This window comes from Phaenicophaeus curvirostris, chromosome 20, assembly GCF_032191515.1.
Source record: "Phaenicophaeus curvirostris isolate KB17595 chromosome 20, BPBGC_Pcur_1.0, whole genome shotgun sequence".
Classification (NCBI taxonomy): domain Eukaryota; kingdom Metazoa; phylum Chordata; class Aves; order Cuculiformes; family Cuculidae; genus Phaenicophaeus; species Phaenicophaeus curvirostris.
Genome location: NC_091411.1, coordinates 7,868,560 through 8,152,274, shown reverse-complemented (window position 1 = coordinate 8,152,274; position 283,715 = coordinate 7,868,560). Strand labels below are relative to the sequence as shown.

Sequence of the window (283,715 nt, the reverse complement as noted above, 5' to 3'; positions counted from 1 at the left end):
GAGGAGCCACATCACGCTTGGGGCTTTCCTGGCTGGACCCTAACCCTAACCTGTTCCTAACTGCAACAGGCTGCCCAGGGAGGGGGTTGAGTCACCTTCCCTGGAGGGGTTTAAAGGATGGGTGGATGAGGTGCTGAGGGACATGGTTTAGTGATTGATGGGAATGGTTGGACTCGATGATCCGGTGGTCTTTTCCAACCTGGTGATTCTATGAGTCTAAGAGATGTCTCCTCCTTCCCTACATCTCCCCAGGTCCTGCCTGGAGTGAACAAGAGCCTGTTTTGACCCTTAAAGGTTGCAAGCAACCTTTGCAGCCCAAGAGACCTGGTACCACCACCCTCCAACAGCCACACAGGCTGTTTGGGAAGCACCAACAGCACGTAGCCGTGACACAAACCCAAATGCTGCAGGGGATGGGGAGGAACGAAAAGTACAGGAGGTCACAGCTTGAGGAAAGGAATATGCACGGATGGAGCCCCAAAGGAGAAGAGGACAGGTTCTGAGCGGGATTCCTTTCCACATTGGAAACTCTCCAGCCTCATCTGTTGCTAGCAGGTTAAATTTAGATGTCCCAGTTTTGGAGGGAGGGGTGGAGAGGGGACACTCACCAGCCAACTCACAGCTGTTTTGGGTGACACCCTGAAAAAGCTCAAGGCCTCCGGTCACTTATTGTCTGCACAGAGACATTCGAGAGCCTCCTGAGGAGCAGGAGGTTGGTGGGAAGGACATTGGCTTGTGAACCCAGCAGAGTCCAGGTGAGGGTGGAGCCCAGTCCTGGTGCTTCAGGTGACACAGACTCCACTCTTCGTTGCGGTGCATTTGTGAACGCTGAGGCCAGAAATCAATTTTCACCTTTCTAGATGTTTTGTCACTCGGCTTCATGGTTTTCTAACCTCTGTTTTAAGCAGACTGAGGAAACAGTCCCTGCGTTTGAAGAAATCGCCCCTGGCCTCCACAGTTCCTGCTCGAAACTTTTTGCAGGAACTTCTCTCTGCTGATGCAAATCAGGTTTTGTTTCCTACTTCTTCTCTCTCCCATCTTGTTAAGCTGTTCACATGCAGCAGCTGCAAACACTCCTTTTGTTCCGTCATGTTTTCAAGTTTCAAAGTAAAATATTTTTAGCAATGATGCGCTGAAGAGCCTTGAAGCATCTATATAAAAAAAAATAAGCTACTGTGTCATGTGTTGCATGCCCATAGTTACAGCTGAGCTCCTCAGACAATCCACATCGAGAGCTCCAAGGGTGCCCTTAGGAACCTTCATACAATTGTTGAGGCCCCTGATCCAGCGGGAGGTGCCCCTGCCCAGGGCAGGGGGTGGAACTGGATGGGCTTTAAGGTTCCTCCCAACCCAAACTGTTCCATCATTCTATCAGGTACAAGCTCCGGGCAACACAGGAGAGCAGCACTGGAGGGTCAGGTCTGACCCTACCACAATTCATGGTTTGAGAGTTGTCCCCCATTTCCCCCTCAAAGCAGAGTAGCAGCTGATTTCACCTTTGATGCAGAAGCCTTTCTGACATCATTGCAACCCAGCACATTGCACAGAATCATAGAATCACCAGGTTGGGAAAGACCCACTGGATCATCGAGTCCAACCTTTCCTATCAAACACTAAACCATATTCCTTAGCACCTCGTCCACCCGTCCCTTAAACCCCTCCAGGGAAGGTGACTCAACCCCCTCCCTGCGCAGCCTCTGCCAGTGCCCAATCACCCTTTCTGTGAAAATTTTTCCCCCAGCTCTCTCAGCCGCTCCTCATAAGGCCTGTTCTCCAGCCCCCTCACCAGCTTCGTTGCTCTTCTCTGGACTCGCTCCAGAGCCTCAACATCCTTCTTGTGGTGAGGGGCCCAGAACTGAACACAGGATTCAAGGAGCGGTCTCACCAGTGCCGAGTCCAGAGGGAGAAGAACCTCCCTGGACCTGCTGGCCACACCGTTTCTGATCCAAGCCAAGATGCCATTGGCCTTCTTGGCCACCTGGGCCACTGCTGGCTCACGCACCGAAGCTCCTGGCACTTGCAAGGAGACCCTGCTCCGAGAGCGGGTGGTGTGAGAGGGTTCCCGGTCCCTTCCAGCACTGCAATAGGATGGGGGGACAAGGCAGGACTCTGAGCAACATGCTTGCTGGCGACAAGCGGCTGCGCTTGTATCTTATGTTCAAGGAAAGGCACGAGTTCAGATAGAGGCGCTGGCAGCACAGAGCGTGCCTGTGTACGATAAAGGCACGTACAGAGAAGTCCCAGCTCTGCAGCGGCAGCCACAGACACATCTGCAAGAAGGAGACAGCTGAAAGTCGCAGGATAACAAAGTGGGGTTGGTGCGAGACAGGAAAGGTGCCGAGTGCAACCACGGGGCCCTCGGGAGCCGAGGCAGAAAGGCACGGACACACATGGCTGTGCAGAGCCAAAACCCACACCAACGCATCCAAGCTCAGCCCTCAGCAAGGAAGAGTTGGGCTTTCCGCAAGACCCCGGAGCTCGCTGCTGCTGCAAGAGGGAGGAAGGACAGGGCTGCTCATCCCCACCGAGCTGCAGCCTGAGGGATTCGACGTGACATTTATCTAGGAACAAAAACACCCTTGGCACTACTGCACACACGCACACACACACTCCTGCCAAAGCTTCATGCAGGATTATTTTTCCTTGCAAGCAATGCTGAAAGCAACGCACAAGGGCAGGACACATGAAAACTAAGAAGGGATAAATGTCACGTCAGCCTCTGGGGCTGCCAAGACAGGGACATGGACATGGGCTGGCAGGGCCAAGGGAGGCAGCTCCACGCTTCCACCATCCCTCACAAGTGTCTCAAGACTTGCCACATGCACGAGCTCGTGGGTGAGGCTGATCAGCCCATCCCGAGCAGGACAGTCACGTCAAACACATTTGGTTTCTCCCAGAGCATCACCAAGGTTTCGGTCAGCACGTCAGCTCTGCCCTTGCACTGCTCAGGCCACGAGGGACAGGGCAAACCAACGCATAGAACAGGATAATTTCAGTTGCGATCCCTCCCCAGCTCAACAGCGAGGTGACACCACCAGCATTTGCCCTCTGGTTACCTCTCTGCACCACAGAAAAGCCAAAGAATTGGTGTCCTCCCCTCCCAGAGAACAGATCCAGGTGGATGGGTACAGCCGGTAGCATCTGTACTCCAAGACACATCTGTATTCTGGAAAACCAAGCTTTATACAGTAAAAACTTCTAAACCAGGAAATTATTCAATTTCTGTGCCTCTCTGTGATGAAACAAGATTCTACCCCTTTCCAGGACGCAGAAATCCCCTCCCTGGGTCTGGGGAGACCCTCGCTATGCCTCAGGCTCCCCTCTGCCCACCCTCATTAGTGCTCTGCCACAAGTGAGCATCACCAGCACACAGCTTTCCACTGCCTCAAGGCCACAGCGTAGTCTCCAGGGAGGGGAAAAAAAGGATGTTCTTTCATTACTGATAATTAAGGATCCACTTTTGATAAAAAGCCCTGGAAGATTTCTTCTCATACTGAAACGGCAGGGATAAAAACAAGGCACAACCACGTTAGCACAGACAAAACAATAAGCTCCTTCGGAGTAGGGGAAAGGTTGCTATTAGTTATTTGTGGATTAACCAGCACAGACAACACAATTAATGAAACGAGGGTCCCAAACCCCGTAGTCCTTGGCTTCTTTACCTGGTCTGCCAAGGTGGCTTTATTCCTTGGTGGACATCTGTCCGTTAAACACTGGGCAGAGGCCACGAGATCACAGGCCACCCAACAGAGATTACAGACTAGAACAGTGCCACATGCACTTGCCAAGCCCTTGAGTCATCTAATAAAAATGCTGCTTTTTCCAAGTTGACTTTGCTACGTTCTGTGCATGTTCCTGTAGGCTTGTGGTCACGATCAGCCTCTTTACGCTCCTCAGCTCCTCCAGCAGCTACTATGGAAACCAGGAGCAGCACCTGTTTCTCAAGGGCAGATAGTTCAGGGGCTTGGGTTTTCAGCCCCAATTTTGGAAGCGTTGCAAGAAAATGCGTGTTCAGTCAGAATCTGGAAGAATCTGTACAGCCCTTCACTTGCCGAGGGTAAAGGAGTTAAACAGGTACCAAGCAGCACAGCAGGGACAACACCCAACTGCTCCCATCATTCCAAAAAAGAAACTTTAAATGGCTCAGCATGCCAACATCGCATTCTTACCAAGCCAATCTTCTCCATAGCAAGAAGTTTATTAGCTATCTGGGGGAGCACAGCTGATAGGGCCTTGCTAGGAGGTGTCGCATGCCACAGCGAGGGGAGATTAACGCAAAGAATTTAAGGTCAATGGTTTGGGCCAGCTGCTATTTATAAAGAGGAAGGAAAGCAGAACAGCAGTATCACCTCTAGACTTTAAGAGATGTTGGATAGTCAAGGAGAACACACTGGGAGGGGACACTTCAACCTATCTCCAAACCAGCAAATTTCAGGAAACCTTCTCTGCTATGGTCCCAGGATCACTAGCACTCCCTCTCTCTTCTGCTAGGGGAAAGGGAGGTTTTGAGCAAACCCCTGTCACTAACATGACATGTGGAGTTCAGAAATGCAGGGCATCTGTAAAAGTCTTACAGCCTGTAGCCTTGCAAAACCTCTCGACATTTAAAAATACACCCTCCTCTACACTATATTCCCCATTCCTCAGTCATCTTTCTTTGTAAAAGGAACCTACCTCACATCGTTCCCAGGTGCTGAAAGGAAGGATGCTTTCCGCAACTAGGACAGGAGTTAGGTTGAATGCTAACTTTTTAGGTTGACTTAAAAAAAAAAAAAGGCAATTTCTTCAGGAACTCTTGATAGATACAAGTCTTTAGTTTATAACATTGCATTTGAAACAAGCAGTCATCAACTATTTACAATTCCAAAAAGAGACCACATGCCTCTTCACCAACCAAAACAGAAAATGACACTTGTCATGGTAAAAAAAAAAAAGAAACAAAAGAAAAACACATCAGAATGCTTCTGCTGAAAATAGGAAAAGCAGAAGTACCCCAGAATGTCCTAATAGGACCAACAAAATAAAACTATCCAGTCTGCATGTGTTCAACTAATACAGCAGCTGTTATTTCAAATGCACTTTTTCACAGAGCAACAAAACCCCATTACATCATTTAGAGGTTTCATGGAGGTCAGACGCATCAGATAGAAAAAAGTGTTTGCCCAGAATGCCTCAGGGCACTCTTTAAAACATTCACTCAGTATGTTCAAGTAGAAACATAGGAGAATTTCACAAATGTTATTGACTAAAGCTCAGAGCTACAGGGAGAAAGTACAATTTCATAGATGTTAGGAAAAATGTAGTTGACAGTAGAATCCAACGGCCAAAGCCATATAAGCTGCAAAATCACTAATGCCTCTGGATGGAGGTCACACTTCCTCAGTCAAGGGCCAAAAGTTTTCCCTATAACCTGAGTTCCATTCTTTTCCATTCTTGGAGTTCTGTAAAATATACAGAAAGGTAAAAATAGGAAAGCTTTTACTTCCCACCTCTTTGCTGAATGCCACTGCCATGGGAACGTGCTCTGCACGCTGCCAGCTGCTTCTCAGATAATTTCCTATTTCTCCTCTAAGCCTCTTGTTCACACATGACTCAGTTTTAGCACTTCACTGAGATAAGCATGTGCCCCATCCTATACTTAAAATTAGCAGGGCAAACTTCAGCCCCCTTCTTCAGGGCCCAGGATAATCAGTCATTCTCCTCAATGAAAAACATGCTGGGTTATATCAGCAGCCAACCTGAGCTACTCCCTTGTCCAGGCAAGGGATGATCTGGTACGGTGTTGGTAACCACAGCATACATCCATTTCTTCTACATCCAGGGAGATAAACCCTTCCAACACAAAAAACCAAACACAGATAAAATAGTTTAATATGGGGCGAAAACAAGTGTTGCATAAAAATAAGCAAAATCTTTTTCTTAAAAAAAAAAGTCTGAGAACTGTATTTGAAAGAAAAGCTGTTTGGATATTGATTGTGTAGGTGACTCCTGAACACAGCAGCTACAGCACAGTTCTACAAGAGCACTCCGGATGTTCTTAGCTTCTCCATCCACTAAATCCAGAGGAAGACCTGTGGAGCAAGAATGAAAACAAAAACACAGCAATGATGACTAGAGTTTCCCTCAGCTAGTATTAATTCAGCAGATCTCTCAAACAAACTTCCCACCTCCATAGTGTGAGAAGCTTATTATGGGAACGCATTGGCATTTCCAGCATCTTTTACCTGAAGCTGCATCAACACATAGTAACCAGATAGAATTATGCTTATTCTAGAGCTTATCTGGAGAGACACATGCTTACTCTACTTGACTAAGTTCAAGGAACTTGCTGAAAGTAATCCAGCAAGCCAGAAGCAGGGTGGATGACAGTTGACCTCAGCTCTTCGCCCCACCTTTAAGTCATCATCTCAGTTCGGCCAGAAAAGTACACATTTATTTCATTCCTTGTTTCAAGCTGATAAATGGAGTGGATACTTGATTCACACACACAGCTTGAGCACACGCATCATGTGCCCGAGAGGTGGAGAAAGAGCATGATCTGACTGAAAATCCTCTTATATCAAAGATCAACATCACTGGAAAGCACATATTCAGAGCCTGGACTGGGAGCTCTATGCAGTGCCACTAAAAACAAAATCAGAACTAGTATGTTACTGCTACTTTCAAAGCTCGCTCTTGTAAACCATTCAACTCTTCTATTCTGGTTCTATTTGTATTTTTAACAAAGAGTTAGTCATAAAATGGTACTTACGTGTTAGATGATCCAAAACCAAACCCTGAAACAAATGCAAGATAAGAGAATTAATTGTTAAAAGGTAACAGAAATGCATAAGATTTGTAGTAAATGTCCCCTCCCACACACAGCCTGAAAAACATTTCTTTCCTGCCTTAGGCTAGGGAGAGAGAGCTGGGCAAACAATGAAAGTCAAATCTCCATCTAGAAGAAAAGCGACTTGCCTTGGTTCCTAAGAGGGTTTTGCTTTCACTGCTAATCAGCTAGGTCTGTTCGTTAGCAGTAATAGCACACATTATGCCTGGTTTATTCACTTCTCTGTAAAAGAGAGGGCTGCTTTCTGAAGATGGAGTTCATGCCTAATGTGAGGCAGTGGTGACGAACAGGCCACCAGTGAACGTACCCTCTCTCAAGGCTCTGTTCTCAGCCCTGTGTAAATCACAGCAGCTTCACTGAATTAGATCAGTGGCTACATGTTATTTCTCAATATTTTCCTTTAAGAAGGAACAACTCCACAAAAAGGAGTGAAAAGCAGTAATCTGAGGAGGTGTGCAGAAGATGACTGATTCATTGCCATGTCACACAGCAAATCAGTGATGGAATTATGAGCTGAAGTCTGAGAAGATGCTACACCTCACCCTGCAGCTCGATTCTCCAGGCCACGGTGCCTTCCCTATAGCAGTTTCTGACAGGGAATTGGAGTCACACCTGAGTTCCAGTGAAAACTGGAGACATGAGGCCCATTAGGGTCATTATATTTTAGCTTCTCCTACCTCCTCCAGTTGTCCCGAAAGCCGAGAATCCACTGTTTTGTGTGCCGAAACTGGTACCCTGTTGTGACAGTGATCCAAATGTTGGGGTATTTTGATTTGCTAGTGTGCCAAATGACGCTGTATTGTTACTGGTACCACCGAACCTGCAGTAAAAAGAGAAAATTTGTGTTTGCAAGCATGTTCTCACTTACACTGGAAGTTTGAGCACAAAACGGAGCCCAGACACAGAACCCAGACTCCCAGCTTTCAGACAGTAACTTACCCACTGCCCATATAAACCTTTGAGTTCTCAATTCCTTTATCTCCCCAGCCCATTTTTAACCACACACAGTTCCAGGACTTTCCTAAAGATCTGCACCTACCTGGCACTTCTCGTGGCCACTTTTGGATTACTTCCCTAATTGCTTTTGGGGACTGAAATAAGAAATACATTTATATATATGGAAATAGGTCTCCTGCTCCATCCAACCAGGCACCGTAGAGCTATCAGCACAAAACACTAAAGAGACCATGGAACACATCACAGTCCTCTGCTCCCCCCATACACTTCTGCCAATTCTGAATGTAAGGGGTGTACTTCAAAAAGGAGCTTCAAGTGTTTCTCCAACTTAAACTGGGCAAAATGCAGGCACAATATTTTAAAATTACAAGCTCTGCTAAAGCTCTGCAAGTGCACAATGTTATTGGTATTAGCCCAGCACCAGCCCTGAGCAGACATTGGCCAAGTCAAATTGTGTGCCAGCCTTTCAAGGCTGTGCCTCGCACTCGCTCCTGTCATTTCTGACTTAAAATATGAACTGACAGCACGTTAACCCACCTCTCCATCCACCCAGATCTAGTAGACTTAAAAAATAAAAAAACCAAACCCCACATCAAAACGTATCTCTCCAGATAAAAGATAACCCTTGTAGCAGTGTGACAAGCAATTCATCTGGTAAAGGACAACATCACCTCTCCTACCCCAGACGCTGCCAACTGTACCCATGACTTCGATATGCAGTATTAGATATAACAGATAGTTCAGTGACTTCGTGTCTTTGGCCCTGCAAACCACCCCTTGTGCCTCTGGTTCGCCTCCTGACCTATGTACCTTGCAGACAACTTCAGCTCAGAACCACAAATATGGTTTTCTCAGCAAGGGCAGAACAGGTTTTGTAGTTCTCTTTTAAAAAAAGAGGCCAGATGAAGTGACGTGTTTGGGAACAAGGGGTTTGTACAGTGCTCCATCTCCTCAGGATTATGCCAGCAAACACAATTCGTGTCTACCCAGTGAGATGAAGCGGTGGCAAAAATAGCAACAAGGAAATCTGTGGTTCAAACTGCTTCTTTCAGTTGCAACTACAAGAACACACCTGCTGAAAAATGCTAAGCAGTGTGAGCAGAGAAACAGCTTAAACTGCAGAGAAACAGCTTAAACTACAGAGAGGGTTTTTTTAAATGAGTAAAAGCCATGAGATACAGTCATTGCCTGGTAACAATTTAATCAAACGTATCTTGCCCAGATTTTCAGGTCTTTTGTAAAGCTCCTATACAAAACAGAATTGAGGGCACTTGAGGTTAGTTTATGAAAGCAAAACAATATTTGCTCACAAGCAGTCTGAAGTGCAGACTTTCAAGAAGTACAGTGATACCCACGTTATTTATCAAGTGATGCAGATTTTTCAGAACTGATGCGGCAATGAACCACTCACATTTAGGTTAGCAGGGTGTTCTCAGGAACCTGGAGCTAATACCACACAACAGACTGGCGAGTAACTTCTCTGGAACTGGGATTTTCAAAGTTTCACTTTTCACCGAAAGGCAGAAAGGAAGTCTTGCAAAGATGCTACATTATGGTGCAGAATTAAACTATCGCTCAAAATGTTGCGGTGCGATTTGGAGTTTCAAAGCTGCCTGGGAATTCTGCACAGTTTTAAAGGTTTTAAAAGCAAGCCCAAATTTCTCAGGCAGCTAGGACACTATTAGACTGAGCCTGCACCTTTCTAAGAGAAGAAACTCTCAGAACTTCCTACTGAATTATCCTTCCTAAGTCTGCAGACTCCATCTTATCTTTAAGCTTCCAACATTATCACTGAGTGCATCCAGCTTCAGGACAAAATCCTGCAGTACAAGTGCAAACTGAATGCTCATTAGCATTTCTAGCCCAAATCCAACAAGCAGGTAAGGTGGCTAGACAGAGTCACAGATAATGATATTTACTGTTTTCTTTGCTAGGCCTGGTTTGTAGGTCCAGATTTGAACTTATTAAGTGTGCACACAGAACATTCTCCTGCATTCCCTTAGACTCCTGCAAGATGACTCACACTTCCCCCCCACCGCAATCTCTAAAGCTAAATACTTAACATGGCAATTTCAGCATTAAAATTGGATCACACATACTCTTTCCCTCTGGGGTTAAAAAGTTTGGTTTATGCATATTTTTCTTATTTTTGAAAAACAACCAAACAGCCACACAACCAACCAAGGACACTCAGCACTTACAAACAATCACAGAGCACATTCTTTACATTTATGCTCAGTTATATCTGCGTTACAGTTTGTGTCATGCAAGAATCTTGCTTTCCCAAACCCTGGCCCCTAGTTGTCTTACCCAAATCCTCCAGCGCTGGCTGCTGCTGTACCCTCGCCGAACACTTTGCCTCCCGTTGAGCCCAGAGGGCTTGAAAAGGTTGGGGCTGAACCGAATGCTGGCACCCCTCCGAACCCAGGGGATCCCCCGAAAGTGGGAGGGCTGCCAAACACTGGAGCAGCACCGAAGCCACCTGAGCAAAACAGAGGCAAAAAAAGGGGACAAGAACATCACATAAACGATAATGCAGAAAGAGAAACGAAAAACTAAATTTCCAAGTAGACAATCTCCATAATGGGACTGTTCAGCTTATACGGACACAACATTATTTATAAAACTAACTGCCACAAAGCTTCCAAACTGACAGGAATGTCGTTACAAAAGACATGGATGAAAAACTACAACTGAATTAAGAGACTAATCAGAAGAAAATCACATTCTGGGTGATTCGAGTGCAAGATCAGCTCAATCCCCAGAGCTGTACTAAAGGGTGATAATATATCATTTATGCTTGCACGCAGTGAAGGAATCTCTACTTGCTTTATACAAAAAAAGACCAGTATTTAAGTTATGATATAGGAAGCATGCACAATAATAAAATTACAGTAAAAATACCTACAGCAGGGGATAGACTGATGCTTTTGTTATCAGAAAAAAAGCTTAACATACGCAATCAGCTCTAAACCAAAGCTCTGCTCATCACCATTTAAACAAGGTCCTATCCAAAGGAAGTGCACGTAACACTGCAGAATGAAGTCACCTGCACAGGTCAGCTTTGTGAACATTCAACTGCTGTGTTTTGCTCACAGTGTTTTATCCTGGCTCCTAATCTACATATACAAGTGTCCTGAGGACAGAACTTGATGCACCTAAGTTCTTAAACTAGAACTCCTCCACAATGCAATGGGCAAGTCTCCCTCAGCTCTTAAAATTGGAGAATCAAGCTTGGTTTTGAGGTGCTCCAGAAAAGCAAAAAGATTCAGGAGGCAGCGTATTACCTAATCCTGGTTTAAGTGGTGGAAACCAAGACGCAATGATTAAATGCCAGGACAGTGGAACTGCACAACTCCTGCAGGCAATCAAGAACTGAGCTCTGCTCTTGGCAATTTCTGTTCAGGCCTCAGCTGCCTTCTGCAGCTCTGAATGGACTTCTACCCAGATTATTTTATTCAATCTTCATCTGCAGATATTATTGGCCTGTCTCTAATTGACACTGTGGAACGTGAAAGACACCTACTCTTTTGTTTGACTAGGGATGAACACTGGGATATCGCCACACATTTTAATACCCTGGGTCCTGGGTGAAATTCCAGTCCCTGTCAAGCTAATGGGATACTGTTTGGCTGTAAACACAAAAGGTCTGGAAAAAATAAATGCTAGGTCTGAATTATTTAAACACAGATCAGCTATCTTGTTACCTCTGTGTCTAGGAAGTTACAGCATTTATCACAGGGGCTGAAGCTTTGCTCAGCATACTCTCTCTTTTGCAATACATATTAACAAATAGTGGAGAAAGCAAAGTGAAACCAGGGCAAATGGGATTCAAATCAAGTAAACCCCAGCACTGCAGCTGGGAGAAGAAGATGCATCATTCATTTCAGTATAACCACAGGAGGGATGGATCTGAGGGACTCTGTAAGTGGATGCGCCTTCTACAGAAATATCTCGAAAAATCTATCTCAAGAAGAATTTTGAAACCAATCAAAAGCAAGGAAAGAGTCATCGAGTGAATAAAAGAAGAACTTCATTCTGCAATGTCCCTCTCCTCCTCTAGCAAAAATAACAGATGGGAAGCATGCCTGAGTTAAACTCGGTCCACCCTCAAGCAGTATGAAATACTCAAGAGACACCTTACAAATGGCTGCTGGATTCAACAGCAGCATCATTATGCTCTCAGCCACTTCACAAACATAAAAGCACAGCTCCTGTCAAAGCCAAGTACTTCCTCTCAAGTACTGCTTCTCCAGTGGTGGCTCTTGAGCATCATTATCTCAAGACAACTTCAAGAATGACCAAGCCTCCCCAATTTCCCTGAGTGATGAAGCTTCAGTAGACACACTTGGAGCAGAACACCAATTCTCATCAGCGTTCTCTGCAAGAATGGTCTATGGATAAAGGAGAAAAGCTTTGCTCTGCTTGAATGGTCTCCATTTTTGCCTGGTAATTAATAAAATGAACGTTTTGCCATTCAGTTCCAACGAACATATGGCAGTCACCTCTACTTTTGTAGCTGGCTCTTTGGGCAGATGACAGTAAATAATAAAAAAGGGATTTTGTGAAATTTCCAATACTTGATTTAATTAACTCAATCAACAGAGAACAACTCAACTACAGAATAAAGGGATGACGACAGGTCAGACTGATTCCAAGAGAGAAGAGCCCGAGGCATGTCTGATATGAATTTTACGAGGCAGCTTTCCCACTGTAGACACCTGTGCATTCATTCACATGAAGAAATGGGGACAAAAAGGGTTACAGAACCCAGAGTGAAGTTTGTTAGACAATATTCCAAGGAAACATCTAAAATAGGAAAAATTTATTCCTTTCCATGTTCTGTACTCTTCATTGTATGGTACATAAGGCCAGAACTAATTCACATAGTTCTCTGCTCTTTAAGTGCAATGGGAATTTCTGGAATGAACACCTGAAAATGTAGTTTACCAGATGCTTTTTTGCACAAGGGAATGTACATCTCTGCCTTGAATTCACCAGCTGAAGTCCCATTCGCTAAGCCATTAGTTATTTATTTATTGTTCAGAGACGATTCCTATACATGCACTGAATCCAGGCTGTAGACAATTAAATGGTAGAAGAATCCTACTAAATATCTCACAGATAAACGTAGGCGTTCGTAGTGGGTGGGTTAAAGTACCTGCTTTGTTTGGACTGGAGAACCCAAAGCCTTGTGATGCCACGCTTCCACCGCCAGAGCTGAAAGTACCTGTAGGCTTCTGCTCTCCAAAAGTTGAGCTGCCAAATCCAAAGGTCTTTGCTCCGCTGTTTCCAAATAAGCTAGAAGAATCTGGGGAGATAAAGAATACTCATGAAGCTCAGACAGCATTCTATGCTACCCTTCATTAACTGGATAACAAGAAAGGGAAACCTCTTTTACTTCCCCAGCCCTAAAGCACAACATGAACACCACACCGAAAACAGCACTCTGCAGAGAGAAGCCAATTTTGCCCTGTTCTCCAGGGCTCTGTAGTTTCCACCAAGATCCATTCTGGATCTGATGGACCATCAAAAACCCTTTATTGCTGCAATCTACTAAATCACCGGGATGGATGATTTGCTTATTTGCATCCTACACCACAGTCTCTAATGGACAATCTCTCAAGTGAGAAATAACAGCAGCTATAATCATATCTCTTGACAACACAAATGACAATCCATCACAACTCAAAGATTCTCAGCTATTCTGGCGATGGCCAGTATTTCTTAACATGACTATCTGGCAGGACCTTAAAGTAGAAGACAAACTTTTCCAGCCTTACTGAGATATGACTCAAGTTTTTGTCTTTCACATGGCTACACAGATTCTTAGTGTCTGATGGCAGGACAGAGAATAACCAAAACTTCTCTCTGCTGAACCATCTGTTTTATTTCATCACAAAACCCAGTGCTGCATTAAAGGAAGACTAAATTAGCAAGGTTAGAGAACTGACCTGAACCATTAATCCAAATAGAGCATTAAAGATGTAATAAAAGAAAGAGATTTGCTCTCCCAAGACTTGAACTGCTACTTCTAGCCACTTGTAGCTCATTCTGCAGTTTTCCTTTGTTCCCTTACTTTTATTACTTAGCCAATGCTTCCCTTTCTTTAAGCTTTCTACCTGATTCACTCCACACCTTCTGCTTTCCCTCTCTGCCAAATCCACGTGACCAAATAATGAAGCAGAGCAGTAATTAAATAAAAGCCACAGTTAAGAAATCATTATGAGTTACTTGTGTGACATACACATGTATGTAACAAGTGTGGCTCTGCAACAGCTGCACACAAAAGGCATGAGAGAGCCTGCTAGTATTTCAAACTAACTGCAACAGCAGACAGTAGCGTATAGGTATCTCTGCTCAAATTTTAGAATATTACTAAGACCCGTTAGGCCAGAAAATTCAGGACTTAAGTGTTTTTAACTTGACCCTGGCAATAAAAAAAAAATCCAACTGTACACTAATAGACAGTGACTGATTCTTGCATTAACAGTTAAATCCTTTATAGACCCTGGCACAAATGAACCTGGGAGCAGCTTTAATATATTCTTAACTACTTTTCATGCTTCCTTTTGTTAGGTTGGTTGTTTGGGCAAGAAGCAACATGTGGGAGGGCTGGTTTAGCATCTATCATGTGGGCTGATTTGTTCACTTACTCTGGGAAGCTGCAGATCCAAATCCTCCACTGGAGGAACTGAAAGGGTTCTTACTGGCTGCATCCTGACTTGGCTTTCCTCCCAGACCACTGAAGAAACCTCTCCCGCCACTGCCAGATCCAAACAAGCCTCCACTGGAAGAAGATGGCTGCTAGAACACAAAATGGACAAAAGAAGGGTTTAGAAGAAGTCAAAGTAGCACATTTCCCCAAGGCCGATTTTTCTGTCTGGTCTATTCCTTCCTTGACTGTACAAGGGGGCTGAGGAACCATCAAGCAATTACCTTCCAACACATAATGCAATCAAAGTCTTTACTCTGTACCGCAGGTGAGGTTTAAGACACTTGTCCTACACCATCCACTTCCCACTTAGCATGGAAGAGAGGCAGATGGCTCTGCCTTATCTTGCATGCGATAAAATGTCTGTCTCCCCATTCCCCTTAGAAAACATGCATGCAGATGATGCTTAGGTGCCCACTACAACAGCAAATATCTTGGGTACAAACTGAGATACTTCTTACTGAGCATGTCAAATTGTATCTGATTCTTGCAATAGGTAGGGAACCCTGGACAATTCCACTGTACCTAACAGCCCATGGTTTCTACAAAAGCAATAAATACTTGCCTGGCCAAAGACAGTGCCTCCAGTATTAGCTGCTTGCCCAAACACAGAACCCGTGTTACTAGAACCAAAACCTGCCAAGAAAAGAAAGGTAAATAAACCACCAGGACCATTACTAGGGTAGAAGACAATTCAAGGAGGTGACGTTAGTCCGAAACAGGGAAAGGACAGCTCTCCCGTGCCAAAACACAGGATACAAATGTTGTTACCGAATGTATCTTGGTTGGACAAATGTAAAGCATGTGCCAACACACAAATAATAAATTCCATTGAATGTTTATCTGAAAGACATTCTCCTTTTCTCTTCAGCTAACTTAAAAACAAGCAGAAAATAAAAGTTTTTTTCACTTGCGAGACTGTTGCTAATAATATAAGAAAATTGCATTTCTGTTACCATTGCTCTAAGAATGCTGCAAATCATGAACAAGCGCTATACCATTCCAATTTCCCCTGAGTAAGGATGATCTGAGCTTTGTTACCTAAAGATTCCCACTATAGATAATGAAATGTTTTGATTAAAAAAAAGAACTCCCCATTCCATTTCCCAGTTCACTTACATGTGCATTTTGTAATAAAACTTGCATTTCTATAATCAGGAACACCTTTCTCAAGCACAGTTCACTTCCCTCAATTTAACTGATCGCTTTTACTGTAGTTAAAAATGAGCAAGCAGTTTGCCTACAGTGCCATCATTTTTAATTAAATCAGCCTAATTAGTTTTTCTTCCTTGGAAATACATGTTCGCTATTATTACTATGTATTTTTCACTTTTCCCTGGGAGATTCTGAAGATTGCACAGATAAAGCTTTGGAAAAAACCAACAATATATTGCAGCAATATGGAGAACAAAAGAAGGCTGACAGAGAAGGTTTGATCTGTGAAGTATTCAATTTAGCTGTTTAGACTGGCAGCTGATGGCCATGTTACCGCTCTATTTAATTTTCAGACGTTTCCAAATGCAAAATCAGATTTAACAGATTAATTCATTGCTAACCTACCACTTTGAGGGCTTAAAGGATTTTTTTTTTGCCATCTCAGATCACGACAGAATATTATACCTGGCTAAAAATCCTGTTGCACGTACTCAAATCAGTCCGCTGAAGGAAATGCTGCACCTGTACTCATTACCTTGATTACAGTCTCAGAGCTGCCCCAAGACCTCAGTGTAATGATTTACAACAACATCCTAGTTTGAGATCTTTTATACTATGCTGAATCCAACCTACCTATTGGGCAACACGCAGGACAATATGTAATTAAAAATTAAGTCAAGGTAGACTTGGAAGCATAAAATGAACGCAAGATTGGATTGAAAAGGCTACACTGAAGTCTATGGATGCAGAGCAAACCTTCTTTGGTCTCCAACATTAGACTCCCCCTCGCACACATGGCAGCTCCTATTCTTAAGTAAAATAAAATAAAAAAAAACCCAAAAACCATCAAAGGTCATATGGAAAAGAAAAAAAAGGCATTAAAACCCATCCTGCTTTCCCCAGGGACAGCCTGCTCTCTGTATTTCAGCCAGACAGCACCGCTGGGATATCGCATCTCCCTGAAGCTTCTTCTTACCTGAAGCTTGGCAGAAGCTGAAGCCAGCAGATGATGTTGTAGTAGTGACAGTGGCAGCACTACCAAAAACGGATCCCCCTTGGCCAAAGCCAGTGCTCTGCCCAAACACAGGAGGGCTGCTCTGTCCAAACAAGCCACCTGCCGTGCTGGCGGACGGCTGTCCAAAGGAAAAGGAGCTGGTGCTATTGGTGCTAGCTGCTGCTCCAAAAACGTTGCCGCTGCTCGAGGCTGCCGTGGAAGCTGCTGGCTGGCCAAAAGCTGGCATTGTCCCAAATCCAGACTGGCTAAAAGTAAAACCACTTGAAGCACTGCTTGCTGGTTGCCCAAAGGTGGGTGCTTGTCCAAAGGCTGGCTGACCAAAGCCCCCGGTAGTGGCGGTGCCAAAAACAGGAGCACCGAAACCTGAGGTGGCAGCCTGCGTGGTGGTGGTGGCAGTGGACAAGGTACTGGTGGTGAGCTGCCCGAATGGAGAGGATGCAGCGGTACCTGCCAGTGGTTGTCCAAAAATGGGTTGGGTGGATGGAGCGGCAGCTGTATCACCCGTAGGCTGGCTAAAGGCTGAGCCAGAAGAGCTGGAGCTTGGAGGCTGAGAGAACACCGAGGAGCCCGCAGAAGTGGGGGCAAATACAGAGGCACCGACAGCTGGGCTCGGAACACACGTAGTAATATCAGAGGTAGCAGCCAACGCACTTGTTGCTTCTGCTGGAGAGGCAATGTTTGTTGTAGAGGTGGTCACCGAGATGTTCTGATCTGGTGGGGCAGATGCAGAGACAGCAGGAGGCACTAGCGCCTTCAAATCAGTTGTGGAGGCAGGAGTAGCAATGGTATCAGCAGGAGACGCTGCCAATGTGGTGCCAGAGGCTGCAGGGACAGTGTTTCCAGCTGTGGCCTGGGGCAAAGTGGGCTCTTTAACCGAGTCCAAAAGCTGTATCTGCGGCTGTGGTGACTGTGCCACAGGAGGTGAAGACCCTGCTGTTGCAGCTTCATTTTCCGATGGCTTTTCCGACACGGACGGTAGTTTCGCATCCCCTACACTCTTACTAGAAGTTGCAGCAGGGACAGCAGTTTGTGATGAACTCAAGAAACTTCCAAATGAGAGAGATGAGGAAGCAGAAACAGTAGAAGGGGTAGAGGCGGATGTGCTTGTACCGTTTGCTTGCTGAATACCAAATGAAAAGGTGGGTTTGCTGCCACTAGAGCCTCCAAGATTAAATACCCCTGAAGACCCTGGGCTGGTTATCTGGACATTGCCAAAGAGGTTCCCTGTGGCACTGGTGCTGACAGACAGAGACGCCGTGCCAGCTGACGTGGCTGACGTTGAAGCAGTTTCTCCAGCTTTTCCTAATGACAGGGGAGCACCAAAAGTAAACCCAGAAGGTATTGTAGATGTTTTAGTTGACTGTGCTCCTGCAACACTGGTAGATGGTACTTTAGGTGTGGCCTTAGCATTATCCTCCACTTGACCAACTCGTAGTCCTGAGAAGCTCCCAAGAGTTTCCCCAGCTAGGTTGCTCTGAAACAAGTGATCTCCTGGTTTAGACGGAGGGATATCCAACTTGCCAGAGGCTGTGGTGGGAGCAGATGATGTTGTTGCTGCAGGTTTGCTTGACTGGGTGCCATCTGCTGATGAGCTACTTGCTACTAAGGTTCCTGGAGCACTTGCTGGCTTGAGGGACCCAAAAGCAAAAGTGCTTTCAGGGACTACTCCAAATTTGGAACCCCCAGGAAGCGAAAATGAATCAGGCTGAGTGGACTCTTTAGCAGGGGCTGTCAGTAAGAGAGACAGAAGTTACAAATCTATTTAGAGTATGCAAAGCTCATTTTTCATTCTTAACAACAATAGCATGCTTTGGCGCTTCACAGATTGTTAGAGAGACAGTGCTCTTGCCTCAAAACCATAAAGCCTCTAACCATCAATAACTGCCACTTTCATGTGCATTCAGGAGACAACAGTGACATTCGAAGCCTTTATGGACAGGCTTCCTGTGACAAACACTGTTGCTTTCATGCCACAGCCTCCACTTAACCATCTTTCTCGAGTACAGTTTCAGCCTTTGGCTCCTATCTCTTATTGAACAGATAAAAACATAAAAGACCATTTTCTGTTAACACCATTTTCACTCCTCCTTACCTGGTTCAGCTAAACAATTCCTGACATTCACCAGAGAACTCTGTTTAAACCAATGGCTCAGAACAGAGTTTGGGTCATAAAAATACTTTGTGGCAGGTGGAAAGTCTCCTCCAGAATCAACTCTTTCTTTACAAATTCAAATACAGACTACTGACCACTTTCTATGTGGCATGGTTTCAGCTTTGAAAGACAGGGGAAAAGCTCTCAAATGTAACTGCCAAAGCAACTCCATTTATATGATACACTACTGAAAGGTTGAGGGAGACTGGACCAGTTCTATTTGATTATCCATTTTTGAGCACTAAAGAACACAAATTCTGACTTGAAGACATTCCACTGGTGTTTGAATTATGGGTTGATATGGGCAAGGTACAGGAACTCTGCATGGAGATCAAATAATAAAGAGCAAAAGCTTCTTAGTACAGCTAGTATTATCCTTGTTTTTTCACCCTGTAAGCATATTAAGTGTATTTAAGTATATTAGTAACTGACGCTGAATAATGTAGCATTTGTTTCCTCCTGGCGCAGTGAAATTCCTTCTGTTGTTCCTCATCACCAGCTGACAGAGGCAAAGATGCTCCTGCGATTCCACAGAGCAGCATGAAGTTAACTGCCCTCACACGACTCCGTGGTTTACAAGTCTGCCTCCTGCACCTCCCACTCCTCCTTTAATCAGTGTTATTTACCTAAGCTTTTACGTTAACTGAATTTTCAAGTTGTAAGCCAAGTTCTCTCTGCTTAACATCAACAGAACAGCATTAACATCACTGCTGTGGCTGTGATGGTCTAAGGATTTAAGCAAGCCAAGATTTGTAAGAAGAGGGGATATCTCTTATTAGAGAAATCAATAATGCTGCAGGCGAGGTTTTGACCATATGATCTCCTTTGCAAGACTGAATTCAGGGGCAGAAAACTTCAAGACTATTATCAAGCAGATGTATAATTCCCCTTTTTCCAGGCTGGTTAAATATGATCTATGAAATGGAAAGGCAGCCTATATAGTCAACTCTATTTTAGAAGCAACACAAAGCCATCACAAGCGTTCTCCTCTCATTACTAAATGCTCACTCCACTTAATGACAGCTTTCTGGGTCAGACCACCTCAACAACTTAAAAATCTACAGATTAAAGACAGCAGAGGAAATGACTACAGATATTACCCTTTACATAAACCAGTGCCTTCTAGATGTTCTTGGCAGCAAATATTTCACTTACTTTAAATTGAAAGGCAGGTGGCCTAGATTTCTGTGCATTACAGGGATTAATCCAGCATACATATATAATGGTATTGCAGCTACCACAATTTTAATAATAGAACTGCAACATAAAACAAGAACCACATGAATTAGGAAGAGTAAGCGTTCTCTTAGCAGGGAAGACATGTTTGCACATTTTTCCAAACTAACCTTGCGAAGAAGGCAGGCTGGGCAGCGCTGGTGATGAAGCAGATGATGTGACAACACCAAAATTAAATCCAGACCTAAAAAGAGAAAAAGGAAATAACACTTTTGCTCAAAGTGTGGAACCATCCAACCCCCTGATTAACACAATTTGGAGATTCAGATGTCCCGTACAGTTTTACACAAAGTCAAGTACATACACAGAAGAACAGTTTCTCCAACAACTAGTCAGTGAGACGCAAGCATGTAAACTAGGTTCCTTTTGCTTCCCCTCTGACAAGGCTTCTAGATGGTTAAAGAGAAGCAGAGTTCGAAGTTCTTTTGACCACCCCTCATCCTCCCATATTCTTTCTTTTCTCCTATATATTTCTTCCCCATTCACATATCAAATCCTGATAGCTCCTGGGAGACTAGGAAGAGCCACAATGGTGATGAGAATTTATTTAAGAGAGCTAGAAGGTAAAAGATACTGCACATACAAAAGGGAATAACTAGATACTACCACCCATCGAAAAGGAGATCCCCGACAGCAAGACAGAAATTAAAACTTTCCATGACACTATCACAAAAAAATACTCCACCTTGCAAAAATCTTGTGATCTTTCATAACGAGCACTGAGCTCCTCCAGAGACCTCATTCCCTGAGGCTTTTTAAGCTTTCTCTGATTCTCAAAGACCAGCTGTTTATACAGAAGTCAGGCCGTGTAACTAAGACATCACTGACAACAGCACTGTGTTTAGCATATGGTTTTCAGACTGAGGCACTGCACCCTGGGACAAAGGCAGGGTTCGTTTGCTTTTTGAATCTGAATTTCCATTTCTCAAAAGGACTATTTTAGCCCTTTGAAGAGCACTGCAAACGGTTTGGGTAACATCCACTTGCAGAGAAATGGTTAAGAAAGAAAAACTAGGCATTTGAAAGCATGTGTGTTCTGAAATACTTAATGTTACCCACTTCGTAAAGAGAAATTAATTTGAGTATTAGATAGGTAAACATGCAGAATTAATCAAAGAATCATTTTAAGGAGTTCTCTTCTCCCCAAACATAAGATATGATCAGAGAAATATTTTTGCCATCTATGAAAAAAATCCCCGTAAGAGATATTTCAGAATAACAACATGTTCACAGCATGCACCTTGCTTTGCATTATTGTTACGTGACAGAAGTCACCAAGGTGGCAGAGGGACCTTCCGGTCACCCTTGTGAACATACTACTTCTCGATCCAAACCACGGAATTTGTTTGATTGTACTAAAATAAGTAATTCGGGAAGTTTGACGATCAGCACAGATTTCAAGTCCTAATTGGGAATTCCAGCACTTCTGTCTTTCAAACCTCTGCCAGCATTTGTAAGCCCTGTATGTACGATCAGGTTAGAAACCCCAACATCATTCTGCTTAGAATTCACCTTCAGAGGTGACAAGTGTTAATAGGACCATGTTAAGGTCCATTGTTCTCCTCTGGGAGCAGAAGCTCCCAGCATTCAACCTCTTCTCCAGCTACTGTAAGGCTGGAGTTCATTCTTCACATACATCTGCAAAACTTGCCAGGGATGATTTTCCTGTTACTGATCACTAAATAAAGAACAAGGTCTAAAACTAGCTATTGTCTGCCTCTTTTTCCTCTTCCTTAACTGCAACATACAAGATAAAAGCTCCCTGACTCTATGGGAATTGTGATGGGCACCCAGAGCCAGTCAGAGCCAGTGCATCAGACCACGAGCGAGTGCTTTAACCACAGTCACACTGCTCTGATCTCCAATCACCTGACAATGAGAAATACCAGTGTACACAGTGTATGATTTGTTCAATAGCCCACTACAGATAAACCCGAAAAGAAAGCCCGTCATTATTTCCCCTTGATTAGTCATAGTATGAAAAATCGCAAAGCCACACAATATTGTGTCAGAATCTCACAGAGCTTCATCCGACCTCCCTCAAGTCAGCTTCCACAAACAGGAAGGTCTTCCAAGAACTCTGGCACAACCCCTGCCCCACAAGCTACCACGTGCAGGTGCCGTTTTACAGTATAATGCAGCTTGTAGGTAACGCTTGCTTTAACAGCTGATACACTCATATTTAACATCAACTACAAAGAAACGTTAACATTCATACAGACCCCACAGAAGAAAATGAGAACGCTTTGTTAAGCTGTGCAGTTGTAGCTGGTGTTGATGTCACTGCAGAAGAGGTCACAGCTGTAACTGTTTTTACTGTCCCTTGTCCTGTAAGTTACAAGAACAAGCATTACGAATAAGAAAAAGACCCCTTGTCGTCCAGCTATCAAAAAAGAAAGGAATAGCTCACATGCAGAGTATGCACTTTTATCAGTTGGAAATAAAGCTTTCTTGCCACTTACATCAAATCTGATATTTGTGCAGAGGAACATTCCTGCTACTGTTACAGCATTAGAGAACACGCAAATTATTTTGGAGATTTAAGGCAGCAACATAGACCTGACTAGAGCAAAGATGTGCCACCATCTTGATAATAAAAGTTAAACAATAAAAAAATAATCAGTTAAGAAATCCTCCATAAAACCTCTCATCGTCATATCAAAAGGCATTTGAAATTAAAAGGAAGTGCCATCAAATTCAGGAGCTGACATTTTCAATAAACCAAAATTTAAGAAGCATTTGCCAAGTCAAATATGATTCCTAGCTATTTTTGCTGCTTCTTACCCCTGGCTAAGAGGCAACCTACATCCATGGATTAAAGGCAGAAGAGCAACAGAGATAGATTTCAGGCATTTATACAAGAGGTTTATAAAACCGTGTCCAATGCAAACATTATTATCCAATGCACATTAAAAATCAATTCCTTCCCTAAGAGTTTCCTCTTCCCCCATTTGCACTGCATGATGTGAACTGAGCATTACTTTCCTTAGAAGCTCATAAGCTGTACACAACAGCCCAGAGTATCTGAACCGGCTTTGAGGTTGGTCATACACCCCAGCGCTCAACAGACACAGCACCTGAATTAGCTCATTTCAAGGCAGTTAAGGTACTCCTGCTGGGCTGCACAGAAACACTCAGGTCAGGTATCAATATATGGAAAAGCTATTCCTGCTATTTCAGGATGTAATCACTTCCCTGCACAAATGCAACATATTTTCATGTTTAAAAGACAAACAGCAAAGATGCCTGCTCTCGATTTGCTGTCAGACCACAACAGCCTTCCATAGAACTGCTTTTGATGTTTCTTGGCAAGGGTTCTTTCTGAATTGAATCCACTTTGAATGAGGAATTGCATCATTGAGTTCTAGATGCAGACGCAGACACAAAACATAGGGTTGTACACAAAGTCACTTTCCTGCTCTTCTGTGCTTTGGTTTTCCAAATTCTCTCCCTAAAGACTGGCACAGCAGCCTCTGCATGGAGGCATTTCTGTTTTCTCTGCACCTTTGTTTTCTGGATCATGCACTCTGACAAGTGGCAAGAGACACCCAGGCCTTATTCCCACCTCCACCAAAGACAACTCACCTGAGATCTTGTTGCCAGATGACGTTGGACTAGATGTAGATGCCACAGGACAGGGTGCACACACAGAGGAAGAAGGTGGAGTCTGTCCCTTAAGCGAGTTCGTTACAGGTGTCTAAAAACACAAACCCACCTCAGGTCAGTGCAGTCTGTTCATTAACAACGATCCTTCTGATCCTAGTTTGGTATCACAAGAGCCATGCAATGACTTAAGAACAAACCAGAGGAAGGCAGCTGAAGCACTTAGAAGCGCCTTTCAATCTTGGGCCCATTATGTCTTGACACTTAAACACAGGGTCACTACTCTTTCAACAAGCCTCTTGCAAAGGCCACTGGGCCTCCACAGGCAACAGCTCAATGACTCCAGGGGACAAAGACCACTGTGTGTTTTTTTGACGCATAAAACCTAGCACAGCTTGTGGCCCAATAAGAAATGTTTAAGTAAAGTAACAGGATGTGTAAACTGCTCTCTCTCTTAATAGCCTACCAATTTTTCTCTTCTCCTTGTGAAATTTAGGTGTATCTACCTAACACAGTTTCCTTTGTTGTTAGCTGCCACCCTTACTGCTGCAAGGCTGTGGCCATTAGAAAACTGCAAGCCTTCAAAAGACAGAAAAGTCAAGACATAACAAAGATACGCCTGGCATCACACAGTCGAGGTCACAGACAAATAAGTGGTTTGCTAAGAACGTAGGACAAGTTGTGAAAAGAGATTTTTTTTTTTTTTAGATGTTCACCAACAATTAACCCCCCAAAATGTGCAACATGCCCTGATACCATATTCCATAGGGAAAGGATTCTATAACAAGATACCTGTTTAGCTTGATTTGTAGCAACAGTTGCCAAAACCTGGTGGACTGCCTGGGCTGCAGAGTGAGGTACAGATGATCTTAAAAAGAAAAATCAAAATGTTAAATGAATGACTAGTCTGAAAGAAGACTTCCTTGCCTCTCAAGCACAGCTTCCAGAAGTCTTGAAAAAACCACCGTTATTAAGGATTCCACACACAGCTCCAAACGAACAAATCTGATTAGGGAATAAACCTCTTAAATGAATCAGCCACATTTAACAAAGGACATCTGCAAATGTGTTTAAAGTCCTAGACTTAAACGATCAAGTCTTCTTTACACACTCTTGTCTCTGAAGAGTCAAGCCTTTCTATTTTACAGGGCGTTGACAAAAAATCAGCAAGTAAGGAGATTATAATTTTATGCCTAGTGGATAACAAACTTAAGAAGCTTGCTCTATAGCGTGGAGGCCAGACAAGTACATGCAACTCTCAGAAATGCTGAGCAAGAAGACAAAGCTGGGGAGGAAGCACTTCATGATTTTGAAGTGTAGTGTAAAAGCATTGATGAAATCATAGGAAGAACTGTGATAAAATTAACCTATATTCTACATTATACGTTTAGGAATTTTGACTGTGAAACAAATTGCACCTCAGAGCCCACATTACCTACTTGTGGGGTGAAGCATCCTACATGGTGCAGTCCATTAACACATGAAATCACCATAAGCTGGGAACAGCCATTCAATTTTAGCCTCTCTGTGGCTCACCAGGTTCAGCAGCTTAAATGGCCAGTAACGGAAGCCTTCAGAAGCATAACAAATTCAACTCTGCCTGCATTCTCTTGCTGGCAAAGGCCACCTTTCTCTTCCCTGAGCCAGCTCTTTCCATCTTTACTCAGGCCAGGTGTTACCTAAGGCAATAAGCAACCTCTGTACTACAGAAAGGGCTGAGGCTGCAAATCCCAGACAGTAAGTGAATCTAGGCATCAAAAGCTGCCTGTCTCCTAACCATGAGAACTCCCAAACTGCATTTACTCTTTAGTCACCCTAAGGCCAGCTCACAGAAATTTCCTACCATATTCCAAAGGAAGGGGGGACACAAGAAACTCTAATTTTGCATAGCCATCTGGTCTTAGACAGGGTTTTGTGCCTTAGACAGCTTTGTATTACTAGTAAGTCCTCCTCTAGAGAGAGCAAGTTCTCTCTCTCTACAGTGCATTGCTTGAATATACCTTCTGCCCAGAGAAAAAGTAAAGCAAACATGGAAAACTTCACATTAACATTGGAAAGAGTTCTGTTGTAAAGGTGCAGCTGTAAATTTCAAGTTCATGTGAACTCCAAACAAAGAAGAAAACAGCAGAAGGTCTATGAAATTCATGATGAGGTGGGACCTTTTCCCCAGAAAAGTCTCAAGATCCCTTGTCCCACTGCTCCTCTGACAAGACTATGAAGAGGCTGGATTTGATTTTAGTTGTGGAAAGGAGGAGGGAGGTTTTGCACTGAAAACTATATCTGAAAAACTGGACTGAGACCACCAACACACCCAGCCACAGCCCACTGAACAACTGCTAACAACTGAAAAATCATTTCTGCTTAACAATCCGCAGAGTGTGCTGGGGCGGCAAAAGACAGCCAGGATGTCTGAAGTAGCAAAAAGTGATGAATTAACTTTGCTGGGTGAATGCTCTTTATTTTAGTGCTGAACCTGACTGGCAGGCACAGGATCATTTGGGTAGAAATTTTAGAGAGTACATTTTTATGAGGTCAGCTATAAAATAAGACTGTAAAAAGTCTTCAAGATATCAAGCTAGCTGGTGCTCTATAAATTAGAAAGCTCAATCAATACTGCCACCCTAAAACTACTTGAAAGAAAGATAGATCTTTAAGTACAGTTCAAACCAATCTCAGATAGGTACCGCAGGCTCATGTCCTTGTCTATGTACAGCCAGTACCCTCTTTTTTCATCACAGCTTTGATGAAACAAAGGGTGGAGAACTCTTCCCAGTCATAACACTGCTTTTACCAAAATATCCTAAACAAAGCTGTTTGCAAATTTTATTTTCAAAAGATGCAGCATTGCCCTTCTACCCCTTCAGTTTATCACCTTTAGGACAAAATAAAGCAGTAAAAAACTCCTAAACTGTTTCCCAATTAAAATGCAGAAGAAACCATGAAGTAAGTGCCGGGTCAGCAGCAAAGCAGCACTGCTGTGAGACTCTGTTCCCTTTTTGAAAAGCTGCATCAAAGGAATTTCACTTTTTTTGTTTGACAGTGAAGAGTATACACACCTACGACACCCAGAAATTATGGAACAACAGAAATTGCTCCAGGAGCTGCACATAAAGCCCATAGTTAATGGATAAAGCATTTGCAGCTCCATGTGGACTTCTAATCAGCTGTGTGTGGTGAGTTTATTCTGCTTTACACAGTAACCACGACTTTGCTCAGAGTTTTCAGTAGTGACCTTGCCTCCCTTGCCCAGAAACGGCCACGCATTATCTTGGTCATAAGCAACGGTAGGAACTCCAAGCAAAGACAGTTTCAAGGTCGTTATGACGACAGGGAAAAAGACTTAGTTCTGCAGCTGATGACAGAGCCTGGTGATAAAACAGAAATCTCTGGAATGAGCCGAGCTGGCTGTTGTCTGTAGGAGGCAGAGAAGTAGGAAAGCCAAGTGTTACGGGTAACTCAGGACAAATCTTTGCAAATTCAAGGTTAAATACCAGAAGACAACATTCACAATTTACTCATGAGAAAGATAGCCTTGCAGCTCTATATTTTTCCAAAGTGATCAGCCCCTATTTACACCCAAATCCTTCAGTCAAATTTCTGATGCCAAAAATATTAAGATAAGTTTCCAGAAAAGCTTGGGCATGGTTTCCCCTCCCTTAGGGAGTGAATCTGGGAATAGACGGAAGAGGCACAACTCGAGATTTTCTCTGTAAGAGATGACAAAGTCAGAGGAACAACATCTGGACAGGCCACAGACCACAATAGGTGACAGAGGTGTGCACTTCCCTCACAGAGAGGCAGAGAAGAGGTAGCGACTGGAGCTACCCGATCCAAAGTACATATTAACAGTAAAACCACTGGATCCCAAAAGGAAGGGATGTACTAAAATGCATTTCACAGAGTAATGGAGAAGGAGGTTAATTCTGGTCTTATCGTTTGTTCAGGACAAGCCATTAGCAAACCCCTGAGTGACCTAGAAAGAAAATATTTCTTCTTTTCACTCCACAAACCTAGTACTCTTCTCTAAATGCATCCACATTAGGTCCTGCATGGTCAGACTATGTAAAATACTACTGCTGCACCCCACTGGCAGACGTGCTCTATTGCAAGTGGTACAGAAGGCTGCCAGAAAGAGGCTAACCACTCACCCTATTACTGCAGAGACAGCTGGCGTCAATGCACCAGTCTTGAGTTCTCGCACATTCACCACCTGAGGAACGTTCTTCAGAGTCGATTCAGTTAAGGAGGTGCTTACAGCTTTAAAGAAAAAGAAAAAAAAAGACAAAAAGAAGTAAAGATGATGTCTATATCAAGCCTTTCTTTCAACTTAGTGCCTATGAGTAACTCCATTCAAGATTCTAGAAGGCACGTGGTGTATTTCACCCAAAATGTTTTGTTTCTCAGCCTTCAACAAGGACATCAAAGAAATGGGCAGCTTTCTATATAGTTACTGTGTTTTTCCTTGTTAGCTGATCAAATCTAAATATTCTTACAAACTTTTCCTTACCTACATTGTAACTTCTTAGGTTACACAGAAATGACCTGAGTAGTTACAGCCCCAGGCTCTGCCAGAATTCATGTCACTAGTCCACTTGCTGCACTTCAGCTCCTGGGCAAGGAAAAGAAACCAATCCAATTCCTCTACCAGTAACTGAATTTTGTGTGTTTTCTGCACAGATGCTGCAGTACTGGGAAAGCACCAAAAACGTCTAACACCAAACAAGAAAAGTTTATATTGATCCCCAATTCAACTCAGAACCTTGCAAGCAGACCACAGGCTTAACTGAACAGTTCACCTTCTCAATGTCAGAACTGTTCTCCAATTCAGTTCTTTAATTGCTCAGCTAATAATGAAGAGCTGTTAATATAGGCCTTTCTCTGCTCTCCAACAGTGTTTCTTGCACACAGATCAAGTGCCAGGATCTCCGAGGAATCATCAACATTTCTGCCACTGCACAGATGAGAAGGGGTACAAAGAAACATGAAGGAGCTTCTCAGGCATTTTATACCGCTAGCTTATAAGGAGAAGGAAGACAAAGAAATCCTGGATAGCTCAGAGATGCAGCAAATACATATGTGTGTCACGTTTTGTTTGATGATCATCTTTTTTCCTGCAAAAGCCACGTTCCACGGAGATCACTCGGGCAAATAGCCATCCTTTTACCTGGGGACTGGTTAGCCATCTGCCTCCGCAGAGCTGCAGCAGCAGCTGCTTGTGGTGCTGGAACAGTGACAGTGGGAGCAGGGGCCCCATGCTTCACAGTCTTTGTTGCAAGCATTGTACTGTCTGCCCCTTGCGGTATGATTCTGTTTGAAGACGTAGGCACTAAAAAACAAATGAACAAAAAATTTATAGTTCACTACATCTCTACAAATCAGGGCAACTTGAAAGCCTTTGCTGAACTACAGTTCCTCTAAGTACACAGCTTTGTTCTGACACGACTGGCACACAGGCCTTTTAAACAATCAACACAATCTGTCCCTGGCAGTTTCTGTACATCCCAGAAAACTTTGCAAGCAAGTCTCAATAGCTGTCATTTCAACATGGAGCATGACTTTCAGTTTGCTGTTACAGACATTTCTGCTGACACCTTATTTTTCCCTCTGGCTACAGAGATTAAAAAAAAAAAAAAAACAACTTCTTTTGCACAAGGAAAACTAAGTGTATGCAAATATAGCTCTTGCTGTGATTCACTGGGCTCAGAACTCCTAACCTTGGCCACACCAATCAAATGCAGTAATACTTCAGTGCCCTGGTCTCTGGGCTCTATTTTAAGAAATCACAGCATATTCTTAAGGCAAATTACTAACAGAAGGCAATGCTACCTACAGTCAGTGCTAGTGCTAACTGCTTCTGGAAACCTGGCAATGCCAATCTGCAAGCTGCAATCTCCTTTCTCCGGCACCTGAAGCACTGGCAATGGATACAGTGGCTAAAGATATTGACAAGAACGCATGCAAAATAGAAGAAACATTACAAAAACAACTTACACAAAGTACCCAGGGAGACGTGCTGCTTCCCAAAGGATGGAGACTGAGCCACCAAACCAGGCTGGATGGAAGGAGTACGGACCACAGGAGCATGACGAGGAACTTGGGCTGGAGCAGTCTCTTCTTCCTGGTCCACTGCCTGTGTATCGTCATTCTCCAGCGACTGGGAAACTGAGGATGTTGAGCTGACTTCATCCAAATCTTCATAGTATCTTGTGGACAAGAAGGCAGACCGGGACAAACTTGCTGCAACATCAGAAACAAAATCACATCTGTATATTGAGGGAACCATCCAGCCTAACAGTCAAGACAAGACACCTTATCTTAAGATTCTCTTCTACTGGCTTGTTTCAATCCTGCATTGATAGCATATGACTTCTTAACTGCCAGGAAAGGTAGCCCTCAACAAGACAGCAACTGAAGGAAATTCCCTAATGGATAGGGGAACAGGAAATGAGAAATAGGGGTTGAAGAGCGAGAAGCCAAAAGCTAACTTCAGGATCAATTCCCTCAGCTGATAAGTCACCCACCCGGAAAGCATTTCAGACTTCTATGGTAAATAATGGTTTACCTGGAGCTGTAGACCTAATTGGTGGAGTCTTCCTCTTTGCTAGAAAATTCCTCAACTGTGCCTGTTTCACAGGAGATAATTTAGCTGGAAAAATCAAAGACAGTTATTAGTCTATAATCAAACTCCAAGTCAAGACAAAGTAATTCACATTTAGGGTGTGAAAAGAATTAATTACCAGGTACTTTAGGCAGAGGTTTGACGTGTGATTCCAAGGTAGTTTTCATCAAGGCATTGCGCAGGCTTTCAAGGTCACTGTCAAAACTGGGACAAGGCAAAACAGTGAAAAAAAATGATCAGCAGAAAGAAACCAACCAAATCAGGAACGAAAGGGGCCAAAAGACCCACTAGAGTCATTGGCTTATCTGGAAGAACAATTGGCTCCTCTAGATACTATACTATTTAAACACAGGCATCTTTAATTATTTTGGAAATACCAAGAGCCATTCAGCTCTTCCCCTGAATTCAGACAGAAAACCAGCAGTACCTCAGCCTGGAGACTCTACTATCTGGTTTACAATAAAAAACATGTCTTTTAGTGGAAATTTCTGATATGCATCTAGTAGTGTCTGTGAACAACGAGCTTCAACAATACCAGGGCATAGTTTAGTATCATCTTTAGGACATACTGTCCTCATTATGTCCACAAAACATCATTCTTTGGAGGATGTGCCCTTGCATGTTGTTGGGGGCAAGAGAGGAGCGTGAACCCCACTCAGGAACTTGTTTCACATACCTTTCAGCATTGTTAAGAGAAGATGTATCACTAGGAACGCTCCACTGAGATGTCTGATTATACAATCGGAGCTGCTGCAGGCTGTTTACAAGATGGTTTAGTCTCTTCCTCTGCTGATTGATTATTTCCCGGTTGTTAGCCAGGGTGTTAAACAAAGTCTCTCGCTCAGGAACTATCAAACGCCTTAAGACAAGAGATGAAGAGACAGGGGTAAGGACCATTCTATACATCTGACCACAAGAAGGCATGCATACACAAAGCAGTTTAATGGCTCTAGCTGCTTAAACTCCATGAGGTCAAAGATGGTTTTGTTCTAAGATCCAAGCTGTTCAGTTTATCTCAAATGTAAATTTTTCCTTTGGATATGCTGCAAGTTTATTCATTTAGCTTGTTTACTTCAAGATGATTTATTTATTAGAAAGGTTTCATTAGCTACCACTGATGGATGCACCTGTTTTCTACAAAGCTTATTTTACAGATTTTTCTGTAAGCACTATTTACACTGTACAGAGAGACGCAGCAAGCTTGTAATACACATGAAGCCAAGCAGTCTGAACCTACAGCTCCCATTAGGTGGCTGAGTCAAGTTTTATTCTTAGATGTCCTTGTAAAAGATTATACTGTTAAATGGGAAAAGGCTTTTGTCTGTTCACTAGAAACTAATGCCCAATTCACTGACATGTTCCTTGTAGTTGTTCTGCATTCCAATTTCAGTTACTTACTTCTGCTTTCTCTTCTGTTCCAGATGCCGATCCCACTCCAAATCCAGAACGTCATTCACATCCTGAACAGCAAACTTCACATACTGGTGCAAGCGTCGAATTTCCTACCATGCAAAATAAAGCCAGCTATTAATTCACTTCAGAAATCTCAGTTTCGGTTGAAGAAGCTCAAGATCCTTTGGGATCATTCAGTCCAAGCCACACAACACTTTCCCACACTTCTGCCTGGAAAGTTTTATCAGCACTACAGAACCCAACATACTGAAAAATCTGTTTACTGATCAATGGGGTACCCACAGGCCTTGGCTTGGACATTTTATCCGAGCTCTCAACCAGAAATAACATCTTCCATAACATTTGTAGAACACTGCCATGTCTTTATAGAAAGGGTTTTAACAAACATCAGACATTATATAAAATAAACCTTATTTTAAAGCTCATTTCCAAAAGATGAGTCATTTGCTCCCATTTTACAGTGTTGAAACTTCTAACAATTATAGGTGATCAAAGCTTTGCAGGCCATCCACATGGCTCTAGGATACCAGCATTCACAGACTATGATTCATGAAAGCATTCACAAATGCTCACAACTCCCACATTAAGGCAAGGAATTAACTTGGTTTTTATAGGTTGGAAAGGAAAAGAAAAAGAAGTGATTTATCCATGACCACATAGTTGCACAACTGGCACAACTAAGCCAGAGACGAGGCTACAAGCCTTGCTCCCTAAATGAAAACAGCATTCACTCTCATGAATAATACATCCAGCATGCCATGGCATAAACATGTCTTGAACTTCAAATCTCAAAAAATGGAAATGGAAACTGCAGTTGGTTTCAGCTCATCTCAACAGAATGCTCACTTAAACACAACGACAAAGCAGCCAAGTAACACAGCTTGGGAAAAATTCCACTGCAACTCTTTTCAAGATGCAGCACAGAATTCTGATGTGACACATCCAACGTGAAACCAAATCCTGTCCTACCGTGGGCTTAGTGTTACAGTCTACTAAGCAAAAGTACAGGTTTCCTTCTCTCTAACACCTATAAGCTTTATATAGCTTCAACTCTCTGGACCGCAAATCGATACGGCTGGACAACAGAAAAGCCTCAGGATCTTTAGAACTTTAGGAAGACCAATATAAGAAGTTGACTAAGTGAGATTTTTCATTAACTTAACAGGCAGACTAGAGCTCTCTTTCTTGTAACCTTTCAGGAAGTTGACCTGAAAGCTCTCTCCTTACATTCCAACCCACTTCCGCTTCTCTCCCACGCTGTTATTCTTTCCTCACAAAACTCTCTTTAGACCAGGGAAATAAGATTTCCAAGATTATCACTGCTCTGAAGTCACAAGCATAAGTTTGAAATGCCACAGAGACATCCTGGACATCAAAGCAGGTATACAACTAAGACTGTGAATCAATCAACAGAATCCAGGTGAAGATTAGAGATCAGACCTAAAAGAAATGACTTCACACCAGCCAATTTCTAGTAACTGACTGTGTGCATGCCCTCGATACCTACTGTAACAAAGATGACATTCAATTATGTCTTCAGCCTGCTCGCTAAACTTCTTGGGAAACTTATCAGTGCATAAAAGACAACGTATCATTTGTAGGGCACATCCACTCTATTTTGCTTAGGGTTAAATAGCCCTCTCATCATCAGAGCTATAACAAAAAGAGTCCTTCACCCCTAGATTCTTTCATATCTTTGAAAGCCTTTTTGTGTACTGCTGGTTATTTTCCTTTGTGCTCCAGCTTTTAGAATATCATTTAGCTTTATGCTCCACCATCCATGAAATTAACACACAATTGTGTAAGTCATAATAAATCATCAAATTGTTCCATAAGTCACTTGCTGAAGATAAAAATAATTCCAAGAACTCTTTGTCAAAGTGTTGGAAAAAAACATTCCTTTAACTGAAATCCCTGAGCAAACATTACACGCTGAGAAGGAACAGGATGTCAGGAGTCACATTCTAAATTTAGAACAGACTTGGATCTCAGGTGAACTACTTCCCTCCAGGAGTCATTTTGAATCATCACTGCAAATGGTGACAACAGAGTTTTAGGAGAGGATTTTCAGCCTGGCTTGCAAACCCAAGGAAAATGGGACTCATCACACTTTTCCTAGACTAAGTTGAAACAGCAAATACCTAGGGCTGAACAAAACTCCTGGGTACTTGCACATGCAGGACTGTTTTATTTAAAACTCTAGATAAGAAGCAGGCAGACATGTTTCATACCTGAAGCTGTGCTTCGCTCTTGGGATCCAGAGGTTTCTTATAGAGCAAGTGTAAATACCTCGAGCCACGATTCTGTTCATTCTGTTCTCTAGCATCATCTACCCCTGCAAATCCCTCCAGCAAGGTTGTCTTCAGAATACTAATATCTCCATGAAGTGACTGCAAATAGAAATAGAACAGATGGAACAAGGTTCCAAGTAACATGTTTTCATTGTGAACTCTAGCACAGGAGCTTCTGCAAGCACCTGTCTGAAAGCACAAATGCCAATTCCATCCCCACATTAAAGCAATTCCATCTACATAAGCACTACAGGTTAAGTATGAACATCTGGTGAGGAACAGTCATTGCTGAGAAGCTAAACACTTTGAAGATACTCCACTCACCTCGGTTGTTTCTTTAATCTCCAAGAGGAAGGTGTGAAGATCATCTGACTCAGTCCGCAACATCTTCATTTCCTCTGGAGTACCAACTTGGAAACAGGCTTTGGAAGTGCGGGCCTTCAGTTCCTCCATCTCCTTTTGAAAATGCGCAATCTACAAAGTCAAATGGAAGAAAGTGCAGTCACTGTAACATGGCAGAGTCTGGAACAAATGTCAGCTCTTGGATAATGTTTCTACTACACCATAAACACCTGTCACTTTGCAGCCAAAGCAAGAAACTGAACATTACCAGGAAAGAATACGCCATTGTTTCAGCACAGTGACTGAAATTAAAGACGACAGAACACGAGACACAAACAGCAATTACAAACCAGCCTGATTATCTTGAGGAAAATATCATAAACAGATACCATCAAAACATAGCTGAACTGAAAATAAGTGTCTGGGTACCCACACAGTCATCTTGCAGACTCTAAAATGAAGAAAGGTGCTTGAAAAATCTCACCTCCTCTCTGATTCCTGCTATGACAGGGTCTGAATCCTTCCACTGGTGGGCCTGTTTCTCTGCAGCTGTACTGGGGATTGCTGTTTTGCCCTGGGAAAAAAACCCAAAACAATATTAGGGATATACCCTCAGCAACAGGAAGCTTAGAGTATCAAAAAACGCCCACTATTAGAAACCCCATTCAGACACTAGTCACCAGGAAAACAAGTGTCATGAGTATAAATACTAGTTCCACAATAATCTAAGTCTGGTATGTGCAAAAGTAGGACTGTAGACTACCTGGAGATAGATTTATGAAAGTAAAGGAAATTTTTGTGTGCTGGAATCCTTTGATTTTGATATCCACCAAACTCTGTGTCTCCCTTAATACACAGTTAGGGCATCTCTCAAGTGCTTATTAGCTAGGAAAACACTGAATACTTAGTTCTATAAGAACAAGAATTGGTTTCTACAACTTTGATTATGACAATATACATCAAAATACAGTTCTCTAAAGACATGCATCGACCATACTTTTAGTCTCAGATTTGCTGCTGTTACAAGGTCAAAAGCTAGCTAATTCTTTGACCTATGAACAGTCATGCAGTCCAGTGAATTCCAAGCAATTCATAGGCCATGTAAAACATTCATCCTCTAAAAAAATCCACTCAAGTTCCCATTACCTGAGTAGAGCTTGGCTTTGCTGCAGATGGGGTGATTTTGGCTGCCTTCTGTACTGAAGAAGCTGAAGGCATATTTTGAGCAGGACGTGCCACTGGAATTTAAGAAAAGGAACAGTAATTTCTGAACTTATAGAAAGCTTGAGAAAACAGGTTGTGATCAGACACAACCATATTTACCCCTGCCAAATCAAAAAGCAATAGCAGCACAGGCCCCACCCAGTGCAAGAACACAACCTCCTTAGGTGCTGTTTTTACTCCTATCCAACTTCTCAGCTAACAATAACAGCTGTCACTTCAATATCTGATAGTACCACTCCTCAAAACCTCCAGTCACACGATCATTTGAGAGACCAAGTATTATTCTGCTAACAAATGATTGCCATCTAATTTAAACTCATTTGTGACCATTTTAAACTCTAATCACTCCGGATTCAAGATAAGACACTGATTTGGGTGACTGACCAGAATGTTCATAACCAAAGTTGTATTTCAGATCACTGAAATGCCAGGAACTTCTGGATGAACTTTAGAAGTTGAATATATTCATTTCTTGTATGGCTCTTGGGAAACAAACTATGCAAATGGAAGAATTTCTCAGTTTTGGTACTAAGTCCATCACGTCATTAGAGCGTACAAATCTGGAGGTCTGCTGCACTAGTAAAAGCAGCAGGAAAAACAAGAAGGAAGCCAAATGAAGCTCAGTATGTCTCAAAACTTTCAGAACACTGTTTATAACGCATTATTCCCAACAATATGCACTGAACTCCTACCTGCGGCAGGCAGAGGGGTCGAAGCCTTCAGTGGTGGGGCAGGAGAGGCTATTGGGGGTGTGGACTGGCTCAGAGGACCTCCAGAAGTAGTTTTTGAAGTGGTTGAGAATGAAAACATTGTGGAAGTGCACTGACCACTGCTGCTAGTGGGAGAAGAGGTGTCTACAGCACTGAACCTGCAAGAGAACACAGAACGTCTTTCAACTCTGAACTTGTCCTGACTGTTTCCTTCCATCCAAAAAGTAGCACTAAGTTCTAACGAATTAGCATTCTCTGGGATCAGGAACAACTCAAGCTCCAAATACAAAATTACTAGCGCAGCTTCTGGAGGTAGTGGGAATCCATTCAGGATCATTTCCAAACATGTGGAACCACAAACACTATTATCATAGTGAGCAAAAGCCAAACATCAGCCAGAAGTACTACTCTGCTTCAAAATGGACCTCATGGCTTTGCACCAAAGCACCAAAAATAGCAAATCTGAGCTGCCGTTCAGTGTCACCCTTGCAACAAGGCTCAAATAGTTGTTCTGCAAGAGAATATGAACTTCCATTCATCTGCAATCTTGGCTCCTCAAGGAAGCCAATCTAGAGAGCCAAATCACAAGTGTATCATTTGCTTTATACACAAAATATAAAAGTTTAAAAGCCCTAAGAGCTACCATTGGATCCTGGTGCAGTTGAGATTTTTCCAATTAAAAATAATCATCTAAACCATCAGAAATTTCTTATGATGCATTTAGATAAAAACTGCTCTCCACAGAAAGAAGCTCCAATTAACATAACTCTGTGGTTTAAACCTTTCTAAGAAAAGAGAGCAAGTCTCAGGAGCTGGAGAGAACAGTGGGTACATGAAACCTGAAAGCATTCATCACTCAAATAATTTTGCATAGTTTCTAATCAATATCAGTTTTCCTTCTGTTGGAATTATCAATTTAATTTTTGGCAGCTTCCCTCAACTAATAGTTTGCTTATGAACATAACTTCTAGCATGGAAAACAATGAGGGTTTTCACAGCCAAGACAGCTATGTCTTAGATAAACACAGACTTCCTCAACCCTTTCTTGGGAGCATGAGGAACAGCTGTCAGGGCAAAAAGCCAAAAATCATCTTCAGAACTACCACACATCGTCCACACCCGGAGCAATTTAACAAGTCTACCGCCACTCCATTAACTACTGTAATTACTTCTCATTGAGGTTCACTTTGACTGAAGAAGCTGAAGCAGCCAAAGATGGCTTCTGTAAAACAGGTGTTGTGGAGAGTGGTGTCCCAGGTGTGCTGTCCACAGCTGGTTTAAAGTTCATGGATCCAAACGAAAAGGAGGTGGTGGTAGCTGTAGTGGTGCCTGCAGAAGGAGCAGGAGTCGTGGATGCCTTCAGAGAAGCAGATGAGAAAGAGAACGTTGCTGCTCCAGTCAGACTGGGAGCCAGGGCTGGCTTGGAGGTGTCAGTGGCAAAGGGGTAAGGTGGAGGATCACTGCCTGTAGCGCCAGGCATCTTCGCAGCTGAAGGTGTAAAGGAAAAAGCAGCTGCTCCACTCGCTGCAGGAGGCTGACTTGAGGCAGGCACAGCAGGAGCAACACCTGGTGGTGTGTCAGGCTTCAGAGAAGTTGGAGTGGTTGGAGTTGTAGCAGTACCTCCTGCAGAGACACAAATGGAGAAAGAGGAGCCTCATTTGTCTGCATTGATTAATGGCAGAAGGTATTGCAAGGCAAATTCTATTTGATGAGGACAGTTCAGCACTACCTTGCTCACTGGACAGATAGTACGGTGAAGAAAACAGATGACAGAGCCAGCCTTCCAGTCCCCAACCCCAGTGGTGATACAGAAACTGCACAAAGTCCAAGCCACAATCAATACTAGTCTGTCTAGATTAATGTTGTCTCGAATTTCCTGTGAAAAGGTTTCACCTTTCTCCATTGGTTTTGATGAGGTTCCTGCCATCTCAAATAAAAAAGGCTGTCAGCACGTAAGTCAGCCAGTGCTGCAGAGGGGCAGGCTGCCAAATAAAGGCACTCTGTTTGGGGAAGGAGAAGCAAATTTGGATTTAGGGATGAAAAAGTTTGGTTTCCAATTATTACTGCATGCATGCAGACAAGCAAGACAATCAGCTTACCTGCCTACACCAGCACAGGAAACTGCCCACTTCCCACTGAACTTAGAAATACATATATAACTCGGATAAAACAACTGCTCTTCACCTGCTAACATAATTCCCATATCACTGCCTCCTGCAGCAAAACATGAGGGAAATCATCACGTCTCTGAAGGATACAGACCATGTTCTGGCTCTGCCTGATCGTTGTCCCCAAGCAGAGCCTGCAGTCACTGCTGCAGTTAAAGTCACACACCTCAAACCTGGGCAGAGGGCTTCCTACTACTACTGCTTTGACACTGTTCCTCAAAGGCTGATTGCACAGCAGAGTCTAAGCGCACAGTCTGCAAGGTGCCTCAGATCCTACATAATGAACAAGACTAGATAACTTCACACTGCTGTGCAAAAGACATAACAGCCCTGGGAGCACAGAACACTCAAGTACTGCTCCCCATTATCATTATAAAAAAGAAAAAATATTTTCTGTGACCACATGTATGTCTGAATACCAAACTGACAGAAGAAAACGACAAAGACCACTAGTTCAGATGTTTCCCTAACCCACTGGAGCACTTACCTGCTGATTTTGTGACTCTCTCCCCTACTAATGGCAATGGCTCTGGGGTCACAATGAGCGATCTGACCCCTGGATTTTGATTGATCATGTAAAAGGGGCAGAGCACGCCATCCGTAGAGAGCAAGATCAGAACTGGAGCTGGACCAAGGGTCTTCCCATCACCTGCCAGAGACGACACATGTAAGCCCTGCAGCCAAAATTTCCTGTTCTGTTCTACTGCATCAGCACCTTCCTATGACATCCCTAGAATAATTTCTTACGTTTCTCCTTTCTGGCTTTCATTTGCATCTTTGTTTTCTTGCCTCTATGTGATGCCCAATTCTCTTTTTTCCCCCCCCTTTACTTCTTCCTATTCCTGACTGTGTTTCATAAATTCACTGATGGGTTATTTTGACAATCAAATGACATCTCCTGAATGATGAAGCCCAACTTTCACTCAAGAACTCATGTGCCAAGCTTTTTCATATTTCGAAGTAGTCCTTTTCCTTCACGTATGTGCCAATTCCTCCTTCAGTTCTCTATGACTTCCAGTGATCATTATATTCCAGTGGGTCCTGTTGCGTCATTAACATTTATAATACATAAAGTACAAAAGAGAATCACTAGACAGGAAGCTTTTAAGCTCTAAAGAAAACCAACATTAAATAAACACCTGATGATCTGAACTTCTGATATAAAATCCTTGCATTCTGAACAGCTGCAGCTTTGAGGCTGGAGTTTGCTCCAGTTCAAATATTTTGAACAGAGACAAAGACGCCAATATTTCCAAAAAAATTTCTAGAATGGTTTAACTGTGCTTAATTAAACAAACAAACAGAAAATCCTAACAAATCTAGGGTGCAGGAACAATCTACTATAATCAAGGTGCTTTGTTTGTTGGTCAGTGCACTGGATGGCCATGTGCCTCTGCCTATTGGTTCTCCAGCAAAAGCATGCTGGGGAAGGGCAGTTTCTGCATGGGAACAAGCTCCAGGACAAATGAGGCTTCTTTGCAATCCAAAATTGCCTTGAACTGCAAAGCAGAATAATGTACAGCCAAAACTGAGCTGACTGCACTCTGTGAGAACGCAAAGAATTTGTTAGCAAAAGGCTTCTCCAAAACCTTTCTAAAACCTCTAAGGCAGCACAACATGGGCTTAAAAAACTGTCTTGACAGATTCTTTAATCCAATAACCATACAGATTAGCAGAGAAAATGCTTCTAATTCAATTTTGCATTAAAGCACAAAGTTTGACCTCAATTCTGTACTGTAAATTTTCATTTGGGTAAAGTTCTCAGTTAATCGGCACCCTCCTGTGCTCTTCAGGAACTCTTGACTTCCACTCTGCCTGAAGGCATCTCTGTTTCAATCTGTCTCTGGGTTTCAAGCGAGAGTTTTCAGAATTCACTAAGGTACAACACAATAGTTCAGAGCTATCTTCAGCTGCAGCCTCTGACAAGGTGCTTTGAAGCGCCTTTAGGCAGCACAGAAGGTACAGCAATAATGCAGCTGGTGAGTTGTAGAGCACAGCAGGGTTCAGCCAATACAGGCTCTGTGCTTTAAAGCAGAATTGAAAACTATGCGTTCACCTCAATGATCTTTGCTTTTTCTGGCTTTGAAACTAACCCACTTCTCCTTTAGATCAGTGCAAATGCACTTCATACAAAGCAGTTCTGCAAAACGACATAAGCTACAAGAATAAAGAAAAGCTCACAGCAACCCCAAATCCCTGGTGTTAGAATACGACTCCTTTACACTCACTATTATCCTGGCTCTGTAAAAGACAGACATAACTCAGGTGCTTTGTTTGCCGTGTCTGCTAGTGTAGTATCCCAGGCTGCTGAAAGCTTTGAGGAAGAACTGTATTTAACGCTTTGCCATTTGAATCCTTACACAGAAATAAGCCCAGATATGCTGTGGGCTTGGTATAAAAAGGCAGGATGTGTATTGATGTCCCTTTCAGCTTTCAGAATGGTCTCCCAGAACCCCCAGTACCAGGCTACCCCTCAGAAATATCCCATATATTGCTATTATTGGATGATTCCACAAGAATAAGACTTACTGATTGGGATAGGCATGTTACTGGTGTAGTCTACAGCAACACCAACAGGCAGAGTGTCATCGCTCTTATCCGACACGGGAAGTTCTGCTCTGCTGGAATCCTCCAAAAGCCACGATTCCCAGTTCTGCAAAGAGGTTATTATTTTGATCACTGCTATCCTGTGATCAGCTTTCTTCAGAATTCCAGCCTGCTACAGTTGAAAGATAAGACTGCAAAAAAGCTAGAAGGCATCTACTTAAGTTTCAGATCAGCAACTGCTAGAAATATCGGGGCACTTCACAGATTTGCGCGTGACTTCTCACACATCATTGCACACCAGAGTTGAGGTCGGACAGTTTTAATGTTTAACTGCAACTGATGACCTCACATAGAATCATTTCATTATAGCGAGCTTGACCAAATTTTGAGACTGCCAAGCGAATCATTAAAAACTGACTTCTGATACTCTGTTCGCAACTCAGATGTAAAAAGAAAGGGTTTTGTTAGGTTTTGGGGTGTTTTTTAAAAATATACCATCTCACTGTATTCCAGGTCTTGCATAGAGAGGAGGAACAAATGCACAAATGTAAAAAGGAACAAAAATATTACCTGATCCCCTTGCCTAGCAAGAATGCTGACTTCTGTGGAAGCTGCTGAAGCTGCCAGAACAAGGTCCCTGTAAGTACGGACATAAATGGGTTAAAACCAACATGATAATTCATGGCAAGGTCCCCAGCTCCATGATTTATTACCACCTATGCAAATTCCTAAATGCGAATACAATTATAACAATATGAAACTGACTTGTCCTCCCAAGATGACAGAAACATGATCTGCTACATCACTGTACATTCTTTTTTTTTTTTTCTTTAAAACCATTCACCAAGGGCTGAAACCCTTTGGCAACCAACCATCTGACAGTCACTCTATTGTCATAAATAATGATGGTCCATGTCAGGTACTTCACAAAGACTTTACAAAATAGGTCTTTCTTTTGTCTCATATTCAGGTACTAAATAGTTTACAAAAGGAAAGAACACAACATACTGAGAAGCATCAACCAGTCAGACATGCATAAGAAGGAAAAAAGACTGCTGTGATTCCTGCCACTCACCATTCCTCAACATAGTTGAGGAAGTAATGATGCTGTCTCTCCGTGCAGCTCCCATAGCAAGGCTCCATGAAATTCACAAACTTCTCTGGTCGCTTCTCTTCCTTTTTCTGCAAGACCAACATCGATAATTTACCTTCCAGAAATCAAGTAATCCCCCATAAACATGACTGCATCAGGGTACACCAATAAATGCCACATTCTTTAAAGAAGAAAAGGCATTGTGAGACAACTTGAAAAGCAAAGAACAAAGCAAACAAATCAAACCCCTCCTCCAACTGGCAATAAAGAGGTTACCAGAGAGTTTACACCTCAACATCAACAAATAATGTGATACTACATAAGCGCATATCAGGCAGCCTGAAACTCTCCCTAACCTAACAAACAGAAGACCATCAGGACTCTACATCAGATGAGGTATTCTTCCCAAGTGTTTATTTCAGAGGCTAAATTGTCTTCATGTCATAGGTTACTGATAGGCTTTCAAGTGGATACTGCTCCATCCACTCAATCCTCCCAACTCCAAAACCATGATTTACAGTAGCACCATACTCTAATCCTACATTATGTCAACGTGAATAATAAAAGCAACTTGCCATCGTAATACACGAGCCAAGAACAAGCAATAAACATTTCTATTGTTCTGACTTGCAGGCACTTACAGGCAATATGGCTACAACCACTTCTGGAGGCGTTTCCAGTGTCCCATCAGCCGCTGCATATACAATAGTAAAGACGTACGTGCCAATCCAAAGGACATCCAAAACTGAAAGAGAACAAATACCTTAGCCAGAAACACTTCAGAATGAGACTTCCTTCTATATTGATTTTAACTGTGCATGGCAAACAAAAGTAAAACAACACACAAACAAGGACTCACTATCTTCTAAACTACCGAGATAAAACATTTCAATGATTTGTCTGCAGAACATTAACCTTATTAAGAGGAATAATTATTTGACCCCAAAAATTTCATACGCAAACCAAAAGAATGTGCATTAGCAGCTCGAGACTTGCTTGATATCACAGGCAAGACAAGGCCAGGGTTGTCAAACACGGGCGATGTTTTGCATAACCAAATAAAGTGTTTCTGCTTTTCTAAACTTACTGCTTTGACATTTTATTGAAGAGGCAAAATGATGAGCTGGAACTCACACAGAATACGAGAATGGGATTTATATCCAGAAATCCTCATGCTAAAGGAAGATTACTTGTGACAGTACTGTCTATCATATTCGTGAGCAAAAAATAGCTTGCAAAGTGTATACTTAAAACCTTCTAGAAATAGAAAAGAACCCTGTCTGACTGGTAATTTTTCTACACAACCCAGAGATAAAGTATATAATTATCTTTTTACCCAAATATTTAAAAATCACACTGCAATTACCTAACCAGTGCAGTACACAGCTGCTGTAACTAAAAATAAAATTATGAGGAATGAGTAAAAATATTTTAAAAGAGAAAACAAGTTGAAAAGAAATAAAGAGATGTACCTTTAACAGGATTGTCCGAATCATAAAAGGGAGGACAAGGGATTACTTTCTTCTCCTGTAGATTCTGCAAACAAAATTCCTCTTAAATACACAGAAAAAGACACCAAGCAAAGCCAAGATTTGCAGAGAGCCCACAGAACTGGTTTAGAGTGACTAACTATACAACCCCCACCACATGCCACTCTGAAATCATGATTTCTAAGTGGCAAATGAGAATCTTAAACTAAACCCAGCATTAGTCTAAGACACTTTAATATAACCTAAGTGGCTGGGCAGCTTCCCATGGCTCACACCACATGCCACCTGACCTAATTCTATAGTTTGCGATGCAAAGAAAATAAAGCACATTGCAAACTAGTGAACACACATAAGGCCTTCCTAACAACAATACTTACAGGCAGATACTGCACCACAGTGCCATTTTGCCTCCCGACAGCCAGTTGTTTTCCCTTTGGGCTCCAACACACTAAGTAAAAAAGAGAATTTCATTAGCACTAAGGAAGCGGAGGTCTCACAAAAGCAGGGCCAATAAATTAAAACTGCATTTCCCACTCCCCCGTCCCCCAATGCAAAAAAAACCCATGAATCTAAATTAAACAATCAGGAAGTAATCCTGTCATGGAGAAATCAAGGCTGCACAGATTAAAAACCAACAGACGACAACTCCTATTTGTCATTTCCAAGGAAGCCTGAGACAGCACAAACCAGAGGTGGGCACATGTGACTAATTCACAAGATGCAGCTCCTCCAAACAACTGAGAAAGAGCAGTTATATTAAAACACATTTTCTCAGGGAGCTTAAATCCTTCCTCTTCATGAAGGATTTTTTTTTTTTTCAAGCCTCCTTCCAAGACAAACAGCCTGTCTTTTTACACCTATCAGTTTGCTTCTGCTCTTCAGAATTCAACATCCCGTGTGCTGTCCAAGGCTGCCACTCACCAGATGTAACGGCTACAGAGGAAGGCAGCGTGGCGTACACCTTCACAGAGTCTGTGACCTGCAGGACAGAGATGCTGCCATCCGACAGGCAGATGGCCACCATAGCAGGACTAGTGGGGTTCCACTTCAGGTCGTTGACCGTTGCTGTGCTTCCCGAGTCCTTGGCCAGTTTGTGATAAGCAAACGCACGTTTCTGCTGCTTTGCCTTTTAGTAAAGAAATACTTGAGACAGTCAAAGGTGGCGTCAAAACCAAGATCTCTCAAAGTCATAATTCAAAGCAGTTTTCACCTTTCTATAACTTAATGACCGACAGAAATAAGATGCAGATTTTGAGTTTACTGAACAATTTGTTCACAAGACACATCCTTCAAACAGACAAAATCCCACCCAAGTTCTGCTTCTCCTGCTGTATTCCAAAAAAGAGCCCAGAAAACCAAATCCACTTTGCATTTGCTTTACCTGGTTTAAGAACGTGCGGACATCATAAAAGCCAATGAAGGAACCGATCTCACTGGACATCATGCAGACGGACAGCGTGAGATTATCGCAGCTTAGAGCCAGGTGCTGCATAGGAAACTTCATGGGAACTAAGGTACTCTGAACATTCTCCACTTGAAACACAAAAAGCAATGAAGACAGAATGAAGGGGACAAGTTTAAACAGCAAGAATTGTTCTTGTAAAACAATACCATTCAAGCGAGTTTATGCAAAAATCACTGGTCCTATTAACAGCAGCTGTCAAAGCTAACACGTGGAAAACTGAGGGAAAGGAAAGCTCTTCATCTCTATCAATATAATCTCAAGGGATGTCAAGTTCCTAAGAAAAGAAAATTCCACTTTCCTTCCTCAGTAACCTGTTGGGAAAATACGTGGACAGATTTTTGGTTGTACACTTACAGTGGACAAAAGAACAAACACCATTTTGCACTTAGGTGGTGGAACAGTGATTGCTATTTCTCCTGCAGATCAGACATTTAGTCAGAGTGGATAACTCAGTGTGAGAACTCTGTCCCTCTGTTCACACACATGCCTGATGAATACAGAGGGTGAAGCTCAAACAGCAGCTACCAGGACAGCGTACGGCTGCAAGGAAAGGGGCACGTTCTCAGGTAGGAAAAAACAACCTCATTGCACGGCACTGAACATGGATGGCCAAACACAAATGACACAAATGACTTAAACAGGAGCCAGCACAGAGCATCCTGGTGACAACAACATCCTGCTCCAAACAACAGTACTTCATTTTAGCTAGAGGAACAACAAATATTGTTCCTGCTCTCTTACACAAAACATGGCAATGTGAAACACATGGAAGAGCACGACCAGGACTGTGTCAGAAGCCAGGAGCTACCTATCATGGAAATCCACGTCAAGCTGTCTCTGCAAAGACCATGAAGCTTGAGTATGTCTTACCAATTTTATTGGGATCCTCTCCCTGATGGTTTTGCATGAGAAGATTTCTAGTGTGAAAGATCTGCAGGCTGGTCCCTCCACCCGCAAAGACGAGCCCATATTTGTTAGACACTGCCAGGAGACTGGAGCGTTCTTTGGGGAGATCATCTGGAGCATCAAAGATGCGAACCTTCTTCAGTGCTCTGAACTGAAAATCCTGTTGTGAAAGAGTTAGGAAGTAGTTGTACATATGCTGGCAAAGAGGAATAGAGCACTTCAGTTCTTCTAAGACAGTAAGTTGAAAAGCCTCTCCACAAAAGCTGCAAAACACCTGTCAAGGCAGAATCTCCACTCACGCTGTCACTGTCCATCACATTTTCCATTTCATCTAAGACAGACTGAGATCACACTACATTTTTTCCATTGGCAGAATCTCTTTTCTATCCAGCCCCATGTTCATAAAACCCACAGAGGGTGACTCTGTCCTGGACATCTAATCTCCTCAGAAACACACCAAAACTAGCCAACAGATACAGAAGAAAGAAGAGAAGTGAACAAAGCAGAAATGGAGCACTTGATCTAATGCCAGTAACTCAAATCAAGCATCTAAGTTTTATTTCCAAGTTACTGTCCGCAAGTATAACATCTACTCCTCTTTTAAACCCTCTAGGAATGGCGACACAATCACCTCCCTGGGCAGCCTATTCCAATGCTTTCAGTAAAGGCCTCCTAATACCCAACTTAAATCTCCCCTAGCACATCTCAAGGCCTTTGGAAAGTGCCTGAGCAGAAAGTAGCTGCACAGAGATCCTCATGGGCTTCAGGAATCCATCCCCTCATGTCCCCGCTTCCACAGCCTCACAGTAACACCCCAGGAGACGCCGCAACAGGCTAGGCTGGCACGCACTGCAAGACGCCAGTTTACAGTGTCCCACAGCATATATCCTCACATACTGTTCCCAAAACCAGAATTCCAGCAGAAGGCATGCTAACAGGAGCACTAAAACACATCGCTCCTTTCCCAAAATTAGGTTCCTCCAATCCTCCCACTGTTTCTTCTCCCCCGGACTTTACCAAGACCCACTCCACCACAGTCCAAGCCAGCCCCTCCCTCTTGCACCCCACAGGCTGCACCAAACCCTTGCTGAAAAGGCCTCAAGAGCTCCACAGTCTCTCCAAAAATGCCTTGAAAGGCCGAGCCAACATTGCCCTCGCCACTGGCCTGCCAGCCCCACAGCAAGTCTTTCCCCTAGCCTGTCACCCCCCCAGAACCCAGATGAAGCCCTCCAGAAGCCTGAAGCCCCATTCCCCTCATGGCCTAAGCCAACACAGACACACACACCCCACAGACACCAACCCCAACGTACACACCGACACACACGCTAAATCCCCCACGCTCCTCCCCACCACACACCCCCAAAAGCAGACTCAGACACCCCCCTAGACCCACATACCCCACGCACAGCCCCAGACCCTCCCCAGACCCACACACGCCACACGCAGACCCAGACTCCCCTCCGAGCACCCCCCTGAACACCCCTAGGCCCCTCCCCACTCCAGACCTCCAGCCCCCACACACCCAGACACAAACTCTCCCCGTGGACACCCCCCCACCGCACACATTCATACTCACCCCCCCGCACCCCGGGCCGCCAGCCCCTCAGCGCCCCCACCAACCCCCCTGCCGCCCGAGTCCCACCCCGCGGGCTGTCCCCTCGCAGCTCGCCCCTCACCTTCATCTCCCGCTCCGGAATCACGTCCATGTCGTCCCCCATGGCAGCGACGCCGCCAGCCCCGCAGCCCCCGGGAAAGCTCCGCGCGCTCGCCGCCGCGCTCACTTCCGCTTCCGGCGGAGCCGTTCTAAGCCGCACCTCTCAGTGGTCCGCGGCGGCCTAAGTCCTCCGGCGGGACCGCTCTAGGCTGCACGTCTCGATGGTCAGCGGCGGCGTAAGTCGTCCGGCGGGACCGCTCTGGCCGCGCATCTCGATGGTGCGCGGGGAGCCGAGTCCTCCAGCTGCGGCTTCATGGCGAGGTGTTTAATAAACGTGTCCCTCTCTGTGGAACTGAGAGGATGACCAGGGGGCTGGAGCCCCTCTGCTATGAGAAGGGGCTGAGAGAGTTGGGGTTGTTCAGCCTGGAGAAGAGAGGCTGCAGGGAGACCTTAGAGCAGCTTCCAGCGCTGAAAGGAGCTGCAGGAAGGCTGGGAAGGGGCTTTCTGCAAGGACATGGAGTGATGGGACAAGGGGGAATGGCTTTAGATTGGAACGGGGAAGACTTAGACGTTAGGAAGAAACTCTTTATGATGAGGGTGGGGAGGCAGTGGCAGAGGTTGCCCAGAGAAGCCATGGCTGCCCCGTCCTTGGAAATACAGTCATAGAAATGGGTGGAAGTGTTGATCTGCTGGAGGGTCGGGAGGCTCCAAAGGGACCTGAACAGGCTGGACCGCTGGGCAGAGTCAAATGGCATGAGGTTTAACAAGGCCAAGTGCCGGGTCCTGCACTTGGGGCACAACAACCCTCTGCAGTGCTACAGACTAGGAGAAGTCTGGCTGGAAAGCTGCCTGGAGGAGAGGGACCTGGGGGTGTTGGTTGACAGCGACTGAACAGGAGCCAGCAGTGGCCCAGGTGGCCAAGAAGGCCAATGGCATCTTGGCTTAGATCAGAAACGGCGTGACCAGCAGGTCCAGGGAGGTTCTTCTCCCTCTGGACAAGGCACTGGCGAGACCGCTCCTCGAATCCTGTGTTCAGTTCTGGGCCCCTCACCACAAGAAGGATGTTGAGGCTCTGGAGCGAGTCCAGAGAAGAGCAACAAAGCTGGTGAAGGGGCTGGAGAACAGGCCTTATGAGGAACGGCTGAGAGAGCTGGGGGTGTTTAGCCTGGAGAAGAGGGGAGGCTGAGGGGAGACCTCATTGCTCTCTACAACTCCCTGAAAGGAGGTTGTGGAGAGGAGGGAGCTGGGCTCTTCTCCCAAGGGACAGGGGACAGGACGAGAGGGAATGGCCTCAAGCTCCACCAGGGGAGGTTCAGGCTGGACATTAGGAAAAAACTTTTCACAGAAATGGTCATTGGGCACTGGCAGAGGCTGCCCAGGGAGGGGGTTGAGTCACCTTCCCTGGAGGGGCTTAAGGGACGGGTGGACAAGGTGCTGAGGGACATGGTTTAGTGATTGATAGGAATGGTTGGACTTGATGATCCAATGGGTCTCTTCCAACCTGGTTATTCTATGATTCTAAGGCTGCAGGGCTATGTGAGGGCCTGGAGGGGGGCAATGGGGCTATTTTGGGGGGCATCTCTGGGGCAGGTGGAGGTGTCTATTGGGCAGGGAGGCAATCATAGAATCACCAAGTTGGAAAAGACCTACAGGATCATTGAGTCCAACCATTCCTTCAGGGCCTCATCCACCCGTCCCTTAAACCCCTCCAGGGAAGGTGTTCAACCCCCTCCCTGGGCAGCCTCTGCCAGTGCCCAATTACCCTTTCCGTGAAAAATTTTTTTCCTAATGTCCAGCCTAAACCTCCCCTGGCAGAGCTTGAGGCCATTCCCTCTCGTCCTGTCCCCTGTCACTTGGGAAATCTCCTCTGGCTGGGCTGCCCCCGAGGCAGACACAGGACAGTGATCTAAGGGCAACTTTGTCCTTTTGAGGAACACATGGAAAAAGTATACCCAGTTGTTCCCAGAGGAAGCCTGCACTCTGTTTTCATAACTCACATCAGACAAGAACCTCAGGCAACTGCTTCAAGAGCAGAGAGGATGAAAAAAAAGAATACTCCTTCAGGAGAAGCATTACAAGTGTCTGCTCTTGATAAACAAGTTATTCTTTAAAACAAACACTGCCACCTGCTTGAATTCAGCAAGTCGAAAAAAAAAATAAGAGACAGCTTTCAGAAGGTGGCCTCTGCATTTTGTAACAAACTCCATGGCATTTGGTCAGTTATTAAAGATAAAGATCAGATCAAGACAGTCCAAACCTATCGCTAGGATCTGTTTAGGGTTTTATATTAACAGACTTCAAAACCAGTTTGCTTAATCTGCAACCAATCACATGGACCAGGCTTCAGAGGAGCTAAACTAAATACACTGGCACAGAGCGTAGCTTCAGAAGATTTATTTTCAGTCCTTAAAGTAGACTGGTGCTGCTTCTACTCATATTTTTTTTTTCTCTCCAGTACAGTTTTGGTTTTCATGCAAACAGTAGTAAGAATGTTTGGTTTTGGGTTTTGGTTTTTTTTCTTTATTTATTTAAAAGTGCAGCCTTTGGCAGGAACAATCAGCCTAGTAAAGTTAATCATCTGTATTTCCTTTAAAAAATTAGTTATTAAACCATGATTTTAAAAAGTTAAAAGCTGCCAAGAATATTTAAGAAAAGAGTAGGAAAAGGGCAAAGAGCAAACATCTGGATTCCAGAAATTTCGTATAGAGCAAGAATCACCACAATAACCAGAGTGTGGATAGCACAGTCCCAGCTACATCTGGATCCCAGCTCATACTCCACACTTACAGCCATTCCTATTTTGCAGATTTGAGAGCTCATCCATCAGGGAAACGTACCCAATAGTCCCAGGGGACGAAGCTGAAACACATACAGGGATGTCTGCAAAATCTGAGGGGCAGAGCAGTTGCATGAGGACAGATCCTCATCTGCCCTGGTCTGACAGGGCTCACAGTTCAGTCACCCAGCTTCCCCTTTCACCTGAGGGTTTAATCTCCCAGGGGCCCTCCTGAGGGGCTGCAAATGTGCACCAGTAGGCTTGTTTCTTCACCCGACAGACAGAACAGCCAACCACCCCTTCAGAAGTTGCACTCCTGATCGGATCCAAGTAGAGATTTACCAGGAAGGGGGTCCCTAAGATAAGTTAAGTCATCCTCTCTTGTGGTGTTGGACCTGCTGAGATCCGAATGCAGGAGGAACCCATGGAGCAGCTGGAAGCTGTCCCTGCAGTCAGCCGTGCCCACCTCCAAGCTTAAGGAGCCTGCAGGCAGACCTCTGGCATCCATGCACCTTCCCACATTCACCTAGCGTGCAGTGAACCTGACTGGTGTTTCGGTGAGGTCAGGAGGGGAAGAACTAGTTCAAAGTCAGGAAGCACAGGACAGAGCAGAGAAGGCACTTATTTCTTTTCACCCATGAAGCTGCTGCCAAGGGCTTTGCCAGAGAAGCGCTCGATGTCTGGCAGCAAGGCCCTTTAGGAACCCATCAGGACAAGCACAGCTCTGAATTGAAACACTGGGAGGAGAGTAGCTCTTCATCTGAGAAATGCGGGAAGGGCAGAGGAAAGAGTAAGATCACAAGACTGGGTTTTTTGGTCTCACATTACACTTGGTGCTACAGCTTCTCTCTAACAAATCAAGTTGGCTAAGGGACGCAGCAGAAAGACGTGAGCTGGGGTTCTCCAGCTTCCCTTGCTGTTCCTCTAAGGCAGGTTAGTCAAAAACTAGGACTGTCCACAGTAAAGAGTGACAAAGCATGGGTAACCTCTGTTACAGGCCAGCAAAGCAAACAGTGCCAATCCTCCAGCCTGTCCTCTTCAAGGGAGGCTGGCTATGTCTCTCTCTGGAGGTGGACCAGAAGGTTTTGGGTTGCTTCCGTTGGCTTTTCCTTCGAACATCATGACCCTGCAAAACACAACAGATAATACCAATGAAAACAGCAGGTGGATCTCTACCCGCCATTGGGGAATGGGATTATCTTACTTGCTGGAAAATAGTTTCTGCCTTCTACACAAAGGGCATCCGATAATTACCAGAGAGGAGAAAGCCCACAGAGGGCAATGCTGCCAGCCTGGCAGGCAGCTCTGCTTTTCCAGCAGCTTCCAGGAGTGGGTTCCCAAACCTCTGCTGGTTTCCCTCTCAGAGCTCAGTGGATTACCACAGTTTTATTTAGACAGCCACTTCTGAAATACCCTGAGCACATGCTGCACGCCAAGTTCTCCTGATGCATGAAAGCAGATACGGTCCCTGGCCCACCCTGCACATAACCACACAGCAGAACACTCAAAAGCCAACAGAGAGCATGCAACAGCAATCACAGCCAGGAAAGAGGGCAGTCACCAGGAGCAAGACACTAGCTAGAGGAATCCTAAGCATTTTGCAGTCACCAGCACTGTCTTCCTCCCTGAGGACTGCAGCTACGCTGGGAATGCCAGCTGCCACGCCGGATCAAAGGACTGCACTGCTCTTGGGACAAGTTTTACATTTCTGCTTCTGCTCTAAAGAGCCCAACAGACAATGGGGTGTCTGTTAGCAAGAGAAGGGACCCGTCTGTGAAAGCTGCTGTAGCTGGGAGGAAGGATGGAAGACATGGGACAGGCTGCAGGTCGTTGAGAAGAAAGGTTGAACAGGGGTATCAGAAGTCTGTGCATGCTTGGAAGAGAAGCATTCCAACATGCAGACACAGGGCACTCAGTGGGGAGAGGAAAGACTCATTGCCAGCAAGCATTTACTGGCTTAGAGGGAACACGTGAGAGGCTGGAGCAAGAGCCTTCCTCCCATCCTGCACTGAGCTGGCTGCATTTTTAAAGCTGCCTTCAAAAAGGGGTAAGGGGGATGGAGAGGAGCAGCTCTATTCAGGGTGGTTAGAGACAAAAGTAGGGCCAGCCTCTGTGGCTGTGAAAGGAAAAGCCAGGCTTCAATGGGGTCGAGATGGAGCCAAGCAAGTGCTCAGAAGCCATTTGTTACAGCAGGACTTTCAGAGCCCTGCTGAGAGGGTAGAGGGGGCCGTGGGAGGCTGGTGCTGGCAGCCTGTACCGCAGAAAACCTCTCCCAGCACAAGCCAGCTGTTTCAGGCATGTGTCCTCTCTCCAAAATCAGGCAGGGAGGGAGCATCCTGGGGGGAAACAGGAGCCAGAACTACTGGTGTTGGCAGGACTGTCATTCACTGCTCAAGTCCTGCCACCATTCACAGGAAAAGCCTGTGTTCCCACAACCAGCAAGAGCCATAGGGAAGAGAAGGAAAGAAGTCACACAGTGCTGAGTGCATGCCCACCCTTGGTAAAGGGGGAAAATTGCTCTGTACGGAGCACGTGGGAGGAATTTTGTGCTAACACAGCAGGCAGCTCCACTGGGAGTGCTCAGCCCTGGCATGGGCACCCTCTCCTGTCTCATCGCAAACTCCCCCTTCACAAGAGTCCTTGTCTCCCCTCTTTGAGCACCAAACATGCACAGCTCCACCTGCACCAGGCAGAACAACTTCTGCGTCCCGTCTCTCGGTCTCACCAGCTCAAGTGCTGCATCTCTTCCACTCCCTCCCAGGGACACTCACAGTTTAAGCACAGCAGAGCGTTTCCCAAGCATCACGTTGACAAAGTCCTGGTATGAGATGGTCTCGCTAACCCCTCCAGTCACCTCCGAGATCATCTTCTTCAGTTCTAGGTGGGTCTTCGGAGCCCCCAACTTCTCCATCATCCTTTTGACAGACATCAAATCTGCAAGAGCAAGGTAACCGGCGCTGTCAGGAGGTGACCACATTGAACACAGACGAACCCTAGGGATACAGGTGCAAGTTCCCACCTCAGACCTCACCTGCAGGCTCCAGGGTTTGCAGCATTAAGCTGTCGCTGAAAGCCAAGAGAAGCCTTCCAGTATAGCTCACTGCTGTGCTGCCCAGTAAAGAACATCACTGCCCACTTGTGCAGTTCAAGACAAAAGCACCACACTCGCTGAACAGGGACAACTCCCCAAGTGCTCCAGAAACGCCTGGGGACACTGCTCTTTAGCTTAGAGCATGGCGCCAAGAATCACAAGGAAGGGGAGGGGGGAAGCAACACTAAGCTTAAAGCTGGAGACAAACAGGCTGTGGGGAGCGGATGCCCCTGCCCATCGCCACAGGCCATTTCCTTCCATTGCTCTGCTGCCTGCTGCGACCTGTGGCCCCTTCCCTCCTGGAAACAGCAGCGCAGCCCTGAGTCAGGCTCCTCCAGCTCTCCACAAGCTTTATTTCAGCTCAGGGGCTGAAGGAGGAGGGGAGCAAGGCAGCAGCCTCCTGGAAGGGCGCAGCATAGTGATCACACTTCGGTGTCAGCTCCAGGCCTGCAGAAGGCTCAGTCTTGATGTAACTGGTGCTTTGTGAGCCCAAACCAGGGCCACCCAGCTGAGCCAGACTCACATCCAAGTCCCCTACTTCCCTCCACTCCCCTCCCAGCAAAGCAAAGAGCTTCTCTGTGTATGGTTTTACAGAGCTTCTGCCTCAAGCCAAGCAAAACCCAGGATTGTGCAAGCCCTATAGCTTCCCAGCTCTGGAAATACCAAGGATTGAGAAGGCAGCCTTCAGTGGAGAAAAGGGGAGAAGAAAAGCATTTAGAGCAGAAAGAAGTGGAAGAGCTAAGCAGAGACTCAGGAGGAGAGCAGGACTGGGAAGAACTTAGATCTTGAAGCAGGTGAGGAGAGACTGAGGAAGCTGAGAGGCAGGGCTGGAGAGCCAAGGAAGCGCCTGGCTGGCAATCAAGAGCCAAGCAAGGCTGGACACAGGAAAAGCCCACAGGTTTTCCTCCTCAGCAACACGAGTGCAGAGGGAAGCAGCACGTATAGCAGCAGACACCACATCAGCGTGCTGTTGCTCTTCGAGCCCAGCAGCAGCATCCCTGCATCACTCACCAATCTCGCCTTGGTTGTTCAGGTCAAACTCCATGTATTTCTCTGGAAGAGACACAGAAGTAAGTTAGCAGGATGCTAGAGTAGTGGGTATGCAGGGCTACCTGCTTAGAGCACAAAAATAAAGGATTCGGGGATAAGATTGATATGCTGCCAAATGCAGAATTCAGAGAGAGAGACCATCTCAAGACCTGGTCTTAGCTCCCTTATCTCAATTCCAAGGCTCTAGAGTTAAGTGCTCTTTAATTGTGGCTACTTTTCATTTAAGCTGAAGGAAAACACTGGCAGGAGAACAAGATATCAGCTAGCTATGAATAGCTTTAAAAGGTTTCCAGCCAGAAAAACAAAGCTCTGGAACAGCCTCCCAGAAGGAGCAGCAAGGAAAACAAAACCCTGGGCACTCCCAAGATGAAGCTTGATCGGATTAGGAGGGGGATTAAATGATGTAGTTGCCTGCAATAGCAAGGGACACTCTACAGTCCTCCCATTCCCAGAGCAGCACCTGCCAGAAGAGATGCTCAAGCACCACAGCAAGAGGGTGAAGCCAAGAACACGCTTAGAAGCAAGTTATGCCAGAGGAGGCTGTTTGCCCTTCCAGCTCACTATCAAACAGTGCTCAGTCAGACGATTCCAGCATCCTCAGAGAAAGGCAGGCCCTGCTCAAGAAGGTCTGGTTAGCTTTGCAGGACAAAAGCTGCCACGCCATAACAAACAGAGCACTAATTTGAGTCAGAAAATCAGGATTTCAGTCCTGTGCTGCTTCTGACCCTTGGAATGGCACACCTGTGTGCTTCACACCCCCCAGCCTCCCTTGCTAGATGCTTACCATTCAGACTTTAAGCTCTTCAGGCAAGGATTTGTCTTACAGACCTACAGCTCCTAGCGCTGCAGGGGGCCCCCCATCATCTTAGTTCTGCTAAATGAGAAGAGCAAGATGCCTGCTGCCACCATCCATCCATGCTGAGCTGGAGAAATCTCCACTTGCCCTGCAGTCAGCACTCACTCCCCAGAACAGGCTCAGAGGATCCAAATTAAGTGAGACCTCCCAGGCTGTTCCTTTCCCCGTAGGGAAAAGACTTTTTGCCTCTGCTCCAGGGACACCAGCGAGCAGATAAGCATGAACAGAGAAGTGGCAGGCTAACTTAAGAACCCAAAGGGAAGAGATATTTCACACACTGAAGCCTTCCCAGGACCTGTGCTTCTGCAGGAAAGTGCTGGATTAACTGGACTGAAGGGCAGCTCCAGGCAGAGGAATGGCTTGACAAGTCTTCACCTGGGTCTCAGCATCCAAACCAAAGCTGTTTGTGCTTCAGGCAGGAATAAACGTCTCCCTGCAAGCATTAAGCAACTGATCCTAGATGAAATTAGGGCTGTCACACATGTGCTTCGGGGCAGAAAAAGAGAGGTTTGATGTGGAACTGGCTCTCCCACACTCTGCCACGCTGTAGTGACCCTGTGCCAATGAACGGCTGCCTCCTTGGGCACGGGTCAGACACCCCAGCATGTGCTCTGGGACACAAACCTTGCTTTGCTGTGTCTGTGCCCAGTACATGTTTTCTTTTCTTCTCAGCTGACACCTAGCCAGAAGCACTGAGAACAGAGGCAGCTTTCCATCATCGTGCTCTGAGTCTCAGCTCACACATTCATCTCTCCCCCCCATCCCAGCTGCAGGGATTTGGTGGAGCAAAACCACACATGGTCCCTCCTCTCACAAATGCATTTACACAAACACTGCACGGGAGCTCTCCAGGCTCGACTGGGGAAGGCAGCACGAAGGACGGCAGAGAAGAAACACTCCAGCCATCGTGACACAATAAAGTGATTGTTGGAGGAGCTGGAGGAGGCATTGGAGAGCAGGACAGGCCACGGAGGCAAACTCACGAGGCAGCAAGAGGAGATGCCAAAAGCTCTCGTTACAGGGACTTCTGCGCCGCTGACCTACAGTTGCAATGTTTGAAGAGCCCCAATTGTGATGGGAAAAATAATGCGGGGCTGCAGCCAAAAGCCACGGCCATACAATAGGGAACAGAAAAAGGATGGGAGCACAGGAGGCTCCTTTGTGCCCAGCAGGGTAAGGGATCAGAAAACCCCAGCCAACTTTTTCCATGCTGTATTGAAAAACCAAAATTCAAGGGGAAATAGCAGACAACACCTGAAATGGAAGCAAAGTCAGGCTTTGTTTGGTTAGAACCTGGCTGAGGACAAATCTTGAGGGCAGTGGGACACAGAAAACATGTTTTCTCAACTGCCTGCAACCACTGCGTGGAAAGAAAGTGGATGCACACAGCACAGCCCTGTCAAATCTTGTCCTGTGACCACTTTGGGGAGAAGTTCCAGAGGCACCCGGGCTTTTGAGCTGCTTCTCTACCCCCCATCCCAGCAAATGGCCCAAATCTAAGTCTCTCTCTCTCTCCCAAATCAGATCTGCTGATCCACTGGAATTAAGATCTGGCCAGGACTAGAGACATGTTACTGCTGTTGCCTCTGGTACCAAGGGGCTCAGGAAGGACTAGACTGAAGAAACTTTTGGGGAGGGAAAGAAGGGAAAAAAAAAATTCCAGCTACTGCATCATCCGTTATACCAGCTAGCTTGTCGAGGCATCTAGACAGAGACCATCCTCTTTTGCTGCCCCTTGGGATTCTGCCCATGCAGCAGGTTTTGCAGCAATAGCAGCTGCCAGGCAGGATGTCTGCAGGGTGACACGTCCCTGCCCTGCAAGTGGGGGAAGCACAAAGGCTCACGTGGGAAAACCACCTCGCCAGGGAGTTTCACCAACTCCCACAGGCAAGGGGAAGGCATCCATCCCAGCCCAGTCACTTGGCAGAGGATCTCAGGTTGGTGAGATCCAAGTGTTGAGGAAAATAATCTATTCAGAGCAAATAGGCTGAAACGGGACACGGAAACCCTCCAATTCTCACCTTTGAACACTGCCAACTTCTCCTCCAGATCTTCTTCATCACTGAACTTTGGGTCACAGAGAAATTCCTAAAATTGGAAAAAAAAATAAATAGAATTCTCAAGGTTAAAAACAAAGGAAAACATCCTAGAGGGCATGTACAAATGCAGCATTACCAGAAGACCTACACAGTTCCAAGAGAGCCACATCTGAGCAACAGTGCCAGGAAACTTGAAAATGGGCTGAATCCCTCCACACTTTGCCCTTGACATTCCAGTGCAAGGGGAATGCCTCTTGCTGTCTCAGATTTCACACCAACAGATTGAGGGAGGGCTTGACCCCATGCGCCTTTGGAATAACTGCACAAAATGCCCTTTTCTTGCTCACCCAAGGTTTCAACTCCCCTTATCTCTCTGCTTAAGCACACGTAGCACACGGATTGGGCACTTATTCCCAAGAAGGGCTCCTATTTATTGCGAAAAGCACTCTGATCTCAGAGATTTCAAACTTCTTGGATAATTGAGGGCCAGCAAACAGAACAGCTCAAGTTTGCAGAACACTCTGCATCCAGGAGGGGACAAGTATTTTGGGGTAAGGAACAGGCTTTCACTCCCTCAAACTGCCTATTCATTTTCCCTCTACCCTGCACAGACTGGAGAAGGATTCTTGGGTCAGTTCTGGTCACTTTTATTCATAGTTTCACTTCAAAACCTTCAGGTACCCGAGAAAACAGACCACAACTTGCAGAGCCAGGTCTACTGCTGTGCCCTACCAGCAATGCTTCCCCTCCCCGGCAGCTGCAGGGTCTCACTCCCGTCTCTACCCTCCCACACCGCCCAGCTCCAGCAAGCCCAGCTCAGCTTAATGACTCTGTGTTCAGCAACAACACCACATTCTTCAGCGCAGAAATCATTAACATCTGCACAGCTTATGCATGGTCTGTCCAGGATAAAACCCCCCCAGTGGAGAGAGGGAAAACCCCCCCAGTGGAGAGAGGGCTGGGGCTGCTCCCCACCCTGGGCACGTGTTCCTCACCACTGTTACCCATGCTCACACAGAAAGCAGAAGTGGGTCCCTGAGAGATTAGGATCTCCGGTACTGGTAGTACTGGGGCAGCATCACTGGTGATTCATGAGACAGCTCTCCCTAGAAGAAGTCCCATCTGCAGACACCAGGGCATCAGGACTGCATGAAGTCCACATTGCCACCAGTTATGTGAATGCCCTCCAGCCTCCAGAGCACGTTCTCACTTCTTCCAGAAGGATAAACCCAGCTGTCCCCAGGTGCAATGAGCTGCTAGGGAGCTCTGGAAGCACTGCAGCCCTAAGCCTGGTTCCTGCTGCCATTGCCAGCCCAGAGCCTTTCATGCTTGATTGCCACCTGCCACCCTAACCCTGCTGCACGCTCTTCGAGCCCCTTCAGTCCACTCCCTCCGTCCTCACTGGGACAGAGGAGCCTGGACCTGCTCATGGAGTCCAACTGCCTCAAACCTTCACTGCAAGTTAAATACTGCTTTGGCAAGTCCTTGCTGTGCAGCCAAACCAAGGTTCTGTAGGAAGCACACTAGGACAGAAGTGACCCTCCTCCCACCTCAAACTCCAGATGCGACACCAGAAACCATGCCCAGCATGACCCAAACTTCCCTTATCACCATGGACACCAACTCAAATTGAGAACTGAGGTGAAAAGCAATGTTCCCAGTTCCTTCTTTCGCTCTCCTTTGCCAACTCGATTTCATTTATCTCAGTTTTTTCTACCCAGGGGTATCATTTGCCAGCCCAACACAAAAGGCCCAATTCAGCTATGAGACCTGGGCTCAGCCAGCAGCAGAAGTCACCAGAGAGCAGAGTCATCTTACCCACTGCTATTGCCACTGAGCAGCCTCGGTAGAAAGCACAAACATCCCTGGGAACCAAAACAGAGCCAGAGCATCTCCTGGCCACCAGGTCACAGTTTCGTCCCTGGCTTTCAGGCGCAGCAGACAGCTTACACCACCCAGCAGGACAGGGTCTGTGAGGGCAGAGCAGCTGTGTTTCTCTGGGAGCAAGACGCAGCACAAGAATGGTGAAGATCAAAGAGAATGCTACATTCATGCATGACAACTGCATAAATACATGCCCAGGGGTCGGACAGGCTCTTGCAGGAGAGTAGGATGGGTGACACTGTGCACACACCTAGCACTGAGTCCCCTTCTGTTTCAACTGCAGGGGAGTTGGACAGCCCAGCAGGGTCACAGCTCTGCTCCAGGCCAAAGGAAGCAACAGGGGAGCGTGTTTCAAAGGCATTCCACCCTCCGCATTGTATAGGAGCAGGCTGTGACTTTGATAAGGCAAACACTCACAATAGCACACAGGAATTCAGTCCCCAGGGCCAGTGACTCATACTCAGCCCAAGTGGCTTAAGTTCCCCCTTAGAGCCCTTTGCTAAAGCTCCCATTTTAAGGGTCATGTTCTATTAATAAGAACTGCTTAAAAATAAGCCCCAACCTCTCCCCCGCTTCTGCCCTGAACAGCCTTTCTTGGGCAGAGACACTTTTCTAAGCCAATAAATTCAGCCACGCAAGTCCCAGCTACCTGCGAGACAACCTGAGCAAGGCCAGATCCTTCCAACCTCTCCAAAAAGGCATCTCCAACCAGAAGGCCAAGCTCTTACTGGACTGTTGAGGCTCCACACCAGCCATCCTGCCTGCTGGGGCTTGGAAGGGGCTGAGGGATGCTCACACCTACCCCAAACGGGGGAAGCAAGCACCTGAACGGCAGGATGAGTTCCTTCCCTGCAGCCCAGCGCATTAGAGGGTAAAGCTAGGTTGAAATTAATCTATGCTGGATTAGACTTGCCACCTTGATGCACGAGGCTGAACAATGTGATTGCCTTTCCCCAGGAAGAGGGGAAAAGCCAAGAGGGGATCCCAGAGGAGCGTTTCAGGCTGGAAGAGAGAATTCAATACAAGGACTCAACCGTCTTTCAGCAGCATGTGTGCACTGAGGATGCTGCCTGCCAAAGACCTTTATCCCAGCGAGAGCTCTGGGGTAGAAACCAGCCAGGAAAACAGGGAGGGACCCTGTGTTAGAATGAGACAATGAGATTAGGCCTGATAGGAATTTGGCTTCATAGGTTTTATTAGGAGCACTTTACTAATTCACAGCCCTGCGGCTCTTCAGGGCTGGTGAAAACTCCCTCCCTGGCTCCAGCCACAGCATCACTGAGGTTTATCTATCAGTTTGCAGTCAGAAGAAGGTGTGAGCTGCTTTGCAGCATGCCTGCTCCCAGCAAACTCCCTCACAGAGCTGGCAGAGCAAGCAAAGCACAGGAGCGCAGGGTTTGCTGCCCATAGCCGCTACAACACAACAGCTGCTCAGGATCTGTGGGCAGCCACTACCTGTGCCATCTGCAGCTTGATTTCTAGCTGCACAAATCCCTTCTCCTAGCACTGAGCCAACACACAGGGCAGCAAGGATGTGAACAAGCAGCTCCAGCCTCCGTCACTGGGAAGTTATGTAGCTTGTTTCATTTTTGCCATCCAAACCTCAGCCAGAGAAAAAGCCTGCCAGAAATGATGGCTGTTTAGGGGAAGAGATAGGAGCCTGTCCCCTGCGTGGCAGGAAGAAGAGCCCCTAGCCCTGTGGCACAGCAGCAGTGCCCGGGGAATCACAGCTTCCCAGACTCAGACCCACAGCTCTTACCAGCTGAAGGATCACATATCCACCCTGTGCTCAGTGATGCTGGGAGAAAGCTCCACAGCAGTAGAAACCGCAGCAGAAGGTACAACACTCTCCTTCCCTCCTCAGCCCAAGGGTCAATGACACCTTGGCTATGGGGGATGCAATATGCCCACCTACGTGCCTCCTTGGCACAGGGCACGCTGTGTCTGCCTTCCAACAGCAGGTTTCAAGGATCCTTTTTAGCCAAGTGCTCTTACTCTGCACTTTACTCTGCAGCACCTCTTTTCCTGGTCTTATGCTGCAGCACCTCCTGGTTTCTAACCATGAGATTCCCTCTCCAGTGACCTACCTTCACCTCTGCTGTTTCACCCTCACCTGGAGGGACATACTGGCACTTTTCATAGCCCAGTCAATGTGAGGGCAAGGCAAGCCCACCACCTCTTCCAGGCGCTCATCATGAGCAGCTCTTTGATTTCTCCACCAGTAACACCAAGGTGCCCTTGGCTTCAACAGCAAGTGACCCATCTAGAAATGACCTGAGAAATCTCATCGTTGGAAGTTTTCAAGGTTAAAACCTTCTTTTCACTCTCAGAACCGCTCTTGGCTGGGAGCGATGCCAACAGAGCTGCCCCCACAGACCATGCCAAGCAAGGGATGGGGCAAGCCCAAATCTCTGGGAAAAGGACCTTGCCTGACCTCAGCATGAAGGGCATAAAGCCCAGTGTACTTTGCACTAATCCAGGAGCTGCAATTCCCCCTGCCCAAGGCCTGTGGGACGTCCAACTGCTCTGGGTTCCCCATTCATCCAAAATTAAGAACTAGAAAGCCTTGAGTCAGCTCTTCTAAGCAGCAGAAACTCCTCACTCTTGGGGAGGATATCAAAAAGCAGAGAGAAAGTTGAAGCCCTCCAGGAGGACAAAAGCTCCTATTCTTGCTGGAGCACGTTCCCAAAGGGAATTTCACAGCAACCTGTTGCCTCGGACCCACCTGGGCTGTGTGGTGGTGGAGGGCAAAGAGCCGTCTGTGACGGAAACCCCAGAGGCCAGAGGCAGTTGGGGACAACCCCTTCTACCTCCCCATTCCCATCCCTTCTCCCTCCTCTCCCCACCCAGCACCACTGCAGCCCCCACCCTGCAACCCTGCATCCACCATCCCTGCTGCCCGCAACCCCACCCCGCATCCCCACAGCCCCGCATCCTGCATACCCCCAATCCATGCAGCCCCCCAATCCCTGCAGCTGCCCCCATCCCGTATCCCCACAGACCCCATCCCTTATCCACTCAATCCTTGCATACCCCATCCCTTATCCCCCCAATTCTCACAGCCCCCCAATCCCTGCTGCCACCTCAATCCTGCAACCCCACATCCCCATTCCTCATCCCCTCAATCCCCGCATCCCCCATCCCTTATCCCCCCAATCCCTGCAGCCCCCCTCCTGTATCCCCCTTTCTGCATCCCCAGTCCCTGCATCCCCCATCCCTTATCCCCCCAATCCCTGCACCCCACATCCCTTATCCCCCCAATCCCTGCACCCCCCACCCTGTATCCCCCTTTCTGCATCCCCAACCCCCACATCCCCCATCCTGTATCCCCCTAATACCCTCACCCCCCATCCTGTATCCCCCTTTCTGCATCCCCAATCCCCGCACCCCCATCCCTTATCCCCCCAGTCCCCGAATCCCCCATCCCTTACCCCCCCAATCCCCGCATCCCCCATCCTGTATCCCCCTTTCTGCATCCCCAATCCCCGCACCCCCATCCCTTATCCCCCCAATACCCGCACCCCCCATCCTGTATCCCCCAATACCCGCACCCCCCATCCTGTATCCCCCCAATCCCCGCACCCCCATCCCTTACCCCTCAATCCCTGCATCCCCCATCCCTTATCCCCCCAATCCCCGCATCCTCCATCCTGTATCCCCCTTTCTGCATCTCCAATCCCCGCATCCCCGCACCCCCCGTCCCTTATCCCCCCAATACCCGCACCCCCCATCCTGTATCCCCCCAACCCCCGCCCCCCCGTGTCCCGCCGGGGCCGGGGGGCGCCCCCCTCGCACCTTGTTGATCTCGTCCAGCCGCCCGCCCTGCGCCGCCCGCCGCGCGCCCCCCGCCCCCGCCCGGCGCGGAGCCGCCATGGCCGCGCCGCTCCCGCCGCCTTCGCCTTAAGTAGAGCCGGGCGGGGCGACCCCCTCCCTGACCGGCCCCGGTGAGCCCTGCCCCGCCCCCGGCCACGGGGAAGGGACCGAGAAACCCAGCCCGGGAGCCCCGGGAGCCGCTGCGGTGTCACAGGCTCATAGAAACATCGAATCATCAGCTTGGAAAAGACCTTTGGGGTCATCCAGGCCGATCTGCCCCTAAACCACATCCCTGAGCGCTTCGTCTCCCCGTCTTTTAAACCCCTCCGGGGTGGGGACTCCACCACCTCCTTGGGCAGCCTGTTCCAGGGCCCGATAACCCTCTCTGTGAAAAATTCTCTCTGATATCTACTCTGAACCTCCCCTGGTGGAGCTTGAGGCCATTCCCTCTCGTCCTGTCCCCTGTCACTTGGGAGAAGAGCCCAGCTCCCTCCTCTCCACAACCTCCTTTCAGGTAGTTGTAGAGAGCAATGAGGTCTCCCCTCAGCCTCCTCTTCTCCAGGCTAAACACCCCCAGCTCTCTCAGCCGCTCCTCTTCTTCTCCAGCCCCCTCATCAGCTTCGTTGCTCTTCTCTGGACTCGCCCCAGAGCCTCAACATCCTTCTTGTGGTGAGGGGCCCAGAACTGAACCCAGGATTCGAGGAGCGGTCTCACCAGTGCCAAGTACAGTGTCATCCCAGAGTGGGAGCATCCCCTCACATCCCCACCCCGGGGCACCCCTGGGAGCTGCTCTGGATCCACCCCAGGTGGGTGCATCCCCTACATCTCCAACCCAGGGCACCCCTGGGATCCACCTGGGGTGGGTGCATCACCTGCATCTCCAACCCACGGCACCCCTGGGATCCACCTGGGGTGGGTGCATCACCTGCATCTCCAACCCAGGGCACCCCTGGGATCCACCTGGGGTGGGTGCATCCCCTGCATCTCCAACCCACGGCACCCCTGGGATTCACCCGAGTGGGTGCATCCCTGCATCTTCAACCCAGGGCACCCCTGGGATCCACCCGGGGTGGATGCATCCCTGCATCTTCAACCCAGGGCAACCCTGGGATCCACCCGGGGTGGATGCATCCCTGCATCTCCAACCCAGGGCACCCCTGGGATCCACCCGGGGTGGATGCATCCCTGCATCTCCAACCAAGGGTACCCCTGGGTTTCACCCGGGTGGGTGCATCCCCTGCATCTCCAACCCAGGACACCCCTGGGATCCACCCCAGGTTGCCCGCATACCCAGCACTGATTCCAAGGGCAGCTTTGCAAGGTGCTTTTTGGAAGTATCCGCTTCCAAGTCGGTGCTGGATAAGCCCTGGAGCATCAGGAAAAGGCACTTAGTGCAGGACAGACAGGACCAAGGCAGTATGTATCCTAGCCAGGATATAATGTGGGCAGTTGCACTCAGTCCCCTCCCTCCCCCTGCATTCTCAGCTAGACACCTTTTTTAAAAGACCTGTGCTAAAGTGGTTTTTAGCAGGAAATGTCAGGCTGCTGCCCCACGCCACCGCAGAGCCAGCTGCATTTCAACCCCGGGAGCAGCTGCTTCTGCTCTTTGAGAAGGCTGCAAGCGCAGGTCCCGCGTGTCCCCTCCTGCTGCCATGCACTCAGCCAGATGGGCAGCTACGTATTCTATTAAGGAATTTTAATGGATACAGCTCGAGGCAGGTGTTGCCAGCTAAAAAAAAAAGAAAAAACACCCAGAGTTTGAAGGAGAGCAGAAGGGAGGATGAACCGCTTTTTCAGCAGCAGGCGCAAGGCAGAGGCTTGACATTTCTTTAACAGCAGCAAATTTGTGTGTTGATTGGAGACACGTAATTGACTTCCCAGGGAGGCAGTAAGTGGCTGTGGCTCCCTGCCTCTCGGCCTCTCGCTGCTGCACGGTTTTGCTTTTGCAGAGCTGTCCTTGGGCAGGGAGAGGGGAGTCCCTGCCCCTACGCTCCTGCAGCCCCCCAGCTCCAGCACCCTGCTCCTGGGGCAGCTTTTGTGCAGAATTAGGAGGGAGAGAGGTTTGTTCATGGTAGGAAAATCCCGTCACTCCCAGACCACTGTGACCAATGTCTATGGCAGCCGTTTTACATGCAGTGTTACAAGATTTTACTAAACCCAATTTCCAGCACTGTGAGCAGAAGAACGCAGGTAAAACTGGTTAAAAAGTGACCTGAGCTGCAGCCTGGGGACTCCTTTCTGGTCTTACTGGAGTGACTTCAGGAGTCACAGCACAGCCAGCACAGCGTGAGCCGAGCAAGACCCAGCTCTGCTGCTTGTGTGGCCCCACAGAGCATCCCTCCTGGGAGCCTGGGGAGAAGGAACATGCCTTTCCTTTAAAGGCGATACAGCCGCTGACCTCCGTGGCCCAGTGGGAGTGAGACTGGCAGGCGCTGGCCCTGTCCAGCTGCTCCCCGTCCAGCCCACACTGGTGCCACCAGCCAGCTCGAGGTCTCTTCAGCGGGGAGGGTGTGTGTGGGTGCTGATGTGGGGCTCTGGGGTGATGCAGCTGCAAGGGTCAGCTCCCCCACCTCCCTGCTCAGCACCTTGTTAGACGACCCAGCCCCTGGGCTGGTTTATAGCCAGACCTGGTGGCATCCAGTGAGCCAAGCTGAGCTGGGACAGGACACACAGACTAGAGCTGCAGGCAGTGGCAACCTTGCACTACCCTGGAGCAGGGAAAGAGCAGGAGCAGAGCTGCTTTTACCCTGCAGCAGGCAGAGGACACCCCATCTGCCTGTCAGGAGCTGGTTCAAGGTCCAGCTTTGCTTCTGCTTGGCCCTAATTTAGTCCTCCCTGCTCCAAGCTCCCATTCCCTGGGAAGAAGGCGAGCTGTGTGTCCTCTGATGTGCAGCTCTTTGCCCGGCTTCACCACAATTCACCTCTGCACCTCTGTGACCGCAGCATGTGACCATCACTCTGCAGGGCGCTGTGCAGCAGGAACAGCTTCCAAAATGTGCACAACAGCCTCTCCCATCTCCCGGGGCTGGAGGGACTGCTGTGTGTTACAGCTTTGGTACTTGATAAGCTGTCCGTCCTCAGTGGTGATGGTTCTTCATTCATTCCCTGTTGAGAGATCAACCCTGTGATGGCTCCGTCTCCTGCGCAGAAATGTTGGTGGTTCCTGGTAGCTGGTTTTCCCCCATCCCTGAGGACAGAGCTGGTGGCTGAAGCCAAGGGATGCTGAGCCTGAGCTGGTGTAGATAAAGACCTGGGGTGTGATATTGCTTGGTGGGCAGTGTGAAGAGCAGCGAGAGGGATCGATGCTGGTTAATGCAGGTTATCCTTCGCTCTGCTGTTCCCTGTGCAGGGGCACCCGGAGGTGATGGCGCAGTGGCGGGGGACCTGTCACTGTCACTTTGAGCAGCCCTCGGGAAGGCTTCGCAAAATGTCCTCCAGATTCTGCTTATCGGCCCGGATCTCAGCCAAGTCACTCTCGAATGCCCGGATCTTCTCCTGCTGTCGCGCCGCCTCCTGCTGCAGCAGGCTGAGCTGGCCGGCCAGGGTGCCCGGGGCACCCAGGCGCAGCCACAGCCGCTCCAGCTGCAGCTGTCCAGCGCTCAGCACCGTATCCACCTGTGCAGCCTGGTCCAGGTTGCCTAGGCAAGGGGAGAGGACATGGATGAGTGCGAGAAATCAGGCAGGAGAGCCTCTGGATGTGCTCCAGGGGCTCGGACCCTCAGCTCCAGGCACACTGGAGGGAGTGGGTGCAGTGGGGCATGGAGGCATTGCACCTTCCCAGCAATCACAGATAAGGAAATAGGACTGTGGCTCCAGGGAGGGCCTGGGCACGTCTCTGTCTTACAGATGGGTGATGATTTCCACCCCTTTGCAGACTTCTTGGACACAGGAGTCTTGGAGCACTCAGAAATGTACTCATAGGATCAAAGGAGGAGCTGGAGCAAAACCAACCAGCAATAAGGAGTAAAACCAGCCGAGAACCTCCCTCAGCTCCGAAGGGACTGAGACCTTGACCCAGCCCTGCTCTTCCTGCAGATGCCAAGGAAGATCAGTGTCCCCACAACAGGCTTGAGCACACACATTCAGCAAGCCCCAATTCCTTCTGCGTGACGGTTTTCCTCAAGACATGACCCCTCAAGAAGCTTTGCTAAGATCCAGAGTGATCTCATCTGAAGGGCACCCAGCTCAGCCTGGATGGCCAGCAAGCAGGAGACCCACCTCCACCAAGCAGGAGAGCCCAAGGCTCTGACAGCCTGGCCCTTCCCAGGGAGCCTGCAATCCGCTCCCACCCTGGGCTCACCTAGGCTGCTCAGCAGGTTGTTCAGGGTCTCGATGTCTGAAACGAGTGAACCCCGGGCTTCTTGGAGACTTTTTGCCATCTCATTCACCTTTGTTCCCACCTTCCAACACAGACAGACACCCAGATCAGGGACACAGTTGACCCTTGGCTGGACAGAAGAGGGGAGGTGATCCCAGGATCATCCCCAAGGCATTCCCATAGAGTGGAGCCCAAAAGCCAATTGCTGTCTGTGTTTTGGGCTGTGGACAAAGCCCCTTCCAGGCTCTGGAGGACACAACCTGCCCAAAGGGACCCAGCTCACCTGGTGTGCTTCGTCTAGGTCTTCCCTGAGCTCCTTAGCCACACGCTCCTGCCGGGAGAGCTCCTGCTGGGTCTCGTTGGCACGCATGGCGAGCTGCCTGGCGTGCTTGCGGGCTTGCTTGCTCTTCTGCAGCACAGCCTGTGCCCTCTGCAAAGGAACAGGGATGGGAATAATCACCTGGGGACGTGGAGGGGGACAGCACCTGGCTCCCAGGCTGAGGTTGGCTGCATCCCTCCAGTCTGCACACAGGCAAGGGTGGCATGTGCTGGAGGGGCAGCAGAAGCTGTGTTTTGGAGCTCTGCCCCTCCAGCCATGCCCCACATCCCTCTGCTCAGACCTTGGCACTCTCCCCAGAGATTTGCTCGGCCTCCCTGGCCATCCTCTGGGCTGTGGTGGAGAGGGACAAAGAGTTTCCCAGCATCTTCTCTGCCTGTTTAATCTTCCTCCGCGCTTCCACCATCGTCCTGTCCCGTACAAGCGTCATCCTCCTCCTCAGGGCAGCCTGAGCCTTCCGATGACCCAGCACCTTCTTCATGCCTGTGGGGACAACCCAGCCATCACTAAACTGCCCCTTTCTCCCCTTGGCACCCAGAGCTAGTGTGGTGAGAGCCAAGCTGTGGCCAGAGATGCTCTGGCCAGTGCCTTTTACCTTCCAAGCTGGCCACGAGGAACTCCGCATCGGAGAGCACGGTTTTTCCATGCGAGATGGCTGAGTTGGCTGTGCTGTGAGCTGAACTAGCCTGGTCTTGCAGCTGGGAGAGAAAAGCATGAAGAGAGGGGGCAAAGAGATGCAGCCAGCTGGGAAACATGGGACCCAGCCTGGTCCTGCTTGGTAGGTGAGGTCAGTGGGAGATCTGGGAGACTGAAGAGAGATGTATCCTAAAATATCTGCTTCCAACCCGCTGTCTGCAAGCATGGTGCCTCCAGTAACGGGGTAACTGGAGATGGATAAGGTGCCCTGGGTGGGGTGCACCCAGCATGCCCATGGCTCCAGCTGGAACTGGGGGTCCCAATCACTTCTTTTGCAGAGACACCCCACACAAGCAAGCAGCAACTACCTGCTTGAAGCTGTGAGTCTTCTGCAGCTCCTGGCGCAATTGAGCTGCCAGAGCGTGGGACGCCTCGATGGCTTGCTGAGCCGATGGTTCCTGTGCCTCCACTGCCTGCTCCAGCGTTGCCACATCCTGTGCCAGGGCTCCAACCCGCGCCGGCAGCACCTGCTGGGGGTCAGGGATGCCAAAGGCTCCATGAGAGCATCTCCCAGCTTGGAAAGCAGCACTGCCCAAGAGGTAAAAGGGGAGTGGAGAAGGGCAAGCAAGAGCCTTGGCTTGGATGCTGCTCACCTGCCCCATCGTGGCCACCTGCAGAAGTTTCTCAGCCATGTCTGTGTTTGCCTGCTGCACGGCTGTGAGAACTCTCCTGGCCTCCATGGCCACCTCTGCCACACCAGAGCCCAGCTCCTCCTGCGCCTGCTGGATTTCCTCATACCTAAGTGGACAGAATGCTGTGGTCACCCAAGGCCTTCTGCTCCTTCAAAGGTTGGAGATGATGGCTTGCGACCTGGACGTGGATGTGCATTGGAGAACAAGTCTTTATGAGGAGCGGCTGAGGGGACTGGGGCTGTTTAATCTAGAAAAAAGTAGGTTGAGGGGAGATTTTATTGCTGTCTACAGCTATCTGAAAGGAGGTTGTGGTGAGGTGGGTGTTGGTGGTAGGAGATAGGACAAGAGGGCATGGCCTCCAGATGTGCAGGAGAGGTTCAGATTGGACATTAGGAAGAATTTCATCACCAAAAGGGTTCTTAGGCACTAGTAGAGGCTGCCCGGGGAGGTGGTGGAGTCTCAATCCCTGGAGGTATTTGAAGACGGGGAGATGAAGTGCTTGGGGATATGATTTAGTTGTGGGCAGGTATGGTTGGGCTTGATGATCTCAAAGGTATTTTCAAACCTAGTGATTCTATGATTCTATGTAGGGGGAAACGCTGGTGGAAAGGGCCTGAAACCCCCCCAGCACAGAGCCCTGTCTCTCTGCTTTGCAACACTACATTGCAATGAGTTTGACGGGACTCAATCGTGTCCCTGTTGGGCAGGTGCCAAACCACCACGATGCAAGTGGCTGTGGTGCCCTCCTGCCCACTCTCCCCTTGCTGCCAGCCCCTCACCCAGCCTCCAGCTCGTTCTGCGCCTCCCACGTTGCATTCCCCTCCAGCAGACTCCGCAGGAGCTCGGCGCTGGCGTTGGAGGCACGCAGCGCTCTCCCAACCACCGCCTCCACCTGTGCTGCAACGTCCCTGTGGCTGCAGGGACAAGGGCACCCAGAGACATGATATTAGTATAGATTAGGCAACGTCCCCTGCCTGCAAGTGCCAGAATCAGACTTGAAAGCACACCTCTCAGCCAGCACCCGTGCCTCTAGTGCCCAGTGGCTCCAGTTCGTGGGCTGCTGTGGGATATCCCGGGGAATCTCCTTGAAACAGTAAGAATGGCAGTGAGACCCCAGCAGGGAGCAGGGACCCCTGGACCCCACCAGCACCGAGAACCTCCTAGAGGGCTGCAAATAGGAATGAACAAGAGAAACAGCTCCTCTTGACTCAGCCGCAAGGAGGGCTGTACCCCCACAGCTCTCCTACTCGCCCATGGCGCTGGTCACATCCCACCCCACCAGTTTTGCACATCCCACCAGCCCTGCCAGGAGTCCAGAGCCAGTGGGAGCTCGCACCATGGTAGCCAGAGTCTCCGCTGCGTGCAGGATCTGCCTCTGTGCTGACTCCAGCGCTGCTCTAATCTCTGACAGCAGGACACAGGTCTTGGGGGGTCCATGGCCGGAGCAGCCGGTGGCTTGGCTGGCATTGCCGAGATGGCCCCATGCGGTGCCCAGTGCCCCTGCCAGCAGCTCCATCTGCGCTGAGAGGGCTTCCCGGGCACCTGTGGGTGGCACAAGCAGCTGCACATCATCCACAGAGGTACTCGGGGCTCCCCATTTGCCTGTGGAACTGCCCCATGCCCAAGTCCCCCGCTTCTGCCCACTAATGAAAGGGGAAAACAGGCTGTCCCGGGTGCTCAGGAGGGACCCGGGGATGCAGCACCCAAAGGGCACCCAGGTGCCAATGCTCAGCCCCCAGTGATGCTCCAAAACCTCATGGGTGCCAGCATCCCTGTGGTGCTCTGTCCTATGCAAAGGCAGGTCCCCCCCATGGCTTTCCCCTTTTCTTGGTCACCCCATCACTCATGCAGAACCCAGCACTGACCTGGGAACTCCTTGCACCCACCCAGCATGTCACAGCTCCCACAGGGTGTCCCCAGAGGGGTGACACGGGATGAGGTGTCCCCTGTACCTTGCAGCAGGTGAGGGCTGAGCAGCCCATCTCCCCGGGGCACATCTCCCAGCATGGGGGACTGGCCCGGGTGGGTGTCACAGCCTGGTTTTTGCAGCCATTCCTCCATCTCCTGCAGCCTGGCCTTCAGCCGATCAGCCTGCATGCAAGATTTTGGGGGACACAGCGGGATGGCGAAGCAGCGCAAGGACCACGGCGCTGTGCCCACCTCAGCAGGGCATGAGATGGTACCTCATCCTTCACCAGCCCATAGCAAACAGGACACTGCTGGCAGCGGGAGCTTGGGGCGTCGAGGAAGAAGTTGACCTGGCACCGGTCACACTTGTAGCCCACAAAGCCAGGGTGGCAGAGGCAGGTGCTGTTCTCATGGCACTGCGGGGTGATGGAGCCCAGCGGGGAGCAGTTGCAGGCTGCAATGGGAGCCGAAAGGAGTCACGCCGCGGCTGCCAGCCCCGGTTTTGGCACCGAGGCGCAGCCCCCATCCCTGTTACCTCGGCAGCCCCTGGCAGAGAAGCCAAAGAAGCCGTGGTGGCATCGGTCACATTGCTTCCCAGTGACACCTGGCTGGCAGGAGCACTGCCCTGTCTGCGTGTGGCACCCGCTGTCCCGTGACCCCGTCGGGTGGCACTCGCAGCTGGCACCAAGAGGTGGAAGGGTGATGAGTGAGCAGCGGATGCAAAGAACAGAGACCAGAGCTGGGGACACAGAGCCACCACCACACTCGTGCAGCCCCACACCGTGCCCTACGCACCTCTTGCACCCCACGGCAGGCTGCAGGTCGTAGTAGCCTGGCTGGCAGAGCTCGCAGGCTCTGCCCATCACGTGCGGGAGGCAGCGGCACTGGCCCGTGATGGGATCGCAGCCCTCCAGCCCCGTGGCTGAGCCGTCAGGGTTGCAATCACAAGCTGTGGGAGATAAAATACCGCTTACATCCCAGCATGGGGCTGGCAGATGGGACAGCAGGAATAGGGCACTGGGGCTGAGCCCCCCTACAACGCGCAGGACCACATCCTCCCCATCAAACAGGGCTCTGAGAGGCTGGGACTAGGGTTTCTCCAGGGAAGGATAGCGGTGGAGAGAGGCCATTCCTGAGCATTTAGGGCCAACCCGGATCGTCCATCAGCTTCTAAAGCTGCTGGGCATCCCCCTTCCATCCTCTGCCACTGGGAGGACCCAGGGAAGATGTACATACGGGCACACTTCCCAGCAGGATTGGGAGCCAGTGCATCCCCGTAGAAGCCCGGTTGACACCTCTCGCAGTGCTCTCCGGTTGTGTTGTACAGGCAGCGCAGGCACCGGCCGGACACAGAGTCGCAGTTCCCCACGGCGTTGAGATCCACATTCCCGTGACACTGGCAGGGAACGCAGGGATGCACAGGGCCCCTCAGGCCCAGGGGGTCCCCAAAAAACCCATCATCGCAGAGCTCGCAGCGTTTTCCTAAGGAGGGTGCAAAGGTAGGGAGACTCTGGCCATGCCGATGCCACCTGCACCCCCCTCACCCAGCCATCCCCAGCCTCACCTCGCTGCCCTCGAGGGCAGTGGGTGCAAATCACCTCCCCACTGCCAGGCATCTCGGTGCAGGGCGAGCGGCCAGGGCAGGGGCATGGTTTGCAGTCATCAAAGTGCCCTACAAAGGGGTTGCCATAAAACCCAGGGCTGCAGCGCTCGCAGGAAGGTCCTTCTGTGTTGTGCAAGCACTGGCAATGCCCTGCAAGGAGGAAAACGGAGCTGCAGGTCTGCAAAAACCCAGCCTCACATAGCAGTGGGGGCCACGGGAGTGCTGGGGACAACACATGGTGTGTGCCGAGAGGGATGCGTCTCTCCAGCCTTGGATCGCTCTTACGGTGCATCCCCACCCCAGACTCAACATTTTCTCTCCCTGCCTAAGGGAGAAAGTTTTGGAGAGGATGCTGAACCCCAGTGCCAGCCCTGCGCTCCCCTGCAGCGTGGGGACGAGCGGCACTGGCGCATGCAGGCGACAGCGTCCATGTGCTCGGAGTCTGTTGGCGCCTGCGATAATCGACAACACATTTCTCAGCGACAAGGAGCATCGTTTCCAGCCTGTCATGGAAAACACAAGCAGCCGGCCGGCACCCAGCGGGGAGCGAGCGTCTCCTTGCGAGCCGAGTCGGTGAGTCACAGCCTTCTAAAATCAGCTGGGAAGAGGAGGAGAAGGAGGAGGAGGAAGGATGCTCAAGGAGCCCCCCACCTCCAGGCAGATGCTCTGTTTGACTGAAGTGAGAGAAGGAGCCAGGGGGAGGATTTTTCCCTACGATTTGTGGGCTCGGGTCATGCCAGCTGGGTTGTGGAGGAGGGAATAGGTGTTTTTCTATTTTCCCCACATCCAAGTGGAGCCGAATGATGGAAAAGAGAGGAAAAGCGGGTGGTAGGAAGGAGTGGAAAAATAAATGAAATGAAGCATGGAGGCTGTTTTGGATTGGCAACGCTGGAGCCGGGACATCAAAAGCCTGGCCCAGTCCCTAGGGATTGTGTGGTTGGCGCCAGCCCCAGCTCCATGAGCTGCTGCCGTGTTTCTGCTGGCAGGGAAGGGGCATTTGCTGAGCACAACACCTCTTCCAGCCCTTTCCATCCCAGTCATACAGTATTGTTGCTCCTCTCTGAGGCGAGTGAGGAGCCCCAGGGGCTCCATCCAGGTACAAAAGCATCATCTTATTTCCAAGCTCTTTTCAGCATCGATTGGAGCAGCTGCTTTCTGCAGGGGTGGACGAAGAGCAAGGCAACATCTTGCAAGCCCCTCGTGGCTCTGATCTGCCTTTCCCCAGGGCCAACAGCAGCAAGGGTGGTGCTGAATTCATGCAGCCACCTCAAGCTCCAAGGCAATGGTTTGCAGCCTGCCCCGTTTCCCTCATTAAAGTCATCCAGACACTTTTCCTGGTGGCAGAGCGGGAGCCAACACCCTGCGAACTACACAGCTGTGCTGCCTTGAAGACTTTGCTCTTCTTTTTCCTCCCTTCAAGCCACAGTCTCTGCTGCAGTCACAGATCCCTGAGCTGGGTCTGGAGGCAGAGGAAGGCTTGGGCTTGCAGCATGAGAACTGGCTCCTCTGGTATCTTCCTGTAAGCCTGGCATTGCTGTATTTTCCTGCTCTTTGACTTGTTTCTCTGCTCAGGTTTGCCCCCAGTTTGCAGACACTAAGGCTGTGCCCAGTCCTGCTCCATCTGTTGGACAACAAAGCTGCCTGCGAGACCCATCCTAGCAAAACCCTCTGCCTCTCTCCTGCCCTGACCCCTGCCCCAGTGAAGGCAAGCATCCTTTTCCTCATTTAAGATCATAAAGTAGCATGGAAGATGCTCCTCTTATTACAAGTTATCATCATTATTGCACTTAACTAATTATCTAAGTATGAACCCAGTCCCTATAACCAGCCAAGCAATTCAACTTCCAAGTTTTGGGTATCGCAGCCTCACAGATGGTTTCCAGCATCCCTCACAAACAACCAGTGGCACAGATCTCTTCCCCCATGCATGCAGTGATGGGACAAGCAGAGGGACGTGCACCTGAGAGGGGGTGGCAGTCCCCATGCTGGTTGCAGGCGCAGGGCACGCAGCTGACGAAGGGGTCACCGAAGGGGATCTCCCGCTTGAAGCCAGGTGCACAGGACTGGCAGAACTGCCCAGCGTATCCCGGGGGACACGTGCACTCCTCCACCCAGCCTGCCCGTGGCCCTGGTCCGGAGCGAGCTGATGTGAGCTGGACCTCACTCAGGAACAGCCTGCCTGTGAGAGGGGAATCATGGAATCATAGGATCACCAGGTTGGAAAAGACCCACTGGATCATCGAGTCCAACCATTCCTATCAAACACTAAACCATGTCCCTCAGCATCCACCCATCCCTTAAACCCCTCCAGGGAAGGTGACTCAACCCCCTCCCTGGGCAGCCTCTGCCAGGGCCCAATGACCCTTTCTGTGAATATTTTTTCCTAATGTCCAGCCTGAACCTCCCCTGGTGGAGCTTGAGGCCATTCCCTCTCGTCCTGTCCCCTGTCCCTTGGGAGAAGAGCCCAGCTCCCTCCTCTCCACAACCTCCTTTCAGGGAGTTGGAGAGAGCAATGAGGTTTCCCCTCATCCTCCTCTTCTCCAGGCCAAACACCCCCAGCTCTCTCAGCCGTTCCTCATAGAAGAGAGGTGTGAGGATGGTGTGGCACATCCCCAGGTCCCACTGTCTCCATCCAGCCTGAAAATGCTCAAGCAAGTGTAGGAGACCCCAAAATACCCTCTACATGTTCACAGAGAGGAGTCAGTCCCTGCCCCAACACCCCTCCTGCAGAGCCTGATGCTGCTTCGATGTCCCCATCCCAGCTTGATCCTCGTGGGGACATTGCATGGAAGCCACTCACCTGGCACAGGGCTGCTGCTCACACGAAGGCGGAGGGCGGTCAAGTTGGAGAGTAAGCGCTGGAAGCTGAAGGCTGACAGCAAAGGCTCCACACCCTCCTCTGCCTCGTGCAGCCTGGTGGAGAAGGAGCGTGGGAGGAAGGGCAGCACCAGCCTGACAGACACCCAGTGCAGGACAGTTCGTCCCCCAGTGATGGGGACACAGTTAAATCCCAGAGAGGGACAGACCCCCCAGCACAGGGCAGCCCAGGCAAGAGCAGACACAGTGTCCCAAACCCAGTCGAGGTTCCCCAAAGCTCTGGGACGGGTACCTGAAGGTGACAGCCTGCTTTCCTTGCTGGGGCTGGCTCTCACTGCTGGACACGGTGATCTCCATCCCCTCACCCTCCAGAATCAGCTGGACCCGGAGAAGAGGAACCCCGATCTCTGTCCACGTACCGTTCCCCTCCACTCGCAGCAGCAGGGACAGGAGCTGCCCGTAACTGAGACGCTGGTTCTGCAGAAACTTCTCTGTGGGAGGGAAGAGGAGAAAAATCTGTCAGATATGGATGTACCCCTGCACGGTTCTGTTCTCCCCAGCATCACCAGGAGCCACAGTCACCCTCCTAGAGCAGGGCAAGGTCCAACCTGACCCCTATGTCCCAGCCCACCACCCTGGTTTGTGTTATTGAAACATGCTGAGCTCTGGGATGGAGCACGGTGCCCCAAGCACCAGCTTAGAGGTGGGATGTCCCGTGAGAACACTGAGAGGGTCTTCCCACAGCCGAGCAGGACCCCAGGGACCCAAAACACACCATACCTGGTGCAAGAAAATCCACTGGCTCCTCTCCATCCCACTCGGTGACAACCTCCCCATCAGCCCAATGCAGAGGGAGGTCCCCGGTGCCTGGAGCTGTGACAGCCCAGCCCTCCAGCCCTGCATGAGAACACACAGTGGTTGTGCAAGGGTGAAGGGAGCAACAAAGTCCCCACAAGCCCAGCACTATTGGGGTGCTGCTTTTGAGGGCTCTGTCCCTCCTTCTGAGACTCTCTAGGGTCTCGTAAGGGGCCAGCGCTTTGTAACAGCCTGCTCTGCTCGGGCTCTTTGCTCTCATGCACTGCAGAGTGGCCCTAGCCATCCCCTCCCATCTGTTTATTTTCTTAGATTTGGAGGAAATTACTATCTTTAAACTTTTGCTCCCTGCCTGTGCTGCAGTTCCAACGTCACTGTGGGCTGGAGAGCACAGGAAGCCCAGGGGGAGAAAGGGCTGCAATTGCTTTAAGTTGGCTTCGTTCGGAAACCACTTCAACTCCCACTCCCCAGGGTTAGTTATTTCTTCCAGCCCCGGGCGCCCACAGGATGAACGCTTGGAAATCCCTCCCTGGCTCCCGCGTGGGCTGTGCTTGATTATCAAATCATCTCAAATTTGGACCCTTGTACCCAGCATCAGAAACTTCGGCTCAGGGGCAGAGTGAGGAGCGCTTTGGGGCTTTGGGGAGCGGGGCTGTTGGGGGGCAGCTGGCTGCTCCCTGCCCCGCCACGATGAGCCTCTTGCTCAAAGCTCTGCCGAGTCTGTCCCTAAAGGAGCAGCCCCAAATTGGCTGCGTGAGGGGTGGAAAAAAAAGGCTCGGTTTAAAGCCTGGCTCCTTTTCAAGGCCATGGAAGACATTAGAGCAGCACCGCAATTGGCAGCGGGGTTTAAATGCAATCAGGATAAACCCGCGCCTGGCGCATTGGGCTCCATCTGCTCGCTGGCGCGTGCACCCATTGGGTACGGGTGAGGCAGAGAGAGGGGCTGGCAGCCAGGGGTGCCCGGACCCTGCTGGGATGTAAGGTGAGGGTCCCAGGGAGTGGAAACCACGGTGCTGCACACGTCGAGCTGTGCGGCAGATGGCAGGGTTTCCCTGAGCATCCCGCACGCAGCCAGCGCTGCCAGCTGCAGCTGGGCAAGAGCATCCCATCCCGCTCCCCCAGCTCCCGTCTGCCCTGCCCCGCTGGAGCCGAGGATGGGGAGAGGAGGGAATAAAGGGGAAAGTTCCCACCAGGCTCCATCCTTCTAGGTTTTATCTTTCTGAGCTGATTTTTAATGCTGTCGCAGGGTGGCTGTGTCCAGCCCTACAGCCCTCCCTGAGCCACGCACAGCCTCGGGAACAGGTCAGCATGGAAGGATGCCACAGGGAGCCAGGGAGAGCCTGTACTCACAGAGCTGCGGACAAAAGCTGGGATTTAACATCAAATAGGGATAAGTCAGAAAAATCACCCTCAGTCATCACTACCAGTCAGACCCCAAAGAATCATAGAATCACCAGGTTGGAAGAGACCCACCGGATCATCGAGTCCAACCATTCCTATCAAATACTAAACCATGCCCCTCAGCGCTTCGTCCACCCGTCCCTTAAACACCTCCAGGGAAGGGGACTCAACCACCTCAGCAGGATGCTGAGCTCCAGAGTGGGATGCTGAGCTCCAGAGCAGGACACTCAAGCCCCAGTGTTCTGCCCCAGCCTTCTCAAACTGCTGGAGACTTCTGGCTGGAGTTGGTGTAGCTGTGCCCTCCCTTTACCTGGCCCCAGGGCATTGGTACCTTGGCTGAAGTCTGAGCAGATGTGGGTCACCTCGTAGCCCTCTGCTGCCGTGCAGGCGGTGGAGTGGCCGTAGCAGAAGCAGCTGCTGCAGCCGGCAGGGTTGTGGGGCTGCAGGTTAAACCAGCCTGGCTGGCACCTGGGCACAGGGAGGAAACAGGAGCAGGGGACACGGGGTGGGCAGAGCCACAGAGGACCACAGCAGTACCCCGGGGGGGGGACACTGGTGACAGCTCCAAGTGACCCCAGTGGTCCAGAGGGATTCAGCCCTATGACTTTGCCAGCTAGCCAGGGCTTCTGCAGGGAGCAACTCTGCAGGATTCCCATCACAAAGCTCCCGTGCGGGTTCACATGTAGGAACTGGAGGAGCAGCAAAGCCTCACGGCAGTGGAGATGACTGCCCTGCACCAAGCATAGAGCCCCAGCACTGTTCCCACCTGGAAAGGGGCCTTGTTCCCATCCCTATGACAGGACCGTGGTGCTTACCTGTTGCACAAGTGCCCCTCCACCCTCTCCTTGCAGGTGCAATGCCCCGTGTTGGGGTCACAGGTGCCCACGCTGCCTGCAGGGTCACAGGTGCAGGGTCTGGATGGGGTGAGACGATGGCACAAGGTGAGCCCTGGTCCCATGCTGCTGCTCCTGCCCAAGGCCCAGCTCCTCCTCACCTGCAACCACCTTCATTGAGGCTGTGATAACCATCCTTGCAGCGCTCGCACTTCCAGCCCGTCACGTTGGCTTTGCAGGTGCAGGTCCCTGAGCTGTCGCACTGGGGCTGCAAGGAGCCTGCGGGGACCCCGGCCAACCCTGAGGCTCAACCCCAGCTGGGGAGAGACCCTGAGCAAGGAAGAACCAACCAAACCCACCCCTCCCAGCTGAGCTCCAGATAAAAGCAGGATTTTTTCACCAGAGCTTGGCTCGGCACAGCCCTGCGTACCTGCGGGGTGGCAGTGGCAGGGCTGGCAGGCTGCCTGGGGCTCCCAGCGGTAGTGGTTCTGCCGGCAGCGTTCGCAGTGGGGTCCGTCCGTGTTGTCGCGGCAGTTGAGGCAGTGGCCCCCGTGCCCGCTGCGGCGAAACAGCTCCCGGTCGTAGAAGCACTCCTCGGAGCGGCCGCTGCAGTTGCAAGCTGGGGAGGAGAAGAAAAGGGTGGTCACCTGCAGCTCAGGGTCACCTGCGGGGGCACAGGGCTCATCCAGGGCTTAGAGAGAATTCCTGGGGGGCTGGATGAGCCAGAGGGGATGCTTGGCTCAGTGGTGCGAGCGTTCAGCAATGCCACTGCTCTTGGGAGAGGAGGTACCTTGCCTGGAGCAGGTGGCTGCACTCATGGGGCAAGGAAACCTCCCAGGGAGGTGGTTGAGTCACCTTCCCTGGAGGTGTTTAAGGGACAGGTGGATGAGGCTCTGAGGGGCATGGCTTAGCATTTGCTAGGAATGGTTGGACTCAATGATCTGATGGGTCTTTTCCAACCTGGTGATTCTATGATTCTATGGAAGGTCAGGGGATCCTTGGGGTGATGCTGTGAAAGGGGGGCTCAGGATGTAATTCATGGAGTGGTTTGGGTTGGAAGGGACTTAAAGCCCATCTAGTTCCAACCCCCTGCCATAGGTAGGGACATCTCCCACTGCATCAGGTTGCTCCAAGCCCCATCCAACCTGGCCTGGAACACCTCCAGGGATGGAGCAGCCACAACTCCTCTGGGCAGCCTGGGTCAGTGCCCTCACAGGAAAACATTTCTTCCTAAGATCTCGTCTAAACGCACCCTCTTTCAGCTTAAAGCTATTCCCCCTCATCCCGTCCCTGCATTCCCTGATAAAGAGCCCCTCCCCAGCTTTCCTGCAGGCCCCTCAAAATTCTGCAACCCTTGCCTGGAGCAGCCTTGTAAAATGGAGCGAGCACTTTCTACGCGTGCAGGAAGAGCAGGAGCTGCAGGATGAGCTGACATGGCACCATCACAGGCCATCGGGACCGGCTGAACGCCCTGACCACGAAACCAGCCAGGGTGCTACTCACCAAGACACTCGTTGGCAGCCTCGGCGGTGCCGCGAGCCCAGGGTCGGTCCTGGTAGAAGGGCTGGCAGCGCTCGCAGTCCGTGCCAGCCGTGTTGTGCTGGCAGACGCAGGCCAGCTGCCCCGTCTCAGCCGGCGCGCACTCGCTGGCGTGGCCGTTGCATTTGCACCTGCAGCAAGACACCAGCACACGGACACGCTGCTCCGAGCACTGGCAGGGGCAGCAGCCAGCAGCGGGACGGTGCCCAGGCTGTGCAGGACACAGCCCTGCTGCCGGGCTGGCTGTGGGATGGGGAGCAAGGCAGACAGCAGCGTGGACTGTGCCGGCAACAAGGCTGTCCGACGCGTCCCCAAGGCGCTTCCAGCCCAGCCGGCTGGGAGGTCACGCACTGAGGGTGGCCCGTGCGAGATGCTAACCAGCTGCAGCTGCTGGAGTGGGAGCGGGACCACAGCAATGGGGGCAGCTGGGAGGCAGATCTCACCGGGATGGAGACGTTACCCAGTCCCTCCAGCCAGGGAAGGGCACACACAACCCAGCCCATGGGCAGCACTGATGTCTCTGCCCCATATTAGCTCTCCCATCCCACTGGCAGCTGCTCTGATTCCTCAGGCTGTGGCCACGCTGACTTGAAGCTCCTCTGCCACCACTGGTGGCCTAGGGACATCCCTCCGCTTGCACTCCAGGGCTTCCCCTTTGCTGTGTCAAAGGACCAAGCAGGGTCACACGAGGAGCAACACAAGCCCAACTGCCATTAAATCCATGGGGCTGGGAAAAGGCAAAGCAAATACAGCTGATGGCGAATGGAAAAGGCTTAAGGGGAAAAGATCTCCTTTGTGCACAACTCAAAGATCTCCAGGTTTCATCACCCGTCTTTGCAACGCCAGCTCCAGTTTACAGATGGAGAAAGCCACACCTGAGCAGTTTGCCCCAAAACATTTTGGTTTAGTATTTGATAGGAACGGTTGGACTTGATGATCCAAGGGGTCTTTTCCAACCTGGTGCTTCTATGATTCTATGAAAACCGCAATTCAAACAAGACCAAGGTGAGCAGCAGCAGCTTCAGCCCCACAGACCAGGGAAGATCTCCCCTCTCCTATTCTCACCCCAGCCCAGCTGCTCCTCACCTGCCACCAACTGAGAAGTCGGAGATGGCGTAGTAGTACGACTGCAACACCTTGGGGTCCTTGAAGATGTCATCACCAAACGTGTTGAGCCGGTTCAAGGAGATGAGTAGGTCCGTTACGGTCACCCACTCCTAGAACGGAAACAGGAAAGGTGTTTTGGCAAGGGGGCTGGGACACCAGCCCCCAACTCCAGCCACGATGCATCCTGCACCTTTTCCTCCTGGAGGACCATGCACCCACCCCTCTCCCACCCTGATGGCACCTGCAACGCGGGGCTCCCATCGAAATTGTAGGCGCTGGGTCGTCCCTCGAGGGTGGAGAAGGCCACGTTGCCCCCGCTCAGTGGGGAGATGTCGCTGAATTCATCGGTGCAGAAGGCCACTTGCTCATCCTCCCCCGGTCGCAGGTACTGTCGCTGCCACTTCCCGTAGGTCTTCTCGCAGGACGCGCTGTAGAACTGGAAGGGCACCCAGGGTCCGTCGGCGTGGCTGCGCTTGTAGATAGCGAAGCTCTCGGGGCGACTCGTGTGAAACTTCAGCCGCACGTAGGTGATCTCGTAGGCTTTGCCTGGGGACAAATCCACCACACCATCACCCTCTCCAGCCCACCAACTAGGCTGAAATTATCCCAGCCCTCCCCAACTCCTACCACAGGCACCATCCTCCTCTCCCTGCTGCAGCTACGAGAGGAACGTTTTTGTGCAAAGCAGAAATCACCATCCAGTTGCCATTAACCAGCTCCTCTTTGCTGCAGCCCAAATCCTGTTGAGCCCCAAATCGGCTCTCGCCCCACCTCAGCGTGGGTGCACTAGGTGGGTTGCAGGGGCAAGGAGATGCTGTAAAGCCAGGAGAGAAGAGTCAGCAGCATCCCTGGGGCTGAGGCAGCACAGGGATGGAGAGGTGGAAAGGGTCAAGGTTGGTCTCTTCCCAGGGATTCCTGTTCCAGGAGCCGGCATCGCCGCTGTCTTTGCCGGCATGAAGACAAAGAGAGGCCACCAAACCCTGGGGCGGCTGGTGCAGCTCTGAAAGCGCTTGAAAGAATTAACAAAAAGGGGAAAAGAAAACACCAAAGTGAACATCGAAACCGCTTAATTGCCAGACATGAAGGACCAGCTCAAACCCTGGATTGCTCCATAACAGCACCGCTCCTGACAGCACAAAACAATTAGCTGCAAGGTTTTGGCTTTATTTGAAAAGATAATGAGTTGGGAATGTTAGAGGGGTTATTCCGGGACTAGGAAAACAAGCCTTTAATTAGGCCCATATGAATACTGTCGCATATGTGCTGCGACTTTGCTGCGGGGGAGCAGAGGCGGCCCCGGCTACCGGTACTGGAAAAAGCATCTGCCTCCCATCAGGGACACGGGAGCACCCGGGTGGGTGCCTGGAGGGGGACAGACCCCCTCCCAACCCACACAGAGGTGTCGAGGGCCAGGAAAGAGCTGCCACCAGGCTGTCCAGCTGCCCCTGTGCTCCTCTGCGCCTCCTCCACTCTTCACCTCCCTCTGGGCTGGTGGCAGCCAGGGTGCCCCTGTCCTGCACCCCATGGGGGATGCCTGGCAGGCGCCAGTTCCCAGACAGCACGGTCCCAAAGGGGACGTCTACCAAAACAGCTAGGTCGGGGCCATCGCCTCCTTGGATGGTTTCCTCTGGGAGAGGAAGGAAGCTCGGCACTAGGTCAATAAACAACCCCTGCCCCACGCAGCACACACGAGGGGAGGGGGCTGCTGGGCTGGAGGAGCCACAGTGGTGCCTCCAGCTGGGATGGAGAACGCTGGCTGCCGTGGCGAATCATCCCAAGGGAGCAGATGCTTTCTCCAGTCAGGCATTTTAATCAGCAAAATTCGACATAGAAAACAAAAAATCTGGAAAATAACAGAGTGTTCTCTCCACTTTCCTGCTTGGAAAAGTGTGATGTGTCCCCAAGGTGTGCTAAGGGAAAGGGACATGCACAGGCAGCTGAGGGTGATGGCACCAGGAGCCCTGGATGCTCTCCTAGTTGTGCTGTCCCCAAATAAAGCATTTACCCACCTCCCACAGAGCCCGAACTGGAGCTCATACTGCACTGGTGGCTCCAGGCAGAGGAATTTAGAGAGGAGAGCCCTGTCACTTATGTGTCCCCAGACTCACAACCCGCAGGAAAATCAGAGACAGGGTCACAGATGCAGATACCCTCTGATCCAGTCGCTCCGACGTGAGCCACTGGCATCTGGAGAGCTACCCGAGAAGCTCCAGTGCTTGTTGCCTTCGCAAGCCATGGATATTTTAGGTTCCACCCTCACGTCTGACAGGGTAAATGCAATGGCCACAGGCACTGGGGATTATCGATCGGCTCCAAGTCCAATGCCCCGCAACGGCATGGCTGAAACCTCCCAGAGAAGAGAGATTTAAAGGAGGATAATCTAATTAACGCCAATCAACAGCGTACAGGTAAACACAGGTCTTGTCATCCCATTTGGTATCTTATTTAATAAGCTCCCCAGGTAACCATGCCAGGGAGCCTACGAGAAGCCTGACTGGGGACTGAGCGAGACGTGCAGGCTGGCAGGGATGTGCTACGTGGATTGAAAAACTCAATTACTCAGCAGAGCTAACGAACAAGGACTTGCCCTGGTCTGTGTCATCCTGGGGGGCTGCAGGGACCGGTTGAGATTTTCCTCCGTAACCCAAGCGAAAGCATTAAGTCAGCAATAAAAAGGTCTGCAGCTGGGATAAGAACTGAGCCTGGCAGCTATGAGAAAGGTCGGGCAGCGATGCATGGGGCACCAAAGTGGCACAAGGCATAGAAACCATGCAGGAAGAAGGGTACATCTGCCAGGAGATGCTCCAGCTCAGGAAAGGACGCGGGAACTAGGGCTAAAGATGATCTTAGTGCAACATTATGGCCTTGGATGCGTTAACTGGAGACAGACACAGCAGGGTGGGCACAGGGACTGGACAAGACTCCACTGAAAACCCAAGTGCAAGGTCCTACAGGGCCCAGAGAAACTGGGGAAGAGCCAGAAGAGAGAATGGAAAGCAAGCCCTGAGGGTTGGGGAGCTCAGGCTGGGGCAAGCAGCTGCTGCACACATCAGAACATGGGGAGCCCACTCATATCCATGTCCTGAGTCAGGGCTGGTGGCCACAGACTCGCCTGCCTGTCCTGGAGATGGCCACCAGCTTCTTGTGCTGCAGGCTGAAAGGAGGAAAGTCCAGGCTGGAAGTCACCTGCAGCAGAGCCAGACTGGCTGCTGGAGAATCATAGAACCATAGAATAACCAGGTTGGAAAAGACCCATCGGATCATCGAGACCAACCATTCCTATCAAACACTAAACCATGTCCCTCAGCACCTCGTCCACCCGTCCCTTAAACACCTCCAGGGAAGGTGACTCAACCCCCTCCCTGGGCAGCCTCTGCCAGTGCCCAATGACCCTTTCCATGAAAATTTTTTCCTAATGTCCAGCCTGAACCTCCCCTGGTGGAGCTTGAGGCCATTCCCTCTCGTCCTGTCCCCTGTCCCTTGGGAGAAGAGCCCAGCTCCCTCCTCTCCACAACCTCCTTTCAGGGAGTTGTAGAGAGCAATGAGGTCTCCCCTCAGCCTCATCTTCTCCAGGCTAAACACCCCCAGCTCTCTCAGCCGCTCCTCATAAGGCCTGTTCTCCAGCCCCCTCACCAGCTTCGTTGCTCTTCTCTGGACTCGCTCCAGAGCCTCAACATCCTCGTTGTGGTGAGGAGCCTCTAGTAACTTGTAGGTCGCGTTCAGGTTGTCTACGCGTCAGGTCAAACACAAAGGAATTTAGGGTGATCTAACAGCCTGTGTTAGGTGGGTGAGGGGGCAGCAGATCCCATCCCGTGGGGCTGGCAGGAGCAGGACCAGGGAGCGAGGATGACGGGCTCCTCCAGCATCGCTTCTCATGCCCGGTGGGGATCCCAGCCCCGGCTCGGGATGAGGACCAGATGTCCTCCTGCTCGCAGGGGGCTGGGAAAGGAGTGACCTCTGCCCAGCCGGGCAGCGCCCGCATCCCTGCTGGGGTAAACGCAGACCCTCCAGTCACCCCAACACCACCGGGTCCCACCAGCACAGCCCTGTGCCACACCAGCACTCAGCTGTCCCCTCATCCTCCCTGAAGGCAACTTCTCCGCTACCCCCCTTCTGCATGCAGATGGCAGGAGACGGCAGAGAATGAAGATATACAGTGCTGCTCAACAGCCAGGGTAGTTTAGATGGCAGGAAAATGTTAAAAAAACCTTTTTAAAATGCCAAGCATGTCCCACGGGTTTAAACACCCTCCAAGCAGGCGGCTTGCGCAGTATTTAAAACATAGAGGATGAGATTCCAGCTGGGGAAACCTGCTGGGGCTGCTGGGCTTGTGCACAGCTCTGTCCCCCCGAGACTCTCCAGGCATCCTCAGCAATGCACAGGGGCAAAACAGGACAGGCTGGGCACCCACTGCGCATGGTCCCAGCAGGAAAGGCTCTCGTGGGGGGATCTGTGCCTGCCCCCACCTGCCTCCTGCTCCACAACTTGCACAAGCTGTAAAAAGCAGCCTCAGGCGGTGGGAAAGCAGGAACCTTGGGCACAGCTGGCTGGGAGGTGGCACAGCCACCAGCATCCTCACCCTGCCAGGGACCAGGGCTCAGCCAAAGGACAGGACAGACCCTCCCCAGGTCCTTCCAGTGATCTACCTACAGTGCTTTGCAGAAGCTTAAAACCCTGGGAAGGGTCCTGTCTTTAACCCCTAAACCAGCACCGAGAGCTGCAGGATGCAGGAGCATCCGTACCCCTCCAGCCACATTCCCCGATCCCGATGCCAGTTTCCCTCTCCGGCACCGCGGGGGCTTCACCGTCACTTACCGAGGCGGAGGGTGATGTTGACGGAGTTGGGGTACTGGATGCCAAAGGCCATGGACTGGCTCTGCCACCAAGTGCTCTCCTCCTGGCTGTGGAAATCGGTGAGGAAGGAGGCGTTGTGGTGGTGCCGGGGGTCGGTGGCATCGCAGCGGTGGCACAGGGTGCTGGCATGCCGGGCTCCCATCTGCAGGCAGTACTCCTCGGGGGGAGAACCACACGTGTTGGTGACCTCGACGGCACGGCCGAAGGCAGCGTTCTCGAAGACGGGCATGCAGCGCCGGGGCTGGCCCTGGGGGTCCCAGCAGGAGGACGAGACCCCCCGCTCCCAACCCCAGCAGGACCAGCAGGCAGAGCCCCAGAGGTTGTGCCATGCTGGGGCTCGCCTGGCTTGGACTCTGAGCCTCCTCCAGATGGTGCAGCAGGAGCAGGCGGGACAGGATGGGATGGGAAGAGATGGGATGGGACAGGATGGGATGGGTCCCCCTACCCAGCACCTCCTCTCGCTCCGAGGTCCATCTTGTGGAAGCTGCTGGAAATGTTGAAAGCTTCGTGTATGAGCCCAGGCTCTGGGGTTTGGGCTTCTGTCAGGCCACTCTGGTCCCCAGGCCACCAATCTAGGCAGGATGGGACCCCTCCAGCAGGATGCACCCTGATCTTGTAGCTTCAGGGGTGGAGGGGGTTGCATCTTTGGCTGCATGGATGGAGCTGAGCTCTTCCATTTCTCTGCCCCAGGGATGATCTCGTGATGATATGTGCCCCACATGTGGGGTTTTTCTTAAACTGGTGTGGGTCACCACTTTTCTCACACCCCCAAAATCGAGAGGGGGTGGGGGAAAAGTCTTTAAAGCGGAACCAGCACCCTCTTCTCCCCCTACACTGATTTATGGGGACCCCACTGCTCCCCCACTCACACCAGCCTGGCTGGGTCAGAGGTCTCCATCACCTCCACATCAGCATCTGTGGGTGAGGGTCCCATCCCTGCCTGCTGCCATGGGGCAACCCAGTCCCCTGGACCACGATGAGAAACCAGACTGCTCATTAGCAGCTTCACAGGTAATGCTAATTATATCTGTGCCAAGAAGGGATCCCCTTTGGGACTGTGGCACCCTCCAGATTTAACTCAGGGGGGACTGGAGGGTGACAACCAACGGGGACAGAGGCAGGCTGGCACGATTTCGTGCCCCTGGGCAGACCCTGAACCCTGTTCCACAGGGGGAATGATTGCAAAAGAGGGGTGCACAGGGGAACGCTGCCTCTAGCCCGACACTGCTCAGCTGAGCTGCCCGCAGGAGCCCTGGAAATTTAACCCTCATCTATAATTTAAGCTCCCTTCCTCCCCTTCCCTTCTCCTCTTATTTATTTTATTCTCCTTCGCCATGCACGCTGCGGGGAGAAAGCACCAGAGGGAAGCTGTGAATCAGAGGCCTGGGCAGCGGCTCCCGCTGCAGCGTTGCTTCAAAGCCCCATTATCATATATTGACCCGGGCTCTGACAGCCCGAGCCAGCTCCGCTCGCGAAGCTGGATTTCCCAGCACCGAGGAGCTGTGCATCAGCTGCCTGAGAGCAGGAGGCCAGTGGCAATGCTCACAGTCAACCTCTGGGGAGAAAAAAAAGGGGGTTTAGCTCAATAATTGCCTGGCGCATCTCCGCCACCTGTTTTAAGTGGATTTGCATCCTGAAGGGATGAGGTTTTCCAGGTGTTTTGCTTTCCTCTTGCTGCTAAGGCTGCAAATTCTTGGTGGGAGAGGGCCTCTTGTATCCTGGGTTTGCCACCTACTCTTTGGGAGGTTACACACACCCAGGAGATGATCTCCCTGCCTGGCCCATCCTCTCTTGCAGAGGGGTCCAACGTTAAAGAGTGATGAGACCACGCAACCAGGGCTCGGCGGCTGCTCATGGGATGCACAGTGGATTTGAGCAAAGCTGATGACTGCCCCAACCTCACCTCCTCCTCTAGCACAGCCAACCCAGCATGGGGAGATGCCGCACAGGGTAGGAGCTTGACGGGAATCGGTGGTGACACTACACACAGCAGTGGGAATGCGGCAGCTAGATGGGAGATGCATGTTCCTAGACAAATTCAGCTGCACCACAGGGTGGCTGAGCCCCTCATAAGGCTCTTGCTGGGTGCTGGGCACAAGCCCTACCCTGCCCAAGGTGATGCCCTACACCTGCCATGCATGGGATGGATGCTCCAGGCAGGATCAGGTTCAAATTCATGGTCTAGCACTGATCTGGGACTGGCTGAAGGCTGGCTGAGAAACCTCAGCTCCTCTCCCATGATGGGCAATTCCCTCTGGTCAAGTTTCCTTGAGTCCTCTCTGAGAGCAAACTGGGGATGTGGGAGACACCAACTCTACACATACCCCTCCAAGTCCCGGTGCCTAGTAACCACCCTGATGGGGGCTGCAGGACGAGGAAGGTCAGCCAAAGGCTTTAGTCCAACCCTGTCTCCCATGAATGTCCACAAAGGGCAAAAACCCCACCACATCTAAGGTCACTCTGCAAGGGAAGGGCAGAGGTAACCCCAAATCATTCCCTCTTCTCTGAAAACAAGATGCTGAACGCTTCTGTCATGTCTTGAGAGACCTACCAGGTTTGGACAGTGGCTTCCCACAGCAAAACCTTCATGCACAGGTTCATCACCTTGCTATGGGTGAGCTTCACACCTAGACAAGAGCTAAAGCTGGTCATGGGAAACTCCTCGTCTTACAGTGACATGGACGAGCTGACCAGGGTGTCCATAAGAGCAATCAGAGTAGGATTTGCTCAGCTGAAGTCCTCTGTACCTGGAGAGACTTCACCCACTGCCTCAGGACAGGTCCAAGCGTGGTGGAGACGTGGTGACACCCCAACCTGGTCACAGCCCAGGAACCTTCTCCTGCCCCAGCACGGACCGGGCACCCCGCAAGGGTTAAGAGCCGTGGGGGCGGTGAGGAGAAAACGTTCTTCTGATTTGCTTAATGAACGTTAATTAAGAAGACAGAAGATAGCAGATTCCTTCAGGGTAGAGATGAAAGGCCCGTTAATTAAATCTGGAGAGAGAGCTCAGGGCCGACTGATCCTCCTCCTGATCAGACCTGACAAGGCAGGCGCAGGGCGGGAGCGAGGTGTGCCAGAGCCCACAGCCCCATCTCCTGCAGCCCAGCTCAAAGCTGAAAGCACCACCAGATTTTGACAAGGTGCTTGGGTGTGGAACCAGGTGCCACCACCCACTTACCTGCCTCCACCAACTGTGGAGCTGCGGCTGGTCCCATCCCATGGGGCTGCGGTGGGAGCTGGGTTGGTGCCCCTGACTCCGGCTGCATCGGGCTGGTAATGTGAGATGGGCACACACTTATTTTCCAGCAGAACCTTTCCCAGAAGGGGTGAGCTGCCCTTGCTGCAGCGCTGGGCAAAACTAGCGCTCCCTTGGCCGGCTCCATCCTAAGGAAGAGGAGGAAAAGGAAGTTTGGTCACCCAGTCTGGCTGTTTGCCACAGGTCCCATGGGCAAAACCCACAGGAGCTGGGCACAGGTTAAACAGGAGCAGGTCAGAAAAGCATCAAGCATCACTTTGTGTCGATGCATCCTGCGCCAGGAAGGGCAAGTCTCCCAGGACAGCTGAATCCCACCAGGGCAGACCCCCTTCTTCCCACTTCTTAGCACGCACACTGCCTTATGCTCCCAGAGCAGGTAGCTCCTGCCACCAGTGATTTCCCAAAAGGGGCTTTTCTGCCCATAGCTGAGCCCCTGCAAGGTTTTCACACCCTAAACGAGATTCTGCTGGCAGCCTGCTGCCTCCACGCTCCCCACCAGCTTTTAGCCAGACTTATTTTTAAAAGCAGAGCAGATAAGCATCCCAAATCACCTCCTTCAAAACCGCAGCAGCCCTACCTCCCTGCTCTCTCCAGGGCTGCGGCCGTACCAGCTCCTTCTCTCCCATTCCCACCCCATCCCTCGCCCTGGGGACTGGAGCTGGGATTAGAGGCAGGTTCAGCCGCGCGATGCCACGAGCATTTCAATGCCTCTGCTTCTCTCCTGACGCGCACGCCAGGAGCTCCAGCACCGAGGGCTTTGCAGCAGGGTGATGGGGTGGTCTTCATCCAAAGCAGGGCCCCCGGCTCTGCTCACCGCGGGGTGAAGAGCCCATCATATAGGAAACATCTCACGCCGTGTAAATAACGTTTGGAGCATCTCTTCTGTGCGCCGGCTTATTTTGTAAACCTGAACTTTGCAAAATGTCACGAAACAGGGAAATGGGAGACAAGGGATGAGTAAATCTGTATTAGAAATTCCCCAGGACGGTGGCAGTCGTGTTCTCGCTCGGTGATGGCCCGTTACAGCCCAATCCTGGCTCGGGGAGCGGGGTCGTGTGCGGCACTGATTGCAGAAAGTATTTAATTAACACTGCTGTAAATACAGCACTAGCGATGCCAGCCAGACCACGGCAAGGCAGGTTGCAGCTGAGCAGCAGGTATCTTTGCCACAGTGGATGGGAGGAGGAGCAGAAAATCCAGCAGATTTTGCTCCCTGCTTTACCCCAGCCCTTGGGGGCCTCAGGAGGGCAAAAAGAGGATGGAACAGAGGCAGAGCCCCTCAAGAAGATGCCTCTGAGCAAGGAGGTTTCATCATCAGCCATGGTGAGGACAAGGGAGGAAGCTCCCTAACCTGGAAATGAGTTCTTTGGAAGCAAGTGGCTCCCAGAGCAACATCCAGCTCAGCCATCGCTGTCCTCTTCTCTGAAGTACAAAGAGCCTGGAAGCCACCTTTTCAGTGCTAATTGTCCCCAATTTTTCTCAGTACCTGGCAGGCAGTGAAAATAAGGACATCCCAGCTTCACTCATGCGTGACCACAAGCTCATCATCTCAGAGGACACCAGATCTGACCCAGCCCAGGGACCTGAGGTGACAGTCAAGGCGTCATTGTCCCCAGGACACACACTTCACCCATCTTCTCAGGGCCCAGGAGGTCAATAACCACGAGGTGAGGAAAAGCCAGGTCCAGGCAGGACCAGGCAGTTTCAGGCACAGCCAAAAAAAGTCCTTTCCTCGCCTGAGCTCATCAGTAACTTAATGATACCTGCTAAAAAGCTTCAGAGTCCCTAATCACTCATCATATTACAGCTGCTCACAAGTGAGGCCAACCAGCACAAACCTCCTTGAAGCCTTTCTAATTAACAAGCAGGAGCTTAGGCTCTCCCAGCCAAAAAGAAGCATCTCGATAAAACCAGCAGCCTTCCTGCCAGCCCATGGCCTCCCTTGATAAACACCCTTAATGGGCTTGTTAGCATCACCTGAGGCCACCTTGATGGCTAATGAAGCAAAGTTGTCTGTCTGTCCTCCCCTGCCTCCCTGTTCTGGCTGGGAAGAAATCCATCCATCCATCCATCCATCCATCCATCCATCCATCCATCCATCCATCCATCCATCCATCCATCCATTCACCCACCCATCCATTCACCCACTCACCCATCCATCCAACCATCCACCTACCCATCTGTCCCCCTGTGGCACGAATTATGGGATGTGCTCAGCATATCTGCCCCTAACCTTGTGCTGGGTCTGTGGACACATCCCCTGGGTGGCCCCTCCGCAAGGTGCCCTGAGCATCCCCTTCACCAGGAGGGTGGGTAACAGCTGAGCAGCAGCAGATGCCACCAGATGGTCATTCCAACTGGAGACCCAGCTAAACCGATAACTGGGAGGACACTGGAGACCCAGCTAAACCGATAACTAGGAGGACACTGGAGACCCAGCTAAACCGATAACTGGGAGGACACTGGAGCCCCCTCATTTGCTAATTGACTCCCTGCACTGGTCCCACGGGGAGGTGGGAGTGAGCTCGGGGTGGTGGCATTGAGTTCCTGCTCACAAAGCCCCAGGTTGCAATCTCTTCAGGGGCTCTTTCCTGGGAGGTGCTGAGCACTGGCAGCTCATCACAGCGATGGGCTCTCAAGGGGCTTCAGAAGTTCTTTTGGAGCTGACTTTTCCACAGTTCCCTTAGAGCCCATCGCTGTGATGAGCTGTGAGTGCTCAGCCCCCTGCTGGATCAGCCTCCTCTTTTTCCTCTCCCTCCCATCAGTAAGAGTTGGTTCAATAGACTTTCAGAATAGGAAGTTGTTGTCATACCTTTGCCTTTAAGCAGGAGAAATAATCACACACACACCCCCTTAATGTGATCTACCGTGTCTTAATATTCTCAAGCGCGTCACCCAGGATCGGGGCTGGGGCTCTGATTTAATATTCTCATGGAAACCGGTGCCCTCATCCAATTACCACGGGGATTTCGGTGCATCAGCAGCTGAGCCGCCGTCAGCCTCCGGCACGGGAGCAAAACCCCACTGGGGCTGAACCCACACTGGCCTGGCCACCCCAAAACCGCTGGGGGGTCCTGAGATAAATTGCCACCCTGAGACAGGGGCTGTGCCGGGGACTGGGTTAGACTGGGAAGCATCGATGGGAACTGGAAGCACTGGGAGAGCAGCGAAGGCGAAGCATCGCTCGGGGCCGTGGCAGAGCTCTGCGGGTAACGTCCCCGGAGATTTCTACTTACAGCGGGATTCAAATCCCTCTGTTTCATTCTTGAATGCCTGCTGCTCCGAATCCCCCTCCAGCCACGGAGGCTGGATGCTCACTGGTAATCCTGCATCATTTATTTTCATTGGCTGACAGAAAAAAGTGCTGTCAGAAAACCAATGTTAGCTCTGCTGGCTGGCATAGAAAATGTTGCTTTAATTGTATTTTATTTGGCAATAAGAAAATAGAAGCAGCAACAAACCCTCCAGATATTCCCCCCTTCCTCCCCTCCCCCGTTTAAAATTTCAATTTGGTAATTTTATGACAAAGTTTCAGAGAAAACCCAACAAAACCCATTAAAGTAAGAGCAGTGATTTATCCTTTTCCGGGGCACGTGAGCTTTGAACATAGTTCCCAGCCCGTGTAAGACAGTTCTTTAAAAATAACCAACTGTTTGGTTGGTTTTTTTCATGTCAACTGTTATTTTTTAATCAACAAACTCACTATTTTTTTCCAGTCCTTTTTTCCGGCTTTCTGATCTCTAAAGGCAAAACGAGAAGATATCTGACATGTGAACCAAAACAACCATCACGGAGCAACTTCACACCCTCCAGTCCATGCCCAGGCATCCTTCTGTGTCCTGCTGGGATTTTTACACCTTAGAGGATATTTTCATGCCTAAAGAGGTTAGGAGAGCGACTCCAGCACTCCTAATCCACTTCCCAAGGAAATTATATAATTGATTTACTATCAAAATCAGAGGATGTGGCTGGGATCCTCGTGCTCTGCCTCTCCTGATGCTGAGGCCAGCCAGGAGCTGCACAGGCTACCCATGATTTGGGGCTGCCCTGACCTTTCCTCAGCGTCTCAGGGGTCTGAAACCTTCCAAACCCTTGTGACATTTAGAAACCAAACCTCTGCCATCAAGACATAAACCCAGGATTTCTCTGTGCCACTTGAAATAAAAGACTGAGTCTTGGCTAACCAGCTTGATCTCCCAGCTGAGCATCACGAGCATCCCTCAGGTACCACTGCAGATTTATTTGCTGGATAAAACCCCTGCTCGTTCCCAGCGTGGTAACGATGCCTTCGAAGCACCGAGTGCTGCACATGGTGCAGGGGCTCCGGGAAGGGGTTAATGGGTGGGCAGAGACAGTGCTGGGGAGTTGCTAGGAGACTTGGGGCTTTAGGATGCTGGATGTGATGCTCAGCCAATGGAGGAGTCCTTAGTAAATCTGCTAATTCGGGTTTCATTGATTGCTGGGGTTTAGGAGTGGGTGTGGATACTGCTAAGGAGGGCTGACCCTCCTCCTCCCAGCCCCCCGACTGATGCTTTTTCCATCCTGCTCCTGCAGTTTCAATTAAATCGCTGAACTAATCTCTTGCAATAAACTCAGCCGCTATTGCAGTTTGCTCTGGGATTCATAATCACTTTTCCTGCAAATATAACAATTAAACAGAGGGGCTTTGGTAGTTCGAGAGGAAAAGCTGGGGCTCCCTGTGTGCCAGCTGGGATCGGAGTGTCCAGTCCCTCGCTGGGGTTAATTTTTACCAGCCAAAATATCTTTGGAGGGGCTGCTGATTGCAAGGGAACTGAGGGAAGCACCCGCCTCCCATTCCCCTGCATATGCTCCTCCAGATGGCCCGGGCTGCTGCTCTTCATGCGGGAAAAGGTTTTAAATTAAAATCTTACCTGTGGTTTTTTTTGAGGGTTTTTGCTTGTTCCCCCACCTCTCTTTCTGGAGATCTGGCCCATTTGCCATCAATAAATACGCATGGAGTGGGTGAAGGTGGAGTGGTGGCACGGTGGAGCCAGGCAAGGGGACACCCAGTGCTCTGAAGTTCCATCCCAGCAGGATTTGAGCTGGTTCCACTCCAAACCAGAGGATTTTCCCACCCAGCACTGTCCCCAACCAAGCATTTGGGCCCCAGCGGGTATGATGGGAAGGGATGAGGGATGCAGCTTTCCCACTGCCCCCCGAGCCTGGCAGAGGAGCGAGAGCCACGCGGGTGCAGGATCCGGCCCCTCCAGGGACTCCAGGATGCCAACTTTTCACAGAAAGAGCGGATTACAGAGCATCAACTCCAATCAATACTCTGCCGCGGCAGAAAGCAAAGGGAAAAGAGGAACAAAAAAGAAGCTTTCTCGGTTGTGGAGGATTTGGGGGGTTTGTTGTGTTTGGAGGGAATAAGAAAAAAAGCCTGAGAAAGGGCTGAGCAGGAAGAGACAGGGGGGAGCGCAGCAGGGTCCCTGCTCTCTGGGGCATCTCTGTGGGACCTTCCAAAACACACCTGGTGCCAGGAGAGCACACGGGCTTGGGGAGGGTGCAGGGTGGGCTCAGGGTGGGCATGGAGTGCTCCATCTCCACCCAGAACAGGGAGGTTGACTCCTTTCTTCACCAGATCATAGAATCATAGAATCACCAGGTTGGAAGAGACCCACCGGATCATCGAGTCCAACCATTCCCATCAACCACTAAACCATGTCCCTCAGCACCACAGCAAAACCCTCCTGGCTACAGCAGAGGGAAGAAAGGGGATGAGATAAGACCAGACCAGACCCTGGTCTGGTCCTGCTGAGACCCTCGCAAAGAGTGACCAGGCTCAGGGATGCTCAGGATCATTAAAGAAGTTTTTTTTCTTTGAAACCCAGAAGACTTGCATAGGGCTGAACAGAAGAGACGGCCCAGGAGCTGCTGTCACGGAGTTGCTGTCACGGACCCACTTCTGGCTGCAGCCCAAGACCTCTTTGGAGGTAGTTCATCTCATTGTCTCAGCTATCGATTCCTCCTGTGGAAAGAAAAGACCCTGGCACAGCGAGGGTGTTGCTAAATGATGGTCAGAGCGCTCTGCCCTTGCACAAGAGGCTCCTTCCCATCAGCTGTAATGGACTTTCCTAGTGGGAGGGAGAGAGGGATGGGGACGGGGGCACCGTGGGCTGCGCTGCTGCCACTCAGGGAACCCCCGACAGCCAAATTCACAGCACTGAGGGCACTCAGGAGGGACCTGGCACATTTTCTTTTTTTTGTCTCCCTGGGTCACTGTCCGAGCATCGCAGCGCCCTCCCCGCAGCTGCTTGGGATGAAGCTCACGCGCCAACTCTGCATTCCGCGCTCTCGCCGGCGCAGGGGCGAAGAGCTTTGAAGGAGCTGCCCTTTCATTATTAATATGATGATGATGTCTGACGCCGTGTGTGCGCAGCGATGGCTCTCTGCCTCCGGTGGCACCCTGCCAAGGAAAGCGCACGCGGCTCCTCCGGGAGGGGGTCTGTCCCCCTTCCATCATCTTTTTTTTTTTTTCCCCCCATCCCCGCTCTGCATCTCGGGTGTTAAATAAAGGAGCAGCATCATCCTGCACAGCCCCTCGCTGGATTGGACCCACGGGACACGGTGCCCCTCGCCAGCTCCGGCCCTCTGACATCCTGGGGATGCAAACCAAGCGCTGGCTGAAGGCAACGAGGCAGATAAAGTGCCACCAAGCCCTGTCTTGCTGTGTCCTGCTCCCCTGCAGGAGCCAGCGGGAGCCCAGCCTCTGCCCACCACCACCGCTGCAAGTCTTCTCGCTGTCTCGGACCACAAAACAGAAGATAGCATCCGAATTATTTTTTAAAAAAGACTCATTTTAGCGCATGGGTCTGATCCCATGTTGCTTCAGTCGTTTTCTGCCCCCAGGCCAAGCTGGGACCCCCGGGCAGCATGGGTAAAGCTGGCTTGGGGAGGGGAAACTCGGCTGCAGCAGCCTGCCAGCATCCTCACATCAAACATCTCTCCCAGTTTTGCCCTCAGGCCACAGCCTGAGACATGAATCATCCCCTCGTCTGCTTATTGATCCGGGCCAGGCTGCTGGCAGAGACCCTCTCCCCACCCAGCCAAGGCTCCAGCAGCCCCCGAGGGGTCCGGAGGCCAAGTCCTTGGGGGCTCAGCTGCACCCCAAGCACCCGATCCCTCCCAGTGCAGCCCATGGGGCTACTGGGGGTGGCAGGACTGGAGCCACAGGGCTCGGCTGGCTGGGGACACCCTCCCCGGGTCCCCCAGCACCCCAGCTCCAGCCAGACACCGTGATGGGTAACGGGAGGTGACACGGCTTGGTGTGAGTCAGTGATGAGCCAGGCCAGTATCCCCATCACCCCCGACCCATCCGAGCATCATGCATGTGCAGGGCTGACCCTGAGCATCACCCAGGCTCCCAGAAACACCAGGCACCTTCCATCTCGCTCCCTGCTGCATCGCCACGGCTCAGAGAGCCACGCACCAGCCAGCCACTGGGAACGGTGCTGGGACCCACCAAGCTGGATCCTGCACCCTCACCAGCACCCTGAAGGTCAGGGGGCAGCAGGGGGACCCCAGCCTCACCTGCACAGCCCTGCCCAGGGGGCTCCAACCGTCCCATCCCACACCAGCCTCACTGATTTCAGCTGCGGGTGATGTCAAGGTATGCTGGATTGCAAATTAAACAGCAGCCCGCTGCACGGCCCCGGCTCCATCTGCAGAAAATGAGTTGCTGGACTTGGAGAGTGTCCAGTTGTGCAGCTTGGCGTGCCTAACACCCAGGGCTGACAAGCCACTGAATCACTCCTCCCTGCGCTGCCAGCCTCCATGAAGCCAAGATACATTTCTTTTTAATGATAAGTTTTTATTGTTTGGAGTTCAGCTAAAACAGCCTCCCGGGTACCCGCGGCCTCCTGCTTCCAGAACAGCCAAGTGGTGCAGGGGCTGAGCCCGGCCGGCGCGGACACACCGAGTGACCCACCAGTGGAACGAGTTGGACGGTCTCAGCTGTAAAGGGAAGTCCTTGAAAACTGTCCGCGGGGAAGAACCTGGGCTGCCAGCCATGAGCATCACCCGGTAAATCCACACAACGTCGCCGCAGCCAAAGGCAGGATTTGCACCTGGCTGGGAGACAACACACACACACATACAGACACACACCCCAACCACTCCAGGTTCCCTCCCAGTCCCAGCCGGTGCTGTTTGCCAGCCCAGTATGCACCCAGCTCTTCCCACAACAAGGACAGTGTCCTGAAGAGGAGCCCCTTGGACCCCTGACACCCCTCAACCTGCCCCCTGCTGCACCTTTGCTGCTGCAGAGAAGCAGCCCCCTCCCCAGCGAAGCAGCACAGGAGCTTCTGAGGGGGGGTCTGTCTCATCTGGGGCTGGGACAGAGACCCAGGGGGGTTCAGGAGAACCTCCAGCCCTGCTGTGCCACCCACCATAGAATAACCAGGTTGGAAGAGACCCACCGGATCATCGAGTCCAACCATTCATGGGGACAACCCTGCATCACAGGAGGGGGTTCGGCTGCAGGACCCCCCCCCAAGGAGGTTTCCTGGGGGCTTCTCAGCATCAAGAGAGAATCCAACCTCCCCCCCCCCCCCAGCTGGATTAACACAGAGCTGAGCCCTCGCTGCTCTCACGATTCTCCTCAGAACCTCTTAGCGATGCTTTTGCCCGCAGGTCAGACAACTGGCAAATAAAAGATTTAAGCGAGGTGCCGCAAAGGTACGGTAAAGAAAACCACATCCACGCCTGGAGAGGTGGCGGTAAATCAGGCTGGGGGGTGGGGGGAAGGACACGGTGCCAGAGCTGGTGGCACGCAGGGCGAACACTGGGAGCGCTGGGGTTTGGTTAAGCGATGCTCCAGCAGGCACCAGTGGGATTCCATGGGCTGGGGGGCTGGGGATCATCTCCCCCCCAGCTTTGCACCACGCGCTGGGTTTTGCGAACAGGTCCCTGGCACTCGGGCTGCTTAGGCACAAAGGTTTGGGCACCAAGGTTTGATGCCAACGCCCCCCACCCAGCCCCCTGGGACCAGGGGGCTGGGTGGGGGGCGTTGGCATCAAACCAAATCACTGTGGGGGCTGATGCGCTGGGGGTTGTGGCTTTAAAAAGAGGGTGAGTGGTCTCCCCTTGCCCACCCCCCACCCCCCCAAAGCACCCCTGAATCTGTTAGCGAGGGCCTGTGTCTTACCTGCTGCTGCTCTTCCAGCTGTGCTGCACATCTGGGCAGCAAAGGAGCCCCAGGGCAAGTTGGGGGGGGGGGGGGGGTCGGATCCGGAATGAGTCCGGAGCATCGGGGCAAGGAGGTGGAGGTTTGGAGCTGGAATGATTCTGGAGGCCTGGGACAAGGGGATGAGGGGATCAGATCCAGAATGACTCTGGAGCCCGGGGTGGGGGGCTCGGATCCGGAATGACTCCAGAGTCCAGGGTGGGGGGCTCAGATCTGGAATGATCCCGGAGTCCAGGGTGGGGGGCTCGGATCTGGAGTGACTCCAGAGCCCGGGGTGGGGGGCTCGGATCTGGAGTGACTCCGGAGTTTGGGGTGGGGGGCTCAGATCTGGAATGATCCCAGAGCCCTGGGTGGGGGGCTTGGATCTGGAGTGACTCCAGAGCCCGGGGTGGGGGGCTCGGATCTGGAGTGACTCCGGAGTCTGGGGTGGGGGGCTCAGATCCGGAATGATCCCAGAGTCCTGGGTGGGGGGCTTGGACCAGAATGATCCTGGAGTCCGGGGTGGGGGGCTTGGATCTGGAGTGACTCCGGAGTCTGGGGTGGGGAGCTCAGATCCGGAATGATCCCAGAGTCCTGGGTGGGGGGCTTGGATCCAGAATGATCCTGGAGTCCGGGGTGGGGGGCTTGGATCTGGAGTGACTCCGGAGTCTGGGGTGGGGAGCTCAGATCTGGAATGATCCCAGAGTCCGGGGTGGGGGGCTTGGATCTGGAGTGACTCCGGAGCCCTGCAGCAAGGGGGGCTTGGATTTGGAATGACTCCGGATCCCCGGGGCAAAGCGAGCTGGGGGGTGTTGAATCCGGAGTCCTAAGGCTTGAGTTGCTCGGATCCGAACTTACTCCGGAGCCCCGGGGTAAGGGAGCGGGGAGATCGGACCCGGAGTGACTCCAGAACCCCGAGACAAGAGGGGGTTCGGATCCGAAATGACTCCGGAGGCCGGGGACAAGGGGGTTCGGATCCGAAATGATTCCGGAGCCCCGAGACAAGGAGGGTTTCGCATCCGAAACGACTCCGGAGCCCGGGAGGCGGCGGGGCTGGGATCCGGAGTGACTCCGGAGCATCCCCGGGCGGCGTCCCCGGAGCGGGGCGGGGGGAGCCCGGGGAGGGGGGGCAGCGGGGCGGGCGGGGAGGGAAGATCCACCCCCGTGTCCGTGCCCGTGTCCTCCCTCCCTCCTTCCCTCCCTCCCTCCATCCCTCCTCCTCCTCCTCCTCCTCTCCGCCCGTGCTCCGCGGCTGCCGGGGCTGCGCTGCCGGGGGGTCCGGGGGGATTCGGGGGGTCCGGGGAGGGGGGGTCCCGGCTGGAACTTGGCTGCGATGGGGAACGAGCGCTGGAAAACCATGGGAGGAGCCTCGCAACTTGAGGACGGGCAGCAGGAGAAATCGCAGGTACGGGGCTGGGGGGCAAAGGGGAGCAGTTACCAGACTGGGAGGTGGGGGGGGGGGATGGGGGGTCCCATCCAAGCCCCCCCCCCCCCACCCCTCCCTGCCTTCTCCCAATGAGCTTTTCTCCCAGCGCAGCCCCGTGGAGAAATCGCAGGTAGGAGGCTGGGGGGCGGGGGGGGGGGGGGCAGTGACCACTTCGGGGGTCCCATTGAAGCCCCCCCCATCCCATTCTCCCTGTGAGCTTTTCTCCTAGTGCAGCCCAGCAGGATGAGCTGCACCCCCCCAAGAGAAATCACAGGTACGGGGGGGGGCAGTGACCACTTCAGGGGTCTCATGAAGCCCCCCCCCATCCCATTCTCCCTATGAGCTTTTCTCCTAGTGCAGCCCAGCAGGATGAGCTGCCCCCCAACCCCCCCCCCAGTACAGAGCCCCCCTCGAATGGGGAGCTGCCTCCCCCAACTCCCAATACCCCTGAATGATTGAGTTTGTATTTGCAGGCAGCGTTCCCTCGCCTTCCAGTGCCAGGCTGCCCCTCGCCCAGGCAGCAGGCGATGCTGCCGCACGCGCCTCTGATGAACAACTGCACGCTTTAAACTGCTTAAATAACCCCGTACGGAGAATTTTGCATCTCAGCTCCTTGCTGCAGCTAGAGGCATCCCTCTTGCTTCGGGGACTCCCAGCCTCTTGGCTGTCTCTTAACCTCCTCCTGGATTTTTCATGGAAAGGGTCATTGGGCACTGGCAGAGGCTGCCCAAGGAGGGGGTTGAGTCACCTTCCCTGGAGGGGTTTAAGGGACGGGTGGACGAGGTGCTGAGGGACATGGTTTAGTGTTTGATGGGAATGGTTGGACTCGATGATCCGGTGGGTCTTGTCCAACCTGGTGTTTCTATGATTTTGAGGGGTGAGGCTGGTGTTGCGGCGAAGCGGTGGCAGAGCCTGCGGTGATGCGCAGGGGGATCTGGCACGTGCTGGAGCCTGTTTGCACAACGCGCTGCACGTGTTGCCAACTCCACCTGCCCAGCGCGCAGGTAGCACCAGCAGGGAGCGAAGAGGTGGAGAGTTAGGGGTAAATGAGCCTGGAGCGTGTCTGGGGAGAGCTGGGGGAAAGGAGGTCTCTGGCAAAGCCTGGGAGTCATGGGAAGGCGCTAGGCATGGGGAGGCAGCGGGGGCCAGCAGCGCCTGCCCTCGTCCTGCACCCCAGTGCTGGCAAGGATGCAGGGAGCAACCATAAGGCACGCTCTCCCCTAGGTCTGCTGCTCCTCTGTCCATCTTCCACACACAGCAGTGCAGGAAAGGGACTCCTGTCTGACTTGGCATTGCTGCAAACCCTTCTCTGAGCCCTCTTCTTCAGCCCATCCATGCTGAACGGCTCCCTCACCTCGCTGGAGAGGCGCTGCCCACCCTGAGAGGCGCATCCACCCTGAGATGGAAACCTCACTCTCTTCTCCCCTTCCCAGCAGAGCCGTCTCCCTGGCACGCAGCCCCTCCAAGCAGTGGTGCCATCTGGCTGAAACCTCTATCTGCCCAGCTTTGTGCCCCCCTGGCCCTGAGGATGAGCTGGGCAGGATGGGGTCCAGCCCCAGGGATGAGCTGGGCTGGATGGGTCCATCCCCACCACCCATCCAGGCTTGGACATGCAGCCCGGAGCTGCGGTTCGTGCAGGGGGTTGCAAAGCAGGCACGGAGTTTGCTGTGCAGCTGGTGCTGGGTTCCCAGCTCCCGTAAGCTCCTGTGCAAACACATCCCAGCCCACTGGCATGCTCACCCATGGAGCTGGCTCCAGCGCACTCACCAGCTCCGTTTTCTCCTCTCCCCGAGCCGCAGAGCACGCTGTGCTGTAGGAGCGATACCAGGCAGCCTTTGGATGCTGGAGGAAAGCAGGTAATGGCAGTGGGATTCAGTTTGTCTTCCTCTACGCTCCTGCAGTGTTGGGCTCTGGGAAGGCACGGCGAGCAGGAGGGTTTTGGGGGGAGGCTGGGGTACAGCCCCCACCCCAGGGTGAGCAGGGAGAGGGGCTGCAGCCCTGCGCAAAGCTGTGAGAGCTGGTTAGGCAGGGAAGCCGGAGAGGGGCAATGGAGCAGCGCAGAGCCAGCAGCTGGGATGCAAAATGAGCTGTTTGAGCTGCTCTGGAGCAAGCAGTGGCTTGGGGAGGTCGAGGACTGGCTCTGGCTGCCCTGGGGCTGTTTTGGGGCTGTGTCAAGCCTGAGAGGAAGATGAGGGGCAGCTGGGATGAAGTTTGTCCCCGCAGCTGCGCCTGGGCGATGCAAAGCAGCATCCACCTGCCTCAGAAACACAGCCAGGGTCCTGCTTCCTAGCTGGCTGGAGCTCAGCGGAGAGCACCCAGGGCTGCCCATGGTCCTGCCCACCATCCCACAGCTTGTCTGCTGAGCTGGCAAAGAGCAGCGGCTTGGGCAGGAGCAAAGGGCACGTCCTCCTCAAGGATCATCTGCCTTGGCAGACTTCAGCCTTTCATAGAATCATAGAATCATAGAATCACCAGGTTGGAAAAGACCCATAGGATCATCGAGTCCAACCGTTCCTATCAAATACTAAACCATGCCCCTTAGCACCTCGTCCACCCGTCCCTTAAACACCTCCAGGGAAGGTGACTCAACCCCCTCCCTGGGCAGCCTCTGCCAGTGCCCAATGTCCCTTTCCCTGAAAATTTTTTCCTAATGTCCAGCCTGAACCTCCCCTGGTGGAGCTTGAGGCCATTCCCTCTCGTCCTGTCCCCTGTCCCTTGGGAGAAGAGCCCAGCTCCCTCCTCTCCACAACCTCCTTTCAGGGAGTTGCAGAGAGCAATGAGGTCTCCCCTCAGCCTCCTCTTCTCCAGGCTAAACACCCCCAGCTCTCTCAGCCGTTCCTCATAAGGCCTGTTCTCCAGCCCCCTCACCAGCTTCGTTGCTCTTCTCTGGACTCGCTCCAGAGCCTCAACGTCCTTCTTGTGGTGAGGGGCCCAGAACTGCTCTCGGGTCTGTGGTCCCTGGGGGCCAGCCTCCCTCCAGCTCTGCTCCAGCCACCCCTGGGGACAAGCCATCTCGCATCCTCCCCTCCTCGCAGGCTGCATGGGCTGGAGCTTCTGTCTCCCACACCCAGTGCAGCCGCTCACCTGTCCAGCTGGCTGGAGGATGCTTGGTGGAGGGGTGATGGGCACTAGGGACCCCCTGCCACAGGGTGCAGGGTGGCTCAGGGGCTGCTCATGCAGCGTGGCTGGGGCACCAAGGGCTCAGCCAAGCGTAGAGGTGCTGCCTGAGCCAGCGCGGGGTACGGAGAGCCCGGCTGAACGTGGCAACAGTGCCTCAGTTCCTGCCTGGAGTTCTCTCCTGAGCTCCAGCCCCAGTTCCAGAGCAGGTTATCAAGTGAAGCTTGGCTCGTCCTGAGCATCTTCCAGCTTCTGCTTTCCTTAGGAAAGAGGGATTTGGAGAATTGGGAGCACGATGGATGTCCTCAGGGGCACATCACTAACCAGAGCAGGGGGATGTCCTGCAGCTGCCCAAAAGCTTTGTTGAGACGCAGGAGCCTGAGGCCACGGGATGGACAGCAGGAACCTCTGGAGTCAGGAGGATGGCCCTGGTGGGGCAGGAGGACGCAGCAGAGGCATCCGCAGGGCCCCGAGCTGGCAGCTGGGGATGCAGCCGCAGGGTGGCTGTGCTGAGGAGGTTTGGGGGGACCCACACCCCACTTTGGAGCGTCGCTGGTGCCGCTGGCTGAGCGTTTCCCTCCTCTCCCCACTGCAGGTTGCCAGGTAACACAACCTGCCAGCAAAATGCCGTGGGACTCGTAACGTTGCCACTGCTCGGGATATTGCGGCCGCACGCAGGGGTAGCTGAGTGCGAAGGGGATCGGACCCCAGCTCCTTCCACAGTTTCCAGCGCAGGAGGGCAGAGATGCTGGGGCTCAAAGGCTTGGAAGCAGCTGGATGCGGCTCCCAAGAGGAGCTGTGGGAATTTAAAGCCCTCGTGGGATTTGCGTGGCTGCGGGAAACAGAACGTGGGCTGGTCGTGGCTCTGCTCCTGAAGCCCCTAACGCTCAGATGGGTCCCTTGCTCACTGCAGCCCATCCGTGTGTCCTGGTGGGGATGTCAGCATGATGGGGAGCAGCAGCATGTGGGCTGGGAGGGCGCAGAGCCGGGAGCTGAAGCTGCTGTGATAGTCCCAACAGCCCCAGGGACACAGTTCTTGCTCACTTCTTAGATTCCAAACCACCCAACGTTAGCCTCGGCTCAGCAGCTGTCCCTCCTGCCACTTCTGCACCTGCAGGGAGCCAAGGAGCTGGACTGAGCCCATGTCCTGGGTGTCCATGTGAAAGTGTCAGCGACGCGCATCTCCCACCTCCATCTGCCACCGTCCCTGCCTCTGCCCTGTGCCTCTTGTGCCCCTGAGCTGGGACTCCATGTCTACAAACACAGGGCAAGCTCCTCCACCCTCTGCTTGCCAAAAGCTTCCTTATTGCCTTTGACACCTCCTTTCAATGCACACCGAGAGGCTGAGCCTGCGGTTGCCTCCTCATGGAGGTCCTCGCCGCGCGGCTTCCCATTCAAACCCAGCACTGTTTGCACCTCCAGCCTCGCTCTGTGGGCTGGGGAAGAAACCCAGAGCATCCCCAGAGCTGGTGGGGCATCCACAGGGCCCCCCAGCCCCTACCCAGCTGGCCCCGCCGCAGCCGGGGTCACCTTAATGCAAATGGTTGCGGGAGCGTAAATGAAATGAAGGGTGCTTGAAGGAAGGTGTCACTCCAGATAGATGTGCACAGGAGGGGACAGGGCCTGAGAAATCTTTGCAGATGCAGCGATTTTCCTCTCGTTTCTGGGGAAAGTAGTCTTTGTCTCTCTGAATCTGCAGTTTTCTGGCAGCCCTGCAATTCCTTGTGACAGCCGTGGCCGAGGTCAGGGGAAAATCACAGCCTCTGTCCTGCAGGTGTAATGAGAAGGGGAGGCAGCGGGGGGGACAGGGGGCTGATGGGGCTGGGTGGCAGCTTGCCCCATCCACGCTGGCAGCGTCGGCGCTTCACATTTTGCTCAGAGAAAAGACTCCACGCGCTCTTGGTGCTCGCAGGGCAGCTCCTGTGGGCTCAAGCCCATGGAGCTGCCAGAGTGGCTTTGGGGAGAGGGGTGAGAGATCATCCCACAGCAACTCCCCCTCGCCAAGAGGCTCCAGGCAAGGTCCGAGGGCTTTGGGAGCAGCTCTGCTCCCCTCTGGCAGTCAGCGAGGGCAGAAGGGATGGGGATGCACGGCTCACACAGCTTGGAGATGGCCGGTGCCGAGCACAACCCCATCACATTCTGGGCAGTGTGACCCCAACATCAACCCCCAGGCTCCCCTTGCTCTGGGGACAGTCCCTGCCTTCCCTCGCCTGGTCCCTGCTCCGGGAACACGGGAGACGTTCCCCCTTTTCCTCCCCGTGTCTGTGGCCAGGGCAGCAGGGAGCCCCGCGCGCACCTCGTGGGGAGCCAGGACTGCTCCGGCTGAGTACCGCTGCCTTAAATAAAACATGCCAGCAGGAGCAGGCGTTCGCTCTCTTTATTATTTCATACCTCCAGCTCCCAGGCGGGTTTAGCTGCTTTGCTCGCTGAGCGCTCGCCTGTGGCCTCTGTTCCCCTTGGCAAGAACCACAGGGCTCCCCGGAGTCCCTGCATCCCCTTCTCTGCCACCACCCATGTGTCCTTCAACACCTCCTTCGGTGCTGGACCCCCAGAGCTCCTGAGGGTTTGAAGGCATCTCTCGGATGAAGGGGAGCAGGATGGGTCCCATCCAGTTTGGTCCTTCGGTTCTGGACCCCCAGAGCTCCTGAGGGTTTGAACGCATCTCTCGGATGAAGGGGAGTGGGATGGGTCCCATCCAGATGGGTCCTGACAGTGTCTGTCTCTCTGTCTGCAGAGGATGAGCTGCGGGTACATCCTGTGCACCGTCCTGCTCTCGGTGGCCGTTCTCCTGGCAGTGACGGTCACGGGGGCCATTCTCTTCATGAACCACTACCACACGCCCGTCACCGAGTCACCTCCCGTCATCAGCACCAACCCCGAGGAAGCCAACGCGCTGGTGACCATCGAGAGAGCAGACAGCTCGCGCATCAACATCTTCATCGACCCCAACTGCCCCGACGCAGCGGGCACCTTCGGGCGCCTGGAGGGGCTGCAGAGCTCCCTGCTGCGCGCCGTCACTGACCACGATGCCGAGGCCAAGGCCACCAAGAGCCAGCAGAAGGCCCTGCTGGTCACGGTGGCAGACGAGGTGTCGAAGCTGCTGACACACGCTGTGCAGCTGCGTGCCGACTGCGATGGCCTCAAAAAGGGGCACAGCGCCATGGGGCAGGAGCTCGGCGCCCTGCAGGGCGAGCAGGGCAGGCTCATCCAGGTGAGCCGACGCCGGGGGTGCCACACGGAGCTCCTTGGGGACAAACCACCACTGTCCCCGTGTCCCTGGGGCATGGCTGCTTGCAGCTCCTGCCTAAGGTGTCCAGGGGACCTCCAGCAGAAGGAGCTGAGGTTTAAAGCAAGCGTGGAAGCGCAACTGGAGCTCCAGCTCATCAGCTGCCAAACCATCCAAGTGCTGGTGACCTGAGCGTGCAGCTTCCCACCTGTGGGTCTCCCAGCTGCAGCTCCAGTTTGGGGGCTCTGAGGAGAGCCAAGCACAGCACAGGACTATCCCAAGAGCGGTTCATGCAGCAATCAGCCTCTCCTTATCTACAGCCCCAAAAATTTCCCAGCCGATGAGCTGTATTGAAACGCTTACCTGGGTCTGCCAGGGGTCTGCCAGGCATCGTAGCAGGACTGGATGCTCAGCACCTTGCTCATCCCTCCTGGCGCTCATCGCTGTCTGTCTGGAGCTGCTCGATCCCCACCGCTTCGCTTTGCTCCCCGTTCTGCTGCTTTGCCACGGCCACCCCACGTCACTCGCCCAGCCCGGGTCACCTCGGGGTACGGCGGAGAGCCAGCAGTTGTCTCAGGACACGGCTATTCCTGCCACCGGCCTCTTGCCCAGAGATGCTCTTTATCCCGCAGGGTGGCGGCACCGACGCACCTCGGTTTGGGAGGGTTTTGAGCTCTAGTGGCGTTAGACGCTATCTGGACCCTGACCTTGGGCTGGAAAGCACTGGAGATGTCGTATGGGATCTGGTGTGGCTTTCGTGTCCCCACCTGGCCCTCAGCAGCCTGTCCCCTGGCATCTGGGGAGCTGTGGGAGCAGGCAGAGCATCCTCACAGTAGAGCGGTGGTGGGTTAGGAGGGATGGAAGGGGTTTAACTGTGTTTAACCTTGTCCTGCACCCACAGCTGCTTTCGGAGAGCCAGACCAACATGGCTCGGCTGGTGAGCTCCGTCAGCGACATCCTGGACACCCTGCAGAAGGAGCGTGGTGGTGCCCGGCCCCGGCTCAAGGCTGACCTGCAGCGAGCTCCGGCCAGGGGAGCGCGGCCCCGGGGCTGCTCCAACGGTGAGATGGCACCCACCATTCCCCTGGGAGAGGGATGCGCCTGGCGCTGCCGGCTGGTCTCTGCCGGAGGAGAGGGGAGGGAGAAACCCACTCAGGGTTGAGGGAAACCAACCTGGAGAAAGATTCAATTCAGTGTGGGGCTGGCAAGGAGATAGGGGAGACGGAGCAGGAGGGAGATGGAAAGTTGGGTCCTAGAAGGGGTGTTTCTCACCATGCGACCCAAGTTGTCCATAAAGAGCCTGCAAAGCCTGCACAAAAGCCACTTTGCACCCCTGCAGACCCACCCATTCCCCACATAGCCGGGGCAAAAGCAGACTGAGTAATAAGCAGTTTGCTTTCATTTGGGTGCAAACTGCAGCAGTATGTGGGACTTGGAATAAATAGTCACGTTCATCATCATTTGGTTAAGATGAAGCTGAGTACGACTGTCCCGGGGCTGCGAGCACGTGCCCACACTCTGCCTCTAGCTGCCTCTGGGCACCAGCTCCCTCCTCCCCAGCCGGGTCCCAGCGTGCCCTCTCCATCCCTCGGGGACATGGGGTTGGTCCCTTTGGGCTGCCAGGGGGAATCCCTGGGATGGTTGCGTTCTCCCCAGGCACCACCCTGAGCATTGGAGAAGAAAGGAGGGAGAGAGCAAGGCAAACACCAAGCCGCTGGCAGCAAGGTTGAGAGCCTGAATGAAATGGCAAGACATTAAATTAAATCATTAATTAACCAGCTTTCCTCTCATCCCACCCCATCCCAATGCCCCGCCGCAGGCTCCCGGCCACGAGACTGCTTTGACATCTACGCGAGTGGACAGCAAGAGGATGGGATTTACTCCATCTTCCCTACGCACTATCCCGACGGCTTCCAGGTCTACTGCGACATGACGACCGACGGGGGCGGCTGGACGGTGAGCTGCCACCACGCCAAGGGACCCTGGCTGCAGGCTGTCCCCGTGCCGGGATGCTGGGGGTGGGAGATGTCACTCTCAGCGCTTGGAGGTGTCCTCGGGGTGGGGGATAAATGCTAATGGGGGCTGGCTGTGCACAGGGTGCTGGTGGCATCAGCAGAGCTGCCGAGCTGAGCCGTCTGCCAGAGCCCAGCAGCCCTGCCCTGGGCTCCGTGAGCTTATCTGGAGCTGGAGGGTGGTTTCAAGCAGGGATTTGGGTGCAACGGCTGGAGATTGTCCTTGGTGGGTTTGGTGATGAGCTGTGGTTGTGCTCTTGGGTGAGTGGCTGTGCTTCATCCCATCCTTGTGGTGCTGGGGTCAGGATGAGCCCCAAACCCAACGCGTTTCATACCATCTAATGCAGGAGCTTGTGGGGCTCCTCCAGTGCCAATTCACTCGGTCCCTGGCTGCTCTGCCCAATTCCCTTTGCTGTGGTGGCTGCAGCAGCCGTGTCGTCACAGCAACAGGGGCAGGGAGCTGGGGGGATGCCCCAAGCCTGGGGAACCTCTCCCCCTCGCAGACCCCTTGGGTACCAACAGCCCCTAGCTAGGAGGGCATCCCCTGGGATGGCAGCAGGGCACGGAGGGGGCAGCTTCTCCCTCGAGGACACGCTGGGTGAGCCGAGCCGGCCAGCGCCCCTCCAGCTGGGCGCTCCAAGAAACAAATCCCCGCGATCTGATTCCCCTAAGCAGCTTTGAGCGGTGCCAGGAGGGAGCTTAGCCCCCCTGCTCTTGGGGGGCTGCCAAGAGCCCACCCCAAGCAGGAGCAAGCTGGCGTGCACAGCTCTGTACCAGCATCTCTAGTGGGGAAACTGAGGCACAGTGCAGCTCTGGGGAGCCCAGCTCCTGTGGGGTTCACAGAGGGAAAACAGGGGGGACCCCACTTGCTCTCCAAGGTGGAGAGGGTCCCTGCAAACCCCCCCAGCACAGCCTCCCCCAGCCCCAGCCACGCTCCAGCGCTGCCTGAAGAGCAGCCCAAGGTGATTAGCGAGACACTCAGAGGCTTATTTAAAGCTGCTGCAGCCAGGGGGGCTCCGGCTGGGTTGGGGAGAGGGTGAAGCAAATGATTTTACACCCAACAGCGTCGTGGACTCCAGCAGCAGGGCTGAGCCAGGCAGCACCAAGGCTCTGAGGAGCCAAACCAGGTGCTGATCTCTGGCATTCCAGAGGGAGAAGCATCCAGAGCTGAGGGTGCTCACCCCAGGCTCCCATTTCTTGGGGCTGCTCTGCAGCTCCCACACGTACCTGCAGCCCCTGCAGAGGGGTCAGGGGGTGGTCTCAGCTCTCTCCTGCGGGGCTGAGGACACAGGTGTCCCTGGGGCTCCAGGTGAGCCATGGCCCGGCTGAGCACCTTGGTGCAGAGCCTGGGAAATTTCCCTCCCCTCCTCCTCCTCTTCCTCCTCCTCTGGAGCGATTACTCCTGACATTTGGGCTTATTTGCATGTGGGTGGGTGGGTGGAAGCGATGGCAGCAGCTGAATCAATTTCGACTTGGGAGCTGCTGAGCTAAAACCTTACCCTGCATGGGCAGCTTAGAGATCTCAGGGAGCTGGGCAGGGGGAAGAGCCACCCCAAAGTCCCACTGGGGAGAAACCCAGCTGGGGTCACTCACCACATGCTGCTCAGCACCTCTCCATCCCCACGGTGTGATCTGTCCCCTCACCAGACGCAGGGTCCCAGCTCTGTGCAGCCCTCTCTGGACCAACACCTCTCCTCCCTGCGGTGGCCACCGAAGTCCCTTGTGCCATGCGAGCGATTGCAGTTCTGGGGCTCTTTGCTACCTCTTTTTGCAGAGTTGAAAAGCAGAAATCTGGCAGAGAGGGCAGCCAGCATCCCTGTCCATGCAGGGCAGGGTGGCACGAAGTTGAAGAAACATGGGAGGGAAGAGCCAGGAAGCCCCCAGCACACCCTCTAAAATGTTTTCTCCCCCCTCGACTCTGGCTATGAGCAGCAGGGCCACATTCAGCTGGCTGGGTCAGTGCTACCAGTGCCAGCGGGAACATCTCAGCACCAATTTTAATTGCAGAGACTACCCCAGGCTGCCCCGAGCCTCACGGCAGCACCAGGCTGCAGCTGAGTAATTGCCCAGCCTGACCCCAGCTCCCCCTTTGACACTCACTAAAATAATAACTAGGTGACGGAGGGCAGGGGAGGCTCGGAAAAAGTTGCCTCTTCACATGCTATTCTCTTGGGAAGTCTTTGCAAAATGTCCCATGCTCCTCCTGGTGCCCCTGAGCTACGCAGCCAGGGGCAAAGCCCCCAGGATCAGCATCCTGGCTCCGTGAGCTACAGTGCTGCTACAGCTCCGGCTCCTCAGCATCATTGTGCATGTAGAGCGCGTATTGGGAAGTGGTGGGAAAGCTGGAGGATGTGGAAGAAAAGCCTGTGCCGGCAGGACGAGGGCTGTGGTTAATGTTAAGTGACAGCTTCCAGCTTCACAGGCACCTGCCGCGCTGGGGATGCTCACGGGGACGGCTTCACCCAGCCTGCGCATCGGTCCCGGGGCGAGCTGGGGCTCTGAGCACACACTGATGCGTTTACACGCGGGTTGGGACAAGCCCAAAGCAGAGGGCGAGACGAGCCCAGGGAAATGTGCTGTTTCCAATAGATGTGACTTATGTGTCACCACTGGCTGGGATGAGACTCTTCAGCTGGCGGGGACAGGCAGGAGCAGCACTGCTGGCTGCGGTGTTTGCAGGTCATCACACGGGGTTGGCTCCTGCGATGCTCCCAAGCTCATCTTCTCCGTGGCTGAACCCAAAGATGGTTTGATAGGAGGGCTCAGAGGAACACCACAGGGCCAGGGCTGTGGGGTCTGACCCCAAGCTCGAGTGCTGCGGTGGCAGAAAAGAGATGGCTGAGCATCTCCCCAGGCTGCAGCTGGTGGGGTTCTGAGCCCGCTGAGGTTTTGGTGGGGGCTACGGAAAGAGGGAGAAGAGCCCTCCCTCACCAACAACACCTCGGCAGGCTGGCGGTCTCGCTTTCCTCTGTTTTTAACCCATTTTTCAGGGCTGGTGCCTTCGCAGGAGCCTGTCCCTGCCCCGCGAGCTCAGCACAACTGGGGGAGGCTGAGAGCGGGGGAGATAAATATTTCAGCCTTTCCCTTAAAGAAGGGAAGAAAATCCTTTTTGCTTAAGAGGGAGTGATGCATATTTGATGAGGAGGAAAAGAGCAGCAAGGCAGGGCTGGGAGCGTGGCAGCGAGCCCGTGGGTCAGCAGTACATGCAGCATCCTGGTACCTGCAGCATCCCAGTGCATGCAGCATCCTGGTACCTGCAGCATCCCAGTGCATGAAGCATCCTGGTACCTGCAGCATCCCAGTGCATGAAGCATCCTGGTACCTGCAGCATCCCAGTGCATGGAGCATGCCAGCACAGGTGTCAAGGAGGAGCTTCCCACATCCCCACCTGCACGCAGAAGAGTGCACGAGGGAGGCATGAGGAGAGACCATGCATGAGAGATGAGAGTGGAGCAGGAGACCCATGAGGACACAGCACCTCTGACCCGGTTTTGAGCCCCCTTGGGGCCAAGCCCAGCAGGCAGCGGGGAACCGAGGGTGATGGCTGAGCCGTGATGAGGCTCAGCCAGCGGAGATGTGCCCCACATGCTTCCCCACGCACCGCTCAGGCAATTGGCCTATTTAAAACCGTGGGTCAAAGCAGATTAAGAGGGAGCATTGGTGCTGCTTCCACTGCCTTCCCCACATGGCAGTGCTGGAGCTGACACTGGCCAGGGAAAATCAGCTTCGGGCCCCCATACAGCCACACCATCCCCCTTTTTGGAGCAAGCCCGAAGAAAGACCCTTAAACAGGCTTAACCACAGCTTCTCAAGTGCTCAACGCAGGGATAAAAATTAAGGCTCTAATTCTAGAAGGTAAGTACAGCAGGATCAGAGCTGTGCCGTGCCAAGGAGCGCGCTGGAGCATTCCCAGCCCTGAAGGTGCCTGTCCAGAAGGGAAAAAATGGGATGAAATTCATGAATTGGGTCTTCTTTGCATGCCGGGATGACACCCCACACATGCAGGAGCAGCTTGCGAAGGAGCATCCCCTTGGTAGAGCAAAGCACAGCAGCTTCCTGGCTGGTATAGGGACTCAGCAGCATTGCTGGAGCCTGGGATGCTGGAATTGGGGTCTACGGGGTCAGCAGCAACGCTCAACCTCAAAACAAGGTGCTCTGGCCCCTCAGCTGCCCACGCATGGGGCGGTTGTTCCTAAATCGCTGAGCATCCTGTCCCGCTGCCGCGGCCACGGGAGCACGGGGCTCGGTGGCCGTTGGGCAGGCTGGCTCAGCCAAGTTTAATGCAATTAATCCAGGGCTGGAGGCTTAATTAAGTTCCAATGGTTGGACACGGAGCAGCATTTTCTGGATCATTGTCAATAAATCAAACCCGAAACTACAAATAAAAGCGGATGAAACAAACAGGGCACGTCATGCCGATGAGCGGATGGGAGAGGAAAAGAGAAAGGCTCTTGAGGAGAAAAGCCGTGCTGAGCCCTGGGGATCTGAGCCCTGGGGATCTGGGGGCTCTGCAGGATTCGGGGTGGTCGCTGCCCCATGGTTCATTTCTCTGGGAGACTAATGAGGTTCTCCCTGATGGCTGAACGCGGGGCAGCTGCCCAGGAGAGAGCAGTTTTACGCAGCACCGTTTGCAGTTCCACCCCCTGCCATGGGCAGGGACACCTCCCACGGCATCAGGGGCTCAAAGCCTCATCCAGCCTGTCCCTGAACACCTCCAGGGATGGGGCATCTACAGCTTCTCTGAGCAACCTGGGCCAGGGCCTCCCCACCCTCATAGTGAAGAATTTCTTCCTAATGTCTAATATAAATCTCTCCCTTTCCAATTTAAAGCCAAAGGTTCCCCAAGCTCTGCTCCCGTTTCCAGGTAAAGGAAGGGGGACAGTGTTTTATCTGACCTGAGAGCTGGCAGATAACGATCCAGCATTTCCCTGGAGACCTTCTTGCTGGTGTCCCCCTGTAATTAATGAGTTGAAAGGGCTTAATTTGCACCCACGTCTAATAAGGCAGCAGCGGGGAGGGGTGGGCAGGGGGGAGCTGAGGAGGATGCTTGGGATGCGCAGGCTCAGAGCAGCCCCACGACTGACCCCCCTCGTGTCTCCCCAGGTGTTCCAGCGGCGGGAGGATGGCTCCGTGAATTTTTTCCGTGGCTGGGAAGCCTACCGGGATGGCTTTGGGAAGCTGACGGGAGAGCACTGGTTAGGTACGTGGGGCTGGCAGTGCCTGCTGGCAAAGCCTGGGTGTCCCCCAGCTCCCACAGCGGGGTCCAGGGTTCCCTTTGCAAAAGAAAGGACACGGGGGAGCCCCCCTTGGCCAGCACTCACATCCTAGGAAGGACACAAGGAGGGCACTGAGAGGCTGCACAGGGGCAGGGAAGCGATGGGGTGGTTTGCCTGTGAGCTGAGCACGCGCCCTTGGCCGTGCAACGAGAACAGAGTGAGGGCTGGAAGGTGGGAATCGCTCCCCACGCCACCCCGCATCCCACCCCGCATCCCTCCCCAGAGACCTCTGGCCACCCCGTCCCCGCACTTACCACCTCTCTCCGCTGCAGGGCTGAAGCGGATCCACGTGCTGACGGTGCAGGGCAGCTACGAGCTCCGCGTCGACCTGGAGGACTTCGACAACGGCACCGCCTTTGCCCACTACGGCAGCTTCGGCGTGGGGCTCTTCTCCGTTGACCCCGAGGAGGACGGGTACCCCATCTCCATCGCCGACTATTCAGGAACAGCAGGTAAGGCAGGGGGGACACAGAGGGGCCACCAAACCCCCTCGCTGGGGTGTTAGCAGTGTCCTCATTGCTCTCTACAACTACCTGAGAGGAGGTTGTGGAGAGGAGGGAGCTGGGCTCTTCTCCCAAGGGACAGGGGACAGGACGAGAGGGAATGGCCTCAAGCTCCACCAGGGGAGGTTGAGGCTGGACATTAGGAAAAATTTTCAGGGAAAGGGTCGTTGGGCACTGGAACAGGCTGCCCAGGGAGGGGGTTGAGTCACCTTCCCTGGTGACGGGTGGACGAGGTGCTGAGGGACATGGTTTAGTGTTTGATAGGAATGGTTGGACTCGATGATCCTATGGGTCTATTCCAACCCGGTGATTCTATGATTCTATGATTCTTTGATCCTGGCTCCTTTGCCCCCCACGACAGGCGACTCCTTCCTGAAGCACAACGGGATGAAGTTCACCACCAAGGACCTGGACAACGACCACTCGGAGAACAACTGCGCAGCTTTCTACCACGGCGCCTGGTGGTACCGCAACTGCCACACCTCCAACCTCAACGGGCAGTACCTCAAGGGCCACCACAGCTCCTACGCCGACGGCATTGAGTGGTCCTCCTGGACCGGCTGGCAGTACTCCCTCAAGTTCACCGAGATGAAGATCCGACCAGTCCGGGAGGAGAATTAGCTGGATTAGAGCGTCCCCCTTACCCCATGCCCAGCACCCTGCCCTTCCCCACCGCCCCGCAGCCCTGTCCCCGCAGCTGCCACCCTCCCTGGGGGCTGGCCCGGCTTCGAGGGGCCCCTGCTGAGTGCCTGCCCCCTGGGGAAGGCGGATTTTGCTCCCAGGTGCCTGTGGACATCACCGGACCTCTGCTTCCTCCTGCCCTGCCTCCCAGAGTGCGACCCACAACCAGCGTCCGCGGCAGTGGGATGCAGGGATCTGGGGAGCCCAGTGGGGCTCGGCAAGGAAGGGATGGGGCTGCCTGGAGGGAGGGATGGAGGGATGGATGCAGCATCCCAGGCAGGCTGGGCACCTCCGCTCGTCCCCGCTTTGGGCACAGACACCCAGCAGTGGCCTGGCTGAGCTGGTGAGGAACCAGCACACACTCGCCACGGGGAGCCCCTCGCTCCACAGAAACCCCTGGACTGGGACAAAGCTGCTGCCCCACGGTTCCAGCTCGCTCCATGGTGCTACTGGGGACAGGGCAGGCTCGGCTGGCTTGAAGCCTTTGCAGATGCCTGACCAGTTCCTTCTTCTGTCTGTAAACGCTCACCTCTACCCCTGCAGAAGGAACACGGATGGAAAAGGACAATTAGGAACTTCTTCATCCCCATTTGTCCCTGTGTGGGCTTCCGAAGTCTCCTGGTGGATTGGGGCCTCCCAAGCAAGCTGGAAGGATGCACCCCAGAAGGGATCGTGACATGGAGCTGCTGCGGAGAGCGCGGAGAGAAGGAGGAGGTGAGGAAGGCTCCTTCCAGGCTTGGCTCTGCCTGCATTTCACAGCTCTTCCCTCCCAACCAGACCCGCTCAGACTCACATCAGACCTGTGACCTTTCCTGAAACCTGTGGACTGGCCGCTCTGCTCATTCCCAGCCTGGGGACCCGCGTTCATTTTCACCTGGGATGAGCCACGCTCTGGCTCGGCACCTGCAGATATTCAAATCCTTTCATTTCTTCAAATCCCATTAAGGTTTTGCAAAAAGAAGCCCCAAGTGGGGCTTAGCATCTGCAGGGCCCTGATAACCAGGCAGCAGGCGATGCCTCGTGCTGGCTGACCGAGGAGGAGCTGCCATGGGGTGTGGGGCTGACTTCTCCTCCATCTCCCTGGAAGGACTCTAATGGGGGGATTTTGTCTAAAAAAACCAACCAAGCCTGACTGGGCTCTACAGGAACAAGGAGGGGAGAGGGACAGCAGGGACTCTGTCACCATTTACATGATTTTCTGCCTGTGCAACAGCAGCAACAGGGAACAGAGACCCCTCTCTGGCCCCAGGAAACTCCACTGGACGGACAAACTGCCCGAGGAGGGGAGGAAAACTCCCACTGGCCCCGTTTCCAGGGGGGTTTAAAGCATGGGAAGATCAAAGGCTCATCTTCCCAGCTGTGGCAGATTTGTACTTCCCTGCGAGCTTCTCTTTTTTTTTTTTTTTAAGCCTTTTCCACCTCAGATCCTGTGCTGGATGAGCCCTATCGGCTGTGGGGTCCCTAGCAGGACACGGGAAAAGGAACAAGTGATGCACTGGGATCACCGCAGCGTTCCCCTTTGCCAGAGACGTTCCTTGAAGCCCTTGGATGAGGACGAAGCATCAGCTTTACCTGCTCCATCCCTGCCCGGAGCAGCGATGGGATTTGGAGGAGCTCGGTGGTGGCATCTCCCAGCCAGCGCAAGAGCAGGAGCCCCCAGCGGCTCCCGGGGGGCTCCCTGTGCCCTGTTGGACCCCGTCAGAAAGGGTCCCATGCAGGCAGGGAGCACAATACCCACCTTTACTTTTCATTAACTTATTTTGGTGGATTAGCTGTAGCCGGGTTTTCTAGCACCTGCCTTCAGGACAAGAAGGCGCACGGAGCCGCGTGCCCTGGCCCCATCCACCAGTGGTTTTCCACGCCGGGGAGGGGACGTTGTACATGCGGTTTGATGGTAGCACACGCGGGACTCCCTAACGACTTGGTTTCGTCTTGCGCGAGAGGTATTTAATCCACCCTGAGACGCAGGATTTCCCAGGATTATTCCCAAGAGCGCACGCGTTGCCGCACGGCCCCGGATTAGGCTAAAACCTTCCGTGGTGACACCTCCCCAGGGAAGGGTGGGCAGGGGGGTCTGGGATGTGGCCACGTACCTTCTCGACGAAGCCCTGGGCCGGGTTGTGGTGTGTAGCAGTGCCGTGAAGTCTAGGTCGTGTGTGAGTGGTGTCCAACGCTGTACATGTGGACTTTCTAAACTCCTGAAATAAAAGGAACTCATCGTTAGCTGGTGTTGCGGCAGCCCCTGCCCACAGCATGGAACGGGGACTGTGCCGGAGGAACCGGCCACGGTGCCGGCAAAGGGAGCGGCACCGCATTATCGCGGCTCCTTCGCTGTGCGGGGCTCTGTGGGGACATTTTATAGGGAAGAAGGACTTGATGCCGTGGGCTTTGCTGACATCGAGCAGGGCTCACAGCGCAGAATCCTGGGGAACAGCCCATCCCGTGCTTAGCAGCCCAAAGCGCTCTGCACAAAGTCTGCGGAGACCCAGCAGGGATGGGGCCGCGGAGGCTTTCCAGGGCTCCAGCCCAACCCCAGGCACAGCAGGACCTTGGGATGGCAGGTTGTGGTGCCAAGGTTCCCTGCTTTCCCCTACCTATGCTGATTGCAGAGCACCGAGCGACGCCCCTTTCCACTGAGCAGCTGACCCCAGGCATCAAGAACCATCTTTTAGCCGCACACGCTGACCAGGAATGGGAGAAGCTCACAGACTGGTGCACGCAGGGGGTCCCCGAGTGGGTTTGGGGATGCAGGGGTCCCCACCGGTGCCTACACACCCACCCCGCTCGCACACACCTCTGGGTCCCCCAACACAAGCACGTGCCAGGCGAGGGGGTTGGGGACACTTGTTCCCCCCCAGATGAGACGCTCCCTCCTGCCAGCGTCCACACCAGTTGCCGGTGACTCGAGGGCAGCTCCAGCGCAGCGCGCACCCACCCGGCCTCTCCTCCAAATGAGGCAGCAAATGAAGGAGACGCGTTAATCAGCGGTGGTGCCGCGCTCCCATTGTGGTGGCTTGGCCAGCCCCCCTGGCTCCCTCCCCAGCGGGATCCCAGCCCCTGCTCTGGTCACGCACTCGAGGGGTGACACGGCAATTAGTGCCGGTGGGTATTTAATGGTGAGATCCAGGCTGGCCGGCTCAGTCTGGGCACAAGGGGACAGAGCGCAGGACAGCGCTGGGCATCGGTCAAGGCGGAGAGGTGAGTCTCCATGCATCTCCGACTTACCCTGCATGCTTGGTTTGCTCCCTGCCTCGACAGGGAGCACCGAGGGCTGGTGGGAGGCAGGTGAGGGCAGCAGGACGGGCTGGTCAGGGCACCCACAGCAGCCCCAGCCCCCAGGATGGGCAGGGAAGGTGCTCCCCGCTCCGGTTGTGCCCAGAGATTTGGCTCCGTGGGTGCAAAAGGGGAGAGCGCAGCACAGCAGCGAGGTGTGAATGAGGTGGGGAGCACCCCAGAGCGAAGCCCATGGGCAAAGGGGTTGTTGGGGAGGGCAGGCAGGGGCTCAGGCTCATCTGGATCCGGCGCAGGAGTGAGGAACACTCACAGCAGCCCCCAACCCTGCAAGTACAGGGGAGACACCCTGGCCCCGGTCATCTGCAGCAAAAAATAATCATAAAAAAAAATCCATTTATCCTTTCTAAGCCTTTGTAGAAGGAGGAAAGGGCAGCAGAGCAGCATTGTCCATGCTCAAGGTCACCCCGAGAGCCTGCGGCACTGCTGCTCATGGCCCAGGACCACGCTCCATCAGACCCTGCTGCCGGAGAGGCACTTGCAAGCCCCATAAAGCAGAGGGATGTGGAGCACCTTCCTCCGCACTCGCATTAGCCCAGCACTGCAGGTAGAACCTGCGGGTGGGGAAGATAAGGCCGGCTCAGGTGAATGCACTTAAGTCCTCCCTGCAGTGCTTCTGAGAGGAGCAGGAGGCTCTGGAGCCCATCAGCCTGCCCGGCTAATAGCCCAGTCTGCCACCCCTGCCCGAGCAGAGCCCAGCTCCACGCTGGGGACCAGGGCAGGAATGGGAAAGCTGTAATTTGTGAGCTCGGAAAGGCTAAAGATGAAGGGGAGCGGGTCTGGAGGAGGCAGAGGGAGCTGAGCACCCCGACAGCATCAGGTGCCCGGGTGGAGGTTGCAGAAGGGTGGTGGGTGCTGGAGGGGGTTCTCACAGGGTGTAGGGGTGTCAGTGCTGGTTTGTGGGTGCTGGAGGGGGTTCTTGCAGGGTGTAGGGGTGTCAGAGCTGGATTGTGGGCGCTGGAGGGGGTTCCCGCAGGGTGTAGGGGTGTCAGAGCTGGTTTGTGGGTGCTGGAGGGGGCTCCTCAGAGGATGGTAGGGATGCCAGGGCTGTTTTGTGGGTGCTGGAGGGGGTTCTCGCAGGATGTAGGGGTGTCAGGGCTGGTTTGGGGGTGCTGGAGGGGGTTCTCGCAGGGTGTAGGGGTGTCAGGGCTGGTTTGTGGGTGCTGGAGGGGGTTCTCGCAGGGTGTAGGGGCGGCAGGGCTGGTTTGGGGGTGCCGCAGCAGGGATGGGGAATGCACGTTAGCCAAGCGCAGCCCTTGCTGCTGCTTTAGCCGCTGCCCGAGCGTGCTCTGGGTTTACTGACCTGTCTTTCCCTCCCTGTGCTTCCCCGAGATGAGAGCACCCTACTTGCTGTCCTGCCTCTTCCTCCTGAGCCTGGGGGCCTGCTTCCCTCCCAGCGAGCGGCGGGAGCCAGGAGACCCCAGGGAAGGGGCCCTGATGGAGCCCAGCTGGCAAGTGGCGGCGGTGGCCGAGGACTCGGGTACCTGCTGGAGGGCAGGAGCGAAGCAGAGACCCGGAGAGGAGCTGAGCGCCCTGCTGGGCATCATCCGGGAGCTGCGGGGATACGGCAAGGAGGGCAGCGGGCAGCGGCTGGGCAGGCAGCGAGGCTCCGAGCTGCTGCCCGGTGAAGGCGAGAAGCGCAGCGGCACGTTGGGGAACCTGGCCGAGGAGCTCAACGGCTACAACAGGAAAAAAGGGGGCTTCACTTTCCGCTTTGGGAGATGAGAGCCTGGACTCGATTCCTCACCTCTCGCAGGTCACTTCGTCCCATCCTTCCCTTCCATCTCACCTAGGTTTGCTCGGACTAAAGGGTATCTGGGGGGGGTTGCAGCTGGAATGGCCCTGGGGAGGGCACACACCGCGTTTTCCTCACTCGCAGCCCTGCTCCAGATCTCGCATCCCTGTTCCCAGCCAGTTCAATGGAAGAAGAGGAGAGTGCCTTAAAAAGAAGCTATTGCATCCCTTCCCTGGTCACACGCAGCCCTCGCTGGGGCACAGGGAAAGGGTCCTGTGCCAGTGTCCAGTGCTGCAGGGAGCAGGGATGTCACACCAGCACAGGCAGAGCCAGCAGGGACAGGCTGGGGGGCTGGGGGGGACAGTCCTTGTGGGGTCTGCCTGTAGCTGCCAGCTTGCCAAGGTTGCAGGCAAGAAGCAAGGTCCCTCAGAGCTCTCCACAGAGTTTCTGCTCTCCTGCTTGTTAAGGGAAAGCCCCTCCGGCAGCAAATTCTGCTTAGTGTCAAGATGCCACTCACAAGAGCCAGCTCCTGCGTGCAAAGCAGGACAGAGCGGTGGGGTTTGAGGAAACCTTGTCTGTAGAAATCCCTGACATCACCAGTCCTGCTGCAGTCCCACCAAACCACTTGAGCCCCAACCCCGGAACACATCCTCAGGTGCCACCACAGCCCTCACCCGGGTGAGATGGTGACCTGACCTTCAGCATCCTTCATCCCTCGCCTGAAAATCCAGCCCTTCCCGACCCCCTCCTGGCCTCATCCCCACCTATCCCCAGCCACGGCACAAGCTTGGGTGCAGAGGGGCTGAAACAAGGACCCCTGCCCCTATCCTAGGCCACCGATGGGTGCTTGGTGTCCTGTCCCCTCTGCTGTCAACAGTGTCACCTGGAGAGTCGCTGACCCCGAAAATCCAGCATGGCCACGAAGGAGAAGCCCCGTTCCTCAGTGACTGCCTGCTCCTCTGGGCAGATTTAGCTCTGCCCATGCCAACACTGACGTTTGATTTTGCAGCTGCCACTGCAGGCAGTGATATTCGTAATCAGAGGTCTAACTACCTGGCTCGCAGACACTAACGGCAAGTTAGACACCTAATGACATCTAACATTTCATTGCAGGCTCAAAAAATGAAGCAGGGCAATTATTTGCAAGTGCTAAATTGTACCCTCAAAATCAAAGAGCGTGACAGGACTTGGCTGAAGGGGGCCAGGGCATAAAAATCAGGCTTTGAGAGGTGCATTGTGATATCCATCAAGCAGACAGCCCGCTTAATACAGCACTGCCAGGGCTGGCGTGAGCTGTTCGCACAGCAGGAGCAGCGGGTAAGCGACGGCTGGGTGGAGGGGAGCTGGGGCAGCAGGAAAACAGCGTCGGGAGGATTGATGGAGGCGCGAGGGTCTGCTCCTCCAGGGAGCTACACGTGGGTCACAGCCCCACCGGTGCAGAACGGGAGGGACTCTGGGTTTGCAGGGATACAGATGAAGCCAGGAATTGGCCCTCGTATGAGGACAACGCCGGCTGCGAAGGAGGGGAAAGGCATTTTTCCTTCTCCTGCATCTCTGCTGCGGTGTCCATCTCGCACCACGGGGACCACAGCAGCCCAACAAAGGCACTCAGGGTGGCTGAGCCCACGTATCATCCCCCACCAGACACCCCCAGACCCCTCTCTGATCCCTCTCGACTCCCACCCCACCAGCAGCCACCGGCTCGGGGGATGCAGGCGCGGCACTCGCATCCCACAGCGGAGACAGGAGCTTTATCGACGTTTCTATGGCAACATCTCTTTTTTCCTTTTCCTTTCTTTTGAGTGTTCAAACCATCAATAAACACACACTGATCAATTTTACCCTGCGCTGGGATTGTGGGGGGGGGAGGGAAGAAGGGGAAAGAGTTTTGGGGTAGCGAGGGCTGGTGAACCCCTGGCTTTGCGGAGCTGGATGCTTGCAGGGAGAAGTGGGAGGGAAAGGATACGTGCTGAGTGATGCTGGGGCTGAGGAGGGGGATGCCTGGGCTCCTGCTCTCAAGTCCAGGCGAGGAAAAGGGTCAGAACAGCATGATAAAACCTGATATATAATGAGGCTTTGATTGAAGCGCAATAACCTTCTGTATAACCCATTTAGCCGTAAAAGGCATCGCTTCCCACAGCGCTTACCTGGCGGGTGGGACAGAGCTGGGCTCGGCCCTTGTGCCCACAGGGCTCCTCGATAGGTGATGCTGGCCCCCTCCACACCTGCAGGGGGGAAAGAGGCTCCTGGCAGATGAAGAGCAGGCAGGCAAGGGGCCGGGGCAGCTCCAGAGCATCCTCCTCGCATCAGGATGGCTGCTGAGCTTGGCAAAAGGCAGTGCTCCCTTCTCTTTGTTATTGCTCCTCAGTGAGTGAGGCTGGGGGTGACAAGGAGGAAAAAGTGAATAGAAAATAACTGCCTGGAGACCGAGGGGTGTTGCCGGGGAGGAAGGAGGGGGGAATTGTCACTGTGTTCTTCTACACTGGGCCAGCAAGGACCAGTGCAGACACTTGCTGCCAACTTCACTGCTGGCACCCTCTATTAAACACCCCATAATCCTTCCTTACCAGGGTACAACCCTCATCCTTGCCCTGTTCCCACCTCTGCTCCTCATCCTTCCTCTGCCCCGAGCAGACCTACAAACACACACAACGGGCACAGCAAATCTCCGAAAGCCAAGTGGATCCTCTGTAGAGAAACAACCCGATATAATCACATCCAAGGGACTGATGAGGAGGGTAAATGCATTATAACTGGGTCATTCAGCACCGTGGCTTCAGAAGCACGAGCAGGACCGTTATCAGCAGACTGGATGTTAGGACAAACACAAAACCTTCAACGGGGGGTGATTGCTGGGAAAACAGTCCAGCACAGCCTGGTTTGCAGGTAAACTTCCAGCCGAGCTGGATCTACAGTTGAAAAAACACTGAACAGTGCTCCAGAGAGTGGTGCTAGATGGTGTGAGATCCAGCTGGAGGCCAGTTCCAAGTGGTGTCCCCAGGGCTCAGTGCTGGCTCCTGCCCTGTTCAGTGTCTTTATCAATGACCTGGATGAAGGCATCGAGTGCACCCTTAGCAAGTTTGCAGATGACACTAAGCTGGGTGGAAGCTGGATCTGCTGGAGGGTCGGGAGGCTCCAAAGGGATCTGAACAGGCTGGATCCATGGGCTGAGACCAATGGGATGAGGTTTAACAAGGCCAAATGGCGGGTCCTGCACTTGGGGCACAACAACCCTCTGCAGTGCTACAGACTAGGAGAAGTCTGGCTGGAAACTGCCTGGAGGAGAGGGACCTGGGGGTGTTGGTTGACAGCGACTGAACAGGAGCCAGCAGTGGCCCAGGTGGCCAAGGCCAATGGCATCTTGGCTTGGATCAGAAACGGTGTGACCAGCAGGTCCAGGGAGGTTCTTCTCCCTCTGGACTCGGCACTGGTGAGACCGCTCCTCGAATCCTGGGGTCAGTTCTGGGCCCCTCACCACAAGGAGGATGTTGAGGCTCTGGAGCGAGTCCAGAGAAGAGCAACGAAGCTGGTGAAGGGGCTGGAGAAGAAGAGGAGCGGCTGAGAGAGCTGGGGGTGTTTAGCCTGGAGAAGAGGAGGCTGAGGGGAGACCTCATTGCTCTCTACAACTCCCTGAAAGGAGGTTGTGGAGAGGAGGGAGCTGGGCTCTTCTCCCAAGTGACAGGGGACAGGACGAGAGGGAATGGCCTCAAGCTCTGCCAGGGAAGGTTCAGGCTGGACATTAGGAAAAACTTTTTCATAGGAAGGGTCATTGGGCACTGGCAGAGGCTGCCCAGGGAGGGGGTTGAGTCACCTTCCCTGGAGGGGTTTAAGGGACGGGTGGACCAGGTACTGAGGGACATGGTTTAGTGATTGATGGGAATGGTTGGACTCAATGATCCGGTGGGTCTCTTCCAACCTGGTGATTCTATGATTCTTTGATTCAGTCCCAGGGAGGACAGTTCTGAGCCCAGCCTAAACAATCTATTGACTTGCAGGACTGTCCTCAACCCCACAGCATCAACACCAACTGGAGAAGGAGGTTGATTCAGGAGGCAGACCAGGGCTCACTCTCAGACCAGGAGCCTGCTTTTAGATGCACGTGTGACGCCAGGAACCCTTTCTTCAGAGGTGACACAGAGCTTAGGTGTTTTTTTTCCTCTCTTTTCAGTCGTGAAAGGATTAATGTCAAACAAGGAAGAGGCTGTCAGTTGGCCTCGATCATCCCCGGGGGCAGGCAGCGCTGCAACGCACCTGAGAGCCGCTGCTCCAGCAGCATCGCTGCGAGACAGGCTGCCACAAGCATCGCTGCGAGACAGGCTGCCACACCAGCCTACCTTTAATGTTCCTTTTCCAGAAAAGAAGTGAGTGTAAAAAGCCAGCCACATTTTACATCTTGTGACAGGCAACTTCTCAACAAAAGGCAAGATGACATTAAAGGAAAATTTAAAAAGAGTGAACATGGTAATTTCAAAGACATGAAAACCAAAACAAAAACACAAACACAGCTATTTTTCCCCCAGAGCACTCTCACTTTCAAGCTCAATAGCCTTGAAAATTGAAGCAATCAAACTGTTAAATGCATCGATCTGTTAAATCAACTCCTACTGTACTCAGCTAAATTTAGCCTTTAATCCCCTTTCTTTCATTCCCAGCACTGCAGATCCCAGGGCCTTTCCCCAGCCAGGTCAGCCAGCCTCTGCCTTCCCACGACACCACAGGCTGGTCCAGAAGCCAGCAGAGATGGAGATAACCAGGAGTGATTGACTTCAGGATAGGTGCAGCCTCTCCATCTTCCCTCAGCCCACAGCTGTTCACCATACTCAAGACTTCGTGCTAGAGATATACTCAAAGAGCAGCCTGGACCTTGATTTCTGTCAAGGGTCATCATAACAAAACCATCAGGAACCCCTTGTAGCTCTGCATGTCCATTCACCGGACACCACCACCTCGCTGAAGGGTAGCCTGTGCCTTGCCAAGTACAGGCTTTAATTTATACTTAAATTTATACATTTATACATTTACTTTAATTTATACAATTATACTTGCCAGCAGCATCCTCCTGCTCCTCTTCTTCACGCTCGTTGAGAAGCAGCTCGATGCAACCGCTGCCACAGCCGGACCAGGTTTCCAACGAGCCTTGTTCTCATGGCCCATGAGGGAGCAGTTCCCCACACCAGGGCAGATTCCAGGAGGGACTCATTGAGGGGATTAGAAATTGGATGAACTGGTTTATAAACCTAAAAGACCATGAAGCAACTACGTGACACCATCTGCCCTTGTTTTCTTCTCATCCTTTTCTGCTCTTTACATCTTCTCCTATCAAGGCTGCTTCGTACCTGGATACATCCCCCCTCCCCAAGACTTGCTCAGAAAGCTGAACGTAGTCCAAAAGCAGAAAATATAGACTTTTGGAAACAGCATTATTTTCAGTTTTCAGACAGAAAACCTGTGCGGTGAGCACTGCAGCCACACAGCATGGCAGCATCTCCAAGGAGAGGAGCAGGAAGCTCTTTGTTTTGGGTCTGTTGCCTCAGCCAGCAAACAACTAGAAATGACAAAGGGAGAGGCTGGAATTGTCTGAGGAGAAACTCACGGGTTGTTTCATAGCAGAGGAGGAAGAAACAACAGCAGCTGACTTACAGAACACAAACAATTAACAGGAAGAAAAGTTGGAAGTCAAATATCTGATTTAAAATTCATCGAAGACAACAGCAAAGCTTCAAAAGAGGAGATGACACAGAGTTTATTCTGTGCAACTTTCCTGACTTTCCAGAGCTAGATCTGGATGTGAAAAGGTGCTGCTACTTGACTCTGACAACCCCATGAGCCACCCAAAGAGGGAAACCCTCTTTTTTTGGATGCAGAGTCTATGAAGACACAACTGGGTTTGAAAAACCTCACTAAGACAAACATGGGTTTTCCTCAACATTGATTTATTTTTAAATATACTACGCAAGAGAGACTGGAATAAAAAATAAATCAAAAAAAAAAAGAAAGATAGAGAAAGAGAGGAGGAAGTATCGAAAGCCGTGTACAGAAACAATCTGTACTGGACCAAATTACAGGGGAAACAACCCCCTTAAGTATCACAGAGATGAAGGACAGAGCTATGTACACACTGTAAAAAAGACAAGTCTACAAAAGTGTGTAATAACGAGATACAAATGTATAATATAGTGGCACAATATGTTATCAAAGTAAAAACAGTACCTCCAGAAAAGAGAAAGTCCAAGGGTTGGGGTTTTTTTCCTTTTCCTTACATTTTTAAAGGCAGCTGGTGGCGTAAGTGTGTATTTTCTTTTGAACATCTGTCATGTGTTAAGTCATGGCTGTTTGTGAGGGCGAGGAGTTGCGTGAACACACATGAGTGAACTACTAGAAATCATATACAAAACAAACAGTTCCAAAGAGAACAGAATAAAATACAATTGAAGGCAATTAGTGTTAAAGATACACGAGAGGGGTCACAAGAGTTACAGGGGAACAGGACATGGAAAATGCTTCTTTTCTCTTGTTTGGAACTGTTAAGAGGAGTTAAATTGCACTGTTAATAGCCCTAAACCTTGTTCTTCCACTACTGTCACAAGTCACAGTTAGTTCCCAGTCATGTTGCATTAGTTGGGAAGGTCACAGGACCTTGGAAAGGAAGGCCAGGAGTCCTGCTGTCAGCGTTTTGTGGCAGTTTCCTCAGGAGCTGCACCCAAGAGAAGCGTCTGCAGTCTTCACAGATCCTTGCTTGATGCTGGATGGAACCACATTGGCATGAAGGTAGTGACGGTTTTTACCCCAGAGTACTGGCATCCGAGCTCTCCATGGGGAGTTAGCGCTGGCACGGAACAGGGGGCACCCCAGCCCTGCCAAAGCACAGGAGGGCAGAAGCCAGGCCCATCTCCACTCACAGAACAAAAAGCTGGATTTTCAACTACAGAAACAGCAGTTCTCGCTCATTTGCTACGTGCAAGCTCAGCTGAAATGACTGCTGGCAGCACCATGGTGCCTCTGAACTCATCCTCCCGCTGCACTCCTCCTGCCTGTCAGGGAGCGAATGCCTTGCTCAGCTCCAACCCGCTGCTCCCAGACCTGCTCTGCAACCCTCCACCCCAAACCTCAGCCCAATCGATGTTAGGTATCACAAGAGAGTGACAGCCATGTCCTCCTTCAGACCTTCTCCAGCCCTTTTTGGCTACCAAGGGAGATCTGCAAACACGCTCCTGTGCCACTGCATCAGCAGGTGCTTTCTGCAGCGCTTTGAACCCAAGCGATCCATTTGGGCTGAACCCAAGCAATTCATTCAGGCTCATCAACACTGAGAAATCGCTGTAAACACAGATAGGAAGGCCAAGCAGGTAGAATCAGAAGAAGAATTTGGGTAAACACCACTTGTAGCATTCTGTCATTAAAAACCCCTTACATTAACAAGCACCTAATCAGGTAAATGTCAGCCTCGGGACAGGGACATATGCTGCAGCTCTCCCAGGAAACGCCATGGGTGTATTGCTATTCACTCATCCTTGTGTACAGTGGGGCAGAGGAAGGGGATGAAAATGCAGTGGGAAGTCCTCTGAGGAGGATGGCATCTCAGTGCCCGTCAGTCTGGCTTTAGTTCTAATGGTCCATCCAGAACAATAAAATATTAATAAGAAGGCATGGTGTGACATCAGCATTTAGACTCGTAGTCCACAAGGCAAGAACTCCACAGATAAGGACGATTGCGAGTATATGAAACACAGGGGAACTGAGTTAAGAGGGTGGAAAGTGCCTCTTGAACACAGCCCTGCTCTTTGGAGCTGGGACATCCATTCACAGTCTGTGTCTTTTGCACAGCCCTAACCTGAACGCCCCCGTCCTTTCTCAGTCCACAAGTTACTCTCTCCACAGTCGGCTTTGGCCCTTTGTGATATATTTTTCTTTTTAACCTGGTTTCTGCTACCTCTGAACAATGTCGCTGATTTCTTTCACTGAACTGAGAAGTTTGCTAAAGTCCTGGGTGGCTGCAGGACCACTGCTGGCTGTGGCTGGACAGATCTGAAGCTCCCGTAGGTTATTCTCCAGCTTATTGATGGCCTCCCGAAAGGCGAATTTATTCCTCATCTGCTGAATGGAGTCCACATAGCTCACACAGAAGGTGTAGAGGTTCTTGCCGGCCTCCAAGACAGCACTGTGGCTTGCCATTTGTTCAGAGTTCTTGCTGATGGCGATCCGTAGGGCCTCAGTGCTTTCCAGCACCACTCCTTTAGTGATGGTGCCACTGGCAATCCTCTCTGGGGGCTGCCTGGTCTTCCGCAGCGAGACCCTGGTGGAAATGAGAGGGATGAAGGCTGTAGATGACGGTTGGTCCCCGCCTGGGGCAGAGGGTACAGATGAGGAAGAGGCAGCTGGGGTTGCTGTGCTCATCAGCAGTTTCGCAGACGACTGTGGCTTTGGTACGGAGGGGATCCCCAGCTTTTTCACACCTTCCCCTGACTGGTTTGGCTTGACAGCATCACTGCTCGCAGCATCTCCAACCTGAGTCAACTGTTTGGATTTCGGCCCAGACACCACATCTGCTGCTGCTTCATGGCTGGGACTGTGAGATACTTTCCCAGCCTTGCCAACAGAGGAGGAAGACAGTGGAAGCGGAGGGGCCGGTTTCAGCTTGGATAACTTCCCTTTGTCCTTCCCTACCGACTCTGAGGTCTGCTTGAGCCTCCTCAGTCGTGGCTCCTCAGAGGAAGCCTTGCTGGCGCCCGCAAACCCAGCAGGGTTGGGCTTGGCAGCAGAACCTTGGTCCATGGTCACAGTGGTACCTAAGGCACTGGATTTGACTCCATCGTCCTTGTGGAGCACACTGGAGGAAGGAGAGGCAGCAGGTTGCCTACGGCCAAGTTTTGGCGTCAGAGTGGGAGGGCTGGAGCCAGGGCTGGACTCTGCATCTTTGAACACATCATCAGTGGTCTCTTCATTTTTCTTAAGCAGCCGCAGAGGAGGGGTCACTGTTCCCCTGACGGCAACGTCAGTCTTGGCCTCGTTTGCCCTCTTCCGAGGCAGTGCGGGCTTTTCACTTTTGTGTCCCCCAAAAGTGGAGGAATCAAACTGGCGTCCCGTGGACTGCAAGTCCCGAGGCAGAGTCACAGATTTCCACTCTGTGTCCTTTGCTCCGTGGGGGACACAGGAGGCTGAGCAGGATCTTAAGAAACGCTTGCTGGAGTTAGAACTACTCTCCTCTTCACCAGCCACCCCCCGACTGCTGCTCATCGTGCTGGACTTCTTCCGTAAATGGGGAGATAAAAATCCAGAGTTCCCAGCGACAACCCCATTGGTGACACCAGCCCCATTGCTTGGGCTCTGAAACTTGGAGGGGTCGGCTGCATCCGGGGGAGGCGCAGGGAAAGCTCCGTTGCCATCCCTGCACTCCTCCTCCCCACCCGCTCTGCGGTCTGAGTGGCCGTCCATCTCTCTGAAGGAACTGCTCCGTTTCGGAGGGGTTGGTGCAGTTTTCTTCTTCTTCTTGATAAGGGCACTGAAGAGGTTGTGCTTTTTGTCTTTTGGAAGCAGCCTCTCATCTTCATTCAAACCGCTCTCCAGGGCCACCCTCTCCTTCCGAGGGAGCAAGGGAGAAATAGCAGGTTCATGATCCAGAGGGTCTGCAAGGGAAAGAAGAGTCTACTGAGCATTGTTTCAATGGCCAGAATAATTGGATTTCTTCCACAATCAAACTACAGCAACACCTCCAAAAGGTTCATGTTCCATAAAGAGAGACAAATTCAGACCAGAAGTAAAGCCAGTACAGTCACACACATGCCTGGACAGAACATGGTCCCTCATCCTGCATACCTTCATTTCCAAGGTGGCCTCTACGAGACTTTGCTACCAAACTACTTTCCCTGTAGGCTTCCCATTTAAACAGTGACATACAAACACAAAATATTTAAGTTCAAGTTCTCACCCTCACATCTAGAGACCTGTCTGAACTTCACATTGTGAAGAAGATAAATATTAAGAGGCTTTTTCTTTAGTTCCTATGCTGTCGCTGTCTTTTGAACAGCTGACCCTCTGAATTAATAAGAGATCTCTGTAACCCACTACCAGCCCCAGTCTCCTTGTTCATTTACTTTCTGAACTCCTAACCTCTTTTCTGATGTCATCCTTCGTGGGGAATGGAGATAACATTTTCACGACCAGAAATCAAGATGCCCTTTGGCAGCTGAACGCCTCAAGTCAAACCATCACGAAGTTGGCCAGCTTTGTACGATAATGGAGGGAAGCAGTGGTAACAACCTCCTTTGGCAGCACGGCTCCAGAAGGAAATGATGGGGTGACCCTTTCTCCACTTACAAGAGGTATTTAAAAATGAATAGCGGCTTATAATAAATTTATACGGAGTCCTGAAGGTCTCTGTTTTTGATTGACAAGGGGGCTCATTCCCAGGCCCAGCACTCAGATGGCATTCTAATTCAAAGCAGGAATGCCTTCAGGGCAGCATATACATTTACAGCTCCAGTAGGCAGTAATAAGGGAGATGAAGCACAGTCTTCAGGGAAAAGGAAGATGCTTCTTAGTCACATATCGGCAATCATGATGCTGTGGGCAGGATTTTGGTAGAGGAAGGGATTTTGGTTGAGGAGACAGAATTTGAAGAATGATAGTTTATACTTTGAGAAGACAGCACGCTTCTAGAGGACCATGTGCAGATAAACCACTCTCACACAACAACTTCTGGGGACCTGGACAACCAGAAGAGCTCTCATAGCACAGGGCCTTCCTGTGTCTGGACACAGCGGAGCTGCGCAGACCCAGAGAGAACCACCAGCTTGCACTGAGGAGCAGCTTCCAGTTGCTGGCCTTGCTATAGAAACGCGGATAATTGCAGGGGAAACTGCAATATAGCTTTAATGTGAAATATTTTCAATAAAGAGTGAAATGATTCCCAGCATAATGTTAAAATTGTATTATTCCTGCTGCACTTGGATCTCTCAAAGCCCTTAAGTATTTAAATGAAGTTATTTTACTTCAAAGCTGGTAATACTAGGCAATTATATTTCCTACATATGGTAAATAACCTCCCTTCCTAACTTTCTTTTTCCAACATTTTACATCTTCTCTTTTTTCCCCCTTTTTGTCTAGATGTACATCTGCTACTGAAACATGTACTGCTAAGTGAATTTGACATTACACAGGAAAGGTCAGTCACATGAATGGTTAGAGAAGGCACTCTCTACAGGAGCTGGGAAAAACCACTGTACGCTGTTTTACCTTATTATTTTTCACACAAACTAGATACAAATCTACTGTATACGTTCAGCGCTTTACCACTGCTTTAACTACCTCAGAATGCAAGGTACATTGTTGCAAAAACTGATTGAAAGAGGGTTTAACTTCATGGAAGACTCTGTAAATACCTCCTTGTCCCTTGCTGAAATTATATTTGGTACCTGCCAAGAGTAATACTCTTCAGTGCTGCAAGCACAAACCTGCGAGGATGGAACAGTGAAGAACCCTCCCTTATGGGGCTTCTAAACCCAAGCAATCGTCCTGCTTTAAATTATGCAGTGTGGTAGTGTAAAGTGGCTTGAACACAGCAGATTACCCAGCACTCAGATGCACCAGGAGACCCCACTGATAGCTCCTGCCAGGGAATGGGAAGAGGATATGATCAGAGAGCTCTGTGCTCAGGCTCTGGTCTATAGGGAGCTGCAAGCAACAGCCATTAAGTTAAAAGAACTCCTAAGGCTTCCCTAAGCAACAGCGGGTGTAGTGCCAGCCCCTCAACCAGTTAAGGACTCACACTCCCAGCTGCTGTGAGTGTGTGTGTGTATCTGGTCCCAAGATTAACAACCTGCCTTTGCACAAAACAATAAAAGGAGCTCTGAACCCAGGAAAGCAAACTCAGCAGTCTGTCACCCAGAAACATAATGCTGGTACAGAAAGCTGGCACTGTTATTAGGCACAGCTCTTCCTAGGTGAAGACCTGGAGCTGGACTTGTATTTTGTTTTCCTCTGTATTTCCTGAAGGAATAATGACTTTAATTAAAACCTACCACATTCTCCCTGGCCTCGAGCATGTGTAGTCTCCAAGCCCTCATTGGCGTCTTTGCTTTCAGCAGCTCTCCTCGACGTTCGTGTTTTGGTTGGCAACTCTGGGGCCTGGAGGAAATTGCTCACTACACTCTTCATGCCCTTCTTTCCCAATTCCTTCTCCACCTCTGCAATGCACAGAAGAAAAACAATCACTGCAATCAACAGAAGAGAAAAACTATTGTGCTGTTCAGAGCACAAAAGAAAAGTGAACGATGCAAGACAGTTTCCTTGAGGCTGCTCAGCCATTTGGCCCTCTAAAAATCAAGGGTGTGCCCACAAGCAGGAAAATCCCACGTGTAAACCCCTCTCTGGTTTCTACACCATTCACACAGGCTTTATAACCCAGGACTGAGTTTCACTGCAAAGCAGCCTGTGAGCAATGTGCACTTACAGATGCAGTTGGCCCTTTTCCCATGCCCACAACTGCTGGTCCGAGAGGGACCCAGACCTACCATCCGATATGCTGGATTCCTGAAACATCGTTTCAAAGGCCTGATGGATCTCAGCAAAGGAGGGTCTATCGGAAGGGCTCCACTGCCAGCCTGAAAAAACAGCACCACAGCACTCAGCACTTCCCACCAGCATTAGACATTCCGTACGCTGCACCGGGAGGAGCTAGCTATCGCAGTTCCTTTTCTATACAATGGGCAAGATAAAATAATGACGTGGAAACCTCATTTGAGGGGTGTTGGGTATCTGCAACCACCACTGAGCCAAAGTAATGCTGGAAAAAAAAACATATCGCACTAAGGCACGTATTGAAAGGCCCCAGTGAAGAGTAGCAGTCCCTTAAGAAGCCTAATGAAGCTCCTGCTTCATCCTTACAGCACAAGCTCGTCTTTAAATTGTCAGAAAAAAAAAAAGAGACATAGAAACCGTTGAGCTGAATAACAAATCCTTCCCTCGGGTCTATGTGCTCCCAGTAGAGAAGAATGGCTGGTTTCATAGCGCATTCATCCTCTGGGGAAAGTAGTTTTAACCAAACACTTCTATGCAGTCTTGTACCTTCACTGGAACTGGCAGGGGGTCTCCTGCACCTCGCTATACGTGGCCAGACCCTGCACTTTTACACTTGAGAGCCAAAAAGCAGCATCTGCAGGGCTGAGGAACACTTACATGCTCTCATGAGCTCATAAACTTTCTCAGGACAGCCTTCGGGGCGCTCCATGCGGTAATCTTTCTCCAGCAGCTCATAGACTTGAGACAGGTCAATCCCAGGGTAAGGGGACATGCCATAGGTCGCAATTTCCCACAGCAGAACGCCAAAGGCTGCAGGAGAGGGAAGAAAAGGGAAAAAAAAAAATCAATAAGCTTTGTTTTCATCTTAAATTTGAGAGGCTGTTTAGCGGGAGTAGTCACTAAACGGTGCTGCACACTTAAACCAGCTCTGGGTGGCTCAGATCCCATACTCAGCAGCAGCTTAAATGTTAAAGAAGCGTAACAAGGCTCTTCGTCAGCAGAGACAAGTCTCCTGCGATATGACAGGGTAGAATTAGACTAATTTTCAATGTATCAGTTGTCTCAAACCTGAACGCCTTGAGATCCTTCAAGTCCTATTAAAGCCACAATTAAGAGACTTCACAGTGGATTAGCTGAAACCGTTTTCCTGCTGCACTGCAGTCTCTCCCTCAATTTGACAGCTCCTCTCATCTGCAACCTCTCCTTAGAGGACTCGCACATTTTAATAGCTTGGTGTTTTTGGGGCACCCTTGTTTAGCTGCAGCGTGGTCTAGAGGGAAAACCTGGGAGACAGCAGTGAGAGGGAAGTTTCAGCAGTTGCTGCCAACAAGACAGGGAGAAGGTGAGACATTTTGGTCCCAAGGAGAGCTGAACAGGAAAAGGGAGAGCACAAATCCAGTCCTGAAACAGGAGAGGCATTCAAGTCCAGAAGTCAGTGGGGATGCAGGTCAGCACCAGGGTCAAGCAGCAAATGCAGGAGTCGGGCTGGCAGAACAGACCCAACACCAGTTCGACAACCTGCACGTAATTAGTTCAGTCACCCTATTCTGTTCTTAACCTGAAGAGAAAGCGATTACAATTCTGCATAAGTAAGGAAATCACATCACATTACATGGTAACACCACCAAGGGCAATTTACATTAGACATTTCTGTGCACAATTTTCTTTGATTGCTGTCTTGAGGCAGTGAGGGGAAAGCGTCTGAACTCTGGCGTGCCCAGCAGCAGCCATGGCCCCCGGGGACGGCCAGCTCGCTCTAATCAGATCCTCAAGTCCACTGCTCTGACTCTCGCTACACAAGGTTACATTAACGCTAATTAAAGATACCAATACTCCCTTTGGATCTGTCCTCCCTGAGCACTCCACTCTTTAAACACAACAGGGATTCTGGAGCCACCACAGCAACACAGCAGCATCCTTGAGCGTGGCAGCTAACAAAACCACCACGTGCAAGTCTAAAGCAGAAGAAACTCCTCGGTCAGCAATCACGTACTTCTTGGGAGGCTGTTTGGGGTTTTCCTCCCCATCTATAAAACATTTTGAATCAGCCATCTACCTAAAAGGTTCTTCAAAATAAAGCCTTTCTCTGCACAGTTTCCCCAAAACTCCAGAAACCGCATTGCTGCGACACTGCTGTCTGTTGGTTTATAAATAGAAGATGCTCAGGACGTTTTCCAAGTGCCTTTGGGACCACATCCCACCACCTTCTATCTCATGTCACTGGGCACATTTGAGAATTTGACCAACAGCAACGGCAGAGATAGAGAACCCAGAGAAAGGCTGATAAAAAGTACAATGAGATTTTCTGTGGTCAGATTTGATAGGATGCAGCTCCACTTAGCTAAGCCTATTCTTATCACCAGCACCTCAAGGCTCTTCAATAACCATTTGTCATCAAATTTTCCCTCTGTTTCTCCTCATCTCGTTCCAACGATTATTCTTTTAAAATGCAGGAAGACAAGCTTGGAGCTATCACTCGACTGACACAGGCATAGGTTTTTTTAACATAAAATGAACTAGATTCTCATTTTCCTCCCTGAAGTAGTTAGAAAGTTCCTGTCTATACAACGCATCGCTTCACAGTCCCGGCCAAGGCTCTACCAAGGCATCAGTGCCCTCCAGCCCCATTTCAAACATTTCTATCAATGCTACAGTACCCTTTATTTTCATACTTGCCAACAATTCCAACATACAAAGCCAGGTCGGCAGCCTCAGTGCTCCGCTCAAAGATTGACTTAGCAGAGATTAGTTCCTGCACTCCGACAAGCTCAGAGAATAGTATGGCTCAAACCAAGGAACACGCTCCCTCCTAAAATGTTTCACAATGTCCTCATTTCACAGCACTGGAAAAGAAGGCTATAACCTGCATTAATTCATACATGCAAATTCTTACCCCAGACGTCAGATTTGATGGAGAATTTGTTGTAGGCCAGGCTCTCCGGCGCAGTCCACTTGATGGGGAATTTTGCTCCAGCATGGGCAGTGTACGTGTCACCCGTCATCAGCCGGCTCAGGCCAAAGTCTGCCACCTTCACCAAGTGGTTCTCCCCTACAAGGCAGTTTCTGGCAGCAAGATCCCTAAAAATAAGAACAAAAATAGGCAATGAGAAGCCTTTACCATCTCGCTTTCAGCGGCAGCAAGGAAACCTGCTGTTCCCGAAGAAACCTAGGCCTGTGTGTGATTATTTTGATCAGAGTATTAGACAGAAATCATGTAGTTACACGCATACAGGTTAGAGGGAAAGTTATTTTCTGTTCCGGCTCTGTAAGACTGTCATCCAAACTTTTTTTTTTTCTAATTCGCAGTGAGAGCTCCAAGAAGCCCCCTCACTGTCAATAAAAGCTGCCACCCTCAGGATAAAAATAATGTAAAGAAAATGTCACTGCTCAAGTTATCAATAGCTGAGGACGAGCTCTGAATAAACCAAGTCTCAGTGCCTCGCTTCTTGCCCACCTCTCCAGCACTTCGGTCACTCCAGCCAACAGCAGGCACCCTCTGGAGCTACTTTTCCATCCCCTGCTCAAGCACCACATCAAGCTCCCAGATACACTCTTCCTTCTCCCAAGACACCACAATTTACAACTCAACTTTTTTATACCAAGTTTTGGCCTTTTCAAACCCATTCCAGCCTCTGTAACCGCTACTTATATTTTTAGAAGACTGGACAACAAGCAAATTAAGATTTTCCTCCACATTTTTTCACCTGCTTCCACCCTGGCAGATGAGAGATGAGCACATTGCACTCGCCACTTCCCTACCTCATACGTGCACCCTCAGAAACACTTGACGAGTATAAAAATGTACAGTGCAGAAGGACATTTCTCCTAATACTAGGTTTCATTAAAAACACTTTTCCAGATTATGTCACATTGAACTCAAAATTGATTCTAGCAGAAAGCTCAAGTGAGATCTTTAGATAGGAGTCAGACGCTGCTCTTTCTTTTGCTTGTTCTGCTCAGAATAAATTAAAAGAGAGTACGTCTTACCAGATGCCCATTAAATTTTCACAGTGTTTTTGACTGTACTTTCTTATCAATGCTGATTACTACAATGTGTGTCTAAATAAAAGCTCCTCTTCATAATCAAATTCCTCTTCCTTCCTGATCCATTAAATAAGGTCCCAGCCCAGCATTTGAATCTATGGATGTGAATTGTGACAACACTCTTAAAATAATTGGGTAGGTGGGTATGGGGGTGGCTGATAAGGAAAAACGCTACAATTTATTGTAGATAAATGGGTCATCAAAAATAAGAGGAAATTAAATGAACGGGAGTGCACAAAAATGGGACTCACACAAAGCAGTTTCTAAAGTTCACTTCCCGCTGGCTAAAGGGATGAAATACTTTCAACAGAGCAAATCAAAGGCTGGAAATTTTAATTTGCAGCATCACCATTCACTTTATTGACTGACGGAAGCATTTAAACGGGCCTTTCAGGCAGCAAAGGTGATGCATGACTTAGAGGAGCACCTAGAACTTTACACACAATCTTCATATTTGTCTCTATGAAAAAACATGTGCTAATTTCATATTCCGGTTAATTGGGCAGGAAAGGTCACACTACGGCACAGAGAGCATCTTATATAAAGCGCTGTGACTCTCCAACCTTCGTGCAGGATGTGTCATTATATTGCTAGGAGGCCATTTCCACGGATCAAGAATGCAAAGCTCCAGCCATAATTGCAGCACACTTAAAGGTCAGAGTCTCTGAGACTTTTAAGACTGCGGAGATGCTTATTAAAGTGAGTATGCATTCTGGACAATAGTGGGAAACAATCCCTACTGAGGGCAGGAAAAAAATTGAAGCAGACAACAAAGAACATGGGATAAGAAGTGCTAAGAGCATGGCTTTGCTGTGAGCATCTGCACGAATCCACCAGCATCAGCTACAGCTGTTTTTAATGGTGTTAGAATCAAGGAAGAGCAGTGGCTTATCTGGTCCATTAAGAGCCTGTTACTTTGGGAAGCATTTACATTCAAGACCCTTGTCAAAATATAAAAGTACTGATATGATTTTCACCTGCATCTGCTTCAAAGGTAAGAGAAATACGCAGAGAAAAACAATTAGGAAGCCATCCTATAGCCAGGTTAATGTACTGCATCAGAATACGATGCACTGGTGTGGTAAATATAGGACACCAACTGCCCCTGAGGTCAATACTGTGACAATCTGAAAAACAGGAAAATAAAATCAGGGGTGCTCAGTGTCCTTCCTACCTGTGAATGAAGTTTTTCTTCTCCAGGTACTCCATGGCTGAGGAGATCTGAGTTGCCATGTACAGCAGCACCACAGCATTCACCTCCTGTCGGTTACACTCACGCAGATAATCAAGCAGGTTCCCATATGTCATGAACTCCGTAATGATGTAGAACGGAGGTTCCCGAGTGCACACCCCTAGGGACCGACAGATAGTTTACACCGAACATTTGCGAATATCAGTCAATCTTCAGGTTTTGTCCTCTAGGGCAACTTATACCTCTAGAAGGCAGAAAGAGAGGGCTCACAGAAGGAATGAGTTCTGCTTGGAATTGGTTAATAGAGGGTTTTAATTTCCTGCTTTGGGCTCTGGCAACTTAAACATTAGGGAGACGAGATCATTAAAAACCATGTATTACTGGTACAAATTGTGAATTCTGCCAGACAATAAGTGTCTGTATTTAAAGCCTTGGTATGGTAAGCAGCTTATCTGCTCCTTAACATCCATATCACTGCACAAGGGTTTAGTTCAAATCCCTCTGCTTGGTATTTATCACTTACCTAATAATTGCACCAAGTTCGGATGCTTGATCTCCTTCATTACCGCGGCTTCTTTCAAGAACTCTTCCACCTCCATGGTATCCTCCTGCAGAACAATGGAAAAGCTTTGGCAAGGACGGCGTGCACAAAGGAGGAACAGAGTTCTGTACAAGGACACAAAAAGAACTGCAAACTGACAACATAAGTCACAGTTCTTTCAAGGTAATTTTTTCCTGTAGCCATATCACAATGCCAGGGAGTTGGGGACATGGGGGTTTTGTAGGATTCTTAAAAAAAAAAAGTGTTTTTATCATTCTTATTCTAACGGAGGTTTTTGGGACAAGAAAATCCATATCCCTTTTGTGAAGGGCCTCTCGCAGGGCCACTCAGGCGATGAAAAGGAAAAACGTGCTTGTTCCTAATAGAAAAAAAAGGTAACAAGAAATAAAAAGCACAGAGAAGAAAAGAAACAAGAATGCACATAAAAGAAAGGACACACCACAATCAAAGGCTTGAGCAGCTGCTGAAATGTGGGTCCCTGGTCTTACTGGGAAGGAGCAAGAAGTCCCCCTTGCAGACAAGGAGGCACGACCGATGGCAGCCTCTCCATCACCGAGAGCCCGAGGTGCCACAGATTTCATTCCTGGCATTTAGAGCCTGACCCAGGACGTAACCGTTCTGGGCAGACGTGTCACTATCTATTTGTTTTACGCCATAAACTTGCTTGGCACAACACAAAATCAAGGAGGATACAATCTTGCTCCAAAGACATATTTTCTGAAGTAAATATGCCCGAAATGGCCGGGAGGTCATTTCAAAGTGGTGCAAAAATACAGATCTATTCCTAAAGCAATGTTTCTTTCTATATCCATATTTTCTTTTTCCATTGGTGGATTAATGTTGACAGGCTACATGGATGAAGTGTTTTAAGGAAGGATTGGAAAGGATTTACTGCTGCTGGTGAGAATGATAACAGTGGGCTGCCGCTGCGAGATCCAGCCAGCGCTCTGCTTTGCAGCGAGGAACAAGAACCTTTTTCAAAGTGTTTCATTCAATCATTTCCTATTCCTTGCCAATTAGCTTGATTGGCAGCTGTGATTTGCTGAACACACTCTGTCAAAACTAATAGCCCAAAGGTCCTTGTGAGTAGAACCTTAAACTGTTTTCTCTGGCAAAGGAAATCGGATTCAGAATCCAGGTTGCAAAATTACCCTAAACACGCATTTACCTTATGCACACTACAAACTGGGAAAGGTTGTTCCTCTGCAGTGCTGTGCCACCATTCTAAATCTCTTCCCTCTCAGCAACCAAATTTAAAAGGATGGGGACATACAGAGAACTACCCTAACAATGATCTGCCTGAAAATCTGATCTCATGCAAAGGACCAGGCTTAACCAGCTTCCATCTTCCAGCATTTGAAATCATGGGAGAAATAAACTTGCTCTGACCATACAGCATTTTCCTAGCAGAGCACAGGATCGTGGCATTTTTTAATATAAAACACAGGCTTCTCTGCTGGGGAAAAAAAATAAAAAGAAAAAGGAAAAACTAAAGCAGAGGCATTGTTACAGGATGCAGAGTTGAGGTGAGCAGCAAGACGTGCTGAGAAGACTAGCTCGCAAGATCTCAGCCACTAAATGGTCCCTGCAAGGAACAAGCTTTGGCCACAGTCACAACAGGAGCATTCAGTCCCACCACATGCAGGTTACAAAGCTCCATGCCGGTCACTGCAGCCCCTGCCCACCTCGCAGAATGGTTTGGGTTGGAAGGGACCTTAAAGACCATGCAGTTCCAACCCCCTGGGACACCTCCACTGCATCAGGTTGCTCCAAGCCCCATCCAACCTGGCCTGGAACACCTCCATCCACGACTTCCCTGGGCAACCTCATGCTCCTGCCACCAACATCAGATATGAAACGCAAATTCAGAGTATGTCGTGTTATGGTACCAGAGCCCTATAAGCATTGATGTATCCTGGACAACATGCTGAGCTCCCAGTGATGTATTGTAAGGGGAATCATCCAAGCACCAAAACATTTCTAGCATTTCACATTCAATGCCGCTGAGGAACAGCACGTGCTGCTCCAGCTGCTGTCTTGTGCGATTTTAATGTTTTGTGCCAGCTATAGGCAACCTTCAGGTACCTGATAGAAAACTGAACAACAAAGGGGTATTTGTAAGCATCGCTGCTCAAAAAGAAGCTGGAACAATGTTTTTTTCCTGTTTTAGTTGTCCCTCCCCTCTGCCTTTCTTACAGAGACACCTGGAGTAGACGGGGAAGGAAGAAGAGGAGCCATAAGAAGTTTTGAAAAATATTCTCTCAGAGGAAAATAGCGTGAGTCATTTGAACGTTGTGCAAGAAGCTGCGGAGGGCTTGTTTTCCCCAGCAGAACTGGGATATAAATGTGATTTAAAAATGTTTCTAAAATCTTTGAAGAAAGCTATAATCCACCTGTCAGGCAGCAGACTGATGGATTTAAGGAAGGTGGATTATAAATTTGCTTTTAAGGATGGGTTTAGTGTGCATAATTGCAGGTTGGAGTGTTTCTCAACTCTCTTCCTTTGGTTATTCTCACATTCCCCAGTGGAACATGCTGCTTCATACCACATTATGAACCACTTTTAGTCATGTTTCATTAAATATTTATTTGAGATATTTCAAACAGTGACGGTCTCTATTAAGGTTTCTCTTTATGCACAAACAGATTTTATGAGATAACACGCAATTTGCCTTTGTTGATGGATTTTAGAGAGAAGAGAATGAAAGCGACAACTACAGTTTGGAGCAAAAGGAGAAAACTGAAGGAGCCAGGTATCCTCATGCTGCAATCAGAGACAGAAAATGAGATCTCACAGCAAACAACGTTCCTGGAAACAACTGATCTCCCCTGTTCATGATTAACAGGCGTTTTATTCAACCCAGTCACATCCCAGCTCCACCTGCACTGCTCCTGTGTAAGCCCTGAGGTCCCCAGTGCCACGGATCCGAGCAGGGATAACACTAGGTGTCACTCACTCCCTGTGCGAGGAGGCACTTGGACTCTCCTCAGCTGGGGAGCAGCAACAGGAATGTCCAGAGTACAGAAAAGGCCAAAATGAAAATACTTTCTGCAACCATAGCAACCCAGAAATACTGAGGCAGCTGCTGCTCCGAGCGTAAGGAAGAAACATTTTCCCCAAATCAAGGAAAAGGCTCTTCCCCTGACACTAAGGCATCCACACAGTTCTCTCCACTTCAAAATTTCCATTGCAAAAAGACCAAAAAGAAACAAACAAAGAACTCGGTTCTGTTTGTTTTCTGCAAGCCCGAACCACAGCCCCACTGGAGGAGAGAGAACATGGTGTCAAGTTAGCATAAACTCTGATTAAGCAATCCAATGCAATGTGTGTGGATGGTGCCAGGAGATCTCAAGACGCTTTTATAAACATAAATGAATTAAGCAATGACCTTATGAACTCACAGAGCATTATTTGCATTTCAAGAGACAAGGAAACCAAGACACACAAATCAGGGAGCAGAGCCAGAAACAGAACTGATTATCCAGTTCCTCATTAATTTTAATATATTTTGGCTTGGGTACACTTTTTGCTCCTCTTGTATCTTTTGATAAAAAGCAGCTGTGAACAATTGCACAAGACTTCCAGGTACACAGGGAGCTTGACTTTTGGGACAGATGCTGCATAAGACAGAAAATCAAAACATCAAAAGCCTCCCTGAAGTACAGCCTTTGAATTTTTTGATCTGACTCACAATCCACAATCCTGCTTGTGCTGGTGTGCTTACCTATGAACAGCTCACCTTCGCCACACCCTGAACACGAGACATCACAGCACTATTTACTTTTCTAAGGTTTCATCCCTTCTGAAATTAAAATTGTGCTGTTACCATCCTCCTTTGCTTAGCTACAAGCATTTCAGGTATCATGTAAAACCACAATAGGATGAAGCTCTGTCAATAAAACTCTACTCCAAGCCTAGAGCACAGAAAGGAAGAGCCAGCCCTGATCGAAACTGTCCAACTGTAGCTGAGGACAAGCAGCCTGCCTGAACTTGGCTCCTGCTCAAAGCAGACGAATGGGAACTCTCAGAGACTCAAGTCCTACCTTTAGCGTCTTCACAGCCACTGTGAGGTTGTACTTCTTCCAGACTCCTTCATACACCTCTCCATACTGCCCTCCGCCAAGCTTGTGCTTCATCGTGATGTCAGTTCGCTCTATCTCCCACTTATCGTAGTTGGGAGACACGCCATAAATTGTGGGCTTATTGCGTTTGGGCGCCGGGTAGTGCAAAGTGGTGATGAGCCCATCTGCGACAGTCGAATGGTGATGGACCAACTCTGCCAAGGTGTTGAAGCGGCTCTCTGAAGAGACGTACAGCTAGGGACCAAAGAGAGAAAGATCTTTCACGTAACGCACTTCGTATGTAGAAATCACATCATAAAACTGTGAAAGCAAAGTGTTGTATCGCTTCTACTCAATCTGCAGCACTATGAGCTCCACGAGCTCCCAGAGCGGAGAACAGTCAACACTTACATAGGAAATGCATGGATTCGGGAGCAAATACATGCACTTCGCTGAAACTGTGAAAGGAACGACTGCAGACAGCACTGTATTGGTATGGTGTTGCTTGAAATGTCTTTTTTTCAAAGGGCTGGTCAGTGGAGACTGTGGGATTGCAGGGTTATCAGCCTTGGTGTCTTGAATCCATTATCGCTGTTTGGATTATGAAATTTCACCTGCCTACGTTTTCCTTTAAGTAAACCGATGCCTTCCCTGCTTTTGGCCTAAGCTCCTGCACATTATTTTGCATGAAGTTAGACAGCCAGGCTGCTCCGTTCTTGTGACAGGCACTGATCAATAATACAGAAGTAAAATCATTACTACTGAAGGAGAACCCGCTGTGAGGGACGATAACCCATATTTGTTACCTTTTAACATTTATGCAGAAGATCCATTTTAAGCTTAAAAGCCTACTGAAGACGACGGCCAAGTGACTCCCTGCCATTAGAGCTCTGGATTTCCAGGTTTTGCACCCAAGCCCAGCTGTCTGCTGGCAAGATTACAAAAGCTAGAGATTTAACTTTAAAGTAAGTGATGCCAATAACACCTGAAGGAGAAAGCTTTGTATCAAAGTGCAACAGCCTATGTTGGATGCAGCACATGGAAGCTGAAGAACTCCATTTTCTCACAAAGGACCAAGGTCTGGCCAGGGACAACTGTGAAGGAAGAGCAGCCACACAGATTCATGTCTAGTCCACACACTATGAAACTGGTGTGATGCACCAGCCCTACTGTGCACACCACATACCAATAGCTATGCTCCAACTTCCCAAACGCTTCTGACTCGCTGGATATGCACTCTGACATTTTGTGTGTGCAGGGGCCATCTGTGTGGGATTTCGGGAGGCTGGGAAGTTGATAGGGGTGCCAGGCATCCAGAAATCCCAGACTTGCAGTCAAATTCTTCTTCCATGTAGACAGAATTTTTGAATAGAAAAAGAAAATGAATCTGTGAAGCTCCAGCAATGAGCAAACTTGTCCAACAGAAAGTGGTGATGCATTTGCAAGAGAAAAAAAGAAGTGTTTGCAGGGAGGATAAAAAACACCCTCAAGCCTGAGTAGAGCCTTTGGACCAGACACTGGGAATTTCTGCACAGATGCTCCTCCTTTGCAGGGATCTGTTTACTACACCAAACCCAAAATGAGAATGAGAGGCACTGGAGAAGACCAAATATTCTGAAGAATATAAGAACACAGACACCACATAGAAGAAAAGGCGACTGAAAAGAGAAGCCATGTTATCCAAGTGTAGTCAGAGTGACAAACCAAAGTCCTCTACCCCTCAGCATCCTGCTTGCCCATAACCACACTTCAGTTTCTGCGAATAAGCTGCGTCCTCATGTACGTATGGTAATTGTTATGGTCAGAACAGGCAGAACCTGCCAATCAGTGTTTGTCATGGACTAATTTGAAAGAGCTGCAGGAAGGTAAAATGTTCAGCTCAGGAACAGAGGGAAAAATAAGCCCAGACATGAACAACCCCACAGATCAGTCACAGCCAGGCCGGACTAATGCAAGGTGTGGGGCGTCCACTAGCTTTCAAGTTATGGCTCCAGTAACAGAATGATGCCCCTATAAAGTTTCTAGGAAGGGAATCTCATAGAGGATTTAGCATCCAAAAAAGGGGACTATGCTGTAGAAACTTACCTCTACAGCATTGCAAAATTACAGTCCCAGGTTCAACAGGCATTTCCAAGCAACAGCACCTGGGCTTTGGGGACTGGGAGAAGCAGCACAGTGGCCAACCTGTCTGTAAGCCATCTGAACAAAACCCATGCCATTAATCACTCTGGTGACAAACTGCACGCTTCGGGGGAAAGGAAGGTTTGAGGCACTGGACTGAAGAAAGCCACTTTCCCTTCACTCTTGCTTTTCTTTTGCTGCAGCTGCTGGTAACAAAACTCCTGTGGAAACTTTATAGCTAAAAAATAAAAGCATCCTCCTGAGAAGCATGTTCTCACCTGCTATCAAAATGAGCAGGATATTATTCTGGTAAAGTAACCAGGCCAAATCTCACTTCAACACTACGTTAAGAAAACAATCAACCAACCTTCCATGGTCAAAGACGTAAAATCACCTTAAAACCTGATGTTCTGAAAACAAACAAGTGACAACATAAAAAAGGCTTTTACTGCTGCATGACTTGGACCACCAAGCATCAGGCAGTGTAACCACAATTTTTAACAAGTTGTACCTGTTTGAGAATGACTTGCAGAACTGGCAGGGGTACTAGCAGTTCTCATGTGTTACACTGAGCACTAAAACACAAACGTGTGGATATGAATCCCCGGATCACTTGGAAGTATCAGAGAAGCACAATGAAGGAAGCTGCCAATGCTTTTCTGCTGAGTTGTATTTAATGACCTCAAAACCCCATGAAAATTAGAGATATCTGTATTTTATGTGACAGATTACATGATCTTGTTACAGGTGAGAATGAAGTTAAATAAATGGCCTAAGGTTTAAAGGGAAATCTGTAGTAGAATGGGGAGCAGAACTCAGGATCATCCTGTCCAGACCACAAGAAAACTCCCCATGCCTTAACCCACACAAAGCTTTCCATTTACATTAAAAATCCTACATCTACCCACTGGATGTGCTCATTCTGTAGGCAGTTCTGCTAACCTCTCAGTGATTACATCCCAACACTGACTCCTGGAGGCCTTACTTCCCATCACCAGCACAACTGGAAATCAGAGTTCGAATCGTCATCGGGAATTTGCAGCACGTATCCCAAGAAGTTGAAGCAAGGAGCAGCTATAAACAGCACACTGCTGGTGCAGCCCAGCAAGCACATAGACGCTGGCCATTCACTGCAACCTCCCTTCTCCGCTGGCCCCGAATGCTGAGCCTTAACTCAAGCCACTTGCTGGATAACTTCCCCCAGGAAAACTGCCTCCTGCTGCCAACTGTACTCGTACAGAGGTAAGAGACTAGCGTTCCTGCACTGCGTGAGGTTATGCAGGGACTCACACAGTTTGCTTTCCTGGCTGTGCTGCTGACACATTATTTGGGCAATTTTTCCACATCGGAAGTCAAACCACAACTGCTCCTGTTCCAAGGGGCTCTGCTTGATCATCTACAGCTTCTGCCACCAGACCACGTCTCATTTTCTGGTTGGTATTTTATAAGCATGGTTGAACTGGCCCACGCTAACACCCTGGGTGGGCATCCTTAACCTGATGGGATTCACCCTCCCCAGTCAGCAGACAAAACTGAACATCCACAGAAAAAAATCCACAAAGGTCCATGATACAGGAGCGGGTCTGCATCCAGCTCAGCTACAGGAGGCTCAAAGAGATTCAAGAAGGACAAATGTCCTGTGTCCTTGATGCTGAGGACAGCAGGATTTTAAGAACTGGCTGGACATAATGCTGTTTATGCAGTTGCGTTACTCGACAGGAGGCTTTGCCTCAAGTCTTATCAAGTCAGGAAACCCAAGTCCTTTGTACCATGGAAGTGGTTTACCAGGAGATCAGCGGCACCATGCCAGCCAAATCAAGAACAGTCACTTTTAATCCTTTTCATAAAAAACAAAAACAAGCAACAAATCAAAACATTACAAGGTGGTCTGGAAGAATACGACCCATTAAACTGGGAAATAAAGAAACATTCACTCAGATGCTGAAGCCCAATGCATTCACTGTGAACAGAGGTAAACTTACAACATTACAACTCTCCGATCTTCCTAATCCCTTAGGTTTCCCTCAAGGAAAAAGCTTGGGTGAGGCTGTGATGCACGGCACACTTCTGTGCCGAGCAGCAGTTGCTCCGCACATTCCTCTAATGCCTCTTTCTCCCGACAGCGTGTTCTCTCGGTCACAGGGTATGATCCCACTGAAGCCATTCATCCTCACTGCAGCACTTGCAGATGTTAAACTCCCTGGACAGGCTGACTAATGATACAGCCGGCTGGGAAGGCCTCAGGTGCTCAGGGAGCTGAAGGTAAGCGCTTTCCTTCACTCTGCTACAAAGCGAGTAATAGAGTGCGACACAAGCGGCCTAAAGCAGGGAACCTGCTCCAGCAGTCTCCATTTCACAGAGGGAAAAGTCAGGATATTAGGCGTTTCTCTTCCCAGTTCCTCAGTTGTTACAGCTGGAAATGGGGAGCTGGAAGAGCGCGGCATCCCCCAGCCCAGCAGCAGAGCGGGCAGCATGCCTGCCGCTAAGTTGCAGTGATTCACTGCCCAGCTAATTAACACAAACTCAAACCGATGGGATTTAACGCACCAGGCTGCGAACAGCAGGGCCTGATGTGTACACGTGGCAAACGGCCCTGTCTGCAGGGGTGTGGGCAGAGGGGAGGACTGTGGCTACCTCTTCGCTCACTCCTGCACGAAGAGCCAATGTCCAGAGCCACAGCTCTCGGCTGCTGTCGCTTCTCGATTTCGTATTTCCAACCACCACCAGCTGCAGCTCTGCTGTAGTCAATTGTGCTGACCTGCGCCTTTCCTCAAGCAACTTTGTGGAAAATGAACAGTTAAACTGGCTAATACAGACCTGAATGGATTATGGTAGCACTACAGAGCTGTTTTTAGGGATAAAACCAGCTCTGCTGAGACAAAAGCTTTCATACGCCAAAGCCTTTTACAGCTAAAATGGAGAACATGCTATCGCATGACGGACACATCCTGATTTACACCAAGTGAAGGAGGGCCAGGTTCAAAATGTTGACATGTGAGCATTACTCATCTGCCAGCATTAATAAGAATCGAAAGAGTATCAGCTACAGAGACAGGTGGAGGAATAATATTCCAGATTGCCATGTGATCCTCCAAGCATGTTGTACATCAGCATTTCCCAGCACCAATTTTGACCACAGAGTGTGTCTACATGGCAGGAAAAGAGAAGAATCAAAGTGCTGTAACTTGCCTTACATTGCCTTAAATAACATGTCATAATTGTCTCATTACAATCTGTTTGCTAAAGCAGACAAAAAGTATTTAAGCATTGAATAAAATCTGTGTATCTTACGAAAGGTTTTAGAGTGATAAGTCTGGTAAATAGGAAACACTGTGGTTCCCTATGCTTCGTACTAAAAACACTGCTGTAAGAAGAATGAAGCTCTCATAGGACAAAGAAAAGTGGTCACAGTGGGCTACTATTAGACTTGATTGTTTTTCTTTTGAGGTATTTTTATGGCACAGAACCTGTCAGCTACCAGATGCTGGCAAGAAGAGCCTCAGCAGCCATGCTCCAGACTCACACTTCAACTTCTGCACAGAATCTAAAGAGACACTGCTTAAAATAGACTTGTCAAAAACAAGATTTTCTGAAATCCAATGCCAGTAGAAACGTTTCCACAAAATTCAAACAAAAAGTCTGTGAAAAACTCCACTTCTACGCTAACATTTCTCTGCAGCATCCACAAAGCACGGCACTGCAACACTGCTACAGCACACAAAGATGTAGGGGAAAAATATTAAGAGACCAGGCCCATATAAAAGGGAAAGTTCCTACCCGTTTCCAACGATAACGCTGAAATACTGTAGAGAAACCAAAACAGTAGTTAAAAATACCGCAGAATAGCTCAAAAAGCATTCTGTTCCTAATATCTGCAGGATTATTAGCAACAGGTTTTGACTTTTCTGATTTGGGAGTTGCAGAGATTATCTTTTGAACATATTGAACAAGAATTTATCCTCACAGTGTCTTATTAATGATATCTATGATGGAACTGGTATCTCCTACCTCACCGCATTTTGCTACTAAGCTGTATTAGCCCTCAAAAGTTAGCTAAACGACTAAGCCTGTTTTGTTTCACTCACAGTTCATTGTCTCTACAGACGATGAGCATCGTGATCAGGGTTCAGAACTGCTCAATTCAATTGCTACTACTTGACCTTGTGCGCTCAGTGCACAAAGTATACTAGTAAGCTTTTCTCTCATGGTTTGGATAGCCTACAGCCTACCTTTCCGTCAGACGCAGTGTTTATTCTGTAGTGGTACACCCTTCCTTCGTATCGCAGTGAAATAGATCTCTGTCCTGGACTGCTCTCGCTCTCTCGCACAAGAAAGCTCCCGTTGATGCCGCTGCTCAGAAGGTACTCAGCAGCATTACGTGACACTGGTCCGTGATACCAGGAATGCTTCTCCAAACTGTTCACTGGGGTGATGTAGTTGCTGGGTACCCAGCCTTGTCCGTTCTTCGTTTGGGCCTCGCACCATTCCCCATTATGATTGTAGCCCAGGACACGGAGCTTTTCACCTTAGTGCAAGAAGAAAATACATTTAGACACGACAAAACTAGGAGCTGAGGACAGAGATAGGTTCTTTCTGGCTAACAGATCATTAAATCATCTCCTGTACGAACAGATATCTGACTGTGCAGGGAGCATGTGTGTTTCTTTAAGCTTGAGTGGAGTCCTAAAGCCAAATAAAGTCACATGCATGCTTCAGGAGTTTGTTTGGCTCTGCAGTTCTGCACCAGCCCTGATATTGCAAATGAATCCAGCAAATTTTATTTGAACTGAGTTGGCTTTGTGGGGCCAGGAGAGAACAGGAGTGGATAAACAATAGAAGAATAACTTCTATTAGCCAGGTAAGCAGATGTGACTTGGAATACACACAAGGAACAGAAGGACTGAAAAAAAACACTGCATCCGTACAGTCATTTTTCATACAGGCACTCTGTTTTGGAGAACTATGAAAATGGCAGAAGGCAGGCTCTAAAATCAGCTTAGTTTAATTTCTCAGTTCAAATTCTTGCTCCTAATGGAGACCTCGGTTTTCGCAGATTCTTGCCCAATGCAAAAGCTTCAGATAGTTTTAACCTTTTAAAAGGTTATGACTTTGTGAAACATTTGTATTTGTTTAAGAAGAATTCCCACAGTAAAAAAAAATTCCATAGGGTTTAGTGTACAGCTCAGCAGCCATTCCACAGCAGCTTTTCCTTCTATGCCTTCTCACACACTCCCAGCACCGCTCTGCCCAGTTACCTTACCTTTAGTTATGCTGAGAGTGTTGTCCCCACTCGCCACAAAATCATACAGTGCAACAAAGAGATGGGGATCATTTTCACTAGGACAGGACAGAAGGTTCTCCTTGGAGTTCCAGCGAGCTGCTTCGCTCAGACCCTGGGGCTCAAAGTCTGACACTACCGGCCTCTGAAGGGCTTCTGGAGGAGAGAGAGAGAATGAGAGAGAGAGAGAGAGAGGAAAAAGCAGGTTAATTTTTGCTGATCAAAGCCATCTGGTTAACTCACGCACTCCGATTTTCTAATTTGCATTGTTTCTTGTCATGTGTGCTCCTCATGCATCAGAGGACAGATACGGACAGCGCTTCAAGGCGGATCTCCCACCACAGCAGCAGGGCACCCGCGTCCCAGAGCTTTTCCCCAGCTCCTGCCTCCCACAGCAAAGGAGGAAAAGGTCCTCTCCCTCCTTCCAGCAAATGCTGCTCATGTAGGATAAACCCAAGCCCTTTAAAAAGTAAATTCGTTAATTATCCTAGAAATGAAATCACCCAAACGTGCATCACAGAACAGCAGGCAGGGCAAAATTTATAAGACAAGGTATGTAAAACCACGATACAAACTTCCCCTGTTCACAGTATTATTCAACATTTCTCTTCTGATTTGAGTACAAAGCCGTGTCTTTTTTGTTACTCTCTCTCCTGCTTTTGAAACCAAAGCACAACGGCAAGCGTACTTCATACAATGAGCCTTCTGCATTTTTAGGAGCCCTGAGACACCTTTAGAAACAGAAATTCCTCAAAACAGAGCTTCATAGATAAGCAAAACCAACTATCACGAGTTTTCTGTATGCTGCAGCACTTGAAGTATGTAATATTCAGCATCAGACAAGTCCAAGTACATCAGAGAATTTCACAATGGTGGCTTCTGCAAACCCTCCCCTATGGGCCACAGTTCAGGGTTTGGGGCCGTGGTGCTCAGGTAGCTGTGCCCCTTCACTCTAGCTGCTCTGGCAGCTCCCCAGGTGACTGTGCTGGCACAAATCTAGGAAAATTGTGAAAATCCTTGTTTATGAAGAGTTATTTAACATCTGGATGAGCTTGTTGAGCAAGGTCACAGCACTGCACACAAACATCACATCGGTGCAGCCACAGGGACAGGAAACACGGCACCATCACACCACAAAATTGCTCTTCCTTGCTCAGCATCAGCCCTCCCTGCTCTTCCCCGCTCACTCCTGAACTTCTCTTCAGCACAGGCAGCAGGGTTTTGGAGGGAGGAGTCCCAGCCTAACTGACTTTTTCATTATTATAGCACTGGGAGCACAGTTCTCTCTTTACACTTGTGACACTCACTAGCAGAGGTTGCCATGTAGACACGATCACACTAAAATACGCTTTTAACACTATTACGTGTTTGATCTGGAAATCTGGTATCAGCTGCAGCAAAATCAGTGAAGAACTGATAGGATCAACAGCAGAAAACCTTTGGAAGTCAACTGTGGACTGGGCCGGGCCCTAAATACATTCCCCTACAGGGAAAGGCTTCAAAACCAACCAACCAACCCAACCCCAGCCCTACAAACAATAATAAATCTCATTATTTTCTAAGTTTTGGAGGTGACAGTGTCACTAGTCACCCACAGACAATCTGGCATCCTCCATGTGATGGGTCAGATAACCCCTGGTGAAGGCTCTCTGGGTGATTATTTATCAACACGAGTAGTACTGTCTTCTTTGGAAAAGGTAGGATCAGCCCTGTGGGCAGGGAGCAAACCAGCAAGCACATGCATTGTTTGGCCCTCTCTCCCAGCCAAAGCACAACTACAGGGGGATAGATTTTTATAGTGAATCAGAGAAATCACACCATTCTTTCTAAACAATTCCACAGTTAGAAAAAGTAGTGGTGTTTTGGGTTGTTCTTTAAAGCACCTTGGCATCCTTGCTTCCCCTCTCCCTTCCCTGCAGAACATACTTTAACAGCCCAGGTTTGCTTCAAGGGGGACAATGAGAAAAGAAACAGAAAATCCACTTTCAGAAAATTAAGCTGTAACAGTTTTACCACGAAAACGCCTTGATCCTGTCAAGCCCATTAAGCTCTCTTATCAAACACCAAGTGCTGCAGTGACTGGAGATACTCCAAGGAGTTACACCATCCGTAAACACCTGGAACAGACAGACAGCAGAGCTGCAAGTAGCTGATAGACAACCTCAGCCAGGAGCGATGCAGTGATGCTCTCCCCCAAATAAGGTACAAACCAGTGCACGCTTCACAGTGGGATGGGCCATAACCTCTGTCAGGAAGGAAAGTGCCTCCCCCACGGGGGACTGATTCAACAGGAAGGCAGGAAATCCAAGGCAGGCTCCCCTCCAACTCCAGCGCGATCACAGCTCAGCAAACGGCGGCTCTTACGGCCACGGGGATGTGGGAGGAAAGCCAAGTGCTCCACAAGAATCCCTCCCTCGTGCCCAGGCCACGGCGATGCCGGGATTGACTCACTGCACATGGATGCCAAGGTATGTGCTGTGATCCAGACCATGAGACAACACTGTGTCAAACACCAAAACCAACCACAAGCTGTGGCAAGGAAGTCAGGGAAGGCTGGTTTTGCTTGATGACATTCCTACAAACACTGACTCCGTGATAACTGTCTGCAAACCCAAGGACTGGCAAGAGCAAGGGCTGCTAAATAATATATGTGAACTTGCTAAGCTGGAAAACCGCACAAGTCCCTCAGCGAATACACAGGACAGATGGGCTCAGATCCTCTGTATCCTCCAAGTCAACCTGCGCAGCCGCTGGCACCCCAAGGGAGGAGCACGCTGCACATGAACGCTGCCATGGAGGAGAGCATGACAGGAAGACACAAGACCCTATTCCAAATTAAGTTCACCCCAAGTGCGGATGGCAGTGACTGGATGAAGCTTGAAGGGCAGCAAGAAAGGGAGGATGAGGCCTCGAGTCAACATTGAGAAGAGCGTAAAGGAGAGAGCAGGGTTGTGGTGACCCGAGTGTAGCAGAAGCTTGATAGACCGTGACAAAACACACTTTTAAAGGTCTGGGCCCCCAGAGGAGGCTGTCAGCAGCCTCAGGACACAAAACCACGAAGCGAGAGAAGCAGACAGGACATGTCCATCTGGGGGACACGTACAGCCGTCTGTCAGCAGCATTTATCTCTCTGAGCTGTTCTCTAGCGTGTCCAGACGCCACAGTCCTTCAGAGCAGGAATTAGACGTTGCTGTTCATACATATTGAGGGTCTTTTTCTACACGCTACAGCTTCTTCACCTCCTACTGCTGGTTTTAACTACAATTTTACTGCACTGCTGAGCTCTTCAATGGCTGGATTCCTCCTAATAAATCAGCCCGGCTGCTGTACCTACAGGAGGGTATCCCAGCCCGGCGGCAGGGCAGGAAGCAAGTGTAATTCAATCTGTTATTTCTGCACTGTGATTTATTCCATGCATCCACATTGTCTTCTGCTGCATCCCAGCAAGACTGTAATTTATTACTTCGATCAGACTGTGCTCTGGATGACACCTGGATTCCTGGGAGGAGTCTTGACGTGATGCTGTAATCCAGTTCTCCACTAACACCAACTAAATTATGGCTCTTAATTAAAGCAGAGCAGACTTCAAATTAAGACAAGAACAGCTTTTATTTTAAAGCATTGGCCATAAAAAAGTCTTCGCTTCCCCCCTAAATTAAGTTTTTTACCAGGAGATATTTATTTCACACTAACTATCTCCAGCTAATTACTGTTTATATGAAGTCATGAATCATTGTCAGGGACGGTGTCAGAAGTTCTCGGAGAGGAACAACTCTGGTCTAGACCAACACAAGCAAATCTCCTGAGCAATTTAAAGGGAAGGGCTGGAAAACACACCGAAGCACAGAGTTACACTCACTCCCCCACAGCTGACAGCAGGGCTGTTCTGAGAGAAGGAAGAGACCTCCTGTCTCCCTACAGAACAAACATCCTGTGGTCTTAGGAACTGTGCTGGCGCTTTTTCCATATGGTTTCTGGAGTGAGGGAGCACAGAATACATCCAGTAATTGCTCTGGAGGTACAGCACATGCCATCTAAAGCGTCTCCCTTCCCTATATTCCCCCAACTCTACTTTTCCCCTGGAATAAAGTATCATAAATGGCAGAAGAGCTATGCAGACTTAATACTTCCAAATGTTCCCAACCCTGAGCACATATGATGGAACAGCTGCCTTTCTGCCCCAGTATTTCCTCAGTGCCCCTCACAGACTGCCTGTGCCTGATGGAATATGGATTTGAAAAAAAAAAAAAAAGCTGTAAACCAGATCTTTCCAAAAGAAGGAAGGTTTCATGTTTAATTTCAGACTCATCCTTTCAGCAAGATCACACCCAGCCTCTCCCACCACTCACTCTGTAGCACAGGCCATGTAACCTCCTGCAACAAAGGCTGTTGCTGTTGCTTCTGCTTTTGGAAAGTCTGCATTCTTACAGCCAGTGGGACGACAAATGATCACTTTATATATATTGTGTGTTTCTACACAGAGATGAAAACTGCAAAGCCAGACCCAGCCTCTATCAACCAGACCCAGGCCCCCTGTGCTGGGACACTCTCCCCAGCCGTGCCACCCCATTTCCACCCCCAAGACGGTCAGTCCTGCCCACAGGCTGTGCTCCTCCTCCCACGGTCACCAGGAACCTCCAGCACTCCAAATACTGCAAATCAAGCCTGCTGAATGTAAACAGAAGAGACCAAGGCCACCCATGGCTCCTGCTGCATTATCTGTGCACAGAGAGTCCCTCACGGCCACCACAGTGTTTGACCGCGTCCAACACTGAGCACCCCGATGATGCGGCTTCTCCCACTACTCCAAGAGATGGTTCTGTCATGTTGGGGCTTTAGGTGTTGCTGTTTTCTGTTTGTTTGGTTGTGGGTTGGGTTGGATTTTTTTTGAAAGTTCACTCTTACATCACCCTGCAGGTTCCACTCGAGTTCATTCACGGAGTTTATTCCATTTATAACCCCTTAGCGACGTGGTCAATAGCATCTTTCTGCAGCCAGCTCATCGCCACCACAGATATATGCAGTGGAACAGTGGGCATGGCAGAAATGTGGAGTTTATTCCCAAATCTGCTCCTGAGCTGCTGCCGGCCCTTAGACCATAACCTCTGGAAGAGGGCAACTAGATCCAAGTGAACTTCAACAACACTGAGCATTTCTGAAAGCTTTACCTTTACAGTTCTTGGTTTGGTTTCCTTACTAGGGGAGCAGAAGCAGTGAAGTTTGCCTGTTTCTGAGCTCTGGGGAGAGAAAGCACCCAATAAGAATCATTGAGATTTACCGTTCTATTTTCCTGTTTTACTAAGCAGCCCCAGACCGCTCCAGGAAGGACTAGCAGGCCTGTAGATGAAAACAGTACCAGCTTTTCCTATGAAATGATAATCCTTTCCTCACCACAGCTCATGGGAAATCGTGGCCAGCACCATCAGCCTTTTAATAAGAATGGGACAGGCAAGAACTGCTGGAACAAGCACATAACTAGCAAGTCACTACAAAGCCACAAACATATTTAAAAGCAAGTACTCTACTGAGTGATTGTAGATGAGAGGCCAAAAGGTGAGGAGCAGAAAATAGCCACGGAAGAGAGGAAACAAACAGAAGGCTCATCCCTGGGAGGCAGCAATGCTGGCTTAAGGCACTCACTCTTCCTAACAGTTTGACCGAAGACCTGCCTGCTGATCCCAGCGACACTGGGGCAGGACGAGTTGCTGGCTCTGCAGGTTTGGGTCTGGCTCAATACGTGCCCAAGCGCACAAAAAGGAACTCTCCAGGAACAGGGCAATGGCTCCAGGTGCTGCTCCTCCCCAGGCTTGGCTGCTCTGGCTGTAACAAGACACAGTTAACAAAAAAAAAAACCCACACAGACAATCTGACAACTGGCAGGACAGAAATCATTTCAATTGGAAAACAAAGGACTTCAGTAGTGTCCCCAAAACAGTTTTAAACTTTACAGAGAACACTGACAGGTTTTAAACAAGGCTTCTGCCTTCCACTGGCAGAGCAAGCCCAAAAAGGCAGCAAGACTATTCCAACCCCTATTTGGGACATGGACACACTCTGTTTTCCAGATCGGATTGGCAGCAGAACGTGCTGTGCCTCTTCCCTTCCACTCTTTACCCTTTCTTGGTGTGAAGTGGGCGAGGAATTACTCAGTTTGGCAAAGGCAGAAAGGAGAAAGCAGATGATAGAAACTTGGATCTCTCACGTTTTAAAATAGTATTTACTAGTGAGAATAGAAACAAGGACAAGAAATGGTCAGCTCAAACACCACCATGAAATCTCAGTAATCGTTAGTTTAAACTTATTTTTGATCAAGTCTCAACTTTTCCAGCCAGCAGGCAAGCCTGCCCATACACAGCAAAGCACCCAGCAACGGGATGCAGCACCTGCCATCACTCCACACCATCACAAAGAGAATAATCCCCGTTCCTGCAAACTAACGGAGCGGAAAAGCCTTTCAGAAAAGGACTACCATGAAAAAACACAACTTCTGATTACTCGGTCAAGAACAAAGTACACTTACAGATGTGCCTGACTCTAAACCAGCCTTATTATCAAACTCAGCCTCAATACAGTATTTTCCAAAACTGTAATAAATGCAACAAACAGATTTGATTTTGTTACAGTCCCGTGTCATTCATCAAACACTACCATGTTTTTGTGAACACATGAAAACCAAAAGAAGAAATACAGCTTTAAAGCTCTAAGAGGGAAGATTTAGATATTAATTAGATATTAGACATATAATTAGATATTAAGAAGAAATTTTTCACTATGAGGTTGCCCAGAGAAGTTGTGGCTGCCCCATCCCTGGAGCGGTTCAAGGCCAGGCTGCATGGGGCTTCAAGCAACCTGACCCAGTGGGAGGTGTGGGTGGAATCCAGGAGGGATGGAACTGGATGAGCTTTAAGGTTCCTTCCAACTCAAAACATCTTATGATGATTCTATGAATTAGGTACATTTGAATCCATCCTCCTGCCAGCAACTGGTTTTCCACACAGCTAATGGGCCTTTCAACCTTAAGCAGTTATGTTTAAGTTTTCATAGTCTACTACAAAAAAGAAACTTTAAGCTTTCCCCGACACCCTCAAGAGCTTCCCATACAACTTAGATAACAAGAGTGGGGTTAAATCCTCCAATGCTATCACTGTCATCTCCTTAATCTTTTCAGAAGCTTCAGTGAGGCTGTGGGACATACATGGGAATGAACTGGCCATCATGTGCTGGCCACAAGGATGCAGGAGCAAAGGTCCCTCGTTTGTGGCCCCTGACCGAAGCCTGTCCCTTTCTCACGATCTGCCAGTCTGGCCTTCGCTGGACTGCAAGCTCAAGTGACTGTTGTTGAAATAACAAATCCATGGATCAAACCTGTTATCTTTCTAAGGGTAATAATGCAAGCATGTTTTCACTTGTGCCCTCAGAGCACAGGCGTTTGGGACAAGCCACCACTGCTTTTCTTGAAGACTCCTCAACAGGGCCTTCAACGTCACAATAACTTTAATAAGAAAGCTGCCTAGGAATACCACCTAGAAAGGAATAACATAAAAGCTGCCTTTATTTTTTTAACTCCTCCTTCCTTGCCCAATAAGCACAGATATTCATTTCTCACCCTGCTTTGCTAGGGACCTACAGCTGATTCAATATCTCCTGGGCTGCCTGTGTCCTGTCTGACTATCCTATCGTTAAGGCTGCAATTCCCACGTTTGTTCACCTCTACCATGCCACCTGGATACTGGCTTCAGTTTTTGCCCCATGCTGAGCTGAGAAAGGAAGCTGAGCAACTTCGATAGCAGCTCGTTTAAAAGTTGTTTCAATGCTCGTTTCCCATCCTATCACAAAAAATAAACAGGCGCCCGCAATCTCAGGGAAGCAGAAGGTGGGAATACTACAATATTTATTGCGTCGATGATGATGTTCTTAACTCGATGCTGCCTGTATGGCGCAAGTCAAGCTATGCTCTAATCCTATTATGCAACTGCATCGCCAACTGGGGAGGGGAGGAGTGGCTGCAACACACACAAAAGAGAAAACTTGCCACAAAGGCCAGGGTAACACCCTTGTAACATCATCCTTCAGCGCTGGCTTCTGCAGGGGAGAGAGGCCCCCAACCCCCTGCCTATTCTCCCAGGGCTGCCTCCAGAAATCCAAGGGCTCAGAGAGGCCAGCACAGCTCTGAGCTTCTCAACCTGCAGCCTGGCCCTGCCTGAGCAACACCAGGGAAGGGGACACAGAGGTTTCACAGCCCTCCAAGGTCACAGAAGAGTTCATTCACATAGGAAAGATCTAAATTATTCATCTGAATCCGCCAACCATTTGGTTTCTGAAACTTTAAACAGATAAAATTTTAAGTCCTCTGGACACTGTTCTCTTGATTTCAGACAACAGAATATCCTTCAGAGCCACTAAACACATTCGATAAACACCGACATTTGATGCTCAGTTTCTTCATTTCGCAACGTGAAGCCATTTGTAGACGCTGAGATTCCTAACCCACGAATTCCCGAGGGCCATTTCTCCACTGAATATTCGAGAGTTGAGCAACAGCGCCTTGCGATAGGCCCCGGGAAATCAGCTGCTGCCTTCCCAGCCTCCCATTTGATGAGTGAGCGCAGCCCGCTTGGCATGTGGATTATTTTTACTGAAGCAACAGCCAGCAACACAAAAGAAGTTGCAGAAGCGCGTCCCGTCCCAGCGGGATGTCTGCTGCCCCACAAAGGAGCCAGGGCTCCATTTGGGCCCCACAACGCTGCTCTGCAGGTGGGGAGCGAAGCCAGGCTGGGATGGAGAACTCGCTTGAGGTCACGCCAAGAAGACCTCAGCCCGAAGACCCCGGGGTCAGGCACGGTGACGTTGTCGCCCGTGGTTTCCATCGGAAAGTCGGGTCCATGTGTTTAACATCTCAGTGTCTACCAAAAATCACTTTTTGAAAGCAAACAAAAGCAAGTACGCAAGAAAACCGAGTTAACTGAATGCCTGTGGGAAGCAAACTGACACGAGGATAACCAGAAGGAACTCAGAGATCACGTATTAGCGCATGCTGAAAGTATTTTACTGGTGGACTCATCCAACTGTTCGTCCTGAGCCCAGAGCTGGTTTCACCATCCTCCTCTCCCGTCCAAAATAAGGGAGATCCTTCCTCACACACAAAAACTAAAGCGGAGGCCCGAAGATAGGGCTTTGTTTATGGCTGGACAGCAGGATCCCTTGACATTTCACAACCATAAATGGTAGAGCAGCGCTGGTTTTGTACCCAGCGCTAAGGAAAGGCACCTGGGGGCTGGATGCTGCCCCCCAGGAGACCCCCAGCCTGGATCAGGACAGGACCAGCCCTTCCCCAGCCTGGACAAACCCCAGATCTGGGATGGTGGGGGTCAGGTTGTGCCCCCCACCCCACTACTCACCTTCCAGGTAGCAGCTGGAGGAAGAGGAGAGCCCTTTCTTCGATTTGCAACCCACCAACTTCAAGCAAATCTCCAACATTTTCATTTGTTAGAGTTTGGCTTTGGCTGTCCAGTTTCCCTTCTCCCCTCCCCCCCAGCTTTTCAGCTTCTTCTCGGTCGAATTATGCGGTGAAAGACTAAAAAAAAGTCTAAAAATAAAACTGGGGAAGAGTGTAAAACAAAAAAAAAAAGAAAAAAAATCCAGAAGTCTAAAAGAAAAAAAAAAAAACCAGGAAAAAATCTAAAAAGAAAAAATCGAGGAAAAGTCTGAAATTAAATATCCAGGAAAACTCTAAAACAAAACAAAACAAAAAAAATCCAGGAAAAGTATGAAGCAAAATATCCAGGAAAAGTCTGAAACCAAAAATCCAGGAAAAGTCCGAAATAAAATATCCGGGGAGAGGCTAAAACAATGAATCCAGGGAAAGTCTGAAAGAAAAAAATCCAGGAAAAGTCTGAAACAGAAAATCCAGGGAAAGTCCGCAACAAAGGCTCCAGGGAAAGTCTAACCCAGCAAATCTAGGGAAAGTCTGCAACAAAGGATCCGGGGAAAGTCTAAGGCACCCAGCGCTCTGCAACCATTACAAGGGCGAGCCCGGGAGGCGGAAAATCCAGGGGCCCCGCATCTCTGCTGTCGGGGAGTTGATTCCAGCCATCTTCCTTCCCTCCTTCCCAACTCTTTTGGCGGGAGGAGGCGGGGAGAAGGGGCCGGGGAGGGAGCGGAGCCGCCGTGACATCAGGGAGCAGCAACGCCGCCCCCAGCGCGGAGCCGCCGCGGGGCCCGGGGAGCAGCGAGCCCGGCCCGCTCCCAACCCAGCGCCGAGCCCGCCGGGCAACCACACATCCTCCAGGCTGGAAAAGACCCTCTTGGATCGCCCAGCCAGTCCGATCGGCCGCTAAACCGTGTCCCTGAGCACCCCGTCTACCCGTCTTTTAAACCCCTCCAGGGATGGGGACTCCACCGCCTCCCTGGGCAGCCTCTGCCAGGGCCCGATGACCCTTTCTGTGAAAAATGTTTTCCCGATATCCAGTCTGAACCTCTCCTGGAGCAGCTTGAGGCCATTCCCCCTTGTCCTGTCCCCCGTCACTTGGGAGAAGAGGCCAACTCCATCCTCTTCACAACCTCCCTTCAGGGAGAGAGCAATGAGGTCTCCCCTCAGCCTCCTCCAGGCTGAACACCCCCAGCTCTCTCAGCTGTTCCCAGTAAGACTTACTCTCCAGCCCCTTCACCAGCTTCGTCGCTCTCTCTGGACAAGCTCCAGAGCCTCAACATCCTTCTTAGAATCACAGAATCATAGAATCACCAGGTTGGAAAAGATCCATCAGATCATCAAGTCCAACCATTCCCATCAAACACTAAACCATGTCCCTCAACACCTTGTCCATCCATCCCTTAAACCCCTCCAGGGAAGGGGACTCAACCCCCTCCCTGGGCAGCCTCTGCCAGTGCCCAAGGACCCTTCCCGTGAAAAATTTTTTCCTAATGTCCAGCCTGAACCTCCCCTGGTGGAGCTTGAGGCCATTCCCTCTCGTCCTGTCCCCTGTCACTTGGGAGAAGAGCCCAGCTCCCTCCTCTCCACAACCTCCTTTCAGGTAGCTGTAGAGAGCAATGAGGTCTCCCCTCAGCCTCCTCTTCTCCAGGCTAAACACCCCCAGCTCTCTCAGCCGCTCCTCGTAAGACTTGTTGTGCAGCCCCTTCACCAGCTTCTTGTAGCGAGGGGCCCAAAACTGAACACAGGATTCGAGGTGAATGCAGGATTCGAGGTGGAGGACCTTCCCAAAGGATGCACTAGGCATCTGTGAGAAGCACAGGGAAAGAGGAAAATGGGATTGTAGACACTGTTTGCTGTCTGATTTATGGGTAGAGTCCCTTCTCCCAGGTGACAGGATGAGAAGAAATGGCTAGAAGTTGCACCAGGGGAGGTTTAGATAGGATATCAGGAAAAATTCCTTGACTGGAAGGGTTCTCAGGCACCCTTTCAGTGCCTGAGATTGAAAGACTAATAAAAAGTCTTAAATGAAACAGAGAATAGTTTGGGTTGGAAGGGGACCTCAAAGCCCATCCAGTTACTCACACAACCCCCCACATCCCTGCCATGGGCAGAGACACCTCCCACCGGACCAAGTTGCTCAAAGCCCCATCCAACCTGGCCTTGAACACCTCCAGGGATGAGGCAGCCACCACTGCTCTGGGCTACCTGGGCCAGGGCTTCCCCACCCTCACAAGAAAACATTTCTTCATAATACCTCACCTAAACATGCCCTCTTTCAGAGGCATTGGAACTGAATGGGCTTTAAGATTCCTTCCAAGTCAAACCATCCTATAATTGTACAACATTCCCATTTACTAAACCAGAAACGAGCAAGAGAACATAAACATTTCCTCAATTTAGGCAGTCCAGCGGGAAGATGAGGCTACAGATCCAGTCCTGCACCTCTGGCAGCCTGCACAGGCATTAGAAAGACAGCAACGTAATTCTCTTTGTGCTCTCCCTTCCTCCCTCCACTTCTGGAAGATGATTTCTATTTTAAGGAAGAATGCAGGTTTCAATAGAAACCAACACCTATCTACTAAATCCCTGCCCGTCTAACTTCAGTTGAGACTGTGACAGAGAATTGGTGCAAAACTGCACCGGGAAAGAAAAAAAAAGAGGAGTTAAAAGCAGTTTTGAAGGGAGAAAGGTCACAGAAATCGCAGGAGGAGCTCCGTCCTCACGTGTTTAGGCCCAGTGTCATGTTTAGAGAACTGTGATGAAGTAATCTTGTGAGAGCAGTTCAAGCCTCTTGCATGCAACTTCATTTCCATGTGAGGAGCATCCCTATCTGTCTTCTCCTTCAGCTGCAGCTGCAGGAATGCAGAATCCCCATAGCATTCCCCGGCAGTACAAAGGCTGCCCCCATGAACAGCACCCAGCCATTACAATTAAGGTTAATACAATGAGCGCCGGCAGAATTAATGTGGATTACATTGCTAATGAACTCCTGGGGTTCTCATTCCAGAAGAAGAATGCCTCATCTCAAATTAAATTAACTCGCTTGCAGAAGAACTTCACTGCAGGAGAAATGCATCCACTTGGGGAGTTAAACACAAAGGGCTATCCTGGGATAACTTCCTCTGTAGATAAACAAGTTAATTCCCTTTTTGCTTCCACGAAGACAAGCTTGTGTGGTCCCTCTGCAACAAACTTCATCCTTCAGTGTTTCCTCTTCTTGTGTCATAGCAAATATGTAAATACTTTGGAATAAATACTCTTTGCCTTTCCTGCATGCCATGAAATGAACTGGCAATACAGAAATAAAAGCCATATTGGTGGCAGCACACAAGTTCTGCTACTCTTAGGGCTGACATTTATTAATCCCTTTCACATTTCTTTGCCACGTACCCATCTTCAAAGTCAGTCATGAGAAGTGTGCAGCCTTCTGGACTACAGAGTGCCTGATGCAGCCTTCAAATCAGGCTCTCTGGTGCAGAATGGCAAAACAGTTCTGGTTGGGAGCAGACTTACAAGGTCTCCAGTTTCAACCTCCTGCTCAGAGGGTGGCTACCTATCTGCATCAAGTTCTTCCAGGCTTTTTGCAGCTAGCCCTAGGAACAGGGTCTGCTGGGCAGCACGAAACACTTTTTATCCTCTTCTGTCTATCCAGATTTGCCTTGCTGCAAGTTTTAAGTGTTTCTTCTCCTCCTTTTGCTGGGCTGCTCTAAGAAGTCTCCAGCCTCCAGCTGGTGGTTACAGAGCACTGGGACCCTTTCAGCCCCCTCCTCCCAAGCAGGTGAAGGCAGCTCCCTCAGCCCAGGGGGCACTGCCTGCTCCAGCCCCTGCCAGGCTCCCTCCAGTTTGTCATCGCCTGCTGCGGGGGAAGGAGGGAGCTGGATGCAGTTCACCAGATGTGACTTCACAAGTGCCAAAAAGAGGGAAATAATCACTTCCTTCGACCTGCTGGCTCTGCTCTTGCTAATGCAATCCAGTACCCATTAGCCTTTATCGTTCATGCTCATACAAAAGCATAAAACCTATTTAGCCAATTGCCTTTATGTTTGAGCTTCTTCTAGCAGACAGCTATTTATTCTTCACTTTCTTAAAGCTAACCAAAAGTTGAGGATGGATTTTTCCCAAAGAGAGCGATCACACACACACACCAGTGGCAGCGAAAGGACTGAGATCCATGACCAGAAAGTGAGTTTTGGCAGGATCCTACAACATTAGCAGCTGGAGTGAATTTTGTTGCGATACCATTAAAAACAGCTTGAGTGCTCGTCACCCATTTAAAAGCAGAGCTTAATTTTAGTTTAAAATCCTCTTCTGAAGCATGGAAAGTTGAAGCCCCAAACTTTGGGCATTGTTAGGTAAGCACGTTCAGCTGGTTTGGGATGGGAAAAGTCACTTGAAACAGAAGCAGCACAAACAAGTGGTTAAAGTAAACGAGTGAGAAAGACCAAATTCTTGCTTACGGTTAGGAGTTACTTGTGCCTCATCTTGCTCTTTTTCAAATGCAGCTCTCGCCACAGGTGGTAAGGACTAACTCAAAGCACTGCTGGCTCTGGAGGTAAGAAGCAATGAAGTGTAGAATCACATGATTTGTAAGATGCCTTTTTCTTAGTAAGTGATAAGGTTACACGTGATTTTGGGCATTCACAGCCTTTGGGGCTAAAACCAGGTCTATGCCACAAGAGCACTGCCACACTACATGGTTCTCTTCTGATGACATCTTTCACATAGTGAAATAACACACTCTAACACCATTACCTGATTAAAAATATATGTGTCTATGAAAATGATCAAAGCAGCCTATGTTGAAATCCATGAATGACCACAGCATGTGCTACAGGCACAGCTGGAACCAAGCTGGGCTTTGATCCGACAGCAAACACAGCATTGCCTGTTTTCCTGGGGGCTAGCCCAGCTTCGTCTGACAGATTCCAGTTTTCCTTCGGATTTTCAGATCCTCCACCATTAAACACCTCCATCCTCCCTTAGATACAACGCACCAAACTTTTGGGAAGATACTAGTGTGTATTAGATGGAGAGGACTAGTGGCTTTACAATCCTGGCTACTAAACTCTACCTTCTCACCAGGCGCAGCACAAACCACTGTCTGATGGGGTCTTGTAAACCTGTTTGCAACAAATACAACTTCAGTGGGTCACGTACATGAAGTCACGAGAGCTTCACTATGTTACGCCAAAGAAAGCGCAGCAGAGTTTAGGTCCCAGACTAGCAGGGTTAGAGCTGAGTGCACATCCCACGCTCAGCCCAGTAAAAGCCACCTCACAACTGTCTGAGTCCGTCACCTCTTAGTCTCAATAATTATTCATCAACACCTTATACCTACTCCAGAAGACAAGTGAAAACAAGCCTTCCAGGATACTCCAGCCTTCTCCTGTTAGCAATGACAGCACTACACAAAAAGGCGATGACGTTTGTGATTTATTTGTAATAGCTGCCACGTAACGGGTAGAGGGTGAGAAAAGCTCTTGCTGATATTTGCACACAGAATGACTACACCAGCTCAGTAAAACTTTCCAGGTTTGTTCACGCACCTAAGGAGTGAGCCCAAGCGACCAAGATGCTGAAGGGTCTCTGACTAGTACTTATTTGGTGATCCCTAGGGATCAGGAATGCCACTGGCATTAGTAATGTACACCCAGACAGTCTAAGCTCGAGTAGTTTTACTGCTCTGCCCGGACACCTTGCTCAGATGAATTTTCTGTGTAGCAGCCACCCTAAGTTTCTCCGGCGCTCCTCTACCTCAACCACTCCATTCATGCTGTTGCTGTCTCTTTTCTTTCAGCTTTTAGGTAGACACCTCTGCCCTTCCTTTTCCAGTTTACGTACAAACCATTTTTATAGAAACTATTATTCCACCTTGCCATTTAAGCTCTTCTTAAAATCCAGCTGAGAGGTTTACAATGACACGTTAAAATAGCACTTTAAAAACAAAAGCCTCTTCCTACTGTTCTGACCACTCTACAATAGGCATTATTGTAAATTAAAAAAACAACCCCACACATGAATTTGAACAAAAGCTGCTTAACACCTGAGGGCAAAGAGTGTTTCCCTTCCTTCAGAAATCATCCAGCACAGCATGAATGGCCCTGCAAGAGCACAGAGAGGTGTCTGCACATACAATGAAATATTAACACTTCTGGCACTTGGGCTTAGCACATTCCCCCCTCCCAGGAAAAGATTTTACAAGAAAACCCAGGTTACAAGAAGTCCGCAATACACATCAACACAAACCCAAAAGATTTTGCAATACAGCATGTGCTTTTGTTAGTTTTTCTCCTCCATTTAACAGATGTTTGCTATTTGCAATTGTCATGAGCAAAGGGGGTGGCTGAGAAGAGGTGGGATTTCAGAGATGGGATGCTCAGCTATGTGAAATTCCTTTCAAGCAACAGGAGATAATCTTTACTTTTAAGGCAGTGACAAGGCAAACAGTACAACTAAATTCCTGCAGTGGTGGTCTGTCTTCACCATGCTCAGGGGAAAAAAGCAAGATGGGTTGGGAGGTCCACAGGGAATTGCCTGGACCATTAGCAGTTGAAGCCTGCAAAGTTAAATCCAAGTGCAAAGGGGCTCTTCACAAATCACTGGGAAAGTTTTGGGCCTCTTCCATGAAATGCTTTTTGAAACATCTGCAGGCAAAGAAAAAGAAAGCAGCATCTTGCAGTTCTCAGATCTGAAAAAGTACCTTAAAGTCCAAAAAAAAAAAAAAATCCCCGATCACACTCCTACGTGCCATGATTACTTAACTTGCATTGTCTGGTTGGTTTATTAAGGTTGCAAGAGCTGGAGCAAGGACTGAGAGTTTCTGTGAGATAGGTAGAATCACATCGGTTTAAGGATCCTACTGAGGCTCGGTGTTTTCTGCTAGAGCAGAGCAGAGCGGGCTTACAGCCAGCCAGGACACGGTCAGGAGATACATACTTGGAAAGTATCAGAAAATAAATTTCAGAGAAGCTCCTTTGCCAAATACTGACTCAGATCCTGAGGGGGAGCATTTCCGTATTTATTCTGAGTCAAAAGGCACGGAAATGCAGATGGAAAAAGAAAAGTTAAAGCCAGAGGTTCAATAGGGGAGCCCAAAGGTGATGCCTGCTGGGTCGCTGTGGGACTGAGCAGGGTGACATGTACAGCTCTGCACAACACGGTTTGGTTCCCGGCAGGAACCGAGGGGTTAATTTTTCTTGCGAGCTGAAAAATCTGCCAAAGCAGAAGACCAGGCCTAGGAGATCGAATTACACATGAGGAGGGGGTGGAAGGGAGAGGAAGAAAAGAAAACAAGAATTGCTGAACCACTGGTGCACCAGGCCAGCAGGGCTGAGGAGGAGGTTCATCCACACCCAAGTGCCTTCAGCTCCTGGGCTTGGGTCCTGCCCACACATCTGGTCACCCACATTTCAGGAAGGTCGACCTGTGCTCAGCACTGTGTCAATGTGAATAAACCCTTTGTGCATCAGCTATTGAATTAATAGTACTGGAACAGACAAAACCTCTCTCTCCCACTGCTCTCTCCACCCAGCTGGCTGCCTTTCCACTCCCGATGGTGAGCAAACCTTGGGATAGAGCTCCAGGGACGTGTCCAGCACACGGGCTGCGGCCACAATTATAGGAATCACCAAAGTACTTGAAAAGCAAAAGAAAAAACACATGCATAACAGTCACAAACAATAACTCATCAATAAACAAGTAATCCATCACACCCCATAGCAATTCAGCTCCTTTGCGTTGAGGTTGATCGGGTAGAAGAGGACCCATGAACATCAATGCTTGTACAGCTATTCCAGGACAAGCCAGGGCTCCCTGCCCCCAGTCCTCCTCACCCAAGCCTTGAATTCAGCAAAGATTGTGATAATTTTCTGAAAAGCAGAAAACTTGAGGTAATGCACGGAGCAACAAGAGACTGGGATAAATTCAACTGTGAGGATCGCTTGTCTCTAGGGATCTAATACTAAGTAGAGTTACGCTTCTCAACAGCATCAAACCTTGACAGGATCACAGCACACAAAGAGCGTATCTTAAAAAACAAAATAGAACAAAAATAAACAAAGATTCTTCCCTCCAAACCAAACAGCACCTTCCAATCAGGAATTCAAGACTGCTAATTGATCCACAGGGGAGTACATATTTGCTAAGAAAGCAGAAGCCCTTTGTAACCAAACAAATATGAAAGCATCTGTAGAAAAATAAAAGATGCTATATGAAAGCATCTACAATCACTTTATTTCAATTCCAGTATTATCCACCCTCAGGTTTGCAGGGGAAGTGCCTGGTGCTCCATAGCACTAATTGCTTATTATTCCCAGTATAGGAAATTAAAGATATACTCCCCAGAAAGGAACCGCTTCCAGTTAATTAGAACTGCCTGCAGCAACGGCTCCCTCCAAACAGTTCAGCATTTTATTTTGTTGTTAGGGCACTATATAAGAAGCTTTAAGCGTCCTGCTGGGACTGTGACGTAAAGGAAAAAGAAATAAGGCATTTCCCTGGGACTCAAGGCAAATGCAAAGCTGTGCAGATACACCTCCATCCTGGTCCAACTGAAGCCAGCCAGGAGGAGGTGTCTGCTTTGCTCACACACTGCTGAGCGTAGACACATGCATTTCAATCGCTAGACCTAGTACTGAACTTTCACAAGGGCTTAAACCACTGTTTTTTCAATTACCAAACAGAAAAAACACATTGAAAGAAGAATTTTTATTAGATTTTTTTTTTTTTTAAATCTAGGTAATATTTCCTCTAGGTTGGATCATTAAGGCAAAGCAAAAGCCTGGTGCAAATTCATCAGGGCAAAGTTTCTTAAACTAAACTCTGTCAGGATGAGTTTCCTTGGTATGTGTAGAGTCTAATGTTTGTCATATTTGCATTTACATTTAGAAAACGGCATGAGATTATGGAATACTTCCATGTTTTCTGCCTTTCCAGACAAAAGAGGTAAGATAAGAAGGAAGGTGTAAAAAGAAATCAGTGCTGCTGATGTCCAGGAACCCCACACTCTGTCTCTCTGTGTATTTTGAGAGACCCAAAGATCTTTTCTATTCATTCCCTTTTTTACCCCACCTGCCTATCATTAATCAGATACACTGCAGCCTGCGAGCCTCTAGTACAAGTTCTTACTGAGCTATCTCAGTAAGATAGCTCCGTGAAGTCACGCAACACACAGTAAAAATAAACAACATCCAACACTTTATAAAGCTGCATTTCTCTCCCAGCATGTTGCAAGCATAGAGAATACCATATATTGGCCAGGTAGAACACAATGGACACTCCTTTTTTTTGACTTCACCTGATGGTTTCCAATAAAACAGTTGGGGTTTATATGGATGACACCTGCAATGTGGTACAGACTTAATTTCACTCTTACGGGCTATTCAAGACTCTCTGTGCAAGCCTCCCTGCCTGCCCAGCTAAGTTAGATAAGTTTTATCAAGTTATTACAAGAATAGGCTAAAGCCTACAAAATAAGTGAACAACCAAAAGCAGCCTAGAACACGTACTGCTAAAAGGAGAAGGAAGGCTCTGGCCTGAACCAACAAGAAGTGGGAAAACCCAGAGCCAAAGCCAACTGGTTTTTGTTAGGCCACGCGCCCCGATTTCCTCCTTTCTCTTGGTTCAGCTCAGTCTTTGCAAGTCTCGCGCCTGGAATGCAGCCAGAGGATTTGCACAGGGTGAAAGAGCTGCTGTGTTCCCCTAATCCCTCCCTCCAAGGCGCACTGCAGCAAGGATGCCAGGAGAACCTGTTTTACAATTAATCTCAAAGCAGAGAAAGGGTTGGAGAAAGAGACAGGACAAAAATCTCCAGCAGCTCTGGAGTCAAGGACAGGGCTGAAGCCAACGCTTCACTTCACATTGCACGGGTGATAACAGATACCTGAAGGATTTTAAGGCAAATAAACAATTTTTAAGATTAAGCAAAGAGCAAAACCCCTACAGATGTTGTGATCTCTCATTTTTAGCTTGTACCTGATAAAGGATGTCACAACGCCTTTGGGAGGATTAGCAGCTCATTGCTTTGAAAGAGCTGGTAATAGCTTGGTTCTCTCTTCTTTAAGCCATAAACCCCTCAAAACCAGGTGTGGATTTTGAAATGAAAATTATATTGGAGGGAAGAGAAGGGAACATAAACCATTCAGCTCAGTCATATGGTCTAGGAATCGACACACCCCAGGTTTATTGCCAACTCTTCAGATTTCTCCTGTAATTGTAGATAAACCAACTACGTGACTCGTGCCTTCACTTTTTCCAAATGTTGAAGATTTTCATGCCACTTGACTCCTGGACAGGCAAACTACAAACCAGGTCTCACCCCGTTTAGAGTCCCTCAGCACAAGAGGAACATTATGGTGCTGGAAAGTATCCAGAGGAAGGCAATGAAGCTGGTGAAGGGTCTGGAGCATGGGGGTTATTGAGAAGGGGCTGAGGGGGCTGGGGCTGTTCAGTCTGGAGAAAAGGAGGCTGAAGCGAGACCTCATCGCTTTCTGCAGCTCCCTGAAAGGAGATTGTAGTGAGGTGGGTGTTGGTCTCTTCTCCCAACTAACAAGCAATAGGATGAAAGGAAATGGCCTCAAGTTGCACCAGGGGAAGTTGAGATTGGATATTAAGAGAGATTTCTTCATCGGAAGAGTGGTGGGTGAAGCACTGGAACAGGCTGCCCAGGGAATCATTGGAATCTTCATCCCTAGAGATGTTCAAAAAGCGTGTAGGTGTGGTACTTTAGGACACGCTTTAGCAGGCACAGTGGTGTTAGGCTGATGGTTGGACTGCATAAGCTTAGAGGTCTTTCCAACCTTAATGATTCTCTGATTTTATGTTAAAAGACTCCTGATATTGAACTTGATGCAGGCTTTTCCCAGCTCGCCCAGGGTGTGTTCAATATCAACAGCACATCCTGCACAACCCACAAGGAGCCTGCACATGCAGAAATTCTAACAGACGTGAAAAGGAACGAGCTCCAAGGATAACAGACATTTTTTTCCCTCCCTTCACACAGAAATGCTTCATTTGTATCCAAGAGAAAGAGAGGAGTTGTGTGTGGTGGAGCACCAAGAAGCCTATTCCATGGGGAAAAACCAAGGGAAAGCAGATATTTGAGATGACAAGCTGTTCCACTTAAATGTGCTGGGACTCCCTGCGGAGTAACACAGTCGTAGGCGTAACGGAAACGTAGTGAGCTCCTCAGCCTGACGACAAAAGTGCCCCAGACCACGTCAGTCTTGAAAGCTTGAAGAGTCAACAAAGTTGTGGTACCTTAGCTGGAAAATACAAAGGCTTCCACAAATGCCTGCTAACAGTGATTACAGCCCTTTTCGGATTCCACTCCCTTCAAGCTTCTTATAATATCATAAGAAAAAGCAAACACGAACAGCAATGAGGAACAGCCTATTCTGAAACCACTTCCAGGAACAGGGATTGTTTAAACAAAATACATTAAGTGAAACCAGCTGTATTAAGGGTCAAACGCCATCTGAGGCTGAATGTGCAAAAATAACCATTTTACAAAATTTGGGCAATTATCCCTTTGTTGTTTTGGGTTTTAATAGGAAAAATCAGCGGCGTGGAGGTGTTAGCAAGGGGACAAGCTTGCAGAACCTGTGGTGCCAAGAAAACATGACTGGTAATCTTGGTGCTCCCCTCACCAGCGTGCCCAGATGTAGGTTTTCTTAATTCCATTCACTGAGCATCCCGCTACGGAGCAGCGTGTAGCCTGGCGCAGGGTTAGGCAATCGTCCTGGGAGGAGTCCTCCCTCGCGCTGCATCAGTCCCTGGTGCCAGACAGTCAGTTGAGCTGAATCACAAGGGATGCTGCTTTCACAAGACTTGCTGGCAAAAGATAGGTGACAGAAGGGGTTCAGGGAAGGGAAAAAAAAAAGGCAATTTAAAGTTGCAGAGCCATCAAAGATGTGTTTTAACCCATTTCAGCAGGGGAAGGTAGGGCTGGAATTCAGTAAGATTCGAAGATGGTTGAATTGCTCAAGAAAATAAATATGAAGTTAAATACTCAACACTTATAAGAAGCCTGCAGACAGGCTGACACGTTGCACTGTTTCAAATATCTATTTATCCTTTGCCATCTCAAAAGATTCATACAAGTCTCATTCAGCTTAGCTGAAATCTAATTTTAATCAGAGCAGCACAGAAACAACAGTGCCTCAAAGCAAAAGGAACGGCAGATCTTGGACACTAAGCTCTTCAATTATTTAGTTAGACAATGTAAACCATGAACTGATACCACTGTACAAACGGGGAAAGTGCCACGGAGGGGAACTCGCCCACGGAGATCTTGCTCGCTGCAGCAGGGGGAGAGCAGCTACATCCAAGTACAGTCTTACTCACTTGCTGGGGATTTGATAATGTCCAATTCACCGCAGAAATATTTCCATATGTATCACTAATGAAGTCAGACTGCAATCAAATATTGCAGCTGCAAAGGCAAAAAAATCATTAATCATTTTTGCTGGAAACCAAGCGGAGTGTGACAATGGGAGGGAAAACTACGATACATTTGTTTACAACAAAACCCCTGTGAGAAGGCCAAGAGACGACCAATTTTTAAATTTTTCTTTTATTAACGTGTCCACGTTGACAAGTCAATGCCTGGAAGCTTTTTAAGCAGACAAATATTAATGGATGCAACATAGATGCAAATGTCAGCTATCAAGAGTCAAATTGCACAGCTATGATATAATGAAATAACTTCGGTTTATGGGAATGAGGTCACAGGTTTGAAATATGGCCTTAGGTGCCAAAAAAAAGGTAGAAATCTTTCACAGAAGTTGCAAAACTGCAACGCAACTACTAGCCTAAGTCTAAAATTTTATAGATATCTAAATTCAACTCTAAAGATATAAATGAGTCATCAATTTGCATAAGCATTGCTGTGGACCGTTATCACTCTTCAATCAAAGTGAACTAACGAAGCTTTCATGGTCTGAATATAAGAAGAGAGAAGAATGTAAGGAAGAGAGTTAAAGCTAAATTCCAACACTGACACGCACACATGGTGCAGCAACCAGACACGTTTATCTTCCTGACGGGGAAAAACTTTTTAGGAGGGCCCATAGCAATAGGACAAGGGGTGATGGGTTTAGACTGAAAGAGCAGAGGTTTAGAATAGGTATTAGGAAGAAATTTTTCATGCTGAGAGTGGTGGTGGCTGCCCCATCCCTAGAACATTCAAAGCCAGGTTGGATGGGGCTCTGGGCAAGCTCATTGAGTTAAAGATGTCCCTGCTCACTGCAGGGGGGTTGGACTGGATGACCTTCACAGCCCCTTCCAACCCAAACCATTCAATGATTCTCCAATTCTATAATAAAGCGTCGAAGTAGCTTGTACACGTAGAAGAACACATCGGTCAGTGTACGACCCATGGAAGGAAAATCAAGGAATGGGCTTATTCAGAGCGAACCAGCAAATGCAGGGGAACTGAAGGCCCAGGAAGGAATACCCCTGCCTCATTCCAACGATCCACAGTTGGAAACGAGCTCACCATAAAAAGACAGCAGCAAACCCTGGGAGCTACAAGATTTTTATGTAGCTTTGCTGAGCAGGACAAGGCCAGGCTGGCAGGACAGACAGAGATATCCATTCAAAACGCTGTTCAGTAACGCAGCTACAAGTCGCTCTGGCAGGGCTCCTGAGGGAGCCCAGAGATTGAGCTGTCGTGCTCAAAGAACTCAAACAAACCAGAAGAGCCAGGGTTTCTCAATTTTCTTCATTCCTAGCTCTCCAGAAGCTGCTTCTTTCATTTTTGGAAGAGTCACTCTGGACGACAATCTCATTTGCAAGGGACAGGTAGCTTTGATGCATCCTGCTCTGCTGTGCTCAGATAAAGTTCAGCACCTGAAGTTGTGTTACAAGTGCTCTGTTTCAACAGATGAAAAGCATCCCTGGAGAGGAGAGTCACCAGGTTTTTACTGCTGCCTCTCCCAGGAGGACCAGCCTCAGCCGGTTGGTCTTGTAAATGAGGAAAACGGGCTCTTAATACTGAAGCAAAAATAACAGAGATTCAATAGGGATGATGCGAAGCACAACACTAACTTTTACTTCACTGTTATGCCACTGTATGGATACATTTCCCTCCAGAAATATATCATAAAGATTAATTAATCTGTGGGTTTGAGGTGCCTGAGTACTACAGTGGTTGGCATCACAAAGTTCTCACATGAATTGACCAGTGCACCAACAGCATCCCAACAGACCTTGGCAATTCCATCTACAACAGGAACCAAAAGCATTTTAAGAAGAACACACCTAATCCCTGAAACGACCTCCTGTGAATCCATGTTTAGTCTGAAGGAAGGAGGTATCCCCTATCCATTTTGTCTAGGATGTGAAGAGAGAGGCTTTGCTCTGTCCATTGGTGGTGGCTCAAGCAGCAGTGACCCAGCCAGGAGCTGGGCACGTGTTTCCAAACCACACGGTGCTTCCATAACAGGACCTTGTCTTCCCAGGGCAGATGAACTGGCCCACGGGCCATCCCAGCACAGCTGCACTGCAGCAGGAGCAGAGCCTGTAAGGCTGCAGAAACCATCCCAAACCTGAAGGCGGTTGAAAACGTTGGGGAAAAGGATGAGTGGGGGCCAAACTGAGAGGCTGCTCCCCCTCCTTCCTTCCTGTTCCTCCCAATAAGTTATTCATTAACATACCAAAACACACGTATCAATGAAGAATTCATGGAGATTCCCTGAATACCAAAATACTGAGTATAATGGCAAGCAGAAGGAGCTTAACACCCTCTTCCAGCTCCACACCCTGCCTCTGGTGGATTGCTCCTATAAAGCTCCACTTGTATTTACAGCAGCAAAATCCTCACTGAACCCCTTCATCACCAAGGCCTCAATGAACGCAGACCATCTCTAAACAGAGCAGCATCCACAAATGCTGTATCTTTAAATCCATCCCCATTTCATTTTCAAAGTTTCTCTTTGCGCCGTTACAGTTCCCTCAGGACTCCACTGACTCACTGCATTTTCTGGATGACGCAAGCAAGCTCTTCTGCACAGCTTCAAAACAGGCTCCAAACATTTCCAGTCAGACACTGGCCACCAAAAAACCATACAAATCAGGTGTTCTTTCTGAGCAGGCATCACCCTGCGAAGCAGGGAGCAAGCTTCAGTTCCTGTCCTTATTGGAAATGTGTTAATTACTGGCACTTCTCAGGAATACTTCTAGGAAAGCTTAAGTTTCCACTATGAAATCCTGTGGAAAATAGCTTGCTTCTGACTGAACACCCCTAAGAGCTGGCCCACCACCTCTTCCAACCCATCCAGATCAGCCCCTTCTCCGAGTTGGTTTATAGTTCTGCTTCTATCACTGAGTCTTCATGCAAACCTCTGCTCTCAAGTTGTGCCCTTTCCAAGCACCCCACAAACATAAACCCCCTCCCAAGTCCTCCACGCTGGTTCCCAGTTCTACCAGCAAGCCAGACACATAAAGAAAGAGAAAAACTGCTCCAGGAGGGAACATTTAGGGGACACAAACAAGCCAAGAACTTGTGCCAGTGAGTAGATTCCATGGAGAGACCTGAAGCCACCACAGAGAACAATGCTTGCAAAAACAATGGATCGGGGAAAGCATCTTCCATGACTCAAGGCTGAACTCTGTATCTCTTCCTTCTGAATCGCTTCACTCAGCTCTTCATGCTCCCCCAATCCCTGCGACTCAGCAAACAGACCTTTTATGTACATTTTTTCGTATGGGAACGATAACAAAAGCAAAACAAACACTGGGCTTCTGACTTATGTTGATAGCAAAGGCAGCTGAAAAAATTTGTTTCTGCTTGTAGCTTTCAGCTTTTATCCACTCTGAAAGATTTCACTGTGACAAGAGTACTGGAAGTGACACAGAAATATAAAACTGAATAATGAAGTAGAGAAAAAAATCGGAGAGAAAGATGACTGTGTCTTGTTTTATCATCTACACTCACATGGATAATACACATCGTAAGGAAAAAGACACCCTTGCTAGAGAGCCTGCTTATTCCCTTCAAGCCAAGTTAGGCAAGATAAATGTCTAAGACAAACCTGTTCATATTTCTCTCTGCAGAATGCAACATGCAGGCAAAATCTTTGGCTAGCAGAGGGTTCCTGACTGTTGCCTTGCAGGTAGTCGCAGTGACATCAGCCAGACCTGCAAGGGGTGTGCAGGCAACACCTAACGCTCCTGTTCTCACACTGCAGAGAGAAAGAGCCAGTGGTGTTACAGACACTGCAGTATCTATGACCAAGAACACGGAGCAGACAGGTAGCCCAGAGTCACTAGGAGTGGAGCACGTGCATGCTAAGGAACACCAGATGGCTTTACATGGTTAGTTACCTGAGAGCAACCAGTGCCCTGGCTCCACTCCTACAGCAAAATTAGCTTTAATCCTTATTTTCAGTCATTCAAAACAACAAAAAAAGCACACACAGCTCAGCATTCTCTGTATAGATACCAGGAGTTTTATATTGAGCCATATGTTAAAAACATTCTAGAGTGTAAGTATACTTAACTTTATTTAGATTTAGACTTTATAGGTCTTTGCAATATCTTGGAACGACAGAGAACCAAGGATCCTGCCAATTCATGACAAAAGGAGTAGATTTTTCTAAACAAATACACTCAGTTTTAAACTGTGAACTGAAAACTGTACACATGGCATGCTTGTTCGCACAATCAAATTACTAGATATTAGTCACATTTCTACAGCTTGCTATGTTTCTTCTCCTAAATTTTTGAGCCTCTTAGTTCACTCTTAAAGCAACAGAGAAAAGAAACAACGAGCCACAAAGACATAACTCTGATGCAGGATTAATATATCAGTGTAGGAAATTGGTCAGCTTTGTAACTGCCTGAAAGCTTGTTTCTTCCAATCAGGCTGGACTTGCAGCCTGTGCAGCAAGGACACGCTAAGGACAGCGATTAGAAGACTGTCAGGAATTATGATTCAGGGAGGTGAATCACCACCCAGCGGGTGGGATTTGGGATACGCGCACCCAACTGTAGCCCTACGCAAGATTACACAACCACGGGCAGCAAGCAAAGCCATCGGGATCGTTAGCTTGGAGACAGAGCTCGGATCCCCACTCCCAATCCCCTCTCCGCAGCACACGGGCTCTGCTGCTCTTGCTGGGTTGCTTCCACTTGCAGCTCGAGGTATCAGTTGCCCAGAAGCCCACACACCAGCACGGCCCCTGCTGCCAAGCACGTGATAGAGCCCTGGCATGGAAGTCGGACTCAATCTCCTCAAGAGCTGTTTGTTATTCAACAGCCACAGATTGGCCAACTCCGCTTTACTCTTCTCTTTCCATTTCAGACGCTACCTTTGCACTGCACAGGCTTTATGCTCACCCAACAGTTTTCTCTCCAGCAGCTAAGACATCGCACTTCGCCAAATGATCCGTAACGCTTTCAGAAAGCATATTTTGATCCACGGGAAACTCAAATAAGATACTTTTTTTTTTGTTATTAAGGCCCTTTGAACCATGGATGTGCAAACAGGGAGAGAAATTCTGCAGCCTGTATTTGAAGACAGGCATGGCTTTTTGCTCCAATAGAAACTGTGGAATTTGGCCTGCAGTGCTTTACCCAAGAAGCCATCCGATCTCATGACTAAGTGCATGCGAAGCGATGGGGGTGGTGGGGAGGAAGAGACACACAGGAAGATGGAACTCTTATAGTAAACATCTGAGCTGTCTGGAATCGAGGCTGTGCTATTAAACTGAAGTCGCTGCTGGTTTTCCAGTATCTTTTCCTCTGTTTATCTCAGTTGCCATGACTCTCCCTTGAATCATCCGAACAAATTACATACACATGTCCCAGGCCACAGTATTTCCACTCATTCCACAACTCCAGCTTGACTTTCACTCACCTGGCAGCCGCTCGTGCCAAACAACGTCAACACGCTTAGCGACGGAGCGCTGCTTCATGGACACTGCTGATTAGAAACCGATGTCAATTACTTCAAAATGGCTCATTAATGTTTCAGGAAATGCAGAAAAGAAGGAGGACTCAGAAAAAACGGCATGCTGTTATCCTTCATGACCTGGGTTCCAAGTGGGCTGAGTCACGACCGAGTGCTCTTTCGGGTCAGCTGGAGCAGACCAGCTTGGAGCTGCAGAAGCTTCTCCAGTGGGTTGGCTCGAGCAAGATGGAAAGGAACAGAATCAAAATTCAGCTCTCTGGCACATCGAGCCATCTAAATAATCCAATATATCGTCCTCTGACTGTGGTCATGGGGCGGGTGTCTCAAACTAATTACTGACACAACCCAAAGTCAGAAACCAGCCTTGGTGCCACAAACCCACAGCTCTCACAAATATACTTTATTGTGTTGGAAACTGAGTGCACAACAATAACCCTAAAGCATTCTGCATCTACAGTAATAAGCACGTGTTTTCTGAGTATTATTCTCTACATCAAAAGATTTACAGCAGGGAACTGTGCCCTGCCTTAAATATACGTGGCATGAAACCCAACCTGTATCACTGCTGCCGTGTCAACATCAGGAATATGGAGGATTTCAGCCCCTCCTCCACCTTGTGTCCTCTCCAAACCATTCAGACTCTGAAGCTGAGAGCTGAAGCAGCACCGCAGACAGTATCCTTTGCCCAGACAGAGGATACACCACTGCTGGAGACACAGAGACGGCTCAGAGCGACTGCTGTCCTCCAGGGTCAGAGACCAGCAGACACGCGCTCCACAGGGAGAGGCTGATGCACCTCTGGTGGCAAAAAAAAACCCAAACCCAAGAATTTGGAACTGAACAAGATGGAAACATAAGGATATTGCTCTTGCAGTCTGCAGGAAGCCCAGATTTCTCCAGCTAACCTGCAGCACAGCCCTGAGCTATGTGAAAAATCCTGCTGAACTGGCCAGCACCACACAGGTGCTCCCTGGTCAGATAGTTCAAAAACAGCTCTCACGATGCTAAAAATGGAAAACCGTTCTTTATAAAACCAATGTTCCTGCCCTGGGACTTTAAGAAACAAGCAAAATCCAACAAAGTAACTGACACTGTAATGATGCTGATGTTTTAATCCAAACTTACATTAGGGTAGGTGCAAGACCTCCCATCAGAATGTCTCTGTTGCCTTCGGCAACCCCATTAAACTGGTTTATTCTAGAGGAAGCTCTAGTCTTTACCAGATATTCTTTCCATCTGTCTTCTTATCCTGAGCTATAGCTGCAAATTCAAATTAAAGAATACAACAAAACACCAGAAGCACCAGCACTTTGACTTTACTGTGTGGCCCCACAATTCTGCACTGACCCAAACGCAACAATTCATAGCACACCAGATTTCAGAACCCCAGTGAACTGATCCCAGATTCTTGAGATTACAGATTTGCTCCAGCTTCTCCTGGCACCAGCAGCATGAAATCCACTAAGAGAGCTCACTCCTAGATGGGTCCATGAATGTTTCAACAGCCAAAGTGTTTCTGTACATAAGCCCAAGAAAAGCAAACTGCTAATTTTTTAATTTTCTTCTACCGCTCTCACAGTCTGGGAGAATTTCACCAGGGTTGAATGAAAACAGCAGATGAAATACATTAAATGAAAGGGTTAAACGTGTGATAAACAGAAGGAAGGTGGAAAATAAATGTGTGCAATTTTGGTGGCCAAAATAAATGCCAGCATAAACAAACCAGTGGTGCTCATTTTCTTCTCAAAATGCAAGCCCACCAGAGAGAAGAATACATTGTGAGACACGGCTTTTGTGAGCTTATAACGATTAATCAAACATTTGCACCAGCTTTTTTTGATCACAAAAGATAAATTGGAAGAAAGACCTACAAAGTGGGACCCCAGCACTTTCACAACTCTGACAGCCACTGGCCAATGTCAGAGCAATTGTACATACTGCCCTTTACCAGGAACTGTGTTTGAAACCAAGATAATGCCCATCACAGGATTTTTCAAAGAAAAAAAAAAACCTCATGCTTTTTTATTCTTTAGCCTTAGGTGGAGAGTACAGAGAAGATAACAGAGAGCACTGCCAGGAAATGCAAACCAGGCTGTGAAATTATTTCAAAGTTTAAGTAAGGACATGTTTGCCTGTCCCACTAGAAAAGGAGAGAAAGGGAATGGGAAGATGGAAAGCTTGCAGAAAGCCTGGCCAGGAGGGCTAGCAGCGCCCATGCCCTGCCCTGCAGAGACAGAGCTGTACCCCCCCACAACAAACAGCCCCAGATCTGTCTGGGTGTGCAACATACTGTACAAAAGACAGGAGAAATGGAGAAGGACTGTTTTCAGTCTCCTCGCACCCATCCCTCAGCTCCCAGCAGGTTGTCCTCTACCCCAGACAAAGATTCCTCCAATGCTTCTTGGCCCTCCGCTTCAGGAAGATACGCTGCAGTTAAGACAGCACGTGTGCTGCACTGACTGACTCTTACTGAGCAGGAAGGTTGACAGATGAGCTTTCCCTGCTTTTCCCTCTGTTCCTGGGTTCAATTTGGCTGTGAGTTATGAGGTATGGACCAGCCACTACACGGACAGAAAGACACCGCCCATAAAACCTGCCTAGAACACTTGAAAAAAGGCCAGCTAACAGATTCACTGCACAGAACAAATCAGCTAAAACCTCACCGGCACCTGGATTGCACCTTTGCATCTACGGGAGACAGAGGAGATGGCCTGAACAGCCTTTAAGAGCTGTGAACGTGTGGTATATGTCACCCCAGTGACAACCCCTCCAGCATTGGGACCTGTCATTTACCCCGTCGGACTGCTCCACAGAACAGCTGTAGCAGCACATGATGTTCTGGGGACCGACTTAATGGGAATTGATTTAATGGGAACTGATAACGTGGCATTTAGAGAAAATTGGCATCACAGAGCCAGATAGCTACACCTCTACCACACCTACGAATAAATTCTTACATTGAGATTTGCTGTGGTTAAGCAGACCATAGTCAGTCAGTTCAAACCCGCACTTCACTGATAATGGTTTTATTTTGAAAGACTGTCACCAAGTGGCAGAGCTCCGAACGGCTGCGCTGGGGTCAGCGGACCACGCTGCTGTGTTTGGAAAAGCAAAGCTACAAATACAGCATCTTCTGAAGTGACACGACCAACAAGTCCACCCACCTAAGATGCCCCGTGCATCTAAGCACGCTGATGGAAATGTCAGGAGGGATCATGCAACAAAACCAAAACAAACCATGAAAAAAAAAAACATTCAAGAAGGAAACTTCAAATAGCACAGGCTTGCTTTTTCAGTATGAAAACCGATAAATTCAGTTTCTGATCCTTTCCTTTGAAGCACGAAAACCATTGACAACAAAGTCTGACAATGCTGTTTCGGATGAAACTGCCCCCTTGGGGGTTAAATACAGGCACAAAGGAGAGGCAAGTAAAGATGCAGCTTAAAACAAAAAGGAGGAAAGACACAACCTCTCACTTCTGCCCACAGCTTGAGTCAAAATGCAATGTTTTATACCTGACATGAAGCGATAGTTGCTTTTAACTCTTGCACTTAGTGTTTCTCCAAAACACTAAAAAAGAGGCAATTTTTAAGAATACATGCAGCTACGCAAATCAGGCAGTTAAGGATTCATCTATTAATCAAGTCTGAGCCCAGCTGGCTAGGCTGTTAGCAGAAAGGCACTAATGTCACATCCATGGGGACGGGAGGCTCCTCAGCTGCATCAAGCACATCACAACTCAAATAGGAAGTGCAGGACCTGCTTGTTTCATCCAGTACCTGTAAATCACCCTCTGCAACACAACAGTAGCCAGGCTGTGCTTTGTGTTATCCCTGCCAAGCAAAATGCCAGGGCTTCTCTTTTAAATTGCTTACAGTCTTGCTTCATTTAAAGTCATTGATTCCTCTACACACAACACAAGGTAAGGACACGCAAGGGCACCTCCAGGAATCAGCAAGATTTACATTAGCAACAGCCAATCTTTGCGGGTCGTGGCTGGATGCAGACTAGCAGAGCACAGTGATGGAGCACACGGTACCCAAGTGCTCTCTGGACACCTGGCTGTCAAAGCAAGAGCTTTGATAGACCACAGCTAAAGCTCGGTCAGCTCTCTGCATCTAAACTTGCAACAAAGGAAGCTTGTGGAGGTAATTCAGGCTACCTGTGCTTACTTTCCTGCTGGATACCTACCCTCTGATTTGTTTGGGGAGTAAACCAAGTTGGTGCTGGCCTCTTCTCTTAAATGACAGGGGACAGGACGAGAGGGAATGGCCTCAAGCTCTGCCAGGGGAGGTTTACACTGAACATCAGGAAAAAATTTTTCACAGAAAGGATCATTAGACGCTGGAACAGGCTGCCCAGGGAGGGGGTTGAGTCACCTTCCCTGGAGGTGTTTAAGGCACGGGTGGACGAGGTGCTAAGAGACATGGTTTAGTGTTTGATAGGAATGGTTGGACTCGATGATCCGGTGGGTCTCTTCCAACCTGGTGATTCTATGATTCTATTCTATGGTTTACATGAACTTCCTTTGCTCATTACCCAGAAATCCATAACTGTGTTAAAGATCTGGGAAGATTTTCAAGCGTAAATTGGAAAGAGAAACTGTCTTGCAAGCTTCCCAGTCCACAAGCTGATGCTTGTTTGGGTACTATAGGGTTTTCTCTTGAATTGGCAGAGTTTCCAGTCTCTGAGAAGTCACAGAAGTTGGACAGACTTCAATCTCCAGGGAGGTGATTGAGTCACCTTCCCTGGAGGTGTTTAAGGCACAGGTGGACGAGGTGCTGAGGGACATGGTTTAGTGATTGATAGGAATGGTTGGACTCGATGATCCAGTGGGTCTCTTCCAACCTGGTTATTCTATGATTCTAATCTCCTAGGTGACCCAGCTGCAGTCGGGCTGGATGGCTGAGGGTGGGTGTTCACCAGCTGCCTGGAGGAGAGGGGACCCAGACAGCCCACGAAGAACTTGCCCTCAACAAGAGAAGACAGTACCATGTTTCTCCTACAACTGACAGCCTAGCTAAAAAACAGAGAAAGGAAAACATCAGATACCTAAACCAGTCTCCATGCTTTTGCTGTAGCTGCACAACACAGCTTGAAAAACCACCATCTGCTACGCTGCAGCACATTACCTATGACAACAGCGACACACCTCCAAAGGCAGGCTGACCTCGCTCCCACCACGTGCTGCCCCATGGCCATTTCCAGCACCCACTCGAGCCGGCGTAGCCGTGGGGTACGCGCTATCCTGGCCCTGCACATCCCCACCGACCCCGACAGGGACAGCTGGGTGTCAGGGGGTTGCGTGCACCAAGAAACTTGACTCATTCCGCACAACCCATGAAACAATGAGATGGCAATTATGGCACTCGCTAATTGCTCTACTCTCGATTACAATAACGATGCAAAAGAAACAGCTGCCAGCCACTCCCCAAAATAACCAATCATTTCCACCATCCTACTCGTCTCTCATAAAAATAAATCCCTTTGCCATCACAAACTGATCTGGAAGCTTTACAGGTCCTAGAGGAAATTTCACGTCACGCCTAGAGACCTTTAGAAAAGCACTGGCAGCAAAATAAATTATTTACAGCACTATTTCTGACAATACAATCTCCATAAATGATACAAGATTGAAGGGTTTAAAAATGAGTGCATGTGGCATGGGGCCCAAGCATGTGCCCGATAGAAATATTGATTAACTCGATTGCTACAGACTCTGTAAACAGTCTGATGAAAAGGAAACTGCAAGTATCATTTCTTTTCCCTTTGCTATAAAAGCAGGACAGAGCAATCACTTCACCCATTCAAGCTAAGCCAAATTAAAGCTGTTTTGAATATTTACAGGATCATTTTCTCTTTGAAACAACCCAATCTACACATTGGTTACCTGATTCGAATTCATGACTGACTTCGTTTCCCTAGAATAACTCAGTCAGTCAAGGCTTCTGGCTTCCAGCAAGGTTCCTGCTGTTTACTTAGGCTTTCCAGCTGGGTTGAACGTTATGCAGAGAGGTCTGAGGACTTGCTGGAGGTCACACAGAGAGGAAAGTCAGTTTGCTCTCCCAGCATAACAGCCCCGCGCTTTTACAGCTCCCAGGACTTTGCTTGAAGCACTAGGCTAACCTTCTCATCAAAAGATACTAAATCCATTCCCAACATTTCAAACATTCCCAGATTCTCAGGAAAAGGCACTTCCCTCCATGGAGGGTTTGAAGTCGCTCTGCTAAAAGGGCGCGATGAAAATCTGAAGGCATTAAATGCATATGCTCACAATTAGAAAATTCAATGGAAACTGCTAACGTGCCCTTTTCCACTTTGGACAGCAGAATTTGCATTTCGGCCTGCAATTTAAAAGAAAGGAAACTCCAGGGGATGTTTAATAGAGTCTGCCTAAATATTTTGTTTAAGAGAACTATTTTCATTATGGCTAGAATGTACAGGGCAAAACATTCTAGGCAATCTGCAGGAGCCACCAGCCTTCAGTTCTTCTCACATGGCCGAGGACAAGCCATCACACTTCCCAAAACCTCAGTTTCTGCAAAGCTCCGGAGAAGATAAATGGACGATTCACTCCGGTTTTCCCACTCCTACAGTTCCACCAGGGTTGCTAAGCAGGGCTCAGGAACATATTTTTTTGATTGGTTGCAGGGTTTGTGATTTGTGGGGTTTGGTTCTGCGTTCCCAGAGCAGCACTGAGGACACGTACCACTTGAAGAGCAATTTACTTCCCTCGTGCCAGTGCAAATATGTTTGACATAAACAAAACCCCTTGAAACTCTGACGTGACAAAAGCAAGGGCTGTAAACTTCTATTTAACCAAAGCACTGACACTAAGAGAGCTTAACAATGATATTTTGGAGAAAAGGCATTTTTGCTACTAATCCAACACCCACTCCCATTCATCAGGGCAAGAGCATTATCATAAACCTCCACGAACTGCAGGGCCCTCCAGCAAACCACGTTCCCACTTGTCATTTCACCCCAACAGGCCTCCTGCCCTTCTCCATTTATACTTCTGTCAGCCAAAAAAACACTCCATTTCACTTTCAAGCTCTTCAAATTTATGCCCTCATGTTCCTCAGCTCCTCCGCTCTTTTACCCCAGAATAATTCAGGCAATTGTGCTTCTGAGACCTGATCTGCCAGCTCAGCTCTTCTAACGCCCTTTGGCTCCAACTGTGGCTCCTCACCCCTTTTTTTGCTCTTCCACTGCACCAATATTGCATCAGCTTCCATTTCTCCATTTATTCTTCTTTAAAGTTTCTTCTTTTAAACCTTCACAGGTTAATCTCATCTCTATTTTCTCACAGTGTTACTCACTCTATCCTCCTAATGGACACCTCCAATTAAACCTTAATTATGTCTCATTCCAATAGCTTTACTCAGGCAGATGAGCAGAGTCTAGAAGAAAAGCCAAAGCAAGAGGTCTTGCCCGTTAGACATTTTGCTGTAATCCAAAGGGCACAAGCAAAGGCGCATAACCCATTACCTGACACGTACTCCAGCGTTATGGATTTCTTTTTCTGTTTAAATTACTTGGGAAGAGATTGGGCTGCCCTTAACAAGGATAAGTGTCTCCACGTGGTGAGGCTGCCCAGGACTAAAGCTTGAGAAGCCAACAAAAGTGCAGTTAGCTGCTTTCTTCCCTCAGTCACTGCTTCAGCCAGGCGGCTTCCAGGTGCTCTGCACCTCTCCTGCTACGGGAGCTCCGTGTTGCTGGGACAGCAACGCTGGCTTTCAGGTTTCATAGAATCATAGAACCACCAGGTTGGAAGAGACCCACCAGATCATCGAGTCCAACCATTCCCATCAAATACTAAACCATGTCCCTCAGCACCTCATCCACCCGTCCCTTAAACCCCTCCAGGGAAGGTGACTCAACCCCCTCCCTGGGCAGCCTCTGCCAGTGCCCAATGACCCTTTCCGTGGAAATTTTTTTCCTAATGCTCAGCCTGAACCTCCCCTGGTGGAGCTTGAGGCCATTCCCTCTCATCCTGTCCCCTGTCATTTGGCAGAAGAGCCCAGCTCCCTCCTCTCCACAACCTCCTTTCAGGGAGTTGGAGAGAGCAATGAGGTCTCCCCTCAGCCTCCTCTTCTCCAGGCTAAACACCCCCAGCTCTCTCAGCCATTCCTCATAAGGCCTGTTCTCCAGCCCCCTCACCAGCTTCGTTGCTCTTCTCTGGACTCGCTCCAGAGAAGGTTTAGCACACCTGGAACACACCAGTCACAGGACAAGGACCTTTTCAATCTGCCAGCCCCTCCTGCCCAGCATTTCTGTTGTGCCAGGGTGTGCTCAGACCCAGAACCAATCTCCAGCCTTCAAGCAAACATCTGTAGAGCCTTATGTCTGTGGCTCTACCATGGAGAAGTCCTGCTGCTGGGGTTACCACCGTTCTCGCCACGACAGGGGGTGGGGATGGAGAGGCCAAGTTATGCCAGGAATGAGCCTGGGGAATGTGGTGGAGGTCACATTGCAAAGCGGGTACTGACACATGCTGCTCGTTCCAGCCCGCGGCTTCCTGAAGCTCCTGGATGGAGGGCTCTCCCAAAGCCTGGGAAACGCGCAGTGGGCGATGACCTGCACCCACTGCATCTTCATCCTGCTTAGCATGTGCCAAGTACAATAAGATGCATTAATTCAAGTCTTTGCTCTACTCCGTGCATGATGTGATTGGCAGAAGAACTTTTTCCCTCTAATTCTGCTTATAGTATGTAATTCTATTCATCCCTTCAGCCTTGGCCAAATATTTACGTCAAGCTGGGAAAAAAAAATGCCAGGCACATAGCAGGGGTGGAGGAGAGGCAACCTAGAAAAGGCTTATAAACCAATTTCAGCACACAAGGCACTTCTTACTTCTGCCCAGTCATACTGAGATTAACAATAAGGTCGCTGTGCTAGTCATTCTCTTTTTTTTAATTAACAGTCAACAGATTAAACAGGTAAAGACCACACTATTAGCTAATCAATAACGTAGGCACTAATTCCATAGCCACAACACAAATGTTTTACTGGGTTGGGATAAAATCATACCCAGTTCTTCCTATTTTCCATTCCCCCTTCTTCATTTGAATTTGATATCATAGACGAGGCACTGAGGGGCACAGTTTAGTATTTGATAGGAATGGTTGGACTCAATGATCCAGTGGGTCTCTTCCAACCTGGTGATTCTATGATTCTATGTCTGTGAAGTACTGACCCTTTTTCCAAATTAAGTATCTCTCTTTGCCCATCTTCGACAATTTTTATCATTGCATGGGAAAAGCAGATCAGTCTCTTGCTGCCTCCGTTACTTTATGTCTATGGATGCAGGAAAATCCCTTTCTACTGCAGGAAGATCCCCTATCCAACCCATACAGCAGTTTACAGCAGTTTGAGCTGGGACACTTTTTTCCCCAATCTATAAAAGGCAACTTTTAAAGACAATGAAGACCTCTTGGGTGGTCAGTCAGTGATAAAGTCGTTTCTGTTAGACAAGACTTGAGATTGAAGACTAAACGTGTTTAAATATAGTTTAGTTCTAGGTGGTTCTGCAAGCAGCAGGGCATTGGACTTGATGATCCTCATGGGTCCCTTCCAACTTGAGATATCCTCTGAAAACCTCAACTGCTTGTAACACACAGCAACTACTTGCTAGTGGGGAGCAGATGGACCTTAAAGTACTAACGATGTCATGTACTCGCGCACATCAGCCAGCATCCCTGAGCTGCATTTGATTTTTCAGTCACCTTGCCGCTCTCAGGCAGGGATCTAGCACGTACATCACTTCTACCACTTACTTGGTTCTGGTTGAATGGGAAATTCATTATTCATTTAATTTTAAGTAACAGCCAAAGGGCCCAATCAGCAGCTGCGCTCACACAGACGAGGAACAGCTTCTCTCTGATGCTGAGGCCTCAGTGCCATAGTTCTTGGGTTAAGAACATGCCATCATCTTCTGAAGGGATTCAAGGGAAGAAACAAAGCCATAAATTATTTCCTAATTGCTTAGCAGTGAACAAAGGCAGAAAACGACCTGCTGTGTCCCAACTCTTCCAAAGACACACGTGAATAAACAGGACTGCTGGAAGCCTAACAAACTGACAACCCATCCCAGGGAACACAAAGAGGGATGTCTGCCTAAACGCTGCCTTTCAGCAATCAAAGAAAAAAAAAAACTTGTATGATAAGAAAGATTCCTGGTGGTTCTGGCACAGCGATTACTTTCTACGCAATCGGGAAAGTTTGGAAACATTTGAATATGCCGTTTTGCTGGCATCCTTTCAAAACAAAGAAAAAACCCAAATGGCTGTAGCTGAAACAGCAAACGAGGCCCCAAACCAGCTGCTAAACCCAAGTGTTACAGATCCACAGGAAAAAGCAGCCCATTTCTGCACGTTTTCTGCTCTCTGAATGAAGAGATAATGAAAGACTGTGCAGGTATCTGGTATTAGGCTGTCCACGGGACAGCTGTATAACTATTACAAGGTCAAATAATCAACTTGCTTTTATCGAGGAGTCAAACAAAAGAGCAGAGAGGAGGGTCCAGCTGCGTGTTTCGGCAGGGATGGCACCAGGCACCGTGATGCTGTCAGATATTGCATCCTGAACACTCCTCTGACCAGCAGTAGGTCCACATTCGACCACCTTGAAAGCGAACCATGAGCCAAACTAGGTTTGCAGGAAACCAAGCCAGCTTGCATCTTCTGTGACTACAGAGTAAACAAAGAGGCAGAAGGATCATGAAAACAGGAAAAATGGGAATGGCGAGAATACCAATCAATGAAGAACTTGCTTAAAAGCTTCAAACAACTACCGGAGCATCCTTTCAATAGCACATGCTGTCTGCCTTTCGGTGGGATGAGCAAACAATGCTCTCCTCGCAAGAAGAGGAGTCCAATAAATACTCCTTTGCGAACCCCACCGAGCGCGGGGTGCTCTGTGCTGTACATCAGCTCTCCCTAGAGGGAACTGCTTGCACGGGAAGGATTGAGCCCTGGAACAACTTCTCTGCGCCAGGGAAAGGCAGCACAGGCCACGCATCCAGGGTTGGGGTTAATACAAGTTAATACTGTTTATCTGAACTAGGCCAACAGAGGTAGCTGTGGAATATAATGAGATTGGGATGGGAAGAAACTTGCAGCCTGAACTTTTAAGCCATAAAACAGCACTGACGAAGCAAACAATTCATTAGGGTTTTTTTTCCTATAACTAGGAGGGGGAGAACAAGACACAGCGACTGAAATACGAGCTAACTCGCTCACAGCAGGTACTTCCAAGAGGCATGGGAGTAAAACACACAGCGAGGTGTTATTAATGTTCATTATGTAGGTCTGTTAGAACACAGTTTATCACCAGCTATCTCCGGCAAGCTCAAAACCCATGCCTATTGACCTGGAGTTTTCTAGAAAACAAAAAAAAAGACGGGTGCATCGCCTGAAGGGGATCCCACTGGGCTAAGCTGCGTTGTTACTCCAGCGCTCAAAGTCTGCAGGCTGGCACACTGCTGATTTACACCCACAAAGCTCCTGAAATGCCTCCACGTGCAAGAGCGTAGCAGCGAAAGGAGCTGTAATACATAACCACTTTCATCACTCATGTTGACAAACCAGAAATAACTCAAGATATCTTAATTACAAAGCCCAAAATTCACTTTCACAGCTCACCGGGAGTGGTGGGAAGGGAATCGGTGCTTTAAGGGAAAAGAATGGGTTAGAAATAGTTGTTAGGGCTGAAGAAGGGACTGCAAATGCTGGGTTTAAGTTGATAAAAACACTTCAATGAATTACTCCTTAGATAAAGTGCTTTTTTTCTACATTGTTATTTTATTTTCAATAAGCTGTAACAACTGAAACAAAAGGATCATCCTGGATTTCCCTGCCAGCATCCACAAGCCCTACAATAAGCATCCCAAACCCATATAACGTGAGTTACTGAACCAACAACCCGGCTCATTTCAGAGCTCCCTGCATCATAGCCCTGTTGAAGGCAGTTCTGCAGGGGGATGCTGCATGTTCACCCCAGGCAGATGTGGCCACGCTTGCCTGAAATGCAGGAGTTTGGCATAAAAAGGTGCTTTGTCCAGGAGGCAGCAAAGCTTCCCTCGCAAACACACACCTCCCCACGAGAAACCCTGCATCTGTCAAGCGTGTAACATCACAAGCTGCCCAGGGAGGGGGTTGAGTCACCTTCCCTGGAGGGGTTTAAGGGATGGGTGGACGAGGTGCTGAGGGACATGGTTTAGTGTTTGATAGGAATGGTTGGACTCGATGAACCAGTGGGTCTCTTCCAACCTGGTGATTCTATGATCACTGCTTTAAGGCATTCACACAGAGAAACAGCAGTAGGAAAGCCTGCGCAAGCCTCTCCAGAGCAAGTAGAGATTCCACCAGCTGCCCAGGAAAGACCTAATGCAATCTGTAAAATTAATTTCAGCTTCAAATAGGGAGGCTGCCCCTCCGTATCTCTCTCTCTCTAATTGAGCAGGATAGCAAGCCATGGGGGCAGTGGAGGAAATCTGCTCTTCTCCCCTCCCGGAGAAATGTAATGACATGATGGCAAAGTGTTTTTATCAGTTCTCCAGACTGTGAGAGCTGACTCCGCACCATTCATCAGGAGGAGAATGGACCAGGAGAACAATCAGAAATCCATTAGCAAGCTGCCGCTCGCTGCTGCGGCTGCCTGAACTCCTGATCAGATGTCAGAGTGCTGAACAGCTTGTATTACCCGAGAGGAGGAAAGGACCCACGAACTGTTTCAAAGGGATAAAGATATTATTACAATTTTTAGCTTTTATTAGCATCAGGGCAACCTTTTAGCAATGTATATTGCGCCTTTAACAAAGTTCCTCAGTTCTGGGATAAAAGCTTCCAGCGTAACTAAAATGGAGAAAGATTTGCTCCAGTAACACCAACTCGCACCCCAAGGAAAGTGATGGGAGGGAAAGAAAAATTGGAGATAGAGGCAGGGCTGCTTGTTGGTTGCTTCTAATATTTCAGCTTCTACTGACTGCATTGGGAAGCCAGGGCTCAACTGAAATAATGCAAATTTGAAAGAAAGTAGCAAGAATTACCAGGGCTGCTATTTATTAGTTCTACCCTGTAAGAACACATTAGCTTACTATCAGTATTGCAACCCTTTCCTCTGCTGGGCTGCAGACTCATTTCTACTTTAAGTAGGACGTAGCTGTCTGTGTCACAACACAAGACAGATCCAAACCCAACCAGCTCCATCAGAATCCTCCCCTCTCCTAGTTACTTCTTCCCTTAGATGAAAGGTGATTAGGCTGTTTAAAAAGCAATGCAAATCACCAGGTCATATACACATTTGTACATTAAAAACAAATGTCTGGACCATCTCTCTCCAATGTTATTTACAATGTCTCTGAAAGCTGTTATCTGAGCTATTATCTGGCACACAGAGACTAGAGTAAGATATTCGGAGCGTATTAGCAGCATATTGAAATTATTTGTGCAGTTTCCTCCAGTCATAGACTGTCAATGCTCAAAATGTAATGAAGAATTCAAAACAGGCAACAGCAAATGTGCTAGGAAGTAGGGAAAAAATAATAATTAAAACAAAATCAGGAATTCTCCACTGCAAATATTTCCAGCCACCAACTGATTCTCATTATCTTTCATCTGCCAAAACCCCAAATTAAAACATCAATCAAATGTAGCGATCCAGGTAAAAGTCTTAAACTGCATCTTCAGTTCAATAACAGCAATTACTGTGTCATTGTTTTCCAGTCGTTGAGCGCCTCAAATGAGATCAGAAATGACTGCAGCAAAAAAAATCCACACAAACCTCAACCAAAATCTGTCATACACAATACCTGAATTACATTTGAATCGCGATACTTATACCTCTAAAACAAGTAACTGTCACATGAAAATAAGGTTGTCAGCACTTCTGTATGAAACGCTTGCCATAAAAACTGCTACTGCAAGTCTTCATAGAATCATAGAACAGTTTGGGTTGGAAGGGACCTTAAAGTCCATCCAGTTCCACCCCCTCCCACTGGATCAGGGTGCTCCAAACCCCATCCAGCCTGGCCTTGAACACCTCCAGCCAACCATTCAAAGAGCACATTGATTCCACACGAGCCCCAGCGCCTTTCCTTCAGCGGCGCAGATCAGCCCATACACACAGGATGGAAGGGACTGGAAGTGGCAGAGAATCCTTTCAGCCTCTCCCTGGTCTATCAGCAACCCTGATGCTTTACAAGTTGAGATCTCCCAAGCAAATCGCTTGCAACGATATCTGCTAAACTACTTTTATTTCAGAAAAGCCATTTAGGAGCATTTAGACACTGCTCGCTCTTTGGCCAAGTGTCAGCTGACAGTAAGTCTTCTTTAAAAGAGTTAAGTGATGAAGGAGGGGGGGAATCTGCTTACAGATCAGGCATCACCAGCACCCGGAGGCTGCTTGCGTGGCTGATGGCAGCGAGACAAGCTATTAGGTATGGCCCCGTTCCTACAAGACAGATGTCGTCCCTGCAATCCCCAGCACAGCCATCGGCCTTGCCGGCAGCATCACCAGCCAGGGAAGTGAACAGGACAGACTAAAATGCTCTTTCTCTCCCTAAAAGCCACCACCCTTCCAGGTACCACAGCCAAGAGCTCACTGTCGCCGCTTGCGGATCTTCCGAGCTGGGGATTCTTCTGCTGGGGGGCTCAAACCGGCACCTTTTAACATGCTACGTTCCTGTAAATAAGCCACTTTTTTTTAAGAACAAATTAGTTGAGCATACTCTATGAAGTTATTTCATTTGTTTTTGCTCCTGTTCATTTATTCCAATCTGCTGCACCTTCCCTTGGAGAGGTTATTAAATGCTCTGCTAATGACCGCCAGCACTCATTTAATTCTTCTTAATGAACGTATGAGTGAGTAGCGGAAGCTATTATGTAGGGCTTAATAAAGGGCGGGAAGGAATTTCCTAAAATTTATTGCCACAGGCTGCTGCTTGAAGATAAAACAAATGGTAATTGCTTGGAACAGGAAAGAGAAGGATGATAAAATGTCCCTAGACATGTAGTAAATTAAAAAAAACCCACCAAGTGCTATGAACCAAAATCTCAAAGCCCGAAGGATCGTGGCAGCAAGATGGCCTTCTCTCAGCTTCCAGCCTGTTGTCATCGCTTCCCTTGAACAAGGATGCGGAATGATGAACTCCATCTCAGCTGGGAGGATTATTTTACAGCACTAGAAAGACAGTCATTCACATAAACCAAAATAAATGGCATTAATTCAGGCAGCATCTTATGAAAATATTATTTGCAAGAAAGGGACAACATGGAAAAAAAGGAAGGACAATGTTTCTGGACCGTTGGGTCCAGCCAGAAAAATCTTTCCTTAAGTACAGGGTTTATGGTGTGAAGGAGACACAAAACGCTTCGCTACAATCATGTTTCTTCTTTCCCATCGCTGTTTTGGAAGAAGGGAAATTGCTCAGAGGTGGGACCTGCACGTCCTTCTTTCAATTTCTGCTACTGTTTGTTAAAATAAATGAAAATCAGCAGGCTGGAGGAGAACAAATGTGTCTGATGTGGAAGTCGTGAGCATCTGTCCCGCACCGAGCCAGCCGAGCGACAGGTCAGGCCACAACAACTGGCAAGAACAAAGTGGAAATCAAAGCCCCATCCCATGTCACTGCAATCTAAGAGAAAAATACAGGTTTTCAAAACCAAAGCTTTTTTATTATAACACACAACAGTCTCCTGTCCATATACTCACTCAGACAGTATGATCCTGTCATACAGATGAGTTCAGGTGAAAACTGCCATCAGTCTCATCGAGAAAGCTGAAAAGCAAGTTTCCTAAGAATGAATCTGCGGTTTTGTTTCCACAGCAGTTGGAGGCAATATTTTGCATATTAGAGATTGTCAGAATATCCACTAAAATCAGACTATTCACGAGTGACACTAATTTGTGCGTATAATTACAGAAGTAGCAGTCGGAGATTTCAAGACTTGTGATGAGAACAATAGCTCCAGAGTTACAGACTGCAGAGGAGAGGGACGGAAAGCAAGGATATCTGCTCATCAACTCATCCATGTACCTCCAAAAGGACAGCGCAATCTCCAGGCATCATCTTCCCAAAACACAGCAGACAGGAACATCTAAGCAGAACTATAGAAAGAAGATGTCGAAATAGCACATTGAGTGGGCAAGGCATCTATTTTCCTTTACATAAAGGGGCAGAAGGAAAGAAATACTGTTTTCAATAGCAAGCTAATATATCCAAGAGCTTAAAAGGTGACCTGAGAAGAAAAACAAGATTAGGTTTGCTCTTTTTTGCTGCTTAGGGCAGACAAAGCTTCTCTCAGAAAACCCCCATTTTTCATGCCAGCTTTGACCATCTTAAAACCAGAAAAAAAGAGGATAAAATCCAACTTTTCTTTTTCAAATCCTTGGCAGGTCACCTGCAAGTGCAGGCCAACAGCTTTTCTAGCAGGCAGTAAGAAATTATGATTTTCTTTTCTAAACAAGGATTTTGGTTCCTTCAGCTCTATTGCAGGATTTTCATAGTCCAATGGAATACAAAGCAATCAGCCAACCTGCAAGAACATCCAATTTGAAGACTGACAGTTGCTTCTCCAAGAGAAAGTAGAGGCAAATCAACAAAAAACTAGCATTAGGAGACTGGTACCAGCACTGGGAGACAAGAGGTGAGCAACTCCAAGAACAGTGTGAAACGTCAGGGGATACGGCACGCAAATTTGCATAGACATCTACCAGAGAACACGAGTCTGATCTTCCCTCACACTCATGAGGATCAAAGTAAAATGAATGTACACAGCACTCAGTCCCAGCATTGCCCAGGGAAGCCACAAATGTCCCCTCCCTGGAGGCGTTCAAGGCCAGGTTGGAAGAGGCTTTGAGCAACCTGATCCAGTGGGAGGTGTCCCTGCCCACAGTATGGGGGTGGAACTGGATGGGCTTTGGAGGTCCCTTCCAATCCAAACCATTCCATGATTCTATGATTCCTACCTGTACAATATGCAGCATTGCTAAATTAAACCAGCAAACACAAATTACCCCATCCCTGAGTACCAGGCACTTCCATCCTATTCTTAACAACACTTCCACTCGTATGAAGAAGCCTTATTACCTATTCACACAGGCTCAGATAGCAAGAAGTTGCATCTTTATGATGATAATCATAGAATCATAGAATCACCAGGTAAAAAGACCCATCGGATCATTGAGTCCAACCATTCCTATCAAACACTAAACCATGTCCCTCAGCACCTCGTCCACCCGTCCCTTAAACCCCTCCAGGGAAGGTGACTCAACCCCCTCCCTGGGCAGCCTCTGCCAGTGCCCAATGACCCTTTCCGTGAAAAATTTTTCCCTAATGTTCAGTCTGAACGTCCCGTGGCAGAGCTTGAGGCCATTCCCTCTCGTCCTGTCCCCTGTCCCTTGGGAGAAGAGCCCAGCTCCCTCCTCTCTACAACCTCCTGACAGTCTTCGCACTGAGGGGAAATGATTGAAAAAAGCCAAATCTCGATTGTTCTTTCAAAGATAACACCAGGCACAAAGGAAAAAAATGGAGGTGGGTGGGTTTTATTTGGTCTGGATTTGGATGCAGTTTTCATTTCTACCGTGCGCAAGAGCCAGATGTGGGAGGAAGAGTGTAGGTGGGATAAGGGAAAGTAGGAATGAAGGTCCATGTCGCGGTTTATCTGTGGTACACTATGTTTCAAAATAACAGGAGCTCTGTCATCTAGGCTGGTTCAGGGCCGCCCCCGCAGCAGGAAGCGGCAGAGAGAGCCGGAGAAGCCGTGCACACTTCTGTCACCCTCCTCCCCCCATCCGCCTTATCTGCTTTTTGCTTCTGCATCTCATAAAACACCCTCAGGCCAGCCCCTGGCAAGGCCAGCTCCTCAAGCCAGACCTTTCATAATACGTTCCAGGTAAGATCTCGGGCTAAAAGCAATTCTCTCACCACAGCAGCAAACCCAGGATGCTCAGATTGAGGCATCAGCCTCCAAAATCGAGTCAGGAGGGGCGATTTGTACTCAAGAGGAGCAAGGGAAAGCACCCAATCTTCTCTCTTCCCTTGTGGTCTAAAGAAATCAATTAGTTCAGCTTTGTTTTCAGCATCATTGTGATAACAATTTTTACTTGTCCAGAGAAGAGCAACAAAGCTGGTGAGAAGGCTGGAGAACAGGCCTTGAGGAACGGCTGAGAGAGCTGGGGGTGTTCAGCCTGGAGAAGAGGAGGCTGAGCGGAGACCTCATTGCTCTCTCCAACTACCTGAAAGGAGGTTGTGGAGAGGAGGGAGCTGGGCTCTTCTCCCAAGGGACAGGGGACAGGACGAGAGGGAATGGCCTCAAGCTCTACCCAGGAGGTTCAGGCTGGGCATTAGGAAACAATTTTTCCCAGAAAGGGTCATTGGGCACTGGCAGAGGCTGCCCAGAGAGGGGGTTGAGTCACCTTCCCTGGAGGGGTTTAAGGGACGGGTGGACGAGGCACTGAGGGACATGGTTTAGTGTTTGATAGGAATGGTTGGACTCGATGATCCGGTGGGTCTCTTCCAACCTGGTGATTCTATGATATTTGCATCTCCATTTTAAATAAATTCAGATTTCTTTACAAGTCAGGAACGTGCCCTACAATTGCCTTTGCAATGAATCTCTCCTTAAGTAAGATCATCTTCTCCAGCAAAGGCTGCAGAGCTCTCACGGCCTCGTCCTTCACGCACACTGCACAAACGGGCACCTCCGCGCCAGCTGGCTATGGATACGACCACTGTACACATCAAAGCACGGATAAAGAGAACTCAGACCCAAGCGTGATTGTGTAAGACTGTAGTAACGAAGTCTCCGCAGGAGAAAGCACCTCTACCTGCACGGGGTTATTTTTACTTCTGAAATTTTTAGTAGTAGTACATTTTTTAAATTCAGCTGCTAGCAATTCCAATTTGAGAATCATAAAAAGTACCGTATTAATAATTGAAATGTAAAATGCCTGTCTGATTCACTCCAGCCCTCAGTCCCCCTCCCCAAAGGGCTTGATTTGCCTTAGGGGAGCATTTCACAAGCAGCACATCAACTTTCTGAAATACAACTTCAGCAGATGAAAGCCTCATAACCACAGAAGACCTGCAGTCCTTCTAATCCTGGAATTTAACAACGGTGACATCCACAGAGCTGTTGAAACTGATTTAGAGGTAGAATGGCCAAAATATTTCAGCGCAACCAAGCACATCAGTTATTTCACATGCGGCTCACCAGCAATCTCTCTGTTTTAGCCACAACATCCACCCTTTATCAACCAGCAGACAGCGTTCTGCCGTCGCCGCCGTGACTCACCCAGGCCAGCGGGGTGAGGCACCCTCAGCACCGGGTGATTCAAGACAATCTAGTGGCCATGAAACGTGTGTCTCATACCAGGAGCTCCAGATCATCAGGTTCTGAAGCCCAGCTGAAGCCCACCGCTTCCTAATTTGGAAACGCTGCAGATGACGGAGATGTCTGAGCTGGAAAGCGTCTGCTCTGGTGGTGTCTGTCTCTTTCACCTTGATGGTTTTAATGTCTCTGTAGTTACACAGGATAAAACAATGTGAACACGGCAAATACACTGTAATACCCACTTCCCTGGGGAAAAGTAACCCATTATCAAATTCGAATACAAACACCTCACCGGATTTGTGCTACTTATTTCAACAAGCGGAATGCAAATATTTCATGCTAGCATTTCATGGTTCCATGAATCCTTACCTGAGACTAAATGCAGCATTCATCACTATTTTTAAATTAAGGTTCTCACATTCTGTGTTTTTAACCACAATTACAAAGCCACGTTACTGCTCAGTGAAGTCTGTGATGACTCTCAGGAGAGCTCTGCTTGTCAACACTGCGGCAGGTCTGCAATGAAATGTCATCCCGTACCTCTGTACTAACAGAGATGATTATATTCACATTTAGAGCTAGTATTTGCCTCCAAAACTCCAACTTTTATTGTTCCAATTCATCCTTCTGCTTGGCTCGAGATATTACCTATTTATTGAAGAGGCATTATGAGCACTGTGCATCTTGCTGACCAGCCTTTAGGATACGAGCCTTCTCCAGACCCATCGCGGCAGCAGTTCCAGGATGAACTCCTAGAATATGTCTGCAACTTGTACTCAGCAAAACACAAAATGCATCTGGCGTTGCACTCCTCATCACACAAATCCTCCCTATGTACCTGACTCCCTAGCAAGAGCAAAGTGGGAAGCACCAGTGAGCCTTGCAATGAGCTCTAATTAGACTGAAGTTTTCCCAACAGGTTTTTTTCCTAACGATATGGAATGTGAAGGGTTGAGCAACACTTATGCTGTCTTCTGTGATCACCTCACAACAATAATTACTACTTGATACCCGAAACACGAGAGCACCTTGACATCCAGCCCTCCGAGTGGGAGGCACTATTTAGACATAACAGATGATCCACAGAGCCCTAAGAAATTGCAGCTTCTCCGTGAGCATCAACAGTATCAAATGATGGGAACAGCTTCGTCTTCTCTCCAGCTAACTTCCAGTAAAGGGCATCTATTTTGTATTAAATAGCTGCACACTTGGAAAAAAAAAAATGTATATAGCAAACACATTTAGTGCAATCCATCAACGGCCTGAAAATAAGTAAAGGATTGATTGCAGAGAGTTTTAAATGCATCTTCTTACCCATCAAGTTAAATATATTTAAGAAGAAATAACAGCTTGGCATTAACTCAAAATTTGTCATTTGAGCTTTCCTAAGTTATTTGCAAACATTAGGTGCAGCCAGACAACAATAGCTCTAATAGCTGTTCCAGTAATTCTGGCTAAACTAGAATGCACCTTTTAAACGAACATTATGTGTTGTCAGATTTACAGAGGATATGAAGAGAGCTTAGAGCTAATAAAAATAATAAAAAGCCATTCAAGCATACATATTTATAGCTTAAACTATTTTGCTAGATGCATTAAATCTTCTGCATTATTATAAAATTCTCCCAGCCAAAAGAGATTTGAGTAAAATAGAGAATTACTAAATTACAGCTTCACTTTTGTTAGCATTGTTATGACTTCATAAAAGTTTAACTCCATAATTAGCTCTGTGATAGCAATTCTGACATTCAGACAACACCAACTGTGTAAATAGCTGTAACAGGCTGAATATTGTTTTCAATTATTCCCTGAGCATCCTCACCAGGAATAGCTCATGCTTAGAAACACCATACAATGCTAGAAGGGATTTACAGAATCAATTTCTATATTGAAAGGATCAGATAATTTAATTTTTTTTTAAATGATAATAAATGTGTATAATTTTTAAAAGTCCATGTGGCATAACAAGAGAGGTGGGGAATGAGATCAACTGCAAAGACAGCAATAAGCGCAAAGGAAAACAGCCCCGCAAACTATTTCTGTTGTTTTAGAAAATGAAGGTTGGGCTGAAATGGAGCTGGAGGTGAGGGAGCAGGATTTTCCCCTTAACGGCAACAGCAAACATCATCTACCAACCTCTTTTTCACCAGCAAGCAAGCTCAGAGAGATTACAGGCTCCGAAAGTAACTAAAAAGACTCGAGAGCCACGATTCCTGAACTTCACGGTTGTCACTTCTGACCCCAGTTCTGGCTATCAGCTCTGCTCATTTCCAGGACACTCCTTTTTGCAGGGGTTGATGACAGCCAGAGGCAAATATTAAACAGCTTCTGAGAAGACACCTGGTGGCCAGTGCATCAAACGACAGCTTCATTTTCTCGAGGTTTATCATAAAGGTAGCACAAAAACCCAAGCAAACCCAGTCGAATTTGCTGTGCGACAGCTTTGTCTGTAACCCACTGTGGTCATGCCAGAGACTGGGAATACTCAGAACTTGGGAAGAGCCTTCCACCAGTCACATTAAATGAGACAGCACCTTTGAAACTGGGCAACTTTTCATAGAATCATAGAATCACCAGGTTGGAAGAGACCCATTGGATCATCGAGTCCAACCATTCCCATCAATCACTAAACCATGTCCCTCAGCACCTTGTCCACCCGTGCCTTAAACCCCTCCAGGGAAGGGGACTCAAGCCCCTCCCTGGGCAGCCTCTGCCAGTGCCCAATGACCCTTCCTGTGAAACATTTTTTCCTAATGTCCAGCCTAAACCTCCCCTGATGGAGCTTGAGGCCATTCCCTCTCATCCTGTCCCCTGTCACTTGGGAGAAGAGCCCAGCTCCCTCCTCTCCACAACCTCCTTTCAGGTAGTTGGAGAGAGCAATGAGGTCTCCCCTCAGCCTCCTCTTCTCCAGGCTAAACACCCCCAGCTCTCTCAGCCGTTCCTCATAAGGCCTGTTCTCCAGCCCCCTCACCAGCTTTGTTGCTCTTCTCTGGACTCGCTCCAGAGCCTCAACATCCTTCTTGTGGTGAGGGGCCCAGAACTGAACACAGGATTCGAGGAGCGGTCTCACCAGTGCCAAGTCCAGAGGGAGAAGAACCTCCCTGGACCTGCTGGTCACGCCGTTCCTGATCCAAGCCAAGATGCCATTGGCCTTGTTGGCCACCTGGGCCACTGCTGGCTCCTGTTCAGTCGCTGTCAACCAACACCCCCAGGTCCCTCTCCTCCAGGCAGCTTTCCAGCCAGACTTCTCCTAGTCTGTAGCTGCTCAGGGTTGTTGTGCCCCAAGTGCAGGACTCGGCATTTGGCCTTATTAAACCTCATCCCATTGGTCTCAGCCCATGGATCCAGCCTGTTCAGATCCCTTTGGAGCCTCCCGACCCTTCAGCAGATCCAGCTTCCACCCAGCTTAGTAACATCCGCAAACTTGCTAAGGGTGCACTCGATGCCTTCATCCAGGTCATTGATAAAGACATTGAACAGGGCAGGAGCCAGCACTGAGCCCTGGGGACACCACCTGGAACTGGCCTCCAGCTGGATTTAATGCCATTTACCACCACTCTCTGGGCCCAGCCAGCCAACCAGTTTTCCACCCAAACTTTCCAAACTTGAACAGGCAAACATTTCCTGCAAGCTCAAACAACTTCCTATTTAAAAGTCTCTGTATCCTAATCCCACCATCATTCACGCATTCAGCCTCTGGAAAAACAACAGCTTATTCTGGAGTGCAAACCATAGAAAGGGCTGTGCAAAAGCCATCAGTTAGCACAGGTCGGCACCTCAGGGTCACTGCAAAAACCTGACAGGGTTGATGTGTGTGCACATTGGTAGATTCTGGATGTGTAGAGTCAGTGACATCTCCTCCTGCCCAGCATCGGTGTGACGGGAACCACAGGGAACATGCCCAGGTCACTCCTGGACGCTCGGACAGGGAACAAAACGCAAGTCAACAAAGAGGGGAATTCTCTACTTCAGCAAGCTTTGCCGTCCCCAAACCCAGGCACTTCATAACCAGCAGAAGATGCAATTCAACATTGTCTTTATCACACACTATTCTCAGCTCCCGAATCCACCATTCCCTCTTCGATGCAAACACGGAGTGCAAATCACAGCAGAATAAGGTTCAGCGTATTTCTATTTTATAAGCTTTAAGGAGAGACTGGACCAAACGGGATTTGCTACTGCTCGGATGACACTTCAAAGGATGAGTATATGGAGAGGAAGACTGGACACAACTCAGTCCCTGGAAAGGCACAAGAGGGGCACTGAGCTGGTACAGTAGGAATAAGGTAGGAACCGAAGTCAGTCTAAAAGATAAATGTACCAAAATGCCTTAGAAAAGTGGCACTAATGGATAAGAAGCTTCTCAAGGCAGGCAATGTCTAGCAATATTGATTCTTTCATACACACGATGAAACTAAAGTCTTAGTGATTGATAATCTGTTGTGCAATTCTATTCATTAGGCAAAAACAGAGCACAGAGATGACACAACATAAATCAGGCAGTTTCCTCACTCATGAAAGAAAGATGATCTTGCTTGCGTTCATGTAAATTAGCAGCAATCACTCTGCGGAAAAGCAAGCTCATGCTTTTCACAACCCAACCGGTAACAGCATGGAGGAAATGCTGGGAAAGAACAAAAAAAACCCTCAAAATCGAACTTTCAGCCTAACTTCAGAAAGGACTTCAGGCAAAAACTAAGGTAGGCTGGTACTCAGGACACACTTGTGCTGCCGTTATGATGAGACACATGGAAAGGGACTCCTCCCAGGCAATATAACACCCATTTTAGCAGATTCCTATCAAATTTTGCCATCGGGGGGTGCAACTTCCAGCCATTTTGCAAAAAGTTCTGCTTAATATTGAACTGCAGAACTGGGATTAAACATGAAAGTTTAAAGAAAGAACAAAGTGAAAAACTAAGGAAAGACAGCGCGTTAGGCGGCTTTACTTACTAAAATCGTCTAGACGTTCATTCCCCATTTTGTCCAAGATTCTGCCCTAAACTAGTAAAATGGATCCTCTGGTAAGCAGGTTAATAACCTCTACAGGTTGCTGAGATTTATCTTCAACCAGCACAAAGCAAGATAAGAGTTCACTGATAAGACGGTCAACAAAAGCAAAGCTACAGGAGTCCCTCTAGCTCCTGCTGAAACTGGTCTGCACATTCCTACTGTAATGGCCCTCTGTGACCCACAAGGGACCTTTCTATGGAGCTTTACTCCTTCCCACGAGAATGGCACAGTACATCTGAAACGTGAAAAGGCTGCTGCGTGAAGACACGAGTGCTCTTTATACGGCTGTCAACAGTGTGGATGGAAGGCAGCACCCTCCCCCTCCAAAGTGAAAAAAGGAAAGCAAAGTCCATCAGCAACAATTACTCCAGGAGGACAGCAGCACTTTAAACGCTTCCTTCAGCCTGCATGAATGCAAACCAATTGGAGCATTTCATATAGCTGAAAGAGATGACACCTCTAGCATATCGAACGCCCTCTCCCACGCAGCAATCCATATCTAAATCTTACAGTGTGGATTGAGTACGCTGATAGAGCTGCAGCAACGTTCAGGGAGATCCAGGGATGCCGAAGTACTCCAAATCTATTTCTTCTCAGCTTTATCAGAGTTCCTGCAACTCTGCTGGGACAAAACCCTAAGGTCCCAAGGCACAATAGCATCCCCGCTCTAAAGGGCAACCAACACAAGACTTTCCAAGGCCACTTTCACCTTTCTGCACCCTCCTGATTTGCCGCAGAGCCCATCCAGACAGCACCAGGGATGAAAGTCAGGATTCCCAGCTCTCAGCAATGAGACTGCATCAACTCCTCACTTTCAAGCTTAAGATTTAAATTCTTCAATTTAAAATACCGCAAGTTTGTTGGTAAGTGTTCAAGTGTGGTGAATTATATGATTGCTTACAAGCAATGATCTCTATTCTAATACCTTGCAGCTGTCTCTCCCTATACTGATCTTCTCACAGTCTTCCTATTAAGAGTTGTAAATAAGAATGCAGAACCAGCACAATCTATTAATGAAAGTCTGACATGCAAGCAACCACTATCTATTTGTCATGAAGGAGATGAACTGCTTAAACATGGCAAGTTATCAAAGATTAGTCAGTGCACAAACCAGAACTGCTTTTTGCCCAGGAAAAGGATTAGCCTTTCCCCATCGTCATCATCATCGTCTACCTCAGCTTGTAGAAAAGCAGTTTAGCAAGTCTTAGGTCTCTTTGCTAACACATTCCAACCCTAAATCAAGCTTTGTAGAAGAGCTTCTTAGTGAAGTGTACTGGTATTTGGCAATTGGAGCAGGAAAAAAATATAGTAACAGTTTTGTATGATGAAAAGGGATGCAGTCAGAAGCAGTAAACAAATGTGTGTTTGGTGTGCAGCAGATGTCGGCATTAACCAGCCTAATATTGAAGCACATCAGAGTTGGATACATAAGTAATGATCTCAGAAGCCGGGGATAAGTCTCTCCTAATAGAGATGGAAATTACAGCTTGGGAGCTGCCAAATCTCCAAGTTAACAAGGAAGAAAGTTTCGTCAGTTTAAAACTCAGACCTGGGATGCTGAAGTCAGGCTCTGAATAATGGACCTACGCTAACAATACCATTTCAGGTGAACGGTCTAAAGTGGAGTCAGGAGCGGTAAAGGAGTTTCTTTCAAGTCTCGGGTTTTGCAGTTGGTGAAGCAGAGAGTATAAAAATGCCCTAAGGAACAATGGAAAGAGATAAATGCAGGGTTTGTAACTACATGGGTTTAAAGAAAGAGTTCAAGTATGGAAGGAATCTCGTGTAAATCATTCCCACGTATGGCCAATTGACTATCTAATAAATGCATATTGCATATAAAGAAGATATATTGAGCTCACCTGTAGGATGACTGATAAGGAGTACAAAGTCATATATTATTGCTTGATCATAACCTGCTGTGGAGCACCCAGCTGACAAAAGCATATTCCAAACCCATACAGTTATTAATCACATTTTACTCAAAACGAAACAATAAATATTGCCCCTTGGAATCATGCATTTTCATTTGTAGTGTGAAAATTATCAACATTTCATAGAAATAATAAACACTGATATAATTATAACAGTATATATTGCAGTATACACCCATATGTGCTGTCCAGTCACTAAGGCCTGAGGAAGCAACCAATTACAATGTAATTTACTAACTTTCACAATTGAAACATGGAGTTTAACAACATAAACAAGTTGGATTATTAAGCCTAGAGACTCTTAAACTCAATTTTTTAATCAATAATACTTTTACTTTGTCTTTTTTTCTAATAGTGAATGTCACAGGATGCATCTTCAGCTACCAAGCTCATGCAACGGATCTATTTTCTACAATCACATCCTAACTAAAGCACTAAAACTTTCAGCACCCTTGTAAGAAGAAAATACTGCAGAGGCTGTAGTAGGGTGGGTCCAGCTTTCATAGAATCATAGAATCACCAGGTTGGAAAAGACCCACCGGATCATTGAGTCCAACCATTCCTATCAAACACTAAACCATGTCCCTCAGCACCTCATCCACCCGTCTTTTAAAAACTTCCAATTTCAAGCTTGCAAATAATCTAAGAGACTAAGCAACCTGCATCCAGATGAAATCTGCAAAATGCCACCAAGGGCTCCTCTGCTGCCCAAGGTAACCACACCAGCGCCAGCTCCAGCACTTTAGTGGGAAAGCAGCATGACAAAGAAAGAAGCCCAAACCTTGCCCATAGATTATTTCCCCCATTCCCCTTCCCTCAGTCATCAACTCCTGACAAAACTTAGAGCCTCTCTGCACCATTCTCACAGAACATTTGACCTCCCACAGAGCTCATTCCTGGCCAGTGTGTCCTTGCTTTTCAGAAGCTTTGAGTGCTACGGTGATTGTGACAACCAAAAAATGGAATTACTTCCCTGAAAGTTACTTTGCCTTATACTGTTGGTATCTGACAATATTCACTAACCATTTCAACTAAGATTTTCAACACCACTGGAGCAATTACGATAACCATTACTCCAAAAACCAGTGCCAAGCGTTCACTGAGTGACCCTCAGGAGAACTTGGAAGGTAGAGGTTCCACCGAACCAGGGTCACAAAGCAGCCCTAAAAATACAACCATAAGAGAGCCGAGGTGCTGCTACCAACTCCACATTTTCTGTTTGCTTCAATACACAAGAACTTCAAACAAGTACCTTTAAGAGTTCAACTATCTCTAGGGGTTCGCTTTAAACAGCCCACCCTGGAATTTCTCCTGAAGCATTTCTTGGTTATGAAAAGCAAGAAGCATGATTTTCATAGGACAAAGTAGTTCCCACTGTGGGACAGAGAAACCAGATACAGTGCTTGGCTTTTAGAAGAAACTGTGTAATGAAAGTATTAAAAGACAAACATGCAAAAATTTAAGGCCTGAAAAGATGCCAGTCTATTTTTATGAACCACAGCCTATGACCACATATCTGAATAGGGCTGAAAATCTTAAATATTGTTCTGTCAATAAATGATAAAGTATGTCAAACTACAGATTTCAAATACAAATCATCAATTTTAAAAAGAGGAAAATTAAGAACCTTATGAAATGAGCTTCGTTCCCTCTGTATTTCTCAGATATTTTAAGACAGCATTTAGCAGCGTAGGAGCAGCCCAAACTCAAAACTGAGGTGAGCAACGAACAGCGGTCGTACAGCCTTCTACTGCCTGCACTTCAAAGAACCGTTTCACATGCTCAAAGGAAGAAACTTTTCCCCATGTGGATAAGTGAGGCTGATCTTCTGCAGTTCTCTTAACAGATGTCCTGGCCTTGATGTCCCCTTTCAAGTTTATTCTTTTCTAAATCAAGACACCAAGGTCTCTTGTGGACATATGGTGTATGGACATTATAGATGCTATTTTTCTTTGCAAATGTGCTAGGATCTTCTGACCTCAGGTCATATTGACAAGAAGTTACCATCTGCCTATTCCTGTTAGATGATCAAAAAGGAGCGCTTCTGGCTTTTCTACTACATCAAAACACCAAAGGCAGGTAGAATATTGTACTGCTTACAGTTAGCGCTCTCGCTGTCTCTCATCTGACCTTGAAACTCTGTCCAAAGCAGCGAAAGCAGCGACCAAACTGAGGGTGGAGGAGGACCAAAAGCACGGCTTGGAAATATCCAGCAGCAGGTTTAAGCCCAAGTTAGCCCCTCAGGTTCTCTGCCAAATAACCTCAGTACACAAACACTGTGTGTGAAATGAGAAGAAATTACACGCATTTAACTCAAAACAATATTTCAACACAGTAATATGTACACACCATCTCCAACCTGGATGCTGTACAGGATTTCTTGCGCCCTTCTAGAAACACAGGAAGAAGAAAAGTTTGAAAGCAAAGCCCAGCTAAAACGAAACTGAATCAAAACCTTCCCACTAACCAGCAGACTGGGTTCTCAGACACAGCAAATATTTCAGTTTTTAGTTATACAAACGTTACAGATGCAGTTTTATTTTGTTCACAGATAAACTTCCTTGAGAGGACAAAACTGCTGAAGAAGCTTTGTGAAAATCCCAGCAGCCAGTAGCGTGTCTTCTCAGAGAACAGTATAATTAAAAAAGCATCATGCAAAAGCAAGGATTACTCCAAAAAGTTTCAGTAGAACAATGTGTTTCTGCACCTCTCTTCTGTAGCGATGCCTTCAGTTTACAATTTCTCAGGTAATTTTTTTTTTAAAGAAAAAAAAAAAGCGACATTTGAAACAGTCCCTCAACCCACCTCTGAGTCCACACGAGCTCTTCATCAGATTTCTTTTCCAAGGTTCTCAGCCCCATCTTAATTTGTGGAAGGCCAGCAAGCAATAGGGTTGCAGGACCCCTAACTGCACTACTTTCGGCCTCTAGCCCTTAAATCCATCCCAGCAGGAGATCAAGGCTGAGAACCAGCTATGAGAACCCACTAGCCAAAAGCGCTGTAAATGCACTAACCTAATTAACAAGGAACCGTGTTATTTCAACACAAAACTTTCCAAGGAAGACTTTTTTTTTTTTTCCCCACCCCCAAGTACCAGAGTCCCTTTTGTAAAGATAATTAAAGGACACTTGTCACTGACCATAGCATCACCATTAGCTGTGGTTAGTCTATACCAATGAAACAGGCAACTCAAAAAGGATTAAATGCTTTCCTAGACTTCAAAACAGAACATATCTAAGGCAGAAATTAGAAATTGTAGAATATTATAAAGCTACTTCCATTTAGCCGTACAACAACCTCCCTCCAGGTTTCAAACAATCCGATCCAAGTGTTTTCTTAATAAACAATCACACAGGATTTGCATTAAGCAGCAAGAGAAAGAAAATAAGACTTCCATAAAGTACAACATCTCCGTAGCTGCACCGCACCCCTGAACAAATCCACGTCGCATCTAGCTCAGCAAATCAAAGTTAAACCAATACCACGAGAAACCTCTTACCATGTTCGACGAAGACGTTACAGTGCGGGCCCCCGTGCCTCGATGACTCCTTCTTCCCTGCTCCTTTGATGAAGTGCAGGGCAGGCAGACTTGGCCTCCTTTGGTCCCCAAGAACTTTTCCAGGCTGCTGCCCCATAAAGTAACTATGGGCAGCCTTCCCGAGGGTGAGAAGTGTTTGAAGAAGTCCGTGATCTCTGGTCCTCCAGGTGAGGAAGGAGCTTTGAAGGCGAATGGATTTCAGGTGGGTGCACCAGTTGCATTCACTATGTAATAAAAGTCACTTGAGGTGAATAATTAAGACAAAAGCAGGTTCCTCCAAGGCTTTTGAAGACAGCAACAAGGCTCCTTAGGTGACTTTATCAAAAAAAAAACAAACACGTAAAAAGTTCCAACTGCTTAGCAAAGACCAAGCTTCAGGTTGACGTAAGTCTTTCAAGGGGTGAAGAATTAGTTCATCTCACAAGCAAGAAACCACACGTAGGCTCACCCAGGCCAGGACACAGCCATTCCCACCACAATCAGTATCAAGGTTTCTTTTAGTTTTTTCCTCCTTTTCTTTTGCATAGCATTGAGTTCACACACCCTGAGGAGCCGTATGCTGGGACGTCAAGCGTTGGGGCGAGCCACGGTGGCAGGTGAGGCCAAGCAGGGGCTGCGAAGGGTCTTGCTTCACACCTTGCCTGTTTCTATCACCTGTACTCCACTTCTACCGCTTGTATCCTGGTACTACTGCCTGAACCCCAGTTCTATTGCCTGAACTTCGGTTCTGCCGCTTTTATTCTGGTTCTACTGCTTGTATCCTGGTTCTATCATCCAACCTTGGTTCTACTGCTGTATCCCGGTTCTACTGCCTGTACCTCACTCCTACCACCAAAATCCCGGTTCTACCACTCGTATTCTGGTTCCTCAGCCCAAACCTCGGTTCTACTGCCCGAACCCTAGTCCTGCCGCTTGTATCCTGGTTTTACAGCCCGAACCCCGGTTTTACTGCTTGAACCCCGGCTCTATCGTCCAAGCGTCACTTCTACCACCCAAACCCTGGTTCTGCCAGTTGCACCCCGGTTCTACAGCCCAAACCTTGGTTCTACTACTCGAACCCTGGTTCTACCGCTTGTATCCCAGTTCTACAGCCCAAACCCCGGTTCTACTGCTTGAACCCTGGTTCTACCGTCCAAGTGTCGCTCCTAGCACCTGAACCTCAGTTCTACCGCCTGTATCCTAGTTCTACCGCTTGTATCCTGGCTCTATCATCCAAACCTTGGTTCCACCACCCCTACCTTGGTTCTACTGCTTGTATCCCGGTTCTACAGCCCAAAGCTCGCTCCTAGTGCCTGAACCTCGGTTCTGCCGCTTGTATCCTAGTCCCGACTGCTTGAACCCTGGTTCTATCGTCCAAGCGTCGCTCCTACCACCTGAACCCCGGTTCTGCTACTCGTATCCTGGTTCTACAGCCCAGTTCTACCACTTGAACTCTGGTTCTACTGTCCAAGTGTTGCTCCTACTGCCTGAACCCCAGTTCTGCTGCTTGTATCCCAGTCCTACCGCTTGAACCTTGATTCTGTTGTCCAAGCGTCGCTTCTACCACCTGAACCTCAGTTCTGCTGCTTGGATCCTGGTTCTACAGCCCAAACCCTGGTTCTACTGTTTGAACCCCGATTCTGCCACTCGTATCCCGGTTCTACAGCCCCAAACCTCGGTTCTACAGCCTGAACCCCAGTCCTAGTGCTTGAACCCCGGTTCTACTGTCCAAGCGTCGCTCCTACCCACCCGAACCCCGGTTCTACCGTCCAGGCGCCGCTCCTACCGCCCCAGCTCCGTCGGTGCCGCCGGGGCCGGGAGCCCGGGGGCAGCTCCCGCCCGCATCGCCGCGGGAGCCTCGGCCCGGAACCCCCGGCAGCCCCGGCCCCGGCCCGCCGGCCGGCTCGGCCCCTTCCGGCCCCTCCTCCCCCCGCGGGGCGGCGCCGGGAGGACGGGGAGAGGGAACCGGGGAGACGGGGAACGGGGAGAGGGGAACCGGGGAAACTGGGAATGGGGAGAGGGGAAAGGGGAATGGGGAGAGAGGAACCGGGGAGACTGGGAATGGGGAGAGGGGAATGGGGAACCCGGGAAACTGGGAATGGGGAGAAGGGAACCGGGGAACCTGGGAACGGGGAAAGGAGAACCGGGGAAACTGGGAATGGGGAGAGAGGAACTGGGGAAACTGGGAATGGGGAAACCGGGAATGGGGAAAGGGGAACCGGGGAAACTGGGAATGGGGAACAGGGGCATGGGGAGCCGGGGAAACTGGGAATGGGGAAAGGAGAGAGGGGAACCGGGGAAACTGGGAATGGGGAAAGGGGAATGGGGAGAGAGGAACCAGGGAAACTGGGAATGGGGAGAGGGGAACCGGGGAAACTGGGAAAGGGGAACGGGGAGAGGGGAACCGGGGAAACTGGGAATGGGGAATGGGGAGAGGGGAACCGGGAAAATTGGGAATGGGGAGAGGGGAACCGGGGAAACTGGGAATGGGGAAACCGGGAATGGGGAAAGGGGAACTGGGGAAACTGGGAATGGGGAACAGGGGCATGGGGAGCCGGGGAAACTGGGAATGGGGAAAGGAGAGAGGGGAACCGGGGAAACTGGGAATGGGGAAAGGGGAATGGGGAGAGAGGAACCAGGGAAACTGGGAATGGGGAGAGGGGAACCGGGGAAACTGGGAAAGGGGAACGGGGAGAGGGGAACCGGGGAAACTGGGAATGGGGAGAGGGGAACCGGGGAAACTGGGAATGGGGAAAGGGGAACGGGGGAAACTGGGAATGGGGAAAGGGGAAAGGGGAATGGGGAATGGGGAGAGGGGAACCGGGGAAACTGGGAAAGGGGAAAAGGAACCGGAAAAATTGGGAATGGGGAGAGGGGAACCGGGGAAACTGGGAATGGGGAGACGGGAACCAGGGAAACTGGGAATGGGGAGACGGGAACCGGGAATGGGGAAAGGGGAACGGGGAGAGGGGAACCGGGGAAACTGGGAATGGGGAAAGGGGAACAGGGGCATGGGGAGAGGGAGAACCGGCAATGGGGAAAGGGGAAACCAGGAGATGGGGAGAGGGAGAACCGGGAATGGGGAAACCGGGAACAGGGAGATGGGGAAACAGGGAGATGGGGAGAGGGAGAACCAGGAATGGGGAAAGGGGAAACTGGGAACAGGGAGATGGGGAGAGGGAGAACCGGGAATAAGGAACCAGGAGATGGGGAACCGGGAACAGGGAGATGGGGAGAGGGAGAACCGGGAATGGGGAAAGGGGAAACCGGGAGATGGGGAGAGGGAGAACTGGGAATGGGGAAAAGGGAAACCAGGAACAGGGAGATGAGGAGAGGGAGAACTGGGAATAGGGAACCGGGAGATGGGAACAGGGAGATGGGGAACCGGGAACTGGGAGATGGGAATGGGGAGATGGGGAACCAGGGAGAGGGGAATGGGGACATGGGGAACCAGGAAACTAGGAATGAGGAGGTGGGAACCAGGGGAACTGGGAATGGGGAGATGGGAATGGGAAATGGGGAAGTGAGGATGGGGAGATGGGAACCGGGGAGATGGGAATGAGGAGGTGGGAACCAGGGAAACCAGGGAAAGGAAGGTGGGAACCGGGAATGGGGAGACAGGGAGCAGGGAAACTGGGAATGGGGAGATGGGAACCGGGCTGGAGCACCTCCCGTAAGAGGACAGGCTGAGAGGGTTGGGATTGTTCAGCCTGGAGAAGAGAAAGCTCTGAGGAGGCCTTATAGCGACCTTCCAGTGCCTGAAGGGGCTACAAGAAGACTGGGGAGGGACTGTTCGCAAAGGTTTGTAGCGATAGGTCATGGGGCAACAGGTATAAACTGGAGAGGAGCAGATTTAGACTAGGCACAAGGAAGAATTTCTTCACCATGAGGGTGGGGAGGCCCTGGCCCAGGTTGCCCAGAGCAGGGGTGGCTGCCCCGTCCCTGGAGGGGTTCAAGGCCAGGATGGTCCTTGTGCAGCCTGATCCAGCAGGAGGTGTCCCTGCCCGTGGCAGGAGGTTGGAACTAGATGATCTTTAAGGTCCCTTCCAACCCAAAATATTTTATGATTCTAAACCAGGAGATGGGGCAGCACTGCCACGGTGGAAACCGAAAGGAACTGGGAACAGGGAAATGGTAACCAGGAGATGGGGCAGCACCCGCTGCCATAGCAGGAACTGGGGGGCTATGGGGCCGGCCAGGAATGGAGGGGGGACTGGGGAATGGGGAAATGGGGCAGCATCTCTACAGCAGGAACAGGAGTGATGGGGCAGCGCCTGCAGCCATGGCAAGAACCAGGGAATGGAGGAGCCGGGGTAATGGGGTTGAGCCCACCACCATGGTGGGGAACAGGGAGATAGGGCCAACAGGAACCAGCCATCAGGATAGAGGGAACTGGGAGAAACAGGGAGCACTTCACTTCTGCATATGCTCTGACAGCATTCATAAGAAACTTAGTACCATTAACAGACATAGAGGCCAATGAACATGACAATAAAAAAATATCCTACTGGTCTACTTTCATGCACCATTTGGCACAAAGTTCATAGAATAGAATCATAGAATAACCAGGTTGGAAAAGACCCACCGGATCATCGAGTCCAACCATTCCTATCAAACACTAAACCATTCTCCTTAGCACCTCATCCACCCGTGCCTCAGATTCTTCAGCCTTCATTGCAGAGACCTTAGGAGTGCAGTATGAGTGTTGCTGGAGCTAAACAGCGCAGACTGTGACACTGAAGGTAGTTGGTTTTTCGTATGCTCTCCAGTTCACTTTGGGAATAGAGGAGGGTTGAGGCAGCAGCTTGAGGTCAGGGTGTTTTAGTCAAAGGTCTGTGGTTGCTCCCACTCAACAACAGGAGAGCACACAAATGCAATGTTGTGCAGTAGCCTCCTGCTCAGGGCAGCCATCTGGATGCAGAGCAGCTTGTTTATGCCAGCTCCTCCCTTGTGACAAATCCAAACATACTCCGTGGCTCCTATGCCACATCCAAGGTCCCTGGCAGACACGTATTTTTTATCTTCCAACAAGAGCATCTTAAATGTAGCACTTCATACAGCCCCATGGGAACCTCCACCTCTGCTGTACCAGTCTGCTCCTATGGCACTAATTTTTAGCCAGAAGACAGATCCCAAACCATTTCTACTGAATTTCTCCATCTGTGACTCAAATAGCTGGTACTGAGGCTGTCTGTGCTACACACGCACAGGAGAGAGAAATTCTGGTACGTTATGCTGAGACAAATCCAGGGTCACATCTCTTGAACTCAGCAAAATTTCTCCAGGTTTATCTCAGCAATGATCAGCCTCTCGCTGCGGTGATCTAATCCCTTGCTCGGCTCCCACAGATTGGAGGAAACTGAGGAAACAAAGCTGTCTGTCAACACAGGCTGAGCAGCCTGAAAGAAACTTATTACAAAAACCAATACCAACCATCCTTTACTGAAATAGTTATTCCCTTATGGGTCTGACTGAAGCATCCTAGATAATCTCTCCTACCCTGGAAGGACTGAAGCCTAGTGAACTCCATAAAACTACCACAGGTCCATGATACTCAGAAGACCTTGACTAAAATATGCAAAATTGCACATAAGCAGGACTTGTGTTCTGCCCAATACAGGCTGTATAGCTGCTTCTCCCTCACCTGAGACCTATGCAGATGAATGTGCTTCTCATTTAACAGGCTGGGTGAATTTATCACTCAGGTCAACAGTCAGGTATTCCTTCTGCTGCTCTGCAATCATAAGCAGCAAAGTAAGGCAGGTTCTTTGCCAGCAGTCCCTCCAAAAGCATTTCCCAAAGCAGAGCTGTAGTTAATCTGGGGCTGTACACAGGCAGATGGGCCAGCTGGTCACTCCCAAATACCTTAGCAAGATATTCATCCTCTTTGTCTTCCTGAAGGGCATTCTATTTTCTACCCCTAACCCTGCTGCCAGTTTTTGTGAACATGATTGCCTCATGTTAACAAACTTGAAGTTAGCCAGTGGGTTCAGAAATTATATTAGAGAAGATGAGACAAAAGACTGTGAATGCAGAATAAATAAAAAAAAAAATCTACAAGTTGTTTCCTTCAATTGAGCCTTGTGGTTGGCCTGTGTATATCTCATATATTGCATAAGAGAAAATTCAATTCCTTTTTCTGTTTACCCTCATTTAAATGTGGGTTGTTACACCCAACAGCATCTGTGACGTTTCCTCCAAAACAATATCTTAAAGCTTCAACCTCTTTACCAAATAATAAACCTTAGCATATTAATTAGCAATTCTCAGGAACCTGAGACAAACATTTCAAGACTGCCTGTAATCTCAGTGGGGTTTCAGTATCTTCTAGGGCCTGCTCAAAGCTTTGTATTTATAGCATCCTCCTCAACTGAACAGCAAAGCTGCATGTGGATGATATAGAAGTAACGTAATAAGCAGCAGTAATTGGATTAATAACCCATTAGCACAGATTTTAATTCCCAAAGGTTATTACTGGGAGTAAAGGGAGGGGTTGCCATTCTTCATATTAGTACATGAATCAAACACTGGCACCAAGAAAGAGGAAAATCATTTCCTGTGATTTTGTGTTCTTGTTTCTGCAGGCAGCACTTACCAGCAAGGGAACTACATTTCTTAGCTCCACTTTGAAGCATGTCTGTGCCGTGCATCACCCCTGGGGTACACAGCACAGGCAGGTGCTACAGCTGGTTCGCAAACAGGCTCCTTCCTCGCTGTGGGACACTGCTGCCCAAAGCCAGCAGATTGCTCTAAGCTGTTTTAATGCCTGCATGGCCACTAGTTCCCCATGTATAAATGAACACTTGCTAGGTTTTTCACACCCCGCTCTCAAGAATTCATGAGGATGCTGCTTTGCTGGAGTCCTTCACATCTCAAGTGCTTCCTGCTGCAAAGACATTTTTAATATACCCTGCCCACCTTCCCATGTGGCCCTGCCTGTGGAACAAGGGGCTCTGATTCCCCCACCTACCTGAAATGCCAGAGCCTCCTCTGTTTGCTGAGCCTCCTCCAGCCCCCGTCTGACTGCTCACTCATCTCTGCTGGGCACTGAGGAAAAGTCATTTGCCATATTGTGTGTCACAACTGAAAAGTGATAATTCAAGCCTCTCCGTATGAGCCCTAGCAGCACATCCAGTTGCTTTAGAGATGGATGAAGGCTGGTGGCCTTCAACATTCATCAAGAGAGATAAAAGTCACAGGGATTCAGCCAAATCAAGAGTAAGGGCAGCTGGCCTGATGTCTTTCTTAAACACCACTGAAACTGCTCAGGAAGCGTCTCCCTCCCCACGCAAGTTTGTCACTCTCATCTCTTGTTACCTGCCGGCTTGCAGAGAAAGCTGTGCTTGATGGGGTTGCAGGAATGGCCACCAAAGCCCTTGCTGAAGCCTTGTCACAGAATTTAGGTCTGGGCTTGGCACAGTCCTGCTTGAGTTTGCAAAGAGCGGCAATGACCCCTCGTGGCCAGGGAGGAAAGTACCGGGACCCTCAATTCCCTCCACCCTTCAGAAAACATCAATTAACTAAACCTCACCCAGCTGGTGCTCTAGTTCTTAGGCTTAAAAACATAAGTGCCAGGTGTTTGGGAGCAAGGGGACTGGATGAGCCATGCTCTCCCCCAGGTAACACATTCCCCCAAGACCAAAATCAGGAATGTTGCAGCAAGGAGGAATCAGAAAGCTGTCCAGAACAAAGCTGGAGCCATCCAGAGCTTGAGCTCATGGTTTTTCAGGTTGTATACTCATTTATTGAACATAAATAAACAAAAAAGGATCACAATGGGGAGAGAGGACCAGCATAAGAAGTCTGGAAATAGACCACAGTTTGACTGCTATGTAGAGCGAAAAAAAAAGAAGGAAAAAAGAGACAGGAAAAAAAAAAAGCTAACAAGTCATCTGTGCAGCCCACACAGCAGCTGCAGAGACACCAGCACCCTTCCCTTGTGTAATGAGAATCTGGCACTGCCTCACCTTGCAGTCTGACAGCTCATGCTCGGTACCCGTGAGCAGGATCCAGCTCCAAATGAACCATTTCTGGAGCATATTTCCTCAGCACGTTTCCACCACGTTACCAACTCTGCTTTCCAGAGCGTCATAACCCCCGCATCCCTTCCTGACCTGTTAGGTGAAGGCAGAGAGGTTGCCTGAGGACAGAGAAACACGCTGAACTCATCTATGAGTTCAGCAAATCCACTTCCAGACATCAAATCTCTCTTGGTGGTAGCGGAGTACGGTCCCCTGACCCCTTTGCCTGACACAGAGCTGGTTAAGTGGCAGAGATGCACAGAGATCGACTGGATTAACTACAGACCTCTCCATCAGCCTTCAAAACCGCTTTAAAAAAAGGCAACATCAGATACATTATCTCACCGCTCGTATAACCCCCATCTGCTTATACCTCGAAGCCTCACAGCAGAAATCCCTTCATCTCTCCATATGGCAATAAGATAAACAGCTGCTCAACTGCAGCTATGGGGTAGGGAAAAAGAAAGGCACTTTTCTAATTAAAAGATGCAGAGGCTGCTAAAGCGTTTAGCCTTTCTGCACTGTTCTGTCCATGCAGCTGTGGATAATGCTGCTGCCAGCCTCATCGTGTCACCATCAAGCTTTAGTTTTCAGATTTCCCAAGTCATCTCGAGGATGTGATTGTTGCAACACCTCTTGGGGAATAGCCATTAAACTAAAAAAATAACAATTCCTGGGTCTTGTGTGGAGCATTTCACCAATACCCCCAAGAAGTAAAGTACTATTACAGAGCAGCAGCACAGGCAGAAGCTTGAGATGTACAGCAGCAGAATGGATTGCTTGTGTTCTTGCTTGTCCTCAGCCGCTGAGCTCTATAACGCTCTCTAGTTTGAAGCAGAAGTACTGGTGGCAGACGGCAGGGCAGTGAGGCAGAGCTGCTGGGGAAGGTAAATACCACAAACACGATCTGCAGCTGCCACCTAGTGCTTGCTCTGGACAGCAGTAGGGACCCCATGAGAAGCAACAAAGGGTATTTCTAGTTCCCAGGAGAAGACAGAGCAAAGAATTTTTCCTTTTGCCTGGAGCAGGCATGAGAATTTGCAAGAAAATGAGATTCTGGGGCAATCAGGGCAGACTTTTTGCTTTTTCAGCCTATTAAAGAATTGCAGCAGTGCAGTGCAAGCAGGAATAATACAACACAAACTATATATATACACAATACACATATCACACAAACGGCTCCAATACAGCACCAGAGATCCGAGAGGATGTTCAAAGCAAAGCCACACACCCATAGCTCTCCAGCTAGACTCAATTCATTCTGGAGAAAGACAAGCTAATGCACACACCCCTGAAGGACTGATGTGTTTAAAAAAATTTATTGAAACGTAAAATACTCAATAAAAAACAATATCAGAGCCTCCTCAGAGGAGCTCAGCAAGATGCACACAAGCTGAGAAGGCACTGCTCGCCCGTGGCTCCTGGCACATCAAGCCACATCCAATCTCATCCCCCTGAGACACAGAGCCATGAACAGACAAACCTAAAACATGGTTAAGCAAGGGTGTGGATACTCCTGTCCTCTGAAGACTTGTACCTGCAATCTGCAGTCTTAAAGAGAGAAACAAGCACTGTCAGTTAGAGCACTGACTGGCAGGTCTACATCACAGTAAAGGAAAATCAAAACCATTTAGAAAGCCTTTGGGGAGAAAGCAACATCACAAGACACATCCCTTCCTCTCTACCATTCTGCACAAAGTTCCGGGGCACCAGACACAGCAGCAAATGCTACAAGATGTGTCCTAGTTGCATCTGTGTCTTCATGAAGGTCAGATATTTTTCAGGCTGCTGCACTCAAAGGCTATTTTATGTAAGTACTATTCAGTACTATTGTCCTAAAAGGGCTCAGGAGATATCCTAGGCATTAAAATGAGGAATTTTGGTGGTTTCTGAAGTGTGGAATGAATGTCAGGGACTAGAACACTGTAAAAATACCGAGTATCAAAAGCTGCCATGCTGGGACTCCAAGGCTTTGTGCCCTATCCCTCCAGATCCAGCAGTCTCTGTTGGGTTTCCAGAACGATCTTCTCCATCACCTCTGGTTTGAGAATGTCTTTGATCTGGAGTGGAAAGAGGAGGCACGTTGACACCAAAAAGCAACAACTACTACTGCACACAGACAAGGATCCCTGGCAAATGGCAATGAGCGGCAAGTGAGTCTAGAGGGCTGTGGTCAAGCAAGGCTATCATGGCAGAGGGTCCAAGGCAAAGTCAAAGGAAGCTCCACCACCTAACTTATGGACTTCAGCAGCAACTGCTGCAGCTTTTCCATTCCCTCCCCAGAGTGTGGAGTAAAGTAAACAGCACGGGTTTCTATACCTGATAAGGAAGGGAGGCTTCGTAGCAATACAGGATGCTGGTGTCAAAGAGCATGAACTTGTGAGTAACCAGAGCAATGATGCAGTTTCGGAGCCGTGAGATCACCTCCCGGTCAGACAAGGGAACCGGCTGCAGAAGGACAGAGGAAAATAGATGAATAAACAGGGAAATAATGCAAGCTTTCTGCAAAGAAACAGCTTTGTCATAAACCCAAGACCAAATCCTAAAAGCCTCAGGTTATTCATGTGCCTCTTGGCTGCACTAGACTAGCAAAACACCTTCAGTAGGAGAAGGTTCATCATTTCGCCTGAAACCTTACCTCCAAGTTGGTGGTGAAGCCCCCTGCCTCTTCATCTTTCTGCTCTGGAGTTGGGTAGATCCAAATGAAACCATTGTTGCCGAGGATCACAGATGCACCACAGGGCAAGTCGTGGAAGTGAGTCTTCTGGCGTTTCACAAGGGAGGGCGAGACCTGGACGAGCACACCCTGGCCAAGCTGAAAAGGAGACCATAAAACTGAGCACAAGACACCATAGATAACGTCAAGTTACTGACATGCATTCCACTCCTGGTCTAGGAAGCAGTCAATTTTAACACCCTTTTCTGTGAAACAGTGAACATAAAACCTGCTTGCCTCTGGGAGTACTGGGAGGATTAGCTAATGCCTGTGCAGCCCTTTGAAGATGAAGAATATTCTAAGTGCTTAGCACAAATGTTAATATCATCTTGATCGTAACTACACATCAAACATCCCTGTAGAAAAATGAGGAGTGAGAGGCCCAATTTAGCAGAACACTTTCCCCTTTTAATCCAACTGCTGTCCTTCACCCTTTGTGCAATGAGCACGCTTTGCTTTCATCTTTTAAGTGCTAATACCCTTGGTCTGGTAATCCTGAACTGCAGCCTATACTCCAGTGGCCCCTTGGCTTCTTTCAATGCACAAAACCAGAGATAAATGCCAACTGCGTAAAGCCTAAAATAGAGCCCTGGAGAGAGAAACAAGTCACAGAGGCAATGGCCTGCAGAAAAGGAGTGATCAAGTTTGAGTCAGACCTTTACATTTTTCTCCTCAGGGTTTAATTCCCAAGTGTCTAGTGGGGAGAAACAGGACTCATGGGCTGTCAGTGGACAGGGAGAGCAGCAGCTCAAAGGGCAACTCAAGGGCACTCCTTGCTTTAGGAAAACCCTGCCCGGTGCTCCCACACAGGATGGAAGATTGTTCTACCCTGCAGGAATGGGTTATAACAACATCCTGCTCTACTCCAGAGCTTTTTTCTTAAAAATCCTCTCTAAAAGGCCTTAAACAAGTCAACTGGAGCAGAATCATGCCAAGACAGAGTGCTTCTGAACAACTTACCTTCCCGTATTTCAGACTCCGGGTGTGCAGTGACACAGCTCCATCAGAAAATATGGACTGGACCTCTGCCTGTCAGTGCCACTTAAGGAAACACAGTCCCTAAAGCTGCCCAGAGCCAACAGCTGCTGTCTGCCCCAGCAGAGAGCTCTCGCTGCCAGGCCTGGCTGTTCTCCCCACGCCCCTTGGCTCTTCCGAGTGCAAGGATACACTGATGAGGTCTCCTTCCTGCAGATAGTCCCTCATGGCAAGCTCATCTTCAGCTGATCTCCTTCTCTGAAATGCACAACACAAGAAAAGTTACATGTAGCTCAGCATGAGAAAACATCGGTTAAACCTGCATAGTGGGGTGACCTTAGGATGCCATGCGATACCGAGTCTGGTCACCAGAGGAAAACCAGGCAGACTAGCACACCTTCAGACCACCACAGAGGTTATGTCCAGATAACACCAAGAGTTAAAAATATCAGAGCACTACAGACCTATCCACAAACCCCAACACCACCATTCTACTAACTGCAAGAAGGGCTCCAGAGCTTCCCAGAACTTTCCAGCACCTCCACTTCTGCCAGGGAAGCAGAAGACAGGGCTCTGGCACAGCTCTGTGTGAACTACACTCACCAATTCCCCACCAGGTAAATTCACAGATGACAGCAACAAGACTGAATCAAGCCTGGAATTGGTTTCCACCTTCCATCGCTTCTGCTGAACCTAAAGAAGAAAAATAATCTGTTGATACATACTCAAAAACTGAACAGAAGCCCTCAGCAGAGTTAGAGGTCCTGCAGCTGGCTGAGCCTCGTTACAGTTGGACTCCATGATCTTAAAGCTCTTTTCCAACCTAAACAATTCCATGAAACAGACAGCTCTGCTGGCTGCTTCCACCCACACCTTGTTTAAAACCCACACGCTCCCAGTGCCTCTGTGCACAGACACTAAAGTGCTTTCAGGGACACCAAGCGGGCTCTAGAGACATGCCAGCCTGGCACACAGCCAGCAAGCCTCCCTCCTCTTCCATGGCACATATAGAAAAACTGAGCTTTACCTCCGTAATCCTCCCCACCACAATGTCACCAACTTCACCGTTGTACCTGGAAACAGGACAGAGAAAGAGCAGCTCGTCAAACGCCTCATTCTCCCCAGAAATTGTCTGGGTGCTGGTCCTATGGCCAGCCCCGTACCATATGGATCATCATAGAATGGTTTGGGTTGGAAGGGATGTTAAAGCCCATTCAGTTCCAACCCCCTGCCATGGGCAGGGACACCACCTACAGGATCAGGTTGCTCAAAGCCACATCCAACCTGGCCTTGAACACCTCCAGGGATGGGGCAGCCACGACTTCTCTGGGCAACCTAAGCCAGTGCCTCCCCACCCTCAAGGTAAAGAATTTCTTCCTAAGACCTCACTTAAATCTCCCCTCTTTCACCTTAAAACTGCTCCCCTTGTCTGATCCCTGCACTGTCTGATAAAGAGCCTCTCCTCAACTTTCCTGGAGCCCTTTTCAGTACTGGAAGCTGCTCTAAGGTCTCCCCAGAGCCTTCTCTTCTCCAGACTGAACAACCTCAACTCTCTCAGCCTGTTCTTGCAGGGGAGGTGCTTCAGCCCTTGGATCATCTCTGTGGCCTCCTCTGTACTTGCTCCAACAGCTCCATGTTCCTCTTGTGCTGAGGACCCCAGATCTGGATGCAGGGCTCAGGTGAAGTTTCACCAGTGTGGAGCAGCAGGTCTCACACCACACAAAGGCAGCAGGCATCACACTCACCTTGTCTTCAGTGCTTTGACACACACCAGCTTGTTGACCCTCTCCACAACGCCGGCCACTGAGGCGATGAGCTTATCGTCCTCCACGTAGGTGCCATGGCCCCTGCGGAGAGAAAAGACACATGAGGAGTGCCAGAGCACATCCCCATTCTTCGGCAGTGATAACGCCTCATGCTCAGTGTGATCTGTGCCAAACAGAGGTGTCTGCTGGAACCCCTGCTGTTTGCAGCCTTTTCCCAGCTCAAAGGCAAGGTCAGGCAGAGCTGGAGCCAAAGCTCCAAATCAGCAAGAGATCCGACAGTTGTGAGGTTCATAACAACATTAAAACGAGTCCTTGGAAAGCAATAGAATATGCACAAGATTACTGGGAGAATTTATCCGTATGCACGGAAGTGGAAAATCCATTCTGTCCCAGATTTTTTTACAATTCAGCGCTGAATTGGATGTCCTTCGAAAACAGGCATGCCATCTTACAAAAGCAGTAGGTAGATATACCAGTTTTAGACAAAAAAAGCATGTAAGTGCTTAAAGAATGTTTATTTTTTTAGGTTATCCAACTCTGTCTAGAGACTCCCTTCAGGTCATAGAATCATAGAATGGTCTGGGCTGGAAGGGATTTTAAAGCCCATCCAGTTCCACCCCTGTCATGGGCAGGGACACCTCCCGCTGGATCAGGCTGCCCAAGCCTCATGTGACCTGGCCTGGAACACCTCCAGGGATGGGGCAGCCACAGCTTCCCTGGGCAACCTGGGCCAGGGCCTCCCCACTCTCATGGTGAAGAAATTCCTCCTTATGTCCAGTCCAAATCTGCCCCTCTCCAGTTTATACCTGTTGCCCCTAGTCCTATCACCACAAGCCTTTGTAAACAGCCCCTCCCCAGGTTTCTTGTAGCCCCTTCAGGTACTGGAAGGTCGCTCTAAGATCTCCTCAAAGCCTTCTCTTCTCCAGGCTGAACAGCCCCAACTCTCAGCCTGTGCCCGTATGGGAGGTGCTCCAGCCCTTGGATCTTTGTAGCCTCCTCTGGACCCGTTCCAACAGTTCCACCTCCTTCTTATGTTGAGGATTCCAGAACTGGACACAATACCAGAGGCGGTTATCTCTTGACCCAAGAAAACCCCATCTCACAAGTCAATTAAGCACGTAAATAAGTTCTTGCTGCCCTAAGCCAGGTTATCCCTTGACCTAAAACTTTTCACAAGAAAACGAAATATATCAATTCAAGGCCAGGTTGGAGGGGTCCTGGGCAGCCTCATCTAGTGGAACGTCCCTGCCCATCACAGGGGATGGAACTGGATGGTCTTTACGGTCCCTTCCAACCCAAACTATTCTATGATCGATAAATTCTTGCAACTCTAAGAGAGTGTTTATTCTTTCAGGTTATTTATCCATGTCTGAAGACTGCCTGCATATTCTCTCTTGACACAAGACAGATTTATCATAGAATCATAGAATCACCAGGTTGGAAGAGACCCACTGGATCATCGAGTCCAACCATTCCCATCAATCACTAAACCATGTCCCTCAGCACCTCGTCCACCCGTCCCTTAAACCCCTCCAGGGAAGGTGACTCAACCCCCTCCCTGGGCAGCCTGTTCCAGTTCCCAATCACCCTTTCTGTGAAGAATTTTTTCTTTATACCACAAGATCACTGAACGCACGAACCAGCCGCAGCGAAACTTAAACCATTTAACTCCCACGCTTTCTAAAACCCCAAAACGAGCCTCAGGGAGTCGCTTTGCCAGCATTTTCGCTACCGCAGCCCCACCTCATGTATCCCGTGTCGGTGGTGATCGTGTCCCCCGGCGCCACCAGGTGTTTCTCGCCGCCCCGGGGCGCGCTGGGCCCCACGAGCTTTCGCACCACCGGCAGCCTCATGCTGATCGCCGCCATCTTGGCGGCGCGGGGCCCGCCGTCACTTCCGCCCGCCATGATGGGAGCTGGCGACGGCGCGGCTGAGGCGCCATCTTCAATAAGGGCGGCGGTCATGGACGGCCATTTTGGTTCCTGGCAGGAAAGGGACATACGGGCTTCACCGCGTTGAGAAGCGAGGGGAAGGGCGGACATGTTTAGTGCGGGCAGGGTGCCTCACCCTCCCCGTGAGAGCGCGCCCTGCCTGGCTTGTACAGAAAATGCCAGCAAATAAACTCCCTGAGGCTCGTTTTGGAGTTTTACAAAGCAAGCGTCCTTTATGAGTGCTGGGCAACGCGAGGGGGTGATCTGCATCCATCATAGAATCATAGAATCACCAGGTTGGAAAAGATCCATCGGATCATAGAGTCCAACCATTCCCATCAAACACTAAACCATGTCCCTCAGCACCTCATCCACCCGTCCCTTAAACCCCTCCAGGGAAGGTGACTCAACCCCCTCCCTGGGCAGCCTCTGCCAGTGCCCAATGACCCTTTCCATGAAAAATTTTTTCCTAATGTTCAGCCCGAACCTCCCCTGGCGGAGCTTGAGGCCATAAGGCAAGAGCTGGGACAGGATGGATTTCCCACTTCCACGCACATGGATAAATTTTCCCAGGAATCTTGTGCATATTCTGTTGCTTCCAAGGACTCATTTTAATGCTGTTGTGAACCTCACAGCAGAATCACAGAATCACAGAATCACCAGGTTGGAAGAGACCCACCGGATCATCGAGACCAACCATTCCTATCAAACACTAAACCATGCCCCTTAGCACCTCATCCACCCGTCCCTTAAACCCCTCCAGGGAAGGTGACTCAACCCCCTCCCTGGGCAGCCTGTTCCAGTGCCCAATGACCCTTTCTGTAAAGAATTTTTTCCTAACGTCTAGCCTGAACCTCCCCTGGTGGAGCTTGAGGCCATTCCCTCTCGTCCTGTCCCCTGTCACTTGGAAGAAGAGGCCAGCTCCCTCCTCTCTACAACCTCCTTTCAGGTAGTTGTAGAGAGCAATGAGGTCACCCCTCAGCCTCCTCTTCTCCAGTCAAATCTCTTGCTAATTTGGAGCTTCGGAGCCAGCTCCGCCTGACTTTGCATTTGAGACGGGGAAAGGCTGCGAACAGAGGGGCTGTACGAACTCCTGAGGTCCAACGAAGCCAAGTGCGAGGTCCTCCACGTGGGTCAGGGCAATCCCTGGGGGATGATGTGATGGGAGCAGCCCTGAGGAGAAGGACTTGGAGTGCTGGGGGATGAGAAGCTCGACATGAGCCAGCAACGTACGCTCACAGCCCAGAAACCAACCGTGTCCTGGGCTGCATCCAAAGCAGCGTGGCCAGCAGGGCGAGGGAGGGGATTCTGCCCCCTCTATTCCTCTCTTGTGAGACCTCATCTGGAGTATCGTGTCCAGTTCTGGAATTCCTAACATAAAAAAGAGATGGAGCTGTTGGAATGGGTCCAGAGGAGGCTACAAGGATTATCTGAGGGCTGGAGCACCTTCCATACAAGGATAGGCTGAGAGAGCTGGGCTTGTTCAGCCTGCAGAAGAGAAGGCTCCAAGGAGACCTTATAGTGACCTTCCAGTACCTGAAGGGGCTGCAGGAAAGCTGGGGAAGGGAGTGCTCAAGAAGGCTTGTAGTGATAGGACACCAAGGAAAAAGCCGCCAGCGGTGACCTTCAGCAGATGCTTCGCTTCCTCCAGACCAAAATCAAACCTTGTTCTGTCAAGCAAGACCAGCACCTGTACCTAATTACAGCCAAAATAAGGCTATTGTTTCATAGAATGTATCCAAGAGTGTTCAGCAGCAGCTGCTTCCGATAAGACACCTTATGTGTGGACATAGGGAGGAGCTTAAGTTGCTCTTGCCCCTTCTCTTTTAGACCTGCCAAAGGGCTTGGTTTCCCCAAAATTGATCTTCCCTCTCCCCAACTGCACTCTTTGGTCCAACAAACGGTGCTACATCTCCTTATTTACTGATCCCAACCACTGCATCCTGGGCCCAGCACATCCCAAAAGAAATCTCTTCAAACCATCCATCTTCTAAATGATAAATGTTCCAAGTCATTTTTATTTAGAATACAAGAGAGAGGTACAAATGTATTTACACTGTGTACATATACAATCAAATAATATATAATATCAAAGTTTTGTAAATAATGTTTTCATAAATATTTACAAAGTTAAAGTGACAGTTCAGTTCTTTTCTGGAAGTAAAACACAGTTTGTGAGAACTTTATACATCTTAGACTTATAATTAATATTAGAATACCTTCTTTTAAGCTTTATGATACACGGCCCTCTTCTCGCATGTGGCAGGACTCCAGAGGGCGCTTAGAGTTGTCCTTGGGGACAGACCTGGCCCAGGGACTGGTTTTCCCTGTCCCCAGAGGGCAGCAGAAGTGTGATAACAGCCAGAATGTTCCCTCAGGGCTCTGGGGAGCTGGTCCTCCCAGAGCTGGAGCAGGCACAGCCCAGCAGAGCACAAGGTTCCCCACAAAACCTGCCTGTGGATGAGCATTTCCAGCTGGCACGTCGTGCTGGGACTGTCCCCTCCGCCCATGGCACTGCTCGGAGGTGTGGGGCAAACCTCAGCGTGTGGCTCGGGCTGGAGGAGGGCAGGCAAGGGGATTTCGGGGATGAAACGTGACCATCTGCTAAATCAGGGCTCCTCAGGAGGGAAATGTGTCCCTTGGAAAGAGCCACCAAAGCAAAGCTGCCCCTGGGGTAGAGAGGATGGGGTGACCACACTGGGGCTATGCCAGCTTTTTAAGGGGACACACATTTCTCCTGGGCACTTGCTGGAGCAGAGGAGGAGGGATAAGAGCTAGCTTTCTTCCATCTGTAAAACCCAGCCAGGACTCAGCCAGGACCAGATTTTAGGCTGTCCCAGACGTCCTCCAGTGCACCAGCAAATCCACGCTGGACATCCTACTGTGTCCCTTCACCCCTCTCTCCTGCCAACCCTGGGGACCAGCAGCCCACCCTACACCACATCTCCTCAGGGAGGATCTCTCACCGGCAGCTTCCAGAGCTGAGGGGGGGTCCCTCGCTTACCAAGCAGCCTGCTGAAACCCCATGGAAACGGTGACACTCAAAAAATAACCCTGTAATGCACAAAGCAGCCCTGCCTCTGCCCTCCAGCTCCACCAAGGGCCAACGCCCCCAGCTCATGGCATGTCTCAGTGCCAGTCTTTGCTGTCCAAAAACCCGCTGCCGCGCCAGGGCTCACAGCACCATGGTGGGGATGTGATGGGCCAGGGAAGCAGGATGGGGCACGGGCAGGGCTGGCGAGTGAGCCTGCAGGGAGGCGTTGGGGGGCCGGTGGCGGGCGCTTTTCTGGTGCGCCCGCAACCCGGCGAGCTGGGAATAGGCACTTTGGCAAACCTGGCACTTGTAGGGGCGCTCGCCAGTGTGCAAGCGGACGTGGTTGCGGAGGGTGGAGGACTGGCTGAAGCGACGGTTGCAGAAGCGACACACGAAGGGCTTGTCCAGGGTGTGGATGCGCATGTGGGAGCGCAGGTTGCTGCGGGAGTTGAAGCCACGGTGGCAGATGACGCAGCGCATGCGCCCCGTCGTGCTGGCCCCCGTCTCTACCGCGTGGAAATCCTCTGGGGACAACAGAGGATGGTCAGGCACTGCCCTCCAGCACAGAAGCTCACCCCTCCCCAGCTCGCTGCGTCACTGAATAACCACCCCGTGCCCCCTTGCTGGCTCCTCTACTTGCTGAGGATGCCCGTGAGCACAGACTCCCATCCTGGGCACAGAGAACCCCCCAGCCTGGGCACAGAGCAGGGTTAGAAGCTGGCACTTTGGGCTTTTGGGTCAAGCCAGAGCTGGGAAGGGACTCACTCAAATTTAGGTGAGGGGGAATACTCGAACCAACCCGTCTCCCCTATAGACAGGCACAAAAAACTCTTTTCCCCAACCTGTGCTGCAAGCAGAGCTGTCTCATAGTCCCTGTGTTTGTCCCCAGAGAGCTGGGGGATCTGACACATCCCCTGGGAGCTGAGGACAGGGTGAACGGAGAATGGGCAGGGATGCTGCACCCAATGTTTCCATTGTTACTTACCATGCTTGTTCTTTTTCTGCTCCTCTTCCAGCCCTGGCACACCCGGGATGCCCAGGAAGGTGTTGTGGGAGTTCCCATACCAGACCAGCAGCTCTTGGTCCGGGGGAATCATCTAGAAAGAGAGATACAGACGGGGGTGTAGGGAGGGGCAAGGAACATGCATCCTCAGCTGGTCACTTCGGACCTACCCTGGCCACATCCCATCTCCTGGAAGACCCTGCTGCCTCTGGAACCTGCCACTGGTCCCCAGCACAGTCTGGGCTGCAGCACTGGAGGCGGTGGCACAGCTCGGCGCTGGCACAGAGCTGCTCTGTGGTCTCCCCTAAGCTGGACCACAAATAACATGACAGACAAATAAACATCTACAGAGCTGGGCTCTCTGGAGTGAAGGACTCCACTGCAGCTTGGGGAAGATGAGGACGCAGACAAATAAGCCATTTGTAGACCCATGAACGGCAGCAAGGCACAAGTGACAGAGACTGAAGCAGGGAGCTATGACACAGAACCCTGGTTTGATGCTCCTGCAGAGCATTTCAACTCTGGATGGAACCACCAGCACCGTCCCGCTGTAGGGCACAGGCAGCATCTCCTGCCCAGCCCTGCTGGGGTTTATTTTAGCAGGTAGAAATGCAGATACACCAGCAAAAGGTTTATCAGCCCAGGGAGCAGAGGAGAGCTTGTGGGCTGCTCTAGGACAGCGTGGCTCCGGTGCAAGAGGCTGCCTACATCCCACACCAATGCCCTGGTGCCTGCAGCAGCCCCAGGAGATGATCTATAGCTTCTGGGAAAGGCTTTTGCACCACTCATGCTCCTGTTTCCCTGAAATGATGGCACTTCTTCTCCTGTTGTTCCCATTGTGTTCCCACACTGCCGGGGCAGCCAGAGCAAGCATCCCTACGCACAGCAGCTGCGGCTGGGAGGAAGGATGCTCTCACACCCGTTCAAACAACACTAACTACAACATCCCTTCATAAAAAAACATGCACAGAATTTTTCCTTTTCAGTCCCCAGTGCCGCGAACCTAAACTACAAATGGGAAAGTTGCCTGATTCAGAGGTCGGTTTTCCACACACAGAGTAGCCGAAGAAAAGCATCATCCACATGAAATACAGATACTAAGTTAGATCACCTAGGCACTGAAAACATGCCCAATTTAAAACATCTGAAAGCAGTGGGAGTTTTGATTTCATATTTTTAAGTGTCCATTTGTATAAAGACCTCACTAGGGCTGCAGAGTAGGAATTTGGGAAGCAGGGAAAGGTGATATCATTTTGCACCCCAAATCAGGGCTGCTTCTCTGCATTGTTTTCTCTTAACAGAAAGTGAATTATTTTTAATACAAGCAAATAGAATAAAACATTGCCGAAAGGATAAATCATATTGCATGCCTGCATACATGTGTGCGTGCATGTTTTATTCTGCTGGAGCATCTATGCCAGTAGTGGGTGAGCACTCATGTGCATACACCCCAAAGCAATTTAAATTGCACCCCAAGAACCTCTCTGCCTTCAGCTCAAAGGCCAAAACTTGCTGCCGTCTCTTTATTTGCCAGCAGCGGGAATTGCTGAGGGAGAGGGTGAGAAAAACAAACTAGCAAGTAAGGGCAGGAACAGGCAAAATGCATGAAAATATTAAATATTAAAGGCCAAATATTAAATGAAAATATTAAAGGCCAACAGTGAGAAAGGCACTCAATAAATCCGATTTTGAGGTGGCTAGGTGAGAAAGGCATCCTAAGAGATACTGGGCTGGTGGGGTCAGAGGGTGACAGTGCCCCTGCAGGGACACGTGTGCTGCTGAGAGAGGGCACCGCTAAGTTTAGGTCGGTGTTTGGGTACCCTGCCTGAGACTGGGCTTTTCCAGCTGGTCTTGGGCTCTCTGTGCAGGATTTGTGGTGAGGGAGGTGGCAAGGCAGGAGCTGCGAGCAACAAGGCAGGAGCTCGCTCTGGTCTGAGGTGCTGTATTTGTGTGCCTCACACTAAGGATTTAATGAGTGGAGACAGAACTGCAAAAGGGGAAAGTCTTCTTTTGCTTTTCCTTTTCTTGTTGCATTCACAAACCCCAGCGACTGAAAACCAATTGTTTCTGGACTGCTTGTGTGCGTGCCTGCAGGGACGTTCTGTAGGCACAGGCAGGAATAGTAAGCCCGCAAAAGATGCAGAACCTTGACCTGTCGTGCCTGGTTGTGACTCGGCTCCTCACAAGCTCCACGCTTCCCTTCCTCACATTCTGCCATGGAAAACCCTGGCCCATTCTGCTCCTCCCGGCACAGAGGGATCCGTGCTGACCCAGCGGGAGCAGCAGCGTGGCCGGGCACCTGCCGTGCCCAGGAACACACCATGATGTGACAGCAGGCACCCTCATCCCCACGTTCACCTCCCCATCACTTGGGATTCAGTGCTCTCAACATTTCAACTTCGCTACTTATACCAAGGGAATTAAATTAATCCTGCTCCAGCACTCGCTGCTTCAGCCCTGGGAGCAAGCCTGCAGATTCACCGTGACTGCGTAGAACCTCTTACGTGCACCTCCCCGAAAGTCAGCTCGCCTGCTCCGTCATCCATGCACACACAAGGTGTGGTCCTAATTACATCACAGCTACCTAGAATTATTTTGCTACTTTGCATAATTTAAGAACTGTAATAAGAAGCAATAAAAAGCAATTAAACTGCTGTCCCAACCAGCACAGCTGCCCACAAGAATATCAGGTGTTAAAACCGGGTACAGCTGGAGCCTACAGAGGGGTGTCCAAGATGGGGAGAGCAGGACAGAGCGCTTGGGGCTCTTGCTTGCAGCGCTGTACAGGGAAAGGAGACAGAGCCCCAAGAGGCACACGGGACTTCTTCTACAGCAGAAGATAATACCTGTTCTCTTCTCAGACAGCTACTTGCCTTTCCCATCCCTCTGCGGCGATTCTGAACCCAGCCCTGATGCTGGCTTGATGCAGGATTGGGCCATGGTCCTGTGCCATGGGGCATTTGAGTATCTGCTCCTCTGTAAGCAGCGCAGGAGCCCAGATAGATGCAGGGAGCTGCACTTGCCCACAGAACCAGCAGGTACTTGCATCCTTTCCCAGCTAAGACCCTTTCCCAGCTGTGAGCAGCCACATGAGCCCACACTCCCAAGTATGCGAAACTCTGGACCCAACACTGGAAAGGGGAAGCTCCACAGAGCTGGGCTGGAATGGGACATGTTCCCTCATGACCCTGGGCTGAAGCAGTGGCACGGGGACACCACCATGAACTACCACCTCCTTGCACCTACAACAGCATCAGGTTATGGGGACATGACACGAGCAGAGCGGGTCCCCACTGTCACACCGCTCGCACTGCGTGATTTGTATGATTTGGCATGAATAAAACCAGGGAGCTGGACACCCACCTCCATCCCGTCTTCTGCAGGTAGCTGTGGGTACCTCCAGACTTCAACCATTAGCGCAGCAGCCTGTGCTCTGGGGCACCACTGGGATCCCTGCTCCCTGCCAGACCAGCACCCACCAGTGCTTCATGCGGGAGCGTATGGATGAGCTGAGCAGGATGAGTCCCTTCCCCTTTCGCTGCAGAAAGCCCGAGAAGGCACAGCCATCCCAGTGCCGCACCCTGCCTGCTCTGCAGCTCCCTGCCTGGCTCCTACTCTCATGCTCCATTTACGCCCTGAGCCATTTGTGACCCCAGGGTGCACAGCCTGCACTCAGTGCCTGGTTTCAGAGGTGCCCCCAAACTCTTCCCTGCTACAGAGAAGCTGGTTCTGCACAAAATCCCATCTTTCAAAAGATCATCAAACCCCTGCTCCTGCTCAAAGCCCCGTCTGAGCCAGGATTGCAGCACTCTTCATGCTTTACACCCCAAACCTCAGGCAGCATTTTCTCTCCCTCTGCTAACATGTCACTGCATAAGCCCACTAAAAGGGGACAGAGAGGGCACTTTCTTGCTCCCTAAAGCCCATGCAATGGTCCTTTTCTGCATTGCCTACCTGTCCCAGTGGATCTGGGTGCCGGGGACAGCTAAGCCACCCTGTGCCCCCACAAACGACCCAGCACCAGCCCGAAGAACAAGGGCGGGTCTGGGAGGACCGGCGGGGGTGTGTGTCTCAGTGCCCCGCTTCCCTTCTGTGGCTGCCTTGCTGCCTCCCTGCTTACCTCAATGGCCTTGTAGAAGATGCTGTTCCCAATCTGGACCACCTCCAGGTTCTGCTCCTGCTCATTCCGCGCACATTTGATGTAGGTCATCCAGCTGCGGTGGTCCTCCTGGCTGGCATCAATGAAGTAGCGCACTGTACCGTCTTCGTTGAAGACCTGCGAGGGGAAGAGAGCAGTTGGTAGCGATGCTGCCTGCAACGGACCAAGCCTCTCCACCTCCTGCATGGGATCATGGTGCTGGGGAAGCTCTGAGAAACAAGTCTTGGGCCGGTACCAAGCTCAACGCCAGCACAGCATGGGGGCAGAAAGCCTGCCAGTAGCCAGGAGCTGCTGCCTGCAGATGGGAGACGCCTGAATTTGTCCTCCTTGCGGTGCTGGACCACACATCCGCAGTGGGGCTGAGGAAGGATGCCCTGCTCTCATAGCCTATCAGCCCCTGCCCACCTGATAACCCAGCTCTCTGCCTCAACCTCCTTCCTGCCAGCAGCTGCCAGAGGGAGTAAGAGCATCCCTGGGTAGAGGAGGAAGACCTGACCTTCAGGGGAAGGTGCTTGGCAGAGTGGCAGGAAAGGCGAGTCAAGCTTCTATTAGGCATAAAATTATAATGATAATAAATAATAACAGTTTAAAAGTGTAAATCTGATACTCAGTGGAACAAAATAAAAAGAGGAAAGCTCCCCTCTGCTGGCTGGCATTAATGCGTGATGTCCCGGGAGCTGAGATCCCCCCGTAACCCTGGGGCTTCACTCAGGGGCTGGGGCAAAGCGGGGATGGGAGAGAGCTGGTCTTGCCCGCTGTGTGGGGTGCAGGCAGCTGCCAGCCAGGGGTTTCACCACGATGGGGAAGGGCAGGGCAGGGTGTGATCCTGCTGCGTCGGGCAGCAGGCCAAACATTAGGAAAAAATTTTTCACAGAAAGGGTCATTGGGCACTGGCAGAGGCTGCCCAGGGAGGGGGTTGAGTCACCTTCCCTGGAGGGGTTTAAGGCACGGGTGGACGAGGTGCTGAGGGACGTGGTTTAGTGTTCGATAGGAATGGTTTGACTCGATGATCCGGTGGGTCTCTTCCAACCTGGTGATTCTATGATTCTATGATCTGGGGGCTCCTCTGAGTGCTGGGTGCACCCTGAGAGCTGAAGATGCCTTGTCCATCTCCCACCCTAGGGTTTCCTGCACTCACCAGCCCTGGAGGAGCCGGATCTCTGTATGAACAGGGAAATCGAGGCACGGCGAGGACAGGACAAAGCCCCCCCAGTCCCCACTTCTCCCCGTTCCAGCTGGGGCTGAAGGGATACGTGTGAGGGGGATGTCGTTACCTCCCACATGAGGTTGTTGTTCTTGCACAGGTCCACATGCTCCGGAGAGATGACCCTGCCCGTGAACGGTCCCATCTCGGTGCCGGCCTTGATCCAGGTCTTGGAGAAGATGCCGAGCCCTTCCCCGGGGATGGAGCTCTGCGCGATGATCACTTCCGACGGCAGCACCAGGCTGGAGAGCTTCTGCACCTCTGCGAGCGGAGGGAGAGGGCTCGGAACGGGGACCCCCCATCCCACCCCAGCGAGAAGGGGGGGCAGCGGGGATTCCTCGCCCTCCCCAGCCCAAATCCCGGCTCTGAGCTTTTTTAAACGCCCAACCGGGCTCCTACAAAGCGCTACAAGGTTCCCCCCGGGGCATTGAGGAGGTACCTGGGAAAAGCAGCCCGGGCCGGGCGAGGGAGCGAGGCTGAGAAAGGGGGTTAAATGGTGTCTATTTCGGCCCATCCAGCAATTTGTCATGCTGTTAAAGTGATCTGCATTCATTAAACTCAACTAGAAAGAAATTGCTAATTCTAAATTCATTAGTCCTTTAGGAATGCTGTAGCGGTACATTGTGCCTGAATGGCGCGAGGGCTTGTTTAAAAGGGCCCAGGAATTCCTCTTACAAAATGGGGAGATGAGATGGTTGACATATCGTGAATGGAAATGGAATTAGCCTTCATGGTAAATTAAGAGAGGAACAGAAATCCGAGAGGGGGAAAAGGGAGCCGGGACGCCCCGGCGATGCTGGGGCGAGAGAAAAGATATTGTCCCGGGCGGCTGAATGCGGGGCTGCCCGGCCCCCCCGACCCCCTCCCCAGCCCGCGGTTTAAGTGGGAACTTTCTCAGGTCAAGCCTAAGTTAACCAAATGAATTTAAAGCCCTTCTTCCCCAGTCAACTGCTATTACACGCCTGGGGAGAGCCGGGAGCCGCATCCCAGCCCCGGGTACCACGAGTCGCATCCCAACACCGCATCCCAGCGGAGGGTACCCAGGGGCTGCATCCCAGCACCAGGGACTCAAAAGCCGCATCCCAACAGTGGGTACCACGAGTCGCATCCCAACATTGGGGACCGGGAGCCGCATCCCAGTCCCGGGTGCTCAGGGAGCCGCATCCCAACAAACACTGGGGACTAGGAGCCGCATCCCAACAAACATTGGGTACCAGGAGCAGCATCCCAGCCCCAGGTGCTCAGGGATTCGCATCCCGACAAACACTGTGTACCAGGAGCCGCATCCCAACCAACACTGGGTACCAGGAGCCGCATCCCAGCCCCGGGTGCGGGTCCTGGGGTGATGGGAGGGTCCGGGGGGGCCCGGTGCCGCCACTCACCTCCGGAGAAGGATTGAGCCAGGACCTCGGCCGTGAAGGCGGTCTTGGGGCTGCTCTTCTCCTCGAAGAGCTGCTCGCCCAGGACGTTTCTCCAGCGGCCGTAGAGGAAGCTGTGGAGGATGTCGGAGGTGATCACCTCGGCCAGGGAGAGCCCCTGCGGCTTCAGCCCGGGCTTGAGCACCAGGGCTTCTGCGGGCAGCACCGAGCCCATCATGGGGGCGAGGCGGCGGCCCGGGCTCCGTGCGGCTCGGCGGCTCCCGCCCGGCTATATATGAGCTTCATTGACCCTCCTAATTGGTTATTAATGACCTCCCTGACGTTAGCGAGGAAACTGGGGCTGCCGGAGCGAGGCGAGCCGTCGGAGCGCCCCCCCACTCCCACCCCCCTTCTTTTCTCCCCTCCTTCCCTCCCCTCCCCGGGGGTGGGGGGTGGCTGGAGGGAGGGACGGGGCGAGCACACACACATACACACACACATATACACATATTTACACACGCATAGACACATATACGGAGGCACCGGCTCAGCCCGGGGTCCAGGCAAAGGCAAATCCGAGCATCTGCCCCCGACCAGCAGCCGGGCAAGGGTGAAAAAGGAACGAAAGAGACCCAAACGCCCCCTCGGGTGCCCCAGGGACTGAACGCAGCCCCGGGCACGGTCCCAGCCAGCCCTGCTCCCCTCCCGGCCCCCGCGCTCGTTTTGGGATAGAAACGCGGCTCTTCGGGGCCGCTGCGCTCTACAACGAAATCGGCGGCCCCGACGCCTCCAGCTCGCGTTCCTCGGCGGCTTTGGGTCCCTTTCCCCCTCGGGGAACGGGCCGGGGGCTCTCGGGAGGGTCCCGAGCCGCCGCGGCTCCCCGCTCCCCATCCCCGTCGGGAAGAGCCGGGACGAGGCGGCGCTGCCCCCGCGGAGCCCGGGCGGGGTCCCCAAACCCAGAACCGGGGGAGATGAGGGGTCGGGGACGCCCCTCAGCTTGCAGCCAAGTCCTCAAACCTCCATCCCCGCTGCTTTTCCCATTGGGAAGGTGGGAAGGGCCGGGAATTGCACCCACAGGTGGAAGGAGCCGGGGAGGCTCCCCCACCTCCCGTTGGGGGGCAAACCGTGTCCTGCTGGGTCCCCCCAGGGCCGGACCCCCGAATCGGGGGAGGCTGCAGCGTCTCCGGGGCTCTGCATCCCCCAAAATAACCCCGGTGCCCACGCCGAGACCTTGTCCCCCATCATCGTGGCTCCAGGGCGGCCCCCACAAACCCAGAGCTCCCTCAGCACCCCCCCCCCAGGGCCTGAAGCTTCGCCGGCTCAGCAAAGGGTTAATCTTTCCTGGATTTAAACCCAATCCTGCTGTGTCGGAGCTTAGAGCCCTTCTCCTCAGCCTTGTTCTTTTGATTTTCATGGGGACCGAGGGGCTGTAAAGGGCTGGGGAGAGAAAAAGGACTGGCCCCCAAATTCCTCCAGCACTCAAAGCTCGAGCTCCTGCGACCCCAAAGCCCCGAGCAGCCCCGCAGGGTCCCAGCCGGGTCCGGAGAAGGAGCCGAGAACCCCCAGACCCCCTTAACCCCCCTATTCCTGCCCCCCGAGAGGGTATTTTATGGGGAGAACCTCGGCAGGGCTGCCTGGAGAAAGAGATGCTACAACCCAGGTGCGATCCTTCCAATTAAACCAAGAAGAGGCGCAAATTTCAGGAATCAACCCAAATCCGCGGCTGCTCGAGGGTGTTTGCCCGGAGAGAGGCAGCGCTGCCCTAGCAAGGGGAGGTTCATCACCTGTCAGGGTTCCATTTGGGGCTTAATTTGCGTAAAAAATGAATTTATTTTGTTTTTTTCTTTTTTTTTCCTGGACTCCGGTTCTTCGGAGTCGCCGCGGCGTGTGAATATTTCAGGTTCGCTAAATATAAAGCATCAGGTGGAAAGCTTTCTCATCGCGTTTCCGAGGCAAGCGATGCCCTCGGAGTGCATTTTTTTTTTCCCCTCCCCAGCAAACACAACAGGTTATCCCGGGCTAAAATAAAAATAATTAAAAAAAATTAAAAATCAGATTCTCTTTGAAACCTCCGGTGAGGGGATTCGGAGAGAGGGAGGGTGAAAAGATGTGTGGAGAGGGGAAAAAAAAAAATCCATTTTCTGCGTGGTTTTAAATATCCCCAGCTGTTTCCCAAAGCTTCTCCCCGCTCCTAGGAAGGCTTTGGTGTGTGGGGGGGTGTGTTTCTCTTTTTTTAATATCGCAGCTCTCCCTCCTTTTTAACATTTAAGAGGAAACAAGTTTAATATTCATGGCTGTTAATAGAGAAGGGCCATTATCGCCTCCCCATTGTCCTGGGTCCCTCACAATGCTGCTTGTATTTTCATGTGTATATTCCCAAAGTTCCTTCTGAGCGTTTAGTGAGCACTTTAATATTCATGGGTGTTAATAGAGAAGCCCTCAGTATATTGGCATATTGTTGGGAGGTGTACATATTGCTCTGACTCTGAATAGCCACAGTCCTCTTTTCTTTTTCTCTGTTTTGCAGGGTTGATGGGCCAGGAGTAAATGGGCATTTTCCCCCCTCCGTCTCCCCCTTACAGAGAGAACATCTTTATTCCAGTCCCAGACTTTCTGGTTTCCCATTCAGGACCCTCAGAAATAATGTCAGGCAGAAGAAAAGTGGAGCAAATCAATCTTTCATGGTCTTTTTGAGACCAATTTGACATCCATGGACTCTTCTTTTCTTTCACAGCCTACAAGGGGATGGTCAGGATCTGGACAAGGTTGGGGTCTGATGAGGGGAGACATGGGATCATAATGCAGCAAAGAGAGAAAAGAAAAGCAAAACAAGAAAAGATCGCAGGGATGGGGTGATGGAGGAAAAATGAGGGTGAATGACAGTGCAAGAAAGGAGATTAGAGCCCAGCAGCTGCTTTTTGGGGGGCGGGAGGGAGGGGGGGCAGCTCTCTCCCCTCTTCCAGCCCTTCGCATGAATAGGATTTGAACAGAGCGGAGATTGATTTATAGTTATTGCAGTTGAACATTTATTGCTCTTAAAGAGTGGCGGGGAGAAAAGAGAGAAAAGGGGCTTGAAAAGCTCCTTTCTGTATTAAAGAGGTATCAAATGAAGACTGCTGAGATAATATACAGTGGCCAATGGGAATTTGATTTGCTTTAAAATTTAACTCTTGTGGGGCCGCCGCTGCCCCGGGCCAGAGGCAGCCGAGAATCCTTCTCCAACCCCGCAAACTGCTCGGAAAAAACCTGCTGGCGGCTCCTGGGGAACGGCGACAGCCGCAGATTATTGTTATTTCTCTGTAATTACGATTTTTTAAATTTTTTTTTATTTTTTTATTTTTTTTCTTCTGTTAAGGAGGGGAAGATGCGGAGCTACGAAATAACCGGAGCAGGGAAAAAGCTCTTTTCGGAACTGAGTTTTCCTGCCTTGAACCCGGAGGTTTTCTCATCCCCGGCAGCAGAAACGCGATCGCAACCGAGTCCCCCCGGGGCGCAGAAAGGAGCCCATTGTTCAGCGGGGAGAAATACATTTTTAGCGGTGATTGAAAGGTCCCTTCCCGTTTGAACTCGAGAAGAAAGTCCCTGGCAGGGAAGAGCATCCCCCCCTCCCTCCCTCTGCCCCAACATCTGTTTGGAGCAGCCCAGGCTCTAGGGCAGAGCTGCCCCCCTCCCGAAGTCATTAAAAAGATATTAGTGGAGCTGAGAAAAGTCCAGCGCGGGCCGGGGTGGCATTAAAGACGGTTTGGGATTTGTCGACGTTGATAATAAGCGGAGGGACTCGGGGGTTCGGATCGAAAAAGCTTCAGCGGCCCCCGAGCCCCACTGAGCGCTCCCCGCGGCTCCGGGACCGGGGATGGATGGAGAGACCCCAGCGGAGCCCCCCGAGCCCCGGAGATGCTTCGGCAGCATCCCTGGAGCCTCCACGGGATGGAGAGACCCCCGGAGCTGGAGGGAAAGGGGGGGTTGAAGGGATCATAGCACCCCCGCACCTCCATGGGATGGAAATAGCTCGGGAGCTGGAGGGAAAGAGGGGTTAGAAGGATCATAACACCCCTGCAAATACCTCGGGTGCCAGAAGGAAAGGTGCTGGAGGGACCATAGCAACCCTGCAAATACCCCAGGAATCGGAGGGAAAGAGGGATTGGAGGGATCATAACACCCCTGCACCTCCATGGGATGGAAATATCTCGGGAGCTGGAGGGAAAGGGGTTGGAGGGATCATTGCACTCCTGCAAATGCCCCAGGAGTCAGAGGGAAAGGGGTTGGAGGGATCCTAACATCCCTGCAAATAACTCGGGAGCCGAAGGGAAAGGGGTTGGAGGGACCGTCGCACCCCTGCAAATACCTCGGAGCTGGAGGGAAAGAGAGGTTGGAGGGATCATAGCACCCCAACACCTCCATGGGATGGAAATACCTCGGGAGCTGGAGGGAAAGAGAGGTTGGAAGGATCATAGCATCCCAACACCTCCATGCGATGGAAATACCTCGGGAGCTGGAGGGAAAGGGGTTGGAGGGACCATCGCGCCCCTGCAAATGCACCAGGAGTAAGAGGGAAAGAGGGATTGGAGGGATCATCGCACCCCTGCACCTCCACAGGATGGAAATACCTCGGGAGCTGGAGGGAAAGAGGAGTTGGATTGCTCATCACACCCCTGCAAATACCTCGGGAGCTGGAGGGAAAGGGGTTGGAGGGATCATTGCACTCCTGCAAACACGTCGGGGGCTGGAGGGACCATGGCACCCCTCCACCTCCACGGGCTGGAAATACCTCGGGAGCCGGAGGGAAGGAGAGGTTGGAGGGATCTTCGCACCCCAACACCTCCACGGGCTGGAAATACCCCGTGAGCCGGAGAGAAGGGGGGGGTTGGAGGGATCATCGCGCCCCCGCGGCTGCCGCAGGAGCCAGGCGCCTCCGAAGTTGCTAAATGTGTCATTTATTAAAGCATTCAAGGGGGGCTTTTCTTTGGCGTTTTGCTTGCCAACTGACAAAGGCCGAGCTGCTGTTTGGGGGTCTTTTCTGATGGAAAAAGGGCTCGGAGACCCCCGGCACAAAAGAAACGCTGGCAGAGCTTTCAATGGGCAGGACTCAATGAGGGGGACCCTGCGCTCAGCGGGAGGGGGCGAGGGGCCGCCCGGTGCTGGCTGAAAGGCAGCCCTGAATGTAATGGGGAGATCCGCGTTTATTTGTTGGGATCACATTTAATTAGCTTAGTACAACCCTTGAAAGACAAAGGGACCTCAATCTGGATCCAATCTGAAGCTCGTTTGGAGAGCGAGGGCTCCTGGAAAAGTCAAAAGAGAGAAAGGAGAAAGAAAGGGGAGGCTGGGAGAGAAAGGGGCTGGGGGGCCCAGCCAGGTGACTGGCACGCGTGAAACAAGGGGGCCTTTTGGGCACAAGGCAGGGCTCAAAAGGGAGGGAGGAAAATAGCCTCTTCCTCAGGTTTTACCTACTTAAACCCCCTGAAGGGGCCGGAGCTGAAAAGCCTCAATAGGGGCTAAGGAGGCTGCAAAGCAAACAGCAGCGCTGGAGAGGGGGCTCCAGCCCCGCCGCCGCAGCAGTTGGTGGCACTCGGTTATGGGAATGCGCCCAAATGTTCCTCGGGAACGCTCCCACCACTGCGGCCGCGCTCCCTCAAGATGGAGGTGCCCAGGGGGAGCCTGGGCTGGGGGCTGCGGTGGGGCTGGGGGCCCCTGCCTGAGCCTAGAGTCCCTCAACCATCACCCCATGGGGTGAGACACCCCTTAACCATCACCCCAGCACACACGCAGCATCCCTGCCCCATCACCTTGAGTGCTTCGTCATGCCGGGTGGATGAGGTGCTGAGGGACGTGGTTTGATGGTTGATAGGGATGGTTGGACTCGATGACCCAGTGGTTCCCTCCCAACCTAGTGATTCTATGATTCTACGATTCTATGATTCTGTGACTCTAAGATTCTATGATTCTATGACTCTAAGATTCTATGATTCTATGATTTTATGACTCTAAGATTCTAAGATTCTATGAGTCTATGATTCTAAGACTCTAAGATTCTATGATTCTAAGATTCTATGTGCCAATGAGGCCGCGGGGGTCCTGGTGGGTGCTCCCCCTGTGCCAACGCAAACAGGAGGAGGGCACAGAGGATGTGCTGCCACCTCCCCAGGAGCAAAATCCATCCCCAAGGTGCCACAGCCACTAACAAACCCGCGTCTGTCTCCGAGCCGCACGCTGCCTCTGTGTCCTCGCTCTCCTCCAAGAGGGCACCGGGGTGGTCTGGTGCCCCCCGGCAGGTGCCCAGCAGCTCCAGGGTTGGTGAAGCCGTAGCCGTCCCGGCACCAAGCTCTGCAGCCTCTCCAAACCAGGCAGGCTGATTGCACTCTCGGAAAACGAGCTTTAGGGCATTATTTGCCTCCATTTCACTCTGCAGGAGGCCGTGGAGTCGAGCAGAGATGCTGAGTGCTCTCCCCTTGCTTTCTTGCCTTTTTTCCCCTCCTTTCTTTCTTTCTTTCTCTCTTTCTTTTTTTTTTTTTTTAAGTAACATTATCAGGATTATTTTGGCAAGGGTGTCACGAAAAGCAAACAGGAGAGGGGGAATAAAAAAAAAAAATAAATCACCTTTCCGGCTGCATCCAACTGCTCGGTGGGGCTCAGGGGGGCTTGAAATGAAACACGATTGCGGCGAATCCCGGCGGTAACTCCAGCTGTGGCTCACGAGTGGGGCTGGTGGCACCAGGGATGTCAGGCAGCCCCAGCACCGCGGGGCCTTCACCGAGCTGCTCGCAAACACAAAGTGTAAAACAGCCTCGTCCTGGCTTTTCTGCCCACAAACAAACATTTTGGCTGGGGATGAATGAGGCACCGAGTGGTTCAACCTCCTCGAAGCGGCCGGGTCCTCCCACGGGTCCTAGTGGATCTGGGGAGACAGACACAGCCCCTGCTTGCTTCCTCTCATCTCCACGGTCTCTGGATTCCAAAGGTGCCCCCAACTGTTAGAGGGTCCTCCCCAACAGCACAGGGCAGGAGGGAGCAAGGGGGAATTTGGACTAGGCAAGCAGGAAAATCTCTCTACCTTTTATTCCCCTCTGGCAGTGACCTGGGGATGGGACAGTCGCATGGCACCTTAGTCTCTCCTGCATGCAATTTTTTCTATCCTGTGTCCCACCACCATCTCTCCTGCATCCCACCTCATTCTCTCCTGCATCCCAACACATTCTCTCCTGCATCCCACCTCATTCTCTCCTGCATCCCACCTCATTCTCTCCTGCATCCCACCTCATTCTCTCCTGCATCCCACCTCATTCTCTCCTGCATCCCACCTCATTCTCTCCTGCATCCCACCACTGTCCTCCTTGTATCTCATCTCTGTCTCTCCTGCATCGCGCTGCCAGCTCTCCCACATCCCATCACCATCTCCCTGCAGCAGCAGCTCCAGCTGCCGGACTGCAACCTGGTGCTGTTGCCTGCACCGAGACACCAGCCCAGAGAGCACAGGACGAGAAGCCCGAGAGGAAATGGGGGGTGTGAGCCCCTGCCCCTCTGCTCTCCACGAGGGCTGCGATGGGGCCACACCGGCTCTGGTGACTGCGATGCCCACGGTCTGGTTGCCGTGGGGGAACCGCAGGAGCTGGGAGCGAAGGCTGAGCAGGACTGGAGGTGCCCAAGATCATGGTCCAGCAGCATCCCTAGGGCCAGGAGACAAGGTGAGGGATGAGCCCAGATGCGCTGAGGAGGCAGCGTGGGTTGCGTCCGGCCAAGGCGAGGGATCATCACGCCCTGGCCCCGCAGACAGGTGACCGCGGCCACGGGGCTGAGGAGGCCGGCAGGGGAGAGGAGCCCTCCCGCAGCTCCTGCCCTTTGCCGGCCCTATTCTCTCCAAAACAAACAGAGCGGTGGCCCCTGCCTCCCCGTGTAATGACTCCACGGCGGGGAAGTTTAATATTCCCTGGTGAATGGCCCAAACAAGGAGCCCTGCTGGCCGGTGCGGCTCGCGGGGCCGTGGCCGGCGATGAGTGATGGTTCACACAAAGGGAAGGGACTGTCTAATCCCCTGGGACCACGGCACCTGCACCCCAGCCCGGCCAGGATTAAAAGGGAGCGAGCCAGCCTCTGCCAACATCAGAGACTTCTTTATAGTGGCCTTGAAATAGGATTTCCCAAGTGATAAGGGGCAGGGTGGGGAGATAATAGAAAGGGGGCATCGGTACCTGTTCCGATGACAACCCCAGAGATGGGTTTTCAGGGTCACCTGCCTTGAACCCCGCGTCTCAGACCTGGAAGGAGGTGGCAGTGGGGGCCTGGGGACCCTGTTGCCCTTGTCACAGGGGTGGTTGGTCCCTACCTGCCACCCCCCTCCATCTCCAGAACCTACCAAGACAAGGATGGGGCTCAGAGCTCAGCTCCAGGGGCTGCTGTTCCCTCTTGCTGATGGAGCGGGGAGCTGTGGCTGCTCCAAGTCATCCTAACCTCACCTAACTCCAGAATCCCTCCTGTGAGCAGCTTCCGAGTGCCCAATATCTGTTGATTTCCAGCACGAAATTAGTGGAAAACTCCCTTTGTGTTTTTTTCCAGCCCTAAAGGAGCAGAGAAACACCCGTCTGCGATGGGGCACCCGGCACCACTGCCACGCACGGCAAATACAGGGGGGAAAAAACCTCCAAACCAGCCCAGTGAAGGCTAAATAGAATGAAACACCCATGTGCTGCTTGACCGGCACCTTTATCTACACAGGAATAACCTGTCACTGTGAGATCCTGATTCCTCGCCTCCTTCATGGCACCAACAGCCCCAAATCCCCCTGAGAGCGAGATGAACCCAGCGGATTTACAGGAGAAGCAGCAGCACAGGTGGGACCTCGCGGACATCCGCAGCGCGTCAAAAATCTTCACGTTAAATCCCACGAGCTCTCCCTCCGACCACGCCGCCCGTCACCCACCCAGCTTACTGTAAATATACTGTTGCTCTAATGCAATTAAATATTTAATACTCAGGGAGGGAGGAGGGAAGGGTAAAGAAGTCCCATGCCTGCTTGTCTCTTTCAATAATCATTTCGGTTTAACTCGCAATGTCCACCGTGCGTTTCATTTTCAAATCATGCAAAATTAAAGCCAGTATTTTAGCCTCTCTGCAAGTCTCCCCTCAGCTCCTGAAATAGCCTTTGCCTGCTCAGGTGCTCCAAATATAGAGCACACGATGGCATCGAGGTCATCACCGACCCGAGATGCTTTAGTGCTTTGCTGTTCCAGGCTGCTGCTCAGAAATGGTTTGCAGGACCGCAATGAATTTCTACTCAGAAACGAGTCTGCGTAGCCAACGAGCAGGTGCTGCAGAGCCCAGGTGCTCCCGTGGGACGTGAGGCCAAGACACTCTGGTCCTCGCGCAGAAGATGCGCTGCTGGATGGAGCTGTGATGGGTTTGTGCTGGGTGGGAGCAAAGCCACCGTGTGCCAAGACCCTGGGAACAGGATTGTGCTTGAAGGAAGGAATGTGAGTTGTGAAGGATAGGAAAGAGCAGAAGCCAAGCTGGAGGTGGTGCTCACCTGGGATGGTCTTTTCCTCCAGTTTCTCCATCCCCAAACACGGCGCTCCAGAGCGTTGCCCAGACTTGAAGTTCTTCTCCTGGGAGCTCCCTGATGTCCCTCAGGTTTAACATCCAGGCATAGCCCTGAGCTGGTTCCCTGAGGAGGAAAAGCTGTGCTGTCCCCACCACCTGTCACAGATCCCAAAGCCCCAAATGCACCTACACGCTGGCTCCTGCGCCTTGGGGACCTGCCCCACACCTTGTGGTGTCGAACATTTCTACCTAAGGGCCACAAAAACTAATGCAGAAAATGCTTTATTCACTTTGTTTTGGGAATTCAACTTGCCCTGAGCTGAGCAGGAGACTCTTAGAGGCCACAGTCTTGGCTTGAAGGCATCACAGCAGCTTCCAAGCTGCACAATAGATCTGAGCCAGGAAAAACGAGGAGCTGCCTACAGACCCTAGACTGAAACACGAGGTGCCCCAACACACCCTGGTGCGGGAATCATCCCACCATTCCCCAGGACCCTCCAAAACAGGAACAGGAGTGGGGTTTGGAGGAACCCAGAAGGCCACCAGCCTCTCGTGAGGTGCCAAGGCGCCTCTTCGCCTCCGGCCCTGCCCCTCTCCAGCCCAACCGCGACTCAGAACAGCAAGAAGTTTAATGGCTGCGGCCCCTCCGCCCGGAGCAGGCAGCAATAATGGAAAACAAATTGCTGAACTTGGGAACGTTTCAAGCACTTTAGCCTTCCAGGACACCAGACTGCTGATGAAAACCCAGCTTTGCAGGCACCATCTTAATGACAGGCCAAATTTCAAAGGCTTGCAAACTATTTCTTTGGCTGCCCCACCCCCTCAATAAAAGGTTGCATCAGAAAGAGATATTTCCATAATTTATAGTACGGGTATTTCACTGGGGAGAGTCGCTAATCTGTACTTACAGATACATTTAAGAAAATGCATCCTCCCACAATCCTGTGCCATTTACGACTATTGGCACAATCTGTAATACTCAGTCTTCAATTAAGGGACACCTTAGGGTTCATTATCACACAATTGCTCCCTGTGAACCATGCCAAATGCTGTTTTGGCACAGAGCTTGGGAGATGAATTAGAAGGAAGTCTTCTCGGTAATGCCCGCTCCCAATTCCCATCAGCAGCCTTTATGCCCTCCTCTAGCCATTTTTTCCCCCCTCTCCCCTCTTTCCAAGTGGCTTTTACTATCCCATCTCTCAACGTCTCTCTTGATTCTCTGGAGGTATATTTAGAGATGCTACATCTCCTTTTCTTCCGGCTCTCAACATGCCTCCCGCTCCCTGCTTTGCAGATGGGATCCTTCCTCCCCTCCCTCCCTCCCTTCCCCCATCCGTGACTTTCTCACAGCTGGCTGGTTGGAGCTATTTCAGGCCAGAGGAGCACAAAATTCTGCAAGAAAAGGATCTTTGAAGGGGCTGGAGGTATTGCCAAGACTTGGATTGGATAGAACTAGAAGCCTAAGAGATGAGAATGGCTAAAGCCACGTCGCTCCGGGCCAGAGCTGCTCCAGCGACCCCCTTTGCAGGGAGGGTTCTGGATGGATATAGCTGCAAAGATAAAGTTAAAGAGCAACAAATCCAGGGTATTAAACCCAGGGGCTGCTGCCTCCTCGACAAGGAATAAAACACTTGTATGGCAGCAGATCCATGTGCATCTGGGTTATAGAAAACTTGCCTTGGATAAATCAGATCACCCTGGCTGACGTGACGTTGAGAGTTTTACCAGAATTAAAGCTCAGGCTGATTTCTCCGATCACCTCAAACAACTCGAGCGACGGCGCGAGGACGCGGGGTCTGCGGGTGCCGGACCTGGGCGAGCGCAGAGGGAGCAGAAGGAGCAAACCAGACTGGAAATACTTCACCCACAAGACACCTCGTGGGAATTTTATTATATAGAGTGTAAAATGCAACTGTCAGTCAAATAAAAAGAACACTTTTTTGTTTTTAAACACCATGCTCAACATTACCCAATCGCGTTTCTTTATAGTTAGACATTTCAAGCATAAGGAAAAATAAAGGAAAGAACCCAAGAACAGTAACTTCAGTACATTTCAAAACGGAATGTCCCGCAGGGCAATTAAAAATGCAAGAAAAAATAGCTTCAATTCCGTTTTTCCTTTAAAAATACACTGTTATCTGTACAAGAAACACTACAGTAAACATTGGAAATCATATTATCCCTTTTATTAAATCAAAATTATTTAGCGCATACTGTGGTTAATACTAGATTCATTTCTTTCTCTCTAGGCAATTTGACAAATATTAGATAAGAAAATATTTAAAAGAAATGAAAAAAGCAAAAAACACCTTGGAATTAAAAAATAGTTACTACTTTTAATATGGTTTTATGTTCCACAGTGTTTGTTAAAGGTACTAATAGCAGATTCATTTTAATATTAAAAATAACAGTATTTATATTTCTGAGAGCATAGAGGAAAGGCTTTTTTCTTCTTTTTTTTTTCTCTTTTTTTTTTTTTTTAAACAAGCTTGGAGGTCTTAGATCCATAAATGCAACTAACAATGGAGACATGAAAAAATGTATTGCTAAAAAAATTAACACATTTTTATATTACCCCTTTAGACTCTAGAAATTATACAAACCCTACAAAAATGCCCCCTCCCCACCCATAACTTGCCTGACAGCAAACCAGGATCTGCCTCAATACAGAATTCACATAATTAATTACAATACATATAGTTCAGGTTTTAAAAAAAATGCAATAAAATCAAAAGACAGCCAAGATACAAGAAATTAGAAGTAAAACATTTAATGAATTTACATATTTAAGAATATTTAAATACTGTTTAAAATTTTCACTCCCTGTTTAGGATTTGTTACATACCACCTAAGACTTCCAAGCCACTCTTTCTGTCGCAACAGAAAAGATCAAAAAAGGAAAAGGAAAAAACCACACACAAACCCAACGTGTTGAAATGTCACAGCTCTGGGGTGCGTTTTGGTGCCTGCAAATTCTCTGGCTTCTCTCCAAAAAGAATCCTGGAGGTTTTGTTTATTTTTTTTTTTTATACAAATTTGGAAACAAAATTACCAGCATGTCCATCAGTTTAGTAGGTTACTAATTGTTCCTGATTCTTAGAAAAGTTCAGTATCGATTATCCTACAACTAGTGTTTCACAAACAAACAGAAAAGTCTTCATCAAAATGGTTGCAAATCTAGAAACCTCTGTTACAAAAAGGTTTTCTTCCACAATGATTCCAAGAGGAAAAAAAAAAAAAAAAAATTGCCGCGAGGACCTTGTTCTACTGCTCCTGGAGAGAGAAAGGGGAAAGGAAAAGTTACTCAGCAGCAGGAAATTCTCCAAGCTGTGGAGCCCTCCTCCCCAGACGCAGCCAGGTCTGTCGTTCCCGCAGCAGCCGCGCAGGGTATCTCCCTCCAACGATGCTCTGAACCGCTGTCGAGAGGATCTCTGCCCTAACGCCCGCTACCCCTGAGCTCTCTCCTTCCAGGAGTTCACGCTTCTTACTGAACAAGATCTCTCTTCTCTAGAGGGCCAGACTTTGAGAGAGGAATGAAGAGAACTCCCTTTTATCACCGCTTCTAGGTCACACTTGGCCAGCGCCTGCGGCAAGCGCCGATTCCTGCACCCGGCTCGCCCCGCTCGACCTCGCCGGTGCCGGAGAGCAGCAGTGGGGAGGCTGCAGCTGCCTGAGGACCCTGCTGGCTCCCCACGCCGCCCGCATCCACACCAGCCGCTGCTCCCAGGAGCCAGAGGGAAAACACGGCTCAGCAGGGAGAAGCGTCTCAACACACTAAGGTGCACGCGTGTTTTGCTTCTTGCCAAGCACTAAGAGTTTTGCTCTGTGAACCCAGCCCTGCGGGTACGACTGGGATAAATCGCACAGCTCCCCAGTGGTCCCAGTGCCAGGTGAGGCGAGATTGTACTTGGCAGCTGGTTAATCCAAATTCTTTTTCAACAGCTTTCCACTCCCCTTCAGGACAGGGAGCTCCCTCCAGAAGGAAGCACACGGCCCTTATCCCAGCACAAAACTGGCAAGAGTAAAAGCAAAGCCTGCACACAGTCCCAGATTACACGATGTGACAGTGCTGTGATACCTCACCAGCCTGACTCCTTTTACTTTAATTCCCTGAAGCCACAAAACAGCACAGGAGTTAAGGAAAGGTTGCCAGAAGAAACAAAATAACCCCCCAGTCCTCTCGCCAAGCCCCCACACTCCATACATGGAAACAAGACTGATGCTGAGACAATCCAATCATCCCTCCGTGATCACTTCCTCAGCCACAAAATCTCCGCTTCATCCTGTGAGCCCAAAGCAGAGTATACCGACCACCGCAAGGCCAACGCATGCAGTTTCCCAAGGGAAAGAGCAGTGGGGTCCAGGGAACACAAATACAGACCTGGCTGTGGGCCTGAGCCTGCCCTAGTGTCTGCCCATAGTAGGCAGCCTGCTGTCTGTAATACTCTGCCCACGCCATCGTGTAGTCCGGCTGGGAACTCGCCTGAGAAGCAGCACTGGCAGCATGACCTGGAGGGAGAAAAGAGAAAAGGAAGAGGTGAGCAATTCAGGTAGATCAAACCCATGCTTAGGATCTCCTTTTGTAAAGCTTAAAGAAGAGCCAGTGCCCTTCTAACAGCTGCAGACATCTGAAAGATCCACACTGGGTATCTGCTGTTTGGATATGACAGGACAGGCTTTCAGGTGGCTCACAAGGGACAAGCTGACAGCAGCCAGAAAGCACTGAGAGACCATTCCTGCAGCTGCAGGGACACAGTCCAACAGCTCGCACCCTTCATCCTCGGCCCTACGGCTCCAGCAGCACGGTGTCAAAAGCAAATCCAGAAGCTGGCATCATACACTTCTCAACGTAGGGGAGAATGCCAGGTCCATGCTTTCCCCACGTGAGCCGAGCTCTCCTACCCTCTTGACAACCCAGCTTCAGCTTCCTAGGTGTTGTTAGCACCCCTTCTTGCTGTGTTTTCCCCAGGCAGGCCAACAGCCAGCGTGGACACGAGGACTACTGTGGTCTGTGGTTCAGTGGGAGCACCTCTCCCAAGGCACGACAGCAGACAGCACCGAGAGCTTCAGCGACGTGCACCAGTGGGAGAGGTCCAAAGGGGTTTTGTGAGGACTGGAAGCTAATAACGGCAGGGGATGGAGACACAAGTAATTGGATTAGAGTTAATTCTCTTTAGAACAAGTGGTGATTAATCTCCAACAGCCCTGTTTCACTCACTGTTTTTTGAAATACTCTTTTCATGCTTCACTGAAATCAGGGTGGCTGTTGTGCTGCTGGCTCTGTTGGCCGGTGCAAAGATGACAACAAGGGGCACAACGATATGGAGCAGGTGACAGTTTCCAGCCAATGACATCTACCTTTCTACAACACAGGCTCTGCAGCAGCTACCTCAGTTGCCTAGCTTTCACATTTCAGCTTCTGCAGGGTTGGGAATCTTCAGTTCAGGGAAAGCTGAAGAAAAGCTGAAGTTCCTGCTTTCACCTCACCTGTGCCCTGTTGAAGGGCATTAAGCTACATCTCCCCACTGCTGGGACCTGCTCAAGCCAAAGCACCCTGGCTGGGAGCTGCTCCACGTGCACATCAACCACCCAGGGCTGTCAGCCTGCTCACATCTAGCGCAGGGATGGAGCCTTCAAACCCTTAACAGGACTGAGCCCTGTCAAGTCCACCTCCAGCCATGGAGCTGCCGAGAAAACGTCCATGTTTTGAATCATCTCACTTAGTTTTCAGGGCTCTGCAACCTTCCTCCCCGTGCTCACCAGCAGAGCACATCTGAAGGAGCCCCAGCAGGCAGTGTCTAACCGTACCAGGTGCCCAGCACAGAGCCTTCAGCCAGACACACAGCAAACAAAGCAAGCTCTGAACAGAAAACAGCAATCAGAAAAGTGCAGAGAGAGGCAGGCAGAGTGAGAGCGTGAGTGCTTTAGCATAAGCCACTGCACATGGACAGGAGGCAAGGACAGGAGGGATGCGTGGAGGACAGCTCTTTCCAGCCCATCCAACTGCCTGTGCTTCATGTACAGCTCTGCCCTGCGATGCTGGCTGAAGGGGGGCTTTGAAGTGGGGGAAAGGGGGAAAATAATACACTGAAGTGTGAAGTGGGTGGAGGGAACAGGGCAGCAGTGTCCTGTCCAGGGGCATAAAAGCGGGTTAAAAGACTTGACCAACGCTACAAGTCAGGACCTTTTCTGGCAGAGGTCAAGGCTGCCTCAACTGTCCACCTGCTAATGCCAACAAAGGGCCTCCTTCAATGCCTTTTCTTCTTAGGAGAATTACAGTCCGCAGCAGGCTGAAAGGACACGCAGCTAAATGCATTTCACAGCAAAATGTTTCCCCAGCCAGTTAATTTATTTAAGATGGGGGAAGTAATTAAAATCTAAATACATGTGTAGGGGTGGGGGTCTGCCCCTCCTCCCACAAGAAGGGCACTCTCGAGTCTGTCCCTAGGAAGCCTGCTCAGAAAACAACTCAGCCGGCTCTTTGACAGGGCTAGCAGAGCTGTGAACAAATAGGCTGCAGCACACGGGGAAGGAACCCTTCCCCAGATTGTTTTCAAATTAAAACTTGATGTGCAACAGCAGGTATTTATGTAATTTCTCACAATACTCCTCCAACACCTCTGTGAGCTCCACCTGGCCTGACTGGGCACCACTGAGATCAGCAGGAGAGGAATGAGGTGAAGGCTGCCTAAAGCACAGTATTATCTTGTATGTCCTCTTCTCCTGACCAAGACTGGTTTCAGCATGCCTGGCTACAAACAGGAACATGGAGGAGCCTAAGTAGACATGGGAGTAGAGAGCCAACATTTTCCACCAGGTTCAACAGCAGAAATAAAACATCTGCCTCCAAAAAACAGCCTTGTGGTACCCATCCTAAGGAATAATAATGGCAAGGCAGGATGCTTCACTGGTCTCAGGAGCCACCAGAAACCTGACATCCCACCTCAAAGCAGCCATCATTGGGATAAAAGCCACGCTACCAGTGATCAGGGGATTCAGAGGGTCTGTGCTTACATCACAGCACTCCTCCACACACATCTGCTGCTCAGGGAAGTATTTTGCTGTGTGGTCCCATAGGTGAACCTGTGTTTCACAGGCATGAAGCAGCGACTGCAAAGGGAGCACCAATCCTTCTCCAACCCAAGTCCTAGACACTTACTTGGGACTTGTTGTCCAGGCTGCTGCCATGTCTGGTAGGTACTGCCCCAGCCCTGTGTCATGAACGCCTGAGGACCACTGCAGAGGACAAAAAGGCACACTGAAGTAGGCAATAAAACACCTAACAGGCCATATATATGAAGTTGCCCACAGTAGTGAAATGGCTACATGTAGTCAGTAGCTGGTGAGCAAACAGGTGAATTAGGAGCAAAAGAAACACTGTAGGTGTGACTGCCAACTCTCTCCATATTGGCCCCTTCATGAAGCCAAGACAAAGATACATCCTAGTTAACAGTCCCTCATGATCTATGCAGTTGAGGCTTCTTTCCATGCTCCCATTGTGTTTTGGAGATGCCATTACCTACCTTGCTTATAATTTAATAGCTAAAATCTTTCCTGCAGCCAAGCTTCAAGGTTTCATCTCACTTGCTTCTTGTTTCTGAATGCTCAGTCTTTAAAAAGCTCCACTTATATATCACCCCTTCAAGGGCCCCCCACCCTTCTTTCAAGGCTTTTATAGCTCTCAGCCCTACCCCAAACCCCATCCCTGATAAGACAGAGAAACTTACTTTTGATGAGGTGTAGCGGGTGCTTGGCTGAACGGACTTTGACCAAATCCTCCAGGTCCACCAATGCTGGTACCCTGTTAGAGAAACCACAAACACTTAATGCCAGCTCCAGGCACAGGGTGGAGGCAGTGTCAGCAGTGAGCAAGGGGAGAAGACAGGCTCGGATACGTTTACTAAACCTCTGCACCTGAAAAGTGTTTAATTCTCCAAGGACAAAGTTCTCAGGACTGTCAACACACTCGAGGAGCCCAGCTTCAAAAGCAACTCTGGCCAGCCCCCAAAATGACTGAAAGGACTACAGCATAGTGAGACGTTTTCCTTTGAACAGCTTGGATCCTGAGGTTGGGATCAAGCCTTCTCCTCCCAGGCAGTTGAGCATAAAGGTTGCCGTTCAGCTTTACCATGCCCCAGGTTCAGTATTTTCCACACTTTCTTTTACCCATGTCTCCCCATTCAGTAGTACTCCAGCCTGGCATTATTAAGCTCCAATACCACAGCACTGCATTAAGTGGAAGATAAAAGTCATCCTAGATTTACCGGAGCAAGGAGTAGAGTGTTACATTCAGGATGATGATGCCAGGATGGTGTCATTCTCATGCAGAGACACTACTGTCTTTCCTTCAAAAAATCTCTTCCGACAGCCTTCTCATACCTTATTGCTGTTTTTCCCTCGCGTACACTGCACACTACCCTTAATTGTGTCAGCAAACAGTCAGATCCTTCTGGGACCACAGCAAAAATTAGTCCAATGATTGCTGGAGGACCATCAAAGTTCAAGACAGCTGCTAACAGGCAAATGGTTTTGAAGCTAAAAAACGTTAAGTGTGTGTATCCTGTGCTATCCTGTAAGTCTAGGCCTATATGTACCCAAGAATGGAAACACCATGTCTGGAAGAGACAGACCAAGACCAACAGAGATGGAACTTACACCAACTTTCTCATCTATGAGATGCCTAGCGAGTTCAATTTGCTGGGGGAGGCCTCTGATTGTGAATATTCGTACACCAGGGTCTGTGTTTGGAGGTGGGTTTCTCTGGAGCTCCACATGGGCTCCAGACTGTTGATTTATGCTTTTGATGTTCTCACCACCTGAAAAAAAAAGAAAACCAAGATGTAAGAAGGGACATTCTTCATCTCTTTTTGTAAGACATAACAAAATCAGGTTCTGGTAATGGAATATAGTTTCAATTGCCTTCTGTGCATCTCAAGGGCTGGGGGTGGCAATAGCAGCTACAGTACCTGAGCTCACAGGGCTCCTTTAAACTGCGTAAGCATGACCTGAAACTGAGCTACTGCAACGGTTTAGGGGGTCATGGATGGTGCAGTTTTAAGAATACACACAGCTGCCCCGCAAGCACACTGCTAGGCTCCCAACAAAACATGGCATGGCTGAGACACGCTTTGACAAACCAGATGCAAAACCCAAATTCAGGTGGTTTTGCACTGCTTTTTGTGACCCTCAAGAACAGAAAGTTGCCTGCAACTGGAACACACTTTTTCTTTCCTCCACGAGGCTTTTTTTCCCCCATCACTAGATATTTCATTCCATTAAGGCAAAAAGCAACCAGTCAAATACCTTGTAGCTTAAAACCAGAGGTAAAGCTTTCTCATAATGATGTGCTGTTCAATAGCTTATTCCCTTGAAGAAACCTCGCTTACCACGCTTCCTATTCCCACTGCAGCGCGCAGATCCCTCCGCACAACCGCAGCAGTGCAGGATTCCAGGCAGTCTTCCACTATTTCAGAGCTAGTTGTGCATGCAGTGAACATATCTGGCTAGTTTGCCATCTGGATACACTAAAGCACAGGAGCGCTTCGAGCAGGATGCCACAGGGCCAGCCAAAGTAGATCCGATTTCCCCAAGACCTGTTAGGTCTCAGTCTCTTAATGAAATTTGCTTAACAAAAGCCTCAGCCAATGTTACAATGGTTCAATTCTTCTTTTGGGAGCTCACACAACTTACAGACTGGCTCCACTCAACTGGAGAAATTAAAGGGTGTGGGGAAGGAAGAGGTTTTACAACTTTTAAATCACAAAGCAAAAATTACCAGCCAAAAGGACATAGAGCAAGCAGGAAAGGGAGCAAAGAGACCTAATTGGAGGCTTTTGTTTGGTTTTAATTAAAAAGAGTCTCAAAAAATAACCTCCTCGGTTTTCCTTGCATTTCCATCTCTATACATGCAGCACAACTTCAAAACAAACTGTGGATGTTGCAGACACTTGTTCATTTCATTGTAATGGACTCGTGACCTTTTTAACATCTTAAAGCCTTCTTGGGGAAGGGAGGAGGAAAAGTTGCCAAAGGGCAATTAACTCTTTCTAAATGAATTTTTGAAGATGCATTTAACAAAAGATAATCGTGTCACATCCCCAGGCAGACAACAGCGATTGTACTGTGCAGCCAAAAGCCAAGCCACTTATTTTCAGTGAAGCATGGGAAAGCAGCAAGATGAAGTTTCAAAACTAAGAAGTTTGTTTTGTTGTTTTTCTTTTTTTAACACCCTGCTTTTGCCAGATGCAGACTTGTCTGAAGTTCTGGATTTTACACATGGAGGGGAGATCTGAATCAACAGCCTACTTAATGAAAAGAGGAGACCTTTTCAGCCAAGACAATCTAGATCACGAAGGAGTGGGAGAACTTTACTGGGTGACAGAGCCATAACCATAGGTAGCTACTCACACAACAGACTAGGCTTCTCCTTCCAAAACAGGGATTAAAAAACGAAACTTTCTCAAAGTGGAAGCAAGGTGAATATAGATTTCAAATCATTTTCCCATTCAGCACCACGCTGGCAGCAGTTGGGACTGTTTCCCCACCAGCCCCTCTTGGACTGTATTACAGGATCAAGTTAGCTGGCTCTCTAGGTTTGGTCAGAGGCCGTGAGCTCCTTCCTACCACCATACCAGGACGTGGTGCCCTTCTCAGCCCTGCCCTCCAGTCTGGTACGCGTTGAAGTGCTCCCTCCCATCTGAGCTATCCCAATTCAGGCTCCGGAGCATGTAAATGAAGTGACGCAGTCAACATGATGCTGTGCGGTGCCGGAAGGAGTTCACCTTCCCCCATGGCGAGGTGACCCGCTCGGCACATGGTGCCTGTCTATAGAAGCATTCAGCAGCCTGCTCCATTCTTCTACCTGATGGGGGGCAGAAGTGATCCAAGAGTGGCCCCCCAGCTGGACGTGAAATTGTAAAGCAATTAATCAAACCTGCTAAAAGGCAGAGCTGACAAGAGCCGGGCCGGCCACGTTATCTGTCAATATTGCTGTATTTATCATGGAAATCCAGCGGGGGCCCAGAGAGGCAGTGGTTTGTTTCCAAGCACCACCAAACAGAGAAAGCGCTTGACATGTGTATGGCGCTCGTCTCCACCCTTCCTCGAGCCTTTCAGAAAAGAAAAGCTGCACCTACCCACCCTCTAGAGGAAAAAGCTACATACATGATTCGCAGGGAAACATGCACTTCGTATCGGCTCATAAAGGCTCCCGCTCCCAAGCTGAGAAGCGATGCTCACAAAGGCCCAGATCTTCTATCATATATGTTGTAGAAACTGAGCTGGGAAATCTCATCTTTATCTTCTCCCCACTTTGAGTGGTGAGGTGGAGCTGGAAGCACAGCAGCAGTTACCTGGCCACATGGCATACACTATACCTGGGAGCCAAGATACCCACTGCATGGGTCCTAATGTCAGAGACCAAGCTAAGTATGCTCAGAAGACTCAGATCTTACGCAGAAGGCAACTCCTACACCACAGCAAGGGGGTGCAGAAAAAAAAGGCAAAAAGAAAAAAGCGGGAAACTGCTCAGAAACTAAACTGGGGGAGCAAGGGTTTTACAATTGGCCACTGCTATAAAAATCCCACTAACATCCCCTCTCCCCTACACTACCCCACAGATAGCGGGAGAGGAAATAAGAATCAGGTGTCTTGCATCAACACATAGAGCATGTGGTACATCCATCCAGGATCAGGCCCCAAAGGCAACGCTGCAGCCATCACTCACTTGACAAAAGTGAAGGCTGCAATAGACTAAGAGCACAGGCACTGTGAGAACACTGATTACAAGGTGGTATTACAAAGCTACAAGCACTCAAATCACCATACAACTAATAATTAGTCACTCCAGAAAGCTTCTGATCCAGCTAGGTAAGAATCCCTATTTTGCTGTTGTGGAAACAAAGGTAAAAAGCTCCCCCTCACCCCCACTGTGAGTCTGAGCCAGGCCTTGCACTTGAATGCTAGGACAACCAACTCTGCTACCTGCATTTATCTTCTCAGCACACAGTGCTCTCTGTAGTCACAAATGCTCCACTTCAGCGCACTGCTGAACAAGTGACCTTTTCTGATCCTTTATTAAGATGACTAATGGATACAGCAATAAAGTTTCATTATAATTTGATTTTTTCCATACATATAACTCTCACTTATGGGCTTAATATTTGCCCAAGTGGACTGCTCAGTGAAAGCAAGCACAATCGCCCTGCAATTTCCTTATAATGGGCAGTGCAGGTGGTTTTTCACATTGAAAAGTTTTCCACTTTGTGAACAGGTTTACGGCAAAGAACACCACCTGAAAACGACTGTAGATGCATCCTTGTCCGATATCTGTGCTCCCTGTCATCCAATAAGGCAGGAGTTCGGAGTGCGATAGGGGCCAGACAAATGGCAGGGAACAAGCAAGACACAGCAGGGCTGTGCAGGTGGGGAAAGAGGCCACAACATGTTCCATTGCAAGCTCACTCCTGCCCAACAGAACTGCAGGAAACTAAATGTCACTAAAACATGGCACAATGCCCTCAAGTATCTGCCACCTTTACCGCTGTAGCTAATCTGTTCCTATTCTGTTCACCTCATCTCTGCTGAGGATGAAAGCCAACTGTGATTACTTAAATACCAGTTAGGGCATATGTCATTCTTTCTGAACTAAGCAGACAGAAAAATTAAATACAACTCCTTTGATACATCAGTGTATTAACTCAGAAGCATCACAACAATTTAGAGTGATAGAGCTCTTCTATTTCTGGCTCTAATCTAAGTACTGCCATTACCCGATGCGCAGCTCATGCTTTATGATGACCAGACTGCTGCTGACGCTCTGGTTTCAGAACTGTCTTGGGGTTGTGCTGGCTCATGAGAGGAAGGTCTGAGGACTCCTTGTCCTCCTCCCTAGCATGGAGTGATCCAACAGCTTAGGGAGCCAAGGGGCCTCTGTGGCACTGAAGAGGCTTGTGTGAGCAAGACAAGGTGAACCAGCCTGCTCTGCGATAGGCTTGGATACAGACAAATCCTACTACTTCACTTTATTCAGATACTTGAGGTATGTGGCTGGAGGCAGCTAGTGTTATTACCACATTCGGAGACCTTCCATTTTATCACATGGCACTCGGAAATCCAGAATGATGAAATGACTGTTTTGCTCATCCCTGATAAACTGTCCTTTAAATGAATTCTCTACAAAAAGAACCCACAAATGAACCTGCCTTTTCTCAGCCAGCTCCTTGTTATAACAAGCTTACTTGACAGCACTGCATGAAGAGCCTCTTTCACATATTGTGAAGAAGGACCTGGAGAGTACAATTATGAGTGAGAGCATCACAAAGAAAACAACCACAAATGCTTATAGCTTGTTCCTACGCTGCATTCACTGGCCACTAAATACCTGCAATTACAGAAAACTCCAAAGCGTCACTGTCAGACAGCAAGAACGTGACCATTCTCAGCAAGGACGATTACAAGCTCTGGTACTCGGCACCACTGGGCCTACCTTTGCCTATAACAAGACCACATTTATCGGCCAGCACGGTGTAGGTGATTTCCTGCACGCCCCCAGGTGCTCCAACACTCCAGTCTCCACGGCCACGACCTCTTCCTCGGGCGACAGGCAAACTTCCAAAGCCATCTCGTTCCTTGCAAGGCAAAAGATTTGTATCAGTGGTTTGTTTGTTTGGTTTTTGCTGGTCCCAACGTACATTAAAAAACAAAATAAAGCAAGGTAAGTTAAATTGCATTATAATCAATGGCACTGAATTAAGATATTCTTGGACTTCAGTTTCACGTTCAAGATTTTGAAGCACTTAAAAGAAATGCCACGTAACGTAGGTTATAGTTGCCTTCCTGACTCAGGAAGATATTTATATATTTTTAAATGCATGCCTTTATATCTGCTGAAATAAACCTATAAACAAGCATCAACGACTAAAGTAGTAGTTTGTGATGGGGGCTTTCCTTAGAGCGACCAATAGATCTTGACATTGACACACACAAGTTGCTTCCAAACCCTTTCAAGTTTCATTCTTTAAAGAACTCTTGGAATTACTCAGGCAAAATGCACATTTTTGAAAAACTTCCAAAGAAAGCTTTCAAGTCCAAAGAAACTTAAAGGACATACCAATCAGGGGCAACTGATTTCTCCAAAAGCAAAGGCCACAGGCAGTCAGAGGCTATCACAACAGACCTCAAAATTTAAGTGCATGATTAAAAAAATTGTGAAATCAAGTATTTAAATGAGATCTTGGAGCAAGAAGAGATATCGAGACCTGTCCACGATAGAGAAATTACTCTCAGATATCTGGTCTGTCATGCTCTAATATCTCTACTTCCCATAATACAAAGGAAAGACAATGTCCTTCACGAATCTGCCCTACTACATCACCCATCTTTGTGGGCCTCGCTCTTGGACAACGCAATGTGCTGGTGTCTTAGAGCACAGTGATCCATTGCCTTCCTCTGCTTTTCTCAAAGCAACCAGACCAGAGGACTGGAGTCTGAAAAGGAGGCACCACGGAGCACTGCTAATGCTCTGCTGTCTAAGCATTCCTCAGCCCCGCTAAGCAGAGCACGCAGTCACACGCTACTGCTGGACTCCATTCCACCAGGTCACCACTTCCAAATAGTTTAAAACAACTAAACATATGGGGTAAACATGGAGCTACAATGAGACCTTGTAATACTGTCTGAGAATAGGAGACCTTCTCATAGCTCAGTTAGCCCATATCACATTAAAAAACCCAAATAAACAAACCCCAAATCTAGCAGTCTTCTGGCAGCAGCATGCGTGGACTACCACAGTGAAAATTTAACACTGCATCACCCACACAGCTGCATGCAGGCAAACTACATTCTCAGACAAGCACCTTCCTCCCAGCAGCCTCCAGAACCCACCTGTGCTGTGAGAATGAGCTCACTGATGATGTGTGCTGCGTGTTGACACCTATCGGGAAGCCCCATGACCTGTGCGACTCTCTCAGAACTAATCCCATCATCTGTGAAGAGAGGTGGCAAAGACTAAATTAAAAGGAGAAAACATCCTCCCACCAACAAAAGCTTCCTTCTAGCACCACTATTGCTAGCAGCGTTTTCACATAACTACCCCATAAGCTACCTCTTCCCTCCACCTTCAGCCCCTCTTCCATGTATCAAAAGACGACAAAACCCAGCCCACATTGCAAAGGGAACAACATTCAAAAGGCAACACTTTCAAATGTCAAAAAGCCATGAAAGAGACTGCTATAATTTTAAGAGGACAAAGGCAGCTTTGATAGGTGATCAGACAGCCAAGGACCCAGAGAAAGTTGCTTAGAATTAATCAACTCCTGATCCCCAAAGGCTTTAATGTCCTGACCAAGAATTCTTTAACAAGAAATAAGGGGTTTTTTGTGATTGTTATTTTGTTTATCCATAAAAATTACCACTCAAGACAAGACTGCTGTGACATCTAATGTTTGCAAATGAGCTGTATACAGTCTTACTCTCTGAAAAACAGAAAGTGCACAAGGAAGCAGCACATCGTATTCAAATGGGTTTCAGAAAGAAAGACAATGCACTTTTAAACTAGGAAAAGCCTAGCTGCTGTAACCTTAGATCATATTCGCTTTAGCAATCCCAAGCTGGATGGCTGGTCAGAAAGCAATGGCTCTCCATCCTCACACAAACCTGGTTTAAATTGAATCCTAACTCCAGCATCATTCTGAATCTTTTTGATCATTTCTCCATTTCTTCCTATCACAATTCCAACAGCAAACCTGGGCACAGAGACCTGATGGGAAAGGCAAAGCAGTATGAAAGCTCAGAGAACTAGACTGAATTACTCTGATTTTACCTATGAGGACAGGCCACGTTAGGCAGCTTCAGGCTACAGAACCATATCCCTTAAGAAAAACAAACATGTGGCCACAAATCCCTTCCCCACTAAATGAAGTCTGCACTACAAGAATGCAGCTTAAAAAGTCAATTAGAAAAGTGCCATCTGGGAGTCCTCGAAAACTCCCTCCTTTGCAGCCAGGCTCGCTCTTCTGGCAACAGAACACAACGCATTTAAAAATAAGCTTACAGGTTACACGTGCAGTTTGATGACTTCCACCCACTACCCATCCCACAGGGAGGTTAGCAGAGTACTCATGAAGAAAACGTACCTCTATGCTGCCTCCTCCCATTCTAGAACTGAAATCATTGCGTACGCCTCGGAAGTCTGCCTGATCTTTCTCTCGGATGATCTCCAGTACCATTTCCCTCGCTTGCTACATAAGGAAAGAAGTTACAGTTAGCTTAAAAATATTCTGCTTGCCATCTTGGTCAGGGCCTCAGTGCTGGCTAATGGTCAGGCTTCAGACAAAGTTAGTTCCATCTGCTTAACGGAAACAGTACTCTGATTCAGAATTTTTTACCAACATCAACGGAGATCTGTTCTTGATGGCATCTTCCATTTCTTAACAAAACCTGCCACGTTTGCAAGGTGGCAGTTTCTTGTGTGCAAGTGCTGCCTTTGGTTTTTCAAAAAGGCCCTTTAGCTTTTAAAATATCTTTGATTTGGTTTTGATTTTACATTGTTTTTAAATTCAAGGAAGGGAAGGCCCTTTCCTACTGGACAGGACTGAAATCAATACAGTAAGGTAGAAGCTCTGGCAGCAGAGCAGACAGCACGCTTGCTAAGAGCTAGAGAGCACAGAGCAATGAGGCAGGTGGGCAGCAGCAAGCTTACTGACAGTCGGAAAAATTAACTCCAAGCCTGCAGAAATCCTGCAAGACATTTTCTGAGACAAATGAATGTTCTTCCTACCAACCTGCAGCCCCCAAGCCCATTCACAAGCTTGCATGTAGCTGAGCTAGGAAAAAGGTACCTTAGAAATAATCTAGCAGTGGTCACCATTAAAAAAAAAGCCCAAAGCCTTTGCTTCTGTGTGTTACCAGTCAAGCTTTTACCACCTCAGTTCTATTTCCAAGTTTGAGGGACACTGGTGAGTCTGACTCCTTACATATTTTCCATGTCCCCATGGTAGTTTTTTATAGAAGGAATATTCAAGGCATTTCAGAGATGCCAAGACAGAAATAAGGGCAAAGGAGAGTTTTCATAGGGATCTGTTAGAGTTAAGAAACACTGTTGCAGCATCCAGAGAATCCCACCACCAAACCCAAGGATTCACTGAGCAGCATAAGTGCTTTCTAAGCGTGCTCAACTTATTCTAAGTGCCTCAGAGACCTTCCAGCCTATGCAGTGTCCATGTTTGCTTGGCATGATTTAAGGCACAGATGATGTGAGAACAGCAAAACTTGCAAGGCAGAAGAAACCACCTGGGAAGTGGCTGCACTTAAGGTATGATTTGGTTAAAAGTAGCAAGACTGCCACTTTTTGCATATCTATACCCTCAAAACAAACACAAGAATTTTGGAAAAAAACCCCACAACCCAAGCCCAAACATTTAAATCTAACAGCCCACCTGCAATAAGAGGTTTTCAAAACAAACCCCAAACTTGCTACCTCTGAGCAACATCAGCCTTTGCAACAGTTGATGATTAGGGAGATCCTATGAAACAGATCCATTTTTAGTAGAGACATGAATGCTAAGCTGGATTTAAATCTTCAATAAGGTATGAAAAGCACTTGATAAGTGCCACAGCTAAACTTTAATTCAAGCATTCCCATCGTGCCGCAATCTTCCAGTCTCCAGCTGATGACAGGTTCTTGCTTTGAACTGCAGGTATGAACACATCTGTAGAACCCCAACGCAAGGAGACTGAGGCACCAATATTGCGCAAACCCCTTGGTTTCAGGAGTTGTCATGGGATTTTCTTTTTTTAATTACCTGCGTCAATTGGCTGTCTGAGATAATGAACTTTCTCAAATGTGGGGTTAAATAAATGACTAAGAACCCATTTGCTCAAGTAACATATAGCTATGATTTTTGCTTCATGGACTGGAAAGCATTTCAAAGCTACTTCCTCCAAGCTCTCCTCCTGTCCAACATCTATGCGGAGTGAGAGCTCCTAGGTTACACTGTAAACAAGCCAACATTTGCTAGTCTGCTGTTTTAACTTGCTCTACTCAAACTTCAGCCTTACAGAACAAAGAAACCCAGCAAGGATCATTACATTTACAATTGGACTCAACTCCCATTAGAAGCTCAAATATGCTAGTTCAAATTTCTCCTCAGTTCTCTAGGGCAACTGCTTACTTTCATTACATACCTGTACTTTAAATGCATCTCCAGTAATACGGAGAGGTTTATCTGCTCCAGTAGGCAATGGACCATCTTGGATCATAATCATTTTCACACCTGTTCGCTCCTGAAGAAAAAGCACAGAGCACTTTGCTAAGCAGAGTCCCTAAAACAAGGGACCATATTTTGGCTATTAAACTTTACTTCAGTCAAATCATCAGCTTTATAGAATGCTACTTTAACTCTTCACGGGTACTTATAGCACAAATTCAGTGATAGTCCTACAGTGTAAAGGACGGCCAGGAAGTGTGTTACTGCTGAAGCTCTCAAACAGATGAATCCCTTGCAAAAAGAGAACCCCCTCTATCTCAACAACAGATTTTTTTTGTCCCTCTCCAAAATCTGTAGTTGTCTGCATAGAATAGTAATTAAGTGACCAGTCTTAAAACTACTGGATGACAGAGGCCTAATCAGGGCAGTCAAAAACCTACTTTTTGACCTAAGTGCTTTTCTGGAACCTGTTCTTTAGAAAACTTGTATCAGACAGAGGAATAAAGAATGTCTAGGAACATGGATTTATACATAACATAACACTTAATTAGAAAGGGGTGGGACGAGAAAAAAAAGGAAGACACACCAGCTTTACCACAGATCAGCAACAAAAGAGAAGCACAGCACTCTACAACAGTATGGCTGGCATTAAAAACTACTGCAGCAGTAGCAGAGATAGCCTTTTCTTGGCTACAAGGATCCCCTCCTAAACAGCACGCACCGAATGTTATCTTAAGCACATAAGTTTCTTTCACAGTTCTGGCAAAACTCCACTCCATGCGTAGCTGGGGCCAAACTGATTTCTTTAACACAAGATTGGATTTGAGTCCAGCTCTCCGAAGGCAGAAGAGTAGTCCCTGCTATAGAAGGTTAGAGCATTTAAGGCTCTCCATTTCAGCACGCTCTTGTTGATCTAGAGAAGCTGCAGTAGGGAAGAGAGCCCTAAAGTAAATGCATCTTGCGCACCTGCAACTGTTTTATTGTTTCACCTCCTTTGCCGATGACTAGACCCACTTTGGATGCCGGGATCAAAATCTCCTGAATCGTACTGTTGCCATCAACATCGTTGTGAAAACCAGGTCCGTTCCGACAGCGATCTACAATCTGCCCCAGTAGCCGTTTTGCTTGTCTTTGGAAAAGAATCGAGGGAAACAACCATTAGACAATATTGTTCCATGTGACCAAGAGACCAGGAACCATTGGAATGGGAAGCGATTGGGGAGAGGAGAAGTAGTGAAAAGATGAAGGAAACCATAGTTAGCATAATGTTTGCTTTTTTTTTTTTAAAAAAAATTCTGATGTATTTTCCCCTATCATGATTACTTATGAGCAGTCTGATTTTTGAAAGGGGAAGAGAGAAGGAAGAGCAGCAGCATGCTCTGACCTCTTTGGAAGTTAAAGATAACAGTTGAGCTTTAGCATTTGGGGTGCTTTTTGTGAATGAAGATGCTCTATGTTCTAAATTTTCCTAAACTTTAACACATATACAATATTTGGTAAACCTCAAGCTCTATTCTCCTTAGTCAAGACAAAAACCACACTCTGCTCTGATACCAACACAGCACAGGGGTAACCACCCTGATTCATCCCAGGCAACTGCCTTGCTCTTCTCTGCCTGCTCTTACCAGCAGCACCAGAACACTTTTCTAACACAGCCTCTGCCCCAAGCAGTAGGTGTTGAAGCTACACCGCGAAGCGAGGCAAGGATACTGCAGCAGCAACCAGTGAAAGACTGGGTTCTTCTACTCCTGGTGAGAAGAGACAGAAGCATTCGGGAGATTAAAAATACCTTCTCTAAAATCTTTAGCACATCAGAGGTAGGAGACAAGGTTTCCCTTAATCTTGAAGGCTCCTAGTACCAACACCGTCTCTTTCCTGCCCTTCTCCCAGAACCTTTCTCAAAGTAGGTAGAAGAAAGGGACCAGTTCCCTATTAGGTCTAAAGCAGCATCTTCCCTTCTCTCCAGTTCATATAAAGCCATATCAGCCACCCTAGAGGGACTGTCCTCTCCCTGGAGATTTGAAGAAGCAGTACACAGTCATCCCTCACAGACAACCACCCACGGCAGCTCGGAGTGGCTATCTGAGCCTGCACATTGCCTTCTCTCGACTTTCCTCAGAAAACAAGGCAGAAAGAGTTTCTGGAAGCATGCTTCAAATATTCAGGAAGAGTCTTAAGAGCCTTTACTCACCTATCTTTATATTTTGCTATCTTTGTATTTTAGTGACAATATAGAGACTGCAACAGTTTACACACAATGTATTTCAGATGTAAAGGGGTCACCTGCAAATCAACACCATTAGTTTGCCACTGGACATAGCTAATGGAAACACTCCTACCACAAAAGAAATCTGAGATGTTGACTGGTTTCCTTCAGTTTTTGGTTGTTTTTTCTTTCTTTTTACAAGCAGCCTGAAGAAATAGTCAAGAAAACCAACTCAACAAGAATTCTAGCCAAAATGTAAATCAAATTTTGTTTAATTCCATATCCTCAATTCCTTGTTCTGCTTCACAAATTGAGTTCTCATTTTTTAAATTTCCTTATGTTGTATTTAAAGACCGCCTTGGACATGACTATATTTAACTCCTTATTTCAGAACCATGAAGTCTTAACTACCTCTCTCCCCCATTTTTCCCCAACTGCATCTCATTAGGCACCCCAGCTTTTTGATATTTCACTCTTGTTTTGAAATATCCTTTGCTAAAGGGGGAAAAGCACTTCAATATCAGCAAGAATACATTGCCTGCCCTATGATGTGAGCTTGCCAATTATATTTATTCTGGCTCACTGGTTGCAGCATTATGGTAGAAATAAGGAGATTTAAGTACCCTTAGATCTCTTAGAAATGGAAGGATGATGACTGTCTTCTCTTTAGAGAGACAGTCCTTGCGCCCATGTATTTTCACTATTAAATGCAACTCAAAGATTTCCAGATGGATTTTAAAAAACCCACCTACCCAAAGGCTGGGGAGAGAAAGAGCAGCTCCATATGTTAAGTGGGTTCCTGTAAGCCTGAGGATCCTGGATCCAGTTCCAGCAGGAGGTCCTCAACTGGTTTGTGAGAGTCTCAAACTCAGCTCCTGGGAAGGGGGAGGGAGGAAACACTGTCCCTAAAGTTTCTATAGGTCTAAAGCGTAGAAACCCCTGCTGGCTGGCCATGTATCTACCATGCAGGGATCAGAATTCAAGACTTTGGTTCAGTCCTTTGCTTCTTGTTGGCAGCGAGGCAGAGGCAAGCACACCTATGGGCCTCATGCTGCTCTGCAACAACGCCAACACCTCCAGATTATTCTGGAGTGGCACCGACAGGCTTTGGAGGCCTCATGCAGCCCTTCTTCAGCTGGAAGGATGGTCATCTCAATAGCAGTAGGGAAGTGAAGGGGAGAAGAGAAGTGCCCTTCAACAGCTTAGCTCAGTATCCTGGGAAGCTGCAGTTAGAAAACTGCATCCTTGGTGCCCTAAGAGCAACCTTGCCCTGCGGAAGGGAATTCCATGGACATTTCTGCAGAAGGTTCAAACTGCAACTGGAAAAAAGCCTTTGAGGTGCACGGTTTAAAGCATCAGACCAAGCGGCTCTATGCTCCAGAGACTCTCAAGTATCTCTAGGCCAGCATTTGCTGGTGTGGCTAAACAAGTAGCACCACTAACAGAGCTCAGCATTAGGGAGAAGAGAGAGAAGGAGGAAGGAGAAAAATGAAATCAGAACTCACTCAATGCTCTCTGGCGTCCCAGTGAGTACACAGGGCCTCTCAGGCATTCCACCACTGTCTTCAAAGGAAACAAAAAGAAAACTTTTAATACATGGAATTAAAAAAAAACCCACCAGCTGTTTTGGTAACTACCAGGCACTAACAGAAGCACCACCACTCCTACCTCCGCAAACAGAGCACACTAATGAATTCAAAGGCATCCAGAGTCAACATATTTTAATGATTTGCTGGATGTCTGCATTCTTTTAAAGCCTTCCTCAGCAATTAAGGGGAGATGTAAGAACTGAGATTACATTCATCATCAGTTTCCTGCATAGCACTGTGGTACATTTTTCCCCAAGAAAAGCAGGCACAAAGCAAACTGATGGACCCATTTTTTCAATGCAAAGCGAGTTGTATGAAGAACTGCTGCCACCCTCCTGAAACGTCTTCTGCCAGGAGTTGGAGCCAATCATGCTAATCCGAGACAAACCGCAGGAGCTGAGCAAAGCGGTACTGCCAGGAGAAAACTCACCAGCTGCGATTTCAGGCCTAAGTAAAACATGGATTGTCCATTTGCATTGTGCCCATGTCTTTGTTAGGGACGGTTCCTTAATGGTTTCACTCCCCAAACCTGGTTCCCATGCTAGTCGGGACATCAGTCCTACAACAGCTCTCCCATGCACGTTAGCCTCGTGTATTGGTTGTTAATGGTGATAACATATCATGAGCATGGCAAGGCGCCTGAACTAACGGACACAGCATCCTGCAACATTACAACCTGTTCAGCTGCCACACAAAGAGGCTCTTACCTGGAGCAATTTGAATTTTGCAGCCAGACTCTGCCTGAATCCTTGAGATCTGTTCACCTCCCCTGCCGATTACTGAAATGAGTTCAACAAGCGTCAGAACATACCATTTTTCCGAGTAACTGCAGAGCACCTTCCCCCTTTTACTCCGCTGCAGCTATCTATAAAGGAACAGTGTGACTCCAGGACTGCAGAAAAGGCATCCACAGCATGACCAAATTTATCATAGCAGAAAAACATTAAGATACTGCTGAAAGTTATTCTATTTGCTTGGAAAAAAACCCCACAGACAAAAAAGCCTATCTTGCACTGGAATGGTAACACATAGTATAGAAGAAATAAGGCAGTAGTTTGAGTGCTGCTAGAAGAGTCATTTAAGTATATCTTGTTCAGCCTGAGCCAATAAACCAGTTATTTGGGGTCCAAAAAAAGGCAAAGTCTTTTGCTTTTTTTTCTTCAAAATTCATATTTTACTACCTATTTTCAAAGGAGATGCTATTTGGCTGATCTGCTCTCAGAAAGAACCTCTACATACTGAAATGCTCTATCAAACCTTAAGTGAAAACAAATACCCCTCTCCCTTAACTCCTGGAGTCAGCACATGGTTGTTTCCTGAGACATACTGTGAAGCAACTATGTGCCAATCACCATTCATTTTCCTCCCAGACTGCAAAAAGAGCAAAACTGTCAAGTCAAACAGGTATGCCTGGCTCAGGATGCTTCCACAGAAGCATCTCTCAGCTGTGGGTTTGCCACCCTCCTGCACCTTGTCTGGCCCTGAACCAGGATGAGATTTAACACAGATGATGCCTTAGCAGAGCACGCAGGCTCCCCTATCACAAAGCTGCGGCATCCCACCCGCACACGTGGTGCCAGGACTGAAAAACGAAGAGGTCTGACAGGAGGAGGGAGAAAGCTTCCTCTGCAGAAATTCAAGTTACTGTTTTAGAGTGTCTTTAGAGCAAGGACAAAACTTCACACACTAAGGGGTAATTATCATGGCCTGTTATTTCACTTTTTACTCTCTGTATATCAAATTGAGAGAGATGCATAGAGATCCAGAAGTGGAAGAGTCTGCGCACTCACTGCAATAACACATCAGCAGGAGGTGCCATTGAAAGGAAGAGTAATGATCATCGAGGAAGAGAGGAATTAGCATCACGCATGAAAGAATAGTATCAGGAATGCAAATCTAGGAAAAACTCCACTGACAATGCACGCTGGTTATGTTACCCTGCAGCAAATGTGTGAGAGTTAAAATTCTGTTTAACTTGCCTTAAGTCAATTCTTATTTTAACATTTAAATATTTTCCTCTCTCAACTCGCAGTTTTGCATACTTTAAGTAGGATGTTCCAGTGAGGGGGAAATAAATTCACTTTTGACTTATGTACTACACTAGAGGGAATTTTGAGAAGAGAATCACTAAAACTCTGTAACCTGCACCAGACAGTCTTGTTCCTATTACTGGGAAACCAAGCTTTTCCATGCAGTTTGCATCCAGATTTCAAACACAGATCATCTGGTCCCCACAAAGACCAAATTAGACAAGGCTTATCTAAGGCTACTAAGCACAAAAACTTGTGAGCATGTCAGAAGGAACAGCATTCCTGCACAGAAAACACATCAAGAAACATATCAAAAGCATCCAAGGTACTTACTAAATCCAACCATTTTATCAGGCACTTTGAACTCTTCGGTTATTACAGCTCTAAAACAAAAAGAAGATAAAAAAAATCAAATAGTCATTACAAAGAACAATTTGGAAGACAACTACATCCGTGCTGTGGAAACCAGACACAGCAGAACGCTTTTGCACACACAAGTAAACACTACATCAAAATCATTTGTTTTGAAAGAGACCTCTCGTGGTCACCTAATTTCTTCTACACTGGATAGATTTCCAGCCTACTCTCCATTATTCTCAGGGGAGCTGGCAGAAGAACCTCTTTTTCATTCTTGTTCCAGACAGATTCAATGCAGTAATAGCAAAGTCACTTTAATATTTAGCCTAGACTTCCCAAGCTACGGTCTCCGTCTACTCCTTTTGGATACACCCTTGCTAAGAGACACTAACCAAAACCAATCCTGATAGGAATGACCCTTACAATATTCACAGATTCACTGCGACAAGTTGCAAGGCAACTCATTCTTGCTTCAGTCTCCCGCAAATCATCTTTGACAAAGGAGTCACCCCAGGTCACGTTACACCAACAAAATGAAATAATAGTAAGGATAATAAAAGAATCTACCTGCCCCTTGAATACTTCTAACTTTTGTTAAAATGCCAGAGCTTTTTCTTCTTTTTTTTTTTTTTCACTTTTCCTTCCTCCCCTTACTGCAACCAGGGAAAGGGAAGGGAAAAGGAAGAATTCATTCTGTTCAGTTCTGCAGATTTAGAGGAACCAAAATCCAAGTTTCGTATCAACTCTTCTTTCTTCATAACAAAACACTCTTAAAGGGTTGGCAGAAACCCCAGCCTGGAGAAAACCTAAGCTGACAGTTTCTCCATATTCTCAACCTCTGACTTCCTAACACTACTACAGATGGTGGATCAATAAACAATTAGAATTGATCAATAAATAATAAAACATAACCCACTGCTTACCTTTGATGTACCAGGGCCCCTAACTGGTTACCTACTGTGGCAGAGAAAAGAAAAAAGGAAAAAAATCAAAGCATTAGCACGGATAAACTAACTTCATCCCTATAGAAAAAGAGTTCTTACCATTTCATCAAAAAAGAAAGAAAAGCAAAACAGTAATTTAGGTTCAGTGGCTGAAATGAATGCGTTATGTGGTACAAAACAGGAGGGGATTTCTTGATCAACACACACCATAACCCAGCGTCCAGCTGAACACAGGATAGGGAATTGATCCGTGTCTCCCCATGCTGAGAGTCATGGGAGAAAATCCTGCCTGCCCAAATCCAAATCCCTGTAACTAACCTTCCCGCTTCCCAAATTAAGCCCAAAGTAGTAAAAAAAAAAAAAAGGGGGGGTGGGGGGAAGGCAGGATGGCAAAGGGAGAAAATAAGTGTCAACTAGACTGGTAGGTATTAAAAACCCCAAAATAAAAGCTGAGCCGACTCAAGAGATTTAGTTCAGGCAAAAAGCATTAAAGACCACTTGCACATACTTCTCTCTGTGTCTCTTATCTGTGCTCCATGGAGCCCACCTACACGGAGACCTGTTAAAGGAATAGGTCTGTTAAGTAACCTTGTGGCACCCAAATAGTATTTAAAAAAACCAAATCCAACAACCAAACGTATTCTCCTGAATACACACATTCCAGGCATATTTCAATGTCAGCCGGTGGTCCATTTATGCTTCGTGGTTCCCACCCCAGCTGAGATCCCTCAAACAGATTTCTCCCCCCTTAAACCCAGCAGATTAGATCTTTCTTCCAACCGTTAATGGGGAAATATCATTAGACCACCTCATGCGAAGTGGGAACCTGTGCCCTGCTGGGCTTCCTCCTGGGCTCTGCCTGCAGCAAACCTGCTGAAAACCAGACCATTTGGTCCTAACAACCAGTTGAAAGATTATATTGCATGCCTAGAGGGCACAAGTAACAAAACAAATGAAACCGGCCAACATGTGAGCTGGGATAATAAGGATGCTGTTTCAAACCACCCTGCAGCAACCTGCACATTCTTTGACCTGAAATAAATTGGCAGTTGGCTGGCAGGTTTAGAAAGCGGATTCGTCCCACACTCTCGTAAATCGGGTAGAGAAATGCATAAAGTTTGTGGCCAAACACTTTACTCAAATAAAACAGACAAAGAGAGTCAATACCATACTTCTGCCGTGTGTCAATACCTTCATAATAGTTCAGGACCAAAATATTGACAGCATATATATTTTATTACTCTCCCCAGCTCAGTGATAAGGCAACCGCTGTGTTATTGACTGCGTTAGATTTGTCTTTGCATATTCTCACCCTGAATATAAAAAGCTCTAATTTGATAACTATCAATACTGCAGTTGAAAAAGATGGATGATGTCATGGGGAACATTTGCTCTAGCTGGTAAGCTACTACTGCTGAGCAAATATGACCAAACAAATACAGAATCTCACCATCTTACCCCAAACTGTGTTTCAAATATTTTTAACATACGCAATAGCTCTGGGATTGCCCTTGCCATGGACCAGGCCACTCTCATCCCAAGATGCCAGAAAAAGTGGCCTTAACACTAGAAGGCTGTATTTAAATATCTGCTTCACATCTCAATTCACCATAACAGCTCTCTTAGCAGCCTGTTCTGCTGCAGCCACTGCCCACAAATTATGAGACAGATACACATCCTATAATCAACTCCTGAAGTTCACACAAGGAACAGAAGAGCCTTCATTTGGTAACACAATCCTACGCTCGATAAGAACAACTTCTTAGGGGAAACGGTGTGAGCACAAGAAGTTAAATCAGTCAGGGAAATGATGTTTTATGTATGTAAAAATGTCTGCAACCCATCCCAAGTGCCATAAACACACAGCAAGCCACTCACCACGCCAGGCAGATATCTGCATGACAGTATGTTAATTGTACACATTAATTTAAAAAATTAAGCCACATTAACTTAAAGCATGCTCATTCCTTCCACATTTCACAAATAACCTCTCCATGGTAGATGGTGAGAACTGGGAGTGATTTACTTGAAGTCAGTTATGATTTCTCTCTATTTTGGAGGAGGAAAAAGCAGTGACATGGCTCCTAGTCCCAATAATCCAAAGGTCCGTCCCTTCTATAACCTGCCCAGTTTGCTCCAAAAGACCAGGACCAGGGCAGACCACACTCACCACAGTACAGAAAACCAATGTTCTGTTCCACCATCTCCCTCTTTGCACCAGGAATGCAGCTGAACTCTGACAAGCCACGTACATATTCCCCCTTTTATATCTATTGAGTACAATTTAACTGTAACTGCAGTCATTTTACTGCAAATAAGGAAAAACACTGAATAAAATCAGCACAATTTCCTATTAATGGCACCTGCTGGTTGATAACTCTTCATTCTGTTCTAGGCTTCACCTTAACAGAATTCTACCTAACAGACCCTCAAAATAAATATGGAATATTTTTCCACCCCATAAAACAGAGCAGTGCCTCCCACTAAATTAATGTGCATGATGGGAATATACAGTCTTGCCAAGAAAATCTTCACGGTTAGAGTATCATCAGTGTGATGAATCTCCTAGAAAGCAGTAGAACAGGGTTGCATTTCAATGAAAATGGGATCATCATAAATTTTTGAAAGCTATGAGGAAGATGCTATTTACTCTGATTCTTCAGTATTAAATATTGCCAAGTTTTTCTTTAAATAAATGGTCAAAACCTAATAATTTTTGTGGCTGCCTTCAGACAGTAGGCTCTACTACAATCAAGCTTTATTGCACCAAAAGAGTGTCTTCATACCTGGACGCACCACAGAAGCTGGGGGAAGGCAGAGGGTGGAGAGAGGGGGAGATCACCAGGAGCTCCTGTGAGGTCTCTCATCCTTGTCTCCCCAGACTCAAAGGATGATACAGCCTTCAGCTTCAACGCTGCTGCTTAACCCTACATTTATCACTGGAAACTTCTTCAAAGCAGTCCAAACAAAGGCCAATGTTCAGGCCATCAGTATCTCTCCAGCAGACTAGATCCTCACTCCCATTGAGCGAGAAGGCTGGCTTTTTAAATAAACTTACTAAATTGTGCTGGTAACTAGAGGGACCCATTAATTAGAAAGGAGGCCAGGAGTAGCTGTTGGCCATAACAGGAAGGCTGGGATCTGTCCTAAGCTGGGAGCCAGAAGCAAGAAGCCACCAGGTCTCTCTGCAGCTCAGCGCTAACCCCATCTCTAGCGCTCACCTTCGCTGAGAAACAAGAGCTGCTGCAAGCAGTCATACAAACGCCGACTATGAAATGAATCTGATCCCCTCCTTGCACGACAGCTATTTGCAGGATTACTTTAAAGTTGTTTCCAGGAAGGGAAAATAAAGTGCAGAAAAAAGAAATAATCAGTCTCAAGCTTCATATAATACCAACAGGCCAGGTCACCAGGGCCAGTCCTAGCAGCTCTTCATTTTAGATGAAGGTTATGTTAAGGGAAGTGCAAAAAGCACTCACGCGTTCTGGTTTCCAATACTATGACAAATCTATTTTTCCTGGAAATGCTCTAAAAGCAGCTGAATTGGTTTTGACCAGCACACTGTCACCCTGTCTTAAGACCACTTCCTAAGCTGACATCAATCAGCCACGCCAGCAGCTGTGTACAAAAACAGACAAGCAGAATTAGATTTTCCTGAAAGAGACAGTTTTCTTGTCACCTTAAATACATCCTCTGGATCCAATTTTTTTCCAAGAGTATTAAGAATAGAAGTAATTTTCTAACAGCTATACAGGGACAGAGATGCAGTGAGACCCGCATCCAGCCATGAGCACACAGTACACAGAGGTAAACAGTCAAAAGATTTACCACCAGATTTGTTTCCAAGCTATTTAGAGGAGCAGAACGTATCAAAATCCCCACGCTATAAAATTTGTAGAGCATGCATCACAATGTAAATAATTGTTTCTCCACACCATCTCCAAACTGTGGTTCAGACAAGCAGAAAATGGAGAAAAGTGTGGGCATGCAACCCCGACACCTCTTGTGCAGAGCTAACAGAGAATTATATGATCATCCAAATGGGAAGTCCTTTCATAATTTAAGTGTCCTACTAAAAGCAACTGCTATCTTCCAGATGCTTTGAGCTAAAGCTGCATTATAGACTTTTAATGCCATTGCTGTAAGAGCAGAGAGCTCAAGACTAAGGTATGGATCACACCACAAATACAGAGCAAGCCACACTCACAGCTTCAGGAGTTGCTTTGTCAGCCTGGGTACAGCTACAAAGTGGTGCGGGAGGATTACACTGCTAGGTGGGGAACTCATCACACAACTGCATTACAGGCCTTACTGATGCCATTAGGAATAAACCCCAAGATAATCAAAGCTGAAAGAAGTAATATAAGCTTTGCTCCTACTCTGACAATGTCTTTGTTAAATACCAGCCCTTTAAGGTATTACTTCCATCATTTTATCTATGCCTCTAAGATCTCTTAGAGCAGATTTTTGGGAAAGCGGTTGGAAAAAGGCCAGGCTCAAGGCCAGGTTGGATGGGGCTTTCAGCAACCTGATCCAGTGGGAGGTGTCCCTGCCCATGGCAGTGAGATCAGAACTCGATGGGCTTTTAGGTCCCTTCTGACCCAAACAATTCCATGACTCTATGACAAAGTTATAGCACCTAGAGATTTATACGAAGAAGCCAAGGGTAAATGCAGCAGTTGGAGCTGCTCTAAAAAGTTACAAACACAGCTCAGTACTGAACGAGCACCCGCAGATCTTTACATCACCAGGACGACTGCCAATACAACACTCGAATACAGCCACTCTCTGGAAGGTTCTCCCAGGAATAAGACCTGCTCCACAGAGTTATCTGTCGCAACACAAGAAACCAGCAGTACTGCACATTCATAGCCCAGACACTAACTGTATTGACATGGTCTGTGTCCACACAAACGTGTCTCAGCAAGTAACAGGGCTCACCAGAAAAAGTACAAAGTCTAACTTGCGCTTTCATTAAGCGCTACAACCATTTCACATGTTGGAAGTTCATTAAAATAACATTCAAGAGGTCAGATTTCTCAGTTCAGTCTGAAGAATCAACGAAAGAAACAGGCAAGATTAATGCTGCAAATGATTAGTTCCTCAAAGGCTACTTTTAGTCTGTTTCACATGCAGTCACTTATCTAAGCTATTCCGACAGCTCAAAGTTGTTCGGCATTCTTCAATGCCCAACAGCCTGCTTGACAGCCCAACGCCTTCCCAAGCAGGAACCAACACATACCAGCAATACCAGGCCTCTGGCTTCTCACAGACACAGCGATGCGCCAGCCTGAGATGAGGTGCAAGGGCTCTCCCATATAAACCCAGTATTTCCTAACACACCAAACCAAAGCAGCAGCCACCTCTTGCTCAGAGCCAACACCAGAGAACAGAGTAGGTCGTGGCAGTAATGTCAAAAAGCCAGAGGCTCCACATGAAGGAAACTCTTCCCCATGCCCCAACATGTTTTTTTCAGAACAAGCAGCAGATAAGCAGGATTTTCAGCATTCGTATCAGACAGAAAAACTTATTTTCAAAATGAAGTTCTAGGCAGCAGCTTTGCTTATCTCCTCGGTACTGAACATATCTGTAGGGGAGAGAATCACCCCACAGGGCTACCCGTGTCAGTAAAAGTACTAGAGGAAATAGGAAGACAGCCACATCATCTTTTATAACCACCAGGAAAAAAGTGAGCTCTTCCCATCTATACAGCAGCCAATAATAGTTTAAACATTTCTTGTAACAGCACACATCAATAGATTTGTAAAAAGGAAAATATCAGTTCCAACATTTTTCTTGTTCCCAAAGATAAGAAACTAGTAACTTATTTCAAAATTGTAACATATTATACAATATTAACTCATTGCAGTGAACAGATGTGGTCCACCCAGTAAATTACTCTTCAGCTGTCGCCAATGTTAAAAGCTTCAGAGACTTAAGAATTCTCAAAGAATAATCAGAACTCTTGACAGCAACTCAACCACTATGCTGTGACCCTGCTCTACACAGAGAGGAGCACACGTAGTACTGTCCGATACACTGCTTGCTCTTGGAAAGTAAGGGTCACTAGGGAAGAGCAGCTTTACTATGTACATCTGGCACACTACACACAGGCTCCTGCACAGTTCTGATCGGCACATCCCTCCCCCCTCCCTAATTACCATAGAACAAGACTTAATTTACACTTTGTGTGCTAATTCCCAAAGTTGATGATCTAAGGAAGAATTGCTTCACATTAATACTACTAATGCCTAGGAGTCCTGTGCTATCTAGAGAAGACTAAACAGCACGGGGAATCTCGCATAAAGTTTCTATAGACAGAAAGATGCAGTAATTTCTGTCCTTAAAGCAGACACCTGCCTGCAGAGACAAATTTCAGGAGTTGCATCCACAAGATTGACAAATCAAAGCCAGCTTACCTCCGTCATCCAGAGGCCGTTTCTGCACTCCATAACCGTAGACTGATGGGTCCACAAGTGTTGTAGAATTATTCAAGTGAGGAATATCTCCAATTTTAGCAGCAATCTATAAAAACAGGGGATAAAAGCATGATTAGCGTGCCTGAAGTTTCAGCCACCAATAAGGCATTCACCACAGCCCAGTCTTCACTCAGCTGTTTACTATAGAGGTGGCTTGATAACAATTCCAAGAGAGAAGTTCTTCATTTGTAAAGTAAACAATTATCTGCTTGCTTTTACTGTTTGCTTGTTTAACATTTAATTTACCCAATCCCTCTTCCTGATCATAAGTAGGTATCTACTCCCTGAAACACTATACTCAGGGTTGTTCACTCAATGAACAGCTGACAAGCTACATCTTGCAGAGAAGAGTTCAAACTAGCTCACTATCTTAGTCCTGGAGAAGCTGCCACCGCTGTAGCCATGTCGAAGGACACTTGTACTCACGTATACCCAGATACACAGAAGTGCATAGTCGCAGCAGTGGAAGGAGAAGAATGTGAAAATACACAGTGCAACGACAGGTTTGGGAACTCCTGCTCAAAGAGACTGGATCACCCTGTGTTTGCTGTACAAAGAACAAGCCAGTGGGCAAACTATTAGTCCAGAATTAGTTTCTATTTCCTGCAGCGGTCAATACAGCACAAACGTGACTAATGCTGCTTGTGCACCTAATTCAAACCCTTAACAGAGGGGTAAGAGCCATTCCTGGCCAAGCCAGGATGCAAGGAGGATATTTACAGGAGACTGAGGTATCATAGTAAGCGGACTAAAGTAAACAAACTAGGAGAGACCTAAACAGCATTTAATAAAAATGGAAAGTTAAGCTCGTCTCTAATGACATGTAGGAGACATTTACACAGATGGATGCTGACAGACGCGAGCTTTCACTGCTCCCCAAGCTCACTGTCAGCCCACTGCAGAAACACAGAGGTGTGTTACCTCAGAGCAGGACCCAAGTTCACAGCCCTTCAGGGACAGCAAACGGCACAGACACAGCACCCCTTGCCTACAGAAAGCACTTGGCTATATAACAAGCAAGGGCAGAACAAAGCAGTTAAAGAATATAAAGCACGGTGTATTTACAGTGTTTGCTTCCTTTTCCAGCAAAAAGAAAATCGCTGAATAGGATCTTAACTAGGAGTCTGATCTCAGTCTATTATAACGGGGACTTCACCAGAGAATAACCAACAAGAATAAATGAAAGAGGTTTTTACAGATGTATGTTTTAAATGACAAATATAACTAAAAGTGTTTCGAAAATTTGAGAAAGACATCTATCGCAACTCTGGGTGTTGACACTATTGGCTGCTGCAGTGCAATAAACAACTGCCCAAGATTGAGGACCACGGGGTACTGAAGAAAAAGCTATCTGAAATAATCTTGAAAGATTGAGGGCACTGCTTTTAGAAAGAGAACAGAAAACATTCTCTTCAATACTGTGAATGAAAAGGGCTCCAAGTTTTGATAATTTTCTTCTGATAGCCCATTCCCTCCTTGTCATAGAAACATAAAATGGTTTAGGTTAGAAGGGACCTTAAAGATCACCCAGTTCCAACACCTCTGCCACAGATCCACTGGATCTGGTTGCTCAAAGCCCCATCCAACCTGGCCTTGAACATCTCCCAGGTGATGCCTTGGTTTTTTTTTGCAGAAAGCCATACTGCACCCATGATTCCAGCCCTTTGTCTACATGCTTCCCCCTTACATCTGGAACACAGAGGATTTTAATATACAAAGAGCACAGGCATTTCCTGACCACTTCATTGATGAAAAATACATTTAAAATCTATTTAATAACAATCTATTAACAGCTTTCACATAATAATTTACAAACGTATGCCAAAAGCAGCAGTATTGGTTACAACATATCCTGGCATGGCTGGCAACATTTGATTTTAAAATGCTCTTTATGAACTCTTAATGTTAGCAGTTATTTACTTGAAAAAAAATCTGTAAGTTGTGGAAACTAGATCTGAAATCACACACCACAGGCTCAAGGAAAGAAGAGAACAGCCTGTGGATAGCAGAAGGTGGCTCACCAAACGGAGCTGGCATGAAGTACACAGGTGTGCAAGAAGAGATCACCAGCACTACAGCTGTCTACTCCCTACTCGTGCTTCGCACGCAATTATCGCTCTGGCACAGAAATCATTACATAAAGGGCAAAATAAGACAATCAAAGCAATTTTTACACTATCAGCTTTCAGGATATTTTCCTCCCCTCCCCCCTCCTTTACTTAAACTTGCACCCTTATCTCAAAGGCCTCCCAGTGCCACCAGGTTACACGCAGACACACCACCCCACAGCAGCAGGAAAACACGCTGCAAAATTCAGAGCTGAGTTTTTAAGTAGGAGTAGTTGTTCAAACACATTCTAACTTCTTAGGTCCAACTTAAAATGGGATCCTCAGCTTTTACTATAGGTTCAGCATGGAGATAAGGACCGAAGTCAGAACGCAGCAAAAGTAAGCAGACCTAGCCCTTATCTGACAAAATGACCTTGAATAACGTACTGCCAGCCACTGCTTTTGTCCCGCTGTATGCCCGCCTGCGTATTTTTTCCCCTTTTTTACCCCTAAAACCAACATAGCCATTTTACTGAGCTCTGAAATACACTGGAGAAAAGCATCACAACCACAGAACTGTTTCTGCACCTTATTTCTCCAAAACAAAGCTCTCCAACAAACACTTCAAAGGACACGGCACAAACCTGAGCTACAAATTACAATGGTAATTTGGCCAAGCCAAACAAAATAGTCCACAGTTGCGTGAGGAAGATATGCTTTAATAAGCCCTGCATTTCTGTCCTATACTTTAAAGACCCCTTGAAAATGGTGTAATGTCAAAAACACTTTTAAATATGAAGCTTCTTCACTAGGCATAGTATGACTCAAACATCAATATCTGCAGAATTCAGCTTTCAAGAGAAAGGCCTAGTTTCTGGGAAGAATCTCTCCATGCGGTCCTGCAAAAGAACAGCAACTGATAAAATAATCAATTCTAGGTACTAGGAGGATATAAAACAATAAGGCGCTGTCATCTGCTCCTTCAGGCAATTCCTAGTGCTTCTGCTGCTCTTTCCAGTCAAGCAGAATACTTGAGTTTGTGTGACAGCCACTGCCCCAGAGCTCTGCTGGATGCAGTGAGACCATCCACAACCATTTAAGTATTATATAAAGGTATTTTTTCCAAAATACTACAGCAATTGCACACCCCTAAATCTATTTGGGGAAATTTACCATGGAAATTAGAAGTTAGAGCCTGATAATAAAAAGGGATTTTAAACACAGCCTCTCCCTCAGACTCTGAGTGCTGGGATATCCACCCCCTTTCAAGGTACCAAGACGGCCTGCTACAAGCTTACCATGCATTTCCCCTCCCTAACATTCCCAGAAATTTGGATTCAGACAGGACATAAGGCAGATTACAAGAATAACACACATGAGAGGGAACCAGTAAGTGCTGCAAGCATGCACTGTACTGGAAATAAGATTGCCAAGAAGAACCAGAGAGGGTAAAAACCAAACAAGATAATGTCTTGCCCACAGATTCAAGGACAGCCTGACAGAAGTCCATTTTTGTCCAAAGTACAGGCAGCCCTGCTTATTTTCTGATCTCCTTACTCGAAAGGGGAGCAAACAACCTCTCTCTCTTCCCCCACCCCAAAACACCACATGGGAAAATCTGCCCTGCTTAAGAGCAGCCGGACAGACCTGTCACCACCTATGATCCATAAACTAATCCTCTCATGTGAGGTGTGGTGCAGCAGATGCAGGACAGGCCATCTCAAAGCCCCAGCATTCACTTGGAGAAGCTATTCTTGATACATTTCAAATATTTAAGAGTCCACAAAATGCCCAAGCAAGTCCAGCACAAACACTGAAAGCAACATACAAGCAATTTCTTTCAAAGGTATTCCAGATTCCGTACTCTCACATCATCTAACATTCTGGTGACTTTGAGGATCGCATTTACTGTGACTGATTGGGAAACTCTTCCTTGCCCTGAATTATTTAGTTATTAATAACCAAGCACTGTATTCCACAGTGTGGTTTTGGTGTTAAGGCTCTCATGAGAGCTGAATTTAGTAAATTCGATGACTAGTCTTAAGATTAAACTTTGGAAGAGTTCAAATGCCAAGCCAGGGATGCTATACAACCCACAACGCTAGAATGACCGACGACTGAGTTTTTAAATCTGCTCCCTCATCCCCTTAAGGCAAAAGTAATACTCAGAAAAGGCGATGGCACTGGCCATCTATGTACCAATCAGTAAGGTTCAGGCAAATGCAACTTTAAGTTTACTTAGTGAAAGCTCCGCCATCACCTCCAGTGAAGCACTAGGTGTAACTGCCTCTACATTCCACCAGATTCTCAGCAGGAGAGTTTCATCACAGATTGCTTGGGTTGTGAGGTAAATATCCATCCACTGAGCGATTCAGACCATCCTCATTCACATTCATTAACAAGTCACTAGCAACAACTTATCCTGATCATCTGTGCAGGAGGAGACCACCTACTCCCTAACAAAGCCTCTATCAAACCAGAATAAATTGAGTACTTTTGCAGGGAGGGGAAATTTTAGCACTTGCCAATAATTCTTTTAATCCCACAAATACTAATGGAAAAAAAAAAAATCACATTCAGCAGGCACCATACAATTCGCTGCACAAAAATGTAAGCCACTGCGCTCCCATGAACACATGCAGAGTGCACATTTCTCAACATGCTTGTTTCCAGCATGAAATATAGCAGGAAAGCTGCTACTCTGTAGAGCCTGACCTGAAGCTGGCAGTCCAGGGGAGTTTGAAATCTTCCAGTTCAGACTACCTTAAACTGCAGGCTCACGGAAATCAAATATATTCTTGCAGGTGTAGCAGCCTTAAGAACAGCAAAATCAGAACAAGTGAACACAGTCAGGTAAGAGAACTGTTTAATATTCCCTCTCCTTCACATGTCAGTTAAGGGACCTCACAGATTCACTCTACAAACACGATGCCGGTAACCAAATAACACCGATCCGGATCAATTTTCAGTCGTGGCTACGTTTTAGCCTAACGTCATCCCACTGTCACATCTAGGCTGCTACTGATAGGATGAGTACTCTGTGCTGTGACACTTGCAACACTTCCACAAAACAGCTTCAACAAGCTGCAACTGACCAACAAATGATTATTTTCTTCTAGATAATCAAGTTATCCAAAGATTATTCAATTGCTACTAGCTATTCAACAAGATGGTTTTGCTACCAAGAGGCCTTTGGTAACAGATGACCCAGTCAAGACAAACACAGCCGCAACACCTCTCAATGTAACCGCATCCTGTAGATAACCGTGGGCTAACAGCAAAGCTTTCAGACATCGCAGGCAATATAGGCCATGGTGCTTTGTTAGCCACTGAAGAAAATGACGTGTGGCCTCATCCAGGAGGCAGCCAACATACAAAACGCCTCCTACAATACTTATGCTGAGAAAGGCATGAAGGACTGAAGAGCAGAGACCAGCTTGTGATTTCCTCTGGGAAGGCACAGGGTGTTCATCAAGAACAGCGAGCGCTGCTGTACAAGTCAGAGAAGACAGCATAGAATGTGGAATTGCTGCCACACTGATTCATGAGTGAGCTGCGAGAGATGGGAAGCCACTTAAGTCCCACTAGAGCGATGGCTTGAAAAGTCTTACAGTCCAGCTTAGTTTCTTCAGGAGTTTCTCAGTGAAATGAGAAAAGCGAGTCTGAGCAACAGGAGATTTCTCCCGCCTAGCCTATAACATTGGAAAGAACAAAGTCAGGGTCTTTAAGCACCAGTTGGGCTGCGGTCCCGGTATTTAGCTGCATTATGTCTCATTCAGGTACAGTTATTAAGCACGAGTGGAGTGCAACCTGTTAAGAGATGAAATAAACACCTGCGACATGGCAGAAAAGCAACGAACAGTCACAAAATCTGTGCTGCGAAGAGCAGCTCCTTGTTCCTGGAACCACCTTCCACAAAGGGAGGAGCACAGAGACACCTGGAACATCCTGCACTGAAGACAAGGGTGTTGATTTCTGCAAGTCTGGGCACTTTGACTCCAAGTTTCCATTTTAGCATATGTAAGCTCAGAGATTGCTTTGGGGAACACTCCACTCCCCTTTCCCTTTAAGGGGAGAATGTGAAGCTCCCCTTCTGCTAGGGTTTCTATTGATTAGCCTAATGCACAATTAGGGACTTGCTTAAAAATGGAATTAACATTAAACTCATGCCCACCCATTACAAAGTGCAGAACAACGGCGTCGCAGATGACAGCTCCCATTGGTTCTAGATCATCTCCTTCCTTGCAGAGCAGCGTTTTCGCCATGTCACAAGCCCCAGCCGCCACCCGTACCAGAGGGCTCTGCCAGAGGCTCTGCTGCCCCCGGCCTCTCCCCAGCCTTACAGGAGCCCCATGGCCAGCCCCAGCCTCTCCCGGGCCTGCCTGGAGCTCAGCCACCGTTCCTCGCTTCTTCCCGGCCTGGCAGGAGCCCCGTCGCCACCTCCAGCCTCTCTCTAAACTTGCCTACAGCCCCACCGCCGCTCCCTGACCTGGCAGAAGCCCCGTCGCGGCCTCCCGGCGTCCCCCCGGAGCTCTGCCACCATTCCTCGCCTCTCCCCGGACTTGGCAGGAGGCCCCCCCTCCGCCTCTCCCCATGCCAGCCCAGAGCTCAGCCACCACCCCGCCGCCCCCCAGCAGGGCAGAGCCCGGGGGCTCCCGAGAGAAGAGACGCCGGGGTGCGGCGGCCCTGGCCCTCGCGGCGGCCCCGCCTCAGCCCCGCGGCCTAGCAGCGCCCCGCGGCCTCCTCCCGCCCCCGGCCCGCGCCTCACCTGCCGGACCCGGTGCAGCGCGTCGACGAAGCCTTCGGGCTTGATCCCCACGGGCGCCGCGCTCTGCCCCTGCGCCAGCTCCGCCATGGCCCGCGCGCCGCCCGCCGCCGCGCCGTCCCGCCGCTCCGCCCGGGGCCCCGCACCCGGAAAGGGAAAGAGCCCCCCGCTTCCGCCGGAAGTGGGGATGGGGGGGGGGGCGGGATCGCGGGGCGGTGGGCGGGGGCCGCTCACGTGCTGGGCGGGGCGGGCTGGCGCGGAGGGGGCGGGGCCAAGACGAGACCACGCCCACGCGGACACGCCCACCGACCGGGACCCCGGGGCGGGAGCGCATGGGGGGATCCATTCTCCAGACCCTTCATCCCTTTCCAGCCCTTCCATCCCATTCCAGCCCTTCCATCCCGTTCCAGCCCTTCCATCCCGTTCCATTGCCCCCATCCCATTCCAGCCCTTCCATCCCGTTCCATTCCTTCCGTCCCATTCCAGCCCTTCCATCCCGTTCCAGCCCCTCCATCCCATTCCATTGCCCCCATCCCATTCCAGCCCTTCCATCCTGTTCCAGCCCCTCAATCCCATTCCATTCCCCTATCCCGTTCCAGCCCTTCCATCCCGTTCCATTCCCCCCATCCCGTTCCATTCCACCCATCCCATTCCAGCCCTTCCATCCCATTCCAGCCTTTCCATCCCGTTCCATTCCCCCAATCCCGTTCCATTCCGCCCATCCCATTCCAGCCCTTCCATCCCATTCCAGCCCTTCCATCCCGTTCCATTCCCCCCATCCCATTCCAGTCCTTCCATCCTGTTCCATTCTCCCATCCCATTCCATTTCCCCTATCCCATCCCGTCCCATCCCATCCCATCCCATCCCATCCCATTCCCCCATCCTGACAGCCCCCCCATCCTGTTCCATTCCCCCCATCCTGTTCCAGACCACCCATCCCGTTCCAGCCCTTCCATCCTGTTCCAGACCCTCCATCCTGTTCCAGCCACTCCATCCCGTTCCAGCCCTTCCATCCCGTTCCATTCCCCCATCCCATTACAGCCCCTCCATCCTGTTCCATTCCCCCATCCCATTGCAGCCCCTCCATCCTGTTCCATTCCCCCCATCCCGTTCCAGCCCTTCCATCCTGTTCCAGACCCTCCATCCTGTTCCAGCCACTCCATCCCGTTCCAGCCCTTCCATCCCGTTCCATTCCCCCATCCCATTGCAGCCCCTCCATCCTGTTCCATTCCCCCCATCCCGTTCCATTCCCCCTATCCCACCAGCCCCTCTATCCCATTCCATTCCCCCCATCCCATTCCAGCCCTCCAATCCCGTTCCAGCCCTTCATCCCATTCCAGCCCCTCCGACCCAGCTCAGGCGGGGAGAGGGAGAAGGGAGAGCCTCGGAGGAGAAGAGGAAGAGCCTGGAGGTGCTCGGGATGCACCCTCAGTCCCAGAGGTCAAGCCATCATCCATTTAAATGGCTTCCAGTTGAAAAGGGGAAGGTTTAGATTAGACATTAGGAAGGAATTCTTCACAGCGAGGGTGGGAAGGCTTGGCCCAGGTTGCCCAGAGAAGCTGTGGCGCTTCGGGACATGGTTTAGTAGGCACGGTGGGGTTGGGCCAACAGTTGAACTGGAAGACCTTAGAGCTCCTTTCCAACCTTCATGGTTCTACCCACCAGGTGTCCTACCTGGCGTTGCCACTGCACCCTGCAACAGTCCAAGTTTAATCCCAGACCCACCATCCCAAAGCCACCCTGTATTAAATTCAGAATTCAAACCATGACCTAGGTTGTGTTGCGTTCCTTCTCAGCTGTTTCTTGCTCTTTCCAGTTTTATGCATCTCATTTGCACCTACGTGAGTAGGCAGGAATTGCTGATAAAGTTGTTTGGTGGCTTTCCAGAAGCAGGGATCTTCTTCGCTGGGATGTGCAGTCTGCTGCCGGTCACCTACGTTACACCAGTGGGCTTGTAGATGACCTTTCCTCCTTTTAGCAGTTTGTCTCATTTTCTTAAGCAAAACCAACCATTTATTTCAGGAGAAAGAAACAGACCCCACGGGGGAAGGATTTTTTAAGATAACCTGTGTCACTGCAGCCTCCCTTGTCTTCCAACCACAGCGGAGGCAACTTCTCCAGCCATGCCCACACTTTGCTTCTTCCCCTCTTGCAAACTGCCTGGCTTCATTGCTGGATTCAGAGACTTTTTCTCCTCCAAGCCCTGGCCAGGAAGACCCAACAGGCTCACCACCAGCTGCCCCTTTCCCTCTACTTTGCTCTTATGAGACCTCACCTGGAGTCCTGCGTTCAGTTCTGGAGTCCTCAGTATGGGAAGGACACAGATCTGTTAGAGCGGGTCCAGAGGAAACCACAAAGATGTTTTAAGGGCTGGAGCACCTCCCATGTAAGGTCAGGCTGAAAGGGTTGGAGTTGTTCAGCCTGGAGAAGAGGAGGCTCCGGGGAGACCTGCCGGTACTGAAAGGGAGCTACACAAGAAAGGTGAGGAGAGACTCATGTCCCTCTCCATGTCCCTCAGCACCTCATCCACCCGTCCCTTAAACCCCTCCAGGGAAGGTGACTCAACCCCCTCCCTGGGCAGCCTCTGCCAGTGCCCAAGGACCCTTTCCGTGAAATATTTTTTCCTAATGTTCAGCCTGAACCTCCCCTGGTGGAGCTTGAGGCCATTCCCTCTCGTCCTGTCCCCTGTCTGTCACTTGGGAGAAGAGCCCAGCTCCCTCCTCTCCACAACCTCCTTTCAGGTAGTTGGAGAGAGCAATGAGGTCTCCCCTCAGCCTCCTCTTCTCCAGGCTAAACACCCCCATCTCTCTCAGCCGTTC

The 283,715-nt window shown here is 49.3% G+C and overlaps 9 protein-coding genes across 14 annotated transcripts; 2 read left to right on the top strand and 7 right to left on the bottom strand.

Annotated features, from left to right (window-relative positions):
- Positions 1 to 4,793: 4,793 nt before the first annotated feature.
- On the bottom strand, positions 4,794 to 47,738 carry NUP214 (nucleoporin 214). 2 transcript variants are annotated; one of them, XM_069873174.1, is made up of 36 exons: positions 47,607 to 47,738; positions 45,895 to 46,090; positions 44,941 to 45,092; positions 44,481 to 44,685; positions 43,937 to 44,007; positions 43,542 to 43,605; positions 42,711 to 42,814; positions 42,052 to 42,158; positions 41,547 to 41,613; positions 40,959 to 41,082; positions 38,917 to 39,078; positions 37,431 to 37,884; positions 36,244 to 36,419; positions 35,474 to 35,565; positions 34,812 to 34,901; positions 34,310 to 34,459; positions 33,926 to 34,084; positions 31,680 to 31,783; positions 30,958 to 31,140; positions 30,400 to 30,485; positions 30,225 to 30,308; positions 29,654 to 29,899; positions 28,827 to 28,988; positions 27,811 to 27,919; positions 24,455 to 24,530; positions 23,645 to 23,756; positions 22,282 to 22,387; positions 20,170 to 20,243; positions 16,633 to 18,399; positions 15,067 to 15,137; positions 14,443 to 14,593; positions 12,948 to 13,097; positions 10,097 to 10,268; positions 7,507 to 7,649; positions 6,752 to 6,776; positions 4,794 to 6,071 (listed from the first exon to the last, which is right to left on the bottom strand). In XM_069873174.1, exons 1-36 carry the CDS (start codon positions 47,646 to 47,648, stop codon positions 6,038 to 6,040), a joined length of 6,270 nt encoding a protein of 2,089 aa, XP_069729275.1. In that variant the 5' UTR covers positions 47,649 to 47,738; the 3' UTR covers positions 4,794 to 6,037. The 2 variants fall into 2 exon arrangements, with proteins under 2 accessions (XP_069729275.1, XP_069729276.1); XM_069873175.1 differs by having other exon boundaries at positions 14,443 to 14,590.
- A 2,229-nt stretch (positions 47,739 to 49,967) lies between these two features.
- On the bottom strand, positions 49,968 to 63,201 carry AIF1L (allograft inflammatory factor 1 like). Its single transcript, XM_069873183.1, has 5 exons — positions 63,076 to 63,201; positions 57,379 to 57,445; positions 54,463 to 54,504; positions 53,132 to 53,294; positions 49,968 to 51,486 (listed from the first exon to the last, which is right to left on the bottom strand). The coding sequence occupies exons 1-5, from the start codon at positions 63,151 to 63,153 to the stop codon at positions 51,399 to 51,401; spliced, it is 438 nt and encodes a 145-aa protein (XP_069729284.1). The 5' UTR covers positions 63,154 to 63,201; the 3' UTR covers positions 49,968 to 51,398.
- A 3,114-nt stretch (positions 63,202 to 66,315) lies between these two features.
- Positions 66,316 to 86,295, bottom strand: LAMC3 (laminin subunit gamma 3). The gene is given in 29 exon segments (XM_069873315.1): positions 66,316 to 66,731; positions 67,394 to 67,493; positions 67,695 to 67,841; positions 68,032 to 68,231; positions 68,344 to 68,446; positions 68,753 to 68,911; positions 69,038 to 69,182; positions 69,856 to 69,990; positions 70,084 to 70,160; positions 70,413 to 70,618; positions 71,029 to 71,167; positions 71,260 to 71,438; positions 71,520 to 71,662; positions 71,780 to 71,933; positions 72,221 to 72,466; positions 72,549 to 72,737; positions 74,548 to 74,766; positions 75,388 to 75,500; positions 75,697 to 75,895; positions 76,185 to 76,301; positions 77,950 to 78,086; positions 78,434 to 78,532; positions 78,613 to 78,730; positions 78,882 to 79,070; positions 79,955 to 80,121; positions 81,077 to 81,207; positions 81,339 to 81,643; positions 85,913 to 86,222; positions 86,224 to 86,295. Coding segments are annotated over 29 exon segments (4,728 nt in total). The 5' UTR covers positions 86,281 to 86,295; the 3' UTR covers positions 66,316 to 66,486.
- Positions 86,296 to 99,703: 13,408 nt separating this feature from the next.
- Positions 99,704 to 114,751, top strand: FIBCD1 (fibrinogen C domain containing 1). The gene is made up of 7 exons (XM_069873189.1): positions 99,704 to 99,796; positions 105,669 to 106,145; positions 107,062 to 107,221; positions 107,980 to 108,116; positions 113,276 to 113,372; positions 113,721 to 113,900; positions 114,313 to 114,751. Exons 1-7 carry the CDS (start codon positions 99,725 to 99,727, stop codon positions 114,570 to 114,572), a joined length of 1,383 nt encoding a protein of 460 aa, XP_069729290.1. The 5' UTR covers positions 99,704 to 99,724; the 3' UTR covers positions 114,573 to 114,751.
- A 4,504-nt stretch (positions 114,752 to 119,255) lies between these two features.
- QRFP (pyroglutamylated RFamide peptide) lies at positions 119,256 to 119,648 on the top strand. Its single transcript, XM_069872955.1, has one exon. It carries the CDS (start codon positions 119,256 to 119,258, stop codon positions 119,646 to 119,648), a length of 393 nt encoding a protein of 130 aa, XP_069729056.1.
- A 5,924-nt stretch (positions 119,649 to 125,572) lies between these two features.
- ABL1 (ABL proto-oncogene 1, non-receptor tyrosine kinase) lies at positions 125,573 to 207,326 on the bottom strand. Of its 2 annotated transcripts, none has more exons than XM_069873176.1 (11): positions 206,556 to 207,326; positions 149,416 to 149,589; positions 148,385 to 148,680; positions 142,017 to 142,289; positions 137,934 to 138,018; positions 137,393 to 137,570; positions 135,068 to 135,252; positions 132,832 to 132,984; positions 132,168 to 132,257; positions 131,676 to 131,840; positions 125,573 to 129,281 (listed from the first exon to the last, which is right to left on the bottom strand). In XM_069873176.1, the coding sequence occupies exons 1-11, from the start codon at positions 206,689 to 206,691 to the stop codon at positions 127,585 to 127,587; spliced, it is 3,432 nt and encodes a 1,143-aa protein (XP_069729277.1). In that variant the 5' UTR covers positions 206,692 to 207,326; the 3' UTR covers positions 125,573 to 127,584. The 2 variants fall into 2 exon arrangements, with proteins under 2 accessions (XP_069729277.1, XP_069729278.1); XM_069873177.1 differs by lacking the exon at positions 206,556 to 207,326 and adding an exon at positions 158,832 to 159,045.
- An 8,571-nt stretch (positions 207,327 to 215,897) lies between these two features.
- EXOSC2 (exosome component 2) lies at positions 215,898 to 221,933 on the bottom strand. Of its 2 annotated transcripts, XM_069873181.1 has the most exons (10): positions 221,795 to 221,933; positions 220,031 to 220,132; positions 219,313 to 219,358; positions 218,889 to 218,978; positions 218,478 to 218,543; positions 218,271 to 218,339; positions 217,233 to 217,409; positions 216,914 to 217,042; positions 216,530 to 216,654; positions 215,898 to 216,145 (listed from the first exon to the last, which is right to left on the bottom strand). In XM_069873181.1, the coding sequence occupies exons 1-9, from the start codon at positions 221,917 to 221,919 to the stop codon at positions 216,574 to 216,576; spliced, it is 885 nt and encodes a 294-aa protein (XP_069729282.1). In that variant the 5' UTR covers positions 221,920 to 221,933; the 3' UTR covers positions 215,898 to 216,145; positions 216,530 to 216,573. The 2 variants fall into 2 exon arrangements, with proteins under 2 accessions (XP_069729282.1, XP_069729281.1); XM_069873180.1 differs by having other exon boundaries at positions 215,898 to 216,654.
- Positions 221,934 to 225,157: 3,224 nt separating this feature from the next.
- On the bottom strand, positions 225,158 to 232,978 carry PRDM12 (PR/SET domain 12). Its single transcript, XM_069873431.1, has 5 exons — positions 232,765 to 232,978; positions 231,453 to 231,643; positions 230,140 to 230,295; positions 226,002 to 226,113; positions 225,158 to 225,540 (listed from the first exon to the last, which is right to left on the bottom strand). Exons 1-5 carry the CDS (start codon positions 232,976 to 232,978, stop codon positions 225,158 to 225,160), a joined length of 1,056 nt encoding a protein of 351 aa, XP_069729532.1.
- Positions 232,979 to 244,125: 11,147 nt separating this feature from the next.
- On the bottom strand, positions 244,126 to 281,070 carry FUBP3 (far upstream element binding protein 3). 3 transcript variants are annotated; one of them, XM_069873580.1, is made up of 18 exons: positions 280,899 to 281,070; positions 274,023 to 274,128; positions 268,112 to 268,162; positions 267,583 to 267,613; positions 266,636 to 266,685; positions 264,980 to 265,051; positions 264,189 to 264,246; positions 261,444 to 261,606; positions 260,455 to 260,553; positions 258,405 to 258,509; positions 257,926 to 258,028; positions 257,155 to 257,255; positions 255,758 to 255,899; positions 250,927 to 251,087; positions 249,999 to 250,072; positions 249,431 to 249,507; positions 246,653 to 246,780; positions 244,126 to 245,544 (listed from the first exon to the last, which is right to left on the bottom strand). In XM_069873580.1, exons 1-18 carry the CDS (start codon positions 280,983 to 280,985, stop codon positions 245,536 to 245,538), a joined length of 1,617 nt encoding a protein of 538 aa, XP_069729681.1. In that variant the 5' UTR covers positions 280,986 to 281,070; the 3' UTR covers positions 244,126 to 245,535. The 3 variants fall into 3 exon arrangements, with proteins under 3 accessions (XP_069729681.1, XP_069729680.1, XP_069729682.1); XM_069873579.1 differs by having other exon boundaries at positions 267,583 to 267,616; positions 280,899 to 281,069; XM_069873581.1 differs by lacking the exon at positions 268,112 to 268,162 and having other exon boundaries at positions 267,583 to 267,616; positions 280,899 to 281,069.
- Positions 281,071 to 283,715: the final 2,645 nt, after the last annotated feature.

Excerpts from the sequence above, each read along its gene's own strand:
- NUP214 (XM_069873174.1), bottom strand. The coding sequence starts at position 47,648 with ATGGGGGACGACATGGACGTGATTCCGGAGCGGGAGATGAAG. Across the intron at positions 41,614-42,051 it reads CTCAACTATGTTGAGGAATG|GGACCTTGTTCTGGCAGCTT; the intron begins GTGAGTGGCAGG and ends CCGTACTTACAG. Across the intron at positions 36,420-37,430 it reads AAAGTGAACCTCAATGAGAA|GTTCAGTGCTGTAGACACCT; the intron begins GTAATTACAGTA and ends GTTCTCTTGCAG.
- AIF1L (XM_069873183.1), bottom strand. The coding sequence starts at position 63,153 with ATGGCGGCTCCGCGCCGGGCGGGGGCGGGGGGCGCGCGGCGGGCGGCG. Across the intron at positions 57,446-63,075 it reads GGCTGGACGAGATCAACAAG|GAATTTCTCTGTGACCCAAA; the intron begins GTGCGAGGGGGG and ends TTCCAATTTTAG. Across the intron at positions 51,487-53,131 it reads CGCTCTGCTGTGCTTAAACT|GGTCATGATGTTCGAAGGAA; the intron begins GTGAGTGTCCCT and ends TGTGTTTTGCAG.
- FIBCD1 (XM_069873189.1), top strand. The coding sequence starts at position 99,725 with ATGGGGAACGAGCGCTGGAAAACCATGGGAGGAGCCTCGCAACTTGAG. Across the intron at positions 99,797-105,668 it reads GGCAGCAGGAGAAATCGCAG|AGGATGAGCTGCGGGTACAT; the intron begins GTACGGGGCTGG and ends CTCTGTCTGCAG. Across the intron at positions 113,373-113,720 it reads GACGGGAGAGCACTGGTTAG|GGCTGAAGCGGATCCACGTG; the intron begins GTACGTGGGGCT and ends TCTCCGCTGCAG.
- QRFP (XM_069872955.1), top strand. The coding sequence starts at position 119,256 with ATGAGAGCACCCTACTTGCTGTCCTGCCTCTTCCTCCTGAGCCTGGGG.
- ABL1 (XM_069873176.1), bottom strand. The coding sequence starts at position 206,691 with ATGGGGCAGCAGCCTGGAAAAGTTCTTGGGGACCAAAGGAGGCCAAGT. Across the intron at positions 135,253-137,392 it reads AAGAAAAACTTCATTCACAG|GGATCTTGCTGCCAGAAACT; the intron begins GTAGGAAGGACA and ends TCTTATTTTTAG. Across the intron at positions 129,282-131,675 it reads TCGAGGCCAGGGAGAATGTG|ACCCTCTGGATCATGAACCT; the intron begins GTAGGTTTTAAT and ends TTTCCCTTGCAG.
- EXOSC2 (XM_069873180.1), bottom strand. The coding sequence starts at position 221,919 with ATGGCGGCGATCAGCATGAGGCTGCCGGTGGTGCGAAAGCTCGTGGGG. Across the intron at positions 217,410-218,270 it reads GGAGTCTGAAATACGGGAAG|CTTGGCCAGGGTGTGCTCGT; the intron begins GTAAGTTGTTCA and ends TCTCCTTTTCAG. Across the intron at positions 217,043-217,232 it reads GCTTCACCACCAACTTGGAG|CCGGTTCCCTTGTCTGACCG; the intron begins GTAAGGTTTCAG and ends GTCCTTCTGCAG.
- PRDM12 (XM_069873431.1), bottom strand. The coding sequence starts at position 232,978 with ATGATGGGCTCGGTGCTGCCCGCAGAAGCCCTGGTGCTCAAGCCCGGG. Across the intron at positions 230,296-231,452 it reads ACAACAACCTCATGTGGGAG|GTCTTCAACGAAGACGGTAC; the intron begins GTAACGACATCC and ends TTCCCCTCGCAG. Across the intron at positions 225,541-226,001 it reads GCAGAAAAAGAACAAGCATG|AGGATTTCCACGCGGTAGAG; the intron begins GTAAGTAACAAT and ends TGTTGTCCCCAG.
- FUBP3 (XM_069873579.1), bottom strand. The coding sequence starts at position 280,985 with ATGGCGGAGCTGGCGCAGGGGCAGAGCGCGGCGCCCGTGGGGATCAAG. Across the intron at positions 268,163-274,022 it reads ACGGCCTCTGGATGACGGAG|GTCTCCGTGTAGGTGGGCTC; the intron begins GTAAGCTGGCTT and ends TTCCTTTAACAG. Across the intron at positions 255,900-257,154 it reads AGCTCATTCTCACAGCACAG|GAACGAGATGGCTTTGGAAG; the intron begins GTGGGTTCTGGA and ends TTGCCTTGCAAG.